At 44.0% G+C, this 286,488-nt stretch overlaps 5 protein-coding genes across 7 annotated transcripts; 4 read left to right on the top strand and 1 right to left on the bottom strand.

Annotated features, from left to right (window-relative positions):
- Positions 1-5,880: 5,880 nt before the first annotated feature.
- LOC309590360 (uncharacterized protein) lies at positions 5,881-19,710 on the top strand (the record flags this gene model as incomplete). Its single annotated transcript, XM_082311479.1, has 5 exons — positions 5,881-5,955; positions 6,735-6,939; positions 7,378-8,000; positions 9,733-9,878; positions 10,742-19,710. The coding sequence occupies 5 exons, from the start codon at positions 5,881-5,883 to the stop codon at positions 11,535-11,537; spliced, it is 1,845 nt and encodes a 614-aa protein (XP_082167605.1). The 3' UTR covers positions 11,538-19,710.
- A 200-nt stretch (positions 19,711-19,910) lies between these two features.
- TSN (translin) lies at positions 19,911-28,585 on the bottom strand. Its single transcript, XM_082314091.1, has 6 exons — positions 28,262-28,585; positions 28,087-28,180; positions 23,578-23,674; positions 22,644-22,759; positions 21,865-21,944; positions 19,911-21,515 (listed from the first exon to the last, which is right to left on the bottom strand). The coding sequence occupies exons 1-6, from the start codon at positions 28,325-28,327 to the stop codon at positions 21,279-21,281; spliced, it is 690 nt and encodes a 229-aa protein (XP_082170217.1). The 5' UTR covers positions 28,328-28,585; the 3' UTR covers positions 19,911-21,278.
- A 74-nt stretch (positions 28,586-28,659) lies between these two features.
- On the top strand, positions 28,660-33,552 carry NIFK (nucleolar protein interacting with the FHA domain of MKI67). Its single transcript, XM_082314090.1, has 6 exons — positions 28,660-28,848; positions 28,932-29,057; positions 29,947-30,055; positions 30,773-30,984; positions 31,685-31,765; positions 33,012-33,552. Exons 1-6 carry the CDS (start codon positions 28,702-28,704, stop codon positions 33,180-33,182), a joined length of 846 nt encoding a protein of 281 aa, XP_082170216.1. The 5' UTR covers positions 28,660-28,701; the 3' UTR covers positions 33,183-33,552.
- Positions 33,553-45,173: 11,621 nt separating this feature from the next.
- On the top strand, positions 45,174-230,387 carry CLASP1 (cytoplasmic linker associated protein 1). Of its 3 annotated transcripts, XM_082312844.1 has the most exons (38): positions 45,174-45,244; positions 57,683-58,157; positions 95,860-95,938; positions 96,206-96,309; positions 96,809-96,900; positions 96,988-97,063; positions 99,975-100,072; positions 101,348-101,415; positions 134,562-134,714; positions 135,671-135,744; positions 136,567-136,659; positions 137,988-138,133; positions 138,895-139,030; positions 139,763-139,833; positions 140,401-140,460; positions 141,138-141,215; positions 143,010-143,177; positions 143,962-144,011; positions 145,193-145,363; positions 155,038-155,145; positions 158,428-158,595; positions 164,480-164,587; positions 172,552-172,655; positions 175,177-175,200; positions 176,132-176,376; positions 180,012-180,075; positions 181,701-181,864; positions 182,804-182,882; positions 183,866-184,009; positions 196,178-196,321; positions 197,594-197,700; positions 206,572-206,722; positions 207,797-208,043; positions 208,819-209,009; positions 210,299-210,427; positions 221,095-221,301; positions 224,343-224,459; positions 226,235-230,387. In XM_082312844.1, the coding sequence occupies exons 2-38, from the start codon at positions 57,963-57,965 to the stop codon at positions 226,319-226,321; spliced, it is 4,500 nt and encodes a 1,499-aa protein (XP_082168970.1). In that variant the 5' UTR covers positions 45,174-45,244; positions 57,683-57,962; the 3' UTR covers positions 226,322-230,387. The 3 variants fall into 3 exon arrangements, with proteins under 3 accessions (XP_082168970.1, XP_082168969.1, XP_082168968.1); XM_082312843.1 differs by lacking the exons at positions 164,480-164,587; positions 175,177-175,200; XM_082312842.1 differs by lacking the exons at positions 164,480-164,587; positions 175,177-175,200 and having other exon boundaries at positions 208,816-209,009.
- A 23,920-nt stretch (positions 230,388-254,307) lies between these two features.
- Positions 254,308-286,258, top strand: TFCP2L1 (transcription factor CP2 like 1; the record flags this gene model as incomplete). The annotated part of the gene is made up of 15 exons (XM_082312570.1): positions 254,308-254,369; positions 258,718-258,869; positions 273,036-273,112; positions 274,735-274,840; positions 275,111-275,217; positions 275,834-275,986; positions 277,147-277,257; positions 278,987-279,078; positions 280,483-280,531; positions 280,628-280,721; positions 281,619-281,709; positions 282,381-282,481; positions 283,478-283,620; positions 285,724-285,775; positions 286,221-286,258. The coding sequence occupies 15 exons, from the start codon at positions 254,308-254,310 to the stop codon at positions 286,256-286,258; spliced, it is 1,428 nt and encodes a 475-aa protein (XP_082168696.1).
- Between the last annotated feature and the right edge of the window lie 230 nt (positions 286,259-286,488).

Here is a 286,488-nt window from a genome sequence, read left to right as displayed (position 1 = left end):
CTCTGGGGACCAAAGCTGTGAACGAAGCCGCTGTCACAGCAGAGGGTGATGACGATGTATTCCATGAAAACCACACCTCTGCTGGCTTTTCCCAATATCCAGCCACATGGGATGGTTTCAGAATGAGCAGCCCTGAGGTGAAGGACAGAACCTTCCAGATCTCCAGCCCGGAGAGATCCCCGGTCCCCATTTGCTCTAGCCCTATTCCACGATCACCTTTGCAGGCAGTAACAACACACAGAGCTGGGCAGGAGATCTTCAGTGATGAGCAGCAGAAAGGAGAGACAAGACAATTAAATGATGTCCTCCACCTTGCAGGGCAGTCGCTGGCTTCCGAAGCCCAGTCCTCTTGCTGTTCATCGCTGCTGTTAGAAGCCACAGACTTATCCAGCTATGGAGCTAAACTGCAAAAAATGAAGGATGAATTCATAGGTTCAGCCCTGGAACTTATTAAGAAAAGGTAACATGCTCTGTGGAGTCACCTGAAAGCACTTCCCTTGTTAACAATCTGCTCTCCCTCCTGATATGTACATTTAACTCCCGTAGCATAAATACGCTGTTGGCAGAACCTTTCATCTTAGGATCTCTGATAGCCACATGGATGTGTCTTTAAGCTGTTGAGCTTAAACTCCATCTTTGCGTGGGATTAAACATCAAAAAGCATTTTCATCTAGACTTTGCCTTTTTGTACACCTTAATCCTGTCCAGACAGCAGCCATTAGTAGTCCTGCCACCCAATTTCCCACCCATTTTATTTCTGTAAGAAATTGTTGAAAGGTCATTTTTTTTTTAACATCTGTTAAAAGTCGAGGACAACAGAGGGATACAAAGCACTAATATGATTCCTTTGAAAAAAGATGTAGAGTCTGTCCCACCACTGCAGGACATGAATTTAGGTAGTGTGACATGTAGCAACAAGTGCTTTCACTTGCTGCCTGTATGTAGTGAACTGGCAAACAAATGATAGCAAGATGGCTGCTATGAGCCTTTAACCACCCTCTGGAGACCAGCACACGCAGCGAGTGAAAGCACTTGAAAATACTGTCCTTCTGCCAACTCAGACAGCGTAAGCAGTGACAGAAAATACTTGCATAAAGCCTTCCTCCCTCCTCTCCAACCAGGGTTTTCCTCTTTTCTTGGTAAGATGTTCACAAGGACTGCTTTCTCTGTCCTGATTTTGGACACTGTAGTCCTGTTACCTCCCTCCTACCAAAGAAATGGGGATCCCTTTCTATGCAAGCAGGTGGCCCAACAGGAATCAGCAAAGTTCTGGAAGCTGGGAATTTGGGGCAGTTATTACTGTCTTATCACTAGATAAGGCTGATGGGAAAAGGAAGAGCAAGTGCTTGTTGGTGGAGTGGTTTGTTTCCATAGGCTTGGCGTGCAGGACTGCCTTCGCCAAGAATTACATTTGACTCAGTTCCTGGCTGTTTTTGACATCCACAGATGTGGTCTGTGAAAGCCAGGGCATCAACCTTGTACACTGACTTGGTACTTCTGGAATGCTAGAGCTCTGAGACTGGACTCAGGTTTTAGAGGAGATGATAGTGACTTCTGCACAGGAATGAGAGTCGTCTGAAAGAACTGCTGTGGAGCTGAAGCTCCCCATGTAGACAGAGCCAGAGTGACAAGCAGAAATACTTCTGCAACTTTATAATCCAAAGGGAGGTAGGTGGGTGTCAGATCCCTAAATGCTTCCTTCAGCTGTCCAGCCCAGCCTTTGTGCTTTTGTTCTGGAGTATGAAAACCCAATGAAGAAACAGATGAGAAAGTTATGGTATGCAACCATTTTCATTGAGTAGGCTATTTTTATCATTGATGTGAAATGAAATACGCAGAATGGCACAAGCTGTGAGTAAGAACATAAGAACAGCTGTCGTGGGGCAGATCAAAGGTTTGACTAGTATCTGCAGCCCAAGGTGCATGCATAGCAAAGTACACAGGAACTGGGTAGTGCATATGATCTTTCTTCCTACTACCTTCCCAGCCTCCAAACACTTTCTGCCCAGGGCCTTTATGGTTTCAGTGTGGTTTCTGTGCTTTTAATATCCGCAGTGGGTTTTGTTTCTGCGAATGTGTTCAGTCTCCCTAGTTGGATTTGTTAAAATACATGAGGTGATTTTATTAACACCAAAATGGTAATTGGTCTAAAAATGAGAATGACAGTGGTTCCAGTATTAGAGAGGTTGTTTCATGTGAATGACCCACCCTGGCCTGTTTGTTTTCCACAGTAATAACAATTAATGGTAAAGGTTGTCATTTCTTCAGGATGGTGGGAGGAAGACAAGTCTGTTGGCAGTGCCAAAGTACTGGTTAGTGGGGAAACTCCAGTTTCCTTTATCTGGAAATTCCTCAGTTTTCCATCATTTTCACCTGAGACTGTAAAGTGCCTGAATATTCATTTATAACTCAAGTTGATTCTCACTGCAGAGGTGGGAGACTTCTTGTCTGGATGTTTTTGGTCCTAAATTATGATCGCTGACATCCAGACCACATTTTGTCTAAGTCTCGAATGAAATGAGCTGAAAGCTGGGGATGTGGTCCCATTTCCACAGATCCTGAGCTCAGCAAGACTGATAGAGATGTTGTGATGGAGCATCACAGAATAAGATAGCTGAAATTGTCTTCTCTTTCTAGTGTTTCTGTGCAAGTGTTACAGTTTTACAGAGCAGTTTTAATTGCCTCCCTAGTAATTCATAGTTAATTAGTTAAGACTCATTCAAATGGCTTAATATTTCATTAGTGAAGACTTGATTTTTCAGCTTCATAATTATGGTGGCTTTAGCCCCCTCACAGGTGACTGGATACCTTTAACTTAGGTTGTAGTCCTGGCAGGGAAGGGGTGTTGAGATCTAGGTGGAAATCCTGTACACATTTCAATATATAGTCTACTTTCTGAACTTGTTTAAGCAGTGAATTGTTCAGGATAAGGACATGTAAGGACCTGGGGTTCCTGTCTATGAAATGGGGGACAAGGTGACAACAAAAACCTGCACAAGGAAGCAAAGGACAAGACTAAGGAAGAAGGCTTCCTGAAAAGAGCGATGGGGTGTATTTGGGATGACACCGGCATGGTGGGTACAATAGCAGCTTCCCATAGCAGAGGACTCCAAGTCTGGAAGGCAGGTGCCAGCAGGGAGAGAGTGGACAAAAATGTTTCCATTTAGTCAGAAAGAGTCAGGAACATGTGGAAAGGGCTGAGAACTGCAGGCCTGGACAATGATACAACCATGAAGAATCGTACAGAGACTGTGAAGGAAAGCAGGTGCATTTCCAGTTGTACGCCAGACACCCAGTGCCTCTGCTTCCATGAGATTCAGAGATGACGGCCCGGAGGTTTAAAAGGACATTCAGAAAGAACCTGTACCTCTAGCTGACCAGCCATGGGGTGGGTTGAATTTCTCAGTCTCCAGCCACACTTCCTTAGCTCAGCTCTCTGGGTAGCATTGGCTTTTTTTCCCACTGCAGGTCACATCTGGAGGTTTTTTAAAAATATCCCTGTTAGGTTATGGAAACCACAATAAGCAATGGCATCTGGTCCACAGACCTTATCAGCAGAGAGCTGCTGTCAGCTTCACTTAGAGGAGCAGTAATACTCTGGAGTACTTCCCATGTGTAAGTGGATGATCTTGAAGCACTGTAAAAATGACAAATGAAAGCTCAGCTTCTCTCTGGGAGTGTGGTCTGTATGGTGGGAGGTGGTGTGATCAAGAGGAGAAGATAATATTCCAGCTCTGAGCTCTGCTACTGACCGTGGACACATCCCGTTGCCTCTCTGTGCCTCAGCATGGTCCCTTCTTTTTGCACGTTTCAACCAGAAGCTGTTTGAGCAGGAGCAGCTTTAGGAAATGGTTTTCTGGCAATGGCAGATTCTCTTCAAGAGTTTTCTTCCTCCTTAACGTCTGCCTTCCCTCCCACAGCTGTGCCCAGCTGAACTGGTCATACTTTACCCAACTCAATGAAACGTCGATGAAATGATCTGGCTGGGAATACCTGAGGGAGGATATTTTTTTAAACCCGGATCATTTCAAGACTGATTTTAGGTCATGGCCACACAGAGTTACACTGGGCCGGCTGAAGGAGTGGTACCCCAAATGTGGCTGGGGATGAGAGGAAGGAGACAGGAACCTCTTAAGCCGGACTGGGCCAGGACAGTACCATGGTGGGAGCACAGCCTTGCTGTGTGCCTGCACTGCTCTTACTGCAGGCCTGTAAGGGGGATAATGCAGTCCGTACTCCAGACTGCTCCGTGGCAGCGCTGCTCTTGGTATCCCCTTTCTACAGGCTGGGGAGAAGAGGCCTGGAGGGGTGAAGTGACGCTTCCAGATCCACGTGGCAGGGAGTGAGCACAGCAAAAAGTAAAAGCCAGGAACCTGCTGTTAGGCCTGTGCCATTGCTGCACAGCCGTGGCTGAACTCTTTTCAAGTCCGTAAATCCTCTGGTAGTGTCAGCTGGGACCTGAAAGCATAAATGGAGGAAGATGAAAAAGCATCAGCTGGAAAGTTGCAAACCAACTTTTCTGGCCTGACAACAGAGCCAGTTTGTGTTCTGGGAGATTTGTTCCCTCTTCAGTGATTTCAGTGTTGGCTGATGGCTTGTTATCGGAGCCAACTGCCATTCATTGTAAGGAAAATGCCCATCTGTCTCATGTGTTTGCTTGTAGCTGACAGTGTTGGAATTGCACATTAGCAGTATGACCTACCAGCATAAGTTCACAAGTGAAGCCTTTAAGAAGAAGCAGATTTTTGTCATGGGAGACTTTTGTTAAGCATAAACTACATGCATAACCTGAAATATGTTCCAGACACGGGCTTCCTCTATGTACAAGCATCCGTATCCGGTCCTGACAACTTTTCTTTTTAAAGGAATCCAAGCCCATAAAAATTAAGTAAGCCCAGAATGAAAAAATTAATATTCTTCCAAGCAGGCTTCATTATGCATGGAAATAAGGTGTCTTAGAGAGCCTGTTAAAAAAAATATATCACAAGTAGTATCACAAACTACAGCCTGTCAACTACTCTGTCAAGTCAGCGGTTTTGCACCAGACTGTGTCTGTCTGGAGAGGTGGTGTTGTCTACAGAGAGGGGAACGTGGGGTTGGAATGGGCTGCCTGTATCAGCCAGGCCAGGCCCTTGTTAGCACCAGACAGCCGTGAATAAGAGCATCCCAGAATTGCCAAGTGAGAACAACAGACTCTGCCAATCTTTTCAGGATGCTTAAGTGCACCAAAAAGCCTGATCCTGAGTTCACTGAAAGCCGAGGGAATCTTTCCAGTGGTTTCAGTGGGCTTGGGATCATATGAGATGAAAAACAGAGGGAAAGCTCCTTTAATCCTCTAATCTCTTCAAAGTATTATGGTTTTTAGCAGGTGATTTTCTTCCAGATGAGCAATATGGTTTCTGTGTTGACAACATCTCTTTAAATAGCAGCAAATATGGATATGGCCTACTTAGAAAGAGATTTTTATGGTCCCTATGGGAGAACCTCATGTTTTATGGACACAAAAATACCCTGTGAACACCCGAGACTTGATATCCCAGACTGATGCTGGCATGAGTGCAATTACCCAATTGGCACTGCTATAATTGAGCTGTGTTTAGAGTCCCTGAAACACACACAGAGCCATCCATGCCAACCAGTCTAGATTCCTGCCTGCACTTTCCCTGAACTGTTGCGGCTGGTTATTCGAACCTGGGCTTGCTGCTCAGTCTCATCTCTGTCAGGAACAGCAGGTGAACTGCATACGTGATGTTCATCAGAGTCTGCTTCTTCCCCTGCAGCTGCAATGCTGAGACTGCTGCCAAATCCCCCTCCAAGGGACAGTGTGATCTGAGGGAAGCTGATATCCCACCTCCGGAGGACAGCCAGCAGCCCACAGCGATGTCCATGGCAACAGAGACCTGGGAAGACAAGCCAAGCAATGAGACATCCAGCGACACTCCACCTGCAGGGAATGTAAGGGAGAGGAATTCCCCTCTTATCTTGGGCATGTGTTCAAGGATTTTTTTTCTTGTCAGAAGCTCTAAAGGATCCCTTTGTTGTAGGAACTGGGCAAGCTGGGAGCCTGGCATCTGAAATCACACTAACTCCCATGAGCGATTAAACTCTGTTAGAAGCATTTCTAGCACCTTTTTTATTACAGTTAATGAAACGTGAGTCAGTTTTGTGCCCCTGCCTCTCTACCGCTGCATCTCTTGCAGGGAGTTCAGCAATAACCCCTTCATGGCTTTCAGTGTGCCACCAGCCCCTCATTGCTGGACTGCCGGGGAGATCAGACAGACTCCCTCCTAGTCCCCACATGGTCAAACCGCTAATGTAGGTAAGGCATAGAGGCTGGAGTTCCTGACCCTGCAGTGCTGAAACCTTCACAGAACAGAGGCAAGCTAGCTCAGATCCCTGCAGGTCAGGCTCAGCCTTCCCTTTAGGCCCTTAGCCAGGGCTACGCTGTTGACTTCTTCATGGTTGTTTGACAGCCGTGATCTGGCCGCCATGGAGCCACTGTACTCAGAGCTACACAAGAGCAAGGGGAGAGGGGTCCTTGCTGTTAGGACTAGGCAAGACAGAGGGACCTGGGGTGACGGATTTCCTAATGATCATGTAGCACAGCTGCATTTACAATCCCACTGTTGACAAGTTTCCTTTTCTCTCCTTTGGCAACTGAAGTCTAGTGGCTGCAAACCAGGTTGGCTGCTTTGACCACCTCCTTGCTCCAAACCCACTTGCCTTTCTTGCAGACCCCCAGTCCCAGCTGCCGCCGATCCAGCTCCGACATCGTCCATGAGAGCACGGATGGTGCCAAGGCCCAGCGGGAGTGCCGTCTGCGGCCACACTTCAGCGACCCTATGCCGACAGACTCGGTGAAGAGGAAGCAGCTGGAGCTGAAGATTGCAGCTGCAGCACGGCAGCACGCACAGAAGCGTCGGCAGGAGCGAGACTACGGTACCCACATTCTGCACACTCCGAGGGGGCTGATGGGCCAAATGCTGAGCCCCGCTATGCTGGTGATAATACAGCGTGACTCTAATGACCTGGGGGAGGGAAGCGTTCTGGGTTTAACCCAGGCATGCAAGAAATCAGGATCTACTCTGCTGTGTCTCTGTCCCTGCCTGGCAGATGGCAGGGGAAGAGAGCCCAAATGAGTTCACAGGTGTGGGCAGTGCAGGGACGACAGGCCCCAGGCTTCACCCAGGAGCCAGTTACTTCTGACTCTCGCCAGTCTCAGCAGCAAAACAGGAGGGGAGACAGCTAACAGCCCTGCTTTCACCAGACCTAGCCCACCCCCCAGCATTCCTACCGCTCATGGCTGTGCCAGCTTGAGCTCCTCAGGTGAGCTCTGTGCAGCTGGCAGTGCCTGTAATGATTTGTGTCTGTTCTCAGGTCCAGTGGTAGCAAAAGCCAACCTTGGCCATGGTGGCAGCTTTGATGAGACCCGCCGTGCCCCACGCGGCTCCCTCCGCTCCAGACGTCATTGGAGCAATGTCAGCAGCCTGAGCACGGACAGCGGGATTGTTGGCGTGAACGATGTCCGGGACGACCTGGATCCCAGCGAGGCCACCCGGACCAAGTCAGCAGATGTGGAGAGGGCAGATAGTGGCATTGGCCAGATGTCAGCCAGGAAGTGGAGGAACAGGGCATCTGAAACACTGAGCTCCCTGCAGGCCTGGGAAGCCCACCGTCCCTGCACCGACTGTGGAGAAAGGGACCTCCCAGTGGAGACGGATGTGCAGAACTGCAATCAGAGGCGGGCTGACCTATGCGAGAAGTGCCGCAAGCGCAGGACAGAGCGCAAGGAGTCTGTGCTGGAGTTTGTCAACACGGAGGCCAGCTACGGAGAGGACCTGCGCATCATCAAAGAGGAGTTCTACCTCCCCATGCAGGCAGCTGGGCTGCTGAGCCAGGAGCAGCTCCTGGGCATCTTCAGCAACATCCAGGAGCTCATCGACCTCAACGAGAACTTTCTGGAGGTACTCCAGGAAGAGATTGATCAGGCCTTTGACCAGGTATGATGCTGCGTGCTCTACAGGGGCCAGACCAGGCAGAGAGGAATAGGTTTTGCACTAGTGAGGCAGCGTAGATGGAGCAGGGGATCAGGAGGTGGGACTCCGGGGTTCTGGTCATCTGCCCAGTCCCTTCCTCCCTCAGCTATTATAAACCAGTGATTTCCATAGGCCTGTGCCAGGTCACAGCTGCTGGCCCCACTCTCTGCTGTGGTAATGCCACTGACATTAGCAGGCCATCAGCAGTCTAGCTCATTTATCCCATTAACAGGATCTAACTGCCCCATTACCAAAGCTAGCTTTAAGCCAGTTAGCTTGGACACTGATAAGTGTGTGAGCATGGGGACACAGAGCTCAGCTTGGTCTGGCCAAGAGGGACGGAGGGGACCAAGCTCACAGGCCACGCTCTTACCAAACCCTGAGCTGGCTTGCTTCAGGCTGGCTTGGGTGTATTTGCCTTGGGTTGCAGTTTATTGCAGCTTGCCTCTAGGCTGGCTGCGGGGCCAGGCAGCACAGGCTGCTCCCTGCTCTGGTGACGCTTGGCTCTTACAGCTCTGTGTACCAGTTGCTTCTTCTGATGCACCCTGCATTGCACAAGGGACTTTCCTACCCCATGAGCATGGTGGTCAGAGGGCAGAGAAATAGAAATAAGACTCTAGAGCAGCAGACAATCACTGCAAAGGACACATAAACAGCTCCACACCCTCCTTTCTTCAAGAAACCAGAACCTACTTGTTGCTGTATCAGTCTCACCAGGATGTTTTGTTCTCTAGGAAACACATCCCTCCTTTCCCTCTCCGAAACCCTGCATGTCAGACTGAGCGACACGTCTCAAAAACTGGCAACTTTGGCAACCACTCTCATGCACCTGGCACAGTGAAGACAGATGTGCACTGTGGGTGTGATGTCCCCTGTGAATAATTTATTGAGACAATGGCTTCTACAAACAGCCATCAGTTTCCCTGTCTCCTTCTCCATGTTTCCCTTTGCAGTCAGAGCTCAGTACTGCACTAAAAAGCCTCCAGGAGCCAGAGAGCTGCTCCCTCCCTTGCTGCTCAAAGGAGTAGTGATTGCAGAGCATGTCAGCATACACCTAGACAAAGCTAAAAGAGCATTACGTGGCACCAGATTCTTACTATTCCCTTATTTTATTACACATTCAGGAATCAGAGAACAATTTACCATGACATTTATTTTTCACTTAGGTGTCAAAGTAGCCAATAAGAGCACAACTGAAGGAGACTGCTTCCCAGCCAGAACAGTTGCTGAGAACAACTGCAGAAGTTGTTAAGTGCCATGTCTGTTACCCGAGTTACAGGCCTCCTCTGCCCATTTGCTCCTAAATGCTCTCTGTGAATTTATGCACTGCTGCATTAGCCTTATGGCAGACCTGCCGGCAAGAAGGGCCACAGTACACCCTCCTGACTCACAGGCTCAGTCTGGCCTCTGGCCTTTGAGTCCCTGCTCTGGTGAGCTGGCCAAGCCCACAGAACCAGAGAAGATGTCTCCTTATGTGTAGAAGAGCCAGAAGTTAGACCAGCTTTGCTTTTCCTCCCCATGTACTGCTTCCCCCTGGACCTGCAGGGACTGCCTTTTCACCAGGAAGGCTGAGCCCAGTTCCACCTCTGGTCTGGTGTTCACCAGATCCTGCAGTAGGTTCATGCTGATAGGACTGAAGGCAGGCCCCATGCTTGTGCCTCTCCCGAGCTAACCCACAGGGGCTGTATGCTTGCAGGGTGACGATGACCTGATGACCGTGTGCATCGGCGAAATATTTCTAGAGTTCGTCAACATGCTGCCAGCCTTTCAGACCTACTGTCTTCAGCAGTCCTCCTCCGTGAATATGCTCAACGCACTGGAGAAGGAGAAGGAGTTGCTCAGGTGAGAAAAGGGCTGAGTGTGTTCTTCCAGGCTTTGGGGACAGGAAGGCACCAGGCTGAGGGTGAAGCCTTCATCAGCTCAACTAGATCAAAGTTTTGGTGCTAATGTTCTTCAGTGATGAGCTGCTCTCTCTTGGGGTGGGCAGAGTAATTTACTCTCCAAAATATATTAACCCCTTGATATCTCCACTGAGGCAGCCAGCTGGTCCCCAGCCGTATACTGTGTTTTGTGGTACCAGTCTTTGCCCACTGACCACTGGGCTGAACTTTCACCAAATAAATAACACCCAGCTGAGAACAACTCTCAGCCCGTGCGCCAGAGCGTGGTTTGGATTTCCACTGGGGAAAGCCACTGTGTGAAGCATGCCTGACTTGAATTTGTTTCCCATTCCTAGCCCTGGCCTATTGGGCAACATCAGGCAAGTCACTTCTCTCTTTCCACTGCAACAGCTTAAAATGATGATGGTACCAAATTCTTGTTTAGAGTGCTTTGTGATCTAATGATGAAAGGAGCTACAAATTAATGTAATCTGATTGATAGAAGCTGATGTGTCTGCCTTGGGCCTACATCAGTGTGTACCAGAGAAAGATCACACCCTCGTTGTTTTACAGTGATTTAATGGAAGACTGCCAGGATGTTATGTGCTAGTGTCCCAGGCACCTCATCGCTGTTCTGCAGCTGAGCACAGCTGCAGAAATTGTTGTTAGTTTTTGAGAAGACAGAATTCACAAGGCTGTTAAAACCAGAGGGGGGGCTGCAGTGCCCAGCAGCTGTCAGCACCACACTGTTCATTTGCATCTAGGATTGCAGCATCTGCTGGCAGAACAGCCACCATTTCATTCCCTCTTCTTAAATCCCTACAGAATATTCCTCAATGTCTCCCAGAATGACAACACAGCACTGCGGCGGATGAATTTGAGGTCCTTCCTGATGGCCCCTTTGCAAAGAGTCACCAAGTACCCACTGCTGCTCAGCCGAATCATCAAGGCCACCACTGAGTACCACCCAGATCATGGCAGCCTACGGGAGGCCAAGAGCCGCATTGAGTCCCACCTGGAGCACATCAACATGAAAACCAAGCAGGAGGGGAACACGTGGACCCTCCGCTCCTTTCGCCAGGACAGCAAGAAGAAGAGGGAAGTCATCAACATCGAGATGAGAGAAACCGCCCTCAAAACTGTAGGTTGGCTGCGGGAGGAAACGCGATTTGTGATGGAGGGGTCTCTGCAGCTGGCCCAGCCCCCTGACGGCCAGTGGGTGAAGAAAGGCAGCAAGACCCTGAAGTTCCAGAACATGCAGGTCCTCCTCCTGGTGAACATGAAGCGCGTGTCCGAGTCCAGCCTGGAGTCAGCTGAGCCAGGGCCTGTGAAGGATGCCGTGCTGGTACTCATCAGGGACAAAAATAATGGGAAGTTCCATTTGCTCAGGGAGCCCTTGAGGCTGAGTAATTGCATCGTCTCCACTGATCCTGACTGCGACGACACTTTTGAACTCATTGAGATCAGGCGGGAGGCGTTTGTGTTCCGGGACAGCGACCGGGCACGGACTCACCACTGGTTCAGGCAGATCAGGCGGTACTCGAGGGAGCTGGGCTCCTGGAAGAAGCGGCGCAACGCGCTGCCCAACATCATGATCAGCACCCCTCACACCAGGCCCTGAGCCCTGCACGGACAGCACGCAGGGAGACTTGGCTTGACCAGTGCCACGTGCCAAGGACCATCAAGAGCCTCGGTGGCTTGAACTTGCTCTGCTCCATGGACAACACAGGGAGGAGCCTGGCCCACTAAGACTCTTAGCAGCACTGGAAGCAAGCATTACAGCCTAATTCTGGTCTCCAGCCTCGGGACTCATAACCTGTTTGTGGCTGATGTACATACAGAGATGGGCTTCCCTCGAGGAGCAGATCTCTGGAGGAAAATACTGAGTTTAACTTGTTAATATTGCACTGCGGGAGAATGATGTATGATGCTTGCCATTGCATGGATTGTGTTGAAAGCCAGTCTTGACAACATGAGAGAGGTTTCCACCATTGACTGTATTTCATCACCATTAGGTAAAGTCAGGGTCAAAATTAGGTGCAGTATTATGCAACAGGGGAGGAAAGTTGGGGAAAATTATCTTTGCCACTGCTACTCCTAAGGACTATATTGCATTATTCACCCCTGTATATTCAGTCAAAATACTTGCTTAAAAAGAAAGGTCTTGTGTCTTTAATCCAAATCAAGTAGGTATCAATTTGCTCAGATTCAGCTGCATGCACACAGCAAAGAAAAAAAAAAGCAGACAAGAATAAAAGGAGTTCTTGCTCTCTGACACGTACGCCTCAAATATGTGTAGAACCTGTGGAAGAGCAATACACTCCCACTGAAAGTCTGTTATTTAACTGACTTAGGGACTGGAACATAATGCTGCATCTGAAATGTCTCAGAAGTGTATGTAAATATAGCTCTGCTACCACGAATAGTGAACTTAAAAGTTTGCGATTATTTAAATGATGTAATCTAGTGTATTTCAAAATTTAACTGAAAGGAACAATTTACATTGTACTGTAGAGTAACATAAAAGGTTTTAATAATTATGTTTCAATGACTTTAGGTGGGTATTTTTTTCAATACTTGTGTTCTGGAGTAGATATTTCATTTAGTACGGGTGGCATTCAGGGGAACAATGTGCCTACGTCTGTTCTTTGGATCCCCTGAACAGAATTCAGGGGCTACTCCTAATGAGACTGGGAGAACGGTACAAGCCTGCTACCCTAATTGTCACTAGACAACAATAGACTGGCACAAAGTCCTATGCTCTGGCCACAGCCCTGCCTGGGCAGGTCAGTCCCCAGCCGTGAGAGCCGAAACTGCAGCCACAAAAGCGCTCCCCCGTAAGGTCCAGCCTCTCTCAGCTCCGCAGCAGGGAAATGACTCGAAGCTGAACAATGGTAAAGAGGCAAACAGGGTTTAACCTTTTCAGCCTGACATTACCACTGACCGCGGCCTTGCGATTACAAGATCAGCAAAATGCCACGCTGTGACTTACACAGCAAAGGCCAGATTACAGCCCTAGAGGCTAAACTAAGGGAGCCTGAATTTTGGTCGGTGGGTCTCGGAGGACAGCCTGTAAATGTTCTTTCATCCCCCCACGGTAAAGACAGAGCCAATCAATCAGTATTATTCACTCCCAACAAAATATTTCTGTTACAGGCATGTATTTTACAGGAGGATTCACACAAGGAAGCTTAATTGTGCATCTCTCCAGAGATCAGTCGGCATCAGTGAGCGCACAAGCGAAGGCGGACAGAGGCTACCTTCATACCTTCACGCAGGTAGCCCTAGTCTTGTAAAGTCACCAGTGACCCAAGGCCTGAGCAGGCCTCCAAACCGTGCCCAGTGCTTTGTCCTCCTGCCACAGCTGCCGGGGCTTGTTCCACCGCTCCGGGCACCAAGGCAGACACCAGCAGTGAGACGTGTACATACTGGCTGTATTTCTCTTCATCTGCACTGTCTAGCGTTTTTGTCCTTGAAGAAATGGGAGCTGTTGCATCATTGGAGGCTTCACAAACACGTACCCAAGGTGTGCGGGTGGCAGCACGCAGCTGAGCGCTGTAGCGAGCAATAGCTGGCAAAACGCTTGTTAGGGCAGCAGCCTGACTCCCTCAAGTGAGTTGGAATCCCCTCCAGCTACTTCTAGTCATTAGACAATAAATTGTTTGTTCCCCCAAAATACACACTGAACAGCCAGTGACGAGCACGAGGCATTGCTTTTATAAGTTTGTTGCTTGTTTTTCAAATAGATGGATGCTTAAGCAGAGCAGCTGCTGGAGGAAGATTTCCCTGACGCTGTCATGACAGACCTGCATGTAACAGCCTTCAAGCCCCATTCACCTGACACGCAAAAAGCAACAGCTTGTAGCACCTTCGTTTTCTCTCTCAAGATCAAAACGGCACAGCTACCTTCTCTTCATAACCGCCAGTGGCAGTTTTGGTAAGGGAAGGCCTAAGAACAGTAAGCCTAATAGCTTAATTTATCCAAACAGCGAGTGGCTTTCACAGCCACAGAAAGCTGCTGCTTTCTGGAAAGTTTTCAATTGCTTTCCAGCACAGTGTTTTTCTCCACACCAATTCACGCTCAAAACCAGCCGTGGACTGTTTGTACGGTCATATCTTTAAATCAAGATACCTTCAGTCACCCTGGCTGTTCAGAAAGGTTAGAGAACAATAAGTATATGTAAAAGGTCTGATATTTAGCATCAATCTTGCATTTGGATGATTGTTCAGTTTGTCAGATTCAGGTTTTTTCTAGGTATCAGAGGAAACACCTGCCTGCCAGGCTCCTAGTAATCATGGCCTATTTCCTCTGAACCAGGCAAACTCTCCCCAAAAGAAGGTCCATAAATAATCGCCGGGTGTTGAGTTACGAGCAGGACGTGTACGTGGTGTTGTAGCCCCGTCCTAAAAAAACTGCGGCCAGGGAACAGTACAAGCTCTTTGATCTGGGACAGCCTGCTACGGGAAGCGACAGCCCGATTGTTGAACCTGTCAAACTAGACAGAGGTTGTGCTTCCAATGTTATTTATCTTTTATGCATCCGGTGTGTACTCAGCTGCTTGCCTGCCTTTAAATTACAGGTGTTGAAAGGGAGCACGAGCACAATCTCTGCGGCCCCGCGAGCGCTCGTGCTGCGGGGTGAGCCTGCACAGGAAAGGTGAGGAGTCTCAGCGCACTGCCAAGGCAGAAGGTCTCCATAATCCCCAGGCACTTTTCTGAACTGGATGATCCCTCTCCTGGGAAGTTCCAGGTCTTTCGGTATCACATACACACATCTTACTTGGCAGCCCTGGAGATTACTTGTGCTGTATTTTTCCACTTCTGATTAACAAACCTGACGAAATGCTATTATAACCCAGGGTACTTGGGAACAGGGTTGTCTGTAAGCCAAGAAAGCAATTATTTGTTCCAAACTGGCCATCCTAGGGCTTTGTAATAATTTGATGCCTCTCAGAAGTCATGACTGACAAGATTACTTTTCAAGACTCCAGCCCACTGAACTTACCCTGCTAGTACAAGCAGGCCTCTCTGGAAGTACCACGTTAGGGGGAAAAAAGAGAAAGTCAGCTTACTCCCTTGATTTGTCAGAACTCGTAAATGACCTTTAACAAGAATTTAGAATGAGTCTTGCTCGTCATTTACCAGGAAAACAACAACAGGCAGTCTCTGTCATAGAGGCCACCTAGTTTTGTGCTCAGGGCAGACACACAAGAAGACACAACACTGGATTAGGATGCCCATGTGAGATCAGCTGCTTTAAGAGTCAGCAGCCTGGGTGGAAAAGCCTGAAAAAAAAATGGGGAGATGAAGAGCAAATACTTTAGAGGGCAGAGACTTCTGCTTTAGTGAACAGAGATCTTCTCTTTTATGGTGTTCTTGTACATTCTTGGTTGTCCTTAACAGAAGCGAGGACAGGGAAGGGGCACCAGCTGAAAGGGAGCACCAGCTTTGGTCTGGCAGCGAGAAGCTATCATAGCTGTCATTGGAGACCAAGAGATTGACCTCAGCACATCCCAAATCCTGAAAAAAAGCTCTGAGATAGTCTCAGATCTCCTGCCTTGGGGAACTTTAATCATTCAATGCATATGAATCTGTTATGGAGCTAAAGTCTCAGGAAGGCAGATCTCCGGCAAGAGATTCTGGTGAGTCTTGCACTCTCTTGCTTGTCCCTAACATCCTCAAAAGGAAGATAATTCAAATCTTCTAGCACCACATCAAAGATATCCCTCCAGGCCTCACGGATGAAGCAGCTGTAGTAACTCTCTTTTCATATCAGCCATGTCTCCTCTTAGATGTATGCTGGGGAACCAGGTGAGATTAAGCTGGAATTAGGCTGACATTTTCTGACTTGAAATTGGAAAAACTTGGAACCAAAAGCAACAGAGGAGACTGTCCTCCTGATGGAGATAAGATAAATGTTCAAAGATCTGTCACTATTGAGTGACCTTCTGTCACCACAGTGGAATATGACAGAGCAAAAAGCCTTACCAGTCAGGCAGACAAAGGAACTGCCTTATGTCTCGCAGAGGCTGCTGCAGAATATCAATATGGCTAGAGACAGGTACAAGCAATTACAAAAAAAAAATATCAAAGTTTTGACAATAACGCTGCACAGTCCAAAAACTCCAGGCAAGCCCCAAGGGCACTCATTAGAAAAAAAGCCATCTCTCTCAGGAAGCTGAAGGTGGTCCCCCGAGGGAAACCTTTCTACAACATGGATGGAAAAGTTGAGTGATAGGAACGTAGAGGGTCCTCTTCAACAGCGCGTGAAGAACCCTAACGAGGAATCGGAACACGGGCAGAGCATCCTCCAGCACGGGTCTCTGCCCAGGCTTGACTGGGAGCAGTTACACCGCTGGGAAAAGTTGAAAAGCTGGCATTAGGCTCTGGCTCCATTAGCAGGGATGAACATAATGGTAATTTGCAACTCTCCAGCTCAAATCCTGCCCCAGTGCGATCTCCACCAGCTCAGGCTCTGCATCCCTGATCTCAGCTGCAGGTGAGAAGACCCAGACCACAAACAGCCCTCCCAGGGAAGGTGCCCCGTGTAGGAGCAGGCGAAGGAACCCTTTGTTTCAGCGGCGGTGGAGCCCCAGGCGGTTGTGAACCCTTCCCTCCTAGCGCAGGAACCTCCCTTGCAGTGCTGTGGTCACGTCCTCGGGAGGACCCGCATCAAATGTCTCTGTGGGTGTCATGGGGAGGGCTGGCAGATGACAGTGGGAAGCCTGGAGGTCACAAGAAAGTCACGGAGCAGATCCCATGACTGATGCCTGGGGTAGCCAAAACATGCGAAGAGCACAAGGCCTTTTAGCCCTGGACCATTTCACAGGGGCTGAAATCTGACTTTTTCTTCCCTGTAGGCTTTCCGCAGTCCCTGTTGAAGCCTCCAACAGGCTGTGGTGGTCGTCAGACTTCACAGAAGCCTGCGAGAGCTGCACAGGGCCGCAGTGCAGACCTGGAGGCAGCCAGACAGCTCTCCCTGCCGGGATGGGAGCCGGCAGGCTTCCTGGGGAGCAGACAGCGCCCTTGCAGGGCTCAGGCTCTTACATTTTCCCCAGAAGGAGGAGGTTAGATGTTGGTACACCCATAGCGCGAACGTGCAGATGAGCAAGCAGTCAGACAAGGAGCTTATTCCCCCTTCTTTCAAGAAAGGGCTGGCTTTAGGACAGCCATTTTCCCTCGGGCAGGGCAGTCCTCCCGTGGTGGCTAACCAGCGCAAGCCAAAGTGCCGCAGTTTGAAGTGACAATAAACAGAGACACAGAGAAACCTGCAAGGCGACACCCATCTTCAGGTAGTTCATGCCTGACCCACAACATGCGTACAGGAGATACATACCATAAATGACTATTCCTTTCAAAATGAAACGCTTGCTGCGTGACTCTCCACGACTTCAGCAGGCAGGAGGCTCTCTGAACAGCCCCTACACACACCCCAGTACAGCTGCACCACAGTATCCAGCAACAAACGGTACTTTAACGAGGGAAGATGGACTGCTGATGAGTAACGGGTCGATACCCACGCACAGACCCCAGGAGTCATCCACGTTCACTTTCTGCTCTTGTTAATTGCCTCGGTGTGCAATGACCTTACCGGCTGCAAAATGTGAGTAGGGCTCTACAGCACAGAAGCCATCACTTTGCAGTGAAATGAAGGCAAATTATTTACCCAAAGCGAAAACCCTTGGCAATGCTAACGGAACTGGAAGCAGTTAAATTACTGCAAGAAAATCAGACAATTTACCATGTAGCGTTACAGCTCAGTGAACACTTCAAGCTGGCACCACGGGGAGGGGAAGAAGCCTCCCTCCGCACACTGGCACAGTGTGTGCGGGACAGCGTGGTGAGCTGGATTGGGAGCAAACGCCGCTGAAAAATAAAGGTTGTTTCGGCTAGATCAGTTCCTTGATCCAGTTCACTGCACAAAGATGTGTGCTGGCAGTAGAAAAGGGCAGTCTGGAGGTGATAACGTGTCCTTTAACAAGTGCCGGTTTGAAGAGGTTGCTGGTCTCGGGCTGCAGTTAGTCTGCTCCAGCAGAGAGCCCTGAGGTCTGCTCTCCATCCTGTGCCGCAGAGCTCTGTTCACCCCTATTTCCCAAAAGGTTTCAGGTCAGCACTTTCATTGATCTGCAGGGGCTGAACAGGCAGTGCTATAAATAAAGAGCAGTTAATCAACTATTTAAGTGCCCTTTTTTCTGAAATAAAGAAAACACGCAGAAATGATGTCAAGATGGGGAAAAAAAAAGAAACCAAACCAGTGAGTGAATACAAAGACAATCCAAGAGAGCGCTCCCTGGGACACACTTCAGGCTGAAGAGGCTCCGAGAAGAGCTGTGCTGGCTGTTGAGTCAGCCTCTCCAGTGCTCCTGCGCTGACTCACCCCCTCCCAGCCGCCAGCGCACGCTGCGCAGTCCATTCAGTACCAACAGGAGTTGTTTGTTCAGAGTTCAAGTGCGTCTGATTCATCACGACCCACCAAGCTGCTGCAGCCCTTGGAGCTCTGTCTCACACTGCCGTTCCCCGCTGGCTGACCTGCTCCCGTTGCCCCCAGGAGAAGAGAGACCCCCCGACTCAAGTCCTTCTGGGTCTTCCCTTCTTCCCTCTGCTCCTAGCTCTGGGATAGAAACACGACTTACCATTCAGGACCAGAGTGATGTGCAGATTCACAATCAAGGCCACGAGGTCTATAGGCTACCTCTAGCCACAAGAAGCAGGTCCCCAGCTTTCCCTGCTTCAGCCTAGGGAGAAAGTTTGCAGTTTTTTCCCTTCCCCAGACCTGGCTTGGGAATGCACTATGCAGCCTGGCTCTTGCAAATGACGCTTTTCCAGAGGAAGATGCTAGGCTCTCCCAAAACCCAGGAACGGGAACGAATGAGGTGTTTGCTAAACACCCTCCAGGAACACAACACTGCAGTCTCTCTTTCTCAGGCACTTGCTCTTCACAGAGCCTTAGACAGAAGGATCCCACACCTTGCAGACTTTGTAAACCCTAAGAGACTTGCTTTTCCAGTTGTCCCTCCCACAGTATCCGCACCTGTGGTGCGGCACTGTGGTATCTCCACCAGCTCTTGGAAACCACTTAAGATGCAAGAGCTGGCAGATCTGGGATCGACTGAAAAGCTGCGTTAGGCACATGGGATCCCACATCAGGAAGCAGACCTTTTGCCTGACCAAACGCAACCGGAACAGCCGGGACACAAGCCAGCGCAAAGCCTTAACAAACACCTGCCCTGCAACCAGAAACCTGCCCCGCCACGTGGCCTCACGTCCCAGCCCCACATGCCAGGAGTCCTCCAACCCGAGAGACATTGGACTGACGCTCAGGAAACCCTTCTCTAATTCCCCTGCTCCCACGGGTTTCCCGTGTCACCTTGGTCTGCACGGCTGTGTCTCGGAGCCTCAGGGTGTTATTTCGCGAGTCTCTGGTTTTGGCAGTAGAACGGGCTTCGGCTTCTTCCTTCCTCCCACCTCCACAAGGTTAAAGCGAGAAAGAAGCAAACACTGGCGTGGGGCAACAAGAAAGAACTACTCTGAAAGCTGGTCTCATTGCCGTGGGGCTCAGGAAGTTACACCCTCATCTCCTTCAGCTGTGAAAGAGGAGGGGTATTACCATCTCCTACGTTATGTGACACAAGATACAAAGGACGAGGAGAAACATTAAAGATGATGAGATGCTCTGAAGATGAACCTTGCCACGTCTTGGATTTGGTAATGATGAACTCCATACCTCTCCCGTTTTACTTGGCGAAACGGGTCAGAATTAAAAGTAAAAAAAAAAAAGCCTATGAAATCTGTTTGCAGCTTGACTGAGGCTCCACTTGCCAGCACGTAAGAGCGCGCCACTGACCAGCATACAGCCAAAGTGAGGAATTGTGTTATTGTCCAAGGACAGCTGAAGGCTGAACCTAAATTGTGACATTTCAGAGCAGGCTCCCAGGCAGGGAAGCAAGTAACAACAGATAATCAGACAACAGCCAGAGTTACCAAATGACCAAAATCAAAGAACAGCTTTTATTGGCCAAAATAACCAAGAAACCATTTCTTCCAATAAACAAAAAAACCCCTAACTGAAACAGTGGGAAATCTTTCCTAACAAAATGAAACACTAACAAACCCCACATAAACTTGACTGTTTGTGTTCATCCTCTGGAAATACTCCTCCTCCTAAGTAAATTTGTTTTTCTCTTTAACCCTACTGCACCACCAGAAGTAGGAGAAGAATGGCGAAACTCAAAGTCCTTTAGGACAAGAGAACACACTCCCTGGGAGGTATGAGTCTCTCCATTTACACAAATGAAAGAGGCTGTTGGTGTTTGCAAACATCTCGCATGCAAATTATGTGAAACTAGTAATTTCCCCTTTTCTGAAGATACAAACATTTTACTACATGAACTATAGTTTTGGTGTGGGTTTTTTCTTTAATCCCAGGACACAGGTACAGCTGTGGCCTACATAGGTTGTTAAAACTCAGACGCTACCTGCAGTTCATCAGTTAACGCTTCTCTATTTGGAAACCTTGGTAGTTAAAAAAAAAAATAAAAATTGGTTACACCGAGTTCTCAAGGCAAACGATCATATTAAAACTCAACATTTACTCATGTCAGTAAAACAAATACCAGCCAGTGAAAGCAGATGTTTGAGAAAACCTTGCTCTCCCTGGTAACAGAAATCTTGGAGGAAAGAAAAAAAACAAAAGAGAGAGAAAAAGAGCACGATGTGCCCGGGTGCAACACACCAGTTCCAATGGAGACATTCTCAGGAATATTTTCACTAATTTCTCAGCTAAGGGGGGTACATTAACAGAAGCCATTTAAAAAGATCTGTTATGCAAAAAACAGTAATGCAAATCTGTTCAACCTACTGACATAGGTGAAAATTGAAGAAACAGAAAGGCAAAAAAAAAAAAAAATCAGTGTCTTAAAAAACCATATAGGTATTTACACACTGTGTTCTTTAAAACATCACATGGACCTGCACTGAGCTGCGTGCTGTGCACACGTCCTGAAAGGGGTGTGCGCAGGGACAGCTGAAGCACATCACTGCCAGAGCAGTGAAGCAACACTACAGAACTAACGAGAATTTGAGCTCATGGGAGTTAGCGACTACTATTGCTGCTGTGCGCAGAACGGCACCCCGTGTCCTGACAGAGGAATTCCACTGGAAACAGAGCGCCTCCTGCCCTAATCTAGACGTGATTTTACAAAACATTTTGAGATCTAACACCCGTACTACACCTTCTGTAAGAAAATAGAGAGCAGCTTTCAGCTGCAGTTCTTCTAAACTACTGTAGGAAGGCTTCACTAGCATGCTTCCTAAATTGGCAACCATCTGAGGTAATCAATGATGCTGTTACAACGAGCATCCTTCATTTCTCTCCACCCGCACCAACTGTTGCTTCCTTATTGAGTCCTCTGATCGACAAGTCGTAAACCACTTCCTCAATTTTCTTGACATCGTATTTCAGGCCATCGTAACGTTTCCTCAGGGAGTCGTTCTTCAGGTTGAGGAGACGGAAGCCAGAATCCAGCTCATTGATAAAAGCGGAGATGCGGAGAGGGCGAGAATAGTCACCGGCCGTGACGCTGTTCACTGCCAGCCTGGCCTACGGGAGGAAGGCCCACAGGAGAACATCAGCGGAGGAACCCACCCAGATCACGTCGCTATTCCCGTCAGTTCCTTTACCAAAGGAAGCAGTTTTGTTCCAGGCAGTCAGGTTACCTATATCTACCTTTTTTTGGCCATAGTCCTGGATTTTCAATCTAGTGACTAGTTTAAGTCTTAAAATACCAGTGAGGAACAACTCTGGCATACAGAGAGGCAGTTTGCTAGAAGTTCAGATCAAGGCGTTATGTATCATAGCTTCCAGGAACAACTTGGGAAAGTTAGAAAACACATTACTTTTTTCTTTAGGTCAGTTTCAGTCCAAATATATGCAAGAATATCTTCCTTACCAGCTCACTGGCGAGAGTTAACACACCAGAAAGATAGTCTTCAATGTCCAGGTGAAAGCCCCGCTCTCGATCAGCTTCAACTAAGATGAAAAAGAGAGTGGTAATCAGGTGGTACTGAACACGAGCAAAACCAGTGAGTTGAAATTGCATTTGTTTACTGGAGCTAATTTGAAACATCAAATTTATGAAATATTATTACAAAATAAAAGTCAGCCTTTTCCTGTATGTGATGTAATTACTGCCTCTTCTCAGCATTTTGATTTAGCATCTCGTACATCCTCAACCGGACGTGCAACAGCTTATAATTGATCCAGCAGAATAACTGAATTTACATCAATATACAGGAGAGGGGTCTGTAGTCATTTTTTAGAAAAATATTTTCCCCCTTTTTTTTTTCCCCAAATGCTTTGCTCTGGGAGGACACAATTCTCTTACAGCATCAGAATGTAATCTGTTTTCCACACTTTTTTGCTTTTGGTGTTTAAAAAAGTGAGAAAAATAAACTCTCATCTTTATATTATTCTTTTGGTAGATTTACGCAACTTGAATGAATAATCTTCATTGATGAGGAACTTGTTAATTAATAAATACTTTTGTTTACATTAGGTTTGCTGATTTCCACCTTCTAAAACAATTTGTTGTTTAGATAATGAAATCAAATACCAGATAAATTTTGGAACCTGTTTCTTGGGAAGAAATGAAGTTCTGCTGTTTCCCTGTAAGCTACAACATCTAAAAATGTCACAAGTGTTTTCTCCTCAGTTACAACATTAACTTACTCCCAAGTATTTCTGCAACAGCTTCTCGGGTCACTAACGTTTCTGACTCCAAGTAGACTAAAAACGCTGCCAGAAACACTAACCGCTGAAGTACAAACCTCCAGTGCTCATGAAATCTGTTGAAGAAAACACCAAGTCAAGGCATAAATAAGTAACATCTATTGCTGGAGAGATAGGGAACAAGCATGCATTATGTATACTTTATGTTTTCCACCTTTACACATAGCACTTTGCAATATTTTTGGCTTATCAAAACGACACCAGCTTAAAGTCATCTCCTTGGTACTCCAGAACTTCACCCCCCGGATACGACGCTGGACGCTAGCGCTTGCTCGCGCCTCTCACACACCTACTCAGCTCACGGAGTTTTTCAGGTTGTCGTGCCCACGAGACAACCAGGGCTTTCCCTCCCATCTTCCCTCAGCAGATCTGAGCTGACAAGAGTCCTGTTCTTTGAAATGTTCTTGCTAGACACTGTCCCCTTCTGGCAGCAAACAAAACACAAAGGTGACAACTTCATTTAGCATCTGCAGTGCCGAACAGCCATTTCATGACAGATTTAGAGCTCTGCTTTCAGAAATGCCCCACACCTAACTTAACTGAAATTAATGGAGCAGCAAATGCTCTGCTCCCAGAAACAAGGGCAGCTCCAATAAAACATCAATTTCTTAAACCTTCCTTTTTCTTTTTTAAGAAAGTTTCTAGAAAAAGAATTTAATACTGGGTATTTTTAGTGAAAAGTGATAAATAAAGTGTTTGAGCAAAAGCATTTTTTATCTGTGCTGATAAAAACCTCACACTTCTCTACCATGATTTACTTTTCAAACAGAAAGAAGCGTTGAGCCCATAAACCTTTAAATCATTCTTCCAAATGATGCCAAACATGCCCAGAGAATTCCCATATCCATGTCTGGCTGTGTGTGATCCTGCACACCTGTAATACTGATCAGCAGGAAACTTGGTCTTCAGAGATTCCAGCTGTGTTCTCACTGTACCAAAGTGCTCGCGAGCCTTCTGACATTTCTTTGGTACTGAAAAACAAACAGCACAGCATTCAGTACTTGACAGAGAACAGGGTTTTGTAAACAGAGTTTTCTAATGTGGACAGCACTATGAATGCTCCTTTCTTGTCCCAGATAGTCGTCTGACATTCGAACCAATCCAAGAAATATTCAGTCGCACCATGAGTCACACAGGTAAATGAGAAATACTGGTGAGTTTTGGGCTGTCTAATCTGCTCTAGTCCTTAGTTTTGAACATGAGACAAGATGCCCTGGTGTTATTTAAGAATCACGGCTAATCATGACTAATAACTGCTGCTATAAAACTTGTGTCATGGACGAAGAACCCATTCTGTAATGGGCACTGACAGAAGAAAACACTGGAAAGGTCACACAGCCTACGGACCAAGAGGCAGCAGGGGATACAAACGGACAGAGGCAGGAATGGTGGAACACAGAGTCGATGTGGTGCCTGCCCGTGGACTGAACCAACGAGCGGCAATTTTGTTCGAGGGTCTATTAAAAGTAGAAGAGCTGAGACGACAGCAACAGATACTGGGGGGCGAGGGAGGGAGCCAGCAAGAGCAGTGACACGGTTACAGCCCTGTGCTACAAGCCCACCCAAGCAGCAGCGCTCTGGAGTGGCAGGGCTACAGGCGGCACCGCAGAAGGAAGGACGCAGCAGAGATCAGGCGTGAGCTGATAGCAGGACTGTTTGAGTTTTACCTGCGTGGATGGAGCAAGGGAAAGGGGTGGCCAGCTGGGCTGCACAGGTGTTACACAAAGAGAAACAAAATGTTCTGGAGAGTGCCCTAATGCAGCAGGTTAGAAGAAGAAGCAACAACCAGACCATGAGCAACAGAACAGCACTGCGCACAGCAGCTGGCCCCAAAGAAAGCACACACACCAAGCAGCACCGCCAAACGACTCATGCAGCCAAAGGAAAAGCAACTTTTCTTTCTCCATTTTAAAATCTTATGGTTTTTTTTTTTTTCTTATTGATCAGAGTTAGGCTAGATGAGGTGCAACATCCCTTCAGGAAACTGCATTTCCTGCTTTAAACAATGTATTTGAAGAAACTGGGTTTCAGCCTGTCCAATGCACGTTGTACCTCTGCAGAGAAATGGTCTCGTTTCTGTACCACCCAGTGCCACCTCCCGTCTACTGACAGGAGTTACAGCCACACCGCACCCGCAGTACCAGGCCCCCACAGAACTAATCAAACCAGTACTTCTTAACTGCAGCCCACTCAGGAATCCTGGTCATGACCCAAGGAAGGCAGAAGATCAGCCCGACAGGCTCTCCTGCATCTTGATGTATAGAAGCTAGGATTATTTAAACAAGATCCATAGAAGCCAAATCTGAAAGCTGTGATGAATTATTTTTATCAAACAAGCCCTACTAGGAGTCACTTAAGTGTGTTTAAAAACTTCTTTCAATTAATAAAACGTCAATTCAATGTAAAAAAAAAAAAGAGCACTTAAAAGCTTCAGGAAGCAGAAGTTGAAAGTGCTCTGTGTGGCAGCCAGAATGAAGGAAACGTGTGCAGCTCACTGACAGCTGCCCTTTGAACCCTCTCCTCGAGCTATGGTCTCTGCCTCCGTCATGGAAGCCGTCACGTCGCAGCTGGGGACGGAGTAAGGTACAAATCTGCATTTTGGCTTCTGCCAAAGGAACCTGGGACAAAAATAAACGATCTTTACTGTAAAGTTTCAGTCAACAGCACCCAATGATGCACACGTAACCTCCCAACTTCAAACTATACTCGTGCATCCTTGGATATCCCCACCGATGTTTTGCTAAACTTGACACGATGTGTTTCACGAGCAAAGACATACCAAGTCGACTTTCAGCCTCCGAAGACCCTACCTAACAGCAGACTCATGTCAGCTAACAGCAGGCTGCAGCACACGCTGCCCCGAACAGCTTTCCGAGCAGTTCTCAAACTCCATTTTGGACAGGGAGCAGAGGAAGCTGAGAGAGAGAGAAACTCTGACCCTGTTCCAACAGCTGCCAGCCTGAGGCTCTGCTGGTTTTCCTTCCCATCCCCACAGCTGAATAAAGGCTACGACTGAAAGCACTTGTCCCACAGCTAAACACAGTCTCGTGCTTGGCGCAGGGAGAGACCACAGAGAAGCCGGCTCTGTGAAACAGCTGTCGTCTGTGGGTAGGGGGCTGCCTCACACGGAAAGAGGTTAGATGAAAAACTTAATGAAAACAGGTTTAGCCAAGAGGTATTTTAAGTCCCCGGAGAACAGAGGAAAGGCATTGTGCAAGATAACGTTTTAAATACCACCGGCTAGCATAGGAAACTGCCCTCCATTGAACTTCCAACTACCCGGTAGTTCTACTAACAGAGCTCATGCCACCCCTTACCCTTCTCTTTGGTAGGATGGATTGCTCAGATGGTGCAAACCTGTTAACTGTTTTCACTGGCTCTCTGTTGTCTCCTTGAGTTTTCATCCCTCTGCCTCAATTGCTGATGCAAGAATAATTACAAAGGACCAACCATCAGGATCCCTTCTGCTGGTTGCGGGAGAAAGCCGTCTCCCGCTGATGCTGGCAGAAGGGAGGGGGCACAACAAGCAACACAGCCTCTGTTGGCAGCAGCACCAGCTTAAACCATCCACAGCAATACAGCTGCAGTCACCAAGCATCACTAATTACTGTCACCTGTGAACTTGTAGTAATTAATAGTACTTTTGCTTTTTTATTAATTAGTTATTAGTTTATATAGTTTATCATTTAATATTTTATAGTTCAACATAGTTTATTAATAATGTTAATAGTGTTTCTTACAGCTTGGAATAAATAAATACAAGGCTAAAAAAATCTTGATGGTACAAAGTCTAGCCAGAACTTTGTTGCAGTGAATAATCCTCTCTTTCACAGTTAAAAAAGTCATCATTTATCCCTTTTTAATCTACTCAGGAAGAATCACTCCCATTTCTTAGCAAAAATGTGGCCTTGATTCAACACAGGAGATGCTGTAGTAAGCCAAACAGCCTTTTAAGAGCACTACACTGCAGAACTACAACCATTATCAAATAAAAGTGTAGTCTAAATATGCGACAGCTGACAAGTGCTCTTTATCCCCCTAACAATCGTTCTGTTAATTAGCATTATATCATTCTGCTGTAAACCTTTATTAATCTAAACCTTTATTGAGTTTCTTTATTATACTTGTAATTGATGACAAACTGACAGGTCTATTATCATGAGTTAACTCCTAACCTATTAAGCATGTATTCATTATCTTTGGTATTACAAGAATTATAAGATGAGCTTTTTTTTTTTCCCCCCCCTTTTCTTTAACTATTCCAAATCTCTTCTCAGACTCTGCAAGTTCCAGGACCAGCTCTCTCCCAGAATTAAAAATCAAGTGAAAATACACTGAGCCAGACACTGGTCTGCTGGAAAGCAACCCCTGAAGTGGATACCCACGCAAAACAACTGTCACAACAAGTTTCCAGGAAAGTCAGAATGGTTGTTTCTTCTCAGGAGATATTCATTGACTTGAAAAAATAGCTTTTAAATCACATATTTAAGGGAAAAAACTGTTTCTTCCAGTAGTTTCATCAGTAAGTCTAAAAGTGGAGATGGGGGAGCAGAAAGAGCACATTGGGCGTCTAGGTCTGTGGTAGTGTTCTCATGCCCTGCAGGAAGCAGGTTGGCCCAGAAACATTACATCTAACACCTTAAACGAATTTGGATTGAAAGCAAGGAACCAGGCTGGCTACAACCCACACCTCAAAAACAGCAGCACAATTCCAGTTGTCACTCAAACGTACATCAAGGACTGCTTCTACTCTATCAGCCTTTGCAAATTCCCTTCATATTTTGGACTATTAAGCAGATTTTATATACACACACATAGTCGGTTTCATATAAACCAAACCAAAGCCCCCGCTTCCCACACCACCCTGAGCGCCCCTCAGAGCACTGCAGCCTTTTGCGGGGCAGGGAGAAGAGGTGAGGAAGGAGATACAGATACAAAGGTCCAACAGGTCACGTTAGTATTAGCGGAATATAAAAATCTACGTGCGTGTCACTTAGTGGGAAACCTATGAGCCAATTCAACAACCCAGAAAATGAGCAGCTGTAAAAAGAAAGCGTTCGTCTGCACTGAGACAGCGAGACACCGAGCTGGGGAGGGGAGAGGGAGAAGAGGAGAGCCCGGCGCCTCCCGAGGATGAGCGGCACCTTTTCTGCTCCTCTGGCTGGAAGCCTCCCAGCTGCCCCCCCGCCGCCAGCAGCCCCTGAGAAGCCCACGCAGGGCACCCCCGGAGCGCCCGCCCGTGACACCCGGAGCAGGGCCGCCCGTGGCCGAGGGGTACCCCGGGGGCACCCCCTTCCCTTCCCCCCAAGGGCTTTTCCCCGCTCCCCCGGGGAAGGCGGAGCGCGGCGCCACCGCCGGCTGCGGGCGGCCCTGCGGGACTCACTGTCCTGGAAGCCGGCTCCCTGGTGCACGCCCTGCAGCAGCGTGAGGATCTCCCGGGCCGTCTGCTCCAGCGCCTGCACCACCTTCCGGATCTCCTGCGGACACAGGCCGCCGTCAGGCCCGGCCCGGCCCGGCCCGGCCCCGCGGCCCCCGCCCGGCCCCGGCCCCGCGCCCACCTCACGGATGTCCTGGTCGGCGGTGAGGACGCCCTGCAGCGCGATGAACATGTCGCTCACCGACATGGTGCCCGCCGCCGCCTCCCGCCTCTGGGGCCTCCCGCGCCCACGGGGGGCCTTCCGTGCCGCCGGCGCGGCGGCTGCCCCGCGCACTGCCTGAGCGGCCAGGGGCGCCAGGAGATGGCGGAGCGGGCGGGTGCCCGCGGTGAGCTGCTCGCCCCGGGGGGGGTGGGGGTGTGTCTGTGTGTCCGTGTGGCGGGGCCGCGTTCCCGGTGCAGCGGGGCCGGGGCCGGGCCCAGGGAGGCGCCGCCACCGCCCCGCCCGGCAGCGCCGGGCCCCGTTGCTACGAGACAGCGCCCCGCCGCTCTGCGCCTGCGCGCCCCGCCGCCGCGCGACACCGCGTGCAAGGGGAGTGACGTGTTTCCGGCGGGGAGGGAAGCATGGCGGTGGCTGAGGCTGTGGCGGCGACGGCTGCCGCGCCCGCACCGGTACCGGCACCGGCATCGTCATTCCTGGCCTTGGAGCCGCGGCTGCAGCGCGAGTTCCAGCAGAAGGTGCAGCGGGTCCGCAACAACCGGGCGGCCAAGGTGAGCGGGGGCCTGTGGCGGGGCGGGGGCGGCCTGGGCCTGGGCCCGGGCCCGTCCTGAGGCGGCTGCTGTGTGCCCCGCAGGAGGAGCTGACGCCGGGCGTGGTGTACGTGGGGCACCTCCCGCGGGGGCTCTGCGAGCCGCAGATCCACGAGTACTTTGAGCAGTTCGGGACGGTGAGGCGGCTCCGGCTGTCGAGGAGTAAGAAGGTAAGGCCTCGCTGCGGGACCCGGCCGCCTCCCCGCTTGCCCGTTGGCCTTCCCGCCGCTGCCGCTCGTCAGGCGCCTGGGACACAGCGGTGCGCCCACAGCCGACTGCCCTAGGCGGGGCCGTGCAACCTCTTGGAGCCCCCGAGGCTCCTTCCCTGCGCCGGCTGCCGGTGCGGCGAACCAGCAGAGCTGACTCCTCTCCGAGGTGTCCTCGGCAGCCGCGGTTGCCGTTGCCCGCCTGCCTGCAGCGCTGCCTTCCTGCGCACCGCGTGGAAACTGCGTTGCAGTTTCGTGAGCGGGCGGAGGGGGGCACCGTGCTCAACTGCTTGTCTTAAAAATAGTACTTCCAAAACGAGTATCAGGCTGATGGACAGCGTATGAGGCGTTGCCTCTGGGCTGCAAATGGGCAGGTTCAGCGACAGTTAATGTATCCCCTCTTTTTCCGTAAGTAAATACACTTCTATGAGAAGCGTTGCCAGAATACACTAATCCACGGTAGAGCATGAAATGTCATGGAAAAGACTCCGTTTTAGCTTTCTTGTTGCTTTGTGCTCAATAAATGTAACTTCTTCTCATTTCTGGATTTAGCGTCGCATTATAATGCTATATAAGCTGGGTAACAGCAACAGAATAACAGCAATGCAGGGCAGCTTTTTTTTAAGAAATAGGTGTTGGTGAGCAGTTTGTTTCATATTCAAATAGATACTTATGAATAACGCCATACCAATTTAGGACTAAAGCCGGTGCTTTTAATGATTTCATGGAACTTTGTGAAATTACTTGTGTTTAGCTGAGAATGGGCTATGACTTCAGAAGCATAACATAATTTTAATGTAGTTCTCCAGGTATCGAAGCATTGTTTCAGGTTTCTTTCTGTTGCTGCTTGCAGACTGGAGCTAGCAAAGGCTATGGATTTATAGAGTTTGAGTCCGATGACGTGGCTAAGATTGTCGCAGACACAATGAACAACTACCTGTTTTCTGAAAGACTGCTCAAGTGTAAGTATAAGCTGAAGTGTAAGTCCTCTAACGTGCAAAGGAAATTCATAGTTATTTGTGTTATGTTTTTGGACTGTTTGGAGAATCTTAGGGTTTTTTACGAAGTTTTGTCCCAAAAGGTTTTTCTGTGGGGCTGAGCTTTTCTTCCTTTTCTTCACGTGTAAAGAACATCCTCAGCAGCCTTTTGGTCGCTGTTACTGTTTTTTCCTCTAGGCTGGTAATGCTTGTTGTGCAATTGCGTAATGTGAAATCTCAGGGAGCGGTGGGGTTTGCTGTGGAGACAGTTCCTTTTACGTGGAAATTCCTCGTCATTCATAACTGTTGCAGCTGCTGTCTGTACAGTCAGACATAAGGGGCTTTTTTGATTGAAAGATTAATGAAATTAGCAAGTTTCTCAGACATAGTGATAGCAGCATTTGGTTTGTAAAGGAGTATGAGCTATATATGCATCAACTTCTGAAACACAAGGTTTTCTGTCTGTTTTCTGGGTGAAACTGCAAAAGTGTTCTTTTCTTCCATTCATCCATTATCAGTTCTCCTACTAATGAGTGTTTCGTTACTTTCCATTTTCTCTGTTCATAAAACGCTGTACTATTGCACTGCCGTAGCAGTGGGTAGTGTTACAATGAGAACTGAACAGCGTCGTGTGAGTACACGTGGTGAGAAGTGTATATGTACTGCTCTGCTATGACTTGATGTCACATGTTTATCATACAGGTCAGTTCATGCCTCCTGAAAGGGTCCATGAAAACCTCTTCAAAAACAGCAACAAAATATTCCTGAAGCCTTCTCAGCCAGCGGTCCGGCGGTACAATAAGATACGTTCACTCATTCAGAAGGCAAAGATGACAAAGCGACTGCTACGAAAGGAGAAACTTTTACGGAAGAGGCTGGCTGAAAAGGGGCTCGATTATGACTTCCCAGGATTTGTAAGTTTGGCATCGTTTCGATGAGTGTTTCGTGCAAAACATGTTCCTAAGGTGGTGCTAAATACAAGGAAATCATGTGTTTTGTGTGGAACTGGTAAAAGAGCTGGAGTGCCGGGGAGACTTACTTGCGTTAAGAACTGTATAGAAGCTCCTGGAAATTAGTGTAGTGCTGCTGCTGGGTTGTACTATATGTACATGCGGGTTTACCTTTAGAGAAGTAAATAAGTGACAGCAAAGGGAAGATGTTCCTTTTCTTCTGTTAGTATAAACAGTTGGACATCCTGTAGTTTTCATATTTGGCTGTAGATCACAGAAGAGCAACAGGGCTTTTCCAGGGTAGGTATTTGAAGGCGGGTCCCAAGACTACAGCTTCCATCCCTAGGCCTTGCCTAAACTAACCAAGCGTATTGCTCATTTGCAGAATGCTTGGGTGAAGTGCTTGAATTTTAAGCAATACTGTTTAACACAGTAATTTTTTTAAATGCACAGTAGCAGCTTTTCTTACATTGCTTTGGGTATTTTTGTTCAAACCAGATCACCCCTGTGGCACTGTAAATCATTTTATTAATTCAGACCTAATTTCTGTAGCAAAGATTTTGTAGCCATGAAGCAAAGAAACCTCTGTATGCTGTTAAGTGACTGTTTGCATCTTCACACAAGGAGGTTTGTAGTGATTCACCTGATCTGTCTTGCTTCCTAGGCTGCACAGGAGCTTTCCATAAAGAGAAAAAACCTGAAAACATCCAAGAAGTCAAAACTGAACGTTTCTTTGAGCAGCCAGGTAAGACCGAACAGCCCTGGTGCTGCCCAGCACCACACCCCTCCATTCACACTGGGGCAGATGTTTCAGGTCTGCAACTGTTTCCTTCGTATTAATTTCAACACCTGGAAACTTGGGTAGCATTTGCTGGAGAGATTTTTGTGCCAAAAGTAGCTCCTTTGAGACGGATTAACACTCTTGAACGGGGGAGGGTGGTTGGATCCTCTCAGTTCTTTCTCTTAGGAGTATTTAGCAGCGAAGGCTTCTGCTCAGCACGTTGTAACTAGCAGTGCTTGTCCCGAGGTGTGTTCAGGCCGCGGTGTGTCTGCTGTCGGCCTCTGCTATTCAGCAGTAACTCGAGGCGGGAGAAGCGCGGGGTGCTGGGGACAGACACCTGTGCACCACCTACGTCTGTGCTTCAGACGGGTAGAAGATGATCTCCTTGCTGGCATCCTTCTGTTGGTCTGCGCTACATTATAGTACCAGTCGGTGTTGAAAGAAAGGAAGTTGAACCACTAATACAGTCTGGTGCTGTCTGTCCCCATTTACATACTCCGTGTCCCTCCTCCCTCGTGCTCTCCAGGCATGGTATTCCAGTATTTTGAAAACGAATGCTAGCTAAAACTAGCAGTAGGGTGAAAGGAAAGCTCAGGTCATCAAGACTGAGATTCGGAGCACTGACAGTCTGAAAAGTCTGTCAGGTATTAACATTTCTGTTTTGTTTCATCACTGTTGTGAGTTTGGTTTTGTTTTTTTTAATGTTGTTGGATTTACTTGTGATAATTGGGACAGGGCTGGTTGCGGGGAAGACAGGGTACCATACATTCAATCAACTGAGTTCTGAGAACTTAGTGAGATAATGAAGCTGGGATGTTTCAGCTCTGCTGTGGGCTTGAATGTGGCATTTCTGTATGTCAGTCTCAAATATACATCATATCATCCCCCCCCCCCCCCCCGTTCTTTTCCTCTTGGCTTTGTTAGTGCTTTAAGTCAGGAAATAGAAAGTTTAGAAAGCAAATGTGCATAATGACATGTTAGAAAATGTGAACTAATTTACATTTGCCTTTCACATATACTTTTATGAAGATGACACTTTTGTCTGAAAAAATACTGTCTACAAAAATAGCTAGTTATAAAAACAACTTTCCCTAATGTGTGGAAGTTCTGAAGGAGAGCTGGACTGAGGTGCCGTGTGGTACTGCAGAGGCAGTGACAACTTTCTCTGGCAGAGGCTTTGCAATGAACCGTGTTTTTCTGATCTCTTCAGGATCCTACTCCAGTCTGCACTCCAACAGTGCTCGAGCGCCGGAAAGCTGCTCAGGTGGATGATGACGCAGAGGACAATGAAATAACCCTCAGACTGCCCCCTGCCAGTGTTGAGAATGCTGTGCAGAGACCAAAGAAGCAGCCAAGAAAAACACCAAACCTGAAGAAATAGACTTAAAATTTTGATGGCTGTAGCCATGTTTTTCCTCAACTCAAAAACTGGGAAGGCGGAGCTTCTAGTGGTTCTGCTGCCCTGGCTTGGTTCGTCATGACTAGACTGGTTCAGCCTTTCCTAGGCAAGGAATCTATTCACAAATCCTCCCCCTGTTTAGCCACCAGGGGACCTACAGTCTTCTCTGCCTTTGAAGATATTCTTGACTTTGTGCTCACAAGTGCCCGTGCTGTGACAGGCCTACAGTCGCAACAGAACCTTCAGTTAATTCTGTAACTTGTGTCTAGCGCTGGCTGTTTTGAAAGATAAAATGTGAGGCTGTCCATTCAGAACTTGCTGATGTGGGCTGTATCTTGCATTTATAATTAACGACAGGTTATAAAAAAAAAAAAAAGTAACTGTTTTTGAACTGTGTTGGCTCTTGGTAGTGGTTCTTCCATTTAACTGAATGTCTGCGTTTCATGCGAGTTCTCACATCGTTAGACAAATAGCGTGAGGTATTTTTTCCCCAAGGAAGACACACCTTGAATTTCATCTCCTGTTTGTGAGCAGTCAAGATCTGCCTGCGCTGTCCAGGGCAGAGGCAGAACACTGCGCTGCCTGAGTGGGCCAGTGCCTTTCAACCCTGCTTTCAGCAGTGCCTGGGAAACTCGGCCTTCGCTGAGGGGAGTGGTTGCAGAGGACTTGGAAAAAACTGGGATTAGAAAGGTGGTAAGAGACAGAGGAAGATGGCTGAAGCCACTCGCATTCAAGATTCGCATTCCTTTCCCTGTGCAGGCAAAAGATTTGTGTTTGAGAGTGCACCCTACTGTGGGGGACACAGGGTGACTCTTCTGTTGGGGGGTGGCTACGCTTTCATTCCTCACGCGCTTGTGTAAAAGGCATTTCACGCTGCAGAGGTCCCAGGCATGCGTGTACCTATGTACTGCTTTACCTCTGGGCTGCCCAGGCAAAGGTAACTTGCTAATTTTCTGGGGTTTTGTGTGCCATAAACGTGCGGTTGCCCGTTCAGAAAATGTTCAAGGGCCTGCAAAGTGTGGCTGCTTTTAGAGGGCCTTCTTGCTGAACTGTGGAGGGGAGCGAATGGTGACAACTAGCTTATGTACAGCTGTTCTCAGTGAGCAAAGCTCTTAGAGAAGATGCATCAGTAGTAGAGCAGTCTGGGCTGTATTAGGAGTTCTGTTGTCCTTTGGGTCCTGCAGCATCTTGTCACTGCATTTTAGTTTCACTGCTTGCATGAAAGAAGGATATCTTCTGCTTCGGGGGTGATAAGCACATCACAATATTGTAATAAGCCTCTGGGTGGGTGAACCAGGAATGGGAAGGCAGGGTTTTGTCACCAGGAGTACGAGTTCAGAGAATTGAGTGTAGCTTTTTGTTGTGCATCAAGATTTATTCTTGTTCGAGCGTAACTTGTCATAGCTGACTGCAGATATCCAGTCCTGTTTGAAGATGCATTTTGATGGTGCAATTAGAATTTGGATTTTATTGCAAATCCGAGACCTGCAGGAATTCCAGTTTGGGTTTTGTGGCACGTACTTAGCCTTGATCTTTTATTGTCTGAGATGAAACGCTCTCTACTGCTGTTGGCTGCAGGTCAGCCTTGGCAGATTTCAGAGGAAAGCCCAGGTGATAATAACCGGCTGCTCAGGTAGGTGGCTGGCACCAATTTCTTGGCTATTTTAAGACTCAGACTGCTGGCAGAGGAGAAGAAATCTCAGCCGTTGGCCTGGCTACTTCTGTCCTATCTGGCCTGATCACTTGAATAATCATGTGATCGTAATGACATTCAGTGGCTCAAATTAGATCATTCTCCTTTGTGGCTCTAAACTGTTGGGGAAGCCACTTGGATAAGTGCGTCTTTATGCCAAATGCTTGTCATCTTAGGCATGCTAGGGAGATCTGTTGATCAGCCCGATGGTCGTTGACAGTCCTTGCCTTTTAGTAGCAGTGTGGCTGCGTACATCTGCAGGCTTTCTCTGTGCATTGTTTGTTGTGAAACAGGCAGTGTTCACACCTCAAACCCCTGGAAAATACATCCTCAGCTAAGGTTTGAGATAAACGTGATCAGAGTGGTTGGCAGAAATTCCTTATCTGTTAGTAACTGACACGCAGCTCTGAAAAAAATCTTTTCTACCTCGACTTCACACAGCAGAGAGCAGCAGAAGAGAAGCAAAATGCATCTGCCCAAAATGGACAGTTTTCTTTTAAAATCCATAGTCCTAACTTTGTGTTGTGCAAATAAAGGTGGCTGTTGGGTCGAGATGAACTGGGAATGTGGCTGCACGTTCTCCTGCCTGGAGCCGAGTCTCTTGGGCGCAGTCTGACGGCGGGGGGCAGCACGCCTCAGTTGTGTGGATGACAAACACAGCACAAGGTTTCCTGGGAAATGACCTCCTGGATTTATAAAAAAACCTGTCTAGTCCAGGCAGTTTGGAGACACTGGCTGCATTGGTGTGACTAACGCATCTCTAACACGATTTAAGAATACAGGAGAAACCTGGTATAGATCTTAATCAAATAGGCCCATTTCTTTGGTGCTGCCACAAATACTCCTTCCAAGGCTGTTCAGTTAAAGCTGCTCTTAAGAAAACTTAGTTTGTCTAGAGTAACATATCCAGTGCAGTTCCACGTTGACCGAAGCTTGAGCAGCTCCCTTCCTGTGCTTCCCATTCCAGCCCCTTGGCCTGCATTTTGAACATGGAGTTGCTTTCTTCCTACTCTGCTTCTGTTACCGTGCTGCGCTCTGTGCCCGGTGTTCTGCCCCTGCCTGGAAGCCTGTGTCTGCTTGCTGCTTGCTTCTGTGTTTGACTCTGTGGCTTCTTTTCATGCTGCTTGCCGTGCCTGGGCTATCCCGTCTAGCTGCAGATCCAGCAACTTACGCTTCTGCAGATCTCTTGGAAAGGTTTGTCCCTGTAAGCTAGCACCCTGGTTGCTGCTCGCTCTCCATATTAGCATGGCAGCACGAGCCTTGATGGGAAGACGTTCAAGAAAGCTGTGCTTACAATAAGGTTTGCTTCCTGCTGTAATTTTCCTTTCCCTTCCTTTTGTTTATTGGTCTTCCTTCAATTGAGATCAGCTTAGATGGCAAATCTGAAAAGCAAGAAAACAAAATTCTGTGCTGTCTGAGTAAAGCACAGCAACAATACCCGGGCTACAGCAAGGAACTCTCAGCAGAAGGGTGGCTTTTCTTGGTGATAGTTTCTGTTTTTAGGCTGCCTGTGTTATTAATACACTGCTGTCCTGGGAGATGTACGTAAGCAGAAATTCAGACACCTGATACTTGCCAAACATAGTTTCCATAGCAAGTGGACAGACGTGCTGTGTCATTAGCTACGCCTCAGTCCTTGCACCGATTTTTATTTCTTGGCTCTCCAGTCGTTTGTTCATTCATCTTGGACAAACACAAACCTCCGGGCACTGATTTTAGGGCAGGCTGTGAGTTGTTTTTTCTGGGATGCTAGGAGCGTTGGGGCTTTGGTTTCAAGGCATAACTTGCAAGCTCTCTGCCTTTCTGTAATGAAGGACTTTGTGGAGCTGCTTTACTGAACACCTATGTATGTAGTACCGTTTTCAAGCTTCAGAAACACTTAGGTGCTAGCAAAGTCTGCTAATTTACACTCTTTTATTCAGATTTCTCTGTTTTGCAGAAAGGGGAGCTGGGTTTAGGAGTGCACAGCATCTCCCAGTGCATGAAGCACTGGAAGTAAAAGAGGAGTAGGGTGAGAGAGGTGGGGAGAAAAGCAGAATCGGCTGCAAAATAAGAGGGGAGAAAGGAATGACGAAGCCAATGCTCACCTCTAGAGAAAAAGGCATTGGTGAATTTGGCAGTGTTAGACTGCTTGAAATTAAAGATGCAGTTGTTGTTTTGCCTGTTAGATGTACTGTGGGATGCCCAGGCTGCACAGTGCCGTCGGCAGTGTGCTGCAACCCATGGTCCAAGTGCTGGTGCTTGCTCATGAGCCTTGGGTGGAGGAGGAGAGCAGGCTGGGCAAGTGACACTTGCTCTTGCCAGTAACAAGCCTGTTTGCTTGCCTGCCTGGCTTTTAAAATGGCTGCAGCCCCGAGGAACAAGGCTAAAACCTGTCTGCAGATAGCTCATGGTGGAAGGGAGGATTTGTGCATGGCGCTGAGGGGTGACATCCTCTCCTCTCCAAGTAAAGCACCAGTGAGGCAGAGCATAGCTCTAGCAAATTCCTCCTCTCCCGACTTTCCCTTCGGAGTGCTGCGGTGTTTGGTTCTCACTTTGCCTGTGTGATGCAGCCGGCCAGGGCCAGGCTGTGTTGTGTGAGGTGCTGTGCGCATCCCTGCCCTGCGCAGGGTGTTGCAGGTGCAAGCCGGGCCAGCGGGTGACATGAGCACGGTGGGTGTGATCTCCGTTAGGTGTTTTCCAGGAATACCCACGAGTCCTCCTCTTAGACCAGACTCCTTCATTGCCCAAGATGCTGTTCAAACACATCCTGTTTTCCAATCTAACCCACAAAGTCTTGAAACGTCCAACTTCAGGCAGCAATAATCTGCAGCTTCTTGGCCAGAGATAGGCAGGGGACAACGCCAGGGTGCTGCTGGAACGGAGGCAGTGGGGACCGCCCTTCTGTGCGTCAGGCTGCTGCCTGGCACCGCTAATCCAGGCACATCCCTCCCTGCCAGCAGCTGTCAGAGCAAGCCAAGGAAATGGTTAACTGCATGAGTGAGAATTGCTAAAGTGAAACATTTTCTCCCATGCAGGGTGCAGGAAGGCCTCTCATCACTTCTCCCACCCAGCATTAATTAAGCATATGGCAGGGACAGAGATGCTGGCTGCCCTGGGAGGCTTGGACTGGTTACACACCTGAGTGTCTGTGGCCAGTAGCTGCGTGGCTGTCCTGTGCTGGGACAGGATAAGCTACAGAGAAGCTCCTGCACAATTCTTGGCTCCAATCAAGGAAGAAAATGCTGGTTTATAATTGTTCTCAAATACGGTGTTGAAGAGAGGAGCCAGGATTGTGAGGACGAATGCTGCAGGACTTGGAGACAGCGAGGTGGGTGTCTGCAGTGAGCCGCGGGCACTGGGGTCACCTCCTTTCCGTGGCCACGCATTTGACCCTGTACTTGACCCATCACGTGGAGTTTGGGGCCTGGCCTGGATTTAAAACTTGTTGTTTTAAAGAACAGGAAGGAGAAAACCAAATAAAACTGTTTTTTAGGGTAGTGATTCTGGAAAGCCCTGTTTTTTTCTGTGTGTTTTTCCAGTGCTGACTGGGAGGAGGGCTTGGTGAGCAGGTACAGACCTGGAAACCAGGCTGCTTGCTCCACAGTGTGGCGTTGCTGCCAGGTTCCTGCAAGTGCTTGCACAAACCCCCAGCTTGCGTGTGTTTTGGTTTCTTTAAAACGAGCAGGGAAGTAGAGTTACTTCTGTCAGGGTGGCTTCGCAAGGCTGAAAGCGTTGCACCATTTTGAGAGCGAAGGCAGTACCTTGCCTCTGCCTTGCGTGCCGGGTGTACTCAGCGTTACTGTTTCTCGCCCGCTCGCCCTGCAGAAGGCAGTCGCGCGGTGGGGAGCGAGCAGGGGTCTGTGCCGGTTGCGCAGCAGCAGTGCAGCTGCTTTGTCGCCTGCAGGATTTTTATTTCTGTTGATGTGAGAGCTGGAAGGGATCCACTATGCCTTTCCAGTGCTGGGCTGCGTTTGCAGGTCTGCCTGTTAGAAGGGCTGGGTTCATCTGCCCAGAAGCAATGCAAGATAACTCTCTAAGGCTTTTCCCTTAGCTATCCCATGCAAAGACATGATGTTTGTGGTTTATTAGCTGGGCAATCTTAAAGTGCATTCTATTGAATTGTATCCTGAAAAACAAACTCCAGGTTTGGAGCTGCTGGAGCTGCCAGAGCTTTGTGACTGGGCTGGCAGGAGCTCTGCGAGCGCAAAGGACTCATTTCAGAGGCGGTGTGGATTCTCCTAAGGCAAACCTGTCCTTTGGTGTAATGTCAATGCAGCCACATCAGATGAATCACAGCCCAGGTTTTTATCCTGAGAACTACTACCTCAGCTTTTTTTCCCCATCAGCTCATAATTTTACTAGATGAAATCCTGCCGTGTTAATATGTAGTACAGATTCAATCAGTCGGTTGCTAAGAATCATTTGGAGTTGGTGATTTGGACAATTGGTTTTGAGTGGGCTGCTGGTATATGTTTGCTGTGTTGTTGCTGTTCAATGTCAGCCCTCCCGTTGCATTTTGTAAGAGCTTCCATTAATTTCAGTAGAAATCTGCATTTGGGGTGAAGGGTGACCTAATCTTCAAAAAGGATCTTAATCCACCTAGCCTCTCTTGCAAAGCTCAGCATTTTTTCCTTGTCAGGAGCAGACTGCATTCCTAACCTTGATGTGTCACTTTCCAGTTGGCTTAATATTTGGGTGAGGATAAAAAGGAAATGTTTTTCAAAGATTAAAAGAACCCATGCTGCTAAAGTATGTGCATGTGTGATGTGCACATAGAAAAAAGGAGATATGAGCATAATTTTAAGTGTTCGGGTGGTGGAAAAAAGATAAAATAACACCAGCACATGACTATAGAGAACAAGCACAGGAAGAGGTAAATCAATTTGAAAGAGTGTAAATGCGGAATTATGAGGGAAGAGGAAATGGGGCTGAAATGTTGTTTAATGTAAATTTAGGTGCAAGACAAAAATAAGACTCCTGTTAGTTTGTCCTGTAAATGTCTCTTCCCAGAGGCCTGAGAGCAGCCAGGAAAAATACGGTCTCCAGTGCAAACACGAGACCTGGTGCCTATGCCTTGCTAAGACTGGAGACCTTCTTCTAGGCTACTGCGTTAAATCTAGCTCGGGTCAGAAAGGGTGGAAAGCTGTTGCCAGTAGCCTGGGTTCAGTTTTGGGGGGTTTCAGCTCAGATTCCAGTCACAAACAAAGAACGCCACAATTAACACTAATTGGTACCTTCCTTGATGTTTTGGCCCGGGAGAACGAACCGTCCCCTGCCTCCCTGGAGGCAGTCACTCCAGGTCAGGGGAAGAGGCCCGTGGGGGTGTCGCATGGCTGACAGGACCTTCGTGCCAACGGGAAATGTCGAACCAAGCCCAATTCATGCTGCGTGAGGGCTACCTGCTTTGTATGTCATGTTTCTCCCTGGGTGGCCAAGTTTCTGCACGGAGTGAACACACGCAGATGTGCCCATGTGCACGCGATGAGCCTTGCAGCCGTTTGCTCACTTCCCTTTAATCAAAACCTTCTGCTCTCGCGTTTTCTTTTCTGTTTGGTGACCGAAGCGAAGCTTCATGTGCCTTCACGTGGGAGTTAAGTGGGTTAGCGGGCTGCTTTGTTTGTGGCAGCTCTCACATGGAAAAAGCCCGGTGCAAAACGCTGAGGCTTGGCAGGAAAGTGCCAATTAAAGATAGCAGTGCAGGAGCATATTGTCTGAGCTGAAAGTGCTCAAATCTGGGGCTGTGACAACTGTCATGTGCGAAGGAAAGAACGAGGAATTATTAAACTTAATGTTGATCCAGAGCAGCTAGCGCTTTCCCTGTTTCAAGTGTTTGTTCTCGCGCGGTATGGGCAAGGAGTTCATTCCCTCTTTCACAGGTGAGGTAGAGGTAAGGGGTAGAGGCGTTGAGTCACACAGGGAGCCCGTGCCGGAGCGGGGTTGACAGCACTCAGGCGCTGGGTACTTGGGCTTCACCTCCCGTTGGCCCATGCTGTTTATCTTTGTGCCAGGAGCAACCCAGCCTTCCCTTAGCATGGCACAGGTGACGTCCGCAGGAGATGCGAGTGCCAGGAGATGCCAAGGGGAGAGATGCAGTGTCACAGCGACTCGGGTGAAGTTGTTCTCCATGCAAGTAGTCAACTTGGGACAGCACCTAAGTGTGCGTGGCAGTGTGCTCAGCTCTAGGGAAGCAACCCAGGGACAGCCAGGCTTTGACACTGCTATCCTCTGCTGTCGTGGGCAACTACGTCATCATACTGTCATTCATAAATGAATACATTTCACCTTGGAGCACTCGGCCCTCGGATTCCTGAGCAGGCATTGTGCAAAAGGGCCCTGGAGGAAAGGGGAAGAGCAGGTCGCTCAGGTACAGTCAGTGTTTCTACTGAAACAGAGCCTCTCTCCCTCCCAATCCATCCCTCTGCTTCCCACTAGTTCTGTTTTATTGATGTGTTTTTGTTTGAAAGAGCAGTGTTGGTAAATGAAAGCTAGAATATCCATACATTATTTTAAGCGAAGCCAGCTTTCTGGCTTCACTTTGCCCTTCCTTACAGCTTTCTGTGCCCTCACTGCACGTGTCCATAAGCTGATCTCCTGTTTCATCTTGCAAATGGACTGTGCTTCATTTTGCACCTGTATAGGCACACACCTCCTATTCGTGACGGACCAGACCTTTCTCAGCAAGCGGGGAACGGTGTACTTTGCAGGCGGACTGATTGGAGAGATACGTGCTGCTTCACTGGGAACAGTATCCTCTCAGGAGACAGATGTTCCCACCTTTCTGCTGCGCTAGTCTGTCTGTGCTGGAGATGCACGCGCGAGATAGGTAAGGAAATGCAGATCTTCCAGAAATGAGAGCACAGTGAGAGGTACCTTTATGTTGGTACATTATTTATAAGGGTAATGACAAATGCCTGCTGTTAAACCACTGGTAGCAAAGTCCTCGTCAAGCATTCGCCTGTGATGGTAGCAGCTCCTCCAGGAGTTACTGCTGTTTCCTTCATTTAGGGAGTCCTTTCTGCATCCCAGGGTGAATCCCCGAGGACTGGTTAGAAATAGCGCGGTTGTTACCTAACAATAACTGTGGAGAAGCTGAGGTATCCATGCAGGTTGGATTCCATCCGGAAACTTAGATCTGGTTGCCCTTGGGGCATCCCAACATGCCTTCTTGGTGGGTTTCCACTGTGAACTGTCGCAGGCAACGGACGCACAGGTCTGTCATAGATGGTGCTACGAGTAACGCAGATTGACGTGAAAGCTGATGGACAGCACAGCGTAATCAAGAGCCTCCTCTGAGCAGAATTAAAGAATGCTGAAATGCTGTGAGACTCTAAAAGAAAGCTAAAAAAAGTCCACGAAAGGACAGCGTTCTATTAGAGAAAGCAGGATGAAGTGTGCCATATAGCATGTGATATAGTGCAATACTATATGCAGTAGCAATTGATTTTAAGAAGCCTAAAGGGCAAGAATCGGAACAGTGCCTTCACTGCCTACTTTTTAAAAGTTTAAAGAAAACCTGCAGGTTACAATGTATTTTAGACTTCTTTTCCTAATGAAAATGAGGCTTATGCGATCAATCTGTCTGCTGCTATTCAGCTGTCAGGCTAGCCCCCTCCTTTTTTCCCTCTCAACATTTAGGGAGGAGGAAAGAATCTCAAGTTTCATGAGAACTGGAGGAGAGAAATAACCATTGCCAGCCTCACGGAAAGGCAGGAGGGAACTCGGGCATGGCGTGGGTCCTTTGGCAGCAGCCTGCCAGTCGATCTGCACAGAATACAGCCCTGGACTAACCGCACCTCGCGCTGCCTCTGTCTCCTTAGAGGGGAGCGTCACAGGACACACAAAGGAAGGTAGGGCTGCTGAGAGAGCAGGGAGGATTAGAGGGACAAAGAACACAGATCTGTGGGAAACCAGGCATCGTTAGTGCTGCTGCTCATGGAACAATTCGGTTACCTTAAAAATATAGGCATAAGCTGTTCTAAAAGTCTCTGCAGAGAGCCAAGGAAATGGTTGTGTAATAACAGAAAAAACCCAAAACATTAGGGCTGATTAAATGACATAAATTTATTTCTGTGCAGAGACTCTACCTGTTTATTATAAAAAATGTGAAGAAAACACATAAAGACTGTGTTCGGAGTCTGTTAATTTCCCAGTGAGGGAGCTTCGAAGTTTCATGCAGTTGTCACGTGAAGTCTTGCAACAAAAGAAAAAAGAAAAATTATATTTTCTGTGCAAGTTTTATCTAGGAGGGGGAGAAAAAAAAGGACTTAAAAACCAAGTCAACTGCATCTGTCAGCATTTCTTTATGAAGCTTTAGACTGCCAAACAGCAACCCTAAAATCGCCACAAGTAAGAATCTACGGGGGAAAAAAAAGACAAACACCCAATTATATCCGAAGGCAGTATTGAGAGATTTCCAAGGCAAAGGCCTCTCTATTGTAACACTGAAGAGAATGAATTCACAGCAAATGTGTGATACACAAATATTGATTTCTTACTAAAGCTAAATGAAATATTGCTTATCATAATTCAGTTAACTTAGAACTATTTGATCAATTTTTATCTCATTTTCTTGCTCAAAATGGAATGTGATGGTATTTTAGGTAGCAGAGAGGGAACTATCTAGAGTCTCCAAAAAAACTTCACCTATGGTTCTAACAGATTCAGCTGAACTGGGACAATTGGTGCTTTATTAATGTACTGATGATCCTGTCATCAGCTGCTTTTAGGAGACTGCAAAATGAGAGACGGGGAAATGGCTGGAGTCCTGGTTGCAGAACTGTCCAACTACGGAGGGAGAGCACTCAGCACATGGGGCTGACCCTTTCCTGAGCACACACGGATAGTAATGTGGGGACTGGAAAGCCGCAGTAGGTGAAGCAGAGCTGCTGTGTCTCTACCGTGGGTAGTACTTAGCCGGTTAGGGCTCTGAGGAGATTAGCTACTGCCTGGGGGGTGAGAACCAAGCTGGTTTGTAATCACCTGCTTTCAGTTTACAAAGAGCTGGCATCCTTTTAAGCACTAATATCCCCAGCTTTCTCTTGACATCTGTGCAGCCCGTTCCACTTTTTATGTTCGACCTAGGCTGATTCCTTCATGCAAAGCAGCAGTTACATATTGCTCTGCAACCTGGTGGTGGGAAACAACAAATTAGCAAATTTAGTATTATTTGGAGGGGCCTTGCCAAAAGCCATTCCTGTGCCAAAACTCTGAGCCACGAAGAAGGGCATTATTATTTCAACAAGTTATGACTGAAGAGGAACCATTTCTTCCACATACTTCTTCCATATGAACTGTTTTGATGGCTCAGACTACGGACTTGTTGGAAACCGTGATGTTACACCACCTTATGGAGGTCAACTGCTTTCTGCAGCGCAGAGGATGAGGACGGCTGCGGGTGTTTGAGGTGAACTGAAGGTTCCCGACAACCAACACGGGAGAAGCAGCCATAAGCCTAGGGAAGAAGATGGTCAAGCGTGTTCTTGGTAAAGAGCCTATGTGCAGGGAGTTTGTTTCCTATTTTCACCCCAGACATATTGTAGGAGCGCTGCAACTCATTCCATTTAGGAGGAAGAATTAGCTGCTTTTAGATGCAGCTTTTTAACTACGACTGCACAAAACACTCAATAGGGAATCATTAAGGGGGGGGGGGGGGTACGCAGGGAGAGGCGGCTCCAGGCCTCTCCCCGCACGGCAGCGCTCAGCCCCCCGGCTCTCTCTGCCCAGCGTCAGCAATTCCTCTCGCAGCATTCAGGCTCCTCACAAGTCGGGCCCGCCAGCCGGGAGCGCTGCGCCCCCCGAAGCCCTCCGCCGAGGCAAATCGGTCGGGGCCCGGGCTGGAGCCCCCCGCTACGCCTGGTAAGAAGGGAAGGAAGGTTTTGTCCGCCGCCTCACGGCCCGGCGGCCCTGCCCGCCCCGACGGCTCCCGCCGCGCCGCCGGCGTCGCCATGGCGACCGAGCCCGCCCGTAACGGCCGCGGCGCTGCCGCCCTTGCGCATGCGCACCGCGCGCGCTGACCTCACCGCCGCCGCGCCGGGGGGGGCTCCCCCGCCGCCTACCATAGAGAACGGCGGGGCGGCGCGGTCTCTCTAGGCCTCGCTGCGCGCTCTATGGTGCCTGTGGGGAGGGGGGAGCGTGTGGGCGCACCCCTGCGCGCGCGCTGCTGGCCCGGCGGCCGCCGGGGGCGCGGGGCGGTGACGCGGGGCGGTGACGCGCCGGCGCGGAGGGGCTGCGGCTGGCGCGTGCGCGCTGGCTCCCATTCTTCCCGTGGCAGCGGGGCGGGCGCAGCCATGCAGCGCAGCGGGCGCCGTCGCCGGCACTGAGCGCCGTCCGGCCCCCGCCCCGCCGCCGCCTCCCGCGCCGCGCCCGGCAGGTAGCGCCTTGCGCCGGCACCGCGCCGGGCGGGGAGGGCCGCTGCGGCGGCGGGCGGCGGGGCGGGGCGGGGCGGCGGGGGAAGGAGAAGCGCGGCCGGGGGGCTTTGTGTGGTGCCGCCGCTGGGTGACGGCGGGGAGCGCGGCCGTGAGGGGAGCGGGGCGGGGCGGGGCGGGCGCCGGCGGAGCCGTCCCGGCCGCGGCACACGGGCCGGAGCGCAGCCCCGGTTCGCCCGGCGGCGTGGTTTGTTGGAGGGGAGGGGGAGGGCGGTCCGGCGGCGGTAACGGCCGCAGCGGCAGCCGGGGGGCGCGGGGGCTGCCGGGGCCTAACGGCTGGCGCGGAGGCGCCCCTCGGCCTGCCCGCCCCTGGGGGCCGCTGGGGCTGCGGGGGGCGGCCGGCCCCGGCCCCCCTCGGGCGCCGCAGCGGTGCGGGCTCCTCCGCGGGCGCGGCGCGGGGCCGCCGGGCACCGGCCGAGCGGGAGCGGCGGCAGCGCGGGGCCAGCCCTGCGGCCGTGCTCGGGCCTGCGCTGGGGTCTCCGCTGGTGAAACGCGGGCTTAGCGAAGGGAGGTGAAGTGCAGCCGTGCTGCGCCCGCTCGGCAGGGCGGGACTACGGTAGCGTCTTGAGGCTGCTGTATTTTTAAAACCATCTTGTGATTTGGGTGGGTTCAGCTCTGCCGTTTGGCCCTTTCCTGCACGTGTCGTGCTTTGCTTAATTTATTTCTGTCAAAATCCTTAATGCAAGTTGGACGAGGACTGGAAGTTTGTGCCTGTACAAAGAGGTGGTTTGATCCTTAGACAAATCCTGCCAAAATGCTTCAGAGAGATGCTGGGTCTGAGTAAATAAAGTGTAGTTATTTATCAGTGTGTTTACACAGGCCTGTGTGGGCTGTGCTTAAGGTATTTTTAATGTATGTATCTTCAGATGTCTGAGGAATGGAAAAGCTGCCCCCTTCCCCACCCCCCTGCACAGCTTCTTGAGAAGGGTGGGAAACTGAGGCAGGGTGGCGAGCTCAGGGTTGTACGGGAAGCCTGTGGTGGAGCAGAGCAGAGACTTCCCAGGTGTGAGAGTTGTTCTGACCAGTCGCTCGCTCTGTCCCTTGCAGGCTTATTTCATAAGTCAGCATTTAGTAAAGGAGACGAGGGTTCAGCAAAGAAGCTCGTGCCGAGCCGGTGCTGGTGGGGCAGAGATGTGGTCTCCACCCCACTGCTTGTACCAGCATCTCTGGCAAATACATTGGAGTCCATTTTGCTGCTCAGTAGTGCAGACTGTTTCTCTGCATCTTTTGAGCAGTTGCATCTCTGTCGCATGCTCTTCTCGATGCCACCTGGGTGCTGTTGAAGACAAACCAAAGTATTGTCGCTCGATACCTCATGATGCAAATCCACTATTTAGATCAGTAGTTCCCAAATTAGATTTTGCAAAAGCATTCAAAGTTTGCTTCTGTGTGGGATTCTGGACTGGATTTAAAAGACATTTGCAACTGGAGGAGGGGCTGCAGCTGGATATGTCTGAGAACTTCCAATAGCGGTGAGCTTTCGCTAGAGCACAGGACTACACCGAGTGCAGGATGGAACCGCAGTACCGTCATATTCGGGGTCTTCCTTATCACAGCAGCGTAGCTTGCTGTGTGGAACAAGCCTTTGTGCTGCAGTCCTGGGCTTGGCAAAGTCCAGCTTTTGCTTGTTTTCTCTGTTGAACCCTGTCAGTTAGTGGGACTGAAGCCTGGAAGTTACGAGAGGGACAGAGTAATGACTAACTGTGTCGCCCTGAGTGATCCTCTCTGTATTTCATAGTCACACTTGTCTCATTTTTTTAAAAAATTGCTACCAACATAAATAGAATTTTTTATTTTTCACGCTGCTGCCTGCAATGTTCCTGTGAAGTCCTTGAAATTGATCAGACAACTTCAAAAGTTTCTGTTTCAAGAAGAAAAAGGCCATGAAGTTAGACACTTTGGCCTTGCTTCGCTTAGCTGATAATGTACAATGCCAAAAGTGAGACACCAGCATGCTTGTGAGATGGAAATGTTTCTCTAGTTCATGTGACGTTCCCTAGAGGGACAATTGCAGGGAGTGCCTATGATCGAATGAGCTAGTCCTCCAGTCATCTTTGACGTTCTGTAGGAATCTTAAATCTGAGCTACAACTTAAGTGTTATGAAAACCAAATATTTAAACAGCAAGACTCAAACCAAAATGATGTATCTGTTTCTCTGATCTGTTAGTCAATCCTTCCCCATCCATCAGGCAGTTTGGTCAGGGCTGTTGGTTGCTGGAGGATGAGAGCTGACAGCAAGTCTGACGGCTTCTATAATGAGTTACAACATGAGGAGCTAGATCTTGCCCTCAACAACCTTTGTGTTAGGGGCAGGTCATGCTGTGTTATAAGAAGTGTGAAAGAGGCTGGACATGAGATGTTCGGATGGATAAAGTAATGACCTCCCCCACGTGCACCTCCCCATTTCAACATGCAGGCAGATTTTTGTGAGAGTAATGTGAAGCTTGTGGACTGCCATTACGGGTACCCTGCTGGCCTCAGATGACTTCGGATCTGGCTCATGTCTCACCCTGAGTCTCTCATTATCTTGGGCCTTGCCTAGACTGGGGCTGGAAATCTCAGCCTGCCTTTGGATCGGGCTTGCTGCTGCTAATGCCTCCTCGGCTGGCAGTTGTAGTTGAAGCTTCCTCCTGGATTCTGACAGCGCACCTTTCAACAGCGCTTGCCGGTGCATTAAAAAAACTGCTGGCAAGTATATAAAGGTCTCTCAGCTGAGTGAATAAAATAGACTGGTTTTGTCTATCAATTTGTTCAGACTGTGACTTTAGTAAATTGTAAGCAGTCTGCCTGAGGAAAGGGGTTCGCTTCTTTCCTTGATGAAGGGTTGATGTTTGTGGCAGGCTAGTGCAGAACAGCCTTAGCTTTACCCTGCTGTTTAATGGCATACGCTTCATGTTGCTCTTTGCTCAGTTTCTTCATTTTCATCAAGCTAGGCAGGGCTGAAGTTTGCATTGCATATTTCTTTGGAGCTCATTCAGTGTTTTGGATACTGTCTATTGGATTAACCTGTTACCAGTCTTCAAAGCTATCTGAAAGCCTGATGTGAGCTAGTTAAGAGTTTTGCACACACAGCACGCTACTGAAGAGCTAAACACGGGCAAGTTCCTTGACATTCTGTCTGCTTCTGTCATAAACATGAGAGATCACTTTCTCCTCTCTTTGGCAGCACTAGCACTCTTGCCCCCAAAAAATCCCAACACCCAAACCGAAACGAATTGGATGGAGTTGTAACTGTTCAAGTTATAGGAGGGCAGCAAATGGGTTTTGTGGTCGGAGAGGCTGCAGGTGCTCTCCGAGAGATTTGATCTCAATTCATGGTTAGTGTTTGAGTTTATCTGGTTTCCTGTTCTGTCACTTAATCAAATCTCTGCGTGTTTGGCTCTGCAAGGAGGGAGATGTCCATTCTGCGTCTAGAAACAGCACGCCAAGTAAGAGCAGCAAAATTAGCTGTTAGAAAAGCATCATCATCATCAATAGTTTGTTGGAAGTGAGTGGGCAGATTTAAAAATTTCTAATTCCTTTCCCCTGCCAGCAAAATAATAGATTAAACAGCATAACCAGGCCAGTCCCTGGTGAGCGTTTCTGTGTTTCAGGTCTAAGCTGGGACCCTCTCTTTACACTTTGCTTGTAGGTGCTTTAGATTCCAAGATATTTCAGAAAGCCAAATTGAACCAACAATGATTTGCTGAGGCAAAGTTCTGATCAAAATGAAGTCAAATTCTGCCCTGTGTTTCAAGGTGATGCTGAGCAGAGGAGAGGAATCGCAGGTATATCTCTCTGCATGTTACATTACAGGTGGTTTCTTAGCCTAGCAGTCTCTTAACTGCCACTAGAGTTCAGCCCAATTCATGGTATTGTCAAACAAAACCCTTTTCTACTCCTCCTTGCCCTGAGCTCCCTCCACCCACTGTTTTATAAATCTTAAGTGTAGTGGTGGCTTTCTGCAATCCCTTGCTGCCTGTGGTGGGGGATTTCTTCAGCCATCCGCTTATGTGCGGTTGCAAATGCCAGGCTGGATAGAATCTGCTTATGCCTGAGCACAGAGGGTAGCCCTCCTTCCCCTCCCTGGAGCTGAACTGGTCCTAGGTGCTGGTTAGGTGCTTTCTGCTGGCCCCTGTCAGCAGCTGAACTCCAGCTGCTGCTGGGACTTCTGTCCTTGGCCAACAGTTTTCCATGAGTGCTGGCAGCCTTGGAGAATAGGGGCAGGCAAAGAGCCTTGTTTTGTCATACGGACAAGTTTGTGTTTAGAGTCAAGGGGGAAGAGGTGGACATTAGCTGGGAGGCTTGAAGAGAGACCAAGAAAATAAAATTTTTCCAAAACTATTGACTTGCAAACTGCTGCTGTTGCATCCCATAGCCAGTCTCTTATAGGCTCCTACCCGCGTTCCTGCCTTGTTCAGTTTTGAGTGTCTGATTGGTTTTCATATCAGCAGCATCTTGGCAAGACTTGCTGTCACAAGTATGCATGTAAGTCATTGTCTTGGAATTGGAGCTGATTTTGGCTGTGGCTGTAGTATCTGCCTACCTACCTGAATTTCTTCTGTGAATGAACTTATTTGAGGTTTAGAATGCATGGAGCATTTTTTTCCTTTCTTGACTCTCACATCACACATATTTTGTTAAGATTGTCTAAAATACACATGTATGTTTTGAGAAAATGATGTGAGGTGCAGAGGGAAGAAATCTTACTGAAAGGGGCTTAGCTGGACACTCAGTGTCCCTTGAGGGCTTGTACCCAAGGTATGATCTTGTGTATTAATTTTCCCTTCCAATCTGTCATTTGACTACTAGCTCTTGTCTCTCAAGTACTTGCTTCCAGGGTAGTTCTGGCTTGGACTTGTACACAAAAACCTACCTATTTCTTCTGTGTCACTAACCAGTTATACATCTGTAGGGATAACAAGGTCCTGGAGGATTTGTTGAGTATGGAATTTATATCAAACCCACTGATCTCTTTAAAACTAGATTATCCTGGTCTTGTAGCAGCATGTGGTGGTATGGGTTTTTTTCTTTCCCCAAGGTGTTATCTTGTCATCAGTTCCCACTGCCACTGGAGACTTGCCTTGCAGTGGCTCTGGGAAAGGCACTGAATTTCTACCGTATTCCTGCCTGTAAAATAGGAAGTTCTTGGTATTCTCTCACCTCTTTCTTCAGCTTATGTACATTAAGAGATGCTTTCCAGTCTTCAGGACTGGCTAAATTAGTGATCTTAGCCTAAGGGACTTCAACTATTGCAATGCAAATAGAGATGACAAGATTCAGATGTGTGCTGTGAAGCCATCCTGCTAGCGATCTGGCAAGTGATGGGCCACCCTGCTCTAATTCTCAGTAGTGTTCTACTTCCAGACCTTGCTAAGTATTTTACATATGTGAGGCTACAGGTGAAAGTCTCTTCCTTTTCTTCCCGTGTTTTTCCAGATGATCCAATATTGCTGCTGGATTGTGGAGGAGAGGGTTAGGATGTGACTCTGGAAAGCTTTGTCCCGCACTCATAGTTGCAGTAGGACGGGGGCTGGACACCACCTCCCTTCTTCTGGGATGCATCATCACAGCCCCTCGGGCGACCTTGTGCACCCTTGGCTCTGACACCTTGCAGAGCAGAGCTGGGAGTCATAGAGAGCCAGCACTGTACGGTTTGCTGGCCAGGGTCCCACAGGTGTCAGAGCTGGAGTCTACAGGCTCTAAGGTAAGGTTAGATCTCCAGAACGAGGGAGAGGAAGGATATTTTTGTACATACAAACCCAAAACTTAGGTACTATTCACAGGGTGAAGTGTGAATGAGGATAGGTTTTCCCCCGCCCCCCCCCTGCCATGGTCCAGTAGGCCCCCAATAAACTGCTTCTAGTGTGATACCTTGGAACCATGAACTGAGATGCCTACAAGAGGGAGTCACACGGAGCAGCTCCTAACATGGTAAGATTTTGATCTGCATCTCAGCACTCAAACTGTTAAAAAGGAGGGAGACCTTGAAAGCTCATTCTACACTTGTCCTTGGTCTCAGACAAAGTTAAAACCCGACTAATTTCAGAGAGGTTGTATTAGGAAAACAAAGGATGATAAAACTCATCTAATTTTCTGCCCTACTCTTGAAGGGTTACTCCCACTCTGCAGAGTGGTTCCATTAGTGTAGGGTGTTGGGGTCACACTGAGGTGACCTGCAAGTTGTCTTGATTTGCTGCAGCTTCGTTACTGTGGAGATTTTTTGAAGATTGATGCCTTGCTGAAATCGGTAGCTCTGTATGAGGTGTTCAGTTACCGAGGCAGCAATGCAAACCTTTAGTGGAGGCATGAGAATATCTGTTATCTGAAGCTTATCTCTCATCTTACCCAGGGTAGGGTAATGCAACTTTCACGGCTAGCATCTGTCCTGGAAGGATTGTGTGGGGGCTAGAAGGCCTTAGTTAGCTTAAGTCCTGGAAATCTTTCAGCTGTCTTTGTTCTAGAAATCTGCCTCAGTTTTCCTCGTGGCAGTGAAGTTGAGCCCTGGTGTGGATTGGTTACCGTTCGTACTTTAAACATGAACCCTTAAAAGACTCCAAGCAAGTTTGAAGAACAGCTAATATTTAGCAGAGTCGTAGCAAGCCTTCAGCCAGACGAGGTTCTTGTGAAGATGAACTGCCCGCAACAGCAGGGAGTTTCGCAAATGCTTCCTTAGTGTGGCCGGTGCTGTGGGAGAAGGAAGAAACCCTCCCTTGAAGACCTAATAACACTTCCAGCAAGGAAGCTGCATCCACACGGGCAGTGCCTTGCTTATCAGCTGTACTGGCGAGTACTAGCGGTGTGGTGGCCACTCTGTCTGAAGACAGTTAAAGTTACTGTGTGGGGGTGTGGAAGGAGTCTCTGCATGAAGTGCAGTCAGAGGCACTTAGTACATTGAGATAAGCACCGGGCTGTCCTGTCTGCTAATTAAGAAAGTATGAGTTGTCAGGCTGGAAATCTAAGATACCATCTTTGGATTAGGGGGAGGCTCAGCTACAAGGCAGTGCTAATTACTAATTTAAAACAATCCCAGTGATTGTGCAATATTCCTGGGCGCTAAAGAAACATTATTGCCTACTTATGGAGACAGGTGAACAAAAGGGAGAGCCCATCTGTCAGATGCTGGGTGGGTGTCTCCTGCAAACTGCCTTTGGCTCCAGAAGAAGGTTGCTTTCTTCTTGAAGTAGGACACTTGATGTCTTACTTGCCACCTCATTCTCTCAGAGGGTTTGAACAACTAAGAATACTTTGAACTTAGAGACTGTCAGTACAGCTGCTTTGTCCGCTGATACTTGCACACGGAGGGGAGAGTAGGTTTGATTGAGTGCTTAGTGAGTGCCATACTTTGTAAAGGCCTGATACCAAATCCCCTCTGGGCAGGGGATAGCTGTACTGGTTGAAGCAAAAATAGAGGAGAACAAGTGGACAGAGGGCTGAGAGTTTCCACCCTTTGTGCAGAGCTGCGGTTTGATGCTGCCTTGCTGATGAGATCTCCATTTAGTCTTTGCAGTACGTGATTTCTAGGTGCTGTTCTAATTGCTCTGAACTTCTTGTCCAAGGGGGCTTGGCTGGCAAACCCGATAGTGAAGTATTTACGCTGCCCACCTTCCAGTAGCAGTGAACTACTGCAGGTTTGATGCCTGGTACCTTTATACTTGGAAAATTGCTGCATTTGGCTAAGGTGGAGATCTCCTGAAGTAGGAGAGGAGTTCTTTGTTGTGGAAAGTCAAGGTTCAAGGAAACGTCTGTCTAATGTACCTTAATCTTAAACTGAAGTTTGTATGCAGTTAGCTCCTGAGACCTGTGAAGAAGGAGGCTTGTTGGTACAACTGTGTTGTTGTGCTATTTCTCCAACTGCTGGGCTACAGCTAACCAGGAAAAAAAAAAAAGACACCAAAGAAGTGTTGTCATGTTTATAAGTTGTTTACAAGTTAAGCTTACTGGCTGGAAGTAGATACCAGGGATACCTTCAGGAAGGTGACTAGAAACGCATTGTTAATGAGTGGCACTGGCTCTTGCCTATGGTGATTGTGAGTGGCAGCAATATTTTGTCTCTCTGCAAGCTTGGGTTTTGAGTTAACTGTGTTAGAGCAGTTGACTGGGGAGGCTGTGGACTGCACTGGTTTGTTGGCAAATGAAGACGATGGTGAAACATGACAAAGATGGTAACTCAACCTCATCACTAGAGCAGAAGAGAGTGGGGCATAATTTTTAAAGGCAAATAGCTATGTTGGAAGAGCTCCGAAGTATAGATAAGCCCCCAGGAGAGTAGTATTGCATTCTTTACATGCTTCAGGTTTCCTTCCTCATTGCAAGAGGAAGAAGATTCAAAATTTCCTGTAAAGTTATCCTAAGAAAAAGTCTTACTTGAGAATTACAAATAATGCAGTTTCACTTAGTTTGGAGTCAGTGGGGTTTTCCTAAGCACTGAAAAATGTTCATTGGCTTATGTACCCAGCTTAATGTTGCCACAGCATCTTAGGTGACCTAAGTATTTCCTTATTACTATTTGGATTGACTTAGTCTACATGCTGAGCCAGTTGCTTTGCTGTGAATTGTACCAGCTTTTATGGTGTTATGGTGGTAGTATCTAGGCTGAGTAACTTCGGGCTGCTCAGTCTTTGTCAGCTTTCTCCTTTAAATTCATTTTGAGCTCCAAGCTGGCATTAAACCTCTCTAGTGGCTTTCTGCTGGATAGCTCTTGGTGGAAAATTTAGGTGTTACTGGCAGAGGCTTTGACTAAGCACATAGTTTTGAATGGCTTATTAGTGAAAGAGGGAACTTTGCTTTTGCAGTGACAGAGTTGCGGTGGTGGGGAGAATAGTTTTTTCTCTTGGATTATCTTGTCTGTGTGTTGATATTATGTCAGACGTAGCCTAGCCTGTCTCTCCAAATGCAAACCACAAGCCTAGTAGGAGGACTGGAGAAAACCCTTCCTTTGGAGCCTGTATTTGCAACCTTTCTCAAAACTTGGAGGAGCTCCAAACGCAGGACCTGTGCCACTGAGTTGTTAGTTTTGACTTCTGCAGGACTGTGCTTCTGTGCGAAGAGGTTGTACTCAAAGTCCTAGTCCTAAATTGTTTCTGTCTTGTAACATTGGCTACCCAAAACCCATGGCATTTAAATTCTGCAGGAACAGAAGTGGACCACTGGGGCTGAGACTGTGGCTTTGTGCTTTCAAAAGCTTGTTATGTGCAGAGCATCTGCCCAGTTGATTTCAAGCTTGATGGGATATAGCAGCCATATGCCTCATTGCCTGGGAGGTTCATTTTTTGTCAGCTTGGGTCTTGGTTTCTCAGGTGGTATTTTTTCCACTTCCTCCTGTGAGGAAGAGGGGGAGTCAACAGACTTCCTAACATGTGTGGAAAAGCTTTTTTTTTTCTTTTTTTTTTTTTTTAGTTAAAAAAAGTGCAACTTAAACACCTGTTGGCTGGTAGATGGAAGCCAGCTTGAGCCTTTCCTCTTGGCTTACTATTACTGGTTTCCCCAGGATTCAAAGGTATTTCTGGTTCTTCTCCCCTGTCTACATTTGGTGGTGGTGCCATAATGTATAGTGGATCTTCTTTAGACTACAATCCTCAAGATTATGACACAAATCTGTTCTTCTATAGTGCATCATAATTTTTATCCTATGCTTTCCTTCACATGTTTAAAAAATGAGGGACTGGGAGAGAAATTTGTTTATATTAGATTGCTTAAAAGATTGTTTCTGCGCTTGTAGGCAGAGACTTACAAACTCTTAAATGAAAATCACATAGAAGAAAAACTTGAAACTTTGTTCCTTTCTCATAGCAGTATGGCCAGCTAATGGTTTCTTGGATGTGTTGGGACTTGTCTATGTGTGAACTTAATAGAAAAAGACTATTTTGTGGTAACCAACCGTCATTCACACCCTCCTGCAATCTGAATTTTCAAGTTTAAGCAAGTTCCACATTTCCATTTTAAAAGCAATTAGGGGACTTTCTTCACCATGTTGTTTTTAACAGAAGAGTTCCCTTTTGAACATGCGTGCAGCTTCTGGAGTCCAGAAGCAAACCACACAGCTAACTAGAAAGGTTTCAGCTGGTAGCTGCTAAATATCACTTACTTGCCCCTTCTCCAGCAGCTCTCTGCTAGCGAAGTATCCAGTGAAATGCTGCCGTACTGTCTGAAAACCCTTCTGTTAGGTGCTTAGGAACTCCTGTGTGTAATACTGTCTCGCATAACTGGAGCACCTTCAGCAAGGAGCAAGACCAGCCCATGCTAGAGGGCAGGGCAGGGGCCAGTATCCAAAGGTACAGACAGGGAGACTCAGAGGAAGAGTTGTGCTGCCCTCAAGCAGCCCTGTGTTTGCCTGTGCTGCCATGGGTAGTCGGAGCCGTGTCGTGAGCCGTTTTGGGTGAGGATGGGAAAGCTCAGAGCACTGCTCTCAAAGTTGGTGCTAAACTGAAACAAGTGAGAAACTGTAGCTTCAGCGGTAAGAAAAGGCATGGCTTTCCTCTCATTTGGAACCAATGTCTCTCCTTTCAAAAGAAAAAAAGGCATTGCTCTAGGAGTATTGATTGCAGTGTTGTTGACAATTTTAGAATTTGAAGTCAAATCACTCTTGAAGTGACTTGAAGCAAAATGGTGGGAGTTTGGTATGTTCTTTAGACAGTTCAGGTTGGGGTAGCGGTCACAAGCAGTGAGCTGTCCTGGCACTTAAAGCCCTAGGTGCTGCCTGTGCAGTCGCAGCTAATGCTTCCTTGCTGCTCTGGAGGGTGAGGTTTGGCTGGTGAGGAGGGAGTTTAGTCTACAGGCACACACAATCCCTTCTGGCTGATGGTAGGATTTGCCAGGCAGTTGGCTGAGGTGAGTCCCTGGGTGTACAGAACCAGTTTCGATCGCTGTCAGCAGCGGGGATTTGAACTGGCTGCCTGGAATGGAGGGACCTGGTCTCTGGTGACTCCTCCTGCCTGGTGAATAAGCAGTGCAGCCAGTGCGGGCAGCTGGGACATGTCTGGCGGCACTTGGGGGGTTAGGGAAGCTCAGGACCGCAAGCCTCTGTGCTTGCCTCTGGGTGCTGTGTGTGGTATTGGTAAGATGTGGCAGTTTGTAAGTCTGGCCAAGGAGGATGGAGGTGAGATAATGAACTGAAACAGTCTGCTGTGCGAGGTGTGCTTTTGTTTCCAGGCTAGGGTACTTGTGTGCTCATATCCATCTGCTGTCAGATCCACTTTGTTTTATTAAGATTTTTGTGAAGGCCTTATTTGCTCAAACAGAAGGTATTTAGATTTGCTGCCCCAGTGCTTCTGATTAGTGAACTTGTGCCTCCAGCTTCCTTCCAGTTGTTTGTTGAACCAGGTGTCTGCTCCACAGCCTCTTCCCTTGCTCTGAGCTTGACCTGCTTTCCTCACACTGGCGGAAAAAGTAGGGCAGATTTCTAGCTTTAGGTATTATTAGACAGGAAACAAAAAGACACTGGATTTTTATCGCCCACTCCGAAAAGAGCTAACCTGTGACGAGGGAGTGCTTCAGGAAGCAGTATGGTGATGCTGGGAGCCTTGGTCTGTGGGAGGGTGGAGGACAGGCTGGGGGTCTGTTCCCTGGCTGCCTGGAGGGATTCGTTTGGCTGCCGATGGAGGGACAAAAAAGCTGCAGCTGGGTCCCTCATGAAGTCCTTGGACAGAAGAGTTTCTAGGATTGAGGAACATAACCAAACCCCAGATGTATAGCCATTTTTTACACATAAGCCAAAAGCTTACTTCACAGATGATGCTGTGCCTCTGAGTGGCAGCAAAGTTTGTCCTAGCGTTTCTTGTGTATGGCCTTGGTTCTCAGGATACCACAGGCACTGTTGCAGTATTGCACTAGGTCAGTGCTGTTTCCTAGGCATGTGTAGTTGGGATATAACAGGATTCAGCCTGGAAACAGCTTGAGCACCTAGTTTTTGAAAACTGCTCATTTTACATTCCTGGAGCCCTGTGTTAGTGCTGTATCTTGCTGGCCAGCTGATGGCATTGATTGCTGAAGGCCAGCAGTCAAAACAGGATCCAGGCCTCTTCCTGCTTTCACTTCTTAAAGCAGATGCGTTTTCCTGCTGACCTGCTTAAGGATTTTGTCTCTACCTTTGTTGGGTGGATGGTGATGGTGGTATTTGCAATAATATTGGTTACTAATCAGCTCTTACTTAAAGCCCCAGATTTACTGTCTGTCACTAAAACTTCTAGGGAACTGATGGGTAACTGCTGTTGTAAAGAATAACTGAAGGTTTTTGTCCTGACCTACCTTGTCTGATTCCTTAAAATAGAACAACGCTGCTCGTATCCAGCTTATCACAACTTTGCAGCTCTATATGAATAACCTATTTTGTGACATGCTTTCGATCTTTTTTTGCTCCAGTCTTAATTTAACCTATAATACTGTTCTTTTTCATTTCTTTCAGAATGGACTGCTGAATTGGGAATTATTGCAGACTCAACAGTACAGCACAGCTCGTTGCTTCATCTATTACTAGTTATTTAAATTGGACTTTTAATATCCTGCCAGCTGCTCTTCACACACACATGGTGCATTGTTGCCATTCTCAGAATCGCATCTTTGAAACCCAGACCCTCAGTAACCTTCGTTGAACAAAGAGGCGACCTCCTGCGTATGTTTATAGAGGGATTATTCGGACCTACTGCCCTCTAGCTTTCTGGCTGGTGCTGTGTTTCTAAGACACTATGGAGCCCAGTATGGAGTACTGCTTAGCGCAGGTGCTGCAGAAGGATGTTGGAAAGAGACTTCAGGTTGGCCAGGAATTGATAGATTACTTCTCAGATAAACAGAAGTCAGCTGATCTTGAACATGATCAGACTATGCTGGATAAAATGGTTGATGGACTGGCCACTTCTTGGGTAAATTCCAGCAATTATAAGGTAAGACTTGTCAGATGGAATGTGATTACAGTCAGCAGTTTCAATGTCAAGTGCTACTTGATCGAAGTGAAAGTTGTATAGTAGACTTTCTAATATACTGTTCTGTAAGCTGATGATTATGCTGAATCAACCATTTCCTGGTAGTTGATAGCTGATGCAATATTGAGGACTCAAGGCAGTAAGAATTAGTAGATTTGGTGTTCATACTTTGTGATATCCTGGTTTCTTTGTGTACCTTGTTAGCCGGTGGCATGCTTTGATCATCCCAGTAGTTAGCAATGTTGATGATTTCCTGCTGTATTAAAAAAGTTTATAAAACTGCAAAAAGCATATATAACCAGCAGTATTTTTCACTGTCATTAAATCTTGCTAGACTTTGTCTTATTTTCTGTGGGCAACTTAAGTACAATTGGTCTGCTGCACTTAGCTCAGGAAAGGTTGTGTATGTATGTATGTTCTGTTGAATTTGACAGCGTTGCAATGAGTTGGTAGGACATGGAACTCCACTGCCTTGTTATCCCTGTCATGTTGCTTCATCTCCCTACAGGTCTTAGTGAGGAAGTCCTACCACTCCCATCTACTGTGGGAGCGGGGAGGGGTTCTCAGCAGTGGCTTGGAAAACTCCTGTCCTGGTCCCCTCAGGAGGCACTCTGATAGGTCTAATAGGGGACTTAAGCTGTTGTCTGGGATGTAATAGGAGACTGTTACTTTCCGATAAGTCCAGAAAAATCTGAGAGTTAAATTTCCTACAGAGCTGAGCCTGAAGATAATTAACTGAGAGTTGTACTGAAGTTCTTTCCTGCAGAAGTGAAGGAGAGACTAGCCATATGGGTTGCAAGTGCTCTGGAGCTCAACATCCTCAGAGTAATTTAAACTATTTTTAACACAAATTTTGATTGAGAAGTTGTTGTGAGATTGCAGTGTATTGGTCAATGTGTTCTGCACAGCTGCATTTTTTTTCTCTTCATTTTTGTCAGCAAGCAGCTGTGGTAGAAGCTGTTCGGCATGTATGAACAAAAAAAAACCCCAAAACCACCCCAAAAACCCCAAAAAACAACAACAAAAAACCCTCCCAAAAAACCTCAAACTAAAAACCAACAACCAACAAACCACCAAAGCCAATACATTCTCAATAGAGGATCCATTCTGGCAGAGCATATGAAGAAATCCTAGTTTGCTGTTATGAACAAGCAGTGTACATATAATTTCCTGAGAGCATTTCATGTTCTTATTCCCCCTTTTCTTGCTAACTGGCTTTCTCTTACAGACTTCCATAATTCTCAGTGGAAAGATAACCCAAGCACAGTAAACTTGAAATTGTTATAAAATGTGCTGTTTGCATGGATTTTATGAAGTGATGTGGATCGCAGAGCTATGCAGTACTCTGCAATTCCAGCATCACACTTACTTTGCAGAATTTCTTTTAGGATAACTTGTTCTCTCTCTCCTCCACCTCTCTTCCCAGTCTTTTGTCTGTTGAACTACACACTTACAATGTTCACTGTGGTATTCATTCTCCAGTAACAAACTGGTGGCACTTCTGTATTGCAGTGACTCTGTTCCAGAACTCATGCTGCTAAGCTGGCCGTTCATTAATGTGCATGTTCTATAGATAGCATTTGCTGTGTTTAATAAGTTTTAGTAAGCATAACAGAGACATGTCTCAGATGTCTGTTTTCTCAGTGAACGAGTGTAATAGAGGATGTGAAACCTTTGTGTGGGGCAAGCTGGCTACCTGGAGGTCAGTGATGTGGTGAGGTCTGCTGGAGTATCCTGCCAAGGCTTAGCGCACCATCGTATGCCAATCTCTTCCTTTTGTTTTAGTGCCCGCAGCCATCTGCGTTACTGTCGCCTTCCTTCTTGACTGCCTGTGGGGTGTGGGTTCGGAAGCTCGGCTCAGTCTGCTGTGAGGGAGCACAGCGTAGCTGGTGTCATCTGATCCCGTTCATGGATTAGTGCAACAACCCTGAGAGTGAAAGGCCAAGCATCGCTGCCCTAGAATAGCCATCTGGAGAGCTAAACTGCAGTTGTTTGGTCACAGTTGAAAAAGCCATTATATTTGCGGTCTGTTTCTCTGCTCACCTCACTCCCTTCATTTGAAAAAGTATCAGCTTAAAACAAAGATTGAGATCATCTGCATGATCTAAAATTCCCGAACACTTCAGTGATAGTGCGTGCTCTCAGAATTGGACTTGGTTTGGGTAACAGACCCATTATCTTGGGAGAGCATCCAGTTGATTCATGGCTCCTGCCTGTCTAGGACTCTTCTAACTAAACACTTGTGCTTAGATGTTATCACTGAGGAAACATCAGCAAACCAAAGAGAAGTGACATCTCTGAGGCAATATAGCTCAGTTTGGATTAAAAAGAAGCCTCAACTGATGATGAAATTACTATGGCTTTACAGGGAGGGCTCCGTCTCCCTTATTGGTATACAAGTTTGAGCTATGTAAGTCATGACCGTCATTGACATTTTTAGCCTTTGGTGGTTTTTTGTACATTGTTTCTATTTTAACCTGACACTATTTTGTGAAGTCTTTTACCTCAGCACCGGGACTGGAGACAATGCAATCTTCTCTTTCAAGTGATGCAGCAAAAAAGCAATGATGGAGGGGGAAGTGATGCTTCTCTTTCCTTGGTGCTGTCCAAGTCTGTAAAAGCATCATGTGTGAAACAGAGTGAGACCTAACACGCTTCTGATAGCACTTGGCACCCTGAGACTCTTCTAACAAATGGCCTTGTGACCTGGTCACTGATCCCTGCTTCGTGACAGGCAGCTGCCTTAGGTGCAGAAGGCACTCGGATAGTTCAAGTCAAGGAAGCACGAGGGTTGTTACATGAAGCAAGGCACTGAGGTCCAGTGCAAGGCCATTTGTGTAGCTATGCTTGCCAGGAGTGTGCTTGAACTGCACCCAACAGGCATCGCCTCCCCTGCGTTTTCCCAGCAGTACTTATCTGTAGGTGGAAGACAGAAGAATGGTGCAGAGTGAAAAGATGATTTCTCTTTGAGAGCTCTTGCTCTTCTCTGGAGTTCAGTTACTTAGAGCAGCCGGCCTCTGTTTGTGTGGGCACTAGGAGTTGTGGGGTATACTAGCGAGGTTGGGCTGGAGAAGGTATTGCACGATGCTGCAGACCAAAGGGGAATCTGCCTCTGCTCCGTTTCTTCATGTGCTTTGTTTGCTTGGTCTGTGCTGTTTCAGGACGGTGGTTCTGCTGGACTCTGTTTCCTCCTCTGCTCAGCAAAAAAGAGAGAGTTATTTTGCAGAGCTTTGAATCCCTGAAAAATAATCAAGGCCTGCGCTGGGCTGTCTGTCTTGAGACATGCAGCAAAACAACACAGCAGTGTCAGGGGCTTCAGCATGTCCTCTCGGCTTTGCAATCCTGTAGCAAAGGGAGAGAGCCGAAATAGTCAGTAATTCCTTAGTGAACAATCTCACTTTGAGCTGCTTGTGGCAGTATTTGGTAATGCTGTTGTTAAGTGGGCAGGTTCTTCTGACTCATCTGTGGCTGATGTGCCTTTCTCAGCACCCAGACTATGATGTGCCATTGATGTTTCATTTTGAGGTGTAGTGTAAAGGAATATGTCCAGGATCTGGAAAAAGTAGTTTTCTACCAGCCTGATATTCCTAGAGGTGAATGGAGGGTGTTTGGCAGTGACCTTCTCTTGCCTGCTTCGCCACAACGGGAGAGTATTGTACCATCGCCCCCATCCAGCAGTGGGGATGGGGCCTCTTGCACCTTTCTCTTCCCTGTGATGTGTGGCCTGTGCTGTTGGAGTTGAGGTTTGGAAGTGCCCTTGGTATTGCTGTAGCAACACCCGAAAGTGAACTCTGCTTGGAGATTTGGTGGTAACCGGGCCTTCAAGCAGGTCAGGGTCCATCAGATTGAAGAGAGGTTCTATTCAATGTTTTCTCATGTTACAGAGTGGTGGGAGAGGCCAGTTTGAAGTGAAACTGAGTGGGGGGTTGCAGTAAGGAACTGGATGAAAATTTTTTGTTTTTTCCTGCACTTTGGCAAGTAGTGATTTCTTGGCACTGCACTACTCTCGCTGCACAGGCTGTGCTCGCCAAGGAGAGTATCTCACCCTTGCATGGGATGATCCCTTTGCCCCAGTGCAGCTTGATCTGTGCGAGGCTCTGTGCCCAGCAGCTTGCGGGACTGGCCTTTGCCTGTAAAAGAGGAGTTGGGAACTGACATGGTTAACAGACCCCGGTGGCTGAGGACACTTCCCCTTAGGAAGGCTGTGCTGGTAGACCCCGTCTGTCAGGGTGACAGCTGTGCAGGGCTGTGTCCTGAGGTTCGTTTGTGTTCATGTGTGCAGGACTTCAGATTTGATTTGTTTAGCTCCTAGCTGATTTTGTTACCTAGGCACATCACACTCTTTAAAATACAATGTGTGGTGAGATGTTACAGAGAAATTTTTTTTATCTGGTGAAAAATTGCAGGGAAATTCTATTTCCCTTGACAAAACTCCTAATACTGTTAGAGAAAGCAGCCTTCCATTCTTATCTATGTCTGATATCAAGCATTACAAGAGCATGCTTCACTGAGCTGAAGAGAAATAAAACTTACATAAATTAACTGGCTTTCTTAAACTGTGTATTGAATAATTTTTTTTGGCTTCTCTAATTGAGGGGTAGAACAGATGGTGCAGGCTTAGTTTAAAGTGGCATCCATTAGAGTTACTTAAGCTGATGAATGGTTATTCACTATAAGCATACATTTGTTCTCTATACCGTGTTTATTTTGGTTGAAATTCGGTGGAAGAAATCACGATTTAAGAAATAATTATCATGCGTGGTTATGGGTTGATATGATAATTTGGTAAGTGTGTTTGTTGAGTATTTAATGCACAGGGGAAAAAAAGACTTCACCATCTGGGGAAAAAAAAAAAAAGGCTTGGGTTTCCAAGCAGCTGCTGTTAGCTGGTGAGTTTTGGGATGCTGAGAGATACATGAGGATCAGTAATATATACATTCATTTAGCGGTTTCATCCCTGAAAACCTCTTTACCATGAAGCTGTAATTGCTAATAAAAATGAATTCAATTAGTTTTGATGCCCAGAAGATAAGAGAAATGGACTGTGGAGGAAGACTGATCTTGAGATCTGGATTTGCGAGAAGAGCCTATTCCTTGTGTATGCCCATATTGCAAAAGGTATCTTGTAAAAACTGCTTCTGATGACTCCTCTCGTGGGGAGAAGAGCTATCTTAGGAAAAGCTAAAGACTCGTCGGGCTTGAACTGCGTTTGCAGAGTGTGCCCAGTCCTTGATTTTTAGGCTCCTGTGCTGGCATGCTCCTAATAGGTGGGTTTTCCTGCCTTAAACTTACAAAAGAGCAGAGTTTTGGCTCCGGGATATCCAGTTTCCTGTAGGCATTGATGTTAATTCCCAGTCCAGCTGATCAGTTGTTTTTTCTCTGGCTCTAGTAGCTGGGCCTGCCTTTCCAACGCTTACTGCTCTGTGTGGTAATTTGATCGGACTGTGGTGCAGCTCTTACCTATTTGGTATCAGCAGTATGGGGAGTGCCATAGAGGGTGCAATGCAGAATAGGAGATTTGTAGCAGCTGGGCTAGGTCAAATTTAATACGAGCTTCAGTCCTTCTTATTCAGGACAGGAAAAAAATGAACTGCTGTAGCAAGTCAGCATTTAGAGTTTTCCTGTGGCTTTTTCTTAACACTTAGAAGGTAATAATGACTGGTTGTAGCAGGAAGGGTTGACCTTTTCTAGCTGGGCTGGGAAGAACTATAGTGGAGCAGTAATACTTTCTGGTTGTTTATATACAATGTGGATGTGCTACTTGTTGCATAAAACAAACAAAAAGTTTGTGAGCCTGAGTGTACCAGACAACAGTATCTTTCAGTTGTTTACCAAAGTATTACGAAATGAAATATAAATAGTGGGAACCTACAGGATCCCAAGAGCATGTGAAGAGCAGAGACCCAATGTTGAAATAAAGAGGAGGGAAGTTTGTTTCCATAGTGGCATACGCCAGGTCTCTCTAACTTGGTACCCTGTCTCTTGGTGGCCAGTAGTGGATGGTGAGAGATGAGTAGAAAAATGGGATGCAAAGTAAATGTCTCCCTTGCATATCCTTCTGGCTTGTAGAGATTTGAGTCCCTGATTTTGCTTTCTGACCAAATTTATGTTACGTTCCTGTAGGATTTTAGTGCTGGGACTGGCTCATGGTAGAAGTGGTGTTTATGGCTTTTTTTTTTTTTTAAATTTTTTTTTTAGAGCCATTTTCTCTTGGGTGCTTGGTAGTGTGGCCGTGTTGGCATTGGCAAGGCCAAACAGGCTCTCAGCTGGGACTGAGAGTCTGGTCAATGCACAACAGACTGAACCATTGTGGTTACTAAATTGAGAGGATAAAGCTATGCCTTTAATGCTGGTGTAGTGTTTCAGTTGCAGCACTTCAGTGTTTGTCACTCGGGTTTATTCAGAGGTCTAAGGCAGTTTGCTAGCTCTTGGGAAACCTTGGGTGCATTGCTTGACTGCAGGCTGAGGGTCACAGCTGATGCATTCGTGGAAAAGGCAGATTATTGGGGATTTATTTCCGTGGGGATAAGGGCGTACTAATGCTGCTGCGCAGCACCTTGTTGGGCCCTTCTGTGGCATGTGTTGTACAGTTCTGGTTGCCTGTCTGCAAGGAAGGAATTTAAGCTGGAACAGGTGCAGGGAAGGGCTAGTGTGGTGTGTGGGGAATTGGAGAGCCTGCCTAACCAGAGAAGATTGAAAGTTTGGCTTGTTCAGTTTACAGTATGAAGGCTGAGAGGGAATACGACTGCTGTCTATAAATACATCAGAGGGGTGAACATCAGGGAGGGGAAAGAACTATTAGATCTAAAGGGCAAGGTTAGCACAAGAACGAACGGGTATAAACTGGCTCTGAGTAAATTTAGGCTGGTTGTGAGATGAAAGTTGCCTGCAGCAAGAACACTGGAAAACTCTTGGAGAGGAACAGATAAGGACAAGACATCTATTTGGTTTTAGGATGAATCTTGTGATGATTTTGAATAGCTTATATACAAAATAGAATAACAGGATTATGCACAGTGATAGGGAAAGTTCATTTCACTCCTTTGTATGGTAGAACAGGTATGACACTGTGCCTGAAACTGCTCTGACACTTTGAATAAACACAAATGTTTTAAAAAGTGGACTGGTTTTGGTCCTCAGAAATCCCAAAGTGACTTAGAGAGACTGTTCATGCTGTACCTGAATGTCACATACCTGTTACCGCTGGATTAGAATTAGCAGTCGCTCATATGCATGTGGAATCCAGCTCCCGTCGTGTTTAATAGGTAGCAGGGTGAGTAGGGGAGAATCCTAATTTTTCCTGACATAGTGACTCCTGCCTGAGGATCATCGCCTGAACTGAAGGTTAGTTGCAGTGGTGGGTTTACAGGCACCTTGATTTTTTTTTTTTTTTTTTTTTGGCTCATCTCTAAATGGCTCAGCAGAGTTTTGTTGTCCTCTTGGTGCTGGAAGAAATATTCATCAGCCTCCAGGGTCCCCCCACCAGCACCAGCCTGTTAGCTTTTCAGCTAAAAGTATGCACACTCTTCTATGTCTTCTTTGTGGGATACTCCTTGAAGTCATCTTGAAAGCCGTTCCTGTCTCACCCTTTGAACTTCAGCATGAAAAATCACCTACTGACAATCCCACTGGCAGTGGGGTCTAGTTGGCTCTGACTTTGGCTAGTTTTAATTAAGTCATTTTGTAAGCAGAGAAGTTTTATGAAGCCTCATTTCCTTTGGCTTTTTCTATGTAGATTTGCTGGTGTCTAATGCTGTGGTTTTCCTCATGCTGAAGTCTTTTTCTTGGTTACTACATTTGTAAGAGCATTGGTTAAAGAATTCAGAAGTTATGGGGAGAGGGGAGAATATATGAATGATAGACGAACAATTCGACGATCTCTTCCTTAAAAATAAGACTGAAGAATACCTGGTAATTAAATAAATTAATTAAATAAATACCTGGTAAATAAATTAATTAAATAAATACCTGGTAAATAAATTAAAATACTTTTTTTTTTTTTTTTAAACCTTCCAGTGTGATCTTAGCATTAGGTGCACCTACGTTAGTTTTTGAAGGACCAGCTCACTAGACTAGGCAGTTTTGTGCATGGATACTTTTTAAGATGTGTGATTCTGCCTCTGGCAGCCCTCCTTTTGCAGCAGTTGCATTTTGAGGCTGAAAGGTGAGATTTCCTGTATGGTAACAGGATCAGCTCATAGGATCACAGGGTAATTCAGGTTGTAAGGGCCCTTGGGCTCATCTAGTTCCATCCACCATATCATTGTTTACAGTCAAGGCCTTAAACCATGTTTCTTATTTGTTTTCTAACAAAATTTATTAGCACATAAGTGGTAAGTGTGCCAGTGTCAGAAGTGCCTATGTGAATCAGCTCCCGTATAAGTGCTTTTGGGATGACAGTGATGACAGTGTAGCAATTTAGGTTTGTCTTAAAGATGTGGGAACTGACTCTGAGATGAGCCACCCAAGTACCAGTGACAATCTAACTGAGGCTCAGCACAGTTGGATTTGTCCTGCTGCTTGGCTCGCTCAGAGTTCCAGGTTTCTGATGGCCGGACTGTGCTATGTGTGAGTTTATATAAAGCTACCTCATGTATTTGTATCCCATGCCTCGTCTGCATGCAAATGTTACCTCCCACAAATTGTTCATTACTTTCTTCCTAGATCAGATCTCTTTTTTTTTTTGTTTAACTAGACAAAACCTGCTATGTTCCTCATTTGCTATTGCTTTTGTGCCAAATATGAAACTTTAAAACAAAGCAACGTTTGAGTATTCAAGAATCAGAGCAGAGTCCCAGTTACCAGAGCGTGGAAGGCAAGATAATTTTTTTTTTTTTTAATAGTGTGGCTGGGAGTTTAGCCAGAGGAAAGACTGTGTAGGATTGGGCCCTGCATTAAGTGTGAGAAAGAAAATTTTCATGCCTAGTAGTGCTTTTTCATCTCCAGAAGTAGCTTTCTGGAGAGAAGCTTGTGGAAACAATGAAAATTTAGGTATTAGAGCCCCATACCCTGCCATACCCTTCTTGCAGCTGGCTCTGCTCATACGGGCAGGCTGTGCGCACAAGTGCAAAGGCTGGCAGGATCTCTTTTGGGATGTGGAAGCATTGCGAGGTTAACTGTGGTGGTAGCACCTTGCCAGGGTAAGAGTGTCTGTGCCACTCAGCTCGTGGTTGAGAGCCTGGTAACAGCAAATAGAAAACCTAAAGTTGCTGCTACTCAGTGTGTTTAGAAATCAAACTGTTTGAGTAATATCTGCATTTACTGTGAATTGCATGTTAGAAATCAGCTCTTTCTGCTCATTGTCTTAGTTCTTTCTGTGTCTTAGAACTGTATTCCATTAAAAGACAGTATTTCTGCCTTGTATTGTCATGACTCTCCATTTGACTAATATCAAGTGACATAGTCATGTTGGGTCTAACTGGAAATCTTACCGCAAATGGAGGCATCACTGCTTGTGCAGTGACATGGAACAAATGTCTACTTTTAACAATTTAAGAGGACTTCGTGTCTCAATATTGTGAGCTTAAGTAAAGGGGGCGCCACTTGTTCAGTGCTGTTTGAAGCTGAGTGTTACAGGCTCTTACTGATGTACAGCCATCACCAAAGTTGTCTGATGGAGCCAGACCCAGTTTCTGTAATAGCTTTATAAATATAGACAACTCTAGCTTTCACAATGGAATAAAAAAAGCGTTCCTGAGTTTTGGAGGAAATCCCGTTTGCTCATAGCTGATGGAGTCAGTCCTGTTGCACCAATCTACTTACACCAATACTCCTCAACAGACAATGTATCTGTGTGTGTTCTTATCTGTTTAATTGGAGTGCTGTGGACAGAATGATCCTTGGGCAGATGCTGGGGTACACGCCTAGCTTTTAAAATTAAGACCCTGGAGGAGATAGTTGTGTACCTTGTTTAACTCTGAGACATTCAGAGGAGCACTGCAGTGTTGTATCCTGAGGAATGAAGAGTGCCACTGAGGTGCTGCTGCTCTGTGCATGGCTGAACTGCTTGACCTCCAAAAGGAACTTCTCTCGCAATGACTGGATGTTGTATGGAAAGCTGAAACTGCACACAGGCTTTAGGAGGTACCTGCTCTTACAGATAGGAATATTTGTTTTTCTTTTGTCTGTCTGGCTAAAGCTTTTCTTCCAGGCCTGCATAAGTGGCTTTCCTGGTAGTCTACTGTCTGCCTCTTCTACCTTCTGTCCCTTTAGATCTTTGGAAAGTTGTTACCTGTATGATGTTGCTGGACTGTGAATAAGTTATGTGAGTAAGTCTACTTGTGAAAGACTCCGCCAGCTCCAGTTGCCGTGAAGATCTGAGCTTTGTTGTTGCCTTTGAAGAGGTCTGCTTCTTTCTTCATGTTGCTTGGGTCCCATTCTCTCCATGCAGTTTCCTCTGTTTCCTTCTGGAATTTCCTGTTCTAGTACGATAGCTTACAATTAATGAGAAGCTTTTCCCAAGCAGGAGGGCATGTGTGGAGAAAAGTGCAGTGGTTCTTGTTTGAAAACTTGCACCTAAAGGTGGTGTGATGGGAACTGGCACTACAGATGAATGGGAAGGCAGGTACTGACATCTCAGGCAAAATGACAGTGCTTTGAAGGCAGAGAGATGAAAACTACGATGTGCAGAACTGTTAGAGAGGGATGGGGGTGTGAAAAGGATCATTCTAGCCAAGGTACCATGGTAAGACAATTACCTCTACAGCAGTAGTGATATAAATGGGGCAGAGCTGGAATATTTGGGAAAGCTGGAAGGGAAAGGATATGTGATAGCAGAAAGGTAAGGCTGGATTTTAGGTCTGCATGAAATACTGCAAGGTTAGAGACTTAATAAACTTGAAAAGTATCCTTCAAGTTCCTAGGCAAGGAGAGGTCTTAATTGAGTATTAGGTACTGAGATGGTCTTTTCTCAGCTGTTTACCCTTCACTGTGTTATCACTGAGGTATCTGGGGCTAATGATAATTGATAGCTATCTTCCAGGCACCTTTCAAAGTCAAAGAGTTTTCTGGTGGCTGTTTTCAGGAGAAAGGAGTGCATGGGGACTGTAGCAGAAGCGTGCTGTATCTGGACAAACACTTAAGAACAAGAGTTGGTTACTTTTCTAGGTAGTAGCTCTGTTACAAAACTAAGTTATGTGAAAGACGTTGTGAGGGTGGCTTGCTGGCATTTTGTCTATGGAAAGCAGGATTCTCATGACATAGTAGTGAAGTCATCTAGGTCATGTGGGTCTCATGGGTTCCCCAGTCCTTTCAGTTAACATAAAGGAGGGAAATGAGATGAAGGGAAAGTTTGATTGAGAGAGGAGAGGCAGCATGAATTGCTGGAGTATGTACTAGAAAATCTGTGTGGGTACTTCAGACTTCCAAGTGTTATGTGTTTTCTTCTTTTAACTAGAATCCAAATTTATCCCAGTTGTTTTGCAGGAGTGCATTTTATGATGATCCCAAGATTGTTGATTCAACATCAGTATAATTCTGTTGGATGAGGCATGAAGGGGTGGCTGGGGTGGTGCTGCTGCTTTCATGCTTTCATGCTGCCAGCCAAAGGGGCTCATTTGGTGCAGCTGCAGCCCTCAGACGCTGCTGAGCAAAGGCTGTGCTTTGGATGTATGAGACATTTACTGAAAAAGCGTGGGGAGCTGTGTAAGTGGCCATGCCTCAAAGAACTAGTTGTGCAGATGGGGTAACACTGTCTGTTCAAAAGGCCTGGATAAAGCCCTCTGGGGAATCTGAGCAGGTGTGCATGAGCCAGGAGCTTGGAGGAGAAGGGAGCTGCTGATCTGAGGAAAGATGGGGCTGTGGGGAAGGATGAGGTGGGATAGACTCTGCTTTCCCTGTGGGGAGATGTCCTGTGATGACCATCGTGGCAATCTTAAGAGGAACAGAGCAGGAGGACAGGTTCTGGTGTGCCTTTTTTAATTGGGGTGAGGTAAGCACAGGCAAAGAGAAGAGGCTGAGGAGAGGGCTTTGAGATGGTGTTCATCAGGTTGGGAGGTGAGCCAGGAAAAACTGCTGGGAGGTCAAGGAGATGACTTGAGCCTGTTTATCTTCCTTCTGTTTACTTCATGGCTATCAGTAGTTGTAGGTGACTGGCATCCTGAAGCTGAGAGAATGGAAATGAAATGTGTTATTGGGGGTTGCTTTCCGGGGATCAGAAAGTGATGAGTGAGAGCAGCAGTTCTGATAAGTGAGTGTATGCCAGAAAATGGCTCTGCAGCTGAACTTGGCTGAGCAGCAGCTAAAACAAAAATGCTCTAAAATCTGCCTTTTTTTAATCAGGAAAGGTGTGGTAGGGTTGGGACATCTGGTACTTAATTAGCAGCCAGATCCTGCTGCCATTACAGTCAGAGAAACTCAAATTGAGACAATGTGCTGCTTAAAGCGTGCCCCTGTGCAGGCTCTCAGGGGATGGGATGTAATTTGGATGAACACCACAGCTAATGTGGGAAAGATCTGTCTTTTTTTTTTAGTTTTAACTCTTGAAATGCTTGTAATAACATCTATGCCTGTGTTACTTGTGTGCATGTTAATAAGAATTAATTTGCATTTGAATTTTGTTTCTTATGGAAATTTTTTTCTGGGAGGCGTTCCTTTGAGGCTATAGTGTTTAATAGTAGGTAATCGGGGGGGTAACTAATCTTGTTTACTCTTTTGTTACAGAAGTCAGAGTATGTGATTGAAATTTATGATTTTCCCACTCCCCCTATTTGAAGCTTTTGAATCTGTATTTCCTTGTGATAGTTTTGGTGGTTTTGAAGTAAAAACACATTGGTTCTCTTAACATGGTAGTTTTTTGTAGTCAATTAAATGTGAATTTGTATCAAACTTTGGCTTCCATGCCAGTTACTGTGGCATTGTGTGAATGTGGCATCTTTGAAAGATGCTGTTTTGTATAGAGCTTTTACAAAATAGAAGATGAAAAAAAGAATTCTTGGGCTATTACTGTTTTTTGTACTGCCACAGGAATTGATACGAGAGCAACCCAAGCCTTCTCTGGTTGTTTCCAGTCTGGCTGGAGTGCACCAGTTTCCCATCTGTGATCTCTGGGCCACGTGGAACTTGGATTATCATTTAGGGAGCTGTAAAAGATAACTTGAAGGAAGTGAGGTGGCTGCCTATGGGTTTACATTTGCTCTCCAGAGATCCACATCCTTACTAGAAATTATGTAGGTGCCTGTACATTTCAGAAGTTTGAAAACTATTGCATGTGAATCTTGGAGTGGGAGGGTCCTTCTTTGGCAGATAAGAAAAATGCTTATGTCTTTCTGCATATTACTGTGGTGTATGCAATATTTGTGTCTGTAACAAAAAATAAATTGTTGGTCAGAATTCTTAGTTCTGATCTTCTTCCTTTATTCAATTTGAAGGTCTTAAATCAGATTAAGCCCTAATGCTGTTCCAGAAGAAACGCTTTATTCACAGAAAATAATTGGTTTCAGTGCAGGAGGAACTGGTTGGGATTTCATGAACTGTATTACATAGGATATCAGATTAACTGACCTAATGAGCCCCTTCTGCTCTGAAAATCTGTTATTGGTGCAAATAATGTAGGGTAAAGAGATCACGGTCTTTGCTGGCTGTCTTTAAAATAACGTAGCTTGATGCTAGACAGATAACTCTGTTTTCAATCTCTTTTTTCATCTCTTGTCCTCGCTGTTTCCTTTGCCCTTCCCAGATCAGTGGTGTGAGAAGGATGTTCCCTCTGCTTCCAGACAATGCTTGTTTTGACATCCTGTATTCTGCTCTTGGTTATTTTGGAGGAAATTTAGAATCTCATTTGACTTGAATAGAATCATTATAGGTATAAATGTCTCTGAGGAGAGCAGCTGACTAACCAACATTACAAGCTGGATTGTGATTTGGAATTAAGGCTTTGGTCATGAAGGGGTGTCCTTGTGCAGAACCTTACTTGCTTGGATCAATGCTGGGTGATCAGTCCGGGGGTTGTGTCATTGTATTTGAAAGGGTTACTGTTCTGTAGCAAATAGAAGAGCTGAGAATGAGGTGTTTGGAAAAGCACATCAGCGGACCCTTGGTTGTCGCATGACCTGCAATTAGGGTCTGGATTCTTGCAAGAACTTGAGGTTGCATCCTGTTCCATTGAATTGAGGCTTGGCAGGGAGGGAGATAGGGATTGAACCCAGGTAAGGCTGAGAGAGGACCTTTGCCACAGGATTAGCTTCTCTTTCTTGCTGACAGGTTCAGTGTTTGTGGGTGACACACTTAAGCTGCATATGGATATTGTTTTCATCTTTGTGCCTGTTTTGAATATCTGCTGTTCAGTGTTCATTTTGGGAACAGTTGCATATCTGTGAGATGGATCTTACTTTTTTCCTTTTATCTGGCATCAAAAGATTAAAAGGAAACTTGAAAAGAAGCACACACTCTTCATTTGACTTGCACAACTAATTTTCTCCTTAATGCAGTGAGCTCCAACTTTCTGGTGAAAGCAAGTTTGTGCACATGCACCAGGAGTCTGCAAGAGGAGAGTCGGGGCAGATAAACGTTTTGTTCCAGGGGAGCTGTAGATCTCCTACTTTTTTGATGCTCTTTTGTTAGTGATGAGCAATAAGTGATCTGTCTGTACCATGGACAGTTGAACCTCACGTTAGTCTTTATGTAGTTTTCTAGGCCTGGTGGGTCTTGGACTGTGGTGATGGCTTACACCTTGTGTAGTGTCTTCTTTTTGTAGGGCCCATAGCCCATATTTGTCTAGAATATTTGGGTTGGAGCATTTAATGTACTCTGTCAATGCAGGTAATGCTATTTGATGCCCAATGTCTAAAGCCTTTGCTAGAATTAATCTGTATATAAAACTTCCTGGAAGCCCTGCTTGTTAGGAGGAACCCCCTGCTTCTCCCCTGATCTTGCAAGATCTGATTTAGAAATATTGAATGCGTGTCTTTCCCTACATATACAGTAAATAGTTGGTTTGGAGATTCACTGCTCTTCTGATTGGCATAGTTAATGATACACATATCCTGAAAGTCTTTGATGCTAGATCAAAAGAAAATGAAATGATTTTGGAAGGATGAGATTAATATAAATTTTTAAATTCTGTAGTACTTTTCATGCAAAAGGATCTGAAATTACTTTATGGACCAACGAAATACCTAAACCCATCATTGAAGCACGCTGCTTTTACCTGCTTGAACAATAAACTTGGCAGAAATGTGTTGCTTTCTGTCAAGGGAATTGGATTGCTTTAAATATTGATGCTATGTCCTTTAGTCACCAGGCACTAAGGCAGAGGTTGTATTTAGTTCCTAGTTCACAGATAAAGTAGCAAGGCAATCCTACAGGGAAAGTTTGGCAATGGGCTAGTGAATTTTAGTACTCTTTGGCCTCCGAACTAGTCACTGGGCTGCCAGTGAAATGTGGAGCAGGTCTGGAAGCTCAGCTCACAGCACATCAAACGGAGCTTCCAAAGGAGGAGTGGGAGAGTGGCTTTCTGCCCCGACAGCTCTTACCTTGTGGCTGTGTTGAGGGTGGGCCCTGCTGAGCCCACTGGGCTGTGTCCCCGTTGCAGTTGTGCTGGTCCTGATGGCCATGTGTTGCTGTGGCAGGCAGGTGCCACAAGCCCATGGGAGCTAGGTTCCTGCCTGATGTCCTTTCTCTCTTTGCAAGCAGGAGCTTGTTCTGATTCTTGCTGGTAGCTGGAACAGTCCTTTGCTCTCAGATACAATGTTCTTCAGACCATGTTAGCAGAAGGTCTCTTCTTTAATTTAAAAAACCAACAACAACAAAACCAAAAAACCCAACCCCAAAGCTAGACAGGAGTTAAGACTATGCCTCTCTCCTGCTTCCTTTGACTTGACTTTATCAGTTTTCTTTCCCACTTGGTATTTTTGAAGCTACAGAAATCAGACCTTGTGGGACTTCGATAGAAAGTGGTGCAGGGTACCTGCAGTGTACCCTGCCTCCCTTCTGCCCTCTGAATGGAAAAGAAACTGCCCTGAAGATATACGACAATTTGCTGAAACAGTAGTAGAGAGGTTCTTTCTCACTGTCTCCTGCGTCATGTGGAGAAGCTCTTCCTTCTTTCTTCTCCTCTGTTTGCTTCACCAGCAGTTGCATTAGGTAGCTTGGCTCCTAGGGCACAGTGCTGTTGCTCTGCCTGCAGTCTCTGCCCACGATAGCTCTGGTGACCCGAAGCTTTTGCTTACCAGGCTGGTTTGGAGCTTCCTTGGCCTGCTGTGATGTGACTGAGCACAAGAGCCTGGTGTGCAGCGTTGTCACCTCTGTTTGGAGGGAGAGGTACAGGACCAGTGATAGGAAAACGCTTGTACCAGACACAGTGGGAGGGAGCCCTCCTCTGTCTGCGTGACTGAAGTAGGCTGGCAGGCAAGGTGACTTGGTAGTGGAGAGGAAATCCCGAGTTATTTTTCACACTCCTAATTTTCTGCCTTATGTTTCTATGAAGCTGTAAGTCACTCCCAAAAGAATGGAGGCTGCTCCACAAATTGCTGTTGAGAAGGATTCCTTGCTGTGTGGAAGAGCACTTTGCTGGGTGGGTTGCTTGGTAGCCTTGTCCCTTTACATATAAGAACATGATGAAACTATTGCAGGTGGGTTTTGTGTGTGTCTGAAGATTACAATTACAAGTTAGAGACCATCTGTCTGGGTTGCTGAGCTGTAAGCAACTGAGTGGGAACTGGGTTTCTGCTGGTGTAAAGGCTTGCTGGGAAAGCAGGTGCCTTTGCAGGGATTAGCTCCAGGGGAAAAGGTGTTTTCTCTCTCGCTTATATATGCAGGTGCTCTAGCTAATGCCACATGCAGATGCTTCTCGTTCCAGGTTAATGATGCCTTGTTCCCCCAGGTCTCAAGGATGTTTAAAGAAGGGAGAGGTGTATTGGCAGGATTCGGTTGCTGGGTCTGGTCTGTTTGCCCAGTTCCTAAAACCACCACAGTGAATTCACTCAGGAGCCGCGGGAAGAGCTTAGTTGCTGCTGAGCTGGCGGCCTTAACAGTGGTTAATTGCAATTATGCCTCCAGTATTTTGGGCTCTTGAGAAATTACGAGAGGGCAGAGCCTTGCCATTTCCCCCTTCCTGAATGTATTGCGTAGTCTAGGTTTGAAAGAAGAAAACTTCTCTTGCAGATCCCTGTTAGCCAACTAGTACTGCTCCCAGTCTGGCCTGTGAAGGAGCTGTGTGGATTTTTATTTCATGTGAATAAGAGGAGAGTGACAGTGAAGAGTAGCTAATACTGAAGAGCCTGCTATTGACTCTTAGCTTGCAGCAAACCCTTCTCCCTCCTTTGCTTGCCAAGGCTGTAAAACAAAGGTGGTAATGACAAAATCCAGGTTTGCAAACCACACGTCTGCACCACAATCAAGCTTTTCTGTGTAGGTAGTCAGAATAGCAGTCCAGCGTATTTGCAGGGTGGCTCATGAGATGAAGTTTTAGATACCTTGCAGACACCAGCAGACTTTTTTCAATTGTTTCTGTCCTGCTTGTGGTGTTTGCAGGCAAAAAAGAGACACAGCTCCTGCCTGTAGGAGGTTGTGCTCTGCGTTAGAGGAAGCAAGAGGAGACGCAGGTCCAGCAGCAGTGCAGAGTGGCCCGCTTCGAAGTTTCTTGCCGTTTTGTTCATCTGTGTTCAGGGGAAGGCTCTGGAGAAAATCTGTTGGAGCATTCGGAGACTGCATATGACTTTTTAGGAAACTTTAACCACGAATTAGACTGTATTTTTTCCCTGTGGTTTTAAGATGAATAGGCATTGCAATAATGCAATATGAGTATTACATTTTAATCTGTATGACTAGCCTGTGGTAACCAATGTATTTTGGTGGTCGCTGCCTTTATGGTATTCAGGCTATCCATAGAAGAAAAAAGTGTCCTGAGATAAGGTTTTAAAATAAAGTTTCTCTTTCCAGGTAACTTGGGCTGTTTAATATGCTCACTTGTATGAGGAGCAGTGAGTCTGTTTGCGAGGCCTGGGAGCACAGGTTGTGAACCTCATGGCTTGAGTCAGCGGAGATACAGGGCTTGTGCTTCATGCAGGAACTGGGCTGTTAAAGGCTCAGGTTCATCTGGCAGCTCTGCCACTGACTGACAGTACACAGTGTCCAAGTATATAATGTCTTTCCCTCCTCCTGAGTCTCTTCTCTGTTCTTTTGGGAAAATATTGTGCTTATTAAATTGAGGATACTGGCTGTGTAAGCCCATTGTAGTGATTTGAAACTGAGGGCTGATGTCAAGACCTCTGTTGTTGGGGGAGGATGTCTAACTTAAGATCAGCTTGTTTACTTGCCCCCTCCAGAGCCAGCAGCTAAGGTTGATGTGTGAAGGCTTCCTAGCATAGACTTCACCTTGGGGTTTCATTCAGTGGTGGATCTTAACTACATAGAGGGAAGACACTTTCCATATCGTAAGGTTTGGGAAATTGTGCAAATTCTTTTTTTGACTCACTTTCATACAATTTAATTTAAACTTGTCCCTAATGAGCTAAAACACTACAAGCCTAAAGTGAATTTTGTACTGATTTGAGTGGCCTGGGGACTTTTTTTACAAGGTTTAGCTCACTTATAGTGTTGCATAAATGGTTCAGTTTAATTGGAAAAGGGCTGGTCTGTGTGTTATTCTGGCTTTAGTAGCAGGTCTTGCTGTGGCAAAGCAGCACAACCGAGTCACACTGAGATGGAAACCAGGACAGAGCATGCTGAATATTCTAACCTTAATTCCCTTTCATGTGGTGTCCAGCATGTGGGGTCTGTGAAGTTAGATGTATGGGTGATCAGAAAGCTGTTCTGAATGGCCAAAAGTTTATTACGACCTATTGTTTGCTGTTGAATAATGAATGTCACAAGTATGAGGAGTTTTATTGGATCTTGGAGCAGCTCAGCGTGATAGAATCCAAATGCCTCCTTGCATCTTTCTTGCAGCAAGATGGAAGCTCTTTCATGTTCTCTGTGAGCCAGTGCTTCCCTAGGTGGTTCTTCCAAGAAATCTCGTGACATGCACTTCTCAAAGCTGGGCCCAAAATAAGTTTTGTCACAAAGAAAATTCTATTTTTTTAACTCGGGGTCATTGGTGTAGAGTTAGTTAAGGGTCCTGCAGGGAAAGAAAGGATGGATATGGTTTGGGTTTCAGACATAGGAGAGGGAGTCTAAGATTCACCTTAGCCTTTATATACTTTGTGGTTGTACATTAATCTTGAGTTAAGCCAGTGTTGGAAAGTTTTGTTAAGCAGGGTGTCAACCTTACCCTGGGGAGTAACTTCTATTTGCCAGTGTAATTTATGTCTACAGTGGATTGCTAATAAGAGTCTATTGTCAGCTTGCCTTCTATTGTTCACAAAGGATGTTTACCAACTAGTAACATAGCTTGTTTTGCTGAGGCTGTATTTCTAATGGCAAGGAGGAAATTTTGAGGCTTTGTCGGTATCATAATATAAGGAACTTCAGGAAATGGTCAAATCCAGTTTCTTCTTCACAGAAGACAACCAAATGTACCCAGATATCTTCTGTCAGATATCTATCCAGCCTATGCTTAAAATCCATCCTTTGAAGATTTCACAGCCTCCTGAATTAGTCTGTTCCAGTGCCCCTCTGCTCTTCATGCTTAATTTCCTTTCTAGCTAATCTAAGAGGATTTCTCTTTATCCGTCTCCTGGAGGATATGGGAAAAGTTGATCACCACCCTTGTTCAAGTCCATGCTAGCAAATTCTCTTCAATGTAGTTTCCACTACAACTGTTTACCTGTCTGCCAAATGAGGCTAATAGTTTGTGCTTTGTTCTGCAGTGTATTGGCAGAGTTTTACCTGTGCTAAGGTATTGTCTAATTGCTAAATCTGGTGTGATGCCGGGATAAGGGCACACTGTTCTTTTCATCCCAGAAAGGTGATAAGCGATCGAAGGGTAGAGAACCACCACCTCACTGGCCTGTAGATAGATCTGCTCAAAGGCAGAGGCCTTGCTTATGCCTCCCTTTGACTGAAGGATCACGTGCCCTTGGAGGTATAACATCTTCATTATTTAATGAAGATCTCCTAAGGAATCTTTAGCCATTTTAAGCTAGCTGCTCTGGTTTCCAGCTCCAGTTCTGTTGCAGTGTCATTAACAAAAAGGAGGTGGGGGGAGATGTGGATAAAGCTTTAAAGGCATTGTCGTGGGCAGAGATACTTTTTGTAATCTCTAGAAAGGCACAGCATGTGGCAGGGAAAAGAGCACGCTGGCAGATGGGGTGAGTGCAGCTACAGTCATACCAAGGAGACAGTGTTGTGAAGCTTTTCATGCTGTGGCAGACAAGTGGGTCACAATGTTGTTTTGTCACCCTGGGTAGGAACTTCTGCTGCGATCAAGAATGTGATGATATGAATTAAAGGCATTTCTGGGGAGGGGATCAGTAGAGGATGGTAGGATTGATCTGTGTGCACAGAGGATTTTGCCCTTGGAGACAGAGGGCTCAAGTCAGTCTCCTCTGGGTGAACTTCTTGCATGTACAGCCTGGAAAGCAACAGGGGAGAAGAGAAATGGTCTTTGAGGCTCGTTCTCTTGGCTGTAGCAGAAGTGTCCTGGACAAGTCAGCTGGGCTGTAGTTTCAAAGCTGGGCTGTAGTGGTCATTGTGCTTATAAAGTGTCAGACAGTCATCTGAGATAGATGGCAGAGGTGACTGGTGGTGTTGGTGGTACTTGGGCTTTAGTTTGTGACTATCTCCATTTAGCGGTCGTAGTCTTACCTGTCCATTCCTTGGTGGAGTGACCTTTTTGGTTTTCCTGGTTAGCTTTGCAGTCTGAGGAAGAGTACACCTTGCATGTGCACTGAGGCTGAACTGCAGCATGCTGCTGTATTGAGAGGGGCCAAATAAATATAGCAAGAGCTTGAAAGGAGCAAGCGATGGCTTTTAGGCCTGCCTCAAAAGTAGTTTCTGAACTGCAATTATTTGAGCAGAAAACTGGTTTCACTTGTGCTCTTCTGCTTTAACTTGGTGGGGCAGGAGAGCTGCAGCCTGTCTGCCAGCTCCCTCCTGAGGGCGGCATTGGTGAGGCCACACCTCGAGTACTGTGTTCAGTTTTGGGCCCCTCACTCCAAGAAGGACATGGGGGTGCTGGAGCGTGTCCAGAGAAGGGCAACGAAGCTGGAGAAGGGTCTGGAGCACAAGTCTTATGGGGAGCGGCTGAGGGAGCTGGGGTTGTTTAGCCTGGAGAAGAGGAGGCTGAGGGGAGACCTTATTGCTCTCTACAACTGCCTGAAAGGAGGCTGTAGCGAGGTGGGGGTTGGTCTCTTCTCCCTAGTAACAAGCGATAGGATGAGAGGAAACGGCCTCAAGCTGCGCCAGGGGAGGTTTAGGTTGGATATTAGGAAAACTTCTTCACCAAAAGGGTGGTCAGGCATTGGAACAGGCTGCCCAGGGAAGTGGTTGAGTCCCCATCCCTGGAGGTATTTAAAGAATGGATCGATGTGGTGCTCGAGGACATGGTATATTGAAGACTTGGCAGTGATAGGTTAACGGTTGGACTTGATGATATTAAGGGTCTTTTCCAACCTTAACAGTTCTATGATTCTGTGATTCTATGTGCTGGGCTCTTCGCTTAGCGTGGTTGTGGGGGCAGCTATGTCCAGCGAGCAGGGGCTGCGGAGGTTTGCAGTTCAAAATCCTCCAGCCACGGTCTGTCAGTTAATTACCACCAGGCTCTTCTGTGGGACCTGTATTGCATGAACCTGCCTTTCCTTAGACATAACCAAAACACAGAAAACTAGTGTGGGAGACACTGTTGTGACAAGACCCCAGTGGGAGGTGCAAGCATTGGATCCACTTGAATTGACCTTCGGGCTTTTAGTGGGTGGGCACGGGGGTAAAATCATTCACTCTGCTTAGGCAGGGGCCTGCTTAGGCAGGACATAATTTGTAGCAAAAATAAGATACTGGTTATGCTGTAATGGTTTCTTTCTGGCGATCAGTTTTATGTGTGCTAGGTCGTGGGTTCCCCACCCAAGAGGGCTGAATTAAGATCTCTCCTGATGTTGCTGTTTGACCCCCTCCCAGGCTTAGCGCAGCCTGCCCGCTGCCGTCGGCTCAAGGTGCAGGAGCGCTGGCTAGAGATGGTTCGGACCTGCATCTCCTGTGTGGGGGATGAAACCCTGACCAGAGGCTTGGGAGGCAGACTTGGGAGCCTAATCCTGGCTCTGCTGCAGGTCTGTTTTGTGGTGCCCAGTCAGCTGGGCGTGCACCATTTCCTCTCCGTAAAGTCAGAGACAAAATCTGTTCATGTCCTTGCAGAGACAGTGTAGGCTGGAAGGGTGCTATTTGCCTGTATGCTGCTTTACGCAGGCAAAAGGAACAATAAAATCAGCGTTGGTGTTGATTAGTGTTACATCCCTTCTCAAACCCTCCTAAGAAGGGATTTCAGACTAAGCTCTGAGGAGCAGGGAGCGAGATTGCTTTCCATGGGTATTTTGCCTGGGACCTTGTGTCCCTTGCTGGGGATAAGGGATAAAAGGGAGGTGTTGATGCTGCCATATCCTGACTTCTAGTCTTAATTATCTAGTGATCAAGAAGAATTTTATGGAAAAATAATGCAACTGAATTAATCTGTCTTGCAAAATAAAGTTTCCACTATCTTGGATTACTTAATGAGTTACTTAAAGAAACCATCAAGGCACATGTAAGGTCAGCACATAATTGGGCAACTTTTTAAAGAGCATACGATCTACCTAGAAGACTGAAGTAGCTTAGTAGCTGCAAATCTGTTTCTAGAATTGTTTTTTCCCTATCTAATATGGTTTAAGTCATCTTTAAGGTCTGAATTAAGTCATCATAAGGTAAGAAATGTGCAGTGACTGGTGATTCCCCTGTTCTGTTTCTGGGGAGAATGATGTGAGTGCAGACAGCTCATTTCACATTCTGGGTTTATGCTAGTCTGATGGGTCAGAATCTGGCCTGTAGCAGCAAATCTGAACTCCTTACCTTTGGTTGATTAAAAAGTCAAGATCCATCAAAAACAGTGCAGGCCCTGCACATCTCTTGCAGTTTTTTAAAGAAATAGTTAGTGAAGAATCTGTGCTTTGTTTCCGTGTTGCTTTGTGTTTGTGACATCTTCTTTGATGTATGAATGCGAAGACAAGGAACAGAATGTATATGTGCGCTCTCAAAAAATTTCAAGTCCTTTAAAGGAGGGAGGGGAAATATCTTTAAATGGTGATGTGAGCGTACGAGTAGCTATGTGTGGATTTTTTTTTCTGCATGTATAGATCTTAGGCTGAACTTTAACTGGACTGCATGCTGGCACAGTCCCAACACTGCAGGCAGATGTATATGAAGTAGCCAAATAATACTTCTTTCCAACATACAGACAGTACTGCTAGACCTCAGTGTGACAAGTTTATGATAGTAATAATGCTCTGTAGTTCCAGATGAGGATATGAAAGGTCTTGAAAAACACTAGTTTTTATTTCCTATCTTGTTAGGGTGCAGGAAATTGCTATTAGCCTACAGGAGGAAAAAAGATGAAGGGCAAGAAGAGATCTAACTAGCTGGATCCCCTTCCTGATCAGTTGGTGGTCATTTTGTGGAAGATTTAGCAACTGATCTGCTTAACTTCTCTCCCAACGTCTGCTCTGAAGTAAAAGCAGTCACTCGATCTCTAACCTGCACCACAAGCAGTGTTATCAGGAAAGCATGTTATGTTTCTTGGTGTTATCCTTGGGCATCGCCATATCTTAACTTCTCTTTCTCTAAATGATGTTTTCTAGTCTGACATGGTTACTATCTGTGAAACTCAATCTCCTATTCTTCTGAAATAGTCTCTGTGCCCTGGTGTAGACTGCAAGAGGCTTGCCAGCAGCAATCCCTCCTCCTTCCTGAACAAAGTTGCTGCTGACACAGACTGATAGAGAGAGGAAGAGTAATTGGAGCCTATCACTGTGTGTGACTTTGAACTTTTTACTTTTATCAGATGATGTCAAGTTAAACAAAACCACCTAGATAAATAAAACAAAAGCCCAATGCCATTTCTTTGCTGAAAAGAATGCATCAATTCCTGCTATGGCTGGCAATATTTGAACTTGACACATGTGCGTCCTGATCTTGCTGCCTGATCCATGTCTCAGGTCGTTATACCTGCATGAAACCATGTTGAAGTCCAAGGCTGTCACAGATCAGATGTAGCTGGAGTTCTTGGGAGCTGCAAATTGTTGCCTGGCTTATACTACTGAACCAAGAGAAGGATTAAAAAAATAAAATCGTTTTTGCTGTTTCACAGTCTGCTAGCAAGGTCTTATTGGTGGTGACACAGAAGCTCATTAAATTAATTAATAAATTGACAGGACTGCTTCTAACTAGAATATATAAAACTATCTCAAGTATGATTTAATGAACATTTGAAGTCAATGACAGCAGTAGGCCTATATGTTAAGAATCAAGTAAAACAAAATGCTTTGTAAAAGTGTGACCAGCCTGATCTGATTTTGAGCAGTGAGGTGGGGATGGTGTTGAACTAGCTGCCTGTTGGAGACCCCTTCTAACCTGACTTTATTGGTGGGCCCTATTCTTATGCTAAAGATTAAAGAGTTATTAAAAAAAAAAACCTATTAAAGAGCTTCTAACTCCGTACAGAATATGCAGTAGGGCTGGATGGGAGGAAACAGTCCAGCATCCTTTTCGCATCAGGTTAACAGTGGCGCAGTATCTTGTCCAGCATTGTGTCTATCTTGTTTCAGAATTGGTAAGACATCAGGCTTTGGTTCTGGGAGTTCTCAGAATTACCGTGCTTTCCCTTCTGCATAAAAGATGTTGCTTAATACTAATAGGGCACTTTAGTTTGGAATAGCTGTATCAAAGTCAAGAAACCACTTCGGAAGTTACAGGAGCAGGAGGGCTCTCATAACTTCCAATCCATATGAATAAAAAGAGATGAGAATGAAGAGGTTTCAAAGATGTGAAGGGCACATTTTTAGAGGTATCGGTGCCACAAGTTTCTGCAGTGTTGGGGTGAAAAAAAACCTTCCCTCCCCCTGAAGCATGGCCCAGCCTCTTTTACTAAGCTATACTCAGACTCTTAAGTTTTTGCATTTTTATAAAGGTATGCTGTCCCATGAACTGCTCATGTAAATATATAGTATATCCTGTTCAGCAGAAAGTTAGAAGGCTGTTCTTGTTAACAAGTGTCTGGTGAGAACAAACCTCTTTGAGAAAATAACTGAATTGCAAAGCAAGGAAACTGATCATCTAAAATCACAGTCAAAATGGTTATTTAAATACTTGATTCAGCTTGCCCTTTGTTGTGTTGAAAATAACGATGGGAGTTGTGAAGGAGAGAAGAACATGGTAAAAACATTGCGAAAGGTGAGTAGAGCCTGCCCAGGAGGTACCTGCTTCATCTGGCTGTGCTTTCCCAGGGTGTCAGCTGTTTGTATAGCCTGCGCTGAACTGAGTGGCTTCTTGTGTTACATTTATACCTTCTGTTCCTCTGATGTATTTCAGTTTCTTAAGAGTTCCATTTAAGGTAATTAATCCAAGAGCTAATGATTTAGTGGAACATGTAATTAATTCCTTTCTTGTATTAATCCACAAGAATTTGTGGAAGCCTCTAACGTGGGGGATGCTTGTTTATGTAGCTGTGGTGCTAGAGCATCGATAGGAACTATTAGCCCGACTTGTTTAAATGTGTTTCTAGAGCTGGAAATAGAAGCCAAAATGTATGTGGCTTGTCCCTATAATTTTCCAGTTGTTTTTTCACTTGTGCTATCAACTGCTCAGATGGCTTGTTCTTTTCCCTTTAGAAAATGCTGGCATCCTTCAAGCAATGCCAGATGAAGAATTCCCTTCTCTTCCCGTGAGGTGTTTGTGTGTTGTTTTTCAGTTTTGTTTTTGTTTTTTATTTTCTGTAAAGCGTCTCACCAGTTTAACAGCTCTGGAGACTGGAGCGCTTCAGCCACAGGAACAGACACAGCATGGGTACTGGTTCAGCTGAGTCTTAGCAGTGTCAGCCCACCCTTGTGTCTCAGGTTGGATCTTGAACCAGCTATTGCCAGGCTGCTTCCTTAGGTCTGCCTGTGGCTGGGCTTCCACGGGTGCCAATTGCTTGAGTCTTGTGTAGCAGTGGGTTTCCAACAGGGCTACAACAGCCAGTATAACTCTTTTCAGGCAGATTTTGTTGAACAGCTGTCCCGTGGTGACAACTGTCACCCATTTCAGACCTGGAATATCAGGTGAGTAGGATGATGTGGAGTGTTACATGTATGGAATTGAGTTTTCCAGACAGCTTCTAGAAAAGCCGCAAGTCTGAACTGTGGTGCAAGGGCGTAGCGCTTGCTGCATGTGTTCTGCTCCAGAGCAGTTCTGCAGACATCTGCAGCCTCTAAGTGCCAAGGCAAGAAGTCTACCCTTGCCTGCGTGTGGGTGTCTCAGACCCTAGATACTTGTGGATAGGTAGCTTGCCTGAGATTGCAAAACCTTTTCTAGTTTCTGACCGCATGCCGTGCACCAGTGTGGCCCAAGGGTGTGCCCTAATTTAGATGCATTGTGCTTCACTATGCTGTCATATAATTGAGTATCTGTTAGAAACAACTAAAAAGGCGTCTGTTTTCAGTCTGAGGGAGGAAAACAGATGTTTTATTCTCTTGTGAGAGCTCAGTAGGGCGATGCTTCAGCTGTTGCTCCAGATCTCAATGATGACAGCCAGAAAGGCAAAGGGACAGACACATAAGTCAAAAGGCGTTGAGGAGAGGAACATATTTAGGACGGAGAAGAATGCTTATTTCCTGTGCGTTAAGTGGCATGTGGGGTTTAGTTCTGGAGCATGTGGAAAGCATTGCCCTCAAAGTTAGCGTTAGCTTTTAAATGGGCAGAGACAGAATCTATTTACATTGTGATTGCTGTTTCCTAGACCAGATATATCAAATTCTTGGAAGATATCTGCTTGCCAGAAGTCGAGATATTAAAAATGATGCCTGAATTGATCAAGACCTGTGCTAAGAGCTGGGTGTTAAAGAGGCATAGTTGCGAGAGGCTTGCATGGGTTACAGACTGGTTGGAGCTGTTGAGCCAGAAGCTGTGTAAAGAATTCTGCAGGGTGCCAGGCCTGGGCCAGTTGTGTCACCTCTCAGTTGAATGTCCCTGGCCCCTTGCAGGATGACACAGTGGCTCAAGCAGAGAGAGCCCGGTGACAGCTGCCCAGCTTGCAGATGGGCACTGGTGCACATCTGCTGATGTGAGGTCTGGTTCTACCTGCATAGACACACTCAGGTGAGCAGGACAGGGACTGTCCCTTTCTGTGTTTCTGTGGCACTTGGTTTTCTGGGGTCCTGATTTCAGTTGGAGCCACTGGTATAGCACTGACAGTAAACCTCTGGAAGCTTTCCCTTTAAGTTGTTTGACATGCATTGAAAAACAGTATTTAGCTGTACCTTGGGAGGACTAAGAGAGAATGATAAAAGAAGAAACTGATATGGTCAACAATTTAAACCAGTAGCGCTCAGTCTTCACTGGCCTGACAGTACTGAATAGTAAGCTGTGGGAAGCATCACATTTGCTCTATGGGCTGTGCCGGGTCTGGTGGATGGTGGGTTAGATCTAGCTCAGGTGCATCCCTCGCTGGTGTAGGAGAGACTGAGAAGTATTTTAACCCATGCCTCTAAGGGTCATCCTCTGGGCTTTCCTGAATGGGTCAGAAAGGCGTTTGGAATGCTCCAAGGCTCATCTGTGAAGGAAGACCTTGTGAGATACTGCTGAAGGCTTCCCTTGAGGGTGGTGCTTGCCAGTACCACATGGGTCACTGCAGCTTCACCAGCCCTAAGGGGATGGGAGCAGAAGGTGTAGGTCCAGCAGAGAAGGGCAGCGTGTGTCGAGAGATTCTCTGTACTTGAAAATGATGCTGCTTAGTCCCAGAGGCTGGTTTCTTTGTGCTTCTCAGCACATTTGACTCTTTCCTTCATGTATCAGGGCCCCACTTGGTTCTGAAATCTCTGGAAACCCTGAATTTCAGTTTTGTCACATAAGGTTTTGAAATTTATCTCCTGGAACAGGCTGCCCAGGGAAGTGGTTGAGTCTCCATCCCTGGGGGTATTTAAAAGAAGGGTAGACGTGGTGCTTGAGGACATGGTTTAGTGGTGGACTTGGTAGTGATAGGTGAAGAGTTGGACTCAATGATCTTAAGGGTCTTTTCCAACCTTAACAATTCTATGATTCTTGTGATGCTGGACACTGGAAGAGCTGTCCCTGAATTATTAACAGCACTTGTTGGGCCTGTCATGTAAAACTTGCCTGAAGATCTGCAGGACATGCTGCAAGAGCATGTTTTTTGTGGTTTTTTTTTTCTTTTTTTTCTTTGTTGTTTATGGAAAGCTTTGCTTGGATTCTCTTGTTTGTGAGCTGCTGTCTTTGCTGCTGGGACAGCCAGCTCTGTCCTAGCCTCACCCTATGGGTAGTGTCTGTCTGCATCGAGAGGTGATTCTTCTCTGGCTGCAAATTTATATTGTCTGATGGTTGCAGGCGAGAAGAACATAAGCAGCCTCTTTCTTTCACTTTCTGTGGTTAAGTGTAGTCTGACTTTTTCTTCTAGCTGCACTCTCTAGCATAGTACTTAGTGCTGTTCTTTCTAAATAGCCGAACCTTTTGGGCTCTTTGGGAGCTATAAAATCAGATGCTTATTTACTTGGCTGTTAGAGCACCACAGTGCTAGCAGCGCTTTCCAGCAGTTCTTAGCAATGGAAGATGAAGAAAGGACTCTTCAGGCAGAAACAGAGGGGGAATTCCAGGTGGGGATTTTGTAATTACCAAAGCTGGAATTTAGGCAGGATGTAGAAGCTATTGCCCTTGTGTTAAGAGGTTGTTGAAGGCTTTCCATGTGGCCAGTTGGTCAGACCTTCGGCTCTTAGTCTCCTCTGGGTGAAAAGATTTCAGTGGGCTAAAGAAGCAGCTTTGCAGGAATAGGATTCCTGCTGAAGTGATGCTTCCCTCCATGCAGGAAGGGTTCCTTCCTGCCACCTGTGGCCCCCTTCTCTACCTGGCATCCATCTCTTCACTTACTTGGGCTGTTGTATTTCTTCCTGCAGCTAGCAAAGGCATCTTGAACCTTTCTTCCCCTTTACTCAGTGGAGTTCTTTGTTGTTGTACTGTTAGGCTGTTGTGGGTTATGTCTGGAGACTCTTCTCAAGGATGTAGGAGCGTATGGTAGATGCTGAGCAGGCAGTCTGGCAGCGCAGGGCTGGCAGCTGCTGTGGAAGCTTCAGGTCTTAGAGTGTTTCCAGAGTTTTGCAAAGGCTGTGGCTACTGAAAATGCTGTTGCACTCTTAATTGCTTGTGTTCTTTTCTTTACAAACAAGGCAAGAAAAAAGCTTCATTAGCTGTGATCTAGCAAGAGATGTCAGCATCTGGTAACTACCTTCTACCCTATGCAAGTCAGCTTCTGTCGACTGCTCACCACAGTGGCTGCTCAGCCTCCCTGAGAGATCCCCAGCTTTTTTTCATGTTACCAGCACCTAGTGGGTCTTGGCTGTGTTTGCACCTATTTGGTGTCCTCCTCATGAGGCTATCCGTGCGGCCTGTCATCACTGCTTTGCAGGATTGCTGATCCTTGTAAAAGCTTATATTGAATGGTGTAATCTGGAAGTGCAGGTGTTCAGAAGCATGGGAGCTAGTGGTCAAGGCGGGTAGCTGGATATTTACGCATCCTCACAATTCTCACTACTCTTCTTGAGCCCTAAGGGAGCAGAGAGGACTGTGGGTGATTATCTGCTAGGTTGTGTGTTTGCCTTGTTTTTTCCAGATGCTATCTAATCCCTCAGAAGCACTTCTGTTTCAATTTTAAAATGTGCTGAGCACTTTCTATTCCTGTAGGTGTTAGAGATGGCGTCAGGGTCAGCACTTCTGTGCTGGGAGCTTTGAGGTGCCCCAGCTAATATGGTTCTGCCTCAACCTACCAGTGTGATTTCTCGCTTTCTCTGTGCACTGTAGCAGGCTTTTGCTTCTAATGGCAGGGAAAACACTTTTATTAGGTAAACCAACCTGGTCTGTTAATAAGGCACATCACTACACTAGCAATTTACTTAAAGGCTTTCAGTTTTCCCATGAAAAACAAAGCAGGGCATTGCAATGGCTTTTTTCCTTTCCCTGCCATATTCTTGTTGCTTTTCTGTAAGAGAGATCCTGGCACTCGTATGATGCTTCATTTTGCCCTGAGCTCCTGAGATGCAATTTGTCACCAAAGCTACGAGCTCATTCAAGGATGTGGTGGGCCTGATCCCTGGCTGACGCACACAGCCATGATCTCATCGGTGCTCACAGAGCTACATCCATTTTTCCTTAATGGCTGAGGACCTGGCTTTAAGTGCTCAGCTGGAGGCAATGGAAATGTACAGAATAGTGGCAGTGTTTGTGACTAAAACATTTAACTTCTTTGTGGTGAGAAACCAAAGGCAATAGCAGTTTGTAGTGCAGGTGTTCTGTTTTGATGTTTTATGTGAAGACACTAAGCATTGGGTACTGCCATGCAGATATCCATACCTGTAAGGTGTTGCGAAAACAGGACTACCTTTCTGAAACAATATTTGCTGCTGCTGGTTTTTGTCAGTGTTTGGGGTAATTGAGACAGGAAGGTGTGATTTAAATTGGGACTCTGCCTTCAACTGTGAAGTCTCCTGATGTATTACCACAAGTGCTGCTTTCCTGGAGACTGGACATGGACTGTAGTTTGTGTCAGTAGTGATTTAGCTGCTGTGCTGCCCGGGGCTCTGACCTTGCTCAGGCTAGAAGACCCACCTGTGTTCCACAGCAGTGACTCTGCAACTTGTGATTCCCTCTGTGTCCTTTGGACAGAGCCCAGTGGTTACATGCTGCTCCTTCTCGTCATGGTTATGTGCAACCACTCAAGGACCAATGCAGAATCTTTGCAAAAAAGGGTGAATTTGTTATTCTTGGGAACTCACCCCTTCAATTCCACTGAGCAGAGGGAGGGTGGAGACCAGTGTGGCTCGCTCCAGCTCCTTCACCTAGGACATATTTGTTAGTTCTCCTGGAAGCAGATGTCCACATTTCAGAATGATCATGTTCTTTTAAGCATCCCCCCAGTTTTCTTTGTGGAATTTCTGTAGTGATAACTTCATGCTCTGTGGTGCATTTCCTTGAGTTGCTTTGAATTTCTCATGTGTTCTACCAAGTCTCTAGCTCAGGAGACAACTTTTTGTTTTGTTGGCTTTTTTACTGGATCCAGAAATATAGTTTTTGGGGAGTTTTTTTGCTTTTGCATAAGAAAGGTGCCCTTGTGTCCTAACAGTAGGTGTAAAAATACATCCCTGTAGTCATAACTTCTTACAACTTCTTAATACCTACCAACATTTAAATGACCTTAGTCCTTCTGGTACGTATTTCACTCTAGAGCTGTGCATTTACTGAGTTGCTCATCTGTTCCCAGGTCTGTAAATGAAGGAGAACTTTAAATAACCAGGTTTTCTCTCGCTTTACAAGTGCTGGTGGTTTCATCGGGTGTTTTGGTTCAGCCGTTTCCATCAGTCCAGCAGTGAGCCCTGGCAGGCAGCCAGCCGCTTGTCTCATGGGCTTTACTGTCCTTCATCGCTGTCCCACAGCGCTGCACCATTGTAGGCTGGGTGAGTTGGCATGAAATAAGCTGGTCCCCTGAATTTTGAGGTGAGCAGTGGTCTTTAATTCATAGATGATGCTTCTTGATAGTTTTTTACAAGCAGTAGTTGAAAAGTGCTGAGATGTGCTCTGTTACGTTAGAGCAGCGGGTGGATTAAGGAGATGGGCTGATGGCAGTTCTCCCTGCTCTCCCAGCCCCAGAAGACCTGTGGGAAGTTGTGTTGCTCCTTGTGGCATACAAGTGAGGTGCTTGCCAGAGGCTCACATGGTTGGAACTGTAGTGTGGGGACTCTGTGATAGAACTGGCTGTCATCACAGTGAGGAAAGGGGACTCAAGTGACCTGCAGGGTCAGTATGGTCACGGGAGCACAGGGTGGTGTTGGCATGGAGGTGTAGGGAAGATAAACGTGCAGGATGATGTTGAACAGAGCCTAGGACTGCGGGGAGGCCACGAGTAGTGGAGATCCGGGAACCTGTCTGGGTGGAGATGCGCAGGGCAGTCAATACCTCCTGGATTTTCCTTTGAGATGGTGGCATGGCAGAGGCGGCATGAGCAGCCTGGGCTTTGCTGCCTTTAGAGAGGGCTGTTGTCATGGGCCATCTTCGTGGGCAGCAGGGGATAGTTTCACAGCAGAGAAGGAAGAGTGAGGCATCTCTAGATGTAATTCCGGGAGAAGAGAGAAGGCCTTCAAACACGAGGTAGGAGGGACCGGGAAAAGGGATATAGAGATGAATGCTGTTGTGTGGTTTAAATCCTGTCAGGTCTGTTAAGTGTGCTGCTAGTCTCATTTGCTGAACAGTTGCATGCTGTACTGTAAGGACCCCCTCGGTGCTGATATTTTCCAGTGTACAGGATCTGGCCTCCCTGCTAGGAAAGGACAGAGTGCCCGGGATGTTCCTGACCCACGGTGACTGTTCTCAGCCATAGATGCTGTCTGTGTTTTATCCGGTATTGCCTAGCATAATTCCCTGTTCTGGGCAGAATAACTCTGATCAGCTGTACAGGAGTGCAGAAAAACAGTCTGAAAGGTTTCTGTTGCTCTTTTTTCCTAGTCTTCTAAATCCAAAGCAGATGTCTGGAGTCTCATCAGTATCTTAAAACAGAAGAAAAGTCACTATGAAATTAAATTTCCAAACAGAGAAAATTCCCACATTAATTAGTTAAATTTTCTAAATCTCACAGGTTTAGAAATCTGTCTGTAGATGATGAGAAATAAAAGGGGCAGTTTTTCTCTGGGAAGTCATTCCAAGAGATTGTGGTCCATGTTCCAGTGGAAAAACTTATATATCCAAACCAAGCAGCCCGTGTCTTGAGGCATTGCTGTATTGAATGGCAAATCAATGGCCCAGTGTCCAAAATTGTTTGTGGATTTTGAAGGTGGTGTCTGTGACAGATGGTATCTCATGGATCTAGACAAAGAACCCAGGAATAATTATTTCAAGTCTTCCCCCTGTTCAGCTCTTTGACCACAGCTTGTAGTCATGCCAGTAAAACCAGTTGTGCTACTGTCGCTGCCGCCTTGTTTGCTGGTGTTCGTTTTGCAAATTGTGTTGTACAGAATAGCTCATACGATCTGTGTCTGTACGAGGACCGTTGGGCTGGGGCGATGCACTCATGTTGCCAGTGCAGATGCAATCCTGCCTTGGAACATGAAATGTTAACTGCTGGAACGGCAGACAGAGGTGGATTCCTCCAGGGTGGATGTGGTTTTACTCGTGTGCGGGTGGCATACAGCAGTCAGCATTTCATAAGCTAATTTCATGTTCCTCTGTCTGCCAGGAGTTTTATTATTGCTGTGCTGACCCAAAATACATACCTGACTTCAAAACTACATTTGCAAATGTCAGCTGACTTTAGCTCTTGCTCGGACTTGGGTGCCCAGTTCAGTTGCGGTGGATGTTTCATGTGTTAAGGAGTTGGAACTGCTCCCCGTCTGACTGATTAGCAGTAGTCATCAGGCAGACAGTAATGTGCGGCCTCAGTGCTTGTCTTAAGCTTTTCAATGTGTAATCTGAAGCGTTCTCTTTTTTCACAAATATACTAAGTTTACTTGAAGCATGCAAGTGCTTCTCCATGTCTTTGTTTACGAATCCAAAAGATTATCTAAGCAAATGTTCCAAAAAAACCTAGTTGAATTCTCTTACAATTTTTTTTTTTTTTTTTATGTTGAGACTTAGAAGTCTGTCTTCCACCTCCATTCCCTCCTCCAAGAAAGACCTCGCGGACAGACTCCAAAGTGAAATAGCCAAGCCATGTCACCACAGTGTTGGAGACGAGGAAACAGCTGGGATAGAAACTGTATCTCCAGCATTTCCACATCCCCAAGCTGCCAGCTGTGGAAGGTGCAGAGTGAAACCAGCCCATGGGGATGTGCTGCTCAGCCCATCGCTGATTCCCTGCAAGAGGCATGGGACAAAGGTTTGAGCAGCAGCCACCACATCACTGCTGCGTGTGGCATGGTGCGGAGAGCGGAGGAAAGGGCTCATCTCTTCCCCACTACAGCCTGGAGCTGCCGTGTTAGCGCAGGCTGGGGCAGCCCGAGGCTGTGATTCACTCTGGTCACTTTGTGCTGGGTCAGCTGGTGCTGGATGGTGCAGCTTGCTTTCTTGCCCTTTTATGGGAGCGCATTTAGGTGTGTCTTGTTTTAAGCTCTGTTGGATGCATTTATTTGTCTGCCATGCTTGGTGAGCATTCACTGTTAGAGCAGATGATGATAGGCTGGCTGCTCTCTGATACATGGCGCTGCCTGCTTTCAGCACCACCCAGGTATTAAAGGGTAGGTGCTTTGAGTTCTTTGAAGTAAGTTTTTGATGACATCTTACAAAAAAATTATTTTCTGTATTAGGCAAAGCTGTGTTTCATCTTGGGACCTAACAATTCCCTTGTTTACTGGGAATGATGATGCCTTGAGACCTGGCAGTGGGAGGGAGGCAGGAGAAGGGCTTGCTGACAGACCCTAGTGCCTATGAAAAGTACTCTGAGACATTACAAAGCAGCAGCAGATGCCAGCTGAGCTGAATACTGGATGGCACAAATGGCTTTATTGACTGTCTTGGGGAACCTCAGGGGTCAAATAAGCAAAGTGGCAGAGCTGCAGACCTAGGGCTGTGCCACTGTATGTTCCTGCAGAGATCATTCTTTTTGGGGCCTGTATAAAGTAGGGGGCTAAAAGCAGCGGCTGCTGACCTGGTGTTTTCTCGGTTGAGGGCTGGGGGCCTCTGTGCTGCTAGAGATACAGGTGAGTTGAGGGCTACCTTGCTTGGGGCATGAAGCAAGACCTGTGCTGATGTAATGGCCCGGAATAGCTCTGTAGTTATCAGTACTGCAGTGTTACCTGGAATTTCGGATGGAGAGCTGCGCTTCCCATGCCTCGGTGTGGAGCAGTGCCCGCCGGCTGACTTCCCCGGGGAGGAGCGTGCTGCAAGAGCACAGCAACAGGGTGGCTGCTGGCAGGGCCCGTCGCTGCTCCGGCCCTGTTGCTGCTCCGGCCCCGTGCGACAGTCTGCCCGCTCCTGAAGTTCCTCCTGGCTGTTGGTGCGTGTTAATTCAGGCAGAGCTTGAGTAACTGGGGCGGGCTCTTCAGAGCAGTCAATCCAATGCAGCAAGGGCTGGAATTCAATGCATTCGTTTGCCCGTCGTGCCCCGGCTTTTCCGTTAGCTGTCTCTCTAACGATCCGTTAGGTCTCAATCCAGACACGATTTCAACTTTCCGCCTCTGACCTTCAGCAGCTTCAGAGGCAGGTGGCGCATCAGGGTTGATAAATGAATCCAGCATGGTAGGGAGTAACACTTGGTCACCCCAGCGATTGTTTCCTCAAGAGCTGTCCAAGCCACCACTGTAATCATTGTGCTAATTAGCTCTCCATTTCTATAAGCACAGCAGCAAAAAGCCTTGGGAGGCTTAGCTCATCCTCCCCGTCTGATCCTGGGGGCGAACAGCAGGGTAACTGGCTATGTTTGCACTGTGGATGTGTTTCCTTTAATGGTTGAGCGATGAGTTCCCCTGGCTCTTTCTGCCTTGCAGGCAGTTTGAAGATGAGATGGATCCCTTCCTCTCCCGGGATCTGATTTATCCCCGGGGCACACCTCCGTAATTGCAGGCAGCACGCTTACTTCTCTGCGCAGGATGCTGCGGTGATGGGACTCTGATCAGACAGCTGTGAATGATGGCCGGCACTCAGAGTCCCACAGACTTTGCTTAAAAGCATCTCTCAGCTCATGAGGATGCAAAGCCCATCCTCTTGGCGGGGCTCGGCTGCCGTGCCCCAGCCGGGAGGAGCTGAGCGAGCTGGCAGGCGAGCGGGCCGCGGCTGGGCTTGAGGCAGCTGGCCCTGAAGCTGGCGGAGCATTCGTCAATGGTAGGTGAAATCCCGTGTGCAAGATGAATGTGCAAACGAAACACGGCTTACAAAAGCATGAGGAAAATTCTCCCTTGGCATATGAATGGATTCTAGATCTTGTCGGCATGCTGCAAATGATGTTGAATTGAAATGACACGGCTGGAGGGTCTGTGATGGGAGAAAACTGCAGGAGCCGTTTGGAGAAGGTAAAGCGGTGCATGGGACAGATGAGGATGGATCTGCTCGTATCAGGCAGTTTCTTTTTAGGAGACGTGAGATGGAGCAGGCCCCTTCCTCTGCTCCCTTGCTGCTACAGAGCTGAATCTGCAGAGAGTCCGTAGAAAAGGCTGGGACAGACGGCGGGTGTGCCGGGCCGGTGCAGCCGCCCGGGGGGGCAGCGGGAGGGTTCACGCGTGCAGTGACATCGCGGCTCTCCCGCGCGGGGAAGCCGCGGGTGTCGGGGACGCGCCGGGCACGAGCCGCAGTGCGAGGTTCCAAAAATTGCGCCACGCGCTAGGCGGGCGCCAGCGTGTTGTTCAAGGCGTCAGCAGGGCTGCCCTCACCACGCGCTCATCGAGCAGCCGCGCAACCCCCAGATAAGGACGGTTACGGAGTGCTTTACCGCGCTCCCGCTAGGGGAAAGGTAACCGCGCCCGAGGTCCGGGCGAGGGGCGGCGCGCCGCCGGGGCCGCTCCCCCGCCACCCGGCTCGGGGGCGCGCTCCGCTGGGGCGCGGCACGGAGAACGGCGTTTCGGTCTCGTCTCTGGCTCCGGTTTAAGCCTTTTTATCGTCCGTGGCGGCGCTACCCAGAGTGCCCCGCGCCAGCCGGGCGGTTATTTGCATAGGGGGCTGGCCGGCCGCGCCGGGCGGTGACGGCGAGGGTGAGCGCCCCCTGCCGGCCGGCCGCGGCGCTGCTCGGCAGGGCCGTGCATGCCTATGTACAGATGCATGGATGTATGGATGCGCGGGGCTCGGCTGTGACAGCCCGGCTGGCACCGCCCCAGAAGCCTGGCTGTGCGTTGCACTTCCAAGGGTTACTAACCTCAGCGCCTCGCTAGAAACTTACAGAGCTGTCTCATACAGAGCTATCATGATCTATAGGGGCTTGCCAAGTGTTTCATATACAAACTACACCGTGTGTTTGGTATACGCTGTTATTTTTTTGTGCTGTTATTAAATGGAATTAATCACAGGGGGTTTTCTGATCTGCAGCCTGTCCTGAAGCTTCTCCCAAACAAAGTCCCTTTCCCTGGGTTTCAGTTGTGTCATGAAAGTGTTGGGTTTGGTTTTGGCAAGTGAATAATTAAGCAGCTGTTAGCGCACATCATTTTCTAATTATAAGTGCAATAATTACAATTAATTAGAAATGTTAGTTACGGCAAATACTAAAATTGTTATATGCATATGGTATGTGTACATTGCACATAAGTATGTAAGATTTTAGCGTTGTGCGGCAATTACAGCTGTTGGCTTTGTCAAATTCTTGGCAGTGAATTTTGGCTTGTAAATGTCACAGGGAGCAGTAATTTGGGGGCTTTTCAGTTTGTAAACCACTCAGCTTGTCTGTCAGAACCGTGCACGGAAGAGCTGCGTGTAGCTGTGCGGCCGTGTTACCCGGGTGCGCGCAGCCCCCAGCCGGCGGACACGGTGCCGGCGGCGCGGGTGGGAAGGGGCCCCTCTCCCAGGGGAGCGCGTGCCGGCGCTCCCGCCTCTCGGGTGCGCTGGCCGAGGCCGGGGGTGAAGGGCTGGACGCTAAAACGCCGTCTGTCCTGTGCTTTTGCAGGTGGTTCTCCTGGGGATTGACATCCTTTCCGCGCTAGTGTCCCGCTTGCAAGATCGCTTCAAGGCCCAGATTGGCACGGGTAAGGGGGCTGTCTGTGTGTGGGGGGGGGGATGTCGCCATCACTCCGGTGGGATCCACTTTGGCTGCTGTACACAAAGCCTTTTGACCTCGTACACAAAGCCTTCTTTCTCCCCCAGAGATCCCTCAGGAGGCTCTTGGAAGTTCCAGGCTCTGCTGAAGGGCAGGAGGGCTCGTCCCTCCGTCGGCCTGGGAGGGAGCAGAGGGGCTGGGCCACTGTGACAGTCTTCTTCTGAGGGATTTGGATGTTCCTGTTTTCTTTCCTCAGTGCTGCCAAGTTTACTTGATAGGCTGGGAGACTCTAAGGACTCGGTGAGGGAGCAGGATCAGACCTTGCTGCTAAAAATCATGGAACAAGCTGCTAACCCTCAGGTACGCTCGATAGCCCCTTGCAGTGCGTGAGTGACTGGCTGCTTAAAAAGGAGAACTTTTTTCTGTCAGACGGAAGGTTTTCTCCTGTGGCCCTATCTGAAATGGCTTCATCTTCCCATGCCTTGTTATGAGATATTCGCTTCATTTGAAAATGCTGTTGTATGTCAGGATATTCATGGGCGTGAGACTGTCAGTGGATTTCCCAGGGACAGGGTGGGCCGGTGTCAGTGTAGTTTTTCTGGGTCCTTGGAAGGTACTCACTTTCTGTAAGTAAAAGTACTGTTTTAGCTAATGGGGAGTTACCGTGAAGTCAGCACAGAACAAAGAATTAGTCAGATCTAAACATGTCTTTCTACTTCTTGTCCTGTCCTGTTTGGATGGATGTAAAGCTCTTATTTAAGCTCCAGAGATGTTACAGAATATGTCTTCTGGAAGAAAGAATCTGTCTCTTCCCTCACCTTCTTTTTCCCTATCTCACCTTCTTTTCTGTCTTCCACAGTACGTGTGGGACAGGATGCTAGGAGGATTCAAACACAAGAATTTCCGGACAAGAGAAGGGATTTGCCTCTGCCTTATTGCAACACTCAATGCGTAAGTCAGAACCTCCTGCAAACTTATGTTATGTACACAAGCCTGCTCTTTGACTCACACCGGTGCTCTTTTGTTCTTTATTCCCAGATCTGGAGCTCAGAGTTTAACACTGAGTAAGATAGTGCCACATATATGTAACTTACTTGGAGATCCAAACAGCCAGGTAAGCTTTCGCTGCGAGTCATGCCTAAAGGTTGTGCCGATGGCCTTGTTGGTAAGCGAGGCACTGCATTCTGGCTGGTAAATTAACTAATTGTGCTGCTGGTGGTGAACTCTGAACAGTGCTGTTTATGAAGAGCCCTTGGCTGGTTTTGAAGAGGTATAATTTGAAGTATGCCTAAACCAGCATATCGATTACCCCAAGAGTTCAACAGAACATGAGTCTGCAGGTGAGGTGAACAGAGCAGGAAAGCTTTGTGGGAAAGGAGCTCCTGTGCTTGAATGCGGGGGGGCTGCAGGGATCCCTCTGGGATGTTCCCTTCTGCCTTCAGAGAAGAACCAGTCTGGGCAGGGAGGGCAAATGGGACCAGTCGGACAGCCTGGCCACATGCACTGCCAGAAGCTGTACAGGGAGATTCTGAATAAGGTGTGGAAGCTCTACAGGATCCTTAAGTCAATGATGCAAAACAAATTAAAATACATGTTGAAAAAGAAAATCTGTTGCTTCTACATCCTTTTTGTCCTGCCCTGGACAGGACCTAATCTGAAATCAGATGTAAATATGTGAGGTTAGTGAGAAGAAGAGGGATGAGGAAGCAGAGTTCAAACTAATGTCATGTATCATAGGTATTAGCAGTTTCTGAATATCCCCATTGCCCTCCTAGCATGGGTGATGAATACACAGGATCCAGGTCTCTGGAGCGTTGTGCTGGAAGGAAGCGTGAGGCGGCCAGCTGGGAATGGGTTTACGCTGGCTCTGGAGTTGGCCATATTCCTATGGCTGTAAGGGCCTCCCCTTGCTGAAGAGGAGGACTGAGTGTGAAGCAGCCTCCCCTTGCTGGTTGTGCCAACGCAGGAGGATCAGCCTCTCACCCCAAGAAGTTTTGAAGGAAGTTTAATGTTCAGGGTCCTCTGTAGTTCTGAGCCACGGCTGAGCAAGCTGTTACTCTTTGAGGGGACACTGGGTTTAGGACTTTGACTTGTTGCACAGACACCTCGATCCTGCCATTGGTGAGCTGTTGAATGAATCAGAAAGTTGGTGAGGGGACTGTGGCATGTTTTCCCTCTGCACTGCCTCTTCCACGTGGCTGGCACAGCTTGTTATCCCCATCCCCAGCAGCAGCAGGAATTACAGCTGATCTCTTGCCCCTTATCCTGGGTCTGGTGTCTCATCCCCAGAAAGCCCGTGCCCGAACTGATCAGACACAAATTGCTGTCAAAGCGGCTCCTGGTTGAACAGTGCCTGCCCTGGGGCTGGGCTGGTCCTGGGCTCCCCTGGGTCTGCTTCTGGCTGCTGGTGCCTTCTCCCGTCTGCCTGGTGCTCGGTCAATGCTGCCCTCTCTTGGTGAGAGATGATGGAGAAACACAGATCCAGGTCAAGTGCAGTGTTTATCCCTTTTGTTGTGGACATGGAAGCTGTTTTGTTACTGCCCTTCTCAGAATGAATGTTTTTTAGGTTTTATTGTTTTCAACTAATGCAGTTTAAGAGCTTGTGTAACCCAGTGAGCATCTAGTATGAAAACTGTATTTAAACTCTGACTATTTTCTCAAAAATAAAATTGAGCACTAAAACTTTGTTATTGCTGTGGTAGATTAAAGCAAGTATGATAGTAGCAGTTCCCTGCCTTGCCCAATATGGGGTTCACCCAGTCCTGCAACCATACCTCTGATTAATTTGACGCATGGAGGCAATCCTTCCAGATCACGCCGTGAGGACCTCTGCTGTCAGCCACACCGCGTGCTGTGGCATGGCGGCAGGCCGGGGGTATGGCCGAGCTTGTCGGCGTGCCCTGGCCGCTGTGCCCCTGCGGCTGGTGCCTGGGCCCCGGGGCAGGTGGACTCGCTGCGGGCAGAGACGCAGGTGCGGCGACCTCCCCTCCCTGGCTGTTGGAGGCAGGGTTAGGGTCTGCGTACCCAGAAACTGGGGACACCAGAGTCCCCTTGAGCTGTGCCCAGAAGTCCTGCCTGGTGGCGTACGGGGCTGATGGGCAGAGAGAAGAGAGGCAGGACCGCTGAGTAAGGGCTGGCATGAGTGAAGGCAGCGCTGCGGAAACTGGCGGTGACCTGCGGAGCAGGAGAGCGGGGCGAGATGAGTGTGAGTCAAGTGTTAGGGTTTTTTTGGCTAGGAAGCAGGGCATGTGTCCCTGCCCTTTGACTCCCACCTACAGGTGATTCTAGCTTGTGCCCACAAAATATCCTGTGTCTGGTCCTGATGTGTGTGGGTGCTTGGGTAGCTGCCAGGCCACCTCCTGAGAAGCAGAAATGCACGGCTCTGTAGGTATTTCTGTAGGCAGAGCAGGCAGTTTACCTTCTCTGTCTGCTGTGTCTGATGGAGGGAGGGGGTTCAGTACAGAAAGGTGACACTTTAATCAGATTTGTGGCTCTTTGGTTCGATGGAGGGAAGGATGTGCTCAGCAATTTCTTGGAAATCAGTTTGGAAAATATGCAAAATTTATGGTGACGCAGGTGATTGATTACTCCTCCCTCCCTCCATATTTTATTGTAAACACAGAAACATAGGTTTGTAAGACGGCATTAAAAATCAGTTTGTTTTATAATGTACTAGCAATATAAGGTCTATTTGTGTCTTTCTCCTTGCTTTTTTTGATCCAGTAAATGTACCTGTTGCACAGAATGGGTGGAGTTTGGCAAAGGCTGCCGAGCTCCCTGTGTGTGTCCCTGTGTAGGAAACCTTTCATCTCGTGTCTTGCCTGCCTTTTCAATTAAATTAGACCTGCTGATACTGCTAATATCTGAAATGCAGGGATGGAAGCTCCTTCATGAGCCCTGTGGTAACATGTATAGTGGCAACTGTAGTTCCTGAGAAATATGCAAATTTCTTTTTCCAAGGTAGGGCAGGGATTTATTTATTTAAATTATAAAGATGATTGATTTCTTTCATATCTCACATTCAGGTTCGAGATGCAGCAATAAACAGCCTTGTGGAAATTTACAGGCATGTTGGTGAACGCGTAAGGGCTGATCTCAGTAAAAAAGGATTACCCCAGTCTCGGTAAGTTGAGAATGTCCTTATGTCTTCACTATTTTTGGGCTGCTTTTTATTCCCTTCCTTCCTTAAGAAGGCTTCAGGAGCTGCATGATGGAACCTTTTCCTGGGATCAGGGTTTGTGTTTTTTTCATCCTACAAACACTCAGGTTTCGCTTCATGTGGATCCTGTTCTTTTGCCCAAGTATGCCACAGCATCTTTGGAAAACCAATAAAATCATTACACCTGCGTAGTTAACTGATGTAAGATTTAATGTGGTGTTTTTCCTGTATGTTCTGCATGTGTAGGGAGGACACTTCAGAGTAGCCTGTGTTTGTGCAACTTAGAAGGCTGTCATTAAAACAAACAAACAAACAAAACCCCCAAAACAAACAAAAATCCCAAAACAACCACCCCCAAAAAACCCAAAACAAAAAAACCACAGTCAATATCATCTGTTCCAAGGCTTTATTAAAAAAAAACCAACAAAAACAAAAAAAACAAAACCAAAAAACAAACCAAACGAAAAAAAACCCAAAAAACAAACAAACAAAAAAAAAAAACCAACCCCAAAAAAACCCACACCAAAACCAAAGGTCTGTCCCTCTGCTTCTGCCACTTGAGGTGCAGTAAGAAAGCTGCTCTGCATCTTACTGCAGCCTCCAGTGTGCTGGGTGGAGCGCGGTCAGACCTGGGGATGGAGTGGGTGGCAGCGTGTCAGTGCACAGAGGGAGGAGGGAAGAGGTTTCGGAGGCGGGGTGCACGCAGGGGGAGGCAGTGCTGTTGGCTCTTGCTCTCCAGTGAGAACATCTGCTGCCACAATGTGGCTTAAAGTAATAAAGTCTCTGGGAAGGAATAACGAGATGTGATAAGGATCTTCTGCTCCACCAGGCCTGTGACATGAATGGGAAAGAAGTGTCAGGGCCAAAGATAAATGTTGTGCAAAGTTGTTCTTAGGGGTGTTTTTTGTGGTATTTCTGCAAATAGTTAAGATAGGCAAAGTGGTAATGAACTGGAAATGCATCTACAATTAGAGATGTCACATCTTCAGTAATGTTGTATTTCCAATTATATTTCTTACCCCTCTGTAGTACCAGTTGTTTCTCAGTTTTTCTTATCAGCTGTTCCGTGTTGTGATTTTTTTAAAAATTTTGAAATAACTTTCCTCCACACTGACATTTTTGACAGTGTTCCCAATGACCTGAGTGAAGCAAAATTTGTCCTATAACATCTTAAATTAGAAGATTCCTAAAAACTAAATTCAACTGTTCATTGTGTATTTCTTTAACTTTCTTTAACAGGTTGAATGTAATTTTTACAAAATTCGATGAGGTCCAAAAATCTGGAAACATGATCCAGAGTTCAGGTGGTGAGTAGAAGTACTTGTATTCTCTTTTTGGTATTTTTAGTAATTTTCAATTGATGAGGCATTCAAATGGACACAGAGCAAGCATTCTCTTAGCGGAGATAAGTATGGGTGATTGTTCAGAAATATACACATAGCTTTTGCAGCAAATAAAATTGATGTTTAGTTAATCTGCTCTGTCTTCCTAGTAGTATCAGAAGGAGAATGAAGCATAAGTTTCAAGAATAGAAGGTGTTGTTAGAGCCGTCCTTTTCCTCTTGAGTTTCGTTAGGGAAATACATCTTCTCAAGTTCATGTGCATCTTTAAATTGTTCATAAGGTAAATTAAATAGTAATTTGAGAAGAAGCTTTTTCGGTTTAATACCCTAAATAGCACAGAAAGTGGACATATTAATGTAGTAGTGTTCCATTTAAAGCTTATACTGTCTAGGGATTGTATTTTGCAGTTCCTGAGTTTGTGTGCTTTGTATGTTTATGACTGATAGTCAAAGACCTTTGTCAGAGTCTTAATTCTGTCTTTCTTGTCCGAGACTAGTATTTTGCTTACTTTAGAAACAAGTGTTTATTACTGCTTTTCTTATAGATAAGCTTATGAGCTAGAAAGTATTTTTAGTAAGTATCACACATTTTTTAGGAATAGATTTTTGAGAGTGTTCTTGGTGAGGGAATACATCTTTCTGCCAACAGCCGAGTAGAGCAGCGATGAAGAGCATGGGTTCAGTGCTGCGGGTTCCTATCAAGCTCACACCCTCCGCAAGGCCAAGAGCAGGAGAGGTGATGTCCCCAGTCTTTCCTGCCGTGCTCTCAGAAGCCGAGAGAGCAGAGGGGTCTCTTTTAAATTGGAAAAAATACCTTTTTCACTTCTAGGCATGATTCTTCTTGCCATATCCATTTTAAAATACAGTAAACTTCATCCCTGCAAGAAATAATAAAATTGACTTATTTAAAAATTCTGAGATTATATTTTGGATTATTCAGAAATGTGATGTGATATTCTCTTGTACGTTTGGGAATGATGAAGACCTAGTGTAGGTTCCTCTGTGGTGGAATGGGTTAAAATTATGTTTTTTCATAATGTGGGAAAATATTGGCTGTATAGGTAGATGAGGCTTACAGTGGCAAAAAAGTGCAGTTGAGAAACAAATGTTCTTATACTTTTTTAAAAGGGAGGGAAGTAAATATTTAATCCCTTAGCAAATATCTTAAGGTTTACAACCTTCAGGTGTTTGTTCTGAAATCCTAACTCAAACAAGCTTACTGCAGATCCAGCTTCTCTGCTTTTTACTTGGCTAGGCTAAGGTAGATTTTTTGTTTTGATAGTAGTGGAATAGAACGGGCTTTCAAAAAAGAAAAAGTTAATTTGATGCATCATTGTACTATGTAGATTGCTGTTGTCTGGAGTTCGAGGAGGCAGACTTGTGCTTTGTGGTGAGATGTATTGCTACATGGTCTTTTTAAACAAATGCTGTGATGGGATGATGACTCTGGGTGGGATTTGTGTTGGGTTTATTCGGGGGCGGGGGGGATTTTGGAGCTTAATGTGCCCCTAGCCAAATTTTAAGCTAAGTTTACAGAGTTTTTCTAATCCAAATGAAGGTGATATTAGTAGAAAATCAGGAAGTCACAACTGATTAGAAGAGTATTTAGTATGAAATAGGCGAGAAACATGTAAGAATAAACTTCATATAAGAGCAAGAAACTACGGTTAATTTATTTGCAGTGCAAGTTTTAGCTGTGCAATCATTTCAGCATCTACACATCCCAGAACAGTACCAGAGACATCACTTGCTAATCCTTGGCTTTTGAGAGGTGGTTCTGGTCTCTAGACTGAACATCCTAGCGCTGTGATGTGACTCAAGCCTGCTGACACCATGGAAAACATCAAAAGAAGTGAGATGGGACAATGGGGATGTCCTCTTCTGGGCAGACAATTCTCAGTGCCATCTCTTTCCAAGAAAGCAAACCATCTGTTTTAAAATTGCCAGGGAAGGATTCCATAGGAACTTTTTCTTTTATCATAAGTGCAAGTAAAGCATCTATGTGTATTAGATCTGCTAGTTTTAGGCTTCGTTGAGAATTATTTTTTCTTTTAATACCCCTTCCTCTGGCACTGTTCTGACGAATTCGAAGATTGAACTTTCTTGCACATAGAGTGCCTGGGACCTTATGCACCCTATCTCATGTCCTTGACTCCACTGACAGGCTTCGTGTGCTTCCAGACACAAGTACTCCTGTCTTCCTCATTACGCTGAACCTCATCTGCTGATGTCTTGCTGCCCTTGCTCGCACTGTGGCTGGATGCAGTCCCTAGAGTGTGTGTGTGTGTGTTAGCATTTCTCCTCTGTTGAATCTCCTGTATGGGCATTGAGACCAAAAAGTAGCCTGGGGGAAAGGGAGCTGGGGAGGGCGGAGGGGTGTTAAGGGGTCAGGGAGCAAGGCGTGGAAAGGATAGGATCTCCCATGGCTCTGCCAGAACCTTTTAATCTTCCCTAACAACAACAGAAGTCTGTAGTTTCATGAGTTAATTTTATAGTTCCCATTTGTGAAGCTAATAATGAGAACATTAGTTATATTAATATATGTTTTTTCTGTGTGTGTTTGAGGGGAGGGCTCAGTTTCCCATAGCGCTGTACGCTGGCTTCTTGCTTTTTCCTCGCCCTCCAAGCACAGCACAAATACAGTATACATGCTCCCCATATCTAATGTGTCAGCAGCTCTGTGCAACTTTCAGTTTATCTTTTTGAGATTGTGTAAGCCAGTGGAGGAGGCTTATCTTCACCCATGGTCACAAGTTTATTATGGCCTAAGGACAAGCTAAGTTTGTCGGGTTTCTTGTGTCCCTGACGCCTCCTGCAGCTTTTGAACAAAGGTGACACTTTCAGCGGTTGTCAGAGTCACCAGGGAAGATGATGATAAATATTGCACATCCAAAAGATTTGCCTTTCTTGGGAAATAGCTGTCTCAGTCCTGTTAATCCTTTGAGTCTGGCAGAGTACGGTATTGATTATGAGGGTCCCTATCTGTTATCATTAATACCACTCCCTTTAGATTGTAACTGCACCGAGGCGAACACACCACTAATGCTTTAACCTTCATGTTATATGGCCTGGATCAGATGCCTTCAGGCAATATGGTGCAGTTGTACCTTGTCTTAAAAGCTCATGTTAGTTCCCCTCTGTAGCTAGCATGTACTATTTCTAGTTCTACACAGGCTGCATGAGCGTCCCAGAGGTTTTGGGAGGCAGACTGGCAAATGTTTGTGCACACTGCAGTCTGTAAGCCCTTGTCAGCGTAAAATGGCACTGCAGAAGGAGCAGCGTCAGCTCCCTTGCGTGGGGTTTTCTGCCCTGAGCCGCTCCCTGTGTTGGGTGCGTACCAGCTGCAGAACGGACCCGGCTGAAAAGTAACAGGCTTCGCCCCTTGGGGAAGGGCTTTCTGTTTAGGGTTAACGCATGCCTCTGAAATGGAAAGGTTAACTGAAGCTATATCACGACTTCTCAGCTTGGTAGCAAAGATCAAATCTAATTTTTTTTTTTTAATGTGGTCTCATGGGTGAACATGGTGAATCAACACTTCTCTGGTGGGTAGCTCAGGTGGGTAACCAAGAACAAGCTGTTGGCTAAAGTGTCGCTTGTGACTGAGCCCTGGCCCAGGAGCACTGGGGTTGTGCTAATTACAACAAGACTTGAAAGTGGTTTTCAAACCTGACTTATCGCAGAGCGTAGTGATACTGGGTGGGTGGGAAAGCAACTGTGGCTTCTGAAATGGAGAAATATGGTCAAAGAACAACGATGACTAAAACTGGTCTCTCAGCTCTGAGACTACTGTTTGGGATAAGTTTCCTCGAGCAGGTCACTGAAGATGCAAATAAAAGAAAGCAACTGCAGCAGCATTTTTTGTATATTGGGAGTAATTTGGAGATTAGCGAGTATTCTGTAAACTGTTAAAGATTCCTTAACTAATGTTTCCCAAAACACAAAGAGAAAACTCTTCAGTCTACTAGAAGAGGTGGTTAAAATAACAGGGCATTTTCTGATCCCATGAATAAAACTAATGAATCAACTCTAATCAGAATGAATTTTACGTCTATGAAAATGATTCATATGTTTCAGATTTACTTATCTTTCTATACCATGGTCCATTAGTGCTTCTTTGATTTTATCTTGAATTGCTTGACTATTTTTTTGGCTAGGCTTTGTTTTTATCATTTAGTAATACAAGAATCATGCATAGAGGGGTGGGGGAGGTTTGCATAGTAATCTGAGGTGTTTCATTAAGTCAGAGGGAGGTTTTGGCATGCTGAAGTATGCTGCTTGTTGCTAGGCTACCAGCAGCCCTTATAGCTAGAACATGAAGTTAAAATCCACGTTGGATTTCTCGATGATTCTCAGCACATCTCTGTTTTGTTATTTGGCATATAATTAGTCAGCCTCTTGAAGCAAAAATTATAGTTTTTCCCCTGCATGCTTTCAGCAAGCTAATTATTTTTTGTGTAACTGCTTTTGCTAATTATGCAGATGCCTTATTCCCCTGGGACAAATACATTTTCAGCATGAAAGAGACAATAATTGCCAGCTAGTCAGCTGCTGTCTTCGTGTGGCATTGTGTGATGATCTTTAGTTGGATGTGATACAGAGAGAGGCTATTGCACATAAACAGAGACTCCAAGAAATTCATGCTGCACTGGTTTCCTTGGTATTACGTCTGGAAGGACCTGAACATAAAGTGTACAGTTTTGCCATGGATTTGAATTGACTTTGGATCAGACCTGGACTCCAGAAGACTTTGTAATCAAGTTTCCGTACAGATTAAGGATGAAATAAGTGATCTAATGAGAGATACAGGCTGATAGGAAATGATGACCCAAACCAAAGCTATTAGTAACCAAAATGGTTCAGTGCGTTTTTTATGCTCTTGATCATTGCAATATCATATTATGACATTCTTTGATGTAAACCCTCCTTTTTTTACATAAGTCACGCAATTTTTGGGAGACACTTCTACGTTGGTGCGTGCAGGGATGCTGTGGTGGTGTTGCCAGTATGGTACCTGTGGGCAGGGAGGGCATTGAACCTTCTTGTCTGCGCTGAATTTTGACTTTGCTTGGGAGAGCAAGATTTAGGGATAGTGGAAGTGGCAGTGGTCTTGGGCTGCAAGATCAAAGCAGGAGATCTTAAAGCCAGAAGTCTGGAGCTGAGATCTCTCCCCGCACAGATACTTGCACAGAGTAAGGTGAGGGGAGGATGGGGTTTCAGTAGTTGCCTGTGTGAGTTACTAAGAATAAATAGGTTAATTAAAACAATGTTAAAATAGCAGATGGAATAATTCCAGTTACTGAAAGGCTATGAAGAAGGAGCAATGTTACTCTTGAGTAGAACTGCTTCTGAATTTGAGATATTGCTTAAGGTAAATATGCTATTTGTTGAATGAATTCTGTTTATGATGAAGTTGACAACTTGGAGGCAGTTAGATGGAAACTAGAACTATTCTAGATTCCTGTGTTTTGCTGGTAATAAAGTAGAGTCACTGAAATGCTATTTTGATATTTATTATGAAGAGTAAAAATCACCCACGTTTGCCAAGCATTGCCACGCGTCTGTGGGTGGGATATTGTTTGTTTGTCAACAGACATCCAAGCAGCAGAATTACAGACTGGAAGGAGGGGCGACTGTCAGATAACACAGAGAGGTTTTGAACCAACAAACGCTGCACTGTGCTTTTCTGCATTCATACCCCCCTTGTGCAATTTAATTTCCTTTGTGGCTTGTTCCCTATCAATACTGTTTCCAAGTTGAAATAGGAAATTCATTTTGTTAACTCAGCATTCCTGTGGCATAAAAAAAGCAAGGATGTGCATGGGGGCTGAGGGAGCAGTAATGTCTGAGTGGTATTTGAATGAGTACTGTTAACTGATAGTGCGTCCTTGTGGAAGGTATAAACGGACAAGACGAGCTCTGCTCCCTTTCTGTTACACAACTTTGTAAATAAGCATATTACTACTGCCTGGATTTTAAACTCTCCAATTTAGAAAGGAGGGATGTGGGCAAGCCGGCATAGGAGGACACATGGCGCTCAGCTGAATGCTGAGCAGGCTTTTATTTTGGAGGAGAGGTGGCAGTCGCCTGCGAGGGCACACAGCGAAGTGTTCAGGAGGGTGGAGAGTTTGCTGGTGGTTAAGTTGCTGAGAGACATGTACTGTAGGGCTGCTCCCAGAGCACAGTGCTCTTCCCCAGCATCTCACCAGCACTGCAGATAAATGACTACAGGGAAAGGTAGGTGCTAATGAACGTGCCAGAGGGATGGACGGGTTTATTTGTTAGCGTCTAGATGTTTGCCTGTTAAATTTCTTTTAAACGGTGTGAAGAGGCTGAAGCAATCTTGCAGTAAAAGTGGAACTTTAAAAAAATAGCTTGTAAACATCTGTAGCCTGGTGGCATCAAGCTCAGTTTAAGCTTCTAGAAAATATGATAAATGATCTGTTTGACAGGGTGCAGGAAGAGGATGTGTGTATATATAAGGGAACAGAACAGGCTGCGAGAGGTGAAGGACAGGTATTTTCAGATACCCTTCGTGGTCTGTGATGTGTTTGAGTGATCACTGAGGCTTTAATTTCCTAACTGTTTCTTTTGGCAGCATTAGCTGGGAAGATTATTTAGATTAGTTATAAGTACTTTTGAATTAACATTGAATCACAGTTGTGAGAATGTGCCAAACGGAGACATCACTAGCTTTTCTGCATTTTTGTGTTTTCAATTGCCTTTCTGTAACAGAAAGGATATCTGTGGAAGTCGGAGAGGCTGGAGGGGACTAGGTGAAATGGAAAGGCAGAGGAGCCCTGTATCTATTCACCTGTGAAGAATTAATTTACAGCATGGAAGCATGCACTGCATTTATTTTTGGTACATCGGAAGCCTGTGCCTTTCGTCTTAGCTTTCAGAGGAAATGATTTCTGTTAGCCATCTTTGCAAAAGCTGCTTTTTTTTTTTTCTGTTTTCTTCCCCCTCTTCATTCAGTGTACCTGTTGTCCTGTTGAAATCCTTATTACACTGTCGATGTAGTAGACTAAATTTAGGAAGTCTGAGATTGTCGGTATCTGAGTTGTATAGACCTTGGATTTGTATTGATATTTACTGTCTCAAGGTGCAAGTTAATTGGCAGCTCTTTTAGTAATGGACTAGAAGGTGGAAATCATCTGGGCAAATTAAATGCTCTGGAATTGATACTACGTGTGACAGTATGTGCCATTTTTGTGGGCAGTTCTTCATTTTAGGGGCTTGGATCTTTTTGGAATATTATGGTTTCACAATCCTCTTCCAAGGCAATTATTACATGGATGTTCAGGGGAGGCGGGGGATGCATGTGTGTGGTGTTACTTGTGAACAGTCAGTAAATGCCTCCCAGATCCAGGAACAAAACACCAAAACCTGCCTAGGCTGGTTCTCCTTCCCGTCGTGAACTACATCACCTGTCACTGGACAGTGTCACCATCTACAGCTGAGACACCTTTTCACTCTCCCTCCTCCTATCCAGGTCAAAAGAGGAGTTGAGAATCATCTATTATTTTCCGAAGTTGGAATCCTATTGAATAATTAATGTACCAAACTGCTTATTAGAGAAAACAAGCACATATTTGTTGTTGTTAATGAAGCTTGATGATTTCATCATGCTGGGAACTTCTCAGCTTTGAAAGATCAGCTGGTGGAATGAAGAGCCTGGGGCCATAGTCCAGCTGGTCTTATCGGTTGGGAAATGTCTGACCTCCAGGTCACCATTGGTTGTCTGAACTGTGGTAGCAGCAAATGTCAGAAGAAAAATAAGTAAGTTTGTTAGTTGCTAGTGCTATTGCGTTAGTGCTGTTGTGGATTGAATCCAAAGTACCTTGACCCTAGGATTCCCTTGCCAAGAAGCAGGAGACCAGAGTTACTTTGGTTGTGCGTGTATCATCACTTCCCTAACCCCTGATGTTTTTATATGAACACAGAAATGCTCTTTTGGCAAAGCTTTGGTGTAACCAAGCAGAACCACTCTACCACTACGTTTCATGATATTTCCAACAGATGTGCATAAAATGTAGGTTAAAGAAGTGGGCAGCTAAATGATGAGAAGATACTGTTTAGGGTGGACCTCATGAGCAAAAGATTAACATGCACAGTTCCATTAACACTGATGGAGATTAAATGCATTAATATCCTGCAGGAATGGAGATGAGCTGCTTTATGCAGGGTCTGTTTTCTTCCCCTTTGGTAAAAGTACAATGTGGTTCTGAGGGACCTCAGCGGTTGTCTTAGAGAACACATGAAACTTGGAACATGTTGCAAGGATGAATCTACAGTCCAGTATCCGTAACAAGAATTATAATGAATTAGAAAAGGTCCTACACTCTTCGTATGGAAACTGCAGTAACATCTGGTAAAGCTGCAGAGGCGATGATGTTTCAGTAATGCTTAATAGTGTTGCTGTTTTCTCTGCTGTGGTCTTTTCCTCCAATTTCTTTCATGTCTTTTGAAATCAGGTTGGTTTCATCTGTAAAACAAAGCCTCAAATCTGCAGTGATCATTGTATTTAAAATCTCTGGACCAGTTTTCTGGTATCTTCTGTGCTGCTTTGCCCAGTTGGCTCTCCTTAGTAGATCTTTTGTCAGAAAGAGTTTAGGGGTCTAGGCTGGAGCAATATTAACTCCAGTGACATTTTCACATGAAAGGACTAACTCTAAATCTCATGTTTTTGATCTGTTGGCTTTGGCATTTATTGTACACAGCATCTTCCAGGGGCAAATTTATCAACAGTATGGTTCATACACATGCATGCACACATACATTGATCATTGTGAATGCAGCAGTGATTTTAAGTCAGCCTTTTAATTCTCAAGAATTCTCTGAGAGAGGGGAGCACAAATTACTCAAATATCCTAAAGGAAGGCTGGCACGCTAAGGGCAACCTGGTGTGAATAAAAAGCATCCCGTAGTTGTATATGCTGCAGATTTGTGAAGCTTATTTGGGTTGTGTTTATGTATTACACACACTCTGGCTTCAACACTTGTTGGGGAAGCAGAGTAAAGTACTTCAGTGAGCACAAGTGAAGGTATCACATGCTTTCTGCTGCTATGGAAAGAATTACAAAAGTGTTCTTGACATGGGAAACTTTGTCTGAGGCTCATAAATAGTTCAGTCTCCACAAAAAACAGTGGAGGGGTGGGAGTCTCTCCCCTTTTTGTATGTTGGCTTGGTGCTGTGTTCTTGAGAGTAGTCTCCTGATAATTCTTATAAGCGAATGCTCTGGGCTGTTATTACATAGAATTACTGTCCCAGTTAGAATTAAATTACTGTCCTTAATCAGCAGCCTTAGCAATGGCCAAAGACTGCTTGGGGGAGAGATGAAATTTCGGGCACCTCTTGTGGAGCACTTTCATGAATTCCTGTGCTGCTGCCCTAATTTATTTGATGAGATTTGTTTTCAGGTTGAGCTTGTAACAAGTGAACTGAGTTTAGCTGCTGTAATTAGCAACTTCTGAGGACAGCAGTCACCCTAAGGTAACCAGTGAGCTACAGGATAGGCTTTTAGGGGCCATAAGAGTACATAAGACGTGTGTTTCTCCTGCTGGTGACAAAGAGCATCCCAGCCCTTGCATAACAGTGTATGTATAGTGTAACCACAGTAGCTGCAGCTTCCATAAACATGGGATTTTATTCAGGTGTCTAGACTGAAAAGCACCTGGTTGATTTCTAAAGAACCTAAGAGCAAATGCTTGCAGGTGTGAAGGTCTTCTCCTATCTAGTCACTCTTCATATTCAAATCATTGACCTCAGGCTGGATGAGATTAGGCTACCAAGTCCATTTCTGAGAAGGACATACTAATACAGCTGGTATACCCAGTTTTAACATACAGTGGTAGAACAATAACTGCAGTTACAGCCATGTGAGTCGGGGACATGAAGAGAACCTTTTTTCTAAAGGCAGGAGTGGGCAAGTGCTGATTTGTTACTCCAGTGGGAAGTACAGTTAATGCATTGTCCTGCATTTGGCCTGACTTGGTCCTGGTCTGGCATTACGTTGCCCTCCTCCTTCATTATGTTTGGCTGAAGTATTTTGTTTGTAGCTCTGATATAGTGATGTGAAATAGAACAAAACAAAGCTATGATAAGTAAAAGCATCCTATTTTTGTAGTATTAAGACAGCAAATACTGTATAGTGACTGGGCTTCTTCTGCTTGCTGAAGGAATTAATTCTGCCCTGCTGCTCTGTCAAAGGAATCCTTTTGTTGCATTGTGCAAAGCAGTTTGAGTCTTCATTGTTTATTCCCCTGAAGCCCAAAACTGCAGACAGCCCTGAATAATCCTGGCTTGGTTTACACCCTACAAGTAGCCTGCAGGGAGCTCACTGCAGCCAAATCTTCATGAGGAAAACTGCTAATGGCTGCTTCTTTGCAGTTGGCCTTCAGAGTCAATCCAGGTGAATTTTAGCACAAACAATGCACTACAGAGGAAGAGAGAAATACCTGCATTCGCTGTACAGTGGCACCTGCACTGCTTTCCTCAAGAATGGCAAAACCTATAGCAACTACCTTTCCAGAGCTGCTCCTTTTCCTGTGGCAGACCTGGCCCACCTTGCTTCAGAGCTTGTCAGGGCACCATGAAAGTTGTTTAGATGCTTGACATGGAAGTTTCTGGTATTGCCCGCAGATGCTAATGTCCAATGAATATGAAACATATTTGGACTTAATTGGAGACCAGGATGGATAGTGGTTTGATAGAGTGTTTTGGACACTTCTATGCAGAGGTAGAAAAGATAAATTTACACTATTTTTTTAGTCCAAATCGGCTCCCTTTGATGGTAATGGACTCTTTCCAATGGTTTCAATGGGAAATGAACAGGGTCTGCTGTAAACTGCTGGTTGACTATGTTGTAGTAGCCTTGTATGGGTGTTTTGGGCATGATTGCTCTTAGTCTTTCAGAGGCAAAGGGGAAATAGAAGCTTTATGTATGAAACAGTGTTAGCACTGCTTCTCCCAGTGTTTTCGTTATGCAGTTGGCATTGGCTCTTATATTGGTGTTGCCTCCACCCCGAGGTAATGGGACTGTTCCCTTTGGGTGTGGTGTGGGTACAGGAAAGATGCGTACATCTTTAAGAAATGATGCATGTCTTCCACATATATCTCTCCTGAGTAATGGGACTCCTATTTAGTGGAGCTCGTAATGAGACCTGACGTTTCTAATTAGGTCTGCTTTGTGAAGAATGGGTTTAACTTTTGGTCTCGATCATTTATATTTCTCCCCCTGAACCCCCTCCCAGCTCTTGGTTGTGAGCAGGAGGGAGCAGGGGCAGTCCTGGAGCCAGCCCTGGAGCAGCAGGGCTGGGCACGCTTCTCTCCTGCTGCAGCTCTGACAGTGCACTTCAACTCCGATTGATGCTCCTGCTGTTTGACCTCTGTGCTGGGCAGGAGCTGAATCTGCAGAGACTTCTAATCACACGGAGCTTCTGTGATGTGGAGAGACAATCACGCTCCTTTTCACTGGAGATTTAAATAAGATCTGATCCCAAGCTTCCACAGGCAAAATGTTTATGCACCAGCTCACTGAAATCTATTCTCTGTCCCCTCCCCCCTAAGAAGCTTCATACTTGTCTCTAGTGCTTTCTTCAGATGTCCTCTTTTTTTCTTTTTTAAATGATATGCTGGATCTTGTCTTGCTACAGTGGGCTTTCTCCAAGGACCGGAATCTGGGCAGGGTCTTGCATATGCACGTTGTGCTCCTTGCTTGTTGCTCCCTGAAGCCTATTTATTATCATGGGCTCTAAAGCAGTCTTGTCCCTATTTTTATCCAAACTATTTCTTGTTTATAGCAGTGTGGTATAAGCAGCTCTGTGCTCTACGTTGGCTGAGAGTGTGGGAGATGCGGTAGGATACTGGGGCTCTTGGGGGTTTTGTGACAGAGATTGGCTATTGTCGTGGTTTAACCCCAGCCAGCAACTGAGCACCACACAGCCGCTCGCTCACTGCCCCGCCGGTGGGATGGGGGAGAGAATCGGAAGGGTAAAAGTTGGAAAACTCGTGGGTTGAGGTAAAGGCAGTTTAATAGGTAAAGCAAAAGCCATGCATGCAAGCAAAACAAGGAATTCATGCACTACTTCCCATCAGCAGGCATGTGTTCAGCCATCCCCAGGAAAGCAGGGCTCCATCATGTGTAATGGTTACTTGGGAAGACAAACACCATTGCTCCGAACGTCCCCCCGCCTTCCTTCTTCTTCCCCCAGTTTATATACTGGGCATGACGCCATACGGTATGGCATAGCCCTTTGGCCAGTCTGGGTCAGCTGTCCTGGCTGTGCCGTGCCCCCTCCCAGCTCCTTGTGCACCGGGCAGAGCATGGGAAGCTGAGAAGTCCTTGACTGCTGTAAGCACTGCTTAGCAACAACTAAACCATCAGTGTGTTACCAACATTATTCTCATCCTAAATCCAAAACACAGCACTATACCAGCTACTAAGAAGAAAATGAACTATCCCAGCTGAAACCAGGACAGCTATGGAAGGTCCTGTGGAGTAGTTTAAGATAAATGTGAAGCCTTCGTTTTATCTAGCTAGTCAGCATTAAAAACAGGATGAAAAAACGTAGTATTTTGTTTGAAACTCTCAGTGGGGAGAGGTGATTGCTTGACAACCATGGGGAACAATGTCACTTGTATAAACCAGGCTGGGTGCTCCATCAGCCGCAGCGGGATGCTCCCTTCTGGGCCCCCAGTCTGTGCGTGAGGAAAGGGCTCGGCCCTTTCCGCCAGCTTCCTCCGGGAAGGCTGGATCACAGAGCTGTCTGAACCAGCCCCTTTTACGTGCCCTAGAAGATGCTGTGTGCTGCCAGTTTGAGGTGAGAATATACCTGAGCAATGTTTGATAGTGCTCTTCAGCCTTGGCCGGTAATGACCCTACCAGCCATTTCTGAAAGCAGGTGGTCTCTGCTCCCTTACGGCATGGAAGTGATTTCTGTAAAACAGCACACAGTACAAACGCCAGTAAAAGACTGGGATGAGCAGCTCATCTTTTAATTTTTGAGCTAGGATCTTGACTTTTCTGTACCTATAATGCATAGACCACTAATTTCAAAAAAACTTCCAATTGGAAATAAGACTTTTTCCAGCAAGAGATTTTCAGTTGGTTTTATGTAAGTTCCAGTAGTTCATGTACTACAGGGACTGAGGGGACAGCCCTGTACTCATTTTTTCCTAAGAGACGATAGTGTTTTCACTTTGAGAGCGGTGAGCGAAACACTGGAACAGGTTGCCCAGAGGATCTTCATCCATGGAGACTTTTAAAGCTTGGCTGGATGAGGACTTAGCAACCTGATACAACTTTATCAGCCCTGCTTTAGGAAGGAGGTTGGATCACTTGACCTCCAGAGGACCCTTCCAACCTAAATTATTCTATGATTTTATTTTTTCTTCAATAGGAGGCGGTAGTTATCCAAGATCTCCAAATTCATCAAATGTGTTTTTTTTTTTTTACTCACTACTTTTATAGCTGTGCATGTTAGTAAGCTAAAGACAAAGATTGCGGTGTCATCTGAGGTGGTATGTTTGCCTGTTACTGAACACTTCAGTTTATCAAGAGTGGTAATAGTGCTAAAGGCAGAAGTAAATGTGACCTCGGCTAACAACACAACCTGATGTCAGCATGAAATGCCTGCAAGCCACAACAGAGGCACCTCTATAAATGGCAATGTGTATCATTTAATGTACATCCTCTGCTGTTTTGGTGTTATACTGGAGTTGATGAGAATACTTCATTCTAGTTTTATTGGTCTGTCATCAATGTGATCGTCAAGTCGCACATTGGGAAAATATAGTGAAGAATTAAGATACAGATTACTTTGATTTTGATATTAAGAACTTAAAGCTTGATATTTAAATATGAATATATTCTAATTATTTATCTGAGGAGCAGCTTGCTACAACTTAGTAGATGAGACTATATTTTGTTCTATTTAATCTTCATGCTGTTCTTAAAAATATTCTTTTTAGCAGTCTTCTGAACCTTTACTTGTAATGGTAAGCTTTATTTTGCTGGCTGAGCTCTGTGTTCCAGTTTCTCATGTAGAAAAAAAATAAATATTTCTCTTAACTCATGTTTGAATTGTTTTTGGTGTGTGTGTTGTTTGTTGTGTTTTTTTGTTTGGGTTTTTTTTTTTTTTTTTGGTCTCTGTGACAAACTGACGTTTTTGACCCTCTTCCCTTATGTTTGCAAAAGGAAGCTAAGTAAGCCTGGTTTAAATATGATCTAGGTGACTAAGAACCACCACCGCCACCACTCTGCTCCCCAACAAACTCAACCATGTTCCAGGCAGTAATTATCAGTGGTTCTTTGTGTGGGATGGGGGTTTCCAGCTGCTAGCAGGAATTAGTAGGATCCTGGTTCTAATGTTTAAAAACTAAACACAAAACTACTATAAACCAAAGAGGGTGTGGAAGTTCTCTGGCCCATCTCCTCTGTTCTGCTTTTCAGTGAAGCCATCATCAGTTCAGTCTCCAGGCTGTAAAGTGCAATAGTAAGGACCCATGAAGCTTTGCATGGGAAGGAAGGCAAGGCAAATGGCTCAAAATGAGGCTAATCGGAGTACTGACTTCTTATGAATGCCAGTATGTAAAGGTGGCATTGAAATTCACGTTTCCCAGTTAAAACACATGATCTTACTTGCTTTCAGTCTCCGGAGCGAAGCTGAAAGCGAATCTAAATATAGATACGTGCTGTGCTTCACGTGTGCCAATTCCTCTGTTTGCTAATTCTTCTTTAAGTGAAGGCAAGCACAGATGGTTGCTAAAGAGAACCAGATGATTTGCCAGCATGGTGGTGTGCTTGCAGGAGTCAGACTTGGACAGGCTTGAGGCTGCTTTCTTGTCATTGCTTTTAGTTCAAAATTTGCATTTAGAAAGTTGACATTCCTTAGTTTTGTCCCCTTTTTTAGTTTGTGGTGGGATTCATTTATTTTTTTTTTTTCTCCATTCTAGCAAGGTGGTTGTTGACCTTTCAATCACTTACTAAGGAGCCATTCTTGTTAGGTGTGGAGCCTAAATGAGAACAGGACATGCATGGAGAAGTTCAAATGTAGGACATGCCTTACTTCCATAAGAGACTTAAGGATTCCTCTCTCCATAGTGCCAGGAGGCAAAGGTCTTCTCATCCCTTCAGACCCTTCCCTTCACACTAAATAATGCCAAAAAGGGACCCTCACCAGAGGGGCAGCGTGAGTGTGGCTTTATCTTTTTAGCTCAATTGAGTTAGCTTAGCTGTACTGAAAGCCCCTGGGTGCTAGTTAGTATGCAGGCTAAGGGTTCAAAGCTTGCTTCCCTGGTTGGCTTGTGGCTCCTAAGCACAGATTCAGTATTCGGCACCATCTAAGGAACTGGTGGGCTGTGCACAATGTTCAGTGAACCAGGATGCTGCTGGTCACTGATCGCTTCAGGCTGCCACAGCAGTAAAATAGTAAATAGCCATTGTATAACTGAGCCATTCAGTTCCAGTCTGGACAAAATAATAATTATTGCTACTTGGAAATAAAGTAAGTGCCCTGTAATAGAGGTGAGTGATTCAGGTTGCTCAAGTAACGTAAGTGGTTGACTTGTGAGCCTCAGGTGAACGAAGCTGATCCTGCTCTCATGTTCAGGGAGCCCCCAAAACCTTTTCTCTCTGAATAGACTGATAGCTGGCAAAGCAGTTGGCCACATATGAAGAATAATTATCCCTAGACAGAAAACTTCTGAGGTACCTGCAAGCACCTTCAGTGCTCATGGTTGCGAAAGGAGCAAAGCGGTCCAGCAGACCCCTTAAGCTGTAACTGCTGCTTACCTTCTCCAGAAATGCTGAAGGTTTATCTACACAGTGAGCATAGAATTGGGGTTTAATGATTTGATAAGACATTATTTTCCCACAAATTTTATTCCTATTTCTTCTGAGGTTTTGGCTGCTCCTGGAAACAGGGTGCTGCTAACTGCTAGCTTGCCCTGTGTTTGGTTTTCAGTAACAGCTGCTGACAGACAGCAGTGCCCTATGGGTGCTCCCTGTTATTTGTGGCTAAACAGCAAGGTACCGGCAGCCTATATCGCATGCTAAAAATTACCGAATTGGGTGGAGAAAGATTTATGTGGCTTTTTCTTCAGCAACCTAGTCTGCTAACATTTTCTGATACGCTACTACTGATAATGCTTTTCCGTTTTCCTTCAGTTCCCATCTTTATAGTCAATTGTTCATGCTAATTTTTTTAATGTTAGTTCTTCATACTGATTCTTCAGATAGTCTAAGCAATGCCTGGAAACAGCTGCTAATAATAAAAACTTGCTAATTTGGTACTCATCTCTGCCTCCACTTTCACACCTTCTCTGTGCTATTACCAGTTCCATACCTGATAGTGTTTCAGTCATGCAGTTTGTGAGTGTTTTTTTAGCGTGCCAACAGATAGTAATCCTGCCTGTCAAAGCGAGTATTAACACTTAGTTACATGTAGCATAACACTGACATGGTCACTCCTTCTGATCTGTGAAAATGTAAAGCAAATGCATAGCAGTCTGGAGTCTGACTGTTGCTCCTTAGCAGTATTATAATTTAAAAATAAAATACTTGCTTGTCAAGCTCCTTTTACTTGGTGAATGAGTAAATGAAAACAGTGAGTCTCTGCTCTCAAACAGTTTTTACAACTGGTTGAAATTGCATGTGCTTTGAGACAGATGTACTTGCAGGGCTGTGGGTCACTGTGAAAACTCAGATGAATAAGCCCAGAAATCGAAGATTCAGAAATGAAACAACTAGTTGTCGTAATTTGAATTTGATTGGCTTCAGTGTCTCTTTCAGCCAGCAGAAGGAAGGTCTTTGTGTCACCTAGATTCTTGATGTTGCTACACCAAGTAGTACAAATAAATACAAAACCATCAAATATATATGTATATACTTGTATATAATACAACTGTATAGCTTTGCCCATCCAAGAGAGAGGCAATTGTGAGATGAATGCTGTACAAGGACCATCACTTTCCTTGTTAGATTTTGCTCTGTAAAACATATTTAATTTTGAACAACTTGCTCCTGTTTTTTTAGTTCTCCCCAACTCACGTACTCCTTTTTGATATGGGTAAAAGGAGCAGTCATATTCCAAAAGATCTTTCATATGAACTTTTAAATATTAGTACTAGAAAGCAGACCCAAGTCATTTTAGTCTTGGTGCATCCTTGTGATGTTTGTACCTCTGACACAAGGCATGCTCCTGTATCTGTAATGAAATGTGTTTTAAATAAAGTATTTTAATACTTTCACATGTGTCATTCTCTTCTGTTCCTGCTCCGGAATGTAAATCTTAGGTGCGTCTGGATGTCTTACAGTGCATGAGACATGCAGTGCCTTTAATAACCTTGAACTTGGGCTTTTTTTGCCATACAGTACAGAGGTGTATTATAGAGCATCATGTATTTGAGTGAGGACCTGCAGGGAGTTCACTGGATGAGATCACCCTTCTGAAGAAAATCATCCGTTTTGCCTCTTGCGAAACAGAGACGATGCTCTTCTTGCACCTCCTCTGCTCTGAGTCATGGCTTTTCTCCTGTATAAGAATGTGAAGTGAGGGGAAGACGACAACAAAATCATCAAAAAAATAAAGACTTAATAAAAATGGGGCTATAGGAAATGATGCAAACCTGAGGAAGCAGCATCCTCCTGTCTTGGATTTCAAAGATGCTTGAAAGAGCTTTCCTTCCCTCAGCCCTTGCCTGTCCTCTCTGATGGCTGCAGATACTTACCTTGGGGGGGATTATCTTCATAGTGAACTTGAAAAACAAATCTCCTCTTCCCAGTCATCACTGAGGGTAAACCTGGGTTCTGGGAAAGATTTCATTGGATTTCACCAGTCCTACTGCACTGAAAAAGGCCCACGAAGTAGTTGAAGACCATTATCTCAACCTGGGAACCTCTTACGGAGTTTGCAAGATAGAAGCATGTCAGACTTCAGCCTTATTTATTTTAAATTTGCTGAATAACTTTGAAAGAAGCCTGTTTAGGATTAAAGCAATGTATTAGTTTCTATTGTCAGTCCTAATTACGACTTATGCTCAAATGTTGTGCTACTTGGTTTTGCAGTTGATTGCTCATGTGCTGTCTTCTATTCCTAACCGGTAGGATACTACAATATTATGAATCCACTTTATCTTGATTTCTCTGCCTGTTCTCCCACATCCCCCGAATGCAAAGGTGTCTCAGTCTTGTAAGTCCCAGAGAGCAGATGGGCCTAAAGTTTTGGAGGCTTGTCCAGAAAGTCTTCATGCATTAAAGTACGTGCCATAACGTGTCTGAACAAGAGGAAGGTTTAAATTGGTCATCCTTGATTCATCCTAGATAGTTATCCTAGTATTCGCACCTGTGTCTAGCAAGAAAATATCAACCAAGAAGGATGGGGTTATTAGAGGGATTATTAGACATTTGAATTATCTCTTGGGTATGATACTGTTTTAGTCATTTTTTACTTTTAACATCACACTGTATGAAGTGACTTTATAACAGTGGAGGATAAGGAATCATGACTTCAGTCGCTAGGAAGTATTTAATTGCATTTCTGGACTGAAAAGGATGCCTGTCTCTTCCTTTTTAAGCATGATATGCATTGATCTGACAAATAAGAAGATGCATATGTGCCAGTTCCCAGCATGGCTCACTGCTCATGAAGTCCGATATGTGTTTTGCAATGATTTCTGTCTTCCCTTCTCTACTCTCCATCTCAGCTTCCCTGTGTGTTATAGAAACTTAATCTCTTTGCCTCTCCTTGATACTTTCCAGACTTGATACTCCAGACTATTTCCATCTCCCAAAAACTTCAACGCAGGCAATGTACATCAAGTATCATATTAAGCTCTGTGCTGGTTACCTGGTTATGTGCATTGCCTGACCACAGCGAGACCAAAAATAACTGCTGTGCTGGCAGTAAAGGTCACTTAGTTTAGTGTCCTGCCTGTATCCCATCACTGTTTTTCCTCCTTCTCAAAAAAATATCCCACCCCACTCCAAATTATCCAGCAAATTTAGAATATGGACGGATGGTGCCTGGTGGCAGCCAAATGGAGAGAAAAACCTCATAAGCTTGATTTCCTGGTAGACTCCTCCCAGTTGGCAGGAGAAGTTGCCAGGGTGTGGGGTCTGCGTAGGTGATGCTGGAACAAGCTGGCACTCGAAAAGAAAGATTTCACTGTGTTGGGTAATCTCTGTGTTTCAGGCTAAGTAGTAAAAATCCATGTAAGTTTTAAGGTTTATGAGTTTAAGCTTTAGGGTGCATTGTACATCCTAGAACTGAAATAAAAGTAGGAACCGTTCATCTTAACATGTATATTTATGGTTTTCTTTATTATTTGACACAGTATTTAACAAAGCTGAAACATAGTGGTGTAATGGAGTCTGTGGTTCTCCTGGTGACTTCTGCTTACAGCATGAGCAGCCTGCTGAAAAGGGGACAGCTTGTTTCTAGGAGCTGAGTCTTTGTACGGACTACGCTTTACAGCTTGCAATTTAGGAATAAAGTGTAAATGTCATGTATGAAGGGAAGTAGCTCTCTACAGGGTAGACAAATCGGTGCAAGGGGGAAGAAGCTGCTAATTTGTCCATTTGAATTATCAATGCAGTGATCGTTCAGGGTCACAGATGTACAAAATGGCCGTGCCAGCCAGGCTTGCCTTAGGGAGAGGAGAGATCTCAAGCTGTTTAGAAAATGGTTCCTTATATTAATGAAGTGGTTTTTTTCTTTTTCTTTTTGACTTGTTGACTCCTTTCAAGTCTTACATGGAGGCAAGCACTCCTGTGTGAAACAAGAAATCTATATAGATGGAAATCAGTTGTTTAGTTAACCTGTGAGACTGGGTTGGAGGTTTTCTTTGCATCTGCATAGATTTGAGATTCCTTATGGCTGTTCAGATCTGGGGTGTTTAGTTTCATAAATGCCAACATTTGCTGTTGATGTTGCCTCACTTAGTGTCTTTGCTGAGGAAGGATGGTAGGACTTAAACCAGCAGTGCTTGCCACCTTGTCCGAATCTTGTTTTACATCAGATACTCTAAGTTGGCGGAATCACCTGTGAAAAGGTGTCACTGCTAAGGAAAGATGAGTGATTTCCCCCCCTCCCACCCCAGCAGTGGTGAAAATGGCTGAGGCAGACTTGCTCTGCAGTCAGTGTTCCCAGCTTTTTCATGGGAACCTGTTTGTATTTTAATGTCTCCAATTCCATTTAGGTCAGTATTTCTTGTGTGAAGTCGATAATGGCTATATCTAGAGCAAGACATTTAACTGGGTCATGATAAATGTTTGTATTCTTTGTGGTAAATGTGAATGATTCTGCTTGGTTTAACTTACTGTCTTTAGGGCTAAGTTAAATTCTTTTACCTTGCATTTGCTGTAGCTTAAGAGCAACACAAGGACTGTTACTGTGGCTCAGCTGGTGTCTTATAACTTGTTAAGCAGCAATAATTTGATCATGAGTCTGAGTCCTGAGGCAAATTCATCCTTCGTTTTTACTTGACAGACTTTGTCCTTGAACCAGAGGAGATCTTTTGCCTGCTTGCAAATATGTTTATTCATAGCTTCCACCACTTCTTAAACAAGTTCTGAACTTTGATTTAAACCAAGTGACTAAGGTCAAAATTAGACTGCCCTTCCTCCCTTTGTTTAGCTTTTCTTGTGGGTAAGGTGGTCTCAGGATTAGAGTCAAGTTGTATAGGAGATATGGTAGAGGAACTGGTAGAATTCAGGTCAGGCGAATCGAGATTTTACTGGTCTGTCATACCACATTTTTCCAATTCTGATTTCCTAATCGATCCTGACTGATCTTTCTATTTCATGCAGTAAGTAGCTTTATGTGGGGACACTGATTTCTTTCATCATTCTTTCATGGATGTAACAGCTGTGCAAAAGTCTTCTACTGTGCTTACAATATATGGGAGGAAAACAGGATAGTTACTAAAGAACTCCAATGACTAGCTGTGACATCAAAGTCAATTACTGAGGCCCATTTGGGACCAACTTTCAGTCATGGCAGAAAATTTTGGATGGCTGGGTGACATGCTTAAGTTTTACCTGGGTGTAAAGACCTGAGGATGGTTGAAAAAGGGTGCTGAGCTATGGGGAGAAAGTGAATAGCACCATTGAGGGAGGCCAAATAAGAATGGGTTAGGCAGGATTATGTTAAACAGACTGATTAGGACACAAGGACTTGCATTTCTTTAACTGCCCTTTTTATTTTAAAAGAAGAGGAGGAGAATCTTTGTGCTTATTTTTCCTATTTATAGGCTCCAAATAACAGTAGTTCTTTTTAAGTATAATTCAACTGCATTATTCATGTTGTAAGCTCTTTGGGAAAGATGCTTTTGTCTTTGTAGCACTTTAGAGTCCCCCTGCTTGCTCAGGGTTTCACATTGCCTCTGAAATATGAATATCTGATTCAGTAGTCTAAAGTCATTAATGACAAAAGGAACGAAAGTTTCTGCAGTGTCTTGACTCCTCCTTTGTATTTCCTTTTTTCCCCCTGTATATGACTGCTGTATTTGCTGTACCTAATGATGATGTTTGTTTATGGGGGAGGAATGTGGAGGAAAGGAGCTTAGATTTATCTTTTGTTTTAAAGGAGTTGGGGGGTGGGAAACAAGCTTCGAGAAAACAGAAGCCTTGCTGACTGTAAATATTTTATAAGCTATGACACATTTTTGGCTTTGGTGCCTTTTTCCCATGACTTTTTTCCTTGAGGCAATGGTTTGCTTAAAATGCAGCTTTGAAGGGTGGGTGAAGAAGGCCCAAGAAACTGATGTGTCTCAGGAATTGGAGCTTTCCACTTGTAGATCCGGAATTCAGACTGTGCTTGTATTTGAAGCCATATTAAATATGAATTTGATTCTTTTAGGTTCCATCATCCAATCGCATGGAAACCATATACCGTACTGAAGTGCCTGTTGAATAGGCCACTACTTAGTTTACTAAATCCTCTCTATGCTTATTTGAAATTGCATCGAAGGAAGTCTGAGATATTAGCATCTAAAAAATAATCAGGTCAAGTTCTGCATGTTCTTGCATTCACCTTCATCCCTAATGTATAGAGCTGGAAGCAGAATTTAGCTTAGTGTGATGGTGATTAAATAAAGGAAATCCTATACTCTGATGCATCTTCTGGCATTTGCGCTGATGCTGACTTTTCTGCATGAGTTGGAGTCAGCATCTTCATGTGTTTTTTGCCTCTGTTTCCACTCTGTCAAAAAAATGGAACTAATCCGATCTAGATCATACACAAAGAAATCTGTGCAATGTATTATTAGAAGTAACCATTATTGAAAATCCATTCTAAAAGTTACTGAACTAGTATTTTTTCACTAAAAGTAAAACATGGCTTACTGCTCTGAGGCTGGGTGCTTTTTTCAAACCAGAGTCCAAAACGCTTTTATGATCTATTATCTACTAGTTTCTGCTTTTGCTTCTAAAAAAAGAACATTTTCAAAGTTACCATTGAAGTCACTGATCTTCTTCAATGTGGTTTCACTGCTTTTTCTACAATGATCCTGAGAAATGTAAAATACTAATTATTCAGTTATTTGGTTTTTATCCCCAGTCCCTCAAAAGAGACTAAACAAAGGTGGTTTGACTGATGGCAAACCATTGCTGCTTCTCTGCCAATATCTACCAAAACGAGTGTGATGTGGGTAGGGAATAGATATTTCTCACCAACTCTGACGGGATACTGATCTAAGCTCTGGTCTAGTTGAATATGTGTATGTAGACATTACAAAAGCTGGTACAGGCTGCAGACTTTGGCACTGGCATAATGGTGCTGAAGTATGGTTTGTAAGATCCTGTGTGCATGTAGCTTATCAAAGCTAGGCTCTGCTTGCTCTCATAGAGGTGAATTGAGGTGGTGGGGGGGCAAGAATCCTCCTCCTCTGAGTGCTAGTTTTGTTAGGTAGGAGTAGGCAGAAACCTTTTAGTGCATCAGGAGAGTGCTGATGCAGCCAGGCACTATGACTAAATATTCCAAAGTAAGGGTCAGTATCCAGGCAGGTTCCCCATCCCTTGCTCTTGCTAACAGCTGCAGTGGATGCTCTGGAGAACATACAGCCAACTCTTTAACCTAGGAGCAATTGTCCCAGGAGCTCCTGAAGCCATTGCCAGACATGTTTTCTGTCAGCAGAAGTGTCTCAAACCACTGTTTGGTAATCATTTGTAGATACAGAGCATTAGCCTTGGTCATAAAATCCAACTTTGAATTAGTTTTAAATAAACAAAACTTGTCTGTACACTTTGGTGTTTGCATATGTACCCTCACAGGCTGTAGTAATATGCATCTTTATAAAGATGAAGCATTTATTTATGGTAGAAAAGCCTGGTCATCATGCTGGTCATACCTGTTGTAGTAGTTGATAATCTTAAGATGCACTGGGCTGTGGAGTTGTTGCCTGTTGCTCCCTCGTTTTTCTTTCATGGTGGTTCTTTTGTCCCAGCCACCTGCAGTTTTAGACATTCTTATCTCGTAGTCATTGCCCCACTGAGCATTTTACAGTATTTTAAATGGTTGTCTAATTAAAGTATATTAATTATGCATCAGGCCAGGCATTCTGGGTGGAAGTCGTTTATGTGTAATGTGCATAAAACCATACAGTTTTTGCAGCTGCAGTATCTGTGTTCTTGCATTAGCCTTTAACCAGGCGTATGAACGCCTCAGGAGAGAAGCCTTGGCTCCTGTGGCTGTATAGGAGACATAGGCTGACAGCCTTGTTTTTTCCTTCATTGGTCAGGAATAACTGCACATGTGTTTCTTGGCTTGGAGGGGGCTGCTTGGGAAGTTTAGGATGCCCCACCATCTCACCGAGGGTCATCCCCTGGCAAATGCGAAGCACCGGGCAAGCATGTTGCCCCTGTTACTAATTGTAAATACACCTAAACAAAGGTCTCTGACAGGGCCGGTGCTACAGCTTCCCCAGGTCCCAACACATCTTACTGGCTTAACTTCACCAACCCAGCTATCCTCTGAGACGTGTCCTGAAAGGAAACAAGGCTGCAGTTTGGCATTTTTATCTCCTTGTAGGTATTTTTCTAGAAAGCTTTCTGCTGCAGAACTTGGCACGCAGTAGTAGGCTTTGCACTGAGGAGGATGTTCTGTGGTGGCTGGAAGTGGGATCTCCTGCAGCATTTCTGCCCCCTCCCAATATGCTCTGGGTAACTTGAGGCAGTAAGATGCTTTTGGCCTTTTTGTAACAGTGCTTTGTCCTAAGAATGTCAGGATGCTCCTTCCTTCCTAATACAGCTCTGTGTGCTAGTTGTCAACACTTTACACCTTGGTGTGCTGCATGTATAGAAAATGAGCAGCCCTTCAGGAAGCAATAAGTGATAGCAATATAAAATTCAATTTCCTTTTGTTGACAATGATGTGTGTTAGAGCAGTCGGCATCTAGGTGAGCTACACTTGTGATAATTACTGGAGCAGGCAGAGGGATTTGTGCAGGGAATGCCAGTTGAAGAGTGCAGGCTGGAGAAGATGCCTTTTCCTATGATGTCATGGCAACAGATGGTGGTAATAGCTGGAAACCTGAGCCTGGGCTGTGGGGCTGGAGGCACCTGATCGCTCTGCACGCAGTGCTCCTGTCCTTTGCAGGTGAAAAGCAGCTGTCCATTTAAAGGCTTCAGATTCCTCATGTACCTCTTAATTCACTTTATTTATATAGGTATAGACAGTCCAGGTAAGACAACACTTGACCTCTTGATTCTCCAGGTATCTGCTTTTTCATATGGATTTTGGCAGATAAAACCCAAGCCGTCGCCAGCAGATGTCCCCCTGCGAGCTCGGTTTAGCACCATCTTTGGTAGCTGTTTTCCTCTAGCATTGCTGGGTACCATCCCTGTGAAATAGAGAACTCAATTTCAAGTGTGGTTAAGCTTCACGTAACCTGTCAAGAAGAACTAAATAAAAACTTTTTTTTTCTAATACCTTGTGATGTGATCTCTTGTTTCTCTGAGCCACTTGCAAATGTCCTTTTTGAATATGAGTAAAAAAGTTTTGAGGGTAATATTGGGAAAATCAGAAGATATTTGGACACTACTCTTGCCTTTAGTAGGAGGTAGAAAAAGTGATTTAGAAAAACCCACATGTTTAGGGATGGCGCTTAATCTGGATTCTGGCAATGCCCTGAAGTCTTCACACCCTTGAGAATGTCCCTCAGCAACTCTGTTTACTCACATGTTAAAATAATAATAAATATTTCTCACTGCTGTGGAATGGCTGTGCTTTTTAATGACATTTATATGATTTTAGAGCAATTACTGTGCAAGGTTGACAACAGACCTTGGCAAAGCAAGCTGTTGCCTGGGGTAGTGGGTGTAGTGTGCACGACCAGTAGCTGGATGATGCCGCTGCCTGAATTTCCCACAGAGCAGAGGCTCGCTGCAAGCACAGGGAGTCCAGGCTCTTGCCCTAAGCCTTCTGGCAAGTGCAGAGCACCGGCTAAAACCTGGACGTGAGGGCGAGGAGGGAAAAGGTTCATTGCTTGCCCTTCGCCCTGATGCATCCCTGCCGTGTGTGTATGAAGACGGTGCCTGAGGGAGCTCCCGTGCTTCTGCAGAATTGAATTTTGCTGTCTTGTGAACGAAGGCAGAAGAATTCGCTTTCCTTTATATAATTATTTGCCTAAATAATTAAACGTTACTAAGGCTGAGGGGAAGCCTTAACACTGTCACTGTGCAGCGCAGAGGATTAATATTAAAATGGAAAACTATGTGCTTTATCTGCTGTTCAAGGAATGCTTTCCTGCAGCTATACCAGTCCTGCGGCAGGCCATTAATTCTTGTAGTTCTGGAAAAAAGATATTTCCTGACTCTAAAAGATCTCCCTGGTCCATCCTGTATAAATAGCCTTTCTCATTGATTCGTATCTCTAGGGCTCAGGGTATACGACCCACTTTGCGTTTTTATCTGTGAAGATGATGCTAACGAGAGCGCTGTGAGGAGGGAGCAATGTCTGTGCTTGGGGCTGCTGCTGGCGTTTCCCCTGGTGCAATGGAAAGGGTGTTTTCAAGGGTCCGCAACAAAAAAGGGACAGCATCCCCAAGTGCAGCCAGCAGGGAAAGCTGCGGCAGCGAAACCCAGAAATAACACCCTGTTGTGGAGCATTTCATAGACTCTGAAATAATTGGTGTGTTTGTGGAAGGCTGCATTCGGAGATAATGGTATCTCTGTACGGGCAGCCTGGCTGTGAACGGCGGGCGGGCGCCCTGCAAGGCCTCATAATGAACCTCTGGGTGACAGGAGGGGTAAGTGCAGGGTAGGGAAAAGCTGGTTTTGCTCTTTAAATTGAAACTTTGCATAAACATGTGGGCTTTCGGGGTGGGTGTGTTTTTCCAAGGTATGCGTTGTGGATTTCCTGATGCTCTTGAGGTCTGGGGGAAAGCTGTGTGGCTGGCTGGAATGGGCTCTGTGGGAATATTTTATTTCCAAGGATGACTTTGAGGAAAACAGATCCTTATCTTTTTCTCTTCTCACTTTTTTTTTTTTTGCCTTGTGTGCATGTCTGTGTCTGTCTCTTGATTATTACTTTTATTTTTAATCGGTATGAGGCAAAGACTGTGTCTGTGCAGCTCCTAGCACATGGGTTTGCGATTCTTGTTTAGGTGTCTGTATGAACTGTGCTAAAGTAATTAGCAAAACTAATAAATCCAGGCTACTTTTATGGGTTTATCTCAGCTTTCGGTGCTTTTGTGAGTTCTTTTGGCTGTTCGAGCTGTTGCTCCTTCACTCAGTATCATAGCTATTTTGTTGTCTCCTATTGCTACTTAATTTTACAAAGCTTGTAAGAATGTGAAACCTTTGTACTGTCTCTTTTCTAAATCTGCCTAAAGCTAATGGAAACTTTCATATTGCTGAAAACTGTCTGAATGACAGTTTCACTAACTCTTAAAAATGACCATTTCCAGGTGTGTTAGTTTCATGAACAGAAGTTTCCGAGCAGCACTTTGCTGTGCTCTTAGTTGTGTTAATGCTCATACGCTATTAGAGAGTGCATGCTGCGGCTTGTTAACATGATGATATTAATAGTGTCAACCTTATGGTTTTAAAAGTCATGTTTTGAAGGAGGCAGACTTGTAAACATGGAATCTTTTTTGTCTTTTGTATTGAAGTTTTTCAGGTCAGGATGTACATCAGTTTCCTCAGCTAACTTTATCATACTGGAATTGGTTTAATAAATGTAGGATTCCTCACGAACAGAAATGTGCTTTGTTTTATTATTGCTACTACTGCCTGATTGTTTTTCTGCTTACAGAGGGATGGCAGTCGTCAGTACTCTGAAATTACTGTGGCCCTGTGCTTGGGACTGAGCAGGATGTGTATCAGAACAACTGCCTGTGTAAATATGTATTTGGAGCAGAAAACAATTCCAAGCATTACTTCTTTCAGGAATCTTCTTTCCCTTTGTGATAGCAGTTGAAGGCCTGTTAGGTTATGAGCAGCTTCATTAACTTGTAATTAGACAGAATGAGGCAGCAGTCAAGATGATGAGTGTCACCTTTCCTAGCTGAGGAAGGAAAACTGAAACATTTTGTATTAACGAAAAGCATGTGGGTGTTGGAAGGATTATTAAAATAAAAAGCATTTGTTCGCTCTACCTGGCATGGCATTCTTGGCTTGGGTCTCTGAGTGCCACCTTACTTGTGGCTGATGGCAGCTGTATTGCTCGTTGTATTTATTATGGTCATAAATACATTGCTGAGATTTACACTGTAGAAACCTTATTCAGAAGACAAACTCTCACCCACAATTACACATATTCTAGTTAAAATAGGGCAATGTATGTGAGGTAAGAGAAAGAAGCCAAGGTAATGGGGATATGCATATCCTTGCTGACACGATCATTGCTGTGGCTGGCTCAGTCCCAGTGAGCCCTTCGCGGGATCCCCACTGAGGTCAGGTTTTGGGGAATTCACTTGAAAGCCAGTTGTGAAGGATGCTGAGGTGGTTCTTTGAATTGTGCCCGAAGGCGGCAGCAGGGGTGGGCTGGGATGGGAGATGGTGGCTGGGTCAACCTGGGAGAACTGGACCCACAGGGAGAGGGGCGGTGGGTGGCACTGGGAGGCTGACTGGCGTCACTGAGCCCAAGCGGGCGGCGTTTTAAAGGCTCAAAATACTGTGACTGGTGTGGAGGGTGGGGAAGGAGGGGCCATGGCTGGGGCCAGGAGGAGAGAGCAGCTGGGAAACTGTGGGAGATGGCCGAGCGAGAAACCGTAATGATGTGCTGTGCCTGTGTACTGCTGCTCATGACCGTGACGCCTTTGTTTTTAAACATTTGGTCCTGCTGAGGAGCATATATGTGCCCCTTTAGCGGGTTCATAAACTCGTTTTTCTGGAGAAACCTATACAATACCTGTAAATGTTGGAGCTGAGCAGGCTTGCAGCTAGGCCATACGTGGGTTGGTGTGTGCTAATGGGAAGAGGCACGTAACCTCAGCTGAAGCTGTCATGTTTGGAGGCTGGTGGTGCACCCACAGAGAGGGTCCGATGGGAGGTGGGGGTGCCAGACGCTGCCCCTGGGGGAGGGCACGGTCTGAGGTGTCCAAGGGGTGTCTGTCTGAAAAACACTGGCCAATGCACATTGGGTTGCATCTGGCAAAAAGGAGTACCTCCGGAGCAGGCAGAGCATCTGTAGGTTCCACCTTCTGGTCGTGGTGCTTCAGTCTATTTAGATGTCAAAGTAGGGATTGAACCAGTTAAATTTACATGTAAAATTGAAGAGAGGGAAGGTGGTGTCCTGTAAAAGGAAATTCTTGCAAGTTGCTTGCCCACTTCAGCAGCACTGATGCTTGGACATGGGGCATGATAAATGGGCACAGCGGGGCCAGAGCAGGTTTAGGACCTTGCAGAGTCAGGCCTAAAGACCATAGCGGGGCATCTTCGTTAGGAACAGACATGATCGTAAGCTGCTTTTCACACTCTGGTCACTACAGAGTGACTACTAGCTCTCTTCTCTAAAACTGACAGATAAATAACTAAAAGATTTGAGTCTGACATCTTAGAGTTTTTTAAAAGCCAGGAAGCATTTCCTTTCATTGGAAAGGAAATTTGAGACTCAATTAATTTGCTTTAAAAGGTCCCAGGCTGGTGGTTCAGGCAGGGAAGGTGCTGGCCCTTGCTTACTGTGGTTCCTGAACAACTAGCACAGTCTCTTTCTCCCCGTTTTACACCTTGCCCAGACCTGAAGGGGTTACGTTTTAAAATGAATAATGACTAAATTTATTCATCGTGGACAAATGATGACAGCTGTTGAGATGCTCCTGTTAGCGCTTCCCAGGGGATAAAGTCAGGCTGGTTCCTAGTGTAAGCCAGCCCAGCCAGGCAGACTCAGCTCGCCTTCCTCCTGGATTATTTGTCCCAGCTTCCCCTCACTACCAGGGAATTTCCTTCCTAGAAGTGAACTGAAGTTTCCTGGGCTGAAATGGGTGTTGATGAGAATCCCGCAGAGCTGCAGTCGTAGAGAGAGGACTGAAGCCATAGCTGTTTAAATCCACGTGTGAAGACAGCATGCTTAATGAATACGAGGGGCAATGATTGATTATGTTCTGGACTGAAAGCCGCGGCGCTCTGTGAAGCACTGTTACATCTGGGCACGCTATGGAAAATATGAAGGAATGTTGAGGAAGCTTATTTGCAGAAGGATATGTACTTGTAAGCAATTTTTTTTTCTTCTTAAATAATGTAAAGGAATTGAAAAATGTAAAGCAAATTGTGTTCTCTGTTTCTGTAAGACAGCAGAGTGGTGAGGAGACAAAGGCCTCTTTTATAAGGGCATGTCTCTGACGGAGAGTGCTATATGGCCCTTATAACTGAGCGCTGGGGGGGCCTGGGATGGGAGGACATCAATGGTTATTTAATGTTAGAACGTGGCACCGATTCCGCTTCGGTGCACCTCTGCTGGAGTCATGAGAGTTACACCCATGCTGAATTTACCACCTCGTGATTTGCAGATAGGCTGTAAAAAATATGATCCTAGTTCAAATGATTATTGTGAACAAGAGTCAACAAATGGGGGAAAAAAAGGCGTTTTAATGATAATGTATAGTAGCTTGTTTTTCTCTTATTTTCTGTACTTCCATGTTCAGGTTTCTTTCTGTTCTTTGTTTCTCTTTCTGTCCTGCACACGTGCTGCTGGAAGACTTGATGTGCAGTTCTGAATGTGGCGCTGTCATTCTGCACTACTCAGATGAGAAAATGCTGTTGGGTTATTGAAGGGATGGGATATTCTGATTTGATAAATATGTAATGCTTAGTTTGCAGACTTAATGAACAGGAAGATGTGATTGTAATCCAAACATCCCCAAAACTGTGGGCGGGCTGGCTGGATTTTTGGAGTGTTGTTTTTTTCAGCTAATGCTCAGAAAAGCCTGTTTTAAATGAAAATGATAGTTTATTTAATTGCTAAAATGCTACAGAAGTGCAATCCTTTTAATAGCTGTTTTTCTGAATTTTTATTTATTATATGAAATAGCAAACCACACCCTCTTCTTTCAGAGGGGTGAGGCTTTAAAATGCAGATACAAGAAGTGAGTTAACTCAGACTACATCTAGATAGCCTGAAATGCAGCCGATGGAGAATTTTATTACCAGATGAAAGGGGTTTTGAAGTGGTAAAGTATCTTTTGTTTTGAGTATGACTGACTTTCTCTTGTCTGGTAATATATATATGACAAATAATCATTTGCTTAACAGCTATAGATGAGCTTTTGAAATAAATGCAATTGGGGCAAATTTTGCTCAGAAGTTTTTGTATTCAAGGTCTGTGCAAGTCTTTCTGCATCACTTGAACCCCTTCCTATAGGCTTCAGAGATTACACATCTTAAAGTCTATTTTGATCTGCCATGACCTGCTGTGCAACTCTCACCAAATTATGTTTTTGAAATAATTCCTGTTTGAACTAGACTGTATCTTTCAGGAAAAAAAAAATATCAATCTTGCTTTTTAATAACTGCCTGTGGTAGAATTTGCTGGGTGACACACCTCCTAACCTTGTAGGGAGCCAGTCCTGTGGTTGTTGCAAAAAATGGAGCGGGGGGGGGAAGCAAGGAAAAAAAGGCAATTCAGAATTTAATTTGTTTTTAACCTCCAGCCAGTGGCCTTGTTGTATATTTTTCTACTAGGTGAGAAACAATATTAATAAATCACACTGGAAAACTATGTTAATAAATTTTGAGTTGCTGTGTTAACACAGAATATAATCAAGCAACTTGTTAAGAATCTGGCCAGGCTAAACAGTCCCCTACAGTGAATTTTCATTTAATTTAATTAAAAACATATTTTCCAATCCCTTAATCATTCTCATGGTCCTTCCCTGAGCTCTTTTCAAATTATTTTTGAATTATGTATGTCAGAACATGACCAGTGTCAATAGAGAGGTAGCATGGTCTCCCTGGCCACCTTGGAGTACTGTGTTAGAGAGCGCCCGCATCCTAACTGTGGCATATGTTCTTCTCCTTAGCTGTGTGACCTTAAATTTCTTGATGTTAAAGTTCATATGTTCACTTATGTCTTCTTCACTTTTCCCTGAACAACTGTCCAAGTACCTGTTATTATATTACCCCTTTCCTTTAGATGTTACTTTTTTTTTTCCTAGCCATTCCCCATATTCCAAGACTTCTTGAACATCAAAATTAAGGGGAGAGATGTCCTTGGCCACCTTTTTTAACTTTTTGGATGCTGCTGTCTACCTGTCATTTCCATGTTGTGCTGTGATAGGAGTATGGCATCATGTGCACGGGTGCATATCGGAAATGTGGTTTTTAGGTTTTTAGATGGTTTGTAACAGTTCTCCTGCACCCAGCTGCTAATAAGCCAATACCACTTTGGGCAGGAAAAACTCCTTAAGGTGGCTGGGCTGAGGACAGTACAGGTTTTTCTTTTTATTCTTTTACCTCCCCTAGAATATATCTTTATTGTTATGGATTAATTTTCTTACTTTCAGAAAGCTCAACCTGTATTGAATTTCATTCATTAGTGTTTAACTAGGAGCCTATATTTGTTACTAGATATTCCCAGATGCTTTCCTGAATAGGGATGGATTAAAGCACCTGCTTGAGTTTTTGCCAAGTGAAATTTCACAAAGGAAATGTTCCTGAAACAGTGGAGCGTGGGTGCGTACCTTGGACTGTTGGAGGGGGATGGACAGAAAGCAGGTCTCAAATCTTGAATGAAGTGTTAGTGTGAAAAAGCTAAGTGATGGGGACTGAGGTGGCTTTTCTGGCCTCAATAAATAATGCGCATCATCTATATCAGCTGTCCAAACACTTTGTCACCTTTCAACTTAAAGCCGGTTTTTAAAGTGGATTAGCTAATCTGTGTAAAACTGCAATATAAGCACTCCTTTGGAATTGAAGTGACCTTTACTGAGAATCTGTAGATTACAAAGTGACTGTAATTCATTTTAAGTTAATTTATGTTCACGCTTGGAAGTAGAGGCTGCAGTTCCCTTAGGATGTACACAGAGGGTTCAATAAGTTTTAATACACCTTATATTTATGGTTTTTATGAATTTGAGGCAACTTTTTCTATTTCTTCATAAAGAATCTCTGGTGATCATTTAAAAAGTTGAATTGGGTTTGTAGCTCTGGGTGGCTCTGTGGTTTATCAACAGCATGAGTGTTGCCATGAGATCTTTCCCAGGTTACCCTGTTTGTTCTTGATCTGGTGCAGCCAGTTAGTGGGGTGTTGACACGGTGGCCTGTGCTGCCTGATCCCTGCCACACTTGGGTCTTGGATTTGCTCACAGTATTGGTTTCACTACAGCCCGTGGCAAAATAGTTCTCAGAGGCATAAACATCAGAGAGAGACTGTAGACACACCAAGTATTATCTGTGGTTTGCATCTTTCTGCTGTAGATTTGAAGTTTATTCCTTTTATCTGGATGCCTTCATTGAAAGGGTTTATAACATAGTGGCCGCAATAGCAAAGGATTGGGTTCGGTAGCCTGGTGGTCATTCGTGAATAACCGGATTTCTAGCATGAAGATGCTGCTGAGATGAGAGCTGGCACAGCAGACGTGAACGTGCAGCGTGTTTGCCATTGTGTGAGCATGTTGCTTGGGACATCCCTTTGCTTCATGGGACTTAGAGCTGAGTGTGCTTTTTTTGGCAGATAAAATTTTTGATGATGAAGACTCCGTGGATGGGAACAGACCTTCCTCAGCTAGCTCCTCTACATCTTCAAAGGCCCCTGCAAACTCGCGCAGAGTTGGGATGGGGACTACCCGCAGACTTGGGTCTGCAGCTCTGGGCTCCAAGTCTTCAAGTAAGCCGATAGCATATATGAATTGACCTTTGTGCAAAGTATTTATAGTGTTCATGTTTGAGCTTATTGCAGGGAGTTCCAGACTGGCTCCCAGGATCTAGTAACAATTTTTTTCCTTATGAAATTACGTGTATGTTGTTTGCATGCCATGACCGAACTTTGGTAGGATGAATTTCCAAGCAGTCCCCACATCCCTATAACACGTTTTGCATTTTTGAAAGGTTGGACCTGTGCAATTGTGCACTGAGGGCTATGAGTAAGTCATGTCAATGTTGCAGTGTGTAGATTTTTGCCTTTATAGCTGCAACTCTAGCTGAACTGAGGCAGGCTGCTTACAGCTACCTGCTAAACTTCAGCCCATGCAATCTAAAACTGACACGCTGGCTTTCTTCTAAGACCTTTGGGCATTGCTGGTAATGAAGGTGCAGAAAGAAAACTGAGCAGTAATTCTGAATGGGAGCAATAATTCTACATGTGATTATAATTCTACGTGTGACCTAGAGAAATGGAGAAAGTTCTCTATATCGGACAATCTCTAATCTGATTAGTATTCCAGAGACTATTTATCTTCCTTATCATTTGTCTGTTTGTGCACCTGTCAGATCTGCACCTTCATCTATTATAGATAGGATTAAATCCTTTAAAATAAGATCTCCCGTATAATTAAAGTAAATATTCCCTTTCATCTTTCAGACTGTGTCCCCTAACTGTTGAGTGACTACTATAATGACTTCCCTAATGTGCCCTCTGTGCCTAGGAGTTGAAGGATGCTGTGAATGTCTAGTCTGTGCCTGGCATTGAATTTCCCTGTCTCTTGATTTCATTACATCTGCAGCACTTTGAGGCTTCATGGATAGTGAACTTTCTCCTGATTAGGTGCCTTGATAGCTGGTGGTTTCTTAATTGATTCTCTTGTTGATAAGAAGATTGAAAAGGCTTTTTCATTTGTATGTCAGCAGCCAAAGAGGGAGCAGGTGCTGTGGATGAAGAAGACTTCATTAAGGCATTTGAAGATGTCCCAACGGTTCAGGTAAGTAGAATTACACGTTAAACCACACAGTACTAAAAAGCAGAAGATATATATAGGATCTAGTCCTAATCACTGGAAAATTGTGCTTCATTGTGATGTTGGCAAATCTTCTTTAAGGGGAAGGCAAGTTAGAAGTTGGAGGGAGGGAAGTTTTAAATGGTGTTATCTGCCAGTAGTTTGTGTGAAACCCTCAGAAGTGGAGGCAGTGGAGGTGGGAGGGTTGTGATAGAGCTATCACAGGAGCAGACGTGGAGCTGGAACTGGACACGCATGCTGCGCAGTGCAGTCTGGTCAAACAAAAACCTAAGTCAGCAGAAGCCTCCCTACGTTTCATCTGTACCATCTGGGAGCTGAAAGCAGTAACGGTGACTTGTGTTGCCGGGATTGCTGCTGTTGTGTGACAACTGGACAGTGCATGTCTGCTGATAGATTTAGCTGGATAGTTGAGATGTGTCATGTATCCCCTCTCCTTCACCAGAGCTTTATTTTTGGGACAACTGAAGAGCACATGTATCCACTCATGATCTTCTGTAGGTCTTTACTAATATAACCACTAGCAGCTGCAGGAGTGCTGCTTAAAATTGTGAAAATAAAGTAAAATAATAAAAGATGAACCTTTGATCATCTTGTGGTCATTTAGTAATTTTTGATTGCAGGAAATGGGTGTAAATTCTTTGCATTATGCAAAGCTAGCTGTGTCCAAGGCTAGCATGTGACATTTAAGCAGTGAGGAGCAAAGGATGTAAGAATGTAGCTGGGAAGTGATCTGATTTTTTTGAGTAAATCTTGCATTGTAGTGCTACTTTGTATTTAAATTTGCAGATTTATTCTAGCCGGGATCTTGAGGAATCCATAAACAAAATAAGAGAGATACTATCAGATGATAAGCACGACTGGGAACAGAGAGTTTCCGCGGTAAGTAGTGAACTTGGATATGAACTCTATTAATATAAGCTTTTCCTGCACTGAGCTTAACCGCAGGAAGAGGGTACTAGGAGAACCTCAGAGTAAGGCTAGAATGTAGTTTAGGTGGTGAACATCTGTTATGTTCCCCTAAGCTTGGGAGAAACGTTTCCTTATGAGACTGAATTTAAACCACATCTGTGAAGGAAAATGCTATTTGATATACAAGAATTCGTTGAGACAGCTTCAAGTTGAACTGGAAATCATGCAGCAAATCCAGATGTAAAGTTAGAAATTTGCTAGCAGATGCTGAAATAGAAATGTCAAAAGTGTTATTCAGAATATCTTAAAATTTCCTGATGAGGCAGAAAGTCACTTTGCTTATAGAGAACTTATTTATGCTTTTGCAATGGGAGGTGTAAAACAATTCAGAAAGAATTTACACACTTAGGTTTTGAATAAATAAATATGACTGTGGGAAACATGGAAGTGGAAAATCAGATGTGTTATATGCATGCCAAGATTGAGTTTTATTTACTGAGGTGAGCTGTGTTTTCATGGTATAAATAGATGCGTGATCTTGTCCACACTGTAGGGTTTCATCACTGATGTAGCAACTTTGACACGTCTGTCAAATCCTGTATTACAGATCTGAGTGGCAAACTGTGCTGATTCAGCTTACTTCAGGGGTTTTTTTTGTTTGCTGTACTGAGTAACAGTGAGCTTAAATCGGCACTGTACAGATGCCTCAGTATACATGAGGGCCTCTGAAAGTGTCCAAAAGGATGTCTATAGGATGAAATGGTGGTCTCCATAATATTAATACTTCCCAATTTGATGGGGTCAGGGTTCCACTTCTAGTAGAGCCAGATAATTATTTTAATGAAGTCAATGGACATATTCTGCATATAAGTCAGTATTACTCAGATTTGAGTATGCGCCAAGCCCTTCAAGTCTAGTCATCTTTTTAATACAATAGTTAGCTGTGAGAGGACCTAAACTTTAGAAGCTGTTGAATAGGTGGTTTCTAATAGGAATAGAGGAGAACCTTCAAGATATATTTTGGCTTAAAAAGTAATGTTTTGGGTTATTAACAATACAGTTTGAGTAGCTGTATGCAACACTTCTGGATTCCTGTAACAGTTAGCTAGAGTGTATTATTGTACTTATTATGTTAAGCTATGAGTTGAAAATGCTTGGGCTTTAAGAATAGAGTTCCTCAATGCATGTTGAGGAGCAGTTGTACAAGGACCCTGGAAACCAAGCAACAGCCCTGAACATAACTGTCCTTGTGTTTATTGCTCATTAACAGTCACTGCTTTCTTTTATGGTGCTAACAGTTGAAAAAGATACGCTCCTTACTCTTGGCTGGAGCTGCAGAATACGATAACTTCTTCCAACATTTAAGACTTTTGGATGGAGCGTTTAAATTATCTGCTAAAGACCTGCGGTCTCAAGTAGTACGAGAGGCTTGTATCACGTTGGGGTAAGTTTACCTTCTAAATGCACTTGAAATGTCATGTAGAAAAAAAGAAACAGACACTGGTTAAAAGACATCTAGGATGTAACTCCTGCTGCTAGTACTACATAGTTATAAGTAGAACATGATTTTACTACAGCTATTTAAAACCAGGTCCATGTAGGCCACTAATTGTAGTTGGGCCAAACTGTGTTCTTGAGTTTTAAACGATGATGACTTGAGATATGCTGAATGAATGAGCAAGCCATGCATTCATGCACTGAGTAGGGAGGGAAGGATTGAACAATAAAGCTGAAAATGTATATGTTTTGTTCTGGTTCAGACTGAGCTAGTTTTCATTTTTGATGGTTTATCCTTTGTGAAATGCCTCAAGAAAAAGGGCGCTGCAGTGTTTCTAACAGTTTTTTTGAAATTTGTGCATATTAAGGCAAAATAGGCAGTTTCAGAGAAACTGATAGAAACTAACGAGTTCAGAAAAATACATTCTTTCAGCATGATCTCATTTGATAATAAATTTTTAGCTGTGCTGGTTATTTTACGCTGAACTTACTGTTTCTCAGAGTTCAGATGAATATAGAACACAAGTTTGAAATGAAAGTAAATGAACTGTTCTTTGAAACATGGTGTTCTCTGTCCTTTGGAGCTGGAGAGAAGGTGACAGTTGGGAAGAGGGAGATGTCAGATGTACTTATGTCAGATGTTCTATAGAAGTCTGACTAGCTTAATCGTCAGCACACTTACCAGCATGACTTCATTCTGTTTTTCAGACATTTGTCATCAGTTCTGGGAAACAAGTTTGACCATGGGGCAGAAGCCATCATGCCAACAATTTTTAATCTAATTCCGAATAGTGCCAAAGTCATGGCCACTTCTGGTGTCGTAGCAGTTAGGTTAATCATTCGAGTAAGTATACATCAAAAGAGAACAAAACGTTGTCACTTCCAAATACTGTGGTGTTTCTGAAAAAATATGAATGTTACTGCAATGAAAATTAGATTAAGTGCCTAATCTCCTTTTCTGATTGTGCTGGGCTTGGCTGTCTCAGATGTCATGCAGCCTTGTGTAGATGATGATTGTTAAGCTCTGCCAAAATAGTAGGAAATATGTTTCTTTGCAGAGTAATATATTTCCATCCCTCTAAGAGCTGAGCAAACTTTTTTCTTTGAATGGGTTTTAAACCTGCCTTGCAGGACAGACTCATCCTCTTAATTATGCTCTAAAACTCCTCACAGCCAGTGTATGTTTCCTAAAACCATTAGGTCATGGAGGTGACTTCTGCCTAGTGATTCAGTGGGGAAGCTGCAGATGGCCTGAGATCTCTCAAGTTGTCACCACTGACTGTTTAGATCCTCCTGCAGTGACTTCAGCTTCTTGACTCACTGGAGCCTGCTATTATAGAAGAAAATAAAATACCTGATAAAGATACTGTAACAGATAAAATACAAAATATTTTTAATAATAAAAATACCTGTCCATATCTGTTAGGGTTCCTTTATTTACCAGATCTATTTTTAAGAATTGAAGAAAAATAAATATCTACATACTGGGCTCAGGTGGCTGAAGGAAATGGCCTTTCATTCCATGGAACTGTGGTGTAAAGATTTCTTCCTGTTTTTGTTGTTTGTTTTCTTCTAGCATACGCACATCCCTCGATTAATACCCATCATAACCAGTAATTGTACCTCCAAATCTGTTGCAGTTAGAAGGTGAGCATTTAGTTTGAGTTTATTCTCTTTTTTACTGGTAAATAGGTTCACATGTACTTTCTGATAACATTCATGTATTTGTTTTTATTCATGAAAAGGGTTGATATACACACTTACTGAAGAATGCATCTCGTTCTCCCCCATGAGTTGGGATCAAATGCAGTCAGCTATCTTGTGTAAGCCGCAGCACTGCAGAGAAGAAAAGGCATTTTTCCTCAAAGAAAAATGTTCTTTAACCTAATCTTTGTGCTTACATGTCACTATAATAATGTCATATTATTTTGACTTCTTTACAGACATATTCCTATTCCCCACTACTAGCCATTATAGGGGCGCATTTTCTTTGAGGCAGTCAGCAGCAGTGGTGTTCTGTGATAGTGCCATCTGGAAGTTGGACTGGATGTGCTAATGGTCCTCTCTGCACTTAAAATCAGGGCTGTTACTGAATTCCAATGTCCCAAAAGTCTTCATAACAAAAGGTGGCTGTTGTTCAGAGGCAGGTATGGCAAAGTCAGTGAGTCTCTGTTAACTTAGAGAACTCAGCATTTCTTCTCTTTCTTCTCTCAGGCGCTGTTTCGAATTTTTAGACTTGCTGTTGCAGGAGTGGCAAACACACTCCCTAGAAAGGTAAGCTCTGAAAACAAGTGGGTTAATTCTCTCCTGCTTATGTCTGGGGAGGTTGATTCTGGAGAAAGGATAATCTAAGAGGTGAGATTATATCAGATAGCTCTAGTAGAGATATTTTTGCCACAAAAAAAACACGTACGTATGTGCACACACACCATTCATCCCTATAGTTCTGGCAGTCAGAGTTTGGTGAGTCTGTCTCATATGCCAGCCCCGGAAAACCTGGCTGAGTGAATCTCTGAACTCAATAAGTTTTGGGTTCCCCCCCTCCCCTTTTGCACCCTAAAGTAGGATGATGAGGTGAAGGCTACTAGATACCTATCAGGAGCTTCTGAGGCTTCTACAGTACTTCAAACTAATGAACGGTGGAAGGAATTGTGGGAGAAGAGACTGGGACACAATTTTCTTAGCCCTAGACTGCCCAGGCAGTTTCAACAGCTACCTAAAGACTGACCTATGAAGAATGCTGCTCGCATTTTCCTAGTCAGCAATGTGGGTGAAATAAAACTGACTTGTAAGAGTAAATAAATAAAGGCTCCAAAGGATATTACATAGAAATGGGAGGATGCGTTGAACTCTTAGTTCTTGGAGAACAAGGCAAAATCAAATCAGTCATTTGTTTGTAAGTGTGGCACATCTTTCTGGACTGCCGGATAATGTTTTCCTTCTTATTTCAGACACATATCAGTGTTAGCTGAAACGATAAAGAAGGGAATTCACGATGCAGACTCTGAAGCCAGGATAGAGGCAAGAAAGTAAGTGGAAGCTGTTGTTGGTGTCTTTTCTTCCTCCCCTTCTTTGCCTCTATTGCTTTGTGAGTCAATGGTATTGTATGCTGGAGACTGAAGTCCAGTTAAGTTATGTTCTCCTGGCAGTTGATGCCACCTTTCCCTTGGCTTCAGTGAGGGTGTGTGCTTCAGCAGGAGATGTCATATGAGATGATCGCATAGGGCTGAGTTATATATGTATCACATCTAATGGTGCTTCTTTCACTTTGTTCTTGTAATATTATATTGTCTTTTTATCTGTCTGAGCAAGTAAAATGCTTACCTGAGTTGTTCAAGAGTAAAGAACTAGTGACCTTATCTTTCTTTTTGATGTTTGAGTTGCTTGCAGTTAACTGAGATTTCTTCTGTTTAGTACAAAAATACTGTTATTTCTAATATATTTTTTTTCTTTTCTTTTTGGTCTGTATGCAAGACTGGGTTATTTGCTACTCTTGAAACAAAAGTCCTTGTGCTAGTACGCTGCTAAATGGTATCCTAAATTAAGGAAATATTTTATGACACTGAAATAATATCTTAGTGTGTATCTATAGGAAACTTTAATATTTGTAATTAATTTTCTTCCGTTGAAAATCTCTTTCCATTAATGTGTTTGTACTTATAGTAGTATGCTGATACACTAGGATCTTCTGAACAGAACACTACAGGAACATTTTTCTTCAGAAAGAGGATGCTGTAAAACATGAAATCAATGAACAATAAATTTTATTAATCTAAATGCTGTGTTATAACCAGAGGTGTTTCACAGTAGGACTGTTTAAATCCATTTGAAAGGGAACGTGTCCATCAATGAAAAATACAGCAGGCACTGAGACGTCACAGCAGGTGACTAGTTAAGCTGAATAGACAGCAAGGAGAATGGCTGGGACTTCAGAGAGCATGCTTAATTATCTCTTCCCATGTTTCTTAATTAACAGTCTGGCTGACTGTAAGGCAGAAATTTGTTTCCTTCTAGTGATGTGAGAATGCATGTGACTTCTCTGAGGACTGGCTGTCACACACAAACAATTCCTGATTCATTTGAGCTGACAATCTTACTCTTAAACTGCCCATTAGTTGCCCCCTGAAAAGTGCTGAGAGCCTTCATCTCCTTTGTGATGAGAGTGAATGGTGTTTAGCCATCGGCCAGGAGATTTGGACCAGAGAGGAATTCTTCCCTCATCTTAAAATGCTCTTTTATTTTCAGCATGGCACTGATTGGAAGGCTATAGGAGCATCTCTTTCCTTTTCCTTGTTATTTCTTCCCAAAAAGACAGTCAACAGCCTCAACTCAGTACAGAAGATTTGTCTCTGCAGCATTGTAGAAGAGCTGTTTGTTAAACTTAAGGAAGCAAACACCACCAGCTGCTGCTTTCCTGAATCAGGCCCACACGTGTGTGTTCTGCTTTTGGCATATTTTTGAAGTAGCTATTGAGCACCCAGTCCCAAACTAGTATCAATTTAGTGGGTCTACCATGTCCCGTGTATGGAGGGTTTCTTCTGTAATAAAGCTTTTTTGACTACTTGTGTTTTTACAGTGCACCAAATGGTGCGTTCCTCTCCTTATTCTCATTTGGTTTGTCTTGTGTGTGGCTGTTTGAGCAATACAATGCGTTGAAGAAAGTGGCATGTCTTAAATGTGTCATAGGGGCAGTACATGGTTGAAATGAATGGGCTAATGAGCCCACTAATGCCAGTAGTGAAAAGGGCTCTGGCTGTACCTGTGCTCCACTGCCCCCTAAAACAGGACAAGAAAATGTTCAGAGTATCATGCCTTGCTTCCAGGTGTTACTGGGGTTTCCACAGTCACTTCAGCAGAGAGGCAGAGCATTTGTACCACACCTTGGAGTCTTCCTACCAGAAGGCCCTGCAGTCGCATTTGAAGAACTCTGACAGCATCGTGTCCTTGCCACAGTCGGATCGCTCCTCCTCCAGCTCCCAGGAGAGTCTCAAGTAAGTCCTTTGACATCACTCAATTTAAACAACTGCAGATAGCTCCATTGAATTGGAGGGATCTATCACATTGCTTTGTCTCATCTGGTCATCGTTTGGCCTCAACACTTAAGTTACTCCAAAAAAATTTTTTTTTTTTAAATAACATTGTATTAAAATAAAAGGCCAGCAAACCCCATTACTGGCTTAAAAAAAATCATTATCTTGACTTCATAAATAATTTTCTAGGAAGCTTTTTGTGCTCAGCACATACTGTAAGCCATTCCTGCCAGGTGTGCTTAAAACAACGCTTGGATTGAAATTCTGTGTTTAGCATTAATCCTGGAGGTGTAAGTCTGCCTCTTTACATATAAGAGAAAAAAATGACTAAATTAAATCTGAGTTGTAACTGCAAAATCAATATGTAACTCTTCTGTTGAATGAATGTATTTTAGCTTCTCTTAGAGATGCAGTCAACTTAGGTGCCAAATGTCTGCAATTTAAGTGTTAGACCTATCAAAAATATCCATAACTTATTGGTGTAACTTTTTAAGTCTATAAAAAGTGTTCTTAAAGATCTGTTCTAGCCCAAATAATCTGCATACTGATTTTTTTCGTATTGCTTTTGTAAAGAATTCCGTGGTGGTGCTGTATTTATTCTTAAACAATAAGCTTTGTTAGTTTATTCCTGTATATAAATAACTTCCTGTTAACTCAGTTGTGTACTGAGGGAACAGAGTAGCACTATTACTGATGACCATGAAATACCAGTTTTGTTTTAATAAATATTTATATTAACTTCTAGCCGTCCATTGTCTGCCAAAAGAAGTCCTACTGGAAGTACTACATCTAGAGGTGAGAACAGGAGCTGAAAAATGCACTCAGGTGTTGCCAAGGAAGCGTGATGAATTAGAATGAAAATTTCAGACACTATAATATGCAAAGAACAACTCTGATCACTGTTTACTGCTCCTTAAAATGGCAACTTATTATGTAAAATATTTAATTAGTTTTGGCTTGTACGCCACATTCTGTGCATCAACTGCTGATACAATGATGCTTTTGAAAGTTAGTAAATCTGTCATTGCTTGCACCTGAAGGGAAGGCTAAAAAGCCTTGAAAATTGTAGCCAAGGTAGGTTTAGCTGTTCAATGGCTGGAATAAACTACTGCTGACGCTAAGACGTACAGCTACGTAGTCTAATGGTGTATTCAGCTTTACAATTTTCTTCCATTTATTTTCTGTGTTTTCAGCACTTACTGGAGGCATTGTCTGCACACAAGTCCTACAGGGTTAAATTCCATCTTGTTGCTAATGTGTTTTAACTATTAGATGGAATATTTGGCTTTCCTGTCCTAAGTAAATGCATACAATAATGTAAATAGTAAATTTTAATACAGAATGTAACAGACAAAACTTTGTTGGTAGAAGATAAGCCGCCTTCTACACCTGACCAAGATCGGGTTTTGGCTGGTTTGTGTATACACTACACTCTACTGAGACCTTTGATTCAAGGAGATATTAGTGTGGAACCCACTTGATCGTGCACAGAAATGCATGTTTGCTTGCAGCTGAATAGACAAGCTTCATGCTTTAGAGGGTAAGCATCAACAAGTGATGGGAACAGCCGTCCTCATGAGAAGATGAGGTGTTGGGAAGGCAGTTAGTAGAACCTGGACTGAAGGACCCGCAGGTCTGTTTTGGCCAGCAACTCACAGGCTGGTACTGTGGTTGAACTTTCCCATCTAGGTTCTGTTAGAAATTTCTTTATTACTGGCCTGGCAGCCTTTTTGATCTCAGCATTTAGGTTAGTGTCTCATAAAGTTCTTAGAGGTAGCATCAGGTCAGCATTGAAATATCTTTGCAGGCAGTGTGGGGAAGCCCACATTGCCCTGATAAAGCATTCTTAGTTGAGGTATTTCAGTACCAGCAGGGAGCATTAAAAATAGTACATTAAACTGCTTGTCAAGCTCTTTGAAGCACACAGCTCAAAAAATTAATCTTCTTTATTCTGGATCTCCCACTCCCATCTGCAGCATCTACAGTAAGTACAAAATCTGTGTCAACACCAGGATCTCTGCAGCGATCCCGCAGTGACGTCGATGTGAATGCAGCAGCTAGTGCCAAGTCAAAAGTGACGTCTTCTGGAGCATCCACCCCCTTCAGTTCTGCTGCAGCATTGCCCCCAGGCTCATACGCATCACTAGGTAAATCTACATGTTCTTCTACTCTTGCAGTTAGCTTTCTTTACTAGCAGAAGGTGCCTCATAGTTTTATTTGAATATTAAACTCTAAGTAGAAGAACATATCTCTGAGATAGTTACCAGCTCTCCAGGACCAGTGTGCAATCTCTTGCCCTTTGGGATTAAGGAAAAAATTTGCAACAGAACTGACTTGAAGCAACTTCTTAGGTTTTGAATTATTTAGTAGTCTGCGTCTCACTCTTCTTTCTGGGGAAAAGCAGAACTTATTCCTATTCTGGGATGTTGTTGAAAATACTTACTGCTCAATTCCTTTTGACATTTCTCCCTGTCTTTTTCCCTACTCTTCCTTCCCTCCTTTCCTGAAACTGGTTTTCCATTAATCGTTTTATGCTTTGAATAGTATATCGTAGTTGAGTTTGATCACTTTCTGTTTTACAAAAGAGAAGGATGTAGAAGCAAAGAGAAGTTGGCCTTCCCATTTCACCACACAGGATATAAGTATTTGTTCCTTATGCAGACTCTTTTTGGATTATAGCCACATGTCACATTTTTCTCTCAAAGCATCGTGTATCACTTTCAGGTGCCCCAGGGTCTCTTACAATAAAGTTTGCATTTGATCTTTCTCTCCTGGAGATGCCATTGAAGGAGGCATGGAGGAGGAAATGCAGGGCGGTGATTGACACTGTATTTGCAGAGCTTCAACTCAGTTATAACCAGAGCTGATCATCTGAGCTAGTTTCTCATTCTGCTGGTTTCATGCTAATCTAATTCCAGACTTTTCATCAATTTACCTTTACAAGAGGAAGAAAAATCAGGAATCGGTGATCTTGATTTAAGCTGTGTACATTGTCTTCACTGAGTCAGTTGAAAAGTTGCTTCTCCTTACTGTAAGGGAATTGGTCTTTAGCCTGATAAAATAGGCTTGGTGAGTTATATAGGGATGGTTTCTATAGATTCCTCTTCTAGACAGGTTTCTTTCATATCTGAAATATTTTACCTTGGCTTAAACGTGTTGGTTGTATTTCGTTCAGAAGTTGAATTCTTATTCTGGTTTAAATTGTTCATACTTAGTTCAAGGTTTAGATACATTGCAGAGAAAACATAACACAGAATATGAAGTTGATCGCATAATAGCGTGCTTTCGGGCTTACAGATGCAACCATTTTTCAGTCATGCTGCATACTGGCTTCCGTGGCAAAACTTCTTTCAAACAATCCTATGTCATGAGGAAGAACAGAAGAGGGGGGGAAGTATCTACCAAAGCTGGCTTTATCCTTGAAGCCAAGAGACTGAATACAGTGTTAGTCTTGCTCTGAAAACGGGCTGTAGGAGAAAAGCAGCAAATGCACTCTAAGTGATGCAAACATGGCTGTTCCTAAAGGAGCCTGCTTCCTTTTGAGCTAGCAGGGACATTTGTCACCTGCGCATTCTTATGAGAGAAACGGTGAGGCGAACAAAGAAAATGGAGTTTGGCAAAGGTTGGTTATTGCAGGAGAGAAAACCTGCCAGCGTGTTCTTCAGACACATCAAGCTATGATTTGCTCCTCCGTCAAATTTTTTTCATATCTTTAATTGTGTTAATTTTTTTGCATATTTCTGTAGCTAATATATAGTGCCCGCTTCTATTGATGTTACTAATTTTCCCTATTAACCCTTTCCTTATTTTTTTTAATTTGCCTAAAGATGGTACTACCACTAAAACTGAGGGTAAGCAGTCTCTCTGTGTAACTGAGGTGTGTCCACAGTCGTACCACCCTACCTGGTCTCTGTTCTCAAAGTGTTATCTGGTTCTCATCCATGTTCACTGGTGACCTGCATGAAGTGTTGCATGGTTGTCCTGCTCATTTTGATGCCATGGGGTATTCTTCACTTTCTCTTCAAGCTCCTCCCCACTAATAGGCTAGGCACTAGTCTGCTTTTATGACTTGACTTCTGATCACAAAGCTGTATGTGGGTCTCTGTATTTAAAGCACTGCTTTTGGTGGAAGGTGACCTGTGCACAGATAAAAAAAAAAAACGAAACCAAAAAACTAACCAAGAAACCAACACAGGGCTTGTGTTTTCTTGCTCCACGATGTGTAAAGGTTTGCTGTGTTTTTCCATCCAAAGCTCAGGTCGCAACTGCCAAATGCTTTCGGGAAGAGACTGGGCAGTGAGAGAATTGAATGAGATGATCACATGGCAGAAAAATGAGGACAGTAAACAATGATCTCTAGGGAAGGAATATTTAGTCAACCTCTTTAAACCTGAGCTCTCTCTTTTTGTTGTTAACTGTCTGAGCGAGATGGCTTACATCTAAGACAGTTGGAGGAAAGGCCTTTTTTCAAGAACACTGAGCCTGCTAGTTTGGGAGGGCTCGCAGTCTGGTGCTCTGGCTCGTTGTCAAAGCTTATTCTTTATTTCTGTCAAGCAAAAAAGATCACTGGGAAATCACTTTTTCTGAGGTAGACAGGAGTGGAAAACAAGATTGCCTTCTACACGTAATAAAGACACCACACCCCCCAACAAACTCATTTTTTCCTGATGCAAGTCTCTTTTCAAGGGATCTATTACTGTCTTGTGGGACTGTGCTCGTATCCTTGATGGCTGCTTGTATTTGGATGTGGTGTTCTCAGAAGTTGCCACTGTGCTGTTGTGACGTGTGTGGTTTTTTTCCTTACTATTATTGATGCATTGATGCATTGATTTATTATTTCTCTACCGTTTTTGGAACTGGCACTTAATCTTAGTGTTGAGACATGAGCTGGCTCTGCATCATGGGCAAGTGTTTGTGCTTTAATCTGTCAGTGATAAGGAATAGGAAGTTGGCCTAAACACCTGTATTTCTAAATCAGCGGCAAATTAAATGAAAGTTCCAGATTGTTGTAATCCTGAGCTTTTTTCATTCATTGCTGACTGTTCTTTTTTTCTTCTGCCTTTCCCCACGTTCTCAAACCTTTCTATTTTTGGCCTGACTTTGAAATGTTGGAAGTTTAATGTTAATTTATGAAATACGCTATACAGGTCTCAATCCTCTCCTAGGCTGTAATAATATTTGTGGAGGTCTGTTCCAACGGCTGTCCTCTGGAATACTTTTATTTTTAGTTTATTAAATGCTTTACTGTCATCATGCAAAAGGGGGTGTGTGTGGGGTGTTTGATTAGTCTTTTTTTTTTTTTTTTCAATTCAGCTACATTGAAATCAGATTGGATTTGGTAAAGATCTGTAATAGAAACCAGCAAGTCACTTGGGGGGAAAGATTGTGAGATGAACTTTCAGAAATGGAGTTTGCCATCCCCTTCGTGTTAAATACCATATCTCATCTCTTCCTTTTGCTGTAGGAGTCTCCTTTTTTTTTCTGAGCGGGGGACGGGGGGAGTGAGGATCAGGGAGGATTATAACAATGTGGTACACTGCAGCCAGAGCACTTGAAGGATGAGTTTAATCACTGTTTGAAACTCTTTATCTTTATTCTCCTTTGTTGAGATAGTTAAGGGAAAACCAACCTTTGCTCAGGATTTGGTGGGTCCTACAGATGAGGGCTAAGACAGATCTTCTGCCAACTCTGATCTTACTGAGTTTGCCAGGAACTACACGGAAGGCAAAACTTTATATTCTTGACATAAATGTAAAAATTAAGGGGGTGGGGGAAGAGAAAAAACATCCCCTTGCTCTGGAAATACCTGTGTGTGCAAGAGACACTCTTTGAACATAAAGCAGAAATTCCGTCCACGCCAGCGCCCCTGTTTTTTTTGCAGGTCACCAGTAAGTAATTTAAGAGCAAATCCCTGTGGTTTTTTGTGTGGTTCAGCTTGACATTAAATCTGCAATCTGGTTCCCATCGTGGCTTTCTGTAGCTCCAGTGTAAAAGTTCTGCACCTTCCCCTCAGCCGGGAGCCAGCATTGTGTGAACTTGGCAGTTCCCGTCTGCTTTGCCCTTGGTTCTCCTCAGTGTTTTGTTTTTGAGCCAGACATCTCAAAACAGGAGCAAGATAGAATGGGTTGTGCCAGCGGCAAGAATACAAGTTAAGAGCTGAGTATCAGTCCTTTGGTTTTAAGTAGTGTCATCCCAATTGACAAATGCTGTTGAAATGCACTTCCTTATGGAAAGGTAGCGTGAGTCTATATAGAGCTTAAATCTGTGCAGGTCTTCTGCTGTCTCTGTGCTGTGAGGCTGCATCTTTGTGCAGTGCACAGTTATGTCTTGATTGCCCAGACCCTTCATGTATGGGTATCTCTTGAACTTCATTAAGAGCTTTGCAGGCAGAAAGCTTGTAAGATCTAAACCTTTATAGCCTTGATCAGGACTTCACAGCTAGTGCTATGCAAGTAGCAGTTGTGTGCCCAAAATCCATGTTTGTTATACCTGATTAAAAGGAGACCTCAGAAAAGTTTCTGCTTGTTTTATCATGAAATGGCTTTTCAAGAAGTATTTAAAAGGTGCATAATGCTGACTTTCAGTATAGAATAATGGTTCAGAGCATTTCTGTTATCTGGCTGCCTTTTTTCAAAGTGAGCATAAAGACAAGCCCTTCAGATAAACCTTTCCCAAAAGTGGGAAGCATAAATGCTGGTCTGTCTCGAAACTGTCAAGTTTAAAATAAAATCAGCAGTTTCCAGAGTCAGTGGCGCAATTTTTAATAGTTTTTATTATTCACCAGAAAGGAAATAAAATCTGGTTTGTTATAGTTTTCAGATAGCAGACTACTCTTCTTGAGCCTAAGTTCAGTTGGACATCTTGAGCCTTACCAAAGGCTTTGGGAGTAACACAAGGTTTATGAAATCACCATTGCTCTTTTCTTCTCTGCCTTAAAGCTCTTCCTTGACCTCAAGGACAAAGAATGATTCAAATGTTTGACTGAACATGGTATCTTAAATGGAAATGCTCAGATAGTAGGTTTCTTTGTTCTCTTGGTCCATCCCTTTTCAAATGCTGACTTGATTTGCCTATGCTTGTTGGTGTAGGGCAAAGTGGTGCCACAATTGTTCCCTCAGCCCTCTGCTTTGGAGGGATTTCTTGTGCAAAACCCAGGGGCACCATATGCTGATGGTTTCCAGCAAGGGTCGAGTGATTCTCAGGGGAAATTATGGTACAGAATCTGGTCTTATACTGGTATAATGTTGGATGTACTAAATATGCATGGAAACCATACCGTGCTCGTAAAAAGTTGTTTACAGATTTATATGTAATGCATATTTTTAATTGAAGTGTGCATGTCTCACAGATGTCCACATGTCATTTAGCAGTGACACACCTAGGGGCGGCCTAGAGGTTCTTTCAGGAACGTTTTTCTCCAAGCAGGGGGAAAACCCAGTGCTGAGTCACCTAAATTCATTAACCTGATCCATGGAGAGACCATTACCATCCCAGTGCTTCCATATATAACTTGTGTGGTTGTAGGTATCATTATTCACAGCATGGAACTGATTAAACTCAGTTGTGGAGCTGTTATAGACCATTTCTAGACTATTTGAAAGCCATTTCCTTCAGTGTAGTCTACCGGCTGGGTCTCACAAAGCCGGTGTCTGTTCTGAGCACTGGGGATGGAGACGCTGCAGTATCCTCCCAGAGGAGCTCAGAACAACACTGATGGATGAAGCCTCTTGTAATGCAAAAATGTTATCATAGAACCTTTCTTTTCTTGTTCCTTTTAAAAAAAAACAAACCAAAACAACTTTCCTAGGTTTAGACATATGTTACACATTTCAAGGTTGATTCTGATCCATTGATTGTTGTAAAAACTGACAGTAAATTTAAAAAATAAAACCAAAATCCGCTAAAAAAACCCACACAAATGATTTCTTAACACAGAGCATTTATACTGAGTCTTTCAAAATACTTTCTGTATCAACAGCGATGTGTCACATGTCAAATTTAGATCAAGGGCTTTTTTTATGGAAATACTTTTATGGTTTTTGGAAACTAGTTGAGGCAGTCTTTATCTGTTCCTTTGCTGTGCTACTGTTGTCAGGATGCAGTAATTCTTTCAAGAGAAGCAGAAAAATAATGGTTATGAAATATCAATTGCTACATCTGCAGTTTGAGCCAGATATGGAAACAAACCCACTTGAAAGCAAAGAAGTTTTGGGAGGGGAGGTGTTTGCTTGAGTTCAATGACGAAAAAAAAAGTCTGAATAACTTATTCGATATCTTATTTGTGGTCTTTCTTGTAATTAGTTTTTCTATCTTGGTAGAATCATAAGGATAAAGCCACACATAGTCCTATGTGCAAATAACTCTTGGATGAGAATGCAGACTCTTGTTTGCAGCTGAAATCCTTACAAGAGTGTAGTAGAGATGTTTGTATTGTAGAGATGAGCTATACATACATGCTGTACTTGGTATTATAATATATATTGGAAAACCTTGAGATTTTCAAGCCAGACGACTATTTATTCATCTTACTATAAAGAAAATAGGTTTTGGATATCATAAGACTAATTTAGAAGTTGTGCATGTGTGTGAAGATCAGTTAACATATGAAACATCCCAGATCCCTCTCCCGGTTTTCTATCTCATACAGATTTGCCTAAAGTAATTTTGATTTCCAATGGGTCATTTTTTGTTTTACAGCTAAAAATTGTACTTGGATAAGAAAAACTGAGAATCTTAACTTTCTTCCTTGAAGAGTAGCTTTGAGTCACTTATTTTGAAGCATTTGTATGCTGCAAGTAAGATTAATGTATGAAAAAATAAGTACATAGTTTTTAAAGTTCAGAAAATAAAACTTTGGAAAGTACATTAGCAATTCATGCTTCAAGGAATATATATAACTGATATCAGATGGCACTTTTCCTTGTAACTATGTGAAGAATTTGACCTTGAATTTGAGAGGCATTTTTTTCCCTCATGTTTCACTTTATCCCATAGACTTCAAAAAATAAAGTGCTCCTAGGGTGAGCTGTTAATGTGCTATCGCAGTATTCGTGCCATTACATCATTTTTGTGTCACGAATTTCTAGTTTCTGCTATTCTGTTACCATTTGCACAATGCAAAGTCCAGTGCAGTGGTAGTTCAAACGCTTGTCAGCCTTTTTAGAAGGATGAGAAAACCAGTATCAGCATTGGGACTGTTCCCCCTGTGCCAGAGCAATTCGTCATCCCACATTGTTCTCTCTGACACCCATTAGGCCAAAATCAGTGTGCAGATCCACCAGTCCAAAAGGAAGCAGAATTTTGTTCCTGGGCATTCATTCATTCAGAAACTGCTGAAGTTGGTAGGAGTCTGTCCACTGACTCTCGGGGGTTTCAAAATAGGACTGAGCTCTTTATTTCCAATCCTGCTGGTAATCACATGTTAATTAAGTTTGACCCTTTGGTTCATTTTCCTTTCTTAAAGCCCCCAAAATTGGTGTCAGAAGCTACCCTTGGTTTCTCTTTATGTATTATTTTAGGCTTTGTATTTCCTAAGGCGGGAGAGTCACTTATTACATACTGTCCCAGCTTTCTCCGTGTTCTTAGTCACCTGCTGGTAAAGAAAAAAAAGATTTTGTAGATGCAGGAAGAATAGAAAATTTTGAGGATCTTGTGAGTGGCCCGTGCATAAGATGAGAAGACATCAGTCCCTTCTCACTCATTCTTGGCCCATACACATCACTAAACGTATTTTCCAATACTGTCTGTTACCGTGTGTAATGTTGAATTTCAGCTTGAGTCACCCCCAGGACTTTCTGCAATGCCAAGGCTTTCTGTTGGCATTCTGGAATGATGCAAGTTACTTCCATTACTGGTTCCTAAGACTGGTCAGGTTTTACTTCTTGTCTTACTGTTTTGTGCTCCTGCTGCCACCAGTGATGCCCTCATGATGCGTGAGAAATGAAGGGAAGCCTTGAGGCTTCTGACAAGAGCGTGAGGTCCTTCTGCCTCCTTCCCCAGGCGTGCTTGCTTTGAAGCCTGCGGTGGGGCTTGGGGTACGCACCTTGTGGCAAGTCGCGCAGTGGCTCTGCTCATCTGTGCGTAGCTGCGCATGTGCCAAACTTGCGAGGGATGGGAATGGGCCAGCAAAGAGCTATAGAGCTGTCTCGGGGTTGTGTATCAGGCTGACCATTTGTCAGGAGCAGATAATGTCCTAGAGCAGAGGAGTTGTGCAGCCTTGCTGGTGGTAAGAAGACCTTAGCAGCCAGTTTCATGAGTGGACCCACGTGGACGTGCTCAGAGCTTGTTCTGTTTAGCCAGTAGTTAGAAAGTGGTTTGTTTATATTTTCCCAGTTTTATGCTAATGATTTCTTCTATGTCTTGTCTACAAACAATTGTTTGAATGTAGATCTCTGTATCTTGCCTACTGAGCTATTTTAAAACTAGATGCTGGTGGAGAGGTCTGAAGTACAGCTGTCTTCTGGGCGTTTTCCTCCGCAAACAAGTCTAGGCTTTCTTCTCAAAGTTAAACATCTCCTTGTCACTTTGTGTCTATCAGAAACTTGCAGACCACGTTATGAATATTTTGAGAGCTCGGAGAAGAACAGAGCTCTCAATCCGTTCAGCCTGGGCTGCTTGCCATTGTCTTGTCCTGCATGTGTACCTTATGTGAAGTGATTTTTTTGGGTGCGAAGTGTATATCTCCCTGTTCATATTTCTCTGTATGCTTAGGGTGGAGACAAAGGGCAGGAGATTAATATCTATAACCGGTGGGTGCAGTTGTCTAGACTCTTCTCTTACCTGTTGTGTTTTTTTTCCTTTTATTATTGTGCCTGAAACTTGAAGGCATCCTCTGAATGCAGGATAGCACTGGCATTAGTCCTGAGAAACAGCTTCAGATTTGGCTGAGAACTGAGTTGTTGAAAAGTGCTAAGGCAGGCTTTCTTTGTGTTGCTCTTAATTATCATTTCTTTCCCATTAACTAGAGACAGATAATTGAAGCTTAGCACTGGAAAGAACATTCTGTAGGAAACAGCCCTGCCCCAGGAAGGGGATGAACTGATGACCCTGTAAGCTTTTCTAGCTCAAATTTCTGTCACTTTTTCATGAGGAAAGGGCAGAAAAAGGACCAAGAACGCTTTGAGACTTTATATCCATTCTTCGCTTAAATAAAGAGCAGACACACACAATCATTTTTCCACAACATTGATTGTGTTAAATGGGACTCTCCATTACAAGTACAGCTACTCTGATCTCGGGATAAATACGAGGGATCTGTAAACAGCATGGAAAACTCAATGAGCCTGAAATAAAAGCATAGTCAGGCTGCGCTGACAGACTCTCGCAGGAGTGCATGCCAGCCTGCGCATGTAGAGCAGGATATAAAGCACCGAACTGCTAATTGGAAATCCCAGCAATGGAATTTGTGGGGGCATCTGTCACACCCGTCTCCGAAAGAGTGATCGCCTTGTCGGAAAGTAATAATTTGACATAGGAAGCAGCATTTATGAGACTGAAATTTCTGTTGTCAATCCTTTGTAAAGAAGCTACTATAGAAAAGAAGCAAAGGCTATAGAGAGGTAATATTTTTTAATTAAACCGGCTGATAGCATTACAGAAAGCAAAGAAGTTTTTGGACTTGTGGACCGTGACTGTGTCCACTCCCTGCCTTGTGTCTCAGCCAGTCTAATGAAAGATGTTGCCTCTCCCTGTAAAATGTTTCTTTTGTACCCTGGTTAATTGTGTGTATAGCAACCCTTCAAGCATAGAACAGCACGTTAGACACTGCTGCTGCCTTTGGAAGAAACCTATTGACAGTTTGATTGTCTTTGCATTCCTCCAGGTCGGATTCGTACAAGGAGACAGAGCTCTGGCAGTGCCACAAGCGTCACCTCAACGCCTGCTGATACCCGAGGCCGCAGCCGGGCTAAAGTAGTTTCTCAGTCCCAGCGTAAGAAGTGTTTTATTTCTGGGGGAGCAGAACAAAGTTATTAATGTTTCTCTTGAATTGTAGTAGCATCAGCTGAGGATTGGGCTCACTTCTGCTGATAACGTTTGGACATGTAACAAAAGGAATCCCCACTCAGCCAGTGTGTACTCTTGCTGACAAATAGGGCTCCAAACCCGAGTGCTTAGTTCCTGCCTTTTTTTACCAGTTGTGCAGCAGAATTTCATGTTGCTGTGATGTGTAAGACTAAATAACTTGCACTGGGTCCCACTGAGACACGCTCTGTGTCTGTGCCGACTGCTGTCCTGGGTTCTTGCCCTGCCAAGCTTCTCCTGCTTATGTGACTGTATTTCTGTATGTGTAACACGTGAGCTGTCTAAAGTTAGTGGGATTTAGCATCAATTTAAAATAGGACATTACCTATTTTGTGTAGATAGGGGGGAGATGGTTCTGCTCTCTGATTCACATGACACATCTGCGCTCTCTGGCAAGGCATGGTTTTCCCCTAGGAGCCATACATACAGTGCTGTTGCATATTTGTCATGTGTATCTAAGGAGAATTTTGTCACTCAAACTTTAAAAGGAATTGGGGTGAGGGAGAAAGCCACTCATGTTTTGAGGACCTTCAAGCTTGTGGGTAAGAGGAGATGGGGTTTGTTGAAAAACCTGTTTGTTCTGAGGACTTGTCTTGCTTTGTACCCCTATTTAAAAGCCCTTCTCTGTTCATTGCTTTGCTCTGTCATGCTGGAAGGATGGGGAAGCAGTTTATAGCATCGTGTTTGGCTGGGAGAGCTGAAGAGAGAAGTACTGTATTCAGGATGGGGCCCAATGGAAATCTTTACATTGAGGTCATGAAGAAATTTGGGCTTTGGTATGCTGATTGAAATTGATATATTCAGTTTTGAACCGAAAACTGATCCAAAGCCAGAAATGACCTTTTTTCCTAAACTTAGTTTGGTGAAAAATGATCAGACTATATGAGACAAGTCTCAGAAGTATTTAAAGAATAGTTGAGTATCCAAAGGTTTCAAAGATTATGGGCTTAATTTTTTATAGAATGTCTTATGAAACTTTATGATGATCACATCTCAGCCTGCTCCCCCTTGGTCTAGTTTGCTGAAATCCTGATTCCAGCCTAGCCCAAATAGATGTGATCTTTATCCTTGAGCCAAACATTGCATAAAGTAACTTATGAATTCAAATATAATACGGTCACAGGACCAAGTTCTCCCATGCCCAGACTGTGGATAACCCTGTTGCATTTTTGCAGACTGGGCTGGGGTGTAATTTAGAGCAGAACTTGGGTCTCAGAGTGTTGGTTGCCATTTAACTAAGAAGCTGATCAACCTTGGGAAATTGTTAGTCGCATCTGCACGTTAACTCACTGCATTCTGCAGAGGCTCTAGGAGTGACATGTTTGTGAATAAATCTGTCTGTATTGTCTATAGCATAAACCGCATGCTGAACGCTGTATTGTCTTGCTGTCTTTTAATCCACTTTTTGCCTGTCCTTTGGTCTGCCCTCATAATCAAGGATCCAGATCAGCTAATCCTGCTGGTGGTAAGAAACATTTTCCCTTTCTTGCTTTCTTATGTTATTTCCTTCACATTTAACTGCTAAGCTTTTAGCTTCCCTCACTCTCTCCTAACTATGAGACTTAAAATCATTTTCTTAAAGTCATAAATCCAAATGTGTATGGCCAGTGATTTTGCTTTCTCATAGTAATCAAACATGGTAAGCGTACATTCTGCATATTGAAACTGGCTCATTGCTGCAGCTTAAACCCCAGGTGCTAAATTCTTCTTCCAGTTACTTCAGTGTAACCCTGCTGACATCAATGAGATTGCAGCAGCGTAACAGAGAGGAGTGCTGGCTTTCAGGGTGTGGATGCTGTGTGTGAGACTGGCATCTGTCACAAGTATTCTCACTTTTGGGGGACGGGCGGGAAGCCAGAACCACGTACAGTATTGGAATATATGTCTCGATTGCTTCAGAATCGTTTTGGCCAAGAAATTGCAGGGGGCAAGTAAGTTAAAATAATATGTGTGATATGGTATTGTCCATCGGATTAGTAGAATTGCATATCTTCTTAAATTAAAAGAGAAGAACAATCTTTAACTTTTGCTAATCATAATAGTATCTGGAACTGAAATTTTTATGAAATGTGTAGATACTTTTCAGAAAGAAACCAACATGAATATTGGTTCAGAATGTGAGCTTGCCTGAGTATGTTCTTTAACCTTTTCAAATATGGTTTTCCTGCCTGTTTTAGCAAACAAATAGAAAGTCAGGAATGGTAATATCAGCATCAAATTTTCAGTGACTTTTCTATACCTGAAGAAGCAAAAAAGAGTCTTGAATGTATTACTCTCACAGTTCTTTGTGGTTACCTTTAAGCTAGCGTTACTTAATTTTCAAACAACTTAGCAAATGAAGATCCACAGAAAAAAGAAAAAAAAAGTATTATTCAACTCATTGAGCTAGCAAGACTATTTCAGATAGAAATATCTACTGCAATTGGAATGTGAATATGTGAATAAATCTTGGGTAGTAGACCGTCTTGCAGACAATATGGCTCAGAAGAAATGTAAACTTGCCATGGACTATTCAAACAGACAAGGAAAAATAAAACAGGCCAACTACTCAACTTGCTAAAAATTTTCTCCAGCTGAAAAATAACTAAATAGTTTAGCTTTAACCCGTCAGAACCAAGTAAGCCAGCATCTTTACAAATGGGACAGGCTCACTTGGTTTACCCTTTATTGTGCTGTTGACATGGTATTTTTTTTAATTTTCCTGTACTGAATTATTGCAATGCCACCGCTGCAGTGTAGCATGAAGATGCCTGAGCTACCTTGCAGCAGGTTGCCTGTGCCAGAAGCCAGCTTGCTGCTGCACAGCGCTCCACACAGGCTAACTTGTGTTGCTTTGCGAGGAGGTGAAGCAGCCTGTGAATTCCATGCTGCTGCAGCAAGACTGCTCCTGGCAGCTTCACAAGCTCGCGTAAAGCCAGCTGGGGTGTTCGTACACTGCCATGTCTGCTTTGGTTTTGATCCCAACTGGGCAGCGTGGTTCATATAGGCAGGGTTGCTGATGTCAGTGTTTATTGTCCATGGGCTTTCCTCAGTCTTCCTTGGAAGCCCATGGGGAACACTCCCATTAGTTTTCTGAGTGATTTGGATCAAATTCTTAGAGCTGATTGTGTTCCAGTTTTGCTGTCAGAATATTTAAAATCTTGGGGGGTTTTAATTGTTTTTTTTCTCCTTATTTCTGGTTCTCTTCCAGCTGGTAGCCGGTCTAGTTCTCCGGGTAAGCTGTTAGGAAGCGCCTATGGTGGCCTGAGCGGCGGAACGTCCAGAGTCCAGCCGGTGCCATCATCTTCAGAGAAGCGCAGCAAGATCCCTCGGAGCCAGGGATGCAGTCGAGAGACAAGTCCCAACAGAATAGGACTAGGTAAGAATAGTCACTGCAGTGACATGCTGACCGGCATGCTCGAAGGAGAGACTTTCCTGTTGACTAGTAAACTATTTACGTGTTACTGTTATTCTTCTGAGTTTTTCAGCTGCCAAGTGAATGTGATTATGGTTTGTAGGAGAGTAATTTTAATTTTCCAGGTTGAGCTATAGTTTCAAAGTAGGCCTAAAGATGCCTTCTGTTTGAACGTCAACATGAGTGATGTTATGAGATCAGGTAGCAAAAACAGTTGTCGTGAATAACCATCACAGCAAAAATACCTCATTTGGCATCAACGGCTTAGTCCTAAAATGCGTTGAGCAATCTTTACAGTCAGTTGGAATCAAGGGCAAAGAGCACCTTCTCGGATTATTTTAGAAATTTTGCAGTTTAAATGATTTGCTTCTCTCATCCTCAATATCTTGGAGCTACTTTCTTAGATGGCATTTTACACTTATGCTTTAATCGTTCTGCTTCCAATATTCTTGTCTCAGTGACAATATTGTATAATAGTTTTTATTTTCAAATTTATCAGCAGACTCATTTTTTAAGTCAGGTGAGTAAGCATCATTATATATCAACTTTTGTATATCCGAATTGAGATGAAAAGGTATTCAGTGTGCTGTCTGAACAAGTAAATACCATTTTCTTTTTTTAAATGGAAATGTTTTCAGAAGTTTGAAGGTTATATAGAGGAAGAACACTTTAAATAATACTGTTACTAAATTATTTTATATCGCCAAAGAATTTACTAGTAGGTTGAAATTGACTGAAATGATATCCTTACTGTTGTCAGTTACATTTTTAACTATTGCCTTAGCAATTGTATTTTAAATTTAAGCTACCTTTCTATTTAGCTTATGTTGTTAATAGAGAAGTATCTTATTCATTCTTCAGGTATATTGAAATAAATTTAAAGCACCTGAGTATGTATGCTGTTATGGTTCATAAAAATATTGCATGTTTATTGTGATTATTTTTCCAAATTCAGTGTTCTTCTCATGTCTGATCTATTTTATGGCCTCTGTATGAATACATTGTGCTTTTCTGTTCATTGCTTTTAAAATGTAAGGGGCCTCCCAAATATTAGAGGTAATTGTTGTGCTATCACTCTGCAGAAGAACATTGTTTTTAGGAGGAAACAAAGGATGATGGATAGTACCATCACATACACTTAAGCTGATCATCACATTATGTAGTCTGATTTGAAACAGTCTTGAGCATCTGATGGGAAATTGCTGTGTATAAAATCCTCACTCTTGGGTTGCCTGCTTTCAGGTATATTATGGGAGCCTTGAATCCTTTTGAAAGTGTAATTTGTTACCTCGTTGCTCTGATGTGCTCCCTGTGAACGCAGTCAGTGCTTGTTCTTTGGGAGTGGGAGAGAGCTCTGACAGATCTATCAGATGTCTGGTTTCCACCCGTCCCCCCGCCGGGTTGATGGGAAAAGCCTGTTCTTTTGGGCTCTCATGGGAGCAGGAGAGTCTGACGCTTGTGGTGCCTTTAGCACTCAGTTGCAGAAATTATGTCTTCATTGGATCTTGAAAAAGGTAATATTGGCTTGGATGGGGATAGCTTTCGAGCTGTCATCTTTATACCATTATTCCATTGTATTTATTACTTTATAACATAGTAGCTAACAGTATTTTATGCTTTCTTATTGTGTTGCTTCAGTCCCTATCTTTCCTTGACACTTTTTTCATTTGTTCATTTCATTAAATAGACTCCCACTCACCTTGGTCCTAAAGATGTCGATAGACTTTTTCACAGTCTGATTCAAGAAGGTGCTTGAGCACACATATGACATCAAATGTGCATGCAATACTTCAGGCGTTGTGGGATTATTTATGGATTTGATACACATGTGCTTATCCCATGGGCTGAAACATCTCTGAAGTCTGTGGTCATGTTGCAGTGCAGCAGGTGTTGAACCATCGTGCAGATCAGGCTGTTAGAAATGGGTAATTCCTGGATCCTGTTCATAACTCATCCATTGACTTGTGTAGTTTTTGCAGGGGTGACTGGGGGTTGCACCCAGACCAATGCTGTGCGTGCAAGAGTAAGCACACAGAGCCTGGGTCCCTGCGTGCGGTTGGGCTTTATACAGGAACCATCCACTGGACTCTTTTCAGGCCCTTCTGGGCAGTGGCAAGTTAATAGAGCCCCTGCATGTGGATGCCCGTTAGCATCAGTACCTTGCTGCTAGCTTAGACTTCCATGATGACCACAGGTGTTCATGGAAACCTTGAAGTACGTTGTTTTCCAAGAGGCAGCACAACGAGGCACATTGGACATGCTGAGGTCCTGCCTGGTCACCTATATGGCCCTGCTCTGTGGCACTTTTCAGTTTTAAGCTTTCCTTCGCTGTCTGCACAGCAGAGATTTACTAGCGGTGATACCCTGTTGGGGAAGGAAGAGTATAGTCCACTTAATCTTGAATCTTTGGGCTCCTTGAAGGAGATGTCCTCAAAATGTGATGTCCATTTCCCATGGATTGAGAGTTTATCTGCTTGAAGTTAATTCTGTTGGATGCTCAGCAGATCGTGTGGCACCGTTGGATCTGAAAGGAGCGAGAGATTTGAGACTGTCGTTCTCCAAAAAGTGGAGCAGGCACAGTTGGTTATCAGTTTCATGCAGCAGCACTTTTTCTGACAGGGTTATGCTGTGTGTGTTTATTGGAAAGCTGGAGGCAGTTCTTGACTTGCCTCTGCTGGGTGTACCTGACTGCAGAGCTTTCCTTTTGGCTGTTTTCGCAGCATTTACAGGCTCTTTAAAATGCTTTGAAATGCTTTTTTAAAATGATGTAAAGGAAGTGTCTGCTGATATTTAGTCTCCACTTAAGAACCATTAAAAATCATACTGTAATGAAACACAGGTTTCTTCCAAGTGGTAGATAGGTAAACAAGGGCACTATCAAGTTCTGCTGGTGGTATTTGCATCTGTTGGATTCCACTGGTGTAAGACAGCCCAATAGTGTGTTTTAATAATGGTGTGAACTGTATCCAACTGCTCTGCCTTTCCAGATGAAACTGGTAAAACTTAGATGTATAGGATGCATCTAGAAAGCCGGGACTTTACTGAAAACAACCCACCCTTGTCCCATCCTAGGCTCTCTGTGCAGAGCTGGCTGCGGGCACACTGCCTGCTTTCATCCTGCCTAATCCTTTTAATCAATTTTGCTACTCATTTACTTAATTTCTGTCCAACTTTGGGGGGTTGGGAATTCTGAAATTGAGACTTATGTCTGTCTTCTCTGCCTTTGCTGCCTGCACTGCAAAGACAGGCTGTGACAGTACGAAAGGTTCATCTAAATGACAATACTGCTGGCCCTTGCTGCTGGCAGTGCCCAAAGAAAATACTCTGAACAGCTGATATCCAATCTTCCCTACACAACACAGCAGTAAAAACGTGGGGCAGGTGCCTGGGAGTCCACAACAGACTCATCATTCAGTTCTTTTCAATCCATTTTTTCCCTTGCCTTTGTATTTATATCCAGTAACATGTAAATCTTTTGTTTGACCATTACTCATGAAGTACCCAGTGTTTGTTTTTGGATGCTCTGTTTGTGCAGTCGGTATTGTGCTTCATCTGCGGCACTGTCCTACTAGTCTGTTCTCGTACAGTTAGAGTGCATTTTCTTCGTACTTCATGCTGCTGCTGTTAGCTGCTATGGAAGGAGAATGTACTGTGTGCATCCATTAATTTTTTTTTTTAATCGTTCACATCTCTCCCTCTCTAAAGAGCCTTTTCTAGTTTTAGTAGGGTTGTATTATAGAAAAGATTGACAGATCTTCTCTACTTAAGAGAAATGACTGCTTGTGCAAACCTGATGCGAAGGCTGCCATTATTTACATATAAGCATGAGACCCAAGAATGAGAAGTTTGCTTCTAGAGAGTCCTCAATTTCAAGCAAGTATTTGTTTGGAAGACTTGAGAGTGTTACTTTCACCTGTAGTTCACCTGTCAGCTTTTTTCCTCGTACATCTGAGGTGGGATTATTGTACTCATGGACCCTAATTTCATCTAGTTCATATTATTTACTCTGTCTTTTTTATTATAAGACCATCTAACACACTCAGAAGTTTTAGACATTATGGTGACCTAATAAACTTGGTCAGTAGCTCATCTTGTATTGTCTGGCATCAAAGTTTAACCATCAGAACCATTAATTCATCTGAGAGATATGAGCTAGGTTTTGCAAAACTGGGAAGGATTTGACAAACCAAGAATCTGGCAGTAGTCTATATTTGAATTATAAAGCTTAAATATGAAGCCTTGTATTTTGTTCTGTACTGTTTTGCTTGAAAGGATGCCAGTAGATCTAGTGTATATGAGCCCACAAAAGCACTGTAGCGGAACTTCATTAGCTTGCGTGTAGGTATTTAAATTCTGTATACAAACCAATAGAGCTTTATAAGAATATATATATTCTGAAGCATGCAAATGGTACCTTTTTTATAAATACGAGGATACTTTTGAAGTATTAGTATAAAGCAGGTTCATGTTGTGTATGTGCCTCTGCTCCATTGTCATCAAAGCTGGTAGATGAGATTTTACTCTGTGCATGAGAAAATTCCTTAAAGGCTTTTCCTGAATGCTTGAAATATGCTACTGTCTTTTCAAAACAGCAAAGGAAATCCCTCTTTAGTCATTAAGGTAAACTTCAAGGTAAACTCATGACAGTTAACTGCTATTCTTTTACCTAAGAAAACATTGTATTCTCTACCAGGCATAAAGATTATTAAAAAACTTTCTGCAAATATCTTTCATATAAAAATGACACAGAATTTGCAGAGGAATAATCCAGTTTTAAATACCTAAAATGCCCATTTTATAAAATCATAAAATTCAAATCCTTGATGTTAAGCAACCTTCTAAGGGTCTAGCCCTGTTTTTCCTACTTGGACAAAACTTCAGCTAAAGTCAGTGGGATTGCTTTTTACTATGAAAGCAGCCTAATCTTTTATCTTCTATTTTGCATTTGGCCAAATGAAGAGTGTCCCTATGATGAGTTCCCGTGACACAGATGACAGGCAGGAGCCTTATTAGGCTGTGGGGGATTGAACACCTGGTAGCTGCCAGACCAAAGATAAGAGTCTTGTTGATGTAGGCTTTTGTGAAAGTAAAGAATATAGTTTAAAGCTCCCCTTAAGTGCACGTATGTCTCAATCTGTGTGCACATAAAACGATAAGTATAAGGTTTTAGAAATGGTTGACGAGCAGAAGTTAGATAGCTTCTGTTAAAGATCTGAAGCTGCTGCTGTCTTAAAATCCAAACCACTTTTTAACCCATCATTCAGGTATTCAGGTTCGAAATGCTTTTTCCCAGTATCTTTCATTGGAGAAAAATATCTCTGCAAGTCGATACAATACACCTTTTTTCCTTAGGATATTTGTTCATGGCAAAACTATCCTTGCGAAAGACAAATATATGTAAAAATAGCATATTGGTATTGTGACTTCTTTTAAAAATTTTGACCTGGTTAAAAGCACTGCTGTTTTGTTCCGGAAGGGTGTTTATTTTATAATTAACGAAAAAATATTCCAGAAGGGTTTGTTTTAGCCTCATCTATTTTGCATGTTTTGTAACAGTAGAGCTTCCCTAAATGATTGAAGATTCCTGCTCTACTTGAATAACAAAACTTGAATTGCTTAAGAAAAAAGCAGACTGTCAACCAGACATTTAATGTTGCTGAAATTTCACATCACAAACACAGCTCAGCATGTAAGGTAGTTGGTTTGTAAAGAGCCTGAGCAGGCTGCTGCAAATTAGAATTACTAATGTAATAATTACCGTAACTAACAGAAATGTGACTTGACTTTGAGCTTTCTGTCCTCATTAAACTTGTTCACCTTCTCTGAAACTCTCCATGCTGCATGCTAGCACGGAGCAGTCGTATCCCCCGACCCAGCATGAGTCAGGGGTGCAGCCGTGATACCAGCCGTGAGAGCAGTCGAGATACAAGCCCTGCTCGGGGCTTTCCTCCACTTGGTGAGTACATGTAGGCATTGGAGCTTTAAGGGTCAATATTTTTTTTTCCTTTTTCCCTCGTTCTGATTGCCTTTTCAAGACACAGCCAGGTGGAATGAGCTCGTTTCCTGTCCTGTGTTGGATTCCTGACACACTCCCTGTTTCCAACCCTGTTTCCCTTCTGTTTTCTTCTGCATGCTTCAGTTCTGGTTCTCAGCATTTCACTGTTAGCAGAAAAATAGTTTAGTTTGAACTTTTGTAATTTTTAGTTTCATTAAATCAGCTTGTATGGGGCTGCCGTGCTTCATTTACAGCACTGATGGAAATCTACGGGAGAGCAAGCCTCTATTTTCTAGGTCACAGTGAAGCAGTCGGTAGCATTGTAGCCTGGTTTTGAGTTACTTTAGTTATTCACGATGTGATTTTCTTACAGCTAGGTACAGTAACAGTATATCATTTCTATACTAAATTCTCCAATAGAGATAGAAGCTCTTTTTTTGTAGAGGTTTTACACGACATTGTCTATCATCAATTAACAAGTTGCACATGCCATTTTGTAGGAAACGTTTTCAAGCAGCCTAAAATCATGGAAAGGCTGAGGTTTTAGAGGAGCATCATTAACGTGTAGCTTAAGTGTACAGTACAAATAGAAAATCATTACACTTACCACATGCAGAAGTTTTTCTGTACAATGCTGAAAACAGCAGGATAGTTAATGTTTCTGATCAAATACCATATCATATATTCAACCAAATACATTACTTGTTGTATGAAAGACTTGTTTGTCATCTCAGACATGAAATATAGTTGATCTCCAGGCCCTCTTCAGTTATGTAGTACTTTCATAGCTGTGCATGTGGTATTAAAAGAGAGAAAGAAGCTCTTACAAATTTCATCAAGGCTGAAGAATCATATTACAGCATCTATTTTGCACATAGTAACCAAATACAGGTATATGACATAGTGTGTAAGCAAAACATAGCATTTTGGGCTTAATTCTGCAACTTTAATCCAATAGTAAGAAAAGATTATGAAAAATATAGACGGATGGGCAAAATCTTCCTATTTGGTTCTCATACTTGAGTAATACACTGTACTTTAAATAATCTTTTAAACTTACATAGAAGTTGTCATTATTGATCTGGCTATCAGCGCAGAGGCTGGTTCTCTTCATCCATATGAAATCATTGGCAAAAATCCCATTGATTTCAATGGTGTAGAGTGAATGTTCAAGTTAATACTAGAGAGGCTTTTGGGTTCAAACCTTCATTATTTTGAGCTATAGTGAGCTATAACATAATCTATTTGCATTACCTGTAATATCTCAATTTTTGGTGAAAAATGGGAGGAGTTCAACTTAGCATTCAGAACCTGGTTCATAGCTATTTAAGATAAACAGATTAACTTTTTACTGAGTAAATGAAGCTGATTTGATACCAGAGCCATAAAGGAATAGTGGGTACGCAACTGTAGCTTGTTTTTATAGTTACCTGCCTAACTTCAATTTTGGATGAAGCTTTTTTCTTCAGCCAAAGTGTATAAGCAGGCTGGATTTCAGGGTTAGCTTGTCAGTGTTCTATGTCATTGTGCTGTGTTTTGTTTATTTTATTGAAAATACATTAACTGAAATACTGTCTTGAGGCCTTGTTCTGAAAAATAAACACAGTGTACCAGAATCACAGCTGGTGTGAGTTTGGTACACCACCACCACTACTGAGTCTGACTCGTACACTGACTATAAAATTTCAGTTACAGATGTCTATGACGCTGTTTGTAACAAACTTTATTGTGGGGACAGGGTCACTTCATTTTAGCTTGTGATATTTAATTATTTGAAGACTAATGCATTTCTAGAAATACATTGTTACTAAGTCGTTAAGGTAATGCGCGGAGGAAGTGTCAATGTAACAGTAACCCAATATAGCTGTTATCCTATTGTCTTTTTTTTCTTGTGTTTTCATTGAGATGCTTTAAGCTCAAACATGTTCATGAACTTGTTAATTGTGTAGTGTGTAATTAATCTGAAAGAAATTTATATATGTCAATTTAAGCCAAAACAGTATGATTCTATTACAGTATTTCTAGAACCCAGTTAATCTGACATTAATGCTAAGATAATATAATCCTACTGTGCATGGTCTATTTTTGCTCATAAAGATTAAACTTCTGTATTAGTGAATTATACTTAAGCTAGCTACATGTAAATGACAGGATTCTTGCATTTAATGGTATTATGGTCAATGTCAACACTGACATCCTGACCTTGCAGATTGCTCTGCTTTGTTTCGGGGCTGCTGTGCAGGTATGCATGTCTGTGCACCAAATGTCTTGCTTCCTAAGTTAGGAAACACCAGTGAACAGTCACTCTACGCTCAGCCTCCTTGCAGAGATGTGATTTTTTTTTGTTTTGTTTTGGTTTGGGTTTTTTTTGTTATTCCGGTTTCTTCACAGGCCTTGATCTTGCAGTGGCATCCACAGGGGCACAGCAGATGGCTTGGGAGAAAGCAATTGCGAGCTCAGAATCTTAACTGTGAGGTTCAGTCCATAACCCTGCACTGATCCTGCAAATCTTTCATGAGTTACTTATGGTGTCAGTGGGATTGTTCTCTTGAATAAATGCATGTGTTCTCCATAGTTAAAGACCACATTGCATATTCTGTATAGCTTTTTGTCAAGCTCTCACAGCTGTGGAAAAAACTTACATTTTATTTTTCTCACTTTGCTGATTTCTATTTTATAATATTTGTATTTGTGTTTGTGAATGCTTTGCCTTACACAGAAGACTTATAATTTTTCTGCTGCACACGTATATGCATAATTGACAAAGCCTGTTTGTATTAGAAGGTGATTCTGCTTTATTTTTTCAGTTTCTTGACAGTACTAGTAATGTTGTTAAAGCAACAAGGCCCTCAGTGAGTCTGTGGTGATGCATTGCTCAAATGAGCAATCAGTTTCTTGGGTCAGTTGCTTTGAGCTAGGTAAGCACGTCATTGCTAGACACAAGAAAAACCTCTTCAGAAAAACTAAGTTTCTGTCATTTGGAAATGGCTGGACCAGCTTTGCATTTGCTTTCATAAAGAACTCACCTTTATGCTGAATCCAAGAACTGAAAACCTCTCCAAAGGCATTTTGTGATTCACGTGCTGCTGACAACTGGGAATTGAAGCGGGAGCTATATTTGGCTTCAGCTCTTCTGCTACTGTGTGTGCTCCCTTGCTATTAACAATTTGTATACATGTGGTGTAATTCTAGATAGGTGTATGACGTGCATATTCAGAGTCTCTGTGCACGTACATACTTAGATTCAAGAAACATGTATGCAAAATTTGTTAAAAGCAAAAGACTTTTGGTAGCAGCAACAGCTATGATATGTGCGTACGTGTGTTTACTTGGAAAAGAAACCCAACCCAAAGACCTATCTGCAGTGGTTGGCTGACCTCCCTGTATGACTCTTTCTACTTCTGTGGTTACTCATTCTCTTTGTTAACGTTGCTTTTTTTACGCATAGGCTAGAATGTTGTGGAAAAATACCTGCAAGCACAATTCCTAACCATTCATCGTGGCTTCACTTTGGGGTTTAGATCAAACACATCTAAATCCTGCTCTGTAGTTCTGTGCTCCACGTTCTCATGATGGCCGTCTTCCAGATCTGTGGGTCTGGAACGTGACTGATGCGCACTGGGTTTTTCTGCTGAACTGCACTGGGTTTGGGACTGTTACAAATGAGTTTTGTCATGCATCGTGTTTACGGTCATGGGGAAAAGGGGGGAAGCTACGGATGGAGGCGTCGCTGTGGGGCTTGCACTGTATCTGTTATGCATCCATATACAGCGTCATTTCCCTGTCACTATGAAACACCTTTACCGGTAGCGGTCACACGCATCCCCTTTGGATTGTGGCATTTTCTGTCTCTGGTTAAATGTGTGTTAATCCTGTGGGTGTTGCCATTCCTTCTACTTGCAGCTTCTCGACGTCATTCCAGGTCCACTAGTGCTCTCTCCACTGCTGATTCTGTTGGGCAGTCAGGTGAACAAGCGCTAACTGCATGAATCCGCTTCTTATACGTAGTCTTGTTTTACACCATCTTAACATTTGCCGTCATGTGCATCAGCCAGCACTTGGCATGTGCTTCTCACCGCTATGAGGCTTTCTGTTCTGTTTTGTTCAATGTGGCTTTTTGTTTTGAATTTCATTTATTGGATGTTTTTAATTTTACGTATTTTAGGAACATTGTGAGCAGTGTTTAAACAAAGGGTGATCCAGGGCTTTCTCACTTCTCCTGTAAATTGGATCAGTTGTGCAGCATGGGCTAAATCCTGACTGTTGCAGAGTACTTGCAACTTCTGTTTATATTTCCTCTTTAGCAGTATAGCCGTTCCCAAAGCCTAGGGCTGGATCCCAGTGGGTTTCATCCCATTTATTACTAAATATTCTGGACTCCTGTCTCTCTTAATGAAAGTGCTTTGTGGGATCCTCTCCAAAATACAAAAGAGCAACAAGAATTAAGCACCTGATGTGCTTTCAGAATGAACTTTGGAGGATGACATGTGCTGATCCATTCTTCATATAATTCTGAAGGCCTTGTCCAAAGTACATGGAAGTTGTTGATAAAATGATTCCCTTAATTTCACTGGGCTTTGCATCAGGAGGTTAATGCTTACATATAATGAGAAAAATCTGCAGATTCCAGTGGCTTCTTCCTCACCCCTGTGCTGGATTTGCAGTTGTGGAGAACCTGTAACTCCCTTTGGAATCAGGATATTTCACTGGGAGTCTTAAAAAGAAATGAATGAGGGCTGCTAGCTTTGGGTCAATAGAAACTTAGTTGTGGGGACACAGATGATGTCAAAGATGAATGAGGGCTTCAGTGTTTGCTTGGAGGCTAAAATTGTATAAGGAATTAGTGATACTGAAGGTTATTTAGTTAACCCCCTTCAGGTAGGAAGTGAAAAATATTCTGTTTCTCTTAAGTCTAGTTAAATGGCTGTCACTTACCCAAAGCTGTCAAAGCATTTCCCTTGTCAGGTTACTCGGCAGAAATGACGCAAGCTGATTTGACTCCTGGGCATTTTTCAAAATAACAATTTGAATTTGTATTTAACAAAAATAATTGAAAATATTTAAAAAAAAAAAAAAAACAAAAACAACTCAGTTGTAATACAGAATTAAGCTTTGTTTGCATTCAACTTCCTGTGGTAGTCACTTCATGCTTGGCTCCTGTGGTTTGGTACAAAGCATAATCAAATTGTATATGGTTACCTGTGTCCTAAAGAAGGCCAAGATCTCCCTAAAAATGGCAAAATCAGGCCAAAAATGGTGGTCAGGAATTTTCACCAAGTTTATAACAAGTATAATGAATCTAGCCAGGGAGACAAGGGAATGTGGCCAGAGCATACTCTGCTTATTTCTTGCCCAGTAACACTGGGCTTACCTGTATTCTTTATCCCTGGAGCCAGATGTGTTCCCAGCCCCACGTTAGAGTATGCCAAGGTCGCTCCTAAGGTCTCACTTGTGCACTCAGGTATGGCAACAGTGTCTTGGGGAGAAGCCCAGAGTAATTTGGGTGTTATGAATTTAAAGATCACTGAAAGAAGTATTTCAGAAAATTCCTGATAGCCATGGAGACAGATAAAAGCCAGCATGCCACACTGTACTTAAGTTGTTAAAAAAAGCTCCATTTTGTTTCTTTATGCTGGGTATTTAAACTGATCTACAACTGAATTTCTTTGTCATTCTGTTCTTCATTTAAAAAAAAAAACAAACTATCTTCCCTTTTCTAATGTAATACTAAATTAACATGAAAACAAATGATAATGGTATCTTTTGATGCTAGGTTATTTGAAAAGTTAAAGCCAAATTCTGATCTCAGTAACACTTGAGTAATGGGTTTAAATATAAAACTGAGTCCAGAACTTGTCTCAACATTTACAGCCCTTGTACTGTACCAGATATCATTTACACTTAGGAAACTACTTGTCTTCTGTACATCTTTGTAGTGTATATCTCGGTAATAGTGACTTTAGTTTCAATCAGACCTAATGCATTATCATCTTCTCTGTGCTTCTATTAAGAGTGTACAGATCTTTCCATTTTAGGGATGAAGTACTGTTTCACCTAAATATTTGAAATGATTCTTCAGCCCAAGTGCATTAAAAAAGGGGATAGTAATAACACATACAACTTTTATTTCTTTGTGAAATGTCATGATTTGATTACTTTTTGGCAGTAGTTCTAAGAAGTTTGTTTATTTTTTTTTCCCTTGTAATGTGTTTTGTAGAAAATGTGCTTTTGTTGTAAATCAGAATTGTCTTGTCTGGGTATGTAACTCTGAGAAACAGTAAATTTTGATAGATAACACTTCTATTTGAAATAAATACTAGTCTTCAGGGTTTTTTTTTCCTCAAAATACTTCAGATTTAAAAAATCTTCCCTATTTCCCCTCAGTAGCTTAATCTCTGACACAATCAGGTAAAGCTTTGGAATTAGGACAGTAGGCTGGCAAACTTCAGTCTCTCATTTAAATTATGCATGTCAGTGTGAGCTAATTCCTTAAAAGGTATTTCAGTGCAGTAGGTTTTTAAAGAAGAAAGCAATGAAGTTTTGTGATAAGCACAGTGTTTTTCCAAAAAAATGCAGTAAGCTGCTGAATGTCGTGTTTGACCTCAGTTTTGTGGAAATCCATGATACAGTTATGCATTTTGATAAACATTTTTCCTTCATTAAATTAAATATAGATGAACTAATAAAAGACCTATGTGACTTGATCCCTATCTCTTGCTACTTGATGGCTGCGTCCAATGTGGATCAGCTGAAGGTCTATTAAATGGGTTCACGCAGCTTGATTCATGCACCACTGAATTTGCTGGCAAAACTCTTATTGGCACGTGTGAGTGCAGGGGACAGAGGTGTAAAGTATGTCCCAGGAAAGGTGTTCCCAGTCCTTGAGCAAAGACAAGCCCATGTGGCAACAAAAACTTGGAATGCCAAAACCAATCTCTTGCTGCTTATAGACCGGAGCCAGGATCCCAGTAATACGGTATCTGATCTACCCCCATCTAGAAGGACTGTGCTGCCAGAGCCTGGCCCGTGATACTCAAGTCACTGATTCTGTCATATCCCTGCTAGCATGGCTTTCTGAATTTGGCCTTTGCCCAAAGAAACTAATTTCAGTAACTTTTTTGGTGGACTGGGCAAATGATAAAGTAAACTAATTAGTATTAGGAGTGTAAATGGCATTTTGGACTCAGTCCTGTTGCTTTGGATGCCATTGAGAGCTTTGCCATCAAATTCAAACGGAGAGAGATGATACTGTTTGATCAAAAAAATCAATTTTGATATATCATAGAGCTTTTAAATGGCATTTAAACTTCTTCTCAAGAACAGTAATAAAACAAAAATTGGAGTCACTTCACAAGCAAATAATAAACCTTATTTTTATACTGCAGGGCGTAGGGGGATATTCTACTGGTTAATCAGCCCTTGAGACATAAAATAGGCTAATCTGGTGCTGCTAGTCTTGCATCCTTACCTGAGAAAAAGCTGCAGGATGGATGAGTGCTCGGGTATTAACATGTTCTGACACTGGGCACGATTCTGTCTCTCTGAAGTTAATGAGAAGCTTTCATTTGATTTCTGAGTGTGCCAGATTGGGACCAGCATGTCTGCCTCTGATATTAAAATAAAACTTTGAAACAGCTTCTGTGTACAAAGAAACACAAAATATATACCCTGCTTCCCAGCTTTAAAAAAAAAAAAAAATTAAGAAGTTGCCCTGAAGATCCAAAATTGTCTCTGGTGCCCAACAAACAATAGTTTATTTCTTACTCTAATGGCTAACTCTCTAGAGCTGTGGATAAAAGAGTGTTTAATGGAAAAGCACTGCGAGTTCCCAGAACCCGTGGGGAGAGCTGCTCGGGCACCTGATTAGGATTCCAAGTGAATGGGAATTCATTTAACAATCCCTTTCAATGTTGTCTTTTGTGCAGACCGGTTTGGACTCGGACAGCCAGGCAGGATGCCTGCTTCTGTGAATGCCATGCGAGTCCTGAGCACAAGCACAGATCTGGAGGCTGCTGTGGCCGATGCACTGGTAAGAGGAAAAATACAAAATGCTTCCGACACCGGAAAGTGGCTTAAAGTTACCTGTACGTACGTTCTCCTCTTTCTAAATAGCTTTGTTCTGATTGTGCCAGTGTCTGATGCTGTAGTTAGTTACCTTTTGCCGTTTTGTGTTTGGGTATATCGGCAGCAATATTTATCTCCTTATTCCATGTTAATTCTCCACAGTTGTTATCAAACAGACCGCTGTGGCTTGGTGCTAGAGCTGCAGGATGGGTTGAATCAGCTGTTTGCCTTTCACTTGGCTGTCAGAGGATGAACGCAGCACTGTGGGGGTGCTCGGCATCTGCGGGGTCAGGGATTTCCATCAGTCCTGTTATCTGCACGAAGATTTTGTCAGAAAAACACAGTGTTCTCTGTTAGTGTCGATTCCTGATCAGGTTTCAACAAGAACTGGGAATTTCACGAGTTCCTGCCCTGTGTCATTTGCACCTGGCTAGATACTCGGATCAGCTCATGACTTGGCTTGTCTGTAATCGGTACCATCTCATGCATTTAAATTGATGTGTATTTGTGTAGTGTGCTCCTCGTACTTTCTAAATATTCAGTGCATTTCCAAGTAAATTTATCGTCACTTTTTGAAATGTTATTGTCCTGTATAATCTTACTGTACTATAATATCTCTCGGGTAGAACCCAGAAGGTGTCTTCTGCTCTTCAGAAAAGAAGTGTTAAGATAAGCCTTTGGATTTACGTTGAAGTTTTGGGGGAGAGAGGATGTGTAGAGGCAAGAGCAATTATTCTAAAGCATTACCTGGGTACCAGTGTACCTTGGGTCTTCTCCAGCTCTAGACTTGAGCTGAGGGGCAGATTGCCTGATGTATCTGAGGCAGATATCTCAGATCTCTCTTTACTGAGAATGAACCATGTCCCCAGAGTTTGAGACATGTCCTCTCTCCATTTCCTAGTTCACTTTCCCTAAGGATGGCTAACATAGTTTTCCTTTTTATATTTGATTATTACTCAGCTCATTTCACCTCCATTTCTAGATGATTATTAGAGTACTCCTAGAGAAATATCTTTTTTTAAAAAATTTACCTTTCCATAAAAAAGTACTTGTGAACAATATAGAGGTAGGACAGCATATAATAGATGGCCGTGTTGTATTTAGCGGACTGAGTCATTAGTGGGCATTTTCGTCATCAAATACAACAGCTTGTGAGGCAGTTTCTGCTCTCAGCACTGCAAATTTGCCACTAGAGCAGTTCAGGGCATAACTATAGGTGGTGGTTTGCCTGTGTAAATGAAATCAGACTGTATCCCTGAATGTGAGCAGTTGCTGAATATGGGTTTCTTGAGGGGGGAGAGGTTAGCAGCAAATTGAAACACTGCTGTGATCGCTGAGATGTCTTTGGATGTGACTTAATCTTCAGCTAGACTTATGGAGTTTCCTCTTAAATATTCCACTTTTATAAACCAAATAACATTATACTGGAATGCTAAAATCTTAAGAGTTGAACACTTAAAAGGGAAATCCATAAGCGTAGCTGGAGACTAAGTTGTGCTACTGCCTACGTTGTCAATCTGAATTTGGATGACTTTAGGGGATGCAACATGATCTTGTTGTCCCCTTCTTTCCCACCACACCAATTTGCTCTTTTTCTTGGTTGTCTTCTGACAACAGACAATTTACAAACTCTGTTCAGGCTCCTTTTGAGAGAGAGTAGTATGATGCCAGCTTTTACCCAGCAGCCTTGTTTTTAGATGAGTGTTCTCTTCCCTATAGTAGGAAATGGAAAGAACTTCTCCAAAGGTGGCTTCAGCCAAATACTCATTTTAAATAAAACACAGTGGGTCATTTTGTGACCTCTACTCCATGTGTACAATTCCTGTTGGATCCACTGCTTCTGTTAAAGAGCTGGACTTGGCCTAAACCCACAGTGTCTATACTGGGAATCAGTGCTCAGATCTGTCAGAGGAGCTCAAAGGGTGATGGAAACTTTGGCATTAAGTAAGGCCTTTAAGCCAGGGGTGCCAGCCAGGGGGTCTTAAAAGAAGCTAAGCTTCAAAAAAGTGTGGTGTAAGAACTGCAAGTTGAAAGAGAACTTGGTTAAGTGAAGTTGATTAAATGTGCTGTAGTGTAGATAGTGGTTCCCTGACATCAGAATTTCTTTCCAAGACTCTAAAATCAAATGCTACTGATAATGTGTGGGGAAATAAATCACTACCAAAACCTCTGGTATCTTCCAGAGCAGCGTTTCTGAAAAGTAAGCAAAGAGGTGCTGTATATGGATCTGTCATCAAAAACCTTATTAACAGATAATCTCACTTCCAAGCTTCCTCATGGACATGGTAGGGTATACAAGTAGTGCAGGAGTTAGAAGATAAAGCCAGGCGTTATTATACCCACTTTTGTTTTGCATAAACTGTATTTTTTTTTAATTTGCTAAGACACATTTGCTATACGTTTTTGTTGCAAAAACAAACCCTACATAAGCTTCTGACATAATTCTCTATGCTTTTTCCCACCCTTCAATATTTTCCTGCCTACAGCTGTTAGGAGACTCCAGGAGCAAGGTACTAGTGCTTTCTTGACTTTTTATTTCTACTTTCCAACTTTCCCCACCCTGTTGCTAACGCCCATGATACTGCACTTGAGTTAATTTCTATGCTTCAATCCTGCAGTCCTAATGGAAGCAAAACTCTGCTGGCTTCACAAGTCCAAGAACTGCAGGACTGGACACTGGAAGGAATTCTGTAGCAAACACTTTAGAATATAGGCGATCTTTTTCTGATATATTGTCTTATCAATCCTGTTCTGTTAAGGTTCATTTAAGAGTTTCTTTTGCAGTATAGTATGCAATTTGTTTTGCTACCATAATTATGCTAATATCCCTTCTAATATCAAGGTTGTCAAAGATGTACCTAAGGGAATTAGGTCCTCTGATGCCATGCTATGGAAATGAGCGGGATTTGAGTACTCAACTCCCTTAGGAGCCTCTGGAAAAATGCTAGCCCACACTAACAGAGAAATTGTCATCTCCTATATCCCAATGCATTTCTAGAGTCACTTCATTATCAATATCAAAGTGACTGTGCATGCTAGCACAGATTCCTTCAGCTCTTTCTTCCTTATCTTTTTTTTTTTTTTTTTCTTGAAGTAGAGGTTGTATCATCGTAGAATCTGTAACAGTGGAACTGACCATTATTGACAATAAAACAACACATGATTTCATTGCCAGTAGCTAATTCCCCTGGGCATAAGTATCTCGCTTTCATGCTGGGGAAGGCAGGCCCTGTTCCCCTCAATAGTCTCACTGAAATCAATAGGATCTGTCTTGCTCTACTGCGAGAGGTAAGCAGGCAGTGCTTGGTGACGTCTTTAAACACTTATGTCACTATAACAATAGCATTAGTCTTCCTTTTAGTGATTATGGATAGAATGTTTTTCTTTTGGTATTGATGTAACTATATATAACTTACTAAGTCTGAATTTCCCCTTTTCCAGAAAAAGCCAGTGAGAAGAAGGTATGAGCCCTATGGGATGTACTCCGATGATGATGCTAACAGCGATGCATCAAGTGCATGTTCGGAGCGCTCCTACGGTTCCAGGAACGGGGGCATTCCACACTACCTGCGACAGACTGAAGATGTGGCCGAGGTCCTGAACCACTGTGCCAGCTCCAACTGGTCTGAAAGGAAAGAGGGGCTCATAGGTCTTCAGAACTTACTGAAAAGCCAGCGGACACTGAGGTGACCTTGATAGTTTTATAGTGTTGGTCATTCATGAGAGATTGCTATAGTCAGAAGTCAGTAATACGTACCTGCCTTATGTAGACAGATAGTATCTTTCACAGCTGTGAAGGCTTTGTCTCCACAATGGGGGACTTTAACTACTTTTGGAAAAATTTCTGCTATGTCATCAGTATAATTTATGTTAAATTTGTAGCAGTAATGTAGAAAGGACTCAGGTAAGCATGCTATCTTCTCTTAGCCTTCCTCTGTCTTGTGAAGACCTCCAATGGTAGGAGGTTGCAGCACAGTGAGATTTCCCACAATGATGGTAATGTAAATGCACTCAAAGGGTGGTACCATTTTGACATTAGTCTGTTTGAACCTTCAATATTTTTTTCCCCAGCAACTTAGTTGGTGAAGCAAACACTCACTGCACTTATTCTAAAATGACTTAGGGTGTGTGTTTCAAAGATGAGATCAGACGATGCTCTCGGTATGTTGGGTATACTTTGGCTCTTTATGAAGTCTGTGTTAGGTATAATTATCGATAATATTTATAACTCTTGAAAAATCTTGTATCAGAAACTTGAGTGTCCTACAAATGGTGGTTTAGAATGTAAAGGGAGGTTTCTTAAGACAATGAAGTAGGTGTGGCAACTCTGAAACTTTGCTTATGGTAGGAGAGGCAGACCTTTTTCCCTTGTTGAAAGCCAAATAAACTCTTCAAACACCTTTGGCATGTCACACATGAAAACATATCCTAGAATTACTCAATAGTCATGGGGAAACTTCATATAGCCACAGATCACTTTAACAAAAGACAACTGGCTCTCAGGCTATAGACTTTTCACCCTTAGTTTATGGTGAAAGTATTTGGAAACAAGATGTTTATCTTTTGGCTCCTTTGAAGATAACATTCACAAACAACTGCGACATTTTTATTTTCCTGTTATGAATATTATGTACTTAAAATATAACCAAGTTTATAAGTGGTCGTTGTATGGTTTATAGCCTACCTACTTGGATTTGCGCAATTGTTTCCCTTTTAAAAGGCCTTCGCTGGCTGAAAATATTTGATGTTAACGGACTGAATGAAAATGTACTGAGAGCAGGTCTGGAAAGGTTCTGTTGCCATCATAAAAATATTCTAGCACTTCACATGATGTGATGCAGTCCTTAAGTGGGAAGTGCTACAGTTTTTTAATATGGGTAGTTAGAGTCTCTAGATCAGAGATGCTTTTTGATGTGGTCTGTTTACGAGTCTTTTAAAAGATACTTCCCACACGTATGCCGTCTTTTTTTCTTTATTTTAACAAACTGTCTGGAAAGACTCTGGCACCTCAAATACTTGCATGAAAAAGTTGAGTGAGACTTTGATTTCACTACAAAGGTGTGTGATGATTATAACCAAGGTTTTGAGTGCTGTTGGGGATAGTTCAAGGGAGGAAATGCTGAGAAGGTTGGGTGCTGGGCTATTTATCCAGATCAGTAGCTCTTAGCAGAAGAATTTCTTAGCAGAAATGCCAGTAGAATTCAACTATTGTTTTCAGTCCTGCTGGTTGCAGTTTTTGAACTGTACTGCTGTCACTGGTCCCTCAAGCTAGCACGTTTACTTAGCTTTGATCCTGAATAGTTTATAAACCTGTCCCAGAAACTACACCCCTGCAGAGTTATTTTTTTTAATTTGATACTGGTTTTAGTTCTCTAGATTATATTTCCTTTTGATTTGCTTTTGGTCTGCTTCCTCCTTGGTTCAGGGTTGATCTGGTGCCTGTCCTAACGATTAGATTTTATCATCCTGTTTGTTCCCACGGCATCTTGCAGAACATCATCAAGGTCATTAGTCCAAAGGGCAAGTCTGTCTGCCTTCTAATTAAACCTGATATCTTCTGTTGTGGTATAACAAGTTTAATAAAAGGCAGTGATGTGGCTAGGTTTTCTCTTAGTACTGTGAACTGAAGGATAGCTGATCCTACATTAACTGGGATTTGCATATCCAGAAAGATGTGCATGCAAAGTGGTGTGGTGCTTACCTACCCTCTTTGTTTCATACAGTTTCATGTGGTCTAGTTCTCTAAGGGCTCCCCATAAGGTCGTCTAAATAAAATAAGGCCAACAAGTCCCTTAAGGAAACGTTCTTCCACTGCCTGCTTCAATTTAGTACTTGAATTGTTACCTCCGGTCCATGAGCTTTTAGAAAGAGACATGCTTATACTTGCTGTCTTCATGTAACATTTGCCCAGAAAGAAAATTAATTAGAGTAATAAATAGGAATTCATTCAGAGAGCTGCAATCTGCGTGAAGTCGGGAGAGCATTGTAGAGTAGTTGTTTTGAGACTGCGTGGTCTCATCCTGAATGAAGCTGGCAGCTTGCTGTGGCGTCGTCACAAAGACTTTTTCCTCTACATCAAACTCTAAAGACCATTGGTTTTGTGCCCTTGATCAGCCGTTCATGCATAGGTTTATTTGTAAAAATGTCCCGTGCTACTTATAACCAAGCTAACATAAAATAATTGCAGACTACTAGCATATTCTGGCCTGTTCTCTGAAGCTTGTTTTGAGAGAGGGGGAGGTATGTTGGTGGATTGTAGAATTAATGTCTTTCTGGAAAGAGGGTACCTGTAGTCAAGATCTGAAGGGCTGTTCTCTGAGCAATCGATGTGCTCTAATTACATAGTAACATACTGGTTGCTCTAATTACATAGTAATTGTGAAAAATATCTAATTGCATCCACAGTATGCAGGAAATGTTACCTAACTGTCTTGCTCTGTTTTTGTTTGCACGGTAAACAAGCAAAATTTCTACATTCTTTGACAGTTTGCCTTGCAGGAAAACTAAGACTTGTATTTTCAATACGTTGCAAATAAGAGCTTTGGCACCAAACAGTTCTGCATTTGACTCAAACTCAGTATCTTATGAAAGCGACCCATACATCACCCTGCCATAAAAAGAACATTACTGAGCACCTAATAATCTCTTACTAATAGGAACTTAGATTGTGCCTTGATTAAATTATCTTCTGACTTACCAGGTTGCCCACTTGTTAATCTGTCTTCCATTTCTATGTATTTGTCTCCTCAGTGTGCCTGCTCTCAGACTTCGGAGTCAGTTCTGGTATCTGTTAATACTGTGGGATTCTAGACTGATTTTACTGAAGCAACTGAGAATTTAGTCCAAAATATCTATGATTAGTATATACACAAACAGCATGAAATTTCTGATTTTACTTGAAAATTTAAATTCCCTGACACAAAGGAGACTTGAGAAACTTACTCCTAGGCTGCAAAAGACCTGTGTTTCAGTGGGTCAGAGACCTTGACTCAGGCAGAAAGTAAATACCTCCCAAATGTGCACATTTCATATTGTCTTCTGCAATCCAGAATATAGAAGTAAATAGAAGCAGCAGAAAATACAAGTGTCTGGCTTATGATTTTAAAAAACATTTATTAGATTTCTTAATGTAAGGCTGGTGATCCCAGCAGTTAAACTGGAGTACCAGTTAAGGCTTTGCCTAGATACAGAGTTTTCAGAAGTGTGACTTAAGTAACATTTAAATGAAGAAGTTTAGATCTTTCAGCTGTTAATATTTATTAGCTTTTTTGCCACAACTAGAGCTTTAGCATTAATATCATGTTTTATTTATGTATTTTAGCCGAGTCGAGTTAAAAAGGCTATGTGAAATATTTACTCGCATGTTTGCTGACCCTCACAGCAAGGTAAGTTCACAAAGACTTGGCTTGCTCTCTTACATTACCATGTGTGCACATTTGACACTGTTCCAAGAGGAATGTTTTGTATTTCTACCCCTGCCATCTGCTGGGGGAAACTGGCATTTATAAATCTCCTCGATTTTTATCTGTTTTACAATGAAGGGATGTGTCTCAGTCTCTCTCATGTTGCTAGGAACTGGTTGCTCTGTGCTTCCCAGGGAGCAACCTAATGCCTTTCAGATGTCCGCTCCTGGACCGAGAGGTTCAGTTTTATCTGTACTTCTCTAGGGAGTGTCTTGGTGATACGTGGTAGAGTGAGGTCCATGAAGGGTAACGAGCCATAGTTCAGTATCATGGTCACTGGGGTTTTTGTATTGTGTACACCTGGGAGCAGTATGGAGTCTCACCAAGATATTGTTCTGGATCTCAATAAATAAATAAAGTCTTTAATATAGCTACTTTGCTGCCTTTATAACACTGACCTTTGAAGTTAAAGACCGTGGCATGAATTTACAGACGTCTCTTAAAAAGAAGCAGACTAGGGAATGGGGAGGTTGGGCCCACAGGCACATTCAGACCCAGTGGTCTTCGATCGACAGGTAAGTGGGAGCAGGGAGAGGGGAAAAGCGAGTTTCATGCCCTTTCCTGAGGAGGTTTGCTGGTTGAGGGCAACCAGTAATGGCTGGGTAAAAACATCTGCTCTTGGGTTAAATACAGTTTGAGAAAGAATAAGTTGTATAAATATTTGTACTTCAGACCACTTGGTAAACCAGTTTTAATAAATGGTTGTCAGGTGGAAATCCCCTGGACAGGCTTAGTCACCTGTCACAGGTCTTGCTTGAAGTCTGCATTTTTGGCCGTAATTATAGTCTGGACCAGCAGTCCCGCGGGCCTCACCAAGTGTGGCAGTGCCTGCCTGTAAGGTCTTAATGCTTTGGCTCTCAGAGGTTCAGTATGTGTTGTGGAAAGGGTGAAGGTGTAGCTGTTTGTTTGCAAAATATTTCCAATTTCTGAGTAAGGTGAGGGTTTATTGCACACTGGACTCAAGTATGTCCTCTCTGGCAGCGATGATCTGTCATCTGCACTGCCTTTATAGAATTATTGCTACAAACTCATTAGTTGTGGTGTTAAACATATGTAAACTTTGTTAGATATAAACATATATAAAGATACGTTACTTTCATGAGTGAGGAGGCTGGATCTGATCCAAGATATATAATGTTTTAAGTAACTCCAATGAGAAGAGATTGTGTTTTACGAAAATGTAAACTTTCAATGAATGCATCTTTTATCTGTTGACAAACTGCATCTGAACAACCAGCCTTGATCACTATGTGTGCTAACGAGTGGTTTGTTTTGTTGCATGGCCTGCTTTGCCGTGGAATTCACAACAGAGAGTAAGTGTATTCTACCCCCTTCCTTCATTCGTTTCATGTGGTATTTTAATACAACACATTTTAGACGTGTCTTGTCTGATTTTTTTTTTCGGAGCAATGTAGTCACTAAAATCATTCATTCATGAAACTGTCTGTAACAAAATCATCCTGAAACTCAGACTGTAAACCCCTCCCCTTTGATTATGTTTATTTAAAGCATAGTATTGCTTTTTGTGACACTTGTTTTGTTTATAGGTCTTCAGCATGTTCCTGGAAACCCTGGTTGATTTCATCATCATTCATAAAGATGACTTGCAGGATTGGCTTTTTGTTCTCCTGACCCAGTTGCTAAAGAAAATGGGAGCAGATTTGCTGGGGTCTGTGCAGGCGAAAGTTCAAAAAGCTCTGGATGTCACCAGGTAGAGTACTCAGATGACAAATGTTATGGAGGTTTTTGCAGGATTACAGAAAGGCATCCGATGAACATTTTAGAAACCCGGCAGTGCCGTATATTTTGAGGGCTCCATCTTGAGGAATAGCAGAATAAAGGAGAACAAAGTTATGTCACAATATTTCAAGCATTGAATTAAAAATCTGTCTCTTTCCTAAACAGATAACTTTAAAGCATAACATTTAAAATGTGTAACTGATTAATTTTGTTAATTTGTTTTTTTGGTGTGGATGTGCTTTGATATCACTTTTCTTTTTGATTGATGGAAAAAAAAATATTTGCAGTATTCAGAATATGAATGGTGCTTTACCACAAAGTTCAGAGCATCTTTCATGTTGTTCAAACAGCAAATAATGGTAATGTCAGGATAAGACCTTGAATGCTACTGTGATGTGCACACCAATTCTGTAGTCCATGTCCTTTCCTAAGGATGTCCAGCCCAGGACATGGTTACAAAAAAGTTCAGCTCATCCTGGAAATAGGATAATTAAGAAAAAAGTAGTAGTAATCCAGGAGAAAATAGCGTAGAGGAGGGAAAAAGAGGAGAGAAATCAAAACAAGGTAGGAACTCTGAGGACAAGATAAACCAGGCTGCTACTGGAGATAAGGGAACAAAGCACAGCCTGAAATGAAGAAGGAATGGAAAGGTGTGCCAGAAGCTGGATAAGAGTACAGACAGCAGCTAGAGTAACAGTGTATAAAGGTATTGATTTAGCAGTTTTCTCCAGTATTAAATCAATAATCAGCTAATCCTTAGACTTGGAGTTTCTTTGGTTGATGGCAAAGTTAAGAAGAAGAAAAGCATGATAGGTGTGGAAATCTGTTGTGTAAGCTTTAATGTATCAAGTTAATTTAATCCTGAAAATTTATGTTACATTACATTTTCGCTTTTGTTTTCTTTGGACAGGGATTCTTTTCCATTTGATCAACAATTTAACATTTTGATGAGATTTATTGTAGATCAGACCCAAACACCAAACCTGAAGGTCAGTATCAAAAGCCTTTTCACTAAAGCATTGACATGGTTGTCTTAGCTTGCCATGTCAGGCATACCGTAAAGCATTGAACTCATGATAAGATAACTAATTGTAAGTACCTGCATGATACAGAAATTATATTGGCAACTTTGATTAACTCTCTCGTTTCCCATTTTAAGAAATCAATATATCTTTAAAATAGGGCCCTATGACTCGTCACAAGTCAGTAAGAGTTGGGCTTTAAGCACACTGGAACATATTAGAGTAAAGTTTAGACATGGAAAATTCCTCTTCACCCTGGTCTTGGTGGGAAGAAGACCTGGCTGTGCAGGACAGAAGGGACCAGACCCTGTCTGAATGGCTGCGAAACTGGGACCCTAGGCGCAACTTCACAAGTTCTTGTTGCACAGATCAGATGTAACGTGTAGGGTTTGGAGAAAAAAACATCAGAATTTTCTGTTACTGAATCGTCCCAAAGGAATACTGTTGTGCAGACTGTTTTTTCCAGAGGTGGCTGTTTCAAGGCTATAGGAACACTGTAAACTCTGGAAGTCGTACACATATATCTTCCAGAGACGGGAATATACAGGAGGCCAAATGACTCAAGTGTTCTTTCTTCAGTCTCCCAAATTTTGGACTTTTTGAGACTCCAGCATCAAGCATTTGGTTTGAGACCAAAAGCTATGGTTTGACATCTGGAACAATAACCACTGGTGGAAACAACGTGGTGGAGTACTGATTTGCCTATGCAAACGCACAAGGAGACATGTTTCAAGCCAGTTCTGATACACCATTCCAGATTCTTACTACACAAAATTTATCCTGTCTAGAAAGTTGGTCTTGATTTTTGAAACATGACACAGAGACATGTCACAGGGATATTTTTTTCCCCCATGTGACATAGGTCTTGTTAATCTGTAGTGGTATATGTTTATTATAGGATAAATCTGTCTTTGCCAGCTCATATTAACAAATCCCTTTTCACTTCTCAGGTGAAAGTTGCTATCCTGAAGTATATTGAGTCCTTGGCAAGACAGATGGATCCCACAGACTTTGTGAACTCCAGTGAGACAAGACTTGCTGTGTCTAGAATTATAACTTGGACAACAGAACCAAAGAGCTCAGATGTGAGAAAGGTAAGCCAGAATGATGAAGTATTTGCAGTAATTATTGTTCTTAAAAAAAAAAAAAAAGAAAAAAGAAAAAAGAAAGGAAAAAAAAGCCCTAACAAAAAACGGTCATAAAGGTAATGAAAAATTCAGTGGTTAAATTCTGACTTAAAAAAATGGATTTTACATACCTTACTGTACAAACAAAATTGCCAGTTCAGTAAAGACACATTTCTAAAGCATGTCTTCATATTTTTTTTTCTAGTAGGTACTTAGCCGTGTGACTTTAACTACTGTTACCATGCAAAAAGAGATCGTAGTTTGAAAATGTGTTTTTTCTTGAGCAGTCTGGAAATATCCGTAGGTTTTTGTTTATTTGGGTGAAGGCTCTGTGCTTTGTAGACTCAGCTGAAATCTAGCACAACTTCTGTGTTATAATATTGTTAAAAGAAAGTAAACAAATCAGTAAGTTGCCAGGGGCTCTCAACTCTTTTCTTTTAAGAGCTGTGTGTTTATCTCAACCTGGAAAAAATTGACACATTTAGGTCAGGCCTGGGTAATAAAGTTACCTTGTTCTTGCTGTAGATGCAAGTGTCAGGCAAGCTAAAATGGGCAGATAGTGATACTCGTCTCTCCCAAGAGAAAAGTGAGACGTAGTTTTATGTACCTGGCATCTGTAACACGATTTAAAATTACCTTCTTTTCCCAGCCCAGATGTAGAAATAGATTCCAGTAGGAGTTAAAGGCTTTATGTACTTGGATTTAAAAAAAAAAAACTTCAAGCATTTCAGAATTTAAAAATTGTATGAGATTTTTGTGCTCTACATGCACTTAAAATGTTGAATTAATACTAGAATAACGTATTATTTTATAACTTTGGAAATAAGAAAATTATTTTTGTATTAGTGATTATTTGATTCTGATGAAAAGATCACTGGGTATCAAAGGTCCTGCAACTGCAGCGTTATCTGATAGCTGACACAAGGCTTCAAAGAAGCTTTTTGGGTGCATGTGGTTTGCTTTCTGGCATACAGCTGATTGGATCTAGAGAAAAATGTCTCATCCTCTTTTCTGAAGACTTTCTGCAGGGATTATTCACACCAGTGTGACTGAAATTTGCTTCTGCAAGATAGTCTGCCTCAGAAAAGAAGGGTGACTTTAAACACTGGACTTAGATCTAGAACACGCATTTCCATTTTGCTGCTTCCAGGTACAAAGTCAGAAAGAACTAAACAGGCAAAGCTGCTTCTCTGTTACAGTTCAAATAAACCTCAAGCAGTTTACTCTGCTGGTGATCTGTGAGAGGGGAGTTGTAATTAATTTAAATAGAAATATACATCGAAAAGCAAAATGTCTGCATATTGCCCAGCAGAAGAAATATTCCACCATTAGGTGTCATCATTGCTGCATGCAAAATTGAGTGAAGAGTATCTGCAGCAGCTGGAAAAATTGGCTGTTTGCTGTGAAGCTGTGGGATGTGGGGAGCGGGTGTTCACAGTGTGGTGTCCATCCTTCTGTCTGTTTCAAAGACTTGCAGAGCTCTGGCAAAATTTCCAGCAGACTCCACCTGAGCAGTACCTGCTCAAGTGCTTTGGGGGCTGATAAGAGATTACCGAATCTAAATTCTTTTTATTAAACCCGCATGTGACTTGGATTTGCCTCTGATGCCTGTAGCTTTCAAATAAATTATTACACAGTTAAGCTAACTTAGGCTACTAAAAATGAATGCCCAGGTGATCTTTATTTCATCATACTATTGCTGTACTATGATTTTATTAAGAACATAGTACAAACCACAGGCCTTAGAAGAAACACTGCAGCAAAGGATTTATAAGCAATCATTGGCCATTATCTCTGTCAGGACTGCAGTTAACAGACTAATAAATTCGTTATGCAGTAACGAACTGGATTATCACGGGCCAACCCAGACGGGTGAAATGTTCTGAAGAACACAATTAAAAAATTGTCCTCCTTTTTTTGAGACTATAGCCTGGAAAAAAAGTACCTTTTTCATATCAAGATGACGCATTTAAGGATCAGAAGATTCTGCCCTGGTGGAAGGTACTACAGTGGCCTTCAAGATCTGAGGTTTTCTAAGTGCAAAGCAGACCATGCATTCTAAACATTGTCACAACCTAAAAATGGAGACAGCAGTTGAGGTTATGGGGGAGAGGGAGAAGAACCAGTTCAGTCTTCAAATGGTCAAAGTACTACAAGAGGCCTGTAAAAAGTGTAAAATAAGGTAATTTTTCAATAGAATCTGGATTTTTCAATTTTTCAATAGAATCTGGATTTGAGACCACCAGTGCAATCAGCTCCTGCAAGCTGACAAGACGCAAACTTTATTTTTGGTACTGGGGAGTCTTGCCTGGCATAGTCTAGTCCATGCGTACTGCTGCGGCTGACTTGGTGGAACAGCGATGCCAGTGCTCAACTGCTTGCTGAGGCAGGGACTCTTTCCCCCAAGAAGTGTAGTCCCAGAACCAATGTGGTTCTCACCCAGATTTGAGTTACTGAATGCTACCTTAATGCAAGTAGCATCTGTATGTGTGATGGCCATGCTGTTCTGTCTGGATTTTATCTTTGGGCAGATGCAGGTAAAACAAGCTTCCTCATGCTGGTGGTGAAGGATATAACTGGCATCTGTCAGTGAGGAAAGCATGTGGCTGCTGTGTGCACATGGCAGTTAGTCATGCAGATCTGATCCTATGGTAGCAATCAAGGCATCTGTTCAAGAAATGGATAATATTTTCAGTCAATAGTGGGATTATCCTTTTAGTAGCGATCGTCTGTCTTTACTGGTATTCGCTATGTGTGATGGTCATGGAGGTCCCAGCCCCGTAGTGCTTAAGGCACTGGAGAAAAATAGAACAAAAAATGGCATTTAGTCAAAAAAACCTTTTCAAACTGAGTGATACAGTTTTATTAATAAACTTTGCATATTCTTATGATGACTAATTGAGCACACTTAATGAGCACACTTCTTCACCTGTCTGACACCTCACTTGAACTACAGATCATGTTTTATAACTAGTGAGATCAGAAGGAAACTTAGTCAAAGGAAATGCTGTTGTGCATAAAACAGTTTATGTTCTCATATGGACTGATATCTGTAGCTACACGTAAGCTCTGTTATCACAAGAAAAACATGATGTACTTTGAGGAACGTACAGTTGCTATTACAGAGCGTCATTGACAAAATGTCGTGATTCCCTCTCAGGGCAGAAACCATTTAAGCTGCTGATAGTAGCCATGAACTATGTACAGTCAAAATTATTGTCATAAGTATTGCTTTATGTTTTAAATAAGGTGATCCGCAGTGTGTTACAGGTAAATATTTGTCTCGTTTTAAAGATTGTTAATACTTACGGGTGTTTACCCTGCATTCAAATTAGGATTTACTTCCTGCAAGCAGTGCTGGAAGAAAGGTGAAAAACATTTGTCCTCCATGCTGAACAAAAGCCATTGGGTAGGAACAGGTCACGCAGCACTGCGTGGAGACCTGGGTGGGATGTGGTTCCAGTGCAAGGAGAGCACCAGGTCATAATTTCTGCACACACAGCTGGCTTGCTGCTTTTTCCCCAAGCAGAACGTATTGACGGCCAGGGCACAGATCAGGATTTCAGATAACTGAGCTCTAATTTTGATTGTACTAGCGTCTAACCTTGCGTGATGCGCTTGACTTTCCTGTGCCTTGGTTTATTCTTCTCTGTAACAGGGTGTTAATTCTGATTTTTCTCTGGAAAATGTTTACGATTTGATGAAATCATTTTACAAAAGCCAGTTAATTACGACACATAACAGTAACCCAAAATGGCAATGCACATACCGTGATGACTGGTCTGAGGACATTAAGTTGGTAACTTCACCATGTTATCACTAATATTGCCAGCAAAGTTATTGTGCAATCCTTACGTAGGTAAACTGCTTATTGAATTTGGATGACAGGCTTGGGCTCTGTGTGGGAAAATACTTTGATCTTGGAAAAGGGCCATCAGTTTGAGAATGAAAATTAGAATGAGGCTTCTGATTTGACTCTGGCCAAAGCCTAAAGAAGCCTCATGTCCAAAGCTCAGGTGAATGGAAGATTTTATTAAACGTGAGTGCTCAGCATTTGAGGGGGTGGACTTGTCTGTGAGGGCACACAGGATCTTAGCGTTTAGGAGGAGCTTGTACAGGCTGAAGGGGAACAAGGCCTTCCAAGGTGAAGGGCCAGTGACATTGGCCACTGTCTTGTTAATCAGCCAAGCTCAGGTCTTAATGATATATAACAAGATCTGTCTTGCCTGATTGTCATTTGGACTACTAATTTCAGGGAGGAAGAAAATCTTCCCTTTGTGCCAGATATCCTGCCTGGCTTCTCTGTTGATGAAATGTTCCTACAGTAGTTTTATTTTACAAGCCTGAATGCATTTTTACATGTGATGGGCAGCCTCATGTCACATGTACGTTATGTTCTGCTTTCCGCTTACGTAACTGGGAAAACCTTTTTTCAACTATCCCACTCATTACCAAGTTTGGCCAAGTTGCCCTTGAATATGGACGGTAGGTGGGACTTGGTAAGAAACTAGAACCATTGCAGTGAATCAAAAATCCCAGGAGAGTGCTTGTGTTACTGTGATTTGCATTAAGATGAAGTCCCCCTCAGACTACCTGGGGGTAGGGCCCTCCTTGGATTGGCACCACTGGTTTGCAGGTGAAGTCTAGAGGTGTACAAAGAAAACAAGTCTGGGATCAGACTTTTTTCCTAAAACTGATTAATTGAGAAACTGTTTCTGAATTATACCAGAATATGAGGAAGATTTCGGAAAGAAAGCTGCAGGCCAACAAATTCTTCATATGCTCAAACAGCCAATGAAGATGTATTTACTTCTTTAACCAGTAGTCCTAGATGTCAGATGTCATTTCTCAAGAAATACTGATTTTGTCACTTCGATAAGGAAATCATATCTATGAATAAAGCCTAGAGCAAGTTTGCATAAAATATTGCTGTGACGTCTATAGGAGGATCAGTGATAGACAGGAAAGCAAACACTGCTGAGGAAATGAAATTGGGCTCCTTTGCAACGTGATGCCATGAGACCTCTAAAATCTCTCCTGGAGCTTTAATTTTCCATCTAGCATCAGGCTGATTTGAGCAACTCTGGGACAGAAGCTTCACTGTAAAAGCACTCCCAAAGACTCTTAGTGAGCTGAAATGCCATCGTTCATCTTTACTGGTGTTGGGCAATAAACTCTGTTGGTCATGGCCTGTTACAGTAGCAGTGGCAAAGAGGATGTTTGCAGAAATGCTTTTGAATGGCAAATTGTTTTAATATTCCCCAGTCGCAGGCCATTGCCTTTCTGGGTCGGAGGTTGCTTTAGCACTCTTGCAATATTCCTACACCAGTTTTGTGAGTCTCATGGACTCCATGAAGAGCCAAGTTACCAGAGAACCAGACCTTAGGATTTCATTTCAGGCTTATGGAGTCTTTAAATAGGACTACGTCCATACTGCTGAGGTCAGCCTTTTAGCCAAAAGATATTCCTAAAGAAGTCAAACTCAGCCTAAATGCACAGAGGAACTCCTTTCAGGCATTTAAATATAGTCAATGTTAGGAAAAATAGCGTAATACATCAAAAATGGCACTTGGTGGACTCCAGTGTTTACTTGATTTAATGCTATTAGAACAAAAAGGATCTCTGTGTCCTAGCTGTGTTTCCAAAATAGTAGCCGTCATTTTCTGTTTGTTTTGAATTTGATGCTAGAGAGCTATGAGAGCCCAAATGTTTTTAGTGTACGCAGTGTAAGAAAAATGGCTTTTCCCAACGTTAGTGGCCAGAAAATCATCACGCAATTGTTGGAAACATGATTCTGGGGTGGATTTCCTTAAAATGAATCTCTCTGCTTTTTACAGCCTTCTAGTATCCTCTTAGTTGAAAGCAGTTTGTAATATAAGCATATTTTCTCAGCTTGCTTGAAACAGTAAGAGCTAGTGCATGATAATACAAAGTAAGAAGAAATTGCTTCACAGAATGTGTATACTCATGCTTATATTATGTGTCTGTGCATAACATGTTTGTGTGTACGTGCCATTTATATAAACACACAAACACACCTACATAGGTATAGGTGATGTATCTATTTTAAAAATTGAGATTAGAGGTGATATTTACATGACGCATTGTAGAGCCATCCAATAAATAGACCATAGGCTGTTTTCTCTGCACTGTGATGGGTGAGTCTGCCATACTTACTCTAGCATTTTGAAACTCCGTGCAGATTAAAGTGCATGTTTTCATTACAAACCATCTTACTTCAGTAGCTTTTGTTCTTTCTTAGCTTATAGGTGGGAACTTCCCCCCTCACAGTTCAGACTTCTATCATGCCAGTTTTATAATAAAAGTTTCTCAGGTGTTAATGAAATGTAACCTTTGTTTCTAGTCCTGAAACCTGTTTTTGCAACAAATGCCATTTTGGACGGAGCAAAGTTACTCAGAGTAGCCTTCATCAGCTTGACTTCTGGGGTAACATCTGGCTCTCCAGAAATAATGAACATTTTTGCCATGGTCTTTGCTGTGCCCAGGTCACAAAACAACAGCATGCATAACGAGTCGTAATCCATTATAGCACAGTAATCTGAATATGTGATGATTCAGTGCTGCATAGTTTTTGCTGGCACTTGTTTGAGATTCCTTTGACACATGTAATGCAACCATCCATGACTTGTAAAAGCCTTTCATGATATATTAAGTGTGTGCTATATAAAACACAATAGCAATGTGGATTTAATCTGTATGTGAATTCTGTATTTAAATCTGTTAAACAAATTCTTCCTTTTCAGGATGTGGATGTAAACAGCATATTCTAATAGAAGTCTTTAGGGAAAACTGTGTGTTTAAAAACTTGTGCTCAAGCTAACATCCTTGGATTATGTATGAACTGATGAAGCCATTGTGCTTTATATTATCGTATCAGTAATGTGGATGTCCATACTCATCTGATTCTAGACCTGAAAAAGGAATAAGCAGGAGGTTTGGTTTGGTAGATAGTTTGTGACCTTAGTGCCAGCTAACACTTAATTGTCTGCTGGAAAGTACACTTAAATAACACTTGTTCAGAGCCTGCAAACACTCTCAGTAGATGTGAATTAACTCATTTAACACCAGCTATGCTCATTGGAGAATCAAAGCATTGCCCTATGCCAATGTGTCGCAGAGCTGCCTAATGTGTCACTGCTGCCTCTCGATCTCAGTGGATCTATATTTGAACTGCAGTTTAGTATAATTCAAAGTGACATGAGAAAGAGAGCTTCTCTGTTCCAGTGTGCCTGAAGTTATTAAAACCACATTGCCTTAGACTGGATGGTGAAATGAATGATGCATAGAGTATGATTATGTTTGTCAAAAGTGAGTAGATGTTAGCGTGGATCTTCTTCAGACCAGTCGCATGATAAAAGGCATTTGTGGACACTGTTGGTCTTTCAGACTGATGCCCGGACTGGAGTCAGGAGTTTGCAAGTGCTTAACTGCTTCTTCCTCTGAACTTGGAGACGTCTGTGAGGATAGGTGCACCTCTTCCCCTACTCCTGGCTGGCCAGATGCAAGTGCCATTTCCGTGCAGCACTGCCTAGGCTCTGCACCTCAGCAGAGGTTTTCAGGTGGTTATGAAGGCCCTCAGGAGGCTGCCAAAGCAAAGCCTTGTAGGAGAACTAAGGGATGTCTGTAAGCCTGAGAATTGTGGCCGAATTTAATTTTGAGCCAGTGCTGCCCTCTGCTGAAAGGAATGCTCTTCTGGTTAAATCAGACATTAATGCACTTTGTTACTTGAAATTAAGCAAGCAACTGATTAAAACTCTCCTGCAGAAAGATAGCATGTGTACTGTTTAGATGATTTAGTTGAAATCTGTGCTTTCTCTAAGTATCAACTTTCCTGTTTGTCAAACCCAGACCATGCATAGTTGGGTGGGTGAGGATTTGCCAGCTAGGACAACTACAGCTTCCTCAGGGCCCGGTGAAGGAAACTTGGAAGAGAAATGTAAACAGGTAGACTAAAAGCCGTGTGCACTAATCACACTAATCGTGTTTGCAGTCTCAACTCAACTGTCTAGCTGCGTAAAGAGACCTTGACTGGGAGCCTGAAAAAAGCGTGTCTGTCTGTGAAGTAATTTTTGGCTTTGGTGTGCTTTTCTGTTAACTCTCTTGTTGTAGTCCCTCATAAGCTATCAGGGTATGAGGTCCTCTCCTTTTACGGGGCTGCCAGTGTTGTGAGCCCATCGCCAACAGAAATTTGAGTAACTTGAAAACTGCTTTCATACAGCTCAGGCAACTAGCTGCTTATTCTGCTTGGTCCATTGGACCAGCGACAGCAGCAATCATAATACACTTGTGTTAAGCTCAGGTCACTGACTACATTTCCTCTCTAAAATCAATGGATTTTTCCAGTTAGCCTTGATCTTTTTGCTTAATGAGCCCAAACCATTTTGAAGAGACCTTATTATAATTCAACCAAGTTGCAGAGGTTACAGATTTTGATAAATCTGGCCAACACCCACTTTCTAGGTGAAAACAAAAACCCAAAAGTTACTAAAGCATTCGTGTCCCTTTAGCGGCTGACGCTTGGACAGCATGAACTGCATTGACCTAAGTGTGAAACTTTGGGAGCTGCTACCAGCTTGTGGAACCTGATCCCTCGCTGCATTGTTATAAGGAAAATAATGAAGTTACATAAGTGATCCTCTGCAAGTGATTCAAGAACCTGACGTGGAGCCAGACCCCCTCACTAGCATAGTCAGGCTCTGAAGTCACTGGAGTTTCTCCAGCTCAAGCCAGCAGAGAACTGCTTCATTAAGATTAGATTAGCTGTAGGGTCTACGTTATATGTCACTGAAAGGAGATGGATTATTGTTCCACACTAATGGTACAGGGACACAAAGGCAAGGGAAAATTCAGTATTATTCTTTCTTCAAACTATATATCATCAAGCATGAGTGTTGCATGGAGAATGTTTGTACATTGTGTACAGAAATAAGTTTTTTATTGCTTGTTTTAAATTTATCTACTCCTTGAGTAATCTAATGAAACAAGGGCCAAGATTTGCAGAAATGACCAGTGCTTCTGAGATTATGAAAATGTCCTCTGGTTTGTCACAAGCTGAAAATCCACAGATTTAAAACTCTTAGAAACATTATCTGTAAAAGATGTCCTTTGACTAGATAAATGCATGCTAGATAAATGAAACTTAGAGGATTGTCAAGTGTGTCCAGATCTAACTATTAGACAGGTGTAGACGTGCTGCTCCTGATGCTCTTCATTACTGAAATAAAATTAACTGTATTAGAACTGGGAAGTATTGCAAGAGTGCAACTTGGAGCATGTTATGAATGTGATTTCAAGCTAGCACGGACCTTCCAGCTTTTGAGTTCAGTGGTAACAGTGTTCTTGATTTTATGGTAGCAGGGACCAAGACCTTTGTGTGTTAAATCTTAAGTAGGAAATCATGGCTGAATTTCAGATAACGGCTTTTGCCTGAAATAAGCCTGGAAGTGCGGTTGGATGGCTGAGGACTATTTAAAAAGAACACAGCCAAGGTTAACCCATATGGCTCTAGTGTTGCTTTTGAGAGCTTTACTGGACTACCACTCCCAGGCTGTAGTAATACTTGGCTTTATTTTAAAAAGGATAGACTATAGGTCTACTTTCTTTCAGGCCACATAAGATTGTAAGCGTTGTGAGTGACTGTTCAGCACTTCATTGAAAGCCCAATGACCTATTTGCAGGCAACAGCAAAGCTACTGAAGAGCACTCGGTACACACAATACTGGCAGACACTCCTAAAGACAAGCTGTATTTTGTGCAAAGAGGGAGGGTGGATACAGTCCTGTTTTCATTAAAGCCAAAACAAAAAAGTGGAACAAAGTTGAAGTGACTTCTGGGAGCTGAAACTTCCCTCAGATACTCCTGAAGCACGTCATCTGTGCTATCCGTGTTTGTCTGTCAGGGTTAAACCGTACCAATTAGATAACTCTGCTTCAAAGTGAAGCCACAGGATCACAGAGTCCCTGGTGGAGCTTTGGTGAAGATTTTGCTCAGATCTGTGAGAAGCATCTTAGACCTCTGGCACACAAGAAAGGTATCTCCAGAATGTCACATTATAGAGTGTGTCTGCTCTTGCGCCTGTTTTGCTCTGTTTATATAGGCAGTCTCCAAGGATGACTATTTCTAACCCATCAATGGGAGATATGTGGGACAAAGGTATCTTTAATCCTTTCCTGCCTCACTGTACCTTGGGCAGCTCCTGACTTACCAGTTGATATCTTCCAGATATTCTAGTCTGAGCAATCTCTCAACCTGGGAAACCTTCTTGATCAATTTTCCTGTTTTTTCATCTCAATGAATATGAGATCTGCTTGTTCTGACACAGAAGATCTGCATGTCCACTTCCTAACCATCCGGGTTATGCATGCCATTCACAAACAGGAATGAACTTTGGCATGACTTGTCACTTTGCATTCAGCTCAACATGCTGATTGTTGTTCTGAGATCTCTTGTTTGCAGTAATATTTTTATTACAGAAAATACTATGCTGGTGAAAACTTAAAAGTTCTTGGATCAAAATGGACAGAAATACACGTCCTTGTTGGATACCAGGCAGGCTTCAGGGCAGACTTGCCCAAAACTTCAGGTCAGAGGAGGGTAGAGTATGGAGTTAAGAAAGCCAGAGGGAAAATTATCTCCCCACTTCTTTCACCCTTAGATCTTTAGTGTGAAGTGAATAATGACATGCTGTGTTTCTGTTCAAGTCAGTGAGAGTTTTGACAGGAGGCAGCATGATCCATCTGGAATGAAGAATGTGAAGACCTGTTGTTCGCTGCGCTCCTTGGAAGCCCGTTGAGTGTGGTGTGCCTCAGTTTCTTTGTTGGCCATATAAAAAGGATGTTACCAAACTTTCATGGATGGAAAATGTTTTTATATACAGAGCTGTGTTACTGCAAACTGGGGCTGATAGCAGAAGGAACAGTATAGCTTGAATTGTGATTTGTACACTGAAACAATGAGGTGCTTTGATTCCCCTCCACTATGAAAGGGTTTTTGTGTACCCAAGTTCATCATCTGCTAAAGGATTCCACTTCACAGGGAACTGCAGATACGCTTAATTATTGCAACTTTACAAACACATTACTTACTAAAAACTCCTTCTTTGAATTGATGAGAGCAATGAATGTACAGTTATCGCCACAGCAGTGAATTATATTTTTACCCTTTCTAACGTTCTCTTTCATTTTTAGGAAGTTTTAGAAAGTTCCCAAAAGGGTCAGACACAAGTGTCTGCTCTTCCTAAGCCTATATGTACGCTGTTCCAAAATAAAAGCATGTGTAGCTTTGCTTCTTACTTTGTGAGCCTAAGCCACATTGTCTTAGTTCAGGATACGCAGAGCTGTATGTTTGCTAATAGAGTTAGTGGAGATCCTGTTCCGGCGGCTGTTCTTCCAGGCAGATAGGACAAACCCTGTCTAGTGAAATTAATGGTAAAATTCTCAATTGTTTCAGTGGTACCCTGGTTTCACTCATTAAATTTAGGGACTCTGGTGGGGTTTAGCCTGTCCATGGATGAGAGAAAGGTGGTTATCACCATCCCAGTAGATCTTCCACTTGAGATGGAGTCTTCTGTTGCTGAAACAGCCGCAGTGGTGAGACTTGCAAGGAGAGGTGGGAAAACAGAAGCAGAGATTGTCTGTCTGATGAAACAAACTTGTCAGCTCCTTAGGAAGAGGAGAGGTTGGGTGGGAAGAGAACTAGTCCCATTTGCACTTAAAATAATAGAAAGCATGGGAATGACAAATTGCAGTCCTTGGTTCTTCATACTTATCTGAGCTTCTGGGTTTATTTGTTTCCTGTTAATTTTTGCAGTAACTTGTTCAGTTGAAATACTGATGGTAAGATTTTCTCACTAGCTGTGAAGAGCTTCACTTCACATCTGAGAAGTTAATGATATAAATGCAAAAGTATATTGTAAACTCTAAGAACTAAAAAGTTAACTATAGCAGTGAGCAATTCCTTATGACACTTCACAAGGAATATCTCAAAAGTTTGTCTAGTATGGGAATCTGCTTTTTGGATGAAACACATCTTTTACCGTAAGGATCATTACCAACAAAATGCATACGCTTTTCAAAGAATAAAAACTGATGGTCTTTTCTTTCTTCTTCTTTTCAGGCAGCACAAATAGTCCTGATTTCTCTCTTTGAATTGAATACTCCCGAGTTTACCATGTTACTTGGTGCCTTGCCAAAAACATTCCAGGATGGTGCTACCAAGCTTCTGCACAACCACCTCAAGAACTCCAGTAACACCAGTGTGGTGAGAGGCCCTTGTTCTTGCAAACAGCAGAGCCCCAAAGACAGCAGCTCACTGATAAGCTGTTGCTAATGTTCAGTAGCACGAATTATCTGTAGCTGTTGTCTTGAAGCAATATGGCAACAGCGGCTTCTGTTTGTTGCTTTTACAGGCACCGTTAAAACAAAAAACTCAGTTATTTTTAAATTTATTATAGTCATAACCAGTACAGATTTAAAAAAAAGCACTACTGAGAAACACATGAAAGTTGGTGGGGTTTGTGCTTTCAAGTTGGTGCTTTTGAAAATCCTGCCAGTAACGACCTTTTGGCTAAAACAGAGATCCTGATACCACAGGTTTTATGGGCTTACCCCTACTATTGAAAGTAGTTTAATAACAGATATATTGTCTACTAAGAAGCTTGCAGGATCTTTGATGTGACCTACAAGGTCTCCTTAGTCTACACCTATTACCTTATGTTTTGGTTTTACATGAAGCTGTTACATATTTTTATTTCTCTGAAGGAATATGTTAGTAGAGGATTTAAGTGTGCTTCTAAACTTCTTTTCCCCCCAGAGCAGCAAGGATTAGGGTATTTTTGCCTTTTTTTATGTGGAAATCTTGTGAAACTTGCTGGAATTTGAACCCTCCTATCTTTGCACTTCCATAGGGACAAGTAGACTTGTGTGTGAGCTAGAACTGCAGCATTAGGCTTCCAGGGAAATGGATAGGATTCTCTAGTACCTTCGATCTTATGTGAAGAGAGTCAGAATTGGGAGCAATTTCTACTCATTTTGCTGTGGTATAAATAATTGTGCAGGCCAGTGGAAAAATGATAAGTTAGATTGCTTGCTTATGCTCCTGACAAGCACAATCAGAATGTTTTAGACAATGCGGAAAATAGCTGCATAATTAAATTGCTAAATTGCCAGGGTAATGGTCTGCATACTTTGGAGCCTGGAAAATAGTATCTGAGAAGCTGGGTAACCTGGTGGACTGATAAACCATTTCTCTGGCAATATTTGCAGGCCGTATGTGTTGCGTAGTTAAAATTGCAGGGTCGGTGGACTGTAGAAAAGCGCACATGTGCTTTCTTTATCCTCAGAGCAGTACCTTCAAGAACATGTTAATGACTACGTGAACCATAGCTGCAGATTTTTTAGGTCAAGAGACAGAAACAAAACTGCACTAAGCTTGTCTAGCTCAAACAAAGGCAATATTTGGACCTGTTGTTGTGTACTCCTGCCTGTGCATTGCAACACGTTGCTAATCCCTGTCTTCCTGCTTCTGTGCCAGGGTTCCCCCAGCAATACCCTTGGTCGGACTCCTTCCCGGCACTCCAGCAGCAGAACCAGCCCCTTAACTTCACCTACCAACTGTTCCCATGGTGGACTGTCTCCAAGGTAATGTGGCAGGCTAATTAAACCACTTGCAAAATATTAAAGGATTTCAACACTGCGTGTGCATTTGCAGAATATGACTCACTTTGAAAGCAAAAACAAGCCCAAAAGTTTGCAGTAGATTGCTCCAAAGGAACAGGGTTTGAACATGTTAATACACGGTTGGTGATTGACTCCAGTGTTCCAGTCCTCATGTTATCTGTGTAATCTTAATGTCTTTTCTTATAATATTAATTTTCTTTCATAACTAGGCCTTCTCCAGAATCACTTTTGTGGGTTCAATAAAGGTAATGTTAAATGGCAGCATTAGAAATGAGGTCTTATTGAGGTTGCATATATCACAAAGTATATGATGACTTTCAGGTCAAGGGTTTCAGATTGTGTCTATTTTTTAGGTGTGCCCTTGTGATCAGTAATTCATCTGACTGTAGTACAGTGCTTGTGCTGCTGATCAGTAATTCATCTGACTGTAGTACAGTGCTTGTGCTGCTGAGAGAAGTACTGAATCTCCTGTTCCCCTCTTATGCTTTGTGAGGATGAAGAACAAGCAGAGGTGGTGACTGTGTTTAATGCTGAATACCTCTCAAATCACCCTCCTGGCTGCTCACCAGCAGAATAGTGGTGTGATCCTTTGGGCAGCAGGTCTATTGCAACCAGGTGTTTTGCTGAAGCTGCAGATGCTACCCTAGAATACATTGGTCCACTCCAAAACCTTTTATTGAGCAAACATGGACTCTTGGATATTGGGAATGTACATGTTTCGCACCATAAAAACTTAGAGCAGAGGAGATAGGAATGTAAACAGTATGCTCTGGGACCATAGAAATATTGGAGGAAAGTATTAGGTTGTTACCTGGACAAGCTTTGATTCATGCTGGGAAAGCTTAAAAGCTGCTGCTCTTGTCTGCCTGCCCTGCCTCTCCATGGGAGGTCACTTCCCTTTGTCACAGAGGAGCCAGAAGGAAACATGTTGGGTGAGGATGGCAGTTTGAAGTCCAGTATAGTAATTTACCCTGAAATCTGTTGATCAGCCCTGTTGTGACTTGCTGAACCCTGTCTGGAGGGATGCTTAGACATGTAAATTCCCATGTGTCAGGAAAAACACAGGCTTTTAGCCTTTGATGAGTAGTTATACTAATTCCAGCAGCATATGAGGAGCACGTGGGGTTTCCTGAGAAAGTTTTTGATACCTAAATACTTCTTTGTGACCTCTAAATCTGCTGTAATCCAAAACTAGACAGAGGTTGCAAGCCAAGGTCGAGTTGCCTATTATGATTTTTTTCAACAAAGGTTTCATTAAGAAATTAAGTGGTAGAGTTTCAGGGGAATGGTTCCAACCATGTTGCTTCCTTTTTGGCTAGTTGTTGCCCTGCTGATTTCTGTCATGGGAAATTATAAACTGAGATATGTCTTCCTGTGGTTACATTTTGGCTTTGCTGGCCACGTTTGCATGTGGCACCTATTTTAAAAAAATCCATGACCTTTTACCATGCTTTTTGGGTTTTGCCATTGGGACACAACTGTGTTTTGCCACTTCACGCACTGCCTTTCAGTTTGTCTTTGCATTCTTCTCACCTCTTGATGTCAGAATGCACATATCGAAATATTGATTAAAGCATTCAGTGTACACTTCATACTTTGCTGTTGTTTTCTAGCATTTTGGGTTTAGGAACTGGAGGGTTTTTTTCCCATGTGATATGTTCTCAAGGAATAGTTAGAGAGGGTGTGTAATTCCAGAGCATTCTGCCATTAAGTTGTCAAGACCAGAGCTGCCGCTGGTGCAGAGGTCCAGGAATTTCCTTTGGAAAACGACCGTTCTTTCAATTTTCTGTGGAGTTCTTGGAGATGTTGATCCAAAACTTTAGGTGTCTTTTCAAGAAGTGTGTCCTGCTTCCTTGCTGGATTTAGTTATTCAAGAGTGATATCTAAAAGTTATTCTTCAATGATAGGTGAAGGCGGAAGCTGCTGTAAAAGCCCTTTAAAATATTCAGGGGAGAAGTTCTACTTTTTTTGGTGAGTGACCTCTGAGCAGTAACAGTAGCTGCAGATTTTTACCATTTGCAGAAAAGGTGGTGGCAAGTACTGCAAATCAGTGGCAGTAGCTTCTGATGCTCTGATGGCCTGCATCCTTCTAGAAAATGTCTTGTGTAGCACAGCTTGAGCATGGTCCCCACAGAACAAGGGAGAATTTACCTCTGTTTCTGAAGAGTACATGTGGTCGTCCTTCTTTCAGAAAAAAGGCTTTGGAAGATGTGCTAACAGATTTCGGGAAGTAGGCTACACTGCAGGATTGCAGTTGTTGGTATAGATGCTTCTGTGTTGTGTTTCCATTACAAATGCTTGTCATTTGCTATTCATCAGTGGTGCAAAATGTCACTTTTCTCTCTACAAACTTGGAAATTGAGCACACCCAAGTCATTCTGATAGCTGTGTAAAAGGATAAAGATTCCCACAGTTTCTCTGTGTAGCCCTCCTCTGAAACTAGGCTTGGCTTTACGTTTTTATGGGACCCGTTGCCAAAGGGTTGTATCAAGGTTGTGTTTGCCCGTTGCTTCCTGGGGTGCTCCATGTGCGGGCCCTGCTTACCTTGTCCATGCCTATGTCTTGTACAGGCAGCCTGAGTGCAGTGGTTTTGAAGATTGTACTTTGCTTTGAATTTTTTCTTGATGCACAAATTGGAGGAGTCATATCTGGAGAGGTATATGTTTTTGAGGCTGGGATATGTGCCAAAAGGATAGTTTGGGTCCTGTAGGAATATAGAAATGCTGCTAAGCATAGCTGCTCTCCCATATTACTAATGGTTTGTGGACAATATCCTAAATATGAATCAGCAAGGCTTCATTGATACTGACTTTCTATAGTATGTATGTATGCCGTTGCCCTTAGGTCACATTACTTCTCCCATATTATTGCCATCACAACTGAATTCTAGATGACTGATCTTTTATTTTTTGTGTGTGTGTATTTGTGTGTACATGTATTTGCGCGCTCTGGATAGATTTTGAATGTTTTGGTTGAACTGGACTTTGCTGATGCAAACAGCTAGTTTGCCTATCCAGATGATAACATCTGCTTAAGTATGCCCTGATGTTAGTGTCTTCAGAAGGGTAACTCTCAGAAAGTGCTTCCAGGGCCTTGGGCAGAGTCCTTCCTTCTGCTTTCATTTGTTCCATCCAGTTCTGCTTCATGATCACTAGAACATATCCACTGCATCTGAGTTACTTCTGCATTTGTACCTGCTTTTTTTGTCTTGACAGCTTTAATTTTTGGGGAGAGGAGTTATGGAGGAAAGAGGTGTTTTCTGAAGAAGAAAAGCAGGGGAGGGCACTTGGAAAGACTGAAAATAATAGGAAAAACCCCAGACTTCTGACTGAGAGGAAAGAATGTTTCCTGGGCAATGCTCAGATGAATGGCTTGACTTTGTGTTGGACAGAGAAAATTTAGTAAATGATGTAGTATGACAAAAAGGAAAATACTGAATTGTGAAGTCCTCCAGTGTAGGAATACTGTTCTGAATGGCAGATGAACTCCTGTAAACTCAAATGTTACATTCAGGTTGTGAATTTTCACCTAGAATTCTGTAGGAATATCTGAAGGAATATCAAATGAATAGGTTTGCCCTACTCTTTCTGCCTTTATTAGTAGCCCAGAAACCTGTGCGTAGTTCCAATTATTAAAAAAAACCCCAAATTTAGTCCTTCAAAGATCTCTAGAGGAAACACATCAAAATAAAAGGCTAACAATTTTATTTGGCTATGTAAGTTTATGTGCTTGTTTTTTCACTGACAATAGAAAATACCAATAAAAATAAAATTTGACAGTTTCAGTATTAAGTTGAGCAAGGCAGGGCATGGAAAAAGAATTAAAATAAGCCATCCACCTTATACAATAAGGACAAGCCTGCATTGTTTGGTGGCCTCTTTGCAGGTGGGTGAGACCTGAGCTGTGAGACTTCTGATCAGCAGTCTGGGTGTCTTGGTGTATTTCTGTAATAGCTGCATGTAATAGCACTAGCTTTTGATTGCTGGTTAACGAGTGAATTTCTTGACACCACTCTTCAGAGGAGTTTTCAGCTGGCTTTGCTGCTGTTTGCACTGGAGCAATTCTTGACTCATGTGCCACTTCTGATCTTTCACTTGTGTATACACAAGTGTGACTTTCTGAGGCAGCGTACTTAATAGAAACAAAGTGGTGTCCTGAATACTCCACCAGCTCAAGCATCTATGTTCTCATTTCGAAGATGATTTTGAAAATCCATATACCATGAAGGGAACAGGACAAAAGCAAAGGTTAGACAAATTGGCACAGAGATGGATGCCTTGACCCAAAGGTGCAGGATCAAACAGTAAGCAGAAGGAGCTTGGTGAAGTATGATGAGATCTGAATCATCTTAGAGGCTGGTTTCATCCAGTCTTTCCAGGTTTGTCTACTGAGACCTGGGCCAAGTCCCCAATGTATATGATACATTTACACTCTAAACTGACTTTCACTTGCTGCATATTTAGGATCAGTTTGAGTCTGGTGAAATAGGATCAGGTCTTAAGCCAAGCAAAGGTTTGCTGATTGTGTAGGGCCTGATTGCAGGCTCTTACAGAGGCACCAGGAGCCAAACTTGACAAGCTACCTTTGGGTGTCTGATAAAAAAATCAACTCCAACTTTCCTTTCTTCCAGGGAAATCCTGTTGCTCGCAAATACCTGCTTAGAGTTTGCATACAGATGCGTGGTCAGGGATTGTTTACTTAGAGCATTTTAAGAGTTGTTTATAGAGACTATATCCATTTGTAAAATGTACTGGTTAGTACAAGCAGGGACTATTTTTGTGTGAACCATATCATGATGTTAGGAATAAAAGTGGAAATGAATAATAAAGGCCAAAACAATGACTTGTGAGGCTCAATGGAGTATTCTTGTTTAATTTTGTTTCTATTAATTTTTTTCTCTCTCTCCAAGGCAGCATGACAGCACTAAGCCACTCAGATTATAGTTTCTTTTTTTTTCTCCCTCTCCTTTCTCTGTTTTTTCTCTCTTTCGTTTCTCTTCTGATCACGGCAGTCGGTTCTGGGGTTGGAGTGCAGATGGGCTGTCGAAGCACCCCCCTCCCCTTTCTCAGCCTAACTCCATCCCCACTGCTCCTTCCCACAAGACTTTCAGACGCTCTTACTCTCCCAGGTAACAAGCTACCTGTTAAACCAACTTGTCTGAGGTGTCACAGTATTATTTACCTTCCACCCTGTGGGATTTGTTCAAACGTGGGAAATGATTTGCAGAGGCTTTGGTTGGAAAAGAAGAAGAGATGATGATGGCTTTCAGAGAGTGGAGGTGGCAGGCAGCCGCTAGCTTGCTGCTTGGGGAAAATGCAGCATGCAAGTGGGGGAAAAAAAAGTGGATTTTTCCAGACCCTTCCTCCCCACCAGGTTCCTGAATGGGTGTACATTTCACAGTTGGCTTCCAACGCAGAACACAGTTGGTGAGCACTTTCGGCAGGCACTGGTTGCGTTATAGCATGGCCAAGGTCTTTCAACTTGGCTATACTGTGCAAGTGACACATGAGTACTTTCAAACAGGCAAATACAGCTCAGTAGTGATTTCACATCTGCAGCAGTGAATATCCATAGAACAATGAGGATGAAGCTTGCATATGTGATTTCACCAGCTGCTTGCACACTGTGACTGTGGAACATTTTGGAAATTTGTAGTATTGAAATTAAAATTGTCCTTACCACAAGATTTAGAGGTTACCGATCATTAATTTCACGTCTCTTCCTCCTCCTGTGCCCTCACATTTTGTTCCAATCTGCATACAGATCTTCAGTCAGTATAGTGGACTAAAGCTGTATACTGGTTTTATTCAAAAAAACCTTCTGAATATGAATTTAATTTGTCAGACCTCTCTGTTCAATTCCTTGGATTTTTTTTAAGTTTATACCCTGACAACAGGCTTTCTGTAGATATGGTTTCTCCTGACTTAAATATACGTATTACCTGAGGAAGGACTATATATAGTCTGTCCTTGAATCCAGAAGTTCCTAATGAAAAACTATTGAAAGAACAGCAAACAAATTTGTTCTTTGAGGGCTCAAAATCTGGGAATCTGTGACATCTGAGAGAGAAAATAGAATCCTGTAGTCCATACCTCTGTGAATACCTGCAGAATTAAAACTTTAAATCAATGTTCTTACTCTTCTAGGACACTAAGATATCTGTGGAAGAGATCCATGTTAATTTTGGGGGGTAAAATAGTTGAGAACTTTTTTTCTCCTTTCATTAGCTGACACCAAGGTTTGGAATAATTTGATGTATATTCCAGCCCAGAGCCTGAAAGTGCAAGGAACTGGGTTACTGTGTACTGCTTGAGGATGCTACACTGTTGATGACTTATGCACAGTTTGGATTGGAAACTGAATAATAGTTTATGGAAGTAAAATGTGTTTTATGTCAGACTGGAAAGCTGCCAAATTATATTTTGATAAACCTGTAGAGAGCTGCATTGCCTTAGTGCAGCAGAAGATGGAAAATAATGTTGTGACATCCCTAAACGCTGCTCATCTCTACTCACTTCTTATTCATCCTGTGACTTTCCTCTAGTTTTCTGCATGGGTCAATTTTTTTTTTCCCTTTTGTGCCTTTTTTTTTTTCCTGAAAGGTGGGTGTAGTTCCATTTTAGTTTTTCATTCCCCCCATCATGTTGTCTGTGAAGTATTCCAGCTCACATACTGTCAATAGACATGTGTGTTCACATGTAGAGTTTTCGTTCATGTAGGACACAGCCGTAATGTGATCTCCTACACAGGCTTACTCTTGACATATGAAACCACTGGATTCTTTAGATTTTTATTAAAATGTGGTTTTGTGCGTTGAAAAATAGATCAGATCGGTGGCTCTTTGTTGAGAAATTGCCTTAGTCCTTTAGCATTGCAGAGCCTGTACTTTGATCTATTCTTTGGTAGCAGTGTAGAGCAAAATTCATCTCTGAGGAAAGAAGCGATGATTTTAGCTGAAGATTTAGTGTCAGTATATCTGTGATTATTTCTTGGGTTTTTTTGCCATGGATTTCATTGTGTGACCTTTGGTAAATCATGTCCTCTCTCCGTGTGGGTACATGGGTATAGTCATATGTGTACCTTCTCGAATGGCGGTTTCATTCCTCACTTAAATATTGTATGAGGAATCCCTTAAGATCTATGAATTAAACGTGCTTGAGCTCAAAATTAATATTTTTGAGATCAAATGAAACAACGGTTGTCCTATCCCTGCCAGATACTTATAAAGAATCTAAAAATCACCTTCACTTTTGTCTGGAAAGCCATCACAGTGCATTAGTGTCATTCAGCCACCTGAAAAGCCCTAAATACTTTGACTTCTGTATGTTTATAAATAGCTTTTGTTTCCTGGTCTTGGTCTGTTCTTTAAGTGGTTTCTCCTTCTTCCTGGCCTGACAGACACTGTTTAAAGTTGGGGAGTTGTTCTTTGGTTTCTTTGCCAGAATACATGGTGCTGATGCTTGTGCGATCGTAGAGCGAGCGCGTTGCTTGGGAGCCAGGGATTATGGCTATTTTCAGTGTGTTAGTCCCGAAGGAATCGGGCAGCACCAATCTTATCCTCTGTCTGAAGTTCCTGAATTTCTTCCAGGAAAAAAAGTAGTGGTTCTAGATATTTAACATCCTACTTTTAGTTCTATTGAAAATAGTAGCTGTGTACCCAGGATTCAGAAGGGATTTTCTGGTTTTTATTTTTTTCCCATCCACCTCACAGGAAATCTTTTCTTTTGTGGAAAAGGAACACAGCTCTTTGTTCAGCTGTCCTCCTCCAAGACCATCCTGTCATCCTTCCCCTACTGTTAAGAAGTTGTAATTCACCCCCGTAGAGAGCCACTTCTTGCCACTTATTGACAAACAACTTGATGTAAATGTCTCAAATTCTTTTGGTTTATTTGCTTCTTGATCCGAGATACCCCCAGGGAATTTGTTCTCAGTTACTGGGTCACTTCATTAAATCTCTCTTGGAAAACTGATTATCGTGCAAACTCAACTTCTCCTCCTAGATAAAGCAAAGCCCTGCCAATAATGACTTTTCATTTTCTCTAAGCTTGTAGGAGCTTCTCTTCTTAGCCACATCTTTTCATATCATCTGCCCTTACATGCCAGGCATTTTTTCATGGAACTTAATTTTGGATAACTCCTCAAGGAATCCAAAAACTTGTGTGGCTTTATGCTGCTGAGGAATTTCTGAGCAACAGACAGACTGCAAGAAGGTATCAGATTTGAGTGAGAAAATTTCCCAAACTTAGGTTCAATACTGAAATGCATCTTTTATCAAGACATCATGCAAGTGGTTTTGGTTTTACTACTCTATAAATGAAAATGGGACATGTTAGACTCAGGTTTACATCAAGATACATTTTCTTTTCCATTTAAATCTGTCACATTTGAATCCATTGATAGAATATATTTGATATATTTGAAACTTAAATGTCATTGATTTCATTTCCACCAGCTGTCACAACCCTTTGAGTTCTCTGATTTTGTTTATTTTCCTCCTTAAATAACACCATGACCATGCTGGGGATAGGGTTTTTTTTTGGTTTACAGAAGCTAGCACGCTCACTGCTGTGGAATGTAACAAACAGTGGACCTCATTTTCCCTCACTTACAGCAATGTGACACCACTGATTGCAGTGGAGCCTCTCCTAGATTTAGCCCTGTTTGAGGGGAGACTCAGACCCAGAGTCTGCTTTGATTCCATCCATGTTTTGTTACAAGTCACTGTTAGAAAGGGTACACCAAATCATCTGTCTTCGACTTGGCATTGTTTTTGTTAAGTCAAAAGCGGATTCCAATTTCATATGTAACATTTCATATACGTTTGGTCTTTAGTATGCTGGATTATGACACGGAGAACCTAAATTCTGATGAAATCTACAGCTCTCTTCGTGGAGTCACAGAAGCGATTGAAAAATTTAGTTTCCGTAGTCAAGAGGACCTGAATGAGCCAATCAAACGTGATGGAAAGAAAGACTGTGACATTGTAAGTATTCAATTGATTAATATCCCTAGATAGGCGAAATTTTAAAATGTTGTGTTCAAATCTGGCTTTGGATTGTTAGTGTACAAAATCCAGTTATTCCTGCTGTATTCTTGCAAGTATCTTCAACTTATTGGTTGTTAACTTCTTATACCTAAATTATGGGGTCCCACTAATGCAGTCCCTTTGAACTCTAGCCTCCTGTGAAACGTGCTTACTGGGTTTCTGTAGGAGCCTCATGTATGAAGGAAACAGTGCTAGTGTTCCTCAGGCTCAGCATGGCTCAGTGATGGCTTTTTCGTGGAGTGTGTGTAGTCATGTCTGCAATGGGAAATGTTAGTTCTTAAAATGCAAGAGTGGTTTCCCTCACAGGCTTATTACTTCATGTATAGGAAGGACTCATAATGACTTTGAGTGTACAAGTCACGTGATACCTTATGCTGCATGAATGGTTACAGAATTATCTACCATGTGAGATGCCATTTGTTTTAATTAAATACATAGACTTCAAAATTTATGGGAATCTTAAACAATGATCCTTATGGGTCCCTTCCAGCTTGAGATATTCTAGGATTCTATGACAGTTTTGCTTCCTATCTGGACAAACAAGTTTAGGTTAGTAGATTAAGTTAGCCTTCAAAGCTGAAAATGCTTGGTCTGAGATTTTTCTTCGGGACCCTTTTATTGTTCATTTCATGTTAGCTTGCTAAGCATCATCCAGTCTCCTCTGTCAGTGGGTTGCAAAGTTTCACAAGGAGGATGTTACTTTTGCTTCCTTCCCCTTTCTTAGCAAACTGGTCCATGTTCCAGAGTTTATGATCTTTGCCAGCTTGTGCAGTTGTAGCAATATTAACTTAGATTTAGGAAAGTTAGCATAGCTTTTTGCCCTATGATCATGAGATATTTTTGGAAGAGCTGCAGTTAGAGAAAGGAAAGAGGTGGTCATCTAAGTTTTACTGAAGTATTACGTACATGTAAACGATGCTATGCCTCTTCGTGTTGGTGGGTGAACTCCAAAAAAGCTACAGCTTCCACAGAATTTGAGTAGTCTCATGTCTTTTCTGTCTGATCCCCCAGGTGTCTCGAGATGGTGGCCTCGCTGTGCCTACCAGTGATGTCCGTGGAAGCAGTGACATTGTGGAAGGTGGAAGGATGGCTCTAGATAACAAAACCTCCCTACTTAACACCCAGCCTCCCCGCTCCTTTTCAGGGCCACGTGCTCGAGAATATAACCCCTATCCTTATGCCGACACAATTAACACTTATGACAAGACCGCCCTGAAGGAAGCAGTGTTTGATGATGACATGGATCAGCTTCGGGATGGTTTGTATCAGCGTATCTCATAAAACTGCAGGCAGCTTGCTCTGTTTCTGGTATATTTGTATATGGGTAGTACTCTCAGATCCATGCCTGCCCATGCATATGTTGTGTATTACTTTGCACCTGAGTCAAGGCTTGATATGAAATACTCTGTGTTCTCATGTAACAGCAGAAGCTGATCTGTGGCTATGGAGAAAATGTTATACTGCAGTTTTAATTTTTGTTTGCCTAGATTTTCCCTCAAACTAATCCCTTAAGCATCTAAATGCATCTGCAGGGACACTATTTTGGGGACCTTCCATTCTTTGACTGAAACATCTCACTCAATAGCTCGTTACTGAGTGTTTCACTTCATTTAAGTGATGCTACACCTTAGCTTTATTCTCTTGCAGTACACTGATGAGTCACTGTACTTCGATCTAAAGGTCATCCGTGTGATTGGTGGTTTTGGGTGTGTGTGTCTGGGAGAAACTGCGGCAGTTCTCATCTTGTAGAAGTAATTATTGGAACTGGATGAAATTCAATTGTCATCTCTTCCTGGTTCGTTAGAAGCCATGTGCAGATTAATGAGCTGTGTTATGAACTCAGGTGAAAATGTGGGCTAGTCGGATTCTCCTGCCTGCTTGACTTAGGCCACCTGGAATTTAATGCATTTTTGGGGGCCCCCTTGTTATGTGCACTTTGTTTTATAGAGGGTTAGTAATCTTGGCATCTTTGATCTCCCCCCCACCCCCCCTCCCCGCTTCCCCAAATGGTTTGCTGCCATTTGTCCTAGAAGTACCCATCGACCATTCAGATTTGGTGGCTGATCTTCTGAAAGAGCTCTCCAACCACAACGAGCGGGTGGAGGAGCGGAAAGGAGCTCTCCTGGAACTGCTAAAGATCACAAGGGAAGATAATCTCGGAGTTTGGGAGGAACATTTCAAAACCATTCTGCTCTTGCTGCTGGAAACGCTTGGAGACAAAGATGTGAGATGTAGATTTTTGTCTTAACTCTCCTGTACACTGCTTCATCTAGGGTGATAGTTCCTTCACACTACTTGAAATGAAACCTGCTGTGTTTGTACGGCATCTCATCAGTGATGCTGCACTGCTTGTTTTTTCTTTTGAAGGTTGATGAATCTGCTTTCATTTTCAGTGTGTTCAATAGTGAATTTTAAGCTACTCGGAAGTGTCCCAGTTTTCCCCTTCCCTCCGGAGTGTTAGTAACAAATAACTAGGAAATTGAGCTAGAATCAGAAAACAAGGTACCTTCTAATCTTGTACAAAAACTATCAAGATTTCAAAAGTCGTTCTCTTCCAAGCTAGGATGAAGTTACAAGCTCTTAACTATATCATACCCATTCCCAAAAAAAAGGAGAATAAAGGCACCCTAGAATAATTTCCCGCTCCCCCCGCCCCGGTGTGGTTTAAAGATCCAAGCTATTAGATCTCATGGGATGGGTCTCTGTCTCTTGCAAAAATGTCGTCAAGAACAAACTACTTAATCATAGCGTCATCACACCTGTATCAGAAGATATGGTGGCTTTATCTAAGTACATATGGATTATGCTACTGCAAGAATTTTGCAGATGAATAGTGAAGGACATGCTTCAAAGGCTGAGTGTAGAGTAAAGTAAGTACTCCTCTGCTGAAATGACAGAATCTATTTGGCATGGCCACAGGCCAAAAATTTAATATAACAGTTATGAAATTGAAGCAGGTGTTATAAATCCCTTCTACTAATGATCTTTTGATATAAAGGATTAACACATAGGTCAGTGTTGACTACAATGACTGACTGTTCTTGAAAGTAATTTCCTTAGGAGTTACAGGAAGAGAGTTGATTTTACTGCATTAGTACATGAGAAACATCTTTGTTGCACGGATGGAGCCCCGTTTGATGTCTGCAAAGCTAAGCAAAAGAGGAAGGGCAAAACAAATCTGATCTGAGCTTCTTTGTAGATTCATGTAATGCAGACATGCTGCTTTGGGTACAAATTTGTACTTTATTGCCAAAAGAGTACAGAATTCAACAAAGTAGAGTCATTCTGATTCTTTCTTATATCTGTGTCAACAGTCGTTTTATGTGAACTGTTGTGTAAAAGCAAGCAAGGAGACCAGTTCTGAATTTTAGTTATATTGATTACAATGCTCACTCCACTGGAGCTGGTAGAGCGATACAAGATTTCTGGTGGTGTAGGGAGCCATGAGAATTTACTTCAAACTATAGTTTTGAGAAGTGGATTTTTTTCTAATGTAGATTTCTCTTGACACAGCATTCAATAAGAGCCCTGGCACTGCGAGTCCTGAGAGAGATCTTACGGAACCAGCCAGCAAGGTTTAAGAACTATGCAGAGTTGACCATCATGAAAACGCTGGAAGCACATAAGGATTCCCACAAGGAGGTGAGTGAGCCTTTCAGTGTTGCTGCTGGGAAAGCAATATGGACCTGCTGAAGAAATGTAGGAACAGTGAGATTTAACAGGCAAACACATTGACCCACCTTGACAGTAGAACAAATTGATATTAAGTCTCCCAAGTATGAAAAGGTAGGATTTTTACGTGCTGAGGCAGGGAGGAAAAGAGTTGAGACTGACAGAGCTGCTTCAGTGGATTTGGAGCTATCTGGAATTGTAGGCCACTGTTTATCAACTTCCCAGGATTTCCTTGCTCCATCTGGGAGAGGCTGAAACCCTGTAGTAGAAAAGCACCTGTTCAATAATAATTTTGCAGAGCGCATTGGGGACACTGTGTTCCCTCTGTCTGTATGAGTAAGGATAAGAAATGTACTGGAGAACACAAAGCCCATGTTCAAGCAGAATTGTGTGTGAAAACTTAATGGTGAATATTGGGCCATAATGGTGAAATTGGGCCATGATGGAGAAGTGGGAACTGGTGAGTAACAGGAGAAAATGGACAAAGAGTCCATGCTGCTGAAAAAGAAGCTGGGGCAGAGGAAGAAGCAAGAGGAAGGGTGAATTGCATTTTCCTTTTGTGAGAGAACTCTTATGTAAAACTGAAAGTATTCTTCTGGAGTAAAGCAAAAATAAAGGGATATGATAATAACATTTGCAGTAAATAAACTCAAATTACATTTAAAGTCAGTCTTTGTAGATTGACTTCCAAGCTGGATCTTTTAATCTACCTTGTGCATGTTGCAAGTTTGAACTAAACCTTGGAAAGTGCCACATGAATTTCTCTATATGACTGTGATGGCTTTGTTACCAAAGTTCTTGCTTTGAAATCTAAGACACTTATTCTTCTCTGCAAGAGGCTTGTCCTAAATAGCAATTTTAGGCATCTCCGTCTGGAGAGCTTTGGCCATGAAAAAGATCATTGTATAGATCAGACTGCTCCAGAGCATTGCGTAACTGGCACAAGGTTATGTTAGCTGTGCGTAGCAGAAACTGTACTGTTTAAAAATCAAAACAACAAAACAAAAAATACCTTTAGGGAAAGAAACTAACAGGGTGGATTTCTCTAAAATGTAAAAGTAGAAAATGTTTAATCCTTTAGTGAATGAGGACTGCTGTACTCTGCCTACCTTCCTCTCCTTGATTTAGAGCCTTTGTGCTCCTGTCATTTTCGGTTCAGAGTAATAAGAAGCAGTTGTAAATTGATTTCCTGATAAAGCAGTCAGACAAAACATTGTGTTCTGAGGGAGTGCCTTTTATTGGCAAGTTTTCCTGGTTGCATACTTCTCAGCTCACCTTGACTCAGTGCCCTTTGTGTTTTTTTTTCTGAGAGTCCTCCAAAACTGCCATTTCTAGCACGACCTTTCCAGATTGTCTCTGGCATTGTTTTTAATGCCCCTCAAAACTCACTGTCCTTGTGGGACTAGTGGGTTTTATAGAAATCAAGCAGAATGTTGAAAACATGACACTTCGTGCTTCTGTACTCCCCACACTGTGTTCTTCAAGCTTGTGGTATGGAAAGGTTCTTCAGGATTTGCATGAGGTGCCTCCTGAGGAAAAGCAGAGAAGAGTTAAGTCTTTACTACAGAGGAAGCAAAGCTCAAGCCAGGAATGAAGAGATGTGAGTTCTGGCACTTCTTTATAGAAGGATAATTCTGAGCTGTATTGCTATCAGCAAGTAGCTGCTGTGCTGTACATACCGTTGTAAATCAAAGGCATGCTTTTGCATAGCATCTTTATGATTTAAAAAATCACATTTGCAACGGCTGCAATGAGACCTTTGGGTGGTAGTTGTTATAGCAGGATGTTGCAGGTGTATTCCTACTTTACTGTCTGTTGCTAAACAGTTGGTGTGCATCTGTATTAAGTGGTGGCACTAGTGCTGGATTTTTCATTCTGTGTATGTGTTTTTTCTGATCCCTGTGATCCCTGTGTAAATGAGGCTCTCAGAACCATGATGCAGCCCATGAAAGGCATCATGTCTGTCAGTCATTTGGGAATATCAGCATTCATGAAGTTAAGAAAGGTTTCCCAACCTGCACTTGGGTATCTACATGAGCCAGGCTAAAGATATACTTGAGAATATGCTTTAGGTATTTCTACCTGTAGTTGAGGCTTGCTGATTCAGTTAAGTCTGTGAAAAATTAACTGAGAGTCCATTTGGGCATGGCTCAGTTGGTCAAACTCATAGCCCTGGGCCAGAAGGTCACAAATTCCCATCCTGTGGTGGCCCTCCAGCTTGCTCTCAGTGCTGACTTTGCAGCACTGCTCTCTCCAGGAGGGGTGGGGGAGCTGCCCTTTGGCTTGATCCCACTGAGCAGCAGATTAAGTGAAGATTCACCAGTTTGTGATTGAAGGGCACTTTCAAAAAATAGCTGAAGAAGGAAAGGCAAGGGAAGATCTCAGTGGTCTGTTCTACAGTTTTCTTTTTCACTAAATCAGAGCAATATTAAGGGCAGTGGTGTACCGTCCTTAGAGTACATAAAATAAAATCTTCCTCTGTACTGTGTTAACTACTTTGAGGAAAGCTGCTATGTAATTTGGTTAGGAAGGTCTTAATCGATGTGCTAGTAATGCTCTGATAGGTTTTCACTCCAGGGTTTGTTATGTTTCTGGGCTGCTTCTGCCTTGTACTAGAAGACAGGAGTAATCCTGGTTCATGGTTTGAGATCCTTTGGCACACAACAGGGTGCATAAGTCAGCAGAAGATGACTGTTTTGAATGAGCTGTATCTGTTTCACTCTTACTTACCTTGGGGACTACTAATTTCCCTAAATTATTGCTCCCATTTTCTATTACATATGGCCTATGGAGAATCAGTTTAAGTGATCAAGGAAAAAGGAAAGAGTTTGAAGAGGAGAACAGTACAGAACTGTTAATCTTGGGTACCACCTCCAAGAAGTCATTTTACTCCATTTCTTTGGAAAACAAAAAGAAGGTTCGTTTGTCATCCCGAATTCCAATATTGCTGCTGTTCATTATGACCAGGAGGGATCAAATAACAAATTATAACCAACGTATTCACCACCTAGCAAATACCACCACCCCTCCTCTGTTTGAGTGCCGATATCTAGTTAAAGATTCAGTCTGAAACAAAAGGGTCTCTGGTTTTATTCCAGATTATGTAACTGGAAGTATCAAAGCAGTGTTGGCATAGTTGGATATCTTGGGATGCCTGGATAATTGGCTGTTTTTCTAAGTCCGAGCTGAAGTCTTTAGACAATTGAATCTTTGCCATGGGTAGAACTCTTCTGCCTTCTGTTGCTGAAGGCAAGGTTTAGGATCAGCAGAGCAGCACAGCTCTTCCCAGGGACACAGGAGAGGAAAACTTGGTATATGGAGTCGGATGCTGAGTCGCGCCTTGTTGTGAATGCAAATGCAGAAGATTAGCAAAGCACAGACCTCAACGGGGGTTCAAAATTAATGTAACCCTAGGCTACAGACTAGAAGACTTTGGGTTGGGATCCATCCTTAGTTTGCATTTTTTTAACTTCAGCCTGTTTTTATGCTGTTTGTAGTATAACAGTCTATTCAATGCTGTTGATTTAATGGGGTGATGTGAAGAGTCAAGCCTGCTTCAGTCATAACTGTAAATATTTATGGGGGTTGACGTGTAAATGCCTTTCACTTACTTTTGGAGCATTAGAACATAATTGAAGTTGTGGATGGTATTAAATCTTGTTGATTTTTATCACTCTTTGTTTGGAGTTATTTGGAAGAGAACCATCTTTCTGTTGCCAATTAGTTAATATTAACTCATTTGTTCCAGTGTAGTTACTCACTCATAACTAAGGAGAGATGCTGCCTGCTGACCCAATACCATTGATACGACATTGCTTCAGATTTATACCAGCAAAATGAGTATAAGTTCTTATTATTGAGTATATTAAAACAGAAATAGTTCGTTGTCTTGGGAAATAGTTACAAAACATCTTTACCAGTGAAAATCATAGGATAGCTTATTCCCTGCTTCTGTCTCTGCCACTCTTTTTCTCTGCCACGAAGCCTATAGACCTAGTGGATGAGTATTTTCTGTGTGTATGGAAAGGATATTGTGCCATGTCTTAAATATCTAATTTTGGTCTTTTATTATCTGGAAGGTCCATAAGCATGACTGAATGTAACATTCTTTGTTGTAAACCTGTAAAAGAGGGTGAAAAAAAAGAAATCACAGCTATCCATTTACTGTAGGTAATTGTTACTGTCTTGCTGAGGTGCTTTTAGGCTGGCCTCTGACCTTTATAAGATGATTTGCAGCTGTCCTCTGATGGTATGATCTGTGTAGGTTTCTGCAAAATGTAGCTCACTAAAGAAGAAAAGCACTAAATGATCACAGTCTTAAAGGTTAATTGATATATAGTCCATGCTGGAAGCTGCCAAGCACTGCAGCTTGGCAGTTGTTGATGTTTCATAGTATATGTTTATGTGCCTTTTCTAATTCCCAACATATTTGAAATATTTAGTGCACAGGAGAAGCAGTCTAATCTACTTCATCTCCTCTGAATCCCTTATAAAAATCACATTGTTTTTTCATCTGCTTAGCACTCCCCATTGCTGCATCCCCTTCCTGCTTTGAAACCAAGTTCTTAATTGTTTGTTCCTGTCTGGATCAGACTGCAAAGCCTTCAGGGATGGGAGTTTGCCTGGCTAGGTATTGGTAAGCCTCTATCCCCTCCAGCTTAGATTATGCAGGCTTTAAGTATCCACCTCTAGATGGCAAAAATTGGCTCAAAAACATAGCTGCGTGCTTTGTAAGCCTGAAAGCAAAACCTTGTTCTTTTGCTTAATGAACTTCACTGGCGCTCTGTGTGTTTCACAATAGCATACAAAGCCTCTAAGTTTTCAGTGGAGTTTTACCTACACTGCCTCATCCTCTACGAGTTTCTGCAGAGACGGTGCAACTAGCAATCGTGGCAAAGTACTCCAGCTTATGGTCCTACATACAGCTCTCATCTAGGTGTACAGGTCCTGCTCTGCTGAGATCCCAGCATGTTACACTGGTGCCCTGTGTAGCCTATGAAACTGGCATGTTCTGCCTTAGGTGAGTCAGGACATACATTTTTCTTTCCTTATTTGACAGTAGTTTGTGTCACTTCAAAGCAGAAATGAAACCATCGAAACCTTTTAGAAAGCTGCTGCATATTGACCAAGAGCAGATTACCACAGCCGTCAGGCAGCAAGCAACATCTGTAATGCACTGAGGGTAATAGCTGAGCAGAAGAAATTATGTGGAGGAGATGGAGTCTTGGTTCTGGCTGTCTTAAGCGAACAGGGTCCCCTGGCTGCAGAGCTTTGTGAACCAGGTAAACCAGTGGGAATTGTCATCCAAAGTTTGTCCAGCAAATTTTGTAGAACGTCGATGATGCCAATGTGCTTTTCGAGTAACAGAAAGGGATTTGTGACAGGTGGCTGTCTTGATCACGCTCTTCCTAATACTGCACATCAGCAATATCCCCTCCCATTGAAATCAGAAAGCATTTCACGTGCGTATTCCTGGGACGGCCTAACCTGTTACTTTGAAGCTCACTCCTTTAAGCATTAAGGAAGACATTGTTAGAGGTGAACAGCCTACCTGTGTGCTACACCTCTCTGGCTTCGTGCATGTGAATATGGTTCCTTCCTTAAAGCAAACTGGGTGGAAGTATAACCATTTCTCTCTTTTGGGAGACTCACTGGAAAGGTCTTAATGCACCGCAGATGGCTTCCAAGGAACCCACCAGCAAACACAGCTTATGTTATGCCAGCAGAAGTCAGGCTGAATCTAGTCTCTAGCGTGTAGAGCGTAAGGTAAGCATTTAGAAAGGAGAAAAACCTGCTTCTTTAAGGCAAAGTGCTATCTTTTAGATCTGCATTCTTGGGCTACCTGCCCTGTGTTGAATGATATCGAACTATCCCAAGCCATAGTTTGCTCTAAGCTTTTACTGGGAGGTAAAATCATGTTTGTGACATACCTTACACACAGCTTAGTGTCTGCCGGCTTTCTCTAGTGCTTCATAGCCACCCTTTTGAACTTGCTTCTTCCAGGTACCATCATCATTTGACAACTTTGCTAGTTTTCTTTCATATTTCTGAGATCACTGAGAATAATTATATTGGGTCAGACAAAAAGTTTGCTTCACTTGGTACCCTACCTGACAGTGACTAGCAAGAAGGAAGCATACAATGATGCTTCCCTGAGGATGTCCTCCCTCCTTCCAGTGGTCTGAAGCCGACAGCCTTCCCATGCTAATGGTTCTGCCTGCCTCTCTGTGTATTTTGGCCTTTGGTTTTTCTTCAGTTAACTTGTTTAATTTTTAATCCTCTTGTGACAGTGAGCATGTAGCGAACAGCACCCTTTCTTTTTCTTGAATTTGAAGGAGGCATTTCATAGTCACTACTTCTTGTGGTGTCTGCTGTGAGTACGAGCCATTCCTGTCACTTCCCGGTGTGTATCTGTTGATCTTACCTCCAAAGATGGGAGGAAGACCTGTTGTTTGATGCTGTTTGCTCATTTCTCCCACTCCTTTTAAGATTGTTTCACTCTGCTGGTCAGGTTGAAGCCCTGATTAAAAAAGATTTTTGATTTTTTTGATATTGCGTGGTATGTATAATTTGCAAGACACAAGTGTTGTGCCTCAAGGCAAAATATCTTTGCTAAACTCTGCTATAATGGCATGTTCTTGTTGCCAAATGACCTGGCAGTTTGTATCTTGTGATAATGCACTTCCCTCTGTGTGGGAATGCTGCTGATTTCTCTGGCATTAGCAGGTGAGCAGGACTCTGAGCACACTGTGGAAGTACTCAGAGCCGTGCTTTCCCTCGTGGGATGTGGAGTCAGTTTGGGTAGCTGAATGTTTTAATCTGCCAAAGCCATAAGGAAAGACCTTTTGGACAGGACTGGTACTTGCATTGCAGACTGGTGACATTCGCCTGTCTGTGCCAGCAGGGATGAGCTCGTCCTTTTTGGCTCACTCTCAGCTGGTATTGCCCTACCCTTTCTTACACCCTGTGCCCTGCCAGCCCTTTCCAAGGGAGCCAGGAGCTAGTTACCTGCAGAGGCTCTGATTCAAGCAAGCATGTAAGCACACGCTCGAATCCCATTGACGTCAGTGAGACTTCAGCATGTTATTAAAGTTAAACATATGCTTAAGGGGTTTGCTGAAGTGTGGCTTAGATGCAGATGCTGTCTGCCAGATGTGCTCTCGGAAGACTTGGAAGTCTCCCTGGTGTTGTCACATTTACAAGCTAATATCAGCAGGAAACCTACTGGACATGTGTAATGCGTCCTTCTGTATTCAGAGGGAAGGCACTTCAGGGGGACGTGATGTGAAATACCCAAGTGCTGTGCAAGGGCAGCCAGGTCCTTGCTCGAAATGGCCAGCTTTGCTGAAAGGAGGACTTGCAGGGGCATAAATAAATCCTGCAGCTTTACAACTTTTCTTGCTGACCTTACGATGCGCGAAATATGTGTGACCTTTGTTGCTATTTGAATCCTGGCTCCTTTTGTGAAAAATTTCAGCTGTGTTTTAACCCCTTGTGCTTGGAACTGGTAATAGGCTTTTAAAAAAAGGTTTTGTCTCATACACTTGCCTCATACCTGCAACTTAATGTGCATGGTAAACTTCATGCACACAGGATGTGGAGCTGAAATACGGATAGAATTACTCAATGATTTTTTTGCCTACTCCAGTACTGTTCAAAGTTTACAGTAGTGTATTTGAGATCAGAGTCTGACTGTAGGTGCCTACTAAAATATTGTTACTTTCTTATCAAATAGGATACCAGGAGGATTTAAGCTTAAAAAAAAAAAAAATATTTTGTAAGTTGTGATATATTCAAGCTTTTCTTTCTCAGAGTGTCTGTGAAAACATTTACTAATGCTATTTGGAGTTGTTGCAAAGCAAAATCCCGAGCTGCCTGTGTCCAAATAGTTATAGTTAGGGTTTTTTTAGGTAGTGACTTGCTCATAAATGTTGTTGATTACAAGATATCTAGGCTCTCTAAGTCCACTGCATTGTTTGTGGAAAGCTTGATGGAAGCAGTATTTCAGCACTGGGAAAGCCAACGTCAAAAGCTGCAGTGCCAAGAAGTGAATTCCTTTCAAGGAGACCTCCTGGGAGCTCCTGACTTCATCCACTCCAGCAATTCAATGCCGTGGTACCAAAGCATGGCATTACATTTCCCTTAAGTACTCAGGTGTTTCTCTCCTTTCCCAACAAAATCACATAGTGCTTCCTTCTAAGCTAGTACTGGCTTATGTGTAGAAATATTAACTTTCATACTTCTCGTGTGTGAAATTGAAGGGGAATTTGCAAAGAAATAGCTGGAAGAGGGAAAACTTGCTGGAAGTGGGAAAACAAGCATGCTATTCTGCTTGGTTACTCATTCACAGATCTTTCAGGATGAAATTTTTTGAATACTGACCACATTGTGGATTGCCATTCTTTTTGGAATATGTTTTAACATTATAATTAATTGCTGAGAAAGGCCTGAGTTAGATGGAACAGCTTGACAGCTGATACAGAAGCAATCAAGGTCTCAGATCTGCTCCACCATCTTGCCTGTACCTTGCCTGCATACAGTATTTGTGCTGTGTGAAGTGTCTGAGATCACTTTCGCTGTTGAGTTTGCTTTAGAAGATGCCAAGAGCCAAGTGGACGAGTTTAGTTATTTCCTGGGTGTACAAGTATCTTGTGGCCATTCCTGTTTCAGGGACATAGCTGTCAGCATGAGTGGAAGATTAATGATAGTGGTGTGGCAGTGATGTGAAAACTGTGGGTGAAGCAGGCTTTCTGGATGGAGATGATCTGTTCTGGTCACTACTCACTGCTGCTATCGTAAAAATCAATTCAACCTTTGTGGAAAATGTTTTGTAGTCCAGGCAGGGAGACATTCTTGTCCTAGTAATGACTGAGATAGATAGACTTCCAAATACTCATGGTTCACACATTATCCACAGTAGTTACTTAAAAATAATGAAAGCTCGCCTTCTTTTGAGGCTTTGATAGAGCTACATCCGTCCATGGGTTGCCTTAGTCAAATAGAAATCCTGGAGTTTGATACCATGACAGTGTGTGGAAGAGGGGAACAAGGAGAATCCAGCAAATATGGTTTCAGTCTAAGTGATGGGAGACCTGTGGTTTGATTTGCTTGCTTTTTTTGCAGATTGCCTGGGACAGATTTCCTAGTGCTGGTTTCAAAGTATCGACTTCAGACAACCCCAGGTAGTTCAGCTTAGGATCAGTTAGAGAACTGGTGCTAGGCATCTGAGCTTTCCGCACAGTCAGGAAAGAGGGGGTGCCTTCAAAGGCTGCGTTAGTGTTCCTGGGCTCAGAGTTAGGGGCTGCCTGGGGCTAGCTGGGACATCCTAAGCACAAGGATTTGTGAATGCTCCTTTCTTCTTAGAGTTGAGGTGTTGGATTTAAGTCTGTCCATTGGGGCATCTCTGTCCACTCAGGATCTACCCTCCCTTGAAAGTAAGCCCTGAGAAGAGGGGAGTGAGAAAAGATGACCAAAAGCATCCTCCATCTTTTGTACTGAAACAAGAACATGGGGAGCAAAGGGCACATGATTTGTGGCCAGGAAGAGTGCCGCCATGGGGAAGCTTCATTTTGTTGCCTGGCAATTAGCACAGACAATTGAAAAAAGAACCTGCCTTCCCATCCTGTTTCTTTATCCAATTATTGTAGAATGTAAAATGAATGAACTCTCATGGGAGCAGAGACCACAATCAGGTCTTTCCTCTTTCGGCTATCTGTCCTACCTGCTGGGGAAGAGTGTGAAAGTTGTGGATTTGCCTTCCCTCAGGCTAAGAGAGGAATTGAATTTGGGATCTCCCTTGTTTTGTGTGACTGCTTTACAGTGTGGGCTAGTTGCAAAAGGTGTGTGCTACCATTGTTTCCACTTGTTCTTCCTCACGTGTTTTATAGTGATCCCAGTGTTGTCTTAATGGGTTAGATGTGCTGCGAGCACAGCTGCCTGGTCAGGGGCAGCCTAAAGCCTGTTTGTGTCTGTAGCCTGGGTTTGATTAAAGCATAGCGTAGCTGGGAAATGGCAAGACACATCTGTGTAGGCATGGGTGTAGGCATGGGTGTCGCAGCTTGGGCACCCAAGCACTCGGCAAGTGAGATGCATATTAAAAGGTGCAATGGTATCATTCATTTTCCCCAACATCGGACACTTCTAAGATTCAGCTGGACGGGGTGCTGGGCTATCTTGTCTAGACCATGCTTTTGCCAAGAAGGGTTGGACCAGCTGATCCTTGAGGTCCCTTCCAACCTGGTATTCTATGATTCTATGATTACAGTGTTTAAGGAGAGAAATTTTGTGTGAAGTCTAAGCTGGTAGGTTTAGGTTCTTTGACAGTGGCTGGAGAAATGTCATCCTCTCGCTTCTCCTAGGAGGGAATGCCTATCTATCTTGGGTGACAGATGACTTTTTCGAACTAGCCACAACTTTGACACAGTTACATTAGGCAGGGTGGACATCTTATCATTGACTGGAACAAAGATGTCACTCGAGATGAAGGATATGAATTCTCGGAGTCAATTGCCTCTCGATAGAGCCTCCTAATGAACATCTCCAAGCATTTCCTGGCAGTCATTCCTAGTACACACTGGTGGTTTTGGCTGTGATGTGTGACATCATTAATGTAAGGTTTTGCTCTGCTTTTATTCCAGGTTGTCAGAGCTGCAGAAGAAGCTGCTTCCACCCTGGCGAGTTCCATCCACCCTGAGCAATGCATCAAGGTGCTTTGCCCCATCATTCAGACTGCAGATTATCCAATTAACTTAGCTGCCATCAAAATGCAGACGAAAGTCATCGAGAGGATTTCCAAGGAATCGTTGCATCAGCTCCTTCCCGATATCATTCCTGGCTTGTTACAGGTACAGAATCCCATGTCACAAATGCTCCTGAGCACAAACCACCATTAAGTAATTTGTGAGGTCTGTGACCTAAGAAAGAACGATGGACCCCCTGGGGCCAGATTTTGGTAAATTAAAGTTTTAATCCCTCTAAGTTTTTATATGTGAGCTTTTGATGTTTTTAATGTTAAGGAAAAGAAAACTCAGATTCCTGCGTGTATGTTCCACAATTATATGCCTTGGTCTGACTCCTAAATAAGCTGGTAGCAGCCATGTAATAAATTTGAGAGCAGGAACTAGCCACATCTTATGCTGACTCAGTACATCCCAAGCAATACATCTTGCACTCTCCTTTAATTCCACTGAACAGTTCTATGCTTTGATTGTACTTTGCACTTGAATTTGAACCCCAGCAGGCAGGCTAGTCCTTTCCTCTTTCCTCTCTGAAATCAGGACTGAACTACTTGCTGACTTCATTCAGCCTCTTTCATAACCCTCGCAGGCAGGGTGGGGAGCTGTGCTTTTGCCAGTGCTAAGGCTCAGTCTTACATTGTGAATTTAGCTTTCAGCGTTGGCTGTAGCAGTGTTGTCTTCTGTTCCCCTGCACAAGCAGCTGGCAGTGCCAACGGCTGGGATGAGGCTGCAAGCAAGAAGGAAATAAGGGGAGGTAGCAGCGAGGGCGGAGAGAGAATGTGTGCGTGTTTACTGGGGAGGGATTGCAACAGGAACAAATCAGTCAATGTGAAAGAGGAGACATGTTTGGGTGGTTAAGACTTCAGTGGAGAACTGGGATAAAGAAGCTTCCATTGTGAGCATAAAAAGTTGGAAGGACAAGAGCAGAGTCAGAAATTCCCTTTGTGCATCCTAGCATTTGTCCCAACTTTGTAGTGTCAGCTCTTGCAATTCTTTTCTTAAATCTCAACTTCTGGAAATCAGGCAATTCTGTATTGATCTAAACTTCTGTTGTAAAAAGTTTTTAGCCATAATTGTTGGAGACAACAGTCTGAACAGTGGAGCTTCAATGCACCAGAAAAGTTTGGGAGCAGCATGCCTTTAAAAATGCAGTTATATTTGTTTTATTAAATTGCTTCCATGTCTTAAAACGGATTTGGTTTAAGGAGCCTAGTTTGCCATTTTTCATCTTGGAGCTGCCAGTGATCATAGTGATCAAAGGAATCTACTCCTCATGTTTTGGGAAGTATTTTGGGATCCTTCTGGCTGAAGGACTGTGTGAGGAGGGAATCACCTGTGTGATTACAAGAGTATCGGCAGAGCGGTAGAGGCAAGGAGCGTTGGACAGCAGCAGCATGAGCACAAGTGTGTAGCTCAGCAGGCCGGATCGGGATCCCCATGAGCAGATGGGAATCTCCCTGCAAGAACAGGGCTTGGCTGGGGAAAGTCGTGGTGCTTGCCCTGGTCCTGATGTGGAGCCCTGGCTCCCTTGGAGCCAGGAGGGTAGAGCTGGGCCACGAGGCACTCTCCCATTGCTGCGTCTCAATACCCTCAGGCTGAAGAGAGCTTTGAGCCCGTGTCATCTCCTGAGTGAACGCTCTAACTGTTGGGCTGTGTTATTAAATGCTGGGAGAAGAAGCAGCCGCTGCCTTGCAAGCAAGTTGGCAGATGGAGAGGTGGAGTGACGGTCCCGCTGGTACATAAGGGACAGGCTCTACCAGCCCAGCACCCACCGGGACGCAGCCCTCTCAGGCCTCAACACCGCATGGATCTGCCTGCCTCCACGGGAGCGATTTGGGATGCACACATGAGCAAAATGCCAAGCCCATAGGGAAACTTGAGCTCAAGCGGAGTCACCTGATGAGTTCAGGAGCCTTTGGATTGGGACCCACAGGGAGAGCCCTGCGTCCTAGCAGTTCTCCTAGCAGTGGGTTGTGTCTCCATGGGTGTTCCTCAGCCTTTTTTCCACCTCAGTCCTCAATAGCTTGATGTTTCTCTGGGCTCACCTAGGTCCCCTGCTTTTCTAGTTCAGTGCTCTTTGGGATTGCAAACTGTCATTTCAGACTGTATTTTGGCCCTGCAGCTAGAACGTCAGCCCTGCTAGCAGGCAGCCCAGCAGCCCCAGCCGTGCCGCATCCCTCCTCCTGGCTTTCCCGGCAGAGGTCACCCTGCATCCGGAGGAGCCTGCGTCCCACAGGCTGAAGTGATAATGTCTGTGTTTCTCATGGGACGGCTGCTTAGTGATGAATCACTGTCTGAGTACAGGACTGATGTTGCCAGCTGCTGAGTGACCTGGTGGCTAGTTCGAGCCCTCCTGAAGCTGCCAGAGATCCAGCACACCTACAGGGGTCTTTAAACATGTTCTTTTCTGTGGTATTTCCTACCTGATAAGTAATCAAAAAGCTTCAGATTACAGAGGCAGTTCATGTAATGGACTAGCACATGTGTTATACACAGTATTTAAGGCCAGTGCTTTTAAAGAGTTGGAAAACATCCATGATGACTCTGATTTTTGCAGTTTCTAATGCCTGGATAGAGCTATTCTGTCCAAATAGATATTTGGGTAGAATATCTGTTCAGAAAATAGGATTCTGGCTTTTGTGTCCTGAGTGATATAACCGTTAGGCCATTTTGCTGCAAAATTCATCTCCATTTATAACTTCGCTCTCAGGAGCAGAATTGGTTTCCTCTGGGTTAGATTTGGGTCAGGAAGGACTTCTCTGAAGGCAAGCTGGGAGCATGAGGGCCAACCAGGATAGCACATACTTATCTGAACTGGACAGAGGAATGTGTATATTTGATAGAGTCCTAAGCTCATGTTGGGAAACTATGTGTTGTTACTTAATGCTATAAATAACAGGATATTAATAACTTACAACGTGATAGTAATAACTAATAATATAAGGAATAAATAGCATGTACTGGGTGATTGTATTCTATTGCTCTTTGAGTATTCAGGTTGCAAACAGTTACGTTAAGCAGGGCCTTTCTGTTGATCTGTTAGGTCAGCCACATTTGCAAAATGTTCATCAGCTCTTTAGTATATTGCTCTGGAAGGATGTTGGTGAGTGCTGTTTGACTTCTGACCTTTTTTTTTTCTTGTTTCCTAGGGTTATGATAATACAGAGAGCAGCGTCCGTAAAGCTAGCGTGTTTTGCCTAGTGGCAATTTATTCAGTAATTGGAGAAGAACTGAAACCTCATCTCGCACAACTCACAGGAAGCAAGGTACAAGAGTAATGTGTCTCTGGTGTTTTGATAATAGCCAGCTGAATGGCTTGCACTACTAGCAGCAAGACCAGTGGCTTTACGGTAGCTCTGGGTCAAGTTCCCTGTACTCTGTTAAATCCTGTCTCACCCTGCCAAACACCACTAGAACAGCACAGCACTTGTGAGCAGTGTGAGCGTTTGAAATCCCACTAAGCAAGTTTTGATGGGGTTCAGGGATCGGTTTCATGATGCGTTTGATCCTGTGTAACTGCAAGCTGCCACCGAGTGGGTCCTTCCCACTACAGCCATGTTTACCTTGCCCCTTCGGTATTGCATCCGGGGGTGACTGTGCAGTGAGCTGGATCAGCTGAAAACCAGATCTGCAGTACAAACTAATTAGTTTTCAGTCCGCTCTGTGGCTGCACAGGTAATCTAGTGCTAAGTGTGGTGGGAATGCATGGCTGGGATGGGTGGAAGAGCAGGTCCTCTCAGCAGCAGGTTGTGATTAGGGCTGGTAGAAATGCAGGTAAAGCTTCACTCTTAATAGCGTGGCAGATTGGTCCCTTTCCTCCTGGGACACCAGCAAGCTCAAATGACCCTTCAAAGGATTTTGTGCCCTGGAGTCAGATTAGCAGCAAAACTCACATTCTGACCTGATGCTGCAAGGGAAATCAAGTCCTTAATTCAGCTCTGTCCTTCAGCCAAGAGCTGGCATTTTGTGTTGAGGCGGGTGGCGTTTGCTTGCTTTTCAGAGCTGCTTAGGAAGCCATCACAAGATTTTTTCTCCTGTTTGAAGTTATCATACCTGAGATTTCTCTGCAATTTTAAGATGAATTCTGCATTTTTGTTTCTGAAATAGATCTCTGCATGTGAATAGCTACTTAGTTCAGAAGGCTTCGTTCTGCTATTTTGAAGCAATAGTTTCTTTTGTGGGTAGGAAGTGTGGTGTAGGCCAAAACAACCTGAGGCTGACGACACTTGGATTTTATTTCTGAATTGAGTTGCTTTGTCCTTAAACAAATTACTTGTGCCTCCAAATTGCTCTGGAAAGAGACAGCTATGGGTGCTGAGGTTTACCTCATTATATTTGGGCAGTTAGGAAATCCCCCTATAAAATGTTGTAGAGGCTTTATTATCCCAGTATCCTAGGTGCCACAGGCTTACTCCACCACACAACTAACTATAAACATGTGAGTAATTCTTCTGGGTTTACGCAGACTGCCTGCATGTTTAAAGTTAAACGTGTGCATGAGTCATTGCAGGATCTGGAGCTAAGGTGGTAAGGCAGAAAAAGAAAACAAACCCGTGCGAAGGAAGCATATAGTCACAACAGCTGCAGTTTCGCTGGATGTACCAAGTTAGTGAAGATATTTAAATGTCATTGAAAATGAGCATTTTATAAAGCATGGAGAGAGAGAGTTCAGGGGGTTTCCTAGGAGAGACCATGGCTATTGGATCGCCAGTGTGCCTGCAGCCCCACTGACCTCTGTGGGAATCCTGCTTGCTCAGAGCAGGCTGCAGGATTGAGGTCTGTGAACTGATGGCTGCTAAAGTGAAATGCAAGAGGTTTTTCTAAATCCCATTAAATCTGTAACTTCAGTGAGACTAGGCATACTCTCCTGCCTCTGTCTGTTCTGAAATACACTCAGCTTTGCTTCTGCTTTTCCTCCAGAGAGCTCAGTGTCAGCTCAAAACCAAGTTCACCGCAGAACGCGAGTTTTAAGATTTGCAGTTGATTTTTGTCCGCCTGTTTTTCCTGGCATCTTCTCCTGATGTTTGTTTGTTTCTTTCAGATGAAGCTACTAAACTTGTACATAAAGAGGGCCCAGACCACCAACAGCAACAGCAGTTCCTCTTCAGATGTTTCAACGCACAGTTAATGGAGATATGTGGACATATGTGTAGACTTAGAAGCAATCAACGGTGCCTCTCAGAGACCTTTCTGCTACTCTTCACTGGCGCGCTCCATCAGCTCAAGGAGGCCATGCAGATATTTATTGCAATCAGTATTTTAGTCCCTTAAAAGCTTTTATGTAGAATTTTACTGGTATTGAATGTAAAGGAAGCAAGGTCTGTGTTGCAGTCTTCATTAAAAGTGAACAACAGAAAGCCATACTTAAACATATTTGTATAGCCTGCTGAAATCTCAGAAATATGTTTAGGTTAGTGTTCCAGAACAGTCCAAGAACGTGGACACGCATAAAGGTCAAACAAATCTTGTTGGCTTAGTTCATACCCAGTTTTGGTTTCTGTGCGCTAGTTACCCGCTCTCTCCCCATGGCCGCAGCCGTTCTGGCTAGGTTCTCCTCTTCTTACAAGTCTTGTGGTCCTGTTTTGTACTCCCTGTTGCAGCTTGCCTAACGTGCAGGGCTCTCTGTGGGGAGATCTTTGCAGATGTGGCTGGGATTCCAGCCTCGGATGCTTTAATACTGAGAGATATCAAGTGAGTAACGAAAAAGTAGGTTCTTTTTAAACATCTGAGATTTTGTACATAGTTCTTCTAACAGACCTCTGATGGGCTGATTTCTCTGTAACTGCTCTCCAGCCAGCTGTGCTGTGCAGAACAGCTGGGCTCTTGCTCCTTTCATTGACTGTGTAAATATTTCCCCCCTCCCAACCCATTCGGCTCTTTCATATACTCAAAAGACTCTTCAGATTACTTGTTATTCCACGAAGGGAACCTGAGACCCAGTTCTGGGAGCGATGCCTGCGATGGGACACTAGAATGAGGTGGGTGGGTGTTGGGTTAGGCTCTGAGCGCATCTGTGGGTGGGCAGTGGGAGCTGGCAGGGCTGTATCTCAGTGCTGCCTTGTGAGGCTAGCTGCATTTTTCTTGAAGTCTGTAGCATCGAAAGGCTGATGTGCTGCTCTGACCTGACCCACTGGTGTTGGGTGGTGAATGGCTTTGTCCCCACAACTCCTTTGTGCTTTGGGCAAAATGTTCATCCCAGAGGACAGAAAGTGCATCTGAAACTGAACAAAAAGACCCCATGGAAGCACCTGCTGGGCCAGCTGGGACAGTGCTGGTGGTCTGCCGCAGCTCCCCTGCTGTGCCTGAAGAGCCTGCAGCGCTGTTAGCTGCCTTTAGAAACCTCCTTCATCCTGGCCAGCCCCATGCACAGCCCTGCTGGGTGCTCTGCATTTCGGAGGGGTGCAGAGGGCCCTTGCTGTGCACTGGTGTCAGCAGGGTGCTGTGGATGAGGGTGCAGCAGGGCAAATCCGATGACACAGACCAAATCAGAGCCAAACCAGCAGTGGTCAAATTCCCCCACAGCACCACCCTTCCCCAAAGGGAGACCCTCCTGTTTGCAGAGGGTGAGCTCCCCCTGCCTCTGCCTGTAACCAGGGGAAGCAGGAGGATGCTAGTGCTGTGTTTGGCCCTGGGCTGGTTCCTGGCTGACGGGCATGCCCACCCCAAACCTGCAGTGGATCAGAACTGGGTTTTTGCCCCCAGTGCCAGCAATGCAAGAGGATGGTGGACCTGCAGCTCATGGCTGCAGCTGTGGTAATGGATGTGTGCTCCCTGGCTGCTCTCAGTGCCTTGGTCTCTCTCCAGCCTCTTCCATTTCCCCTTTGGAGAGCTGAAGGGACACCTTGGTAGCCTACTGAGAACATGAGAGTTTCCAGTACTGCCGCAGGGGAGCACAGCGGGGAGGGTAAAGCCCCGTAGCCCTCCCTTTCCATCAGTGCATCCCTCTGTGTCTCAGCCCCAGCCCTGAGGAGCTGTGCTGGGAGCTCCCCTCCCAATCCCCAGCTCAGGAGGAGTTGGGGCTGGTGGGGACTGTGCAGGATTGGGCTGCAAAGCTTGTCAGTTCCCTTCCCTCCTGATGTGGGAGCGGAGCAAGTCACCTGCTCCTGAGTTTGTCAGGACGTGCCAGGCTTCTGCTGGCTGCAGGGCTAGTTCCCTCATCTTTCCCAATGAGTAATCCCATGGCAGGAGAAACCATGCTATCCTGGTGGGTGGGATTCCCCTAGGGTCTTTCCGCAGGCTCAGAAAAGCCATCCTCACTAGAAGGAGGATTGGCTGCTCCATGGACCATTCCTTTTCAACATCTTTCAGTATGCTTGTTAGAATTTTTTAATTTTTTGAATTATTCAAATTATTTTAGCTTAACAAAAATTTATTTTCCCTTTTGAGGAAATATTCAGCCGACCTGTTGGCAGCAGTTAGCTGTCTTGTTTGAGTTTTTAGTAGTGGGTTTGGTTTTTTGTTGGTTTTTTCCTTTTTTTTAATTTGTACTCTAACCGCTTAGTATTTATGCCTCTCTTTCTACCCATCTCAGTTCAGCATCTTCTGTTCCAGTTGTGGGGTTCAGAAGGTCAGCATAGCTGACCAGATGACGCTTAGTCCCTCCCAGCTGTGATGGAGCTTGGTCCATCACCGTTTGCTGTTTGTTTGTTGATTTATTTTTATTTTTTTTTGTATGGCACACTGTAGCAAATCTCCAGGAATTGAATTCCTTCTCAAATGATTTTATATATTTTATAAAATCCTGTTAGTATGCACTGAGAGTGAACGCACTGTAACGTCCCTGAACTGACCCTAGCGCGCGCGCTGACACTACGGTCGGAGTTAACAGCTCGTCCTTCAACAGACGCCTGCAACCTGCTGCGACTCCAGCGGCGAGCCTGTGTTTTCCGATACTATTGGCACACTTGGGGCTGCAAATGGTAGAACCAGGCCTTACTTTCTGAATCAGATTCTGTTCTGTTTGTCAACAGATGCTCATTAACGTGCTACTTAATTTCGTTATGTGAGTCAGTCGAGGACTGTTCATCCTTTGAGTACTCTAGAAGTATGTTATACCTGCATACAGTAGAGAGCATTCTGCTTAGGTATTTATAAATCATTGCGTATAATGTACATAGTAAGGTTGTTTAGTATGTTGAACATGACCCGATTTTTTTTTTTGGTGTGTTTCCTTTGAAGTACTCAAAGGGCTAGCTCTGAATGTCACCTCTCTGATCTCCGGTGTTCTGACTTCAACAAGCTGTACAATCATTTTGTTTTGTATTCAGCAAGCATAAAGGTCTCTCTGGCTACAAATCACAGTGTCCACGCATGCTTGCAGAGAAAGATCTGCATGCTGGCAGTGCCTCACCGCACCGGTGAAGCTTGTGTTCACGTTCTCCTGGCAGTAGCCACCTACTGCAGCTGCCTTTTACTTTTTTTTCTTGCTGCCCATTATGCAGGGCTTCAATTTTTCATACCTTTAAAAAAAAAAAAAAAGAAAAAAAAAAGGAAAAAAAGTGTATTTTATTTGCCCACCATGCTTTAAAAGTCTGAATGGGAGAAAACTCTCAGCAGACAGCGGCTCCTGGCTGCAAGGTTGCCGAAATCTCAGATGTGGATGTTTTTTCTGCCATTGGCCGCACCCGTGCTCCGTGGCCATGGGCAAATACCGGATCCATCCGCCCCACAGGTCTACGTACTGTAGTTCTCATGTAGTGCAGAAATATCGAGGCATGTGGCTTTCTTAAGGTACACTATGTGTGCTTGCCTGGATTACAATACAATACGAGACTGTCTTTTTTATTGCTTATTACTAGCTTACCAATAACCTGTATAAGTAACGTAACTCGCATCTTTGTCATCAAAACCTTTTCTCCCCACCCCTTTATTTATCAAGCATAATATTACATATTAAGGGACAGAAAAATAGACCTTCGTAGAATACAGCAGGACGTTGCTAACAATGTTTTAAATGGGAAGTAAAAACCGCTCTGAAAAATGCCAGCCATGAGAAATGACTTTGTTGGCACCGTGTTCATGCGCATGTATTTTTTTCTATTTTTTCCGCTTTTGTCATGTTACATCCATATCTGTATTTATATCTTATTTGTTTCACTTTTGAGTGTATCATGGCAATTGTACAGATGTTTTTTGTTAACATTTATGTGATAGAATTTGCTAAAAAAAAAAAAATTAAAATAAAACCTTTTGAGTTTGCCCTAGAATAAGTGGAAGTTGGATTTCTTTTTGGGGGAGAAATATTAAAGTAGATTCATCATCCAACACAGCTCCTCGCTCCAGCAGCCTTTGCTTGTAAAGGATTTGCTCTTATTCCTGCTCTGGCTGCTGTGTTTTCATGTGTTAATTAGAGGGTGCATGGTGGTCTGGCTGTGTCCTACAGGCACCAGTCTGAGTGGCAGGGGGGCCAGCGGGCAGCTGATCTTTTGGGGTTCTGGTCTTTGCTGTCAGCTTTTAAAAGCTTTTGGGAAATCATGGTTTTAGGATGTTCTTGTGACGTTACGAACTAGAGAGCCATATGCTCTTTGCAAATTGATGGTCTAGTGCAAAGTCACATAACTCAAGGAGCGAGGGCTTCAAAAGATGCCTGTGTTATGAGGCTTGTTAAGAGAATTGCAGAGGTTTTAAAATACGTGGCAGTAGAAATTTGGCTGATGAAGTGTTTGGGAAGGTGATGAGGAGCTGGGAACTGCACAAGTCTCTCTGCCTGGTACCAAAACACAAAGAACTTGAATTTGAAGTGGCCAAGGAGCCTGAAAGCTCAAGCACTTCTGTGTTATCCTGGGGGAATAATAGCCCATTGCAATTTAAAGACCTGTAGTGAAGCTGTGCTCTATGCTAGGGAAACGGATCCCCTAAGGTATGACTTTTACCTTGATGCTGTGTGTTCAGCATCAAGGTAAAAGGTCCTCAGATACCTTGTGGTGGGTGCAAGGGAGTCAGGAGAGCACGGGAGGTTCAGATTCCCTGTGGGAGGCTTTTGGTGTAAACGTTCCCAGACAGAGGAGTACATGGAGAGTGTTACAGTGCGTGAGCACCAGCATTCAGGACCCAGTGGTTCTGGCCTTTCTGGATAAGGCACTGCTAGTTAAACTATCCTCTCTCTCTCCTCCTGCAAGAGGATTATTTTATCTGCTCTTTTTACTCTCCAGCTCGTTACTGAGCTAGAACAAGTTGGACAATTTTTTTGGGAAGTTTTAGACGTGATAGTTTTGTTTAGCTGCAGACCCTTCACAGCATCAGCAGCCTCGCTGGTGTCTCCTTTGCCCTGGCACTCCTGGCTGCCACCAAGCCCTGCCCGTGCCAGCCCAGGGACCCTTCTGCATCAAGATTCAGGGCCCCAGCTGGGAGTGAGGAGCTGCGGTCGCTCTCCCTGCTGCAGATGGACCATCTCACCCCTGTGGTGGCAGGGTCTTTTTTGACTCTGCTGCATGTCAGAGCAGTACGAGGGAAGGTCCAGCCTTGCCCACTGACCCTGGATTCTTCCCAGAGCACTTCCCACGTGTTTTTTCTCAAGCAGTGCCAGGTACCTGTGGTTATAAGAAAGGGAACAGAGAATGAATAGAGCACTATCTTGTCTGTGCCTTATAAAACTCCAGCTGCTGGCCTAAATTAGCCTTACAGCCCTGAGGGGTTTGGAAAAGCTCTGAAGTCTGAGGCATTGCAAATGTGGTATTAGACAACCCGAGCTGGGGAGCTGGATTTCACTGACACGTGCTTAAAATGGTCAGCCCTTGCAAAACCCTTTGTGGGGGCCGAGGAGAGGGACATCCCGCAGATGCAGAAATAGGTCATTCTGTGCAACACTCATGCAAAGGGCTGCTTGCGTGGCCGGAGGTCTCCTTTCCTTCTGGAGCACCAGGCAGCAAGGGTTGGACCAGAGGAGGCTGGTCGTTGGCCTACTCCATCTCCAGAGAGCACCTCTCCGTACCCTGTGACTGGGTTGTACCAAACCTTCGTGCTGTTTCTCAAGTTATGAAGAACGAAGGCCAAAATGGAGCTGCAGCTGCTGGCTCATCACCAGCCATCGCCAGATGCACAGAGCTCCTTTTGGGGAAGTTGTCTTCTTCCAGCAATGGCTCGTGCCTCCAGGCACTCGCTGCCCAGCTCTGACCCTCTGCTACTCTCCTTGGAAAATACACAAATACTGGCCTTGGTGCCAAGTCTTGCACCTTTGGGGGTGCCAGCACAGGCCACCCCTCTGCTGCAGGAGCAGCATGGCAGAAGGCAACAGTTTTGCAGAATGCAACTGCAGCAAGTGAAAAGCTCAACAACAGGAGCATCCCAAGGCAGTTATTCCCACTGAAATACAGGAGCAAAAGAAAATAATCCTCTTGCTCAGTCTCTTGGTTCCTTCTGTGCTGGATTTTGGTGTGTCCTTTAGGGCTGAGACTGCGGTGCGTTGACAAGGGGGTGTTTGTTTATTGAACCACCTCAGATTGTCTGTCCCTTGTAGCTCCTTTGTCTCGAAGTCCCCTGTTGTCCTAAGCCACAGGATTGCTTCACAGATGGAGAATGAGGAATGGCTGTAATTGCTGACTTAGATGATTTTGCTGGGCTCTCCCCTATGGTGGAGGACCGGAGTTGATACCAGCAATTAAAGGTAGTTAGGAGATTCCTGGCAAGCGTGAAGGCTTGCTCTGAGCACTTTCAGCCCATTCTCAATTCATTTCTCTGTCCTGGAGGGTCTGAACTGCTGCTGATTTCTTCGCAGCACTTTGCAATCCCCCTCAAATGATTTTGCGACCTCTTCCCTTCCACCGAGGGATGTGCCGAGGAGCAGCTCAGTGCACGTCAGCAGGGTTGCGCTCCTGGACCAGGTGCCTTATCTTAATTTACTCCAGTTAAAGAATAAGATGTTTTGGCTTAAAACCCCGGAGAAAGTGCAGCTCAGCTGATCAGTGGTAACTTCTTAAGTTAAACAATTCCACAGCTTCTGATTGTGCATCTCAATTACTCACTTGTGCAACCGTCGTTTACCCTCTTCAAGCAAATATCGCACCCCTCTCTTCCCTTTACCAACCCAATGCATTTTTCCTGCTTTGCCTTTTCATACACATCCATGAAGTATGGAAAGGAGCCTCCCTAGCGAGCGCACCTCAGCCCCGGCAGGAGCCTGCTGGGAGGAGGCTCAGTGTAGAAATGCACGTAATACTGACCTCGGGGAGGAGAGGACAGACTGCAAATCTCCATCCCCTGCTGTGATGGGAAAAAAGTCCCGCAAGGCTTTAGGGAAGCTGCTGGGGCAACGCGGGCATGGAAGTCAACCCAAGCATCAGGCTGGGATGGAGGGGGTCTCTTGCCAGCAGACACTGGGTGGTTGTGTGTTTGTGTAGGTCCAGAGAAAGACCATCACACATTGTGATCCCCGGTCATGGATCCATTCGTGGATAATATGGGATTATAGCTGATATGTGCATGGGACTGGAGAAGGTTGCTTCAGTAGCAGTGCCGGTCTCTGGGTGCCTGTACCATGTTCAGCTCTCCTCTGCCAGGGAAGCACGCATACACGGATGGGAGGATGGTTACACCGTTGCAGCCACTGTGCTCCCCTGGACCGCTGCAGCTGTAGCACAGGAGATGCTTACATGTTTCAGGTTCTCCCTGGGGATCCGACTGCAGCCAAAGGCTCGGGAAATATTGGCCCGTTACACCCAAGGTTTTTTTTTAACGCAACATTACTCTGCTCTCCATGCTGCTTTGTCATAACTTGGCAGGAACCGAAACAGGCCAAGCAAAGCCATTGCTTTCCAAAAAAGGGCTATTTATATCCAAACTCCAGTGCCAACCCATTAACCAGGAACCAGTGACTCTCCTTGCTGCCTGGTAGGGGGGCCAGCGGGATGGGCGCTTGTCCCTTGGGGTAGGCACAATGCACGGGGACGATGCTTGTGGGGCTTTGACCCACCGCTGGAGCCGGGGCCGGGCGGCTGCGGGGGGGCTCAGCAGGACACGGCCGCTCGGCCGCAGTGAAAAGGCAAGAGCTCACTTGGGAGCGGAGGAGACAGGGAGCAGCCGAGCAGGCAGCAGAGGGGAAAGCAAAGGCAGCGTAAACCAGACCGAGCTAACGCAGGGCCGGGGGGATTACAGGGTGCCAGAGAAGATGCTCGCAAACACATCGGGGACAAAGCAGCCCTCCACAGTGAGGGGTAATGAGTAATTAATGAGGAGAGGGATGAAATTCATAATGACTCAAAAATGACAGAGATAATGAACTCCTTCTCTTTAAATCCACCTTTAACAAGAAAGCTAAGGGAAAGGATTTAGATCAATTAAGAAGTAAAGAAAAGCAATTTTGTAAAAATAGCTATTGACACAAGCAAGTGGGAGAACAGCTGGAAAGTCTCTCCATGCAGAGGCAGCAAATGGCTGAGGCCTATAGCTGAGGGGGCTTGGGGGGGGGAAGGTTTGGTTCTTAGACGAAGGAGAATTGCAATGAAACCTGCCCACACTGAGCCCTATGTTTCTGCAGCTATCCCTGTGCAGGGAGCAGGGATGAGCCTGGACCAGCCGTCCAAGGGGAGCTGCTCAGCTGCCAGAGCTGCAGGAGGTGAAATGGAGTGAAAAATACTCCCTGCTCTCTGTGTGCTGGTGCCGGCGCAGGAACTGCATTGCTGGTGGCGCAGGACAGCCCGTGTGTGTCCAGAATGCAGCAGCTTCACACTCAGAGATCTCCGTTACGGGCAGCAGTTGCTGGCCAGGTACCAAACCCCAACTCTCAGCTAAGCAGCTACGCCACCTTTTTTCACAGAATCATAGAATGGTTTGGGTCAGAAGGGGAGGTTACAGATCATCTAGTCCACCCTGCCTGCTGTGGGCAGGGACATCTTTCACTAGGTCAGGTTGCTCAAAGCCACATCCAACCTGTCCTTGACCATTTCTAACAACGGGACATCCACAACCCTTCTGGGCAACCTGTTCCAGTGCCTCCCCACTCTCATTGTAAAAAATTTCATCCTTATGTTCAACCTAAATCTACCCTCTTTCAGTGTTGCAGCCCTTTTCTTCTGCAGATGAACTGGGTCATACTGAAGTCTAACACAGAGCTACACAGCTCTTTTATTCTGCTTAGGGTGCCCCAAGGGCTAACATTGGGGTTCCTTTTTTTCATAATGAAGCTCACCCTCTCCAGGTGTGTCTCTGCTTGCCACCACTTTCAGTGAAATCCAAACCTGGGAAAGCAGGATGCTGAGCAAGCTGGCAATACCCAATTTCTGTATTTAATGACTGTGTATGGCATAAAGGCACCTGTAAATGACAGCAGGTAGAGTAGTAGTCAAAGGGGAGCTTCAGGAAGATGGCACCAGTGTGCTCCTGGGACCTGGAGATGTGCTGACTGCCTCTTGCCAGGACTCACCCCATGCTCTACTCAACTCCTGCTCCCAGATGTTGGGTGTACAGGGCACTTGCAATGTGAACTCTATGTTTTTTGGTGTTTGCATGACATCTCCTTGGCAACGCTACTAGATTTAACAAATCACTGCAAATTTGTCAGGAAGCTGGTGATGAAGTCTGGCTGTCCTCTTGCCAACAAGCTCTGGGGTGACCATGGTGGGGAGCAGCAGGGGTTAGGGGCCACAGTCCACTCCTGTGGGATGGAGTAGCCTCCTGCAAGCATCAGCAGCCCCTCATGAGCAACAGGTATGCAGTGGCCCTCAAAGCCACAGCCCCCATTGCTTTCAACCCTGACAAAGCTCAGGGATCACAAAAGAGGCTGGAAACATTGGAATTGCCCCTAAAGCCTGTTCATTACCTCCTCTTTAGAGGAAATATTTTTGGCTTGCTCTGGCTGCTGTGCAGCAGGACACTGGGACCCAACTTCTTTACACCTGTAACCCCATCTCCATCCCCATCATCCTTGCTGGGGAGTGGCTCTGTAAGGTCTGTCATGCCTGGACCTGCCTTCTGCCCCCTCTGCACCATGCAATGCCCTGGTGCAGGGTGTCCTGCTCCCCCTGTGCCAAAACGCTCCCTCACCCCTCCAGCATGGGCCGAGGCTGGCTCAGGACGTCGTGGTTGGTGCTCAGGGCTGAAAGGGTTAAACAGGTGGCCCTGTCGCAGGGGCAGTTTGTCAGCTGCTGGTCTATAAATAGGAGCTGGATTTCTAATCTGCTTGCCACTCGTTTCCACTCCCTGCCAGTTTTTTCCTGCTTTTTCCTGCAAGGAGATGTCTGCAGCCCCATGGATGCTGCTGGGAGAGGGAAGTGAGCGGCCGAGTCCTGCCCGGTGAGACTCACTGTCTGTCAGTCCTCCTGTAACCCATCCTGATTAAAAAGCCAAAAAAAAGAAAAAAAAGAGGGGAGACAAACAAAGCCCTCCCCTGGCAGGGGCTCCACAGCCCTGGTCTGTGCTGCGAGTCCCCAGCCCAGTTTACACCCTGCCTTGAACCCCCGCCCCGAGCTGCGTCGGAGCTGTCCCCTGTTTTGGGACAGGTGAAATACCGGTGCAAGCACTGTGACCTGATGTTGAAGACCCGGCTCTGCTCCCTGCATACAAACTCCCTGGCCAGTGGCCAGAGAGGGAGCGGGGAGCAGGGGCTGGCAGCATTTTTGGGATCCTGGCAAGTCTCCCATCTGCTGGCTCCCCCTGTGCATGCATCCCCTGCCCTATCTCCTCCATCTCTCCGACGGCACTAACAGCTCCATCCCTGCTGAGCAACAGTCAGGCCATAAATCCTTGTGAAGGGCATGAGGACCTGCTGGAAGAAGGCGCTGGGAGTTTGCAGACAAGGGCTGTGAAGAAAGGCCAGCTTCATGCTGGGACAAGGAAGATGTGGGCAGGTTGGAGGGTGGCCAGAGATCAGCGAGGACGTGATGACACCCAGAAAGCTCGACCTGGGTTGGATAACGGGCGACAGAAGGGGCCCAGGGAGACATGAGAGCAGCCCTCAAATATGCAAGAGGGGAATGCAGAGAGGGGGGAATGATCTCTTCTCTATAGATGGGGCAAGAAGTCTTGGGCTCAGCAAGAAAAATTTAGATGAGGAAAACTTGTTAATAGTCAGGGTAATAAAGCTGACTTGTCTCCAGGTCTAATTTTGACAAAATGATGATTTGATTGAGCGTACAAAGGGGAAAGTAACTCTTGAAGAGTGAATGAGCCAAGGGGCGAATCCTTCTGTTGTCTCGACCTGATGCACGTTGTCCCACTTCACCTGAGAACTCAGCTTGGACGAACTCTTCTGTTGATAGACAAGGAACAGACTGGAGGGGAATCAGCCAACACGTGGGGCAGTTCATTGCATGGCTCCTTCTGAGCATGGTGTCCGTGCAGCCGGGTCCGGGCCGGGTCAGGTGTGTGTCCCAGGGGCCTTTCCCCACGCACCCACCTTGAGCTTCACTGCCACCGACAGGCGCTTTCCAAGGCTGCTGACTCACCAAAATGGAAATGTTCTGCCAAAAAGGGCTGAGTTTGATAAAATTGCTAATGGGACCCTGCTGGCTTCCCTGACAGCTTGGCTCCGTGCCTGCATTTGGAGTAGCTGCTGGGAGGGAGGTTGGTCTTCGTAGCCAAAGGAGCATGGTGTTCGCAGCTCCCAGGGCACCGGCTCTGCTGTGGCTCTGCATGGGCTGTGCCAAGCCAGGGCATCCTGGTGGCATCTGCAGCCCTGCGACCCCCAGCACCCTGCCTTGCACTTGCCCCTAGTACTTCTTGTGCCATGGGTTGTCTTCCAGGGAACATGTCTTGTTTCAGACAACAAACTAACCTTTTTTCCCCAAAATCTTGACTTTTCATTTATTTTTTTAGGAATGAAAATGCGGTCTCCTGGCCAGCTTCAGCTCTGCCTTGCAGGACTGGCCTGAGCTAAGGATGCTATGCTGAAAGCAGTTAAATAGGACGCCCTGATCTGTGCCCCAGCTCCTCTTGCCCTGAGAGACAGGGAGCACCTACCTGGACTGATGGTGACAGCAATTTAGTCCCTGTCTTGCAACAGGCTGGCTCTTCTGGCCAACAGTAAGAAATAAACAGAGGTATTTATTTGACCTGTAGAGCTAACCCAGCTAAGCAGAAAGCCCCAGTTGTTTTTGCATCCCATTGACCCTGGAGCAGCAGCACCAGCACAGCGCAGCTTGGCTCCTGGCAGGCTCAGCCTGCACTGTGCTCGCCTGAGCCCTCATGGGCCCCTCAGAGCTGGGGCTGAAGGTTTGGCCACCCTCTGACTCACTCAGCTGTGCCCTTTCAGCTCTGTCATGGGTGTTCCTGGGACCATAAAGGGCTTCTTGTGCCCTTTGCACCCCAAACCTCTCCTGAAAGCAGCAATTCCTTCTTTCTCTAGGGTCATTTTATTTGTGTTAACAAATGAAAAAATATTCTCACTTATTGTTGAACGCAAATAATACAGAGCAACCCCTCTCCAAAATGCTGCGTGTGAATGACAGCCTACCCTGTTTGGAGGGCATGGACTTCCCAGTGTATAACTGCAATGATACCCAGTTCTCTCCTTCATGCACCGTTTAGCCTTGCAGCTGCCTATTCCCATTGAAATATAAACTGCAAAAGCCATGTCCATGCTCCCCTTGCATGTCCAGCTGATTTCCCACGGCCAGTGAGCATCTGTCTGCTCCCACAGGCTTGGAGGGAAGCACCACCCCACGATCAGGGCAGCAGGATCTGCGGTGAAGGGTTGTCTGAGGCTTCAGGCTGTCCTTGCCCGAACACTTTGCCATGGAGCAGGCTGTTCGATTTTGGCTGGGCTCAGGGCAATGTCCAGCTCCACCGCTGCTGAGATTTTGGCATTCTCTAAAGCCCCTTCCGACATCTTCAGCATCTGCTTCAATGGGGTCCCCTTTGCCCTGGGAGCACCTCGCCACTCGGATGGGTACTGCTGCTGCAACAAGTTCAGGCTGTCAGCCTCTGCTCCCAGCTTTAGCTGCAGGGAAGACCACCTCCTCCTAGGATTTTGGTAAATACTTCTGCCAACCGTGCTCCTCCATGCTTCCCTGGCCATTACCATGCAGCCTGGGCGAATATCGGTTTCATGCTTTAGGGGTGTTTGCAAGAGCTTTGCTGTTGTTCAGTGCTCCTTGTCCACCAGTTCCCACCACTTCATGTTGCAGCTCCCTGGTTTCTACCTGGCTGCAGAGAGTCCCTACTGAAGGGCCGCAGTGGGATCTGTCTCTGGAAGTTTAGTGCAGCTTAAGAAGCCCCTGGAGGTTTTCCTTTCCACAGAGCTTCATCATGCTGGTGAGTGCAAGCCGCTACTATCAGCCGGAGGCTGAGAGCCGGGCGGCGGTGTCCTTCCCCTCCTGCTGCTGAGAGGAGCCTGGGTCTTTCTCCTGGCTAATCCTGGGTGGCCAGCAATAGGTGACAGATCCGGGGTTTCCTCTGGGACAAACCCACGCTAGTGGGAGGTGGGGACAGGATAGCCCTTTTCCTTCCAAGTCAGCGGCTGATATCCAGCCCATGCCAGCGGTGAGCCAGTGCTCGGAGCAGGTGGGAGCACTGGAAAGGGATCCCTGGAAGGGATCTCAGCTCAATCCCTGATAGCTCTGCAACCAGGGGAGAGCACTCTGGCTCTCCAGGCGGTCCTCTGAGAGTGGTCAGGGTCACTGCAGATGTAAGAACATAAACTTCACAGCAATAAGTTTAGATAAGGAAAATCCCTGTGAGTTGCTTGGCTCTCACCATGCAGCGTGGGAGCCAGATTCCCCTCTTGCTTGCTCTGGGACATTGCTGCAGATAGGAGCACTCCCTTGAGAGCAGCACTGCTGGGATGCAGGGATGTCCTCTCAGCAGCATTTTGCCCTGCGATCGTTACCGGCATGTGGTTTCTCACTCCATTTCCTTTGGCATTTGGCAATCTCCGTGTTTTGGGTGAGCGCTAAACATTAACTTAAATTTGTACTTAATAACTCGGGAGTGTGCTTGGAGCCCAGTGCGCAGGAAGGGGATGCACTCAACCCCCTTCCCCCAACCCTGTTAAAGGTTTAGGGATGCCAAAGCAAGAGAGGTGCCCAGTGTGCACCAGTGTTCACTGAGCACACACCTCTGCCTGGCCGAAGACATCTCCAGATATCCACCAAGTGTTGTTTTTAGACACCAAACCCCTTTGATTTCCTTGATTAACATAACTAGGAGGTCCTTGCTGATTTGAAAGCAGAGTGAAAAACCTTCTCAGCAGAAATCAAAGCCCTGGAGGGGACCGGTATGTACAGGAATGGCATTAACAACTAATCCCCTCTAATCCAAGATGACATCCTTATCACATCAGGGCATAAAATGTAATTAGACTTGTATAGTGCTATCTCCAAAGAACTAAGCAAATATTAACCAATCCATCTTCCCAGCGCTCCTCTGGGGACAGCCCAGTTACCCTGGCTGTGCAGGTGGGGAAACCAAGGCACGGGATGGTGCGCTAGCAGGGTCTCTTTCTGGAGAAGGCCACGCAAACCTTGCATTTAAAAAACCAAAATTAGCAAAGCATTTATGACTGCTGGGAGGTCTTTTGGGGGCACAGAGCATGTCTTCCTTCAAAGCCCCTGTTATCAAGGGGACGGCGAGTCACTGCTGTTTCTCTGCACTTCCAGGATCCCTCCACAGCTCTTATGTATCTGCAGGGAGATAAAACACATGTTCAGACACGGGCTTCCTCTATTGTTAAAACACGTTTAAATTATATCCAGCCATCCCTTCAGCTCTGTTTGTATTAGGGTTTGTTTTCTAACCTCGCTTACACCCCAGATTCTCCGCATCTCATGGACGCTGCAGCAGGTGTCTTTGCCAGGGAGCTTTGCTGTCCTCCCCTTGGCTCTCTGAGGTTAATTGGCCCCGACATGGCTAGTGCAACTGATGGTTCCTGCCTGCGTGGAGCAATGCCGAGGCCCTTGGGACTAAAGCCAGCGTGCAGACTTTACAGCCTGAACTGAGGTCTCCATCGTCTCTCGGCACCGAGGGTACATGGAGATGGGTAGGGAGCTCTGCCTTAGACACTGCCTGCATGATGCCTTTCATCAGGCTGTGGTGTTTTTTTATTTAACAAAATATAGGGCCTGATCCACTTTGAGCAGTAGGACCATTTGCAGCAGCGGGGGATGCAGTCCTCTTATCAACATCGGTTAGCGTCAGGTGCCCTTGACCAAGAGCTGCTTTTGACGGAGGAAGACACTTGCACAACAGCCACTGAATTTCTCAAGGCCTTGGGATAAGATTATATTTCTTGGGCTGGCAATGCCTTCTGCTTTAGAAACAGCTGGATGTATTTGAACGTGAAATATAAATACCTGGGCTCTGTCAGTCTCTAAAATCAAAGACACTCACAAAAAGGCTACTGGCATTTGAGGGACAGAAGGTTTAACGGGCTCCTCTTTGGTGGGGACATGGTGGCGTTGCTCCCTTGACTGGAGGACATTACCCTCAGAGATCTGTCACAACATGCATTTACCAGAGGGCCTGGGAAGAGCTGTGCACTGCAGGGTGAGCAGGGACAGGCGCGGTGTTCCCTGGGCGCTTCCTGGCTCCGGGCCACCTCTCCCCACTGCGAGCTGTTCCCATACCCTGCGGGAACCAGGCAGTGAACATTTTGTTTTATTTTCCAGTGGGAGTGAATGAAACAAAGCAGTGAAGGTTAGGGCTCACGGATTTGTTTGCTTTATTAATAAAGAAGTTCCAGATTTTCTGGAATAGAAAAGATGCCACCTGCAGAAAGCTTCAGCAAACTTTTCCAGTCACAAGAAGGGAAGGAATGCCATCAAGGCAGAGAGCTGTTGAAGTGGTTCATGGAAAGCTGTTTTGCCACTGGTCTCTTTGGAGCTGACAGCAGGTTACATCTTCAGTGGTACTCACACCTCACTGGACTGAGGGCAGGATCCATCTCCAGCCCTCCCTTGGTTTCTTCCCTCCCTGCTCTCCTTGCTGCACTGGCACCACCATTGGCATGGCCACGCTGGGACTCAGATCCAGGGACTGATCCAGATGAGAAGCAAACTGAAGACCAAAAAAAAGCCATTTTTTTTCCTCATGGAGAAAGACCAGTTCCCCGCTCACCTCCCAGTGCTGCTGGTGCAGGCGAGGGGAGAGGTTGGGGCACATCTTGCATTAGGTGGATGGGGGTGCAGGGGGAGGCAGCGCTGCTGCCTGGGCAGGGCTGTGTCACCCCAGCTCCCGCTGTGGGACACCTCAGTTGCTGAGAAGTCAGTGCCACAGCAGGTTTCTGCCTGCCAAGGAGCTGCTGCTAACTCTGTGTCTAGCATGGCCACTAAAACCCTATGCTTAAGAGGTTGCCTTCTGATTCTGTGGCAGTTAAAACCCACAAATGCCCAAATATTAGCATGTTGCAGACTAGGGAGCAATTTTTGCCCTTTTAGGCCGCTCACCTGACACTGCTTTTCTAGCTTTATAATGCTGCCAGTGAACTGCTGTAACATGTGTGACTGGGCCAACATGTCTTCTAAAAGCCATTGAAAATGTTCCCTTTCCTTGCCCAAGGGCCCCTGGCTCCAGAGTCGCTGGGTTTCCTCCCTCTGCTTCTGGAGCTCAGGCTGCCCAGATTAAGTTGTGTATTGAAAAATTCCATAACAGCTTCCGACCTCAATGAATAGCATATTCAAGGCCACTGGAAGGCTTTTGCATTATCTAGTTCAATGGTTTTCAACCTTTTTTTTTTTTTTTTTTTGATTTCCAGTAGAGATAGGAATTCCCAAAAAGTCAGATCTATAGCCAGCTGGCCAGCTCGGTGCAATCACTTTCCACAGACTCCTTAGGAGCAACCTGAGCCCTTGCAGGGTCTCTGGGTCACTGGCTGAAGTCTGCTGTAGTGTGACCTCCCATCTCAGAGAAGCCATAGGATTGCATCTGCAATTGCTGGCATCTAGGTGACTCTCCAGAGGAACACCTCTGGTCACATTTATCCATGCAAAGCTGCGCTGAGCTGGAAACAATATACCTTCAGGATGGATCAGGCAAACAAGGGATGGCCTACAGCAAAGGACAACCTACACCCAGGCTGAAACAAAGCCTCAGACCATCAAAGGGATGATAGGAGGAGGATAAAGGTTGGGACTGGAGCCTTGAGGCACTCAGGGAGGAGAGGAAAGGCAGTGAGTCAGCCCTGATGACCCACAGAGGTGGGGTGGATGGAGAGACAAAAGAAGGCAGTTGCTGTCAGCTCCAGGGTTCAAAAAGCACATCCCAAAGCAGTGAGAGGTCACCAGCCATGGAAGGAGCCAGGATGAGGACTACAGAGCCGTGTCCCTTGTGCTCTGTTTCACTGCGAGGGTTCCTGAGCAGACCTTGGACACACATGTCTTGGTGCCTGGATGATGGACAGACACTTTTTTCCTGGTTGTGAGTATGTGGGTACAAGGATGTGAGTGAAAGTGGGTTTATTTTAAAATACCCCCCCCCCCCCAAGTCTCATCTTGAGACTTGCTCTGTCATCATTAACCAACAGGTGAGTGTTTCCTATGATATCCTCAGCAGATTGCCACCTGCGAGTAAGGCTGATGCTCTCTGTCCTGTGCTCCTCCCTGGTTGTATGAAAATGCACTTTTTTTTAATTTGCCTCTGAGCTAGGAGATTTGGCATCTCTCACATGTCTTCCTAGGTATGTATCGCTCAAGCAATCTGTGTATCTTCTGTATAGTTAATCAGATTTTTCTAAGTTTTCTAAGTTTTCTAAGTTTTTCTAAGTGCTACTAGAGAGAGCTGTGGCGGTACAATATTTACTATTTATGATTGAGAGGTCTGGCTAAGAAATTACCCGTGCTAAAAGCACATTTCTTTTGACTGAAAGGTGACAGTCTGTGATTGTTCCCAACTCCCCACCGCTGAGCTGGGATAACATTGGGTGTGCCACTCTGATGGCCTCCACCAAGAGCCATGTCCCCATATCGTCATGTTATTTACTGTTTGATTCCTTAGATTTGGGCAGTTAGCAAGCTACTTAAGGAGTCCATCACTCCCCTTTTGTAAATATTATCACAATATGGGTTTTCTTCTGGAGTTCCCCATGGATTCCAAGTCATAGTGAACACTGGCACCAATGGTACAGACCATTCTTCAATGCAGTTTATGCTTGGATTTGCTGGATTAAAACCGTGTAATTTTACTCACTGTTAAGGTTAGAAAAGTCCAAACAAGAAACCTGCAGGCAGAAGAACTCAAATACAATTTCTTTTATGTATTTGAAGAAAAAAGCAGAGGTGGCCTGCATAATGACAAAATCAAAATGCCAGGCACTCCAAATAAATGGAGACTATTGAAAAGCAGCTGTGAAGATTAGATATAAATCTAACTGCTTGACATTACCAAGTAGATTATGTCACTTTGGGTTTATTCTATTTATCCACAGTAAAAATAGCGGTGCTGTCTCACGTAATAATCTCAGCAACTGCTACTGCTCGCACCAGGTGTTATGAGCTGGCCACTGCTGGACGGGGTCAGCTTCCCGTTCGGTGTTAGGGCTGCCTTTCTGTTTGTGTTACGAAAAGTCCCTTCCCAAGAGATGTTTATAAACTATGAGCAAGTTTCTTAACCTTGTTTTGATAAATGAAAGCAGATGTTTGGCAGGCTTCATCTGATTCATCTCCAGTGTTTACAGACAGCAGAATCTCACTGGCATGGTCCAGGGAGTCTAGGACACTGTGCATCCTATCCTAAACAGATGTTTACATTAAGTGAGCTAAGAAAGGCAGACCTACACCTTGTAAACACCTAAATCTACAACAACCTTATCCTCCTATTTCACACTAGTATGTATATTTTTCACATCTTTAATCCATCTAGAATAACCTGTCTTCAAGACTGCAAGTTTATTTTACAATGGGCAACTTGAACCTATGGCATATAACTCTTGATTTAACTATTTTGTGATAATACTGTTGTTTAGCTGACATAAACAGACACATCAGGAGCCACTTATTCTGTTGCCTGGTCAGGGGTAGCCTGGAACAAATCCACATTGTATTTCAGTGTCAGAGGAACCCATGTCCTGGGATGAACCAGCAAAATTGTTTTATGGACAGAGTAATGTTGCATTTATATGAACATATGCAGAGGTTGGGTAGTAATTTTGTGTCATCCTGGCTCTAGAGATGGGAATAAAGAGGGTTGTAAAGAAGATGGTTTATGTGTTAGACTTTTTAATCTCAGTTAATTGTTTGCCAATTTATCTGAGGTGGTTAATAGGTTTGGAGAAGCTGATGGGTTGTCTGTCTCAGGGCATGATTATTTCTGCTGTTCCTTCCTTGAGCTGAAACTAAATGTTGGCTAATTGGCACTGATTGATTAAAGTAGAACAAAGGAAAATGTCTTCTGAAAGTCTGAGGCTTGTCTTTACTACAAAATATGGGAGCGCTTCAAGCCTGAGATAAAATCCTACTGAAGACCACGGCTTCTGCTTGGCACACCAAGCTTGGCTATATCCTCAGCGTCTGTTGTCTCTCTAGCCAACAGCTGTTCTGCAATCAAACCTAAAGGAGACAAGAAATAGGTAGTTTTTGCCATGCTATAGCTAGCAGTACTGAATACTGTGCATCTGAACTGCTGCTGACCTTGCCTAACTACATCATGAGAAAAGTTAAAGCAATGGTCCCCGGGAGGGTTTTGCAGTGAGGTTAGTTATTTCACTATGAAAACAAACCGGCAAGCCTTGGTTTGGGAGAGAGGATGTAGCAGTTCTGCACTTTGGTCACTTGGATCGTCTTATCTGAGGGTATTCATCACGGTTCATGCCCTCAGACTGCCATCCCGTCCTGCTTCTGGAAGTCTTTATGAATGCCACAGGGGTACCTCAGCAGTCAGGTGATTTAGTGTATTAAAGAGATATGAAATTTGTGCTGATTTGGAACCAACAGTGTCTTAAACCACTGCAAGTACAGCTGCCCTGGCTATGTGGGAATGAGCTAAAATTGTCAAATTTCTGTTGATCTCACTAAGGTTATTGTATGGACAGGTCAAGGTACCCCACTGCTGCTATAGAAAGATAAAGGGTCTGATCCTTCTTCCACCTACTTGGCTTTTAGATTTGTGTGACTCCACTAATTTTTGTCAAACAATTCTTAAGTTTATCCCTGTATGCATAAGAAGAAAGTGAAGTCACAGACTTCAGTATAGCATACCCCACCGTGAAAGAGGTGGCCTCTCCCTGGTCTACCTGTATGGCTGTTAGGAGAGCCAGACTGTATAGACTAGGACTCACTACCCTGGGATTTATTCACAGATCTGACATTGTCTCAGTGATGGGACATCAGTTTGCCCTTTAGTTTCCTCACCTGTAAGGTAAGGCTACTTGCTCATTACCTAATGCTGATAGGATACTTGCACTTGTAAGGTGCCTCCCCACTGTGTGCCCTTGTATGAAGCTAATACAAATGTATTAACTTGCCCACAGGACTTGCAGAGACAGAGGTGACACCTTGTACAGGCAGGAAATCTGGGATATTGAGTGGAGAAAGGAATATTGAGGAAATAAATGCATTTGTAACTAGCCAGTAGGGATGAGGCTCTACTCACCTCACCTCACCTTACTTTGCAGGGGACTTGGGAGGCTTTGTTATTAGACTTAGGAATTGCTGTGCAAACACAATTAAAAAAAAAAAAAGAGTCTTAAATTGGGTTTATAAAAATTAAGGGAATAACATGCTATTAGAATAATTGTACAAATTAATGTCATTGCAAAAGTGCTTTTATGTATGGATATACCAGTTGGGAATAATTACAGTCAGACTATATGTAGCTAATACAAGAAAACCACACTCCCTTTTCCGGTTTATCTTCTTCTTTGTTATGAATTTGTTGTGTGAATCATCTAATTAGAGCATTTCTATAAGAAAAACCTCATTTGATGGAAAAGAGCTTTGAAGCAAAGACCAAATATTATAATAGCAATGCTCATTGTTTTCTCGTATTTTGAGCTTTTACAAGTCATAGTATTTGTGAAGGACTAGTGGTCCTGTGAGCTGTAAATTGTGCTTCTGCTAAGGTACAAAGAGTTCTCTGAGGGACTATTGAAAGTCATTTTGAGTACATGAAGGGTCTTAAAATGTTTTCTTTTCAAGGGGTTTAAACTGTCTCCAGAGTGTTTAAGGGGAGATGAAAGGCTCTGTAATGTACTTCTTCATGCTTTGTGCTGTCCTACAACAGATAAATGCCCTGGGGTGGAGCATTTCAGATCTTTCTACATGCTCAACTGTGTCTAGTTATTGTCCTGGAATCATTTCACATTTGAGAAGTTTACATTGGAGAGGATGTGTTTGCTTGTCACTGTTGCTTTGCCAGGTCCAAATTATAATAATGCCTTTCCTCAAGAGTTAAAAATAACCACTTCTCAGATGGTTTTTGCTTAGAAGTCTCAACGGGGCAGGAGAGCACATGCAGTAGAGCAGCATTATAGACCTTTTACCATGAGTCTCTTCAGAAGCTGGGAAGCTGTGGACACCCCATGTGTACTTTGGCATTACCTGTGTGGTGGACATTGTCTTGAGCAGGAATGGGACTGTGGGGCACGTACACTAAAACCTGTGTCAGGACCATAGTATCCCTTGAAGCTGGATTTCATAGACTTGTTGAAATGTTGGTGGGAAGGGACCTCTGGATGTCTCTAATCTAACCTCCACCTCAAAACAGGGCTGGAGCCGACACTGGATTGAGGCAACCATGGCTCTGTCTGGTTGAATCTTGAACACCTCCAAGGATGGAGATGCCACAGCCTGTCTGGTGTTCCAGTCCTCCGGTGAAGAAGTTTTTCCTGGTGTTCAGTCTAACCCCCACATCACAGCTTGTGGACATTGCTTTGATCACTGCTGCTACTGAGAAGGATTTGGCTCCATCATCTTTTTAACTGCCTTTGCATAGCTTGTGGGCTGCTGTTAGGTCCTGTCTTAACTTCATCATCATTAGTCAGCAAGCCTGACGCCCTCAAGCTGTCCTCACAGGAGAAGTGCTCTAGGCCCTGAGCGTTTTAGCAGTTCACCTGCTGGATCCTGTCTGGCTTCTCCACATCTCTCTTGAATTGGAGGCTCAAACAGGTCTCACCAGCACCAACTAGAAGGGATGATAACTTCCCTTGGTCTCCTGCATTACGAGGAGTAGTTTGCTTCATTTGTGGTGAGGGGGAACTGCTGTCTCCTATTTAAGCTGGTTTTCAAGAAAACCCATGCGTCCTTCTCAGTAGGGCTACTCTTCAACCAGTTGGTTCCCAGCCTGAACTGGCACATGGGGTTATTCCAGCTTGATGCAGCACTTCACATGTCTCTGCTAAATTCCATGAGGTTTCTGTTGGCCTCAAGTTTCCCGAGGTCCCACTGGATGAAAGCAGTGGTGCTCAGCACGCCAACCACCCCACCTAATTTGTTGTCGTCTGGAAACCTGCAGAGTATGCCTTCTGCTTCTTGTTCAGGCTTTTCAGACTCCCATTTCATGAGGAGAGAGGACGCAGCCTTGGTCTGTGGGATCTATGGACTAGACATCTTCTGGCACCTCTTTCCGTGCTTTCACACACCCGCCTCTCGGGCAAAGTTGGCTTAAGCAGTCCCTGCTGCAGCCTGGCCCCCGGCTGCTCCATCCCTCCCTTTCCGCTCCCTGGTTGCGCTGACACCAGTGTTTGGGGCAGGGTGGCAAACCAGACTGGTGGGCGGATGTGGGATACATGCAGCCATCACAGATATTTTTGTCCCGGCTACAGTTTTTTTGCTGTGAGGCAAAGCATCCTCAGACAGCAGAGCCGTAAGCAGAGTCGGTCTGTTTTCGGCTCTGGGTGACGATGCTTCGCCTCCCGCCACTGCTCCCCGCAAAGTGCTGGGCGGTGATGGTCCTCCTTGCTCTGCCGGCCTGGTGTGTATGAGGACATGATGTATTTACACCTCTCCATCCAGGACAGCCGAGGCTGCTCGGAGCAGGCAGCACGCACCACTGCAGGCAGCTCCGCATGGTGACCTCAGGCAGAGGGACCGTAACTAACCCCGAGGCGCGTACCGGGCACAGCTGTGTGCAAAGTCAGTGTCTGCTGCTGGCCAAAAAGTACATGCTTTTTTTTTGTTGTTTTTTTTTTTTTTTTTTTTTTTTTTAAGTCATGTGCTGCTTTCGTGCTAGTGCTGTCAGCTCCGGAGGCCTCTCGCAGCAATGTAAACACAGCTACTGCATGTGCTTCATCGGAGAGAGTGTCGGTCTCCGTAATTGCAGTCTGTAGCTCACAATGAGCGTGCTAATGCCAATAGATGTATAATGAGCACTTAAAAAGTGCTTATTTTGTCATCCAATCATCGATCATCCTCATTGTGTAAATATTTTTTGTTTCCACAACAAAATAACTTTAAAAGAAATGTTCTCCAGGAAGAAAAAAAATTTTGATTCTGCTGATAAAATCAGGACAGTCAAAATGATTAATATGACATTGGGGAAAGTTCGCAAACAAGGCTTAATTTCTGTGGCAAAAAGACCTCGTGGATTCAGCAGTGCTTGGTTGTGCCTGGAAATTCAGTGGCAGCTGGAAATTTGATGGTGACTGCTGATAAGTGAGAAAATGGTAAGGGTTTTAATGAATGACTTGAATAACAAAATAAATAAGCCAGCCTGTGCAGTATTCTTCCTGATATTTGTTTTGCTATTAAGTTCAGTTAATGCGGTTCTCATTGTGTCATGATGGTTGTGTTGACAGCACATCACGACATATGAGCATTGCTGGGAGTCTGGCTGCCGTGGAAGGGGATACATCGCCTTAGACACACACGGTAGAACAGGGAGGTGACTGTAATGGGAAGGCGTTTGGTAGTCTTCAGTGAGTCAGTGTCAGAGATTGTAAAGATAGAACGGGTCCCAGTGAGCACCTTTGTTCTCCTCTGTCAAACTGGCCACAGGACCTAAATGAATTTATTTCTGTTTAACAACTTTTTTTTTTTTAGGGGAAAAATTTAGTCTTGATTTACATCTAGAAAATGGGGATGGGGAAAGGGGGCTTTATCCACAAACTTTGGGAAAGTTTCACTCATGGTTGATTACTTCCCTTGCTAAATTGTGCAGTCTGTTCTTAGCCTTGGTTTATTAATTTGCAGTGTTTATGCACTGGCTCTTGTATCTTTGCTGTGAGGTTTAGGAGCATTTGTTATGAAATGTTGATTTCCCATGTGAGTATTTATAGACTATGTTTGAGTCACCAGTTAATCTTCCTCTGGGTAAAACCAAACTAAGCTCCTTGTTTCTTTCACTATAAGGCACATTTTCAAGACCTTATTCATTCTCAGTTTTTCCAGTTCAGTGTCCTCGTTCTGGGTTGTAACACCAAGACTACATTCATACCCCTGGTGGTAACCATTGCTCCGAGCTGCTGGCCACTAGCTATGCCCCGAGGTGCTGTTTGGTAGAGGCCGATGGGAACCCATCTGGGCTGGTCTCCCTCTGGGAAGTAGACCTGCGCAAGATGGATGAGGAGAACTCGGGGGTCAGTGGGCTACCCAGGAAAGCCTGCACTTGCCACTGGAAGCTGTCCTAAACCCAGGCAAAGGCATAGCAACAATTTTCCAGCTTTTAGATCAATAAGGGCTGTATAAAACCTGTGCCTTCATTCAGAACGTCACAGTTGATTACAACCTTGGGTTTTCAGTCCTTTCTAGTTTCTGGTGCCTTCAGTGTTTTCCAGGGAAAGCAGAGCAAATTAACCAGTCACAGTACAGCCACCCTTCTTGGTTATCTTGCAGAGCCTACTTAAATATAGTCCCCCCAGTGATCCCCACATCAGAGGCTGGAAACCTATGTGTGAACCAGTGTTCCCAAGTCCCCACAGGTCATTTCAGATCCCTGCAGTTCATCCAGACAGGCTGCAACTCTATGGCCCATGCATCAGGAGGGAGCTGGAGTAATCCCTGAATAACCTTGACTAATGCCATAATGAGCTAATGGCAGCTTTTGGAAGCTCTTCAATACAGTATAATGTTCAACCTTGATCCTTTAACTAAGTTTATTTTGGGCTTCATGAACACAAAATTGCTTATCTGACATAGAAGCTCCTGTTAGACTTTTCAGAAGCAATTCAGATGTTTGTGGTGGAAACATAAAGGTATAAAGATGCTTTTTTTCCTTCGAATTTGGTGGGAGTTAAGTGCTTGATTACTTTTACTGATCTGAGCTTTTACTTAGCCATCTCTGCAGTGTTATAATGCTCCCATGCTCACATTCCTTTAGCCCCATGGCTATTGGAAACACCTTTTTTCCAGAGGAGAAAGGGAACAGAATATGTGACTGTATCTCAGTTACTTCAGTGCAAAGTCTACTAGGCTGGCTGTAAGTGCCGAGAAGCTGACCTAAACCTCTTGACTCTCCAGCAAAGCAGATGAAGGGCATACGTGTTTTCCACTTCGCTAAAGGGATTGTAATGACCAGTGAAGCAGCAGAACAAACTTTTGGGGCAATAACATCTTAAAGTGAAAGTGCAGATATTAATGCTTGAAGGTTTTGTGTTTGTGGGTTTTTTTGGTGGGTTTTTTTTTGTTTGTTTGTTTGTTTGTTTTTTTAATCAAAAGGACTTACGTACTTAAAAATATTGTTCCTCTTTATGCCAGCTTGAACTCACTGGCACGGTACCTTTGTGCCCAGGTGCAAATGTCCACAGGAAAAGATACTTATTTTCAAAATACTTTTTCACACAAAAAGTATCCCGAGGTCCCTTCACAGCATTACCTCAAGTAGAAAAATCCACCAAACAAAATACTCACTCAATCCCTTTTAATCGTATGAGCAAAGCATTTTACCATGGCCAATTGAACAAGCATTTAAAAAGAGAGATGAAGAGCAATCAGAACAGCAGAAGGAAAGAAATTACTTTCATCTGGGTGGGAGTAGGAGAGCAAAGGGAGGTTTGTTTGGGTGAGAAAGCTGCGGTGGAGATTTCTTCACCGAGGGGCTGTGTTAGGGAAGGAGGAAGAGCAGAGGCTGGGCGATCAAGGGAGCCCCAGAGGGAAGCAGAGGAGGACTTGGTCTGTAAGATGTTGTGGATTTTGAAGATCAGGAGAGGGCATTTGATGCTGTGATACGAACTTCCACGCTGGAGGAAGAGCAGGAGTTAGACCAGAAGAGGGCTGAGATTTCTTTCAGGAGAGGTAGACAAAGAACAAAGATGTCTTTTTTTTCATCAGATTTGGCTAAAGGGATGGGAGGGACAGGAAGATTCAGAAGACAGAGCTTCTGGCAGAGTCTTAGTAAAATTAATTAGCAGATCTCACCTTATTTTCTACATTCAGCAACAGGCCAGAGAGGAAACGAATGGGATTATTTTAAAGTCATTTTCCCTCCAACATATTTACTTTCTAGAACTATAGTAAAGAAAATATTGACATGCCAGACTTGATGGGATCCTTTGTTTCCTATGGTGTGGTCATTTACTCTTACATTGGATGACATATTTCTCCAGTCAGCGCAGCAAAATACTCTGTGGAAGGCTATTTACTGTTTAGAGAAGTCCTTGGACACCTCAGCAAACTTTGTCTTGTTTCTCTGCCCAAAAGCTATATATAGACTTTGCTCAATCAAGGTCTGAGCAGCTGCTGCTGGTGCTCAGATGTTGTGTGAGCAGAGCTAAATATTTTTAAGAGTATAAAAAAGTGACAAGATAACTCCAGCCATTTTGCTTTGAAAGAACCAGGTGTTTGTCTAGCTTCATAGTAACAGAGGAAAGAGAATTTACCATAGAGGCAGATTTATCTGTGCTATTTCTTAGTCTGAAACCGACAGAGGCTGGCAGGTATAAATAATGCATCTTAAAAACTTTAAGACTCATACCAGCTCTGTGAAGCTACTTAGTTACCCTTCGGGTTACCTTGTTCTTCACCCCATGACACATCAGGTTATGAACCGGCAATGCCTACAGTTATACTGCATCTGACTCTCTAGGGCTTGACCAAATGATGCTCTGTAGGTGCTATGACAATATGGATATTCTATAATCATAGCAGGATAATAAAAATTTCATCAAACAGTGAAATGCTGCTATCTTGGCCGTGAAATATGGCAGTACATAATAATGTATCCTGACAGCAGTGCCTTTTTCTCAGTTGACATTTGACCAGGAAGCTTGCAGGTAGGAAAGCTTCTCTGCAAAACCGATTGGAAGATTTTTAATGCCTCAGAGTAATTAAGGGTCTGTTTCCATTTCTGCTGATGGATAGACAATAGGACCAAACTGGAACCCCTCCACCATTTCGCTCCCCTCCCCAAACTATCAGACGTGAGAAGGATTGGCAGGGCAGGAAGGTGCACAGGGAGCGGGAGGATAGGAAAATGATGGATATGTATAGCCTTGAAGGTGAGGATCAGTATCTGCAATTTGAAATGGCAAAGAAACAGATTTCCCCTTTCCGAGTAGGGAGTTGGGTTAGGAGTGACAGAGGGGTTTTGGACATGCTGTCATATGGCTAGTGGGTTAGGGGTGAGGTTAGACCCGGACACTGTCCTCTTGTTCCTGAATGTCCTCCAGTAAATTACTTTATCTTTGACTCTCCCACCTGGAAAATACCCCCCCTGACATAAAGTTCGCATTAACACGAAGCACAGGCCAGCCTACCAGACAGACAGCACAGAGTTAAAACAATCAGCTGTCCTTAATTTAAAAAAAACAGAGACTTTAGAGGAACCTGAGCCGTGATTTCACGCCCAGCCTCGCTGCTGTCAGCCGGAGCTGCCAGGACATCCCCGCCGCCCGACGTGAGGAGCCTTGCTTTTAAAAAACATGGGCACTTTGGGGGCAGACGGCGAGTGCCAGCAGAGCCGGTCCGGAGCTGGGGGTGCCCCCCTGCCCCCGGGCCCGGCTGAAGCCGCGCTGCCGCCCCGGCTGCCCGCGGCCGGGCTCGCCACCGCCCCGCCAAACGCCGCTCCCGGGGCCAGGCCGCCTCCGCCCTTCCCCCGGAGGGGCCCGTCCCTCCGCCCCGGGGCTGCCCCGGCCCGTGGGTGCCCGGGGGGGCCGGGGGTGGCGGCGGGGCGGGGCGGGGGAGGGCTCGACCGGCTCCGGCTCCCCGGCCCGGCCAACCCGCGGCCGCCGGGGCTGAGCCATAAAAGCACCGGGAGCCGGCGGGGCCGCGGCTCCAGCTGGCCGCAGCCGTGCCCGGCGCGCCTCGGGGTGGGCAGCCCGGCTGGCCCCCTCCTGCCGCCCGGCCTCCCCCAGCCCCAGGGACCGCGCCGGGCCCCCTCCCCAAGATGCTGTTTTGGCACACGCAGCCGGAGCACTACAACCAGCACTCGACCGGCAGCTACCTGCGGTGAGTCCCCGCCCGCCCCGGGCAGCCTGAAATCCTCGGGGGTGCCCGGCGCCCTCGGCCCCCGGCATGGTGTCCGGTACGGGGGTTTGTCCTCCTCCATCCCTGGAGCCGCCCCGGCGGTGGTACCCGGCGGTGGTACCCGGCAGAGCCGCGGCATCGCCCGGTCGCTCCGGGGCCGCTCTGGGAGCCCGGTGTGCCCAGAAAATAACTTTCTGAGAAGTGTGGGCTCTTCTTTTGTCTTTTCCTAGCCTAGTTAGACAGCTAGTTGCGATTTTGCTTTATGGCTTTTTGCTGGCTTCCCTCTTCTCAGGGGCTGAGGTAATGCGGTGCAAAGGGAGAAGGTGGGACAGCTGCGGAGTGCTGTCAGAAGTCTCTGGAAAACGTCTGTTGGCAAACTAAGAGGGCATCCAGTTTTCTCAGGATGGGATTTATTTCTCTTCTTTTTGGGACGACGGGTAAAAAGCTCAGAATTTCACTTTCTGAACTTGTCTAAACCAGCTTTTTCCTGCCTCCACACAGTCGCATTTAATTAAATGTGCCTAATTTAAGCAAAAGGGCTGCTAAACAATAGTCTGTAACGTGTAGCACAAACCCGTATTTCCTCTCTCCAAGACAACAAAGCAGACAACTTTGGGAGTTTCCTTTCTGCTGGGTGCTTCTGAATTTTTTTTTTCCTAAATATGTAAAGCTGTGCTCTCAGCTGGTGTCAATTGCTGCTGCTCCGCTGAAGTGTGATTTTGCTGAATTGCAGCAGCGGAGAACCTAGCTGTAGCTCAAGAGCCTTGCTTTCAAAATATACCCCCAAATAACCACTGTTGAGAGAACATCGAGTTTGTCCGGCAAAGCACTTCAAACACAGATAAATACTTCCCTTCCAAGGAGGCATGCAATCTTAACTCTACCTGCTCCCTACTGGTGTATTTGCAAAGGATTTTTTTTTTTTTTGACTGAATAATTCCCATTATCAAATGATACAATACCATGAGAATCTTGCTTACTGGCAGCTTCCATGTTTCTTCATACAAGGTGCTTCACCTCCTTTCTCTATCCCAGTAAGTCTATTTTAACACCATGTATGTGGCAGAAGTCTTGTTCTCTCTTGCCTTGTGCTTGCGATGCGAGTAGTTGAGGACAGGGAGGATGGTAGTAGCAGATGAGCCTCAGCATTGGTACTTGTGTGTACGGTTTCTGTGTTAGAGAGCATTTACAGTGCTAAGGTTGCTTCATTAATACCCCGGATTTGTAGCACCAGAGTGCTCCAAGATCATCAAGTCTGGATCAGGCTCGAGTCCACAACTCAATTTTCTTGGAACTGGCCAGAAAACACATTAGATTATTTCTCCTGCCTTGAATGCTGGCTGGGGGGATAAAGGATACCTGATCTGGCAGGAAGGCTGCTAGCATGAAGGTAGCCTGTCAGCGTTTTAGGAACAAACTTCAGCTTTAGTGAGTATCTGCCACTGTGATCGTGGTGGTTTTGATCTGGGACTAAAAGCCCTAAAACCAGTTTTATGGCAGCAATGGCCTCAGGTGTTTCAGGGAAGGTCAGTTGAATAAAAGCCTTGTTTTTTGTAGGGACTTCTAATTCTGGCCAATCGACTCTCTGTGGGAATGTGTCAAAACATGCATTTCTAGAGGGGCATTCTTCTGCTGAGCTGTGCCTTGCTGGAGGCTCTCCATACCCACTTGTAGCGACTTTGTGGAGGAAGCTGAAATAGTACAATCCTTGAAGTAGCTGTAGGAAAAGTTTGTATCAATTACACTTTGCTGAGATCACAGCCTTTGTGCACATCTGAGATATCTGTGTGAATTCTGCTGTACCTCAGTGGTATTTGTAGTTATAGCAAGACAATGCTACAGAAAAATCCTCGTAAATCTTCATTCATTTTTATGGAAACGCTGTGTGTATTTCATTCTCTGTTCTGCCAGATGGCTGAACTGTCTCAAGTAGCTTTCTCCCTTCCCAGGTAAGTGGACTAACCCTTGGTTAAGACCAGAACTGTAAAGCTTTAGCATAAAGGTGAAACTTGGGAGAGTTTTAAGGGTTTCCACTTTTTTTTTTAAGGATGGGAACTGTTGTAAAAGCCTGCTTTTTCCAAAACTTGATTTGCAACTCCTGAGTGAAGAGAGTTGAATAAATATTGTGATGTCTTATATACCCATAGTTTAGAAATTCTTTTAAGCCTTGATCTGTTGTTCACAAACTTCTAAGTTCCAAACACTTTTAATAACGTGAAATATTTTAGAAGGGCTTCATCCAAGGCCATGGGTCCCACTGGCCATTAGTTCAAATGCTATAGGAATAAAAATGTGATTAACTTGTGTGGCTTCATCAGTGCTTTAATATGGTGAAGGTTTCTAGAAACCAAGTTGTGGATTCCTCCATGCTTAGAGTCTTCGGTGATCAGACAGCTGTTCCTGCAAGTGTAGAGGTGTTAAGAGCCTGATGTGAAATACGATATTTGAATTTTGACTTCCCCTTTCCTAAATTTCTCAACTGTTTCAGCTGAATAGGTGTACAAATTCATCACCCTTAACTGTTAAGCCTGGGCCAGATTTTGTGTGCTGTTTTTTGCAGAACTGCAGAAGCTTTCAAGCGTCAGAGTTTTTGATCTGTTCTCATCTGTAAAGCAACACGCATTCCAATAGCATTGTGCAGACAAGCGCATTCACAGAGCAAATGTTGGCATCTGGGGTGGGTGAGATGACTCTCTGGAGCAGTATCAGATCCTGCACGTGTGTGTGTGGAGCAATGCTATCTATTTCAGAAATCTACTGAAGGCATTTCTGTCACTTCATTACTGTAGTAAATCATCATCACTAAGGGGAAAAAAAAAATCCTCTCTATGGCTGCAGTTAGGCAAGAGCTGTGATTATGTCAGTAATGCCAGTAAGCAAATGGGGCTGGATGCCTTTGAGTTGGTGATAATATGGAGGGGGTGGAGTTGGAAGAGAGGATGGAAACAGAGACGGGTGTTTCTTTTCTCCCATCTATATCTGAAATGGCAGGGTTTGCTCTCTGGCTTTATTTTGCCATAAATAGGAGTACCTGTGTTTGAACCAGGTACTTCAGCAGTTTGCTATAAACTGCACTGTTTTACTCATGACCTGGGTAGCCTTCAAGGTTGTGGGTGCTATGAATGAATGCAGGGTGGATCATTAACTGAACAGGCAAGGAAAAAATTCTTAATGCTCTTTCCATAGGGAGCATGCCTGTACATGCTGGCATGTTCCTGAGCAGTTTTTCTTAAAGCTTTTTGTGTATGGGATTACTGAAAGGAGCAGAACTGCAGCCTCTGTAATGGGAATCTCAAGTCTTCACACATCTGAAGGAAATGGAGGAGGAAAAAATAGTCACTTCTTATTCTGAACTGTCTTTGTGTTCAACATAATCCTCCTAATTTGGAAGGATATTAATGTCTTAAGTAGGTGGGCACAATGATCAGAAATGTTAGTGACATGGGAAAGGCTAATGTGGTTCTTCAGGATCAAACATGCTAAGATAAGAATGCTTATTCCTGACATCTTATTTTGTACTAATCATTCTGTTGTGCTTTCAGCCTTGTTAATACCCATTCTTCTTGGGGATTAGTGTGGGTTGGGATCAGTTTGACTGTAAATCAGCAGGCAGGTCAGCATGAACATCTTGTCAAGGAGCCAGGACTGGGACTGTGCACAAGTCCTAGTGAAGCTGCTCCTGAGCACCTGTGTGTGCATTTATTAAGGCAGCCCCATGCTCTCAAGAGCTATGTGATTCCTTGGGACCAGGTTTATTAGAGTGTGAGGAGATGTTATGAGTCAATCCAGCAGTTCATGCCATCGTTTACCTGAATGTTTCCTTTTTACACCAGAGCTGTGTCTGCTCCTTACCCTTGGCTACTACTTGAAGACATTTTACTAATCTGACATTTAGCTGTCAAAATAAAGTGCCCTTTCTTGCCTTTTTTTTTTTTTTCTGAAAGGCTTTTGTCTGAGAACCCAAGAATTCTTAAACAAATACATTTCCACAGGGATGAAGAATCTATTTTTGATAATGTTTTTCCTTATCAGGTAGATTGCTTAACCAAAAAGCAAATCTGATTTATGTTTTAAAAACATAAATAGAATATTTCTGAGAATTAATTTTGCTAATACTGTCTTCTTTTGTGTCTAGTGCTGACATCCTAGAGGCAGAAGTTGCCTTGCTAATGTGGTACAGGCCAAATTCTTTCTTTTTTTAGATGTTATAACTCGGTGTTTCTCCAGAGACCATCTCCATTACCTCAGAGCATGAGAATCAAATGCAGATTGAGGTGAGAATATTCTGTGAAGTCTTTGTAACTGAATGTGCGTGAATTGTATGTTGCAGAGATGTCCTTGCACTGCCAATCTTCAAGCAGGAAGAACCGCAGCTGTCTCCTGAGAACGATGCCAAACTGCCTCCCTTTCAGTACGTCCTCTGCACAGCCACGTCACCTGCTGTGAAACTGCACGAAGAAACCCTGACCTACCTCAACCAAGGTAGGGTTTGTACTACACTGAAGGAGGGCGTATTTCCTGGGAATGATTCGTGAGAGGGAGATTGAATCCCATACTTGTGCCTTACTGGGAGGGCAGTGGGATGGGAAAAAGAGGGAAAGAGATGGGGAGGGGGATGGAGGAAAGGAGAAATATTTAATTTTTCACATTTATATACCAGATTGTCAACTGATATAAAGTAATGAAGTACCATTGATTTAACGGTTGACTGAAAGCAGCATTATAGCATGCACAGTTCCCTGGGGCCAGGTACTGGCTTGTTCTCAGACAATTTAAACTGCAGCTTCCTACCTTTGTCTTAAAAGGCCAGGTTAATTAAGTAGATTGGCAAACTTTGGGTTGGGGAGGGCCCTGAACATCGCAAGCCTCCAAGCGCTGCTGGAGGGCATTGCCAGAGGATGCATTAGCAAGTATCCAAGGCTCCTTGGTGGTCTGGGCAGAGGGTGACGTTGCTCCCACTGGCTGGGTGATGTGGCTGTGCTCAGTCCCTAACTTGACAAGTTGCTGGGGTTCAGTGCAGCAAGGGCTTCTATAACTGACCTCATAGGCTAATTTTTACTTCTGGCTAAACAAGCACTGTGTGCTTCTCTAGGCTTTTTTTTCCTCTTTGGCAGAATTTGTGCAGACACATCTGTAGTTGGAGTTTGGCTGTCACTTTGCAGCACCTCCTGCGCGTGGGTCCTGGAGGGATCAGACTTCTTCAGGCACAGATCATGCTTACTACTAAGTAAAACTTACTATGCTTATTTTCTGCCAGGTTGTAAACAAGGGCATTAGCCTAGCAACAAGCTGAAGGGTTTCTGCCCTGTGTTACCGAGATCCTCTCCTTCTTCAGGACACTCCCTCAGCTCTTCAAGCTTTGTGCACTGAGCATGAAGCTGACTCAGGTGCTGCTCTGGCTGTGTTTCTCTCCATGTTTGTACAAAGCAGAGCTCTGACCTCCTTTGGGCTCTGATCTCAGGTGTGTCTGGCTGCTGGATCTGTGTTGCTAGCTGGTAGACCCATGGAGCCCACCTAAGAAGATCAGCCAAGTGCTGCAGGCTCTATCCGAGGAGCCGGATGTTTCCTGTCGCATGAGCTGGCACTGTGCTGTCTTGCAGATCAAAAGATTCTTGAGACTTGTGACTGTCTTCCCAGTTTATCCATCCAAATACAGCAGACCCCAGGAGGTGGTACAGGGCATATCAAGGGTGAGATGGAGATGAATCATCCTGTGAAACACTAAATTCTTTCCTGTTTCAGAGTAAAAGATAGACCATGTTGTGCTAGGCTTTCTCCTGCTTAGTATCACAAGGAGTTGTCTCCTGCTCCATCTTGACACAGTACTGACCTGTTTCCTTGGCAGACCAGCAGTTCTCTATTTTCTGCATCTGTCTTTCATCCCTCAAGGGGAAAGGTGGGATGTGTCCTTGCAGAATACACCCTGGACAGCATGAGGCTGGACAGGCCTGCAGGAACAAAGCAGGGGTGAGGCTGGCAGGAGCTGTGCAGTGGGGCAGAGTTGGGAAGGGGCTGGGGGAAGAAGTGGGCACTCCTTAGAGCTGTTGACTGGCCACAGTGGATGGAAACAGCATCTTTTCCTAGAGGGTCTTTGGGTTGATTAGTGGTAGAAGATGGTGCATCTCCTGACAGTTGAATGGCTCACTGCTTTCTGTTCCTCTTGGCAGGAGATTTGCATCTGCCTGACACCTTCTCAGGAGCATCCTCACCTCATTTGTTTAAGCTCCCAAGCAATTCGTCTTCCTTCTTACACTGAGATGCTCTGGGTTTCTTGAAAAACCTCTTGAAATTCAAGGCTTTCTGTATGTAGATGGATTTTTTTTTTTTTAAGATCTTGCAATATACCTACTTTCAAAGCCATTCTGCTCCACTCCAGCAGGTTGCTTCAGAGTCCATGCCATTGCCTGCACTCTTGCTCCCAGCATTGACCGTTCCTGGTAGCAAGGGCAGGCCTTGACTGTAAATTCATCTGATGTAGTCTACCTTGATACTAAGTCCATTAGACCAAAATCCCTTGCTTGTGGTAGTTAGGAAAAAGGGGTTGGAGTCTGCTCCCATGTGGATATGAGCTGCTGTGAGAAGCTTGTGTGTTCATTGATGGTAACTACAGGTATGGGGAGAAGATGCTGGACATACCTTTCAACCAGCTGTGATCAGAGCTGGGGAGTCTAATTTCTATTGGTGGGATATCAGTGAGGATATTGCCTGGGGTTAAAAAGAGATAAGGATTTGTCTTGCAATTCCAGGACAAAGAATCCCTTTGAATTGGCAGGTAATCTCCAATTTCACCTAGAAGTTTCTGTTTAGGAACTTCTACATAAAAAGGTATTCAGTCTTTTTCATGACATCTGTGTCAAAAGCATGTTCCTCATGCGTTGACCTTCTGGAATAAAAAATAGAAGATGTGTCTGTTTAAAAGCAAATTTTAAAGTGCTTGAGTCAAATTTTCTTCTTCTTTCAGCAATACTTCTCTGTGGGAACCACTTTTGATTCTTGAGCTATATAGTTTCCCAGCAGGTACCTGTTGTGTAGGTATTTTCCCACCCCTTCTCCAAAACCAGAGGAGGGTGCTGCAACTCTTTACTTTGATCTGCTCAACACAAGTCAGGGAATCCCACACCGACCTCAATTGTCCTGCCTGAGCTCGAGCAAAATGCAAGTTAAAGGCTCTGACAGAAAATTAATCCCATTAATAGAATCATGTTGTATGAGCCTGAGGAGGTATGTGAAGGGGACCTTGAGGCAGCCCAGGTTTCTGGAGCCAATACTCATGGCATGGCAGAAAAGGTGACTGACTCTAGAGCACTGTGACCCAGCTGCAATGCCATAGCCATCTCATGAAGCAATTTAGGTCATTCCTTACACCTTATCGCCTTATGCGGACTGTAAGCAAAGGGAACCTTTTGCACCTTACCCTCTTTCTGTGCTTATCATGGTCTGGCCAAACACTGTTACATAAAACTTCCCTTCTTCCTTGTATGCTTGAGTTTTGGGATGGATTACTTTAGCAAATGGGTAACTTCATTAATGGATGTCCCTCCACCCTGTCTGTGCTGGTGAGAGCTTCAGTCATAGCTGGCTCCTAGTAAGGCAGATACACAGTGGCTGTCCCAGCTCCAACAAAGCAATTCATATCCAGTGTGGTTACCTACCTAAATCGTGAGGACTGGGTTTGGAGTTTTCTGCTTGCTGGGTGACTTTTGCCACTTGCTGTCCAAATGTTCTTTCCTGGCTTGAGCTCTTTGCCTCTCAGTAACTGACCTTTTGTCACCATGAAGCAGCTCTGCTCCCTGCCAAAGTGATGTGCACTTACTCCACATGTGACTCACTCAAGGGCGGTTAGTGAGTGGACCAGCTCAGGAGATAGTCCACGCACAGAACCGGATGGGAGAAAAGTCAGGTCTGACAGAGCTATGGAATGGGGAAAGCTAGAAGAACTGGGCAGCAAATTGAAGGCCAAGTTGCATAGCAGAGAGAAAAAGAGGAACTGGTGGAGTGATTCAGGTGAGATCTGAAAGGGTTCCATATGGGCTAGGAAGAAGGGCTGTCCAGTGGCTGCGTTTGTGTACAAATGGGAGAGGGCTCCAGGCTTGTGGAGCATAATGACTTCTCATGAGCCTTGCTTCTTGCTGGATAGACCCACAGAGGTGGTCAGTGGCATTGAGGAGGAAGAGGTCTTTGGCCTGGGTTCTCCACGAGGATGAAGAAGGAAGCTGAGAGGACTCCTGAGCCAGAGACCAGTGTTTTCAGCAAGGGCAGGGGAAGCATTTGAGAGGGAGCATAAGGGCGTGAGCTTCGCTGTTGTCTTAAGTTGACTTGGGGACATTCAGCAGTGGCAGGCTCCCAAGCTTGTCTGCTCCAGTTTGAAACCATGACTGCTCCCTGGCTGCAGCTCTAGAACCAGCCTGTAAATGAAGTTAACTAGAGTCAAATCCTTAGCTTGGTTTCCAAAGACTGACTCATTACACTTGTCCTTCCTGATCTCTTCCCCCCCTGCCTTCCCACATTCTTTGGGAAACCAGAGCCAGCGCCCTGTTAGCCCAAATTGAATATGATCTTAGTTTGCTAATCCTTAGGACAGTTCCTACATTAAGAGATCTTTACTGGACCTCAGGAGGATTACTCATCCGATGGGACAAAGTATAGACTTATTAGTATAGTTTCTTAACACCACTCCACCTTCAGTCCACAAAACTGGTAAAGGTGCTGTGTCCTCACATTAGGAGCTGCTGCTGGCATCGCTCCTTTGGTTGGGGTTCACATCTGTCAACAGAGCTACACTGTCCAGAAGTCTGCAGCACAAACATCGCCTAACGTTTTTGGAACTAGCCCGCCTTTTAGCACTATTTCAGTGTCTCTTGTGGATAGGGATTTTCAGACAAACAATCAACCAGCAACCATATTACAAACCGCTGCTTTAGCAAGAGGGCTTGATGCAGTTGCATATTCCATGGTCTGCAGTCATATGGGGTGTGGTTTGACCATGGCTGGTTGAAACTAGTTTTAAACACGGACAAAAATGAGAGCAATGAAGGTGGTTCCAGAAATTGCACCAGGAGGAATGTGGAGGAAACAAGCACTGTACAGTAGATCTGAATACTAATAAATGTGAGGAAATAAAATCATTCCTTTAAAAAACAAAACAAAACGCCAAAAAACACAAAAACCTGAAAGTTATTGCCCAAGGGAATCAGCTTGTAGTGCCAGAACCACATGTGGACTGTGAGCTATTCAAGTCATGATTTTGTTTCATGACCAGCATTGGGTTGGCTCAGAGCCTCAGATCTAAATTACTCCAAATAGAGGGTGGTTAAGATTAATGGTAGGGGGTCACTGAGAGCAGGCTGTGTGATGAATCCAGCCCTGTCCCCCAGTGGTACTTCAGAGTAACTGGCCATCACCTGCCTGTAAAGTTTTCCTGGGCTCTGTTCAGCTCTCCAGATCTGCGGTATGTGACTTGTGGTTCTTGGCCATGTGAAGATTTTAGTCTACAGCTGGTTAGGGTTAGGAAGGCTGGCCATCTCTGCTTTACAGTGTCTTCCAGGAGTCATCTTTATTGCCAGTCCTAGACAGTTCAGAAAACAAACAAGCCAAAAACCCAAACCATGAGAGAAAACCACTAACATCTGAGGAGACCTGTGATGATATTTGGAGTGTTGCTGTAGAGGTGCATAAGCAACAGATGCCTCATGGAGCTAAAAATGGACTTGGTTTGAGTCTGGGTCACACCTAAAGAAAGCTCCAAATTTTAGCCCTCAGGTGCAAAAGCATGTATCCAGGTTCAAGACATGTGTGCATAAACTGGTACGCTTTAAACTGTGCTGTCTTTAAAACCTGCTGGGTGTTGTCCTGCCTCAACTCACTGCAGACATGTCCTGGTTTCTCCTCCAAAGAAAGGTGCAGAAAGCACTGGGCAACGAGCAGCTGAAGAGGACATCTTGAAGCTGATTACTGATTGCTTGGGTAGGAGATGAAATCGCTTGCAACAGAAGGCAAATGAGAACCTTTGCCTTTCTTAAAAAGCCTAAAGTTAAAATTCAGTTGTCTAATCTACAGCCAGAGAACCCAGTTTTAAGCACTGAGATTTACAGTAAATGAAAAAAGCTGTTTTGTATTGACGTTAACTCATACGTAATTGAGTTTTTATGGGGTCACAACTGTCTGAATGTTTGTAGTTTTCCTGGAACAATTCTTTATTTGCCTAAATGAAGTGTAGAGAAGGCTGAGTGACCAGCTCTTCCTGGGTGTGCTTCTGGTTTAATTATAGCTCTGTTCGTGGGGATATTTTTGCTTTGTTCCATGCTAAGAACCGCCTCTTTTCCTAACAATCACTGCCATTACTGACCAGGCCCTGGGTATTTCAAGGAGCTCTGCTGCTGGTGGCCTCTCCTGTGTGAACATGCGCTCCACCCTTGCCTGAGATCACAAGCACAGCAATGACTTTGTGTTGTCGAGACTGTGAATATCAGGTGCTCCCTGGTGGCTGCTCACCTATGCATCCTTGATCCCTGATCATTGTGGGGTGCTGTACTGCTCCTTGACCCCTTTCCACTCTGTTCCTGGGTTTGGATGGCTTAAAAAATGGCTAACAAAGCTGGTTTGTCTTTCCCGTTTCTGAGACTGGCTACTTGGTATTTTTGGTTCTTGTGGTGCACCTCTTCGTCTTTGGAGAAGGATTTTGTCTCCTGCTCGACTTTGAAGACAGCTCAGAGTAGGTTTTGGTGTCTCAGCTGAAGCCATTAATTGTGCTAGCAGCAATTTCCCCATATGTTTGGCAGCTCTGTCTTCACTTGGCAGCCCAGGATAAACAACCCTGTCTCCAAACCACACCATCCCTAAGCTCACTATGAATCTTGCTTCAGATGACAGGGCACCTCTGCATAAGTAGAGCATCTGACTTCTGTTGTCCCTAGGAAGCTAGAATCTCAGTTGTCTTTTAACCAAGAGGCTGTTTTCTATTCTTTCTGTAATCCTTTCTTCTGTTGCTAGCATCTGGATGAAATTCAAATGGGATTGTGAACTTGCTGGATTGTAGCCTGTGCACAACTCCTACTGGAAGCCCCTAGACTGCATTTTGTTCTCCTGCTTCCATAAATCTTCTGTATGTGTGAAGGAAGGAAGTGCACAGAAGTTTTTTTGAGTGTAGTGAGAAGTAAGAGAAGATCTGTAAGATTTTTTCCCTATATTCCATGTCACCTTTTTACTTTCCTGCATTATCCGTATCTACTTTGAGATTCTTGTAATTATGATAGTGAAATTTTTGCCTGTGTTTTTACAGCATTTGCTGTCTGTATCAATGTACCTGTCAATCTGAGAAGATGTGGAGATTTTTCAATTAGATTCCCCTAACTTGCAGTGTCCTAAAAGATCACATTTTAGATAGCAATAAGAAGCTTGGGAAGCACTGTAGGTTTGACATGATTAGCTGTTTTTATAGGTGTAATGTATGATACCTTCTTTCTAAAGAGGCTGGGAAAAAAATGCCTTTTTTTCCCCTTTGCTTCTTACCAAGCATTTATTATGTGTACCTGAAACTAGACAGCAAGTACTTGAGCAGTGAGATTCCTCTTGTCCTAGCTCGGTGCCACATTTGTGACCTGTGTCGAAGGTGCAGTCTGCTTTGATGGAATGGCTGTCAATCACATCATCTCCCCTGCTCTGTGGTAGGCACTTACTGAGTAGCCAGGTGTGGGAGTGGGACTTGCTTTCTCCCAGTTTCTTACTGTGGAAACGTGGTGAAGGAAGCAACTTACCTGAGGGCATCTGAGGGAGCTGCTGGCTGGCATCAGGAGTCGTACTCAGCTCTTCTGCATCCCTCTTCAGCACCCTCACCCAGGACTATTCTTCTTAGTTATCTGAAACTCAAGTAAATATTACACGCAAAACTACTCTTACAGAGCTATAAAACCTGTTGTCCAAATTGACTTAGAACAGGTTGAAACCAGAAAAAGCCTGTATTTTTTACTTACACAGAGGGGACTGACGTTTTCTGAGCTGGACAGATGTGACTAAGATAGTCCTGGGTGTTTCAAGTACATGCTAGAGAAGTGGAAATACAGGAAGAAATGATTTTCACAGGGCAGATGTTTTTTCAGCTTTCCATCAGAAGTCCCTAGTTTCTTCACTAACTAATTTGTATTAAAAATCAGAGTTTATACCATGGCTTAGATTAGGTGGGGTCCAACAAAGTGGACGAGGTCCATGCAAGAGAAGCCGAAGTACACACAGTGAACTTAGCAACTGGGATTGTTTCTGTGTGTACTGGCTGGTTTTGTGTCCTTGATTCAAAGTTAGACTTCAGTCTTGGAGGAATTCAATGTACATCCCTCTCTTTTGAGTGGAAACCACTGTAAATGAGTGTTTCTGTTAGTGCCTGTTAGCTATGAAATGTCACCACTGTAAAATAGACCATCTTCAAAAGTCTGGGAAGAGCAGGGCTCAGCCACATGTTCATATAGTAAATGAGCACTGAAATTTTCCTGCAGCAAACTTCGCTCTGAGGCATGCATTTGGCTTTCCCACAAGAAAGAGGTAGGGAAAGAGAAAGAAGGCCAGAGAAACCCCCTTGAATTGGGGACAGATTGTAAAAGGAGGAAAAACATAGGAAGAGACATGATGACAGTGCAGCTCTATGGTGTAGTAGTAGAATTAGTAGTTGTATTGGTCTGCTGTGTTCCTGTAGTCTTGCTACCCTGGTGGTAGTGGCAAGTAGAGCAAGTATCCTCAGTATTGGACTCAGATGGGTACCGAAACACAGTGGAACTAAGGTAGCTTTGCTGCAAAGGGAAACAGTCAGGAGGCAAGTGAAGGGCAAGACTGTGAATACTAAGCAAGGCATGTATAAATTGTGGTTCTTATGGCCACAGTATAAGCAAGTTCAGAAGGAGATTGTACAAAAGAGGAGTTTGTCAGCATTGCTCGTGACTGGGCAGCTTGATATAGATATGATCTGGACACCGAATATGAGAAACTGGGAAGTTATGGACAGGAAAGGGAGGGCTGTATCCACCCTGCTCCATTCCTGGGTGCTTATAACTGCGTGCTGTATTGAAGATGAGATGTGGGGCAAGATGGGCTACTGTGTCAGGATGACTCTTGTGTTCCTTTTGCATTTTCTGGCCCACAGTTTGTCCTCCTTTGCAGGATTTCCATGTTCCTAGCATAGCGGGAGCTTTCAGGGTGGCCTATTGTGTAGCTGGTGAATTCATAATATCCACTGGATAAACATCTCCTACAGCATCTTGTCAAATGAGGCTGCAGTAAGCAACTGCAGAATATCCACTGCCATTTGTGGCCCGGGGAGGGAGGATTCTGCCGTTGCTCCTTCTCCTGCAGAGTGTCCGCACAAGGGATGCTTCAGCACGTCTTGTGCTAAGTTTTATTTTGGCTTTTGTCTGGCTAAAAAGGTGTGGGCAATCAAGCATGCCAGTTCAGATGCCAGCTCTGTCACCCTTGCCTGTTTACCCTGTGGCTTCATTAATCTTTCTTGTCAGAAAAATCTCCGTGTGTGCCTGATGCCCTGAATAGTTGCATTTGGCCGTTTCAAAGGTGATCCTCCTGCCTGCTGGATGTGCTTTGGTTTAGGAGGAGAAATGCATGGGTTTTTTTTCCTCCCCCTCCTTCTGCGTGCTGCATTCAATTGTCAGCATTCCTTTGCCTTTATCTGTGCACTATTTAGGATGTCCATATAAAGTTGCTAAATGGAATTTTTATTGGCCAGCTTGGCTTAATAATCAAACAGTTTCCAGGCTGGTTCTGTCTAGTGTTGTGTGGATCCATTCTGAGAAAGAGGACTTGCAGTTGGTTTTTTTTTCTTTCCACTGACTTTTGTTGAGGATATTGCTTAGTATAAGGTTAGGGTTTAATTAATTGCTGGAAAGGCAAGCAGACTGCTTGGCTAGATTAAGTAAGGCCTGAGTCATATTGGTCTGGAACATCAGTGTCCTAATTGGAAATTAGTGTATCGTATCAGTGTTTTGTGCAGAAAACCACAAAATGCATCATGCAAGTGGCCCTTGAAACGTAACACCACATCAAAAAAAAGCAAGCAGGATATTGTAGTTGTGTAGCAAATAATCTTTGAACAAAATGTAACTTTGAGCTTGAAATAATGATAATCTTCTATAATCAGAAGTTGCCTAGAATTCCTGATGGCTGACTAAATTCAAGCAATTGAAATCAGTTAAACTGTTATAGCTTGTACCTTTTGAGCGTGTGAAAGCATTCCCATGTTGAACTAAATTATTTTTCATCCGTAGCAACTTGTTGACTTTCAGTTCTTTTGTCCCCAAACTAAGTGGTCATGCCTGCATTTAATGTGCGTTAATTACTAAAGACAATAAAAGTTTAAAAAGTAAACAGTCTATAAATCCTCTTTAAAATAGATGCAATTGCTTTATGAATCACCAAGCAGGAACTCTCTGGACCTGGGTGGTTACTACTTTGCTGGATACTACTCTTGTTTGTAAAATAGAGTTGCTCAAACTCTAGCCTAGGAGGAGATTGCATAAATTTGCTGTTGCTCAGGGAATGTCTGTTCAAAATACAAATTACAGTGTATCATCACCCGCCCAGGTTTTTATTGGTGCCCCTGAAGCTTCCAGTGAAGCTGGGAGACAAATTGCATCTCAGGAATTTAATGTGGTTTTCCAAATATTTATTACCGTTCTGTTCCCTGCCTGAGGTAGGGAAGAAGGGTTGTGGCAAGCTCTGTGCGAGGGGAGCACCAGGGCAAGCAGGCAGGCAGGAGGCTGCTGTGGCCTCAGCTACGCTGGGGATTTGCTTGCAAAATGTATTCTTCATTTCAAGTAGTGATAGAGATGCTTTAGGGGCCCTTGTATGTATGTGTCCAATATTACAACATGACCAGAGACCAGGCTGGTCACCAACTCTGAAGCTATCTTGAACCTGTGTTGCCTGTGGTGGTGCAGCTATGGCCAATGTTGAGAGCATGGAAGGAAAAGGGGTTCAACAAATTGCTGACCTTTAGCACTGGGTTTAAGACTAACGTTCAGCAATGTTGAATATCATCCTGGTAAAGGGAGACTGCTGTGAAACTGCCACCGCTTCTCTCCATTGCCACAGATGTTTTCTTCAGGCTCTTTCTTCCATCTGAGCCCTGTGGATGTTAAACCCTTGTCAGCTGAGGATCAGATACTGCCCTGGTCAAGGTCAGACCATTCAATCAAATCATTGCAGAGTCTCAGCATCAGTACTCTCTGCCCCTGTCTCTAGCTTTGCCACCAAGCGTTGGCTTGGAAAGATGTAGTCTAACCTGTATTAATCTGTATTTCCATCTGAGAGAGATGGAAAAACTCAGTCTAGGGGAACTCACTCTATTTCAGCTGTATGTTTTTGGCTTTGCTAGTTGCAGTCTGCCTTGGGAACTGGGACTACAGTTTATTTTAGTCACACTTGCAGCCGCATTTCTTTACAGATTTAGATACCTGAGTAAGAATGATCTGTTACTGATTTAGTTTTAGCAGAAAATTGCAGTCCATGCCTGCTAGTGCTGATGAGTCAGTGATGCAGGATTCATAGATGATCTCTGTACCAGAGCCTTGAGCGACTTCTTTGCCCTCTTTGACGCCAGGGGGAGTTCAGCTTTCTTCAGGTTAGGTAGCTATTATTTGCTTTATTTTACAAAGGGATCCTGTTTTCCAGCATCCAAGTACTGATTCTTTAGTTTTGTTTTTTTCCTTGCAATTGCTATAATTGCAGGGCTGAGATTGTAATTCACCATTTCAGGAGTTTTGCTGGTAGCGATGGTGGAAAACACAGGGTAAACAAGGTTTGGAAGGTATTTTTCAAGGAAAAAATATAATCCAAGCAGTTTGGTGCTATAAAAGCACAAGTATCTGAGCCCTGTCCATGCTATACCAATGAATTCTGGGTACCATTAGCCACGAATCAATGTATTTGCTGGAATAAGTTGTAGGGAGAATGAATTTTTCAAAATTAATACCAAAACATTTATATATAAAGAAATTGCGAGGAATTAGGACCAAATTCTCACTGACAGAGTTCCACAGAGATGAACTGCATGTTTATGGATCTTGGCTGGGAGCAGTCTTGTTTTGATAGCAGTTCTGTGTAGTAACTGGAGTTAAACATTCAGAGGTCGAGGGCAAAGCAGTTAGCATAAAATACCATTTTGATTGAGGTTTTTCATGGCGTAAATTGAGTTCCAGGGCTTACATCAGATGACCCATATATCTTTCATCAAAGCATTTTATTTCCTCTTTGGCTTTCCATTTAATGTTAACTCTGTCTCCACTACAGTTTCTTTTTTACCAGCAGGCACAAACTGTTTCTAACTCCATCCAATCTGAATCACTCCCATCAGGAGATGTGTGGTGCCTGCTGTCTGCCAGGTTGCAGCATTGTTCCTATTCCATGCAAGTGGTTGGAAGATGCACGCTGCGGAGTTTTTGAGTGCTCAATGCTAGTTTGAAGGGAACATGGCCGATGTTTTTATGCCCATTATTTTCTTTTGTCTCATTTGAACTACAAATAAGCAGATCAGGCTGACCAAAGAGTAGGAGTGTATCAGTGCACAAAGGTGTCCCAAACAGCTGCTCATTGCTGAGAGACTCACTGAGTGGCTGGCAGTGCTTCTGGTTCTACCATTGCCTTCCTCTACAGCACAGCTCATGCCACTTAATTTCTCTGTCCCTGTTACCCCATCTGAGTACGGTCATATATGTATTTTACTGTCTCTTGGATGCTCATGGTCTGAAATACTAAATTAATTTTCTTTAATGATTAATTAGCCTCATATTTGCATGGGGATGAACTGTAAGTGCAAGAGATGCTTGGCTGTGTAAATTTGTTTGAGGCAATGAACTGTATCACTCTGTAGCTGGTGAAATCTATCCCCAAACTGAGCCATCAAGCAGCCAAGTACCTCATACAACACATGTACAACATATACACAGATACATAATACAACATAGAAAACCAATTTTGTGAACCTAAGCCTGATCTTTTTTATGCTAATGCAGCAGTATAGATTATGTGGGGAGATATGTAATCCCTCTAAAAATTGCCAAGTAGACAATATTAACATGTATCAGTGGGAACGTTAGAAAGTCTCTTGAGTTGAAGTGTGGAAGACCTCAATTTCAGGACTGTGGTTTACAAAATCCACTTTTGTTGTCCAGCAATCTTCAAAGGAAGGTCACTATTGCTATTTTTGTTTATGTATGCTCAAAGAATTGGGTTAAGATCTATGCATGTTTCCAGTGCTTAATTTGGTACTTCATATGGTGTATTCTCCCCTTTCCCCATGCCCTAAGCCACTTGCTGGATTCAAGGGTCATTTCCTGTTTTCAGAACTCCTATTGACATCAGTAGGAGTGTTGTGCAAACATTTGGGGCTTCAATATGGCCTCTCTTGTCCTTTATTTTTTTTCCTGCCAGCCAGCTGAATAAGCACAATTATCCCTGTGCTCTAGTGATACGGTTTGTATTCACGCGGGCAACCGGAAGAGCTGGGATTTCCAAAAGGGAATCTGCCTGAAATGTGGTGCTCTCCTGTCATAAATCTTCTATTTCTAGATCCAGGTCCAGAAATGTAGCATTTTTTTGTCTCTGCTGGTAGCAACTGCTTAGAGGGAGATATATCTGCTTTGCAGTTTTCTGCAGGGCCAGTTCTGAGGAGATACTGGTTGAGCCAGAAAACCCAACTGATCTTCTTGGTACCTGCCTTGTCGTACTTGTGCATTTTTCAGTAAAAGGGAGGATAGCAAGATGAACAAGAAAAACTAGCTATAAGGTATACATATGCTCCATTAATCCTAATGATCCTGTCCTGCCTCTGTACTGGCTGTAGGTTTATTGTACAGAGTTGGTCCTATACAATGAGGTTTTATGCTGTCTTAGCCGTTTCTGCTCAAGGTATTGGGACATCAGTCTCCTTTGTCTACTGGCAGCCTTGGAGGGAGATATTATTTCATAAACCGGTTAGCCAAATTCTACTGAACTGGCTAAATTCCTAATGCTGAGGGTGGTAGTGGCAGTGGGGTGCTGGAGTATGAATTCCCTTCGCGGAACTGGTCCTTGCACATCCTGTAATATCCATTGCTGCTTCCACGTGCGTGTCTGAAGGAGTGTTTATGCCCTGGGCAGCCATGGTCAAGGTCTTATGGAACAAATCTTGTATTTCTGGTTCACCGAAACACCTTACAGACCTGACTGCTCTCTGAAGAAGGCGAGATTTCGCCCAGGTTGCCATCCTCTGCAGAATAGTGCCTAGACTTGTTGTGCCAGCAGCTCTTCACACAACCGTTGCTTCAGCAGAAGGGACAGATGAAGGCAGTGCTGTTGCAGCCACATGACACTGGGGGACAACTGCCTCAAACACTTTGGTGACTTTCTGGAGGGTGACCAGAAAACTGTAGCAGCCCTGGGAGACAGGCTATGATTGATGCCCTAACTGAGAGCTTTTAGCTGCCAAAAGACAAAGCTTCCCCTTAGATTTCTGCTGTGCTTTAGTGCCTACTCGATTACTGGGGGCAAATGCATTATGTTACCAAAAATGAGCTTTCCCTGATCAAACGTATGCTTTATTAGCCACGTAAATGCCAGCATGACTCTCTCATTGCTACAACATATTAAACACCTTGGAAATGTTTCCTTAAACTCTAGGTCAGTCTTATGAAATCCGTCTACTTGAGAATAGGAAATTGGGAGAGTTTCAAGATTTAAACACAAAATATGTAAAGGTAAGGAGAAATATAGATTTCTTTTCTTCCTGCTACTACATACAGCCTCTAATGAAGGGCCTGACCTTGCTCACACTGAGACAATGGAAAATCCTTTGCCATTGTTTTTAATGGGAGCAGGGCTGATGGAATTGTTGAGTGCTAGTTTCACGGGACTGTGCAGCTTGGCTTTACAGGGCTTCAGGGGAACCTTTATTCTCTTTTTGATCATGACCCCAGAGTTTCTCTGTGAATATTGGGTTCAGGGGAATCCCAAAGTTCAGAGGTGAACATGGTCAAAACCACTGAGAGGCAGACTTGTCTTCCTTCTTAACCCCAGCAAAAGGCCTGGGTTGTTACATGTCAAATGGAGGACCCCGGTGTTTACATTGTTCTGCCATGCAGATTCTGCATAGCTCCAGTTTACTTTGGTAATGGGCATAATTATGAACATACAGAACTTGGTTGTTTAGTTCTGGGGATTTTTTTGTTGTTTACCGCCTCCCAAAATAGTTCAAATTCAAGAACTTGGGTCCGGATGTTGGTTCTGGATCCAACCTTCAAGCCTTCCTCTCCCAAATTCTTGGCTGTTCTGCCTCAGGATTTCTTTTGAGAAGTGGGGACTAGTTGCAAAATTTGGATTCCAATCTGGATTTCAAATGTTGTCCAAGTTTAGGCAGTTCCCTGATTGTCTTTTGGTCCATTTCAGGAAGCGTGTGGATTGGGATAACAATTTTGCAGGTGTTCCCACTGTGGCTTGCTTGCTTCTTAGAGCTAGGGTTTGATTTGGGCATTTCTCATGTTCATTAGCAAAAACTGCTCACTCCCATTTGATACAGAAGTCCCCAGCAGGAGCATGGACTTGAGAAACTGGGAAGTAAGGAGTCATTGACTCATGCTAGCGTAGCACTCTAAATATACAAAAGGATATATTAGTTAGGGGTACTTTGGACTTGTCTGCTCTGGGGATTGCTCTTGTTCCAGCCTTTTTTCTCCAGTTATTGACATGGCCAAACCATTGCAGGCTAGAGATGAAAATGCTCTTGTTACAGAAGCTTTCCTATTCTACACTTGTTTAACTGTGTAGTGGGGCAGTTTACCAGTGTACTGGTAATCCAGTGCCAATGACTGGCTGTTAATGGCTGGAATCAAGTTTAATTCCCACTGACAAGGTGTCTGGGCATGTCAGCTCCACTGGTGCAGGGACAGGTGGCTTTCACATTTGCTAGTCAGAGTGGGGTATACTGGGGTTGGGGCATGGTATAGACACATTAAATATTACCCCCGTGTGAGCCATTTTGGGTGTGGAGGCAGTATAGTGATGTTTACATGGCATGACACCTGAGATTAGGTGGACATTGCTATAGTGCTTCCAGACCGAATCCTGGAAAGCTGTACAGAGCTGCATTACGCAGTGTAGACATGCACTGTGAAGGGGAAAGTGTGTTGCTCTCTCACTCAGGGGTCCCTTAGGAATTTGATAAAAATGGTAATGGGTCTCTTAGGTGGACCCTCTGCTCCCCTCATAAATGGGGGTGAGAAACATAACAGAACAGCTTTTGCATCTACGCTGGAAAACCAAAGTCATCTCAAGAAAAAGGCCTTTGGATCACGTTGTTAATCTTGCCATCTTTTCTTAACAGAGCATAATTCGTGTAGTTTTCCATGATCGACGCCTGCAGTACACAGAGCATCAACAGCTTGAGGGCTGGAGGTGGAGTCGACCAGGGGACCGCATCCTTGATATAGGTGAGACTATTTCATTATGGTTCCTGTCCAGTGTTTGGAAGCAAGGTGCTGAATGATGTATGGTGTGTTTGTGTGTGTGTTTAGGTTTTTTATATCCTACTGTCTTAGGAATCCTGTATGTCTTTGGGTGGGAACAAGATCTAGCACTATAGGTCCCAAATAGTTATATCATTAGTGGCTTGGCTTTTCACATGCATCTTGTAATTGTATGGAAATGCTTTCTCTTCTTCAATTTAATATTTTTAAAATTTTAGGGGTTTTCTTCTACAGATATTCCGCTGTCAGTTGGTATCTTGGATCCCAGGGCCAGCCCCACACAGTTGAACACTGTTGAATTTCTGTGGGATCCGTCAAAGAGAGCCTCAGCATTCATTCAGGTAAGAGAAAAGTGATAGTCCTGTGGTAAATACAATGGTGAGATATTTTATGAAGACCTGGAGAGTTAAGGTAGCCAGAAAATGAAGAAGAGAGAAAGATGCTGATGATAATATACAAACTCAAGCGACAATCATGTATAATTAATTTGCAGGATACTTGCTAAACCAACTTGGTAGCTACTTGCTAGCTTTGGAGTACTATCCGCTACAGCTAGGATTTTCTTTTTTTTAAAAAAAAAAAAAGGATGTTGCTTTCTAAGCATGGGTTTTGTCTGGAGCAAACTGTTCACAACCTGTTAGTTTTGCTTGCTTTCCCCTTTCACAAGTGTTTCTCATCCCAAAGGCCAACTATCTGTTTTTAATCTGTATGTGGGATTTACTTAAATCAAAGGATGCTTTTCCTGATGCCCCATTTCTCTCCAGGCTCCTTGTTCTTCTAATTGTTTTGTCCTGAGGAACAGAAATGAAAACATTTTGAACTCTTCTGTTTCTCTTAGCTTCTCAGGAAGAGCCAAAACCTCATGTTCAGGCACCCTGCAAGTTCAGGGAGTCTGAAATTCAGATTTGCACAGCTTCCAACTGTCTCCAGAGATGAGCACAGCTTTTGTTTTGCCAGGTACACTGCATCAGCACAGAATTTACTCCACGGAAGCATGGAGGAGAGAAAGGGGTGCCCTTCCGGGTGCAAATCGACACCTTTAAGCAGAATGAAAATGGTGAATACACAGAACACTTGCATTCTGCAAGCTGCCAGATCAAAGTGTTCAAGGTATGAGATAGTTTTAGCTTTGTCATCCACTGAATTAGGCAAAGACACAGGAACATGCACAGTTTTTAAATTGTGTAGGAGTGATGCAAACAGTGGGGTAAAAGAACAGACTTTTAACTGGGTATGCTTAATATCTTAAGCAGGACTCTTGCACACAAAGTGACACAAGCCCTGAGCTGCTACACAGCAATGCTAGTTAAATTCAAATGACCCAAGTGCTGCATCAAGACGTACACCAGTCCATTGTGCCTTGAACACTGTATAAATACTGAGATCTGTGCTGTGTGGATGTAATAATAATAATAAGCCCCCTAACAACCCAAACCTGGACTGGTTGGAATAGAAACCCATTGGAGAGGCATCAGTGCATAAAATAAATTTCTGTGTAATATAGACAAGTAGTCTCTAGAAGGCATTGACCCTCATTAATTTATGTCCTGAAGATGATATATATTGCAAACTATACAAAATATGGTCCAGTTTCTCAGGAATATTGAGGCTACTGGTTTAAGTGATTTTGAGTCAACATATTACACTGATTGATGTTCACTGTATTTTGGTGCTCCTAGGCAATCAAGACAGTATGGGCATCTCCAGTTTCTTTGATTCAATCCTCCATGAACACTGAGAGTATACGTTGGAGATCTTAAATACTTTTTGCTGGTTGCAGCAGAGTTCTCCATGCTATCTGGAGGAGAGAAAGATGATTCTGTTCATCTCTGAAGCTCCTAATTGGGGCATGGCAGACCTGTAGTCACTTAATAACAAGCTTTTCATAGGCCTGTTTTCTCAAAGGATCTGCTGCTCCAGTCTTGCTCCCATGAGCAGTGTCTTTCCTGTTCCTGGAGAGATGGTACAAATACCAGTCAAAGTGCATAACTCATGGGGCTCATGGTCTGAAATAGTTGGTATCAAATCTCAGAACTGTGGTCAGCCTATTTTGGAATTGCAATATGCATTAATGGGGGATGTTATAGAACCAGTAGAGAGCTTGACTAATTTTTTTGCCTAGAAAATTCAGATCTGATCTTGTTCCATATGTAGAGTCCCCATAAATCTTAAGGAGACTTTTGTGAACAGATTAGAAAAAAAATCTGTTGGCCTCTGTCTCCAGACTTGTAATACTTGGCATAAGGGAAAGCTTGTGCTTGTGCTTATAGCCTAAAGGAGCAGACAGAAAACAGAAGACTGACAGGGAAAAAATGGAGAAGAAGACCACCCAAGAGAAGGAGAAGTATCAGCCTTCCTATGAGACAACTATTCTCACAGAGGTAAAGCGTTTTAGACACGTGTGGTACTGCTTCAGCATGTTGGGAGATAGATTTGAGAGAAAATGCAGTCTAACTGAGCCTTGGAGATTGTCTTGTTGGAGACACATATGCCCAGATCTGACTGAAATTGAGACCTGAGTGAAATTAATAAAATGTCTCTCACTGTTGAAGTTTATAAAAGATGCCAGAGTTCCTTATGTTTCAGGGTATAAATCAATCCTTAACAGCCTAGCTTTAAAAGAAGCATTTTCTCTATCTTCTGCTGTGCTCCTGGGCACTTGTCATGGCACTTAGATGCTGCTTGTATGAGGTATTTTCTTCAGAACTGTCTGGCAAAAGCTCATGTTAGAGATGGGGCACTTGAACAGATGAATAGGCTGTCTGAATTATTAATCTGTTTTTCTATGAATGTGCCTATGAGGCTACTATTACATACTAGATCTCTGGCTTGCACTCTAGGAATATCTTGAATGTCTTATATTCTGATGCATCTGGTGTTGAGATGTATGTGTTTCTAGCCCTCCATGCTATTACTAAGATTTATATATAAGCTTACCTCAGGCTGCAGAATTACTAAGCAACAGGACTCAAGACAGTGGTTTAAAAGTGTTGTTCCGTCTCCCTATGGGAATATTTCGTTGCTTGATTTAGTTCTTGTTTTTTTGAAGTGGCTTGCTGGACTTCTAAAAAATGAGGGGCTTTTCTTAATTTAAATAAACTTCCTGTTTGTGAGATCCACTCCCTCCCACTCAATTTTCCTCAAGTTGCCAGGAGTGACCGGCATGTTTTCTAATTCAACGTGGTGGTTGTTAACAAGGCTCTTGTGTACACAGACTTAATTCTACTGAGTTGGCAGATCCCAAACTCTTCCGATGAGCTCTGATGCACTTTGACATATTGCATGGGGAAATGTGGGTTGCCAAAGAGTTAAATATTTGCTAGTGCTTGTGGAGATGATAAAATATTTGCTAGTATTTGTGGAGATGATAAAACTCCAAAGCTATGCTTGTCGTCTTTTTATCATTGCAAACAAAGATACTACAGAGCATTTTCTTGAGCTCTTGATGGTGGGGGGTTCCACAGGGCTAGATTTCTCCTGCTGATTACAGTGGCTTAAATTCAGAACAGAGTCACCAATTCTAGCTGGGTTACTCTGGTTTTACACTAGTGTAACAGAATATGGAGTTTGACCTATATTTGTGAAGACTTCATGTCTGTCTGTCTATCTTAAATTTTCTCCCTGTAATACACATTTATAACTCGAGCTCTTTGACTAATAGCCAGAGGTTTTAAGAGGCTGGTTCAAATTCTGCTCTTTCACTGGTATAAACCTGAAGCAATGCCACTGGAGCGTATTTGTCACTCTTGCCTGGATTTAATTAGGGATTTATAATTGAGACCAGGGGTATTTCTGTATCATTGCTGCCTTCAGTCTGAGTTGACACTGGCGTTGCTCTGACTTACAGCTGTGCACACTTTGGCCCAGTGTTATTTGGGGACAGGCTTTGTGAAATGGGAGAAATGTGGAATGCACAACTGGAATCAATCTGGCCCCCTGACAGCCCGCTTGGAGAGCGGCGTAGAAAATCCATGGCCCGTCTCCTCCTCCCAGCAGGAGTGATGAGCTGAAGTTAGTGGCGTGGCAACAGCATGAATGTGGTATGAGAGGAGAACTGAATCCTTTATTTCCATCCTTATGAAAGTATCCCTGCTGCCTTTCTTCCAACAGTGCTCTCCCTGGCCAGATGTGCCTTATCAAATGAACAATGCTCCATCTCCAAGCTACAACAGTTCTCCCAACAGCTTCAACCTTGGAGATGGGTATGTAACAAATAAATGCTTTATCTTTCCTGTTGATACGGTAGCCTTTGTGTGCATGTGTTTTGTGTGTCCATGCATTTCATACCCTGGAAGAAGAGGTCAAGGACCACCCTTCCTAGAAAGGGGAAAATATTTCCCACAAAGACTTTTAAGATATTCCAGCCAGGAATTCCCTGTAATGCAGAGTACTATTCGTATGTTCACTGCTTATGGGAGGTGAGCATCAGAGGACCACCAAGGCAATTTCTGCCGTGAATTTCCTCTCTTACTCTTCTGTAGGGGTCAGAGAACACACCATGTCCTGTACCAGCAATTCCCAGTATCTTCTGACAAGAGTGTTAGAGGCTTTCAGCCTTCAGCACCTCTTCAGAGTTGGTATTTCTTCCTTCCTTTCTGTCTTGAGGTGGTTTGGGGTGCTGAATTCCCAGTTGAATGGGATTTAAAGAAAGTCTGTCTGGAGCAAAACAGCCTGGGTTCTGAGAAGCCATTCCAGAACAAAGAATTAACAGGAGGCATGTTTAATTCATTAATATAGCCATCATAAAGAAACACCCAAGATGATAGCTGATGACAGAAATACACAGCACAGTCCCTCAGTACTTCTGAGTCCTCTCTGGAACATATTTTTCTGTAGGAATTTGGCACAGGCCTTTCTTTTCCTCCTCTAGGACTCTACAGCCTTGTCACCTTCCCACTCATTAATTAATCAATGTTGTATCACAAATTTTCAATGTGCAACCTCAACCTATGAATAAGGACAAACACTGAAATGACAAAAATTGGTGTTAGTAGAGAGATCTTTTGAGCATTTTCTTCGAATGATAGATTATTAACTCTTTGGAAAAATCCTTGATGTGTTAAAGCCCTGTCTATGTTTTGGGAGAGTTTAGTGGAAATGTGGTTTTGTCTAATATAGTTAAATTGCGATTTACTATGTTTAAAATAACACCAGGTTTGAACTACAAGGTTCTTTATTAATTTTTTGCAAAGAATCATTATTAGAGAGTGGATTTAGTTAGGGGATCTCTGGCTCCTAGAATATTTCAGTTCAGCTACACTAGTTGGTCGCAACTTCCTTGCTTTGATGGCATCACATTAGTGAGTCACCTGTATGGAAAAGCTTGGGTGAGGTTAGAACTGAGTTTTTCTCTCAGTGTTGAGTAGGACCTCAACTGACCAACAAAAGGCTCAAGTAGAGGTTTTTTGTTTTTTTTTTTCATTTTCTTTCTTTTCTTGGTCCACTTTTTGGACACCTTTTTAAAAATCTGATAGAGAAAAAAGCCAAGTTGGTATGTAACTTGTGACAGTTGAGTCAAATGGAGGAGGGGGAAGAAGATGGACAATGCAATGTAAAATTTAAAATAATGTTTTTTTTCTCTTCCAACTTTATATAATTTTTTTTAGCAACAGTTCTCCAACCCACCAAGTGGAGCTCCTGCCTCCCAGCAATGATGTAAGTACTTGAGATCATGTTAATGTGGTGCTTTTCTTTTTTAGGACACTGGTGAACAGTTCATTTCAAGACCTTCTTATTCTTTTTGCAATGTAGCATCTCCTTCCTTCTGCTTCTATTCAAGATGCCCAGCAGTGGCTTCATCGTAATAGGTTCTCTCCATTCTGTAGACTCTTCTCAAGTTTTTCGGGTGAGTTTAAACAGTCCAATTATTTTGTCGTTATTCTCTTTTGTAAGTGCAGCTCATGCTTCATATCAATAGCATCTGCTGCTGGCCACTGTTAGTGGGATCACCGGTCTGATCCAGTGTGGTTGTTCTTTTGTTCTAGATTAGTTGGCGTTTGCCAAAACAGTTTGTAGAAATATAGTATAAGTTAAGATGGAAGAGAATAAGTTAAGATGGAAGGGACTTCTTGAGTTCATTAGGTGCAACCCCCCTGCTTGAAGCAAGCCCAGGGCCTTGTGCAGTTGTGTTTGAGTATCTCCAAGGTTGGAAATTCAACAACCTCATCTCTCTAAGCAACCTCTTCAAATACTTGACTGCTCTCACAGTGAAAAAGTTTTGCCTTATACCTAATCAGTGTTTCTCATCTTCCATCTTTTCTCTGCTGCCTCTCATCCTGTCCCTGTGCACCTCTGAGAAGAGTCTGGCTCCATCTGCAGCTCCATCTTCATTGTACCCTCCCATTAGGTAGTGTACACAGCAGTAAGATTGTGGAAGGGGGAGTTGTTAAAGGTGTTGAAACCTTGAGGAGCCTCTATCTGACTTGCAACATGATTAAACCTGGTGAACATGGCAGTTAGAGAAAATTGGGCCATTTAATGGCCAATGTTAGATGTCTAGCTTGTGTCTGAGTTGGCTAGAATATCTTCCAGTGCAGCACTGCTCTTTTGGCAGCTTCTAGCTCTCTGTTTCACAATGATTGATTTGCAGTGTACACCTCTCTGAATTTGCAACTTCTCTAGGCAAATCTGTCTGATTAGCTTTGTGGATTCTCTCCCCCTGCCCTTTCCTGCTGCCCGTACACACAATTTGGAAGCTAAGATTTGCTTAACTTCTGAAAAAAAATCAATTTGAAATATGTAGGTGCTGACTTACTGAAGATGTCCAAAGAAGATTTTGTTCAAATCTGTGGGCCTGCTGATGGAATTCGGCTCTTTAATGCAATCAAAGGAAGGTTTGTACGTCTTCCTTCCTATTTTTTTGTTATGGCAGCATCCTTTGATAATTTCAGTGTTAACTAGAAGTTAATCCTGGAGCTGTAGCATTTAGACCTCTTTTTAACACTTCAGAGAGGTCATCTCAGAGGCTGGAGATCACAATGGTATTCAAATCCAAGCACAGCTCAGAAATGTTGCCAAAATAAAGCATCATCATGTAGATCTCCAGTGGTTTATTTGCTACCAGCTGATAGCTTCCATCCACTTCATATGAGACACAGCCTACAATACCCTGTCTTGCATCTCCATCACAGGTAACAAACAACAAACCAACCAACCCCTGGAGCCTCAAATGACTCTTAAATTTACTTATATGGCAATAACATAAATTCTCCAGCTGGGCAGGATTCAAATCAGTAAAGGCAGGTATGATGAACTGTTTGGCAAATGCTGAAAACTGTTTATTCTTATCTGATCCTGAAGAGATTAAGGTGCTCTACACGGTACCACCACCTCCCAGGGGGCTCTTACTAGACCTCCCAAGACATCCAGTCACCAGCATCAAGACTATCCCTTAGTTGGTGATTTATGCACAGCCTGAATGATTCTGTCTCTCAGTGTTTGCTAGCTGACTGGAACAATGTTAGGTCTACTAAATAACTCACTACTGTTTTTTAATAATCCATAGAAATGTAAGGCCCAAGATGACAATTTATGTCTGTCAAGAACCAGAGCAAAACAGGTCCCATCTCCACCAAAAACGAGAAAATGGAGATGGCAGTCTTTGTGGTAAGTTTTTATGTATGGATTTTGTTAAACACTTATCTGGTGAGAATGCTGCTTTCTGCCTGAGCTCCTGCGTGGGACAGCTTGGTGTCCTGCATGTTTAAAGGGGTCCAGTTTATCCCAGTTCTGACACTGTGGTTAGTTTCAGGGCTACAGATTCTAACTGGTACTATCTGCCGGGGAAACAGACCCAACTTACAAGCTATTTGCAGAATGCCACAGCAAAGTCTCTATTCAGTTCTTAATAGGGACCATAGCATTAAAAACTACCTTCCCATCCACAATTTTCTTTAGACTATGGCTTGTTTGAAAATATTCTGGGAAATGGAAGGTCGGTACATTTAAAGTGAGATTCTAATTCTTGGAAGTTCTAAGCTTTTGGGGACTCACAGCTCTTAACTATCCCTCATGACATAACGTACAATCAAATGAGAATAGAGATTGTCCTCAGTTCTTGTGCGTAGCATTAACCAGGCAGAGCTTTTCTGCCTGGTTGTTTCTACCATTTGGATTGCATTTAAAAAATAATACTGTCATCTACAGTTATTTGATGCATTGTAGTCTGTAGTTCGTGCCTATGGGGTTAGTGAGATAATATCTAATAAAATACTACTTTTGTGTAACATCATATCATGTGTTTTACTATTTAATTGGATCTACTTTAAGATGTCAAAATCGGTAAAAGTAGATTATCCAAAAATATTAACATCTTTATGAGAGCGTTTTTTTCAGTGCCCCACGATACATGTTGTCATTAGTCCCTGTGTTTTCCTCTGGGCAAAAGTGCCGTGTGCTTTATTTGCCCACTGCATCCAAATACTGGGTATTTTTCTACAAATCATCAAGCTGGATATTTGGGGGCTGTTTTAAAGGTACTAAGCTTGTTATCTGCTGTCAAGATTTGACACTTGGTTGTTGATATTGAACATCCTGGTGTTATCGGTAGTTGCTATTCTATAATTACTCTGTAATTCTGTAATTGCTTTCAACTTGTTGCAGTATATCATGCAATCTTCTTGGAAGAATTGACCACGCTGGAGTTAATTGAGAAGATTGCAAACTTGTACAGCATTTCTCCACAGCAGATAAATCGAATCTATCGGCAGGGACCCACAGGGATCCATGTATTAGTGAGCAATGAGGTAAGGAGTTAATGCAAACTGTCAGCGCTGTAACAGTTGTCTGACTTCTTGAAGTTAGAATGATCTTTTAAATTATGAAATGAATCTTCATGGAAGCTTTGCAAGGTTACTAATCCCAACAAGTTAAAGCAAATACTTAAAGCAAATCATTCATGCATACCATTGATTTTGGTGTGGTGTTAAGATCTTTGCTTTGTAAAAGAGTTTTTTGGTTTGTTTTTTTTTTTTGAAAACAAACAAAAACACAACAAAATCAGTCATTTTCTTTTCACGTTGGCTACTTAAACAAATTCTGAAGTAAGGATCTAAAGTGAGAACCTTTAAAATTGAATAGGAAAGTTTTCTAAAGAAGGCAAGTTTGAAAATCTTTAGGGCAATTAGTCTTACATCTTGGCCAGTGATTACAGCCACTGGGTCTGAGTCAGTGCTGTGTAAGCGCACACTATAATTTCATGGACCTCTGCTAGCTGTTTGTGTCCCATTATATGATGGCTTAATTTAGTCCATTCCATTAACTTGCAGGTTAATAGTGAGTTGCCCTTCTTCCTCTTTTTCCCCCACTAAATTACTTACTCATTCATGCACTAGAATCACTTAAGGAGCTTCGTTTATAAGAAACATTGTTAAAACAAATGAAGCAGAGCATAGGTCTCAACTGGAGCCTAAACTGAAGACTGTAATGCTTATTCCTAAAGTCTCCTTGCTATTTCAGCCTGATTAAATCTGAAACCTTGATGCTTTATGGATGTAAAGTGCTTGGAGGCAACTCTTGGTAGGGGAATTACCTGAACCAACTTGGCTATAAGGCTTTAAGTTTTTATTTAAGTCAATTATTAACAATGTCTATTGCTTTTTTTATATTTTTTTCTTGTTCTAGTACTATAGTGGCAAGAATGAGGCACTCCATTAATGTACTTCATGCATCATCAGGCACAGACACACAGACTGACCAGTGAAGTTTGATTTGCGGGAGCAGGGGGTGGATGTTAAACCCAAAAGAGAATAGGGAGATTAGTCTAAGATGAAAAGGATATTTGGTGGGAGAACTTACAGCTGGAAAGTGCTCTACTTGAATGATGTTCAATAGCTAGGAGAAGGCTTTTGCTTAAAGCTGAATTTTCTGAACTGATCAGAGAGGTTCTGGTTACCTGCCCTCTGAAGTTAGGTGTCCATCATCTGCTCCAACTGTATGAGACACCTCTTGAAGGTAATTCACCTCCTCTGTCCTGCACAGCTGCTCTAAGATGGGAGGAAGCATTGACTAATGACGAAGCTTAAATGAGTATTTCAGATTGGATCTGAAGTCAGCTGGATCTCTTAACTCACCTCTTTAGTTAGGGGCCTCACTAAAACCTGAATATGTTCTGAAAATCTAGTTGTTGATCATGAATAACTCAAATAGCTTTAGATACTGATCTTGCTTCCCATGATCTGCCTTGCCTCTCATAGCAGTTTCATTAAGATTCCTGTGCCTTGACAAAATACAAACAGGTAAATGATTCTTGCAATCACAGCATCTATACTAATGTCTGGTCAAAATAACCAGGTGAACACTGCTGAGATGGCTTTAGAGTAACAATATTCCTTTATTCAGCAAGGAGTCCATTTCTCAGGGCTGACCACCTCTAGATATTATCCCAGGTGCCCATGTAAGCTCAACGAAGCTTCATGGTTCAGCTGAATGTGTGTGTGTATTACCATTGCTAGATTTTAGGAGAGGGACTGTCTTCATCCGGTCTAAACTATTATACCTGCATTGAAAGCAATTAAGAGCATGTTCTTTAATAGACGAACTGGAGTGGTGTAAGAACTCGCAGGATTATGAGCTGCAAAGGGGATGGTAAAATGCTGAACAAGCCAGATCAGTTCCAGGCAAGCACTTTACTATTAAGTTTCTCTTAAGCACATCAGCAGCTGCAAGGACCTTAATTAATCAGTCATGTACTTTAATAATCTTATGGGCAGGGTTACTCAGGGCTGTGTAGGACTAGACACTAAATGTTGTTTGATAACTCTCCTCTAAATTCTATACTGTCACTGAAAGAAACCTGAATTAAATTGCTAAAAATATTTTGTGTTGGCTTTTTTCCTTCTGCCCTTCAGATGGTGCAAAACTTCCAAGATGAATCTTGTTTTGTTATCAGCACATTAAAAGGTATGTATTGCTGCTGCTATTACATGTAGTTCTAAAGATAATTTCTCCTTTCAATTGCACTAAATGTTATCACAAACTCAGTGCTGTTATCCTGAAAAGATAAATAATCTAATTTAGTGTAAGTCAAAGTGTTGCATCAACTTACACTATGATTGATCTATGCTTTCCTCTCAGTTACACTGTTATAAAACTTCCATAAATCCACTGATACCACTGACATAAATGAGCAGAAAACCTTCTAGTAAAATGATAAAAGATGACAGTTAGTATGTTGTATTTTTTTATATAAATGGTTTGACCTAGATATTCAACATTGATTTTCATGAATGGGTTGTGGAACAAGAGTACAAACTGTTGCAAACTACCTAAGAAGAAAATCTGGAGTTCTGTATCTGTGCTGTTTTCTAAAAGCAATGAAAAAATGCTTTGCACTTCTTTGTTACAGCTGAAAGCAATGATGGCTACCACATCATTTTAAAATGACCGTGCTGCACAGAAAGACTTTAACAGCCTAAAATTTAGTGCCTCACTGAGATTGCTACAGCCTAGACTGGAAACATGAAGACTCTTCTGGATAAAATGCTCCTATGAACTAAGAATTACCAAACAGCTTAAGGAAAAACTTGCTTTTACAGATATACATTTTTGGTGGTGTGTGGTTTTGTTTTTGTTTTTTTTTGAAGCTGGAGCTGAGAACATCCTCAAAGCTTGTA

Source organism: Platalea leucorodia (assembly GCF_965183815.1).
Source record: "Platalea leucorodia genome assembly, chromosome: 5".
NCBI lineage: Eukaryota > Metazoa > Chordata > Aves > Pelecaniformes > Threskiornithidae > Platalea > Platalea leucorodia.
This window is presented reverse-complemented; position numbering and strand designations above follow the sequence as displayed.

What these genes read in the sequence shown, in the direction of transcription:
- NIFK (XM_082314090.1), top strand. Translation starts at nt 28,702, where the DNA reads ATGGCGGTGGCTGAGGCTGTGGCGGCGACGGCTGCCGCGCCCGCACCG. An exon ending in GCAACAACCGGGCGGCCAAG is followed by an intron (nt 28,849 to 28,931) that starts GTGAGCGGGGGC and finishes TGTGCCCCGCAG; the next exon opens with GAGGAGCTGACGCCGGGCGT. An exon ending in GGCTGTCGAGGAGTAAGAAG is followed by an intron (nt 29,058 to 29,946) that starts GTAAGGCCTCGC and finishes TGCTGCTTGCAG; the next exon opens with ACTGGAGCTAGCAAAGGCTA.
- CLASP1 (XM_082312844.1), top strand. Translation starts at nt 57,963, where the DNA reads ATGGAGCCCAGTATGGAGTACTGCTTAGCGCAGGTGCTGCAGAAGGAT. An exon ending in CAAACACACTCCCTAGAAAG is followed by an intron (nt 140,461 to 141,137) that starts GTAAGCTCTGAA and finishes TTCTTATTTCAG; the next exon opens with ACACATATCAGTGTTAGCTG. An exon ending in GCCAGGATAGAGGCAAGAAA is followed by an intron (nt 141,216 to 143,009) that starts GTAAGTGGAAGC and finishes CCTTGCTTCCAG; the next exon opens with GTGTTACTGGGGTTTCCACA.
- TSN (XM_082314091.1), bottom strand. Translation starts at nt 28,327, where the DNA reads ATGTCGGTGAGCGACATGTTCATCGCGCTGCAGGGCGTCCTCACCGCC. An exon ending in CCTGCTGATCAGTATTACAG is followed by an intron (nt 22,760 to 23,577) that starts GTGTGCAGGATC and finishes TTTCTTCAACAG; the next exon opens with ATTTCATGAGCACTGGAGGT. An exon ending in TAACTCTCGCCAGTGAGCTG is followed by an intron (nt 21,516 to 21,864) that starts GTAAGGAAGATA and finishes TTCCTCCCGTAG; the next exon opens with GCCAGGCTGGCAGTGAACAG.